This window comes from Thunnus albacares, chromosome 14 (genome assembly GCF_914725855.1).
Source record: "Thunnus albacares chromosome 14, fThuAlb1.1, whole genome shotgun sequence".
Classification (NCBI taxonomy): Eukaryota; Metazoa; Chordata; class Actinopteri; order Scombriformes; family Scombridae; genus Thunnus; species Thunnus albacares.
The window spans coordinates 9,236,729-9,465,952 of NC_058119.1; the positions used below are offsets into that span (position 1 = coordinate 9,236,729).

At 40.0% G+C, this 229,224-nt stretch overlaps 8 protein-coding genes across 24 annotated transcripts; 5 read left to right on the plus strand and 3 right to left on the minus strand.

Moving 5' to 3' along the window:
• Positions 1 to 11,951: 11,951 nt before the first annotated feature.
• disc1 (DISC1 scaffold protein) lies at positions 11,952 to 62,370 on the minus strand. The gene is made up of 14 exons (XM_044373346.1): positions 61,796 to 62,370; positions 56,241 to 57,190; positions 55,305 to 55,374; positions 53,506 to 53,662; positions 51,962 to 52,058; positions 51,285 to 51,517; positions 46,518 to 46,572; positions 44,622 to 44,724; positions 44,258 to 44,446; positions 32,389 to 32,449; positions 24,683 to 24,926; positions 22,299 to 22,343; positions 15,280 to 15,403; positions 11,952 to 13,284 (listed from the first exon to the last, which is right to left on the minus strand). The coding sequence occupies exons 1-14, from the start codon at positions 61,857 to 61,859 to the stop codon at positions 13,085 to 13,087; spliced, it is 2,592 nt and encodes an 863-aa protein (XP_044229281.1). The 5' UTR covers positions 61,860 to 62,370; the 3' UTR covers positions 11,952 to 13,084.
• A 3,583-nt stretch (positions 62,371 to 65,953) lies between these two features.
• On the minus strand, positions 65,954 to 74,716 carry tsnax (translin-associated factor X). 4 transcript variants are annotated; one of them, XM_044373881.1, is made up of 6 exons: positions 74,693 to 74,716; positions 72,453 to 72,542; positions 72,237 to 72,351; positions 71,683 to 71,813; positions 67,438 to 67,559; positions 65,954 to 66,592 (listed from the first exon to the last, which is right to left on the minus strand). In XM_044373881.1, the coding sequence occupies exons 2-6, from the start codon at positions 72,493 to 72,495 to the stop codon at positions 66,215 to 66,217; spliced, it is 789 nt and encodes a 262-aa protein (XP_044229816.1). In that variant the 5' UTR covers positions 72,496 to 72,542; positions 74,693 to 74,716; the 3' UTR covers positions 65,954 to 66,214. The 4 variants fall into 4 exon arrangements, with proteins under 4 accessions (XP_044229816.1, XP_044229815.1, XP_044229813.1 ...); XM_044373880.1 differs by lacking the exon at positions 74,693 to 74,716 and adding an exon at positions 74,356 to 74,532; XM_044373878.1 differs by lacking the exon at positions 74,693 to 74,716 and adding an exon at positions 73,831 to 73,908.
• A 2,109-nt stretch (positions 74,717 to 76,825) lies between these two features.
• On the plus strand, positions 76,826 to 99,013 carry egln1a (egl-9 family hypoxia-inducible factor 1a). 2 transcript variants are annotated; one of them, XM_044373875.1, is made up of 5 exons: positions 76,827 to 77,856; positions 91,247 to 91,366; positions 98,017 to 98,153; positions 98,240 to 98,307; positions 98,460 to 99,013. In XM_044373875.1, exons 1-5 carry the CDS (start codon positions 77,152 to 77,154, stop codon positions 98,513 to 98,515), a joined length of 1,086 nt encoding a protein of 361 aa, XP_044229810.1. In that variant the 5' UTR covers positions 76,827 to 77,151; the 3' UTR covers positions 98,516 to 99,013. The 2 variants fall into 2 exon arrangements, with proteins under 2 accessions (XP_044229812.1, XP_044229810.1); XM_044373877.1 differs by lacking the exon at positions 91,247 to 91,366 and having other exon boundaries at positions 76,826 to 77,856.
• Positions 99,014 to 101,013: 2,000 nt separating this feature from the next.
• Positions 101,014 to 106,321, minus strand: gpr137ba (G protein-coupled receptor 137Ba). Its single transcript, XM_044373874.1, has 7 exons — positions 105,577 to 106,321; positions 103,521 to 103,570; positions 103,192 to 103,414; positions 102,606 to 102,752; positions 102,160 to 102,288; positions 101,644 to 101,765; positions 101,014 to 101,553 (listed from the first exon to the last, which is right to left on the minus strand). Exons 1-7 carry the CDS (start codon positions 105,961 to 105,963, stop codon positions 101,439 to 101,441), a joined length of 1,173 nt encoding a protein of 390 aa, XP_044229809.1. The 5' UTR covers positions 105,964 to 106,321; the 3' UTR covers positions 101,014 to 101,438.
• A 5,871-nt stretch (positions 106,322 to 112,192) lies between these two features.
• Positions 112,193 to 127,658, plus strand: nid1a (nidogen 1a). Its single transcript, XM_044373104.1, has 20 exons — positions 112,193 to 112,531; positions 115,595 to 115,897; positions 115,975 to 116,201; positions 116,315 to 116,568; positions 116,728 to 116,868; positions 117,859 to 118,110; positions 118,437 to 118,637; positions 118,834 to 119,067; positions 119,254 to 119,391; positions 119,953 to 120,081; positions 120,480 to 120,623; positions 122,016 to 122,135; positions 122,659 to 122,889; positions 123,068 to 123,240; positions 124,075 to 124,201; positions 124,337 to 124,508; positions 125,125 to 125,282; positions 125,362 to 125,485; positions 126,308 to 126,420; positions 127,065 to 127,658. The coding sequence occupies exons 1-20, from the start codon at positions 112,328 to 112,330 to the stop codon at positions 127,187 to 127,189; spliced, it is 3,570 nt and encodes a 1,189-aa protein (XP_044229039.1). The 5' UTR covers positions 112,193 to 112,327; the 3' UTR covers positions 127,190 to 127,658.
• A 2,921-nt stretch (positions 127,659 to 130,579) lies between these two features.
• On the plus strand, positions 130,580 to 192,207 carry lyst (lysosomal trafficking regulator). 12 transcript variants are annotated; one of them, XM_044372343.1, is made up of 55 exons: positions 130,580 to 130,656; positions 133,729 to 133,995; positions 142,961 to 143,052; positions 149,768 to 149,966; positions 155,022 to 155,112; positions 156,086 to 158,192; positions 162,017 to 162,965; positions 163,099 to 163,284; positions 165,199 to 165,355; positions 167,275 to 167,486; positions 167,614 to 167,680; positions 168,092 to 168,201; positions 168,953 to 169,322; positions 169,402 to 169,558; positions 169,673 to 169,846; positions 169,944 to 170,104; positions 170,772 to 170,962; positions 171,622 to 171,867; positions 172,446 to 172,619; positions 173,504 to 173,653; positions 174,706 to 174,843; positions 174,927 to 175,125; positions 175,217 to 175,345; positions 176,177 to 176,801; positions 177,727 to 177,907; positions 178,302 to 178,471; positions 178,634 to 178,864; positions 179,041 to 179,207; positions 179,672 to 179,824; positions 179,966 to 180,127; positions 180,526 to 180,717; positions 180,892 to 181,103; positions 181,216 to 181,425; positions 181,773 to 181,949; positions 182,158 to 182,234; positions 182,349 to 182,537; positions 183,249 to 183,394; positions 183,499 to 183,595; positions 183,782 to 183,843; positions 184,059 to 184,114; positions 184,220 to 184,372; positions 185,316 to 185,560; positions 185,962 to 186,028; positions 186,131 to 186,287; positions 186,843 to 186,983; positions 187,089 to 187,306; positions 187,390 to 187,620; positions 187,745 to 187,934; positions 188,026 to 188,162; positions 188,287 to 188,385; positions 188,880 to 189,019; positions 189,114 to 189,211; positions 189,298 to 189,454; positions 189,542 to 189,613; positions 189,723 to 192,207. In XM_044372343.1, exons 2-55 carry the CDS (start codon positions 133,915 to 133,917, stop codon positions 189,859 to 189,861), a joined length of 11,691 nt encoding a protein of 3,896 aa, XP_044228278.1. In that variant the 5' UTR covers positions 130,580 to 130,656; positions 133,729 to 133,914; the 3' UTR covers positions 189,862 to 192,207. The 12 variants fall into 12 exon arrangements, with proteins under 12 accessions (XP_044228278.1, XP_044228289.1, XP_044228281.1 ...); XM_044372346.1 differs by lacking the exon at positions 130,580 to 130,656 and adding an exon at positions 133,481 to 133,634; XM_044372344.1 differs by lacking the exon at positions 130,580 to 130,656 and adding an exon at positions 133,481 to 133,615.
• Positions 192,208 to 192,588: 381 nt separating this feature from the next.
• LOC122997533 (guanine nucleotide-binding protein G(I)/G(S)/G(O) subunit gamma-4) lies at positions 192,589 to 208,292 on the plus strand. Of its 2 annotated transcripts, none has more exons than XM_044373727.1 (3): positions 192,589 to 193,039; positions 194,414 to 194,519; positions 206,123 to 208,292. In XM_044373727.1, exons 2-3 carry the CDS (start codon positions 194,421 to 194,423, stop codon positions 206,249 to 206,251), a joined length of 228 nt encoding a protein of 75 aa, XP_044229662.1. In that variant the 5' UTR covers positions 192,589 to 193,039; positions 194,414 to 194,420; the 3' UTR covers positions 206,252 to 208,292. The 2 variants fall into 2 exon arrangements, with proteins under 2 accessions (XP_044229662.1, XP_044229663.1); XM_044373728.1 differs by lacking the exon at positions 192,589 to 193,039 and adding an exon at positions 193,205 to 193,213.
• Positions 208,293 to 211,313: 3,021 nt separating this feature from the next.
• Positions 211,314 to 223,818, plus strand: b3galnt2 (beta-1,3-N-acetylgalactosaminyltransferase 2). Its single transcript, XM_044373337.1, has 12 exons — positions 211,314 to 211,596; positions 212,272 to 212,398; positions 212,788 to 212,888; positions 218,966 to 219,165; positions 219,417 to 219,512; positions 219,966 to 220,076; positions 220,198 to 220,276; positions 220,824 to 221,007; positions 221,345 to 221,470; positions 221,660 to 221,819; positions 221,906 to 221,962; positions 222,756 to 223,818. Exons 1-12 carry the CDS (start codon positions 211,488 to 211,490, stop codon positions 222,891 to 222,893), a joined length of 1,488 nt encoding a protein of 495 aa, XP_044229272.1. The 5' UTR covers positions 211,314 to 211,487; the 3' UTR covers positions 222,894 to 223,818.
• The last annotated feature ends 5,406 nt before the right edge of the window (positions 223,819 to 229,224 follow it).

A 229,224-nucleotide genomic window follows, 5' to 3' on the forward strand; every position in this document is an offset into this window, starting at 1 on the left:
TCAGGAGTAAATAGCTATACATTTTCTTACTTTTTAAAACATGCATTAGCCTATTTTTTTGCCACTTTGGAGCAGGAAAAACAAACTACAAATGCAGCACATGCATCGTATCACCTTTTATGGCAAACTTGTGAGCAAAAAATTGCACATTTACACATCCAACAGATACGGTGTAACATTAGCATTTTTTGAAGTCATGTTTCTGGCCACCTGATGAATGTAAGTCCAATATTAACTCTCTTTCCAGTGGATTTATCAGAATTTTTTGTACTGGAAATGAGAAATGTGGGGAAAGTGAATCAAAATAGTAAAGATGTGGACTTTAAAACCAAAATAAAGAGCTGAAAGATCTATTGCATGTCTGTCTGTCCTGGGAGAGGGATCCCTCCTCTTCCCTGCTCTTCCTGAGGTTTCTTCCATTTTTTCCCCTGTTAAAGGGTTTTTCAGGGAGTTTTCTCTTATTTGAATCGAGGGTCTAAGGACAGAGGATGTTGTATTGCTGTACAGACTGTAAAGCCCCCTGAGGCAAATTTGTGATTTGTGATATTGGGCTGTACAAATAAAATTGACTTGACTTGAAAAATTGACTTGAAGGATGCTAAAACACTCTGCAGAGCTGAGGGGACCAGCAGAGTCAGGTGATTATTGTCTGTGGGTTTCTTTACAATAAGATACTCCATTCATATGCACATAGTCATTTGAGCCATTGTTAATGTGAAAATATTGATTACAACAGCTTTAATTTAATCTTACAAGCTACTAACACAAAATGAATTCAAGTCTTAAAATAATTCCTTAAAGTTGAACCTGCAGTGCTCTCCACCTGAATGCAGAACAATGCCAAAACAATTTTTGGAGCCCAGCTGGCTGATTCATCGCAAAACCCTTCACAAAGTGTATTCATAAAAATACAAGTGCAAGCGTGTACATGTTGCAGCACTGTAGCTGCCAAACCACGTCCTGTGGGATGTGTGCATGTAGAGGAAGTGGAGTTGTGTTTCTGGCAAAACCTCTGCTGATAGTAGCTAATGTAGCATGGAGAGCCAGAGAGACGTTCTGCACATGCTGTCATTCATTTCCATTATCCCTGAGTGGGAGTGCCAATGGAGATATCAATCAGTCTGTGGGTACTCATGCTGTAGCTGTCATGTGCCACCATGCTGGAGTCAGCTGTGACGGACAAAGATGGATGACACAGGGAATATCCTTAACAGGAAAATAATTAGCTGAACAACTCAAGCAGGACTCGAAGTTGGATGAATTCAAGTTGCGTTTTTTATGGGATACTGGCAGAAAACCAGATAAAGCTCAGAGGAACTGCTGGTAAATGTCCATCTCTGAGCTTATTCATCAGTATGACACAGAAATGTGATGCTGCTGGTAAAAACAACAATGATAACTCTCCTTCTGTTAGTTGACTCCATGCACATCCAGGTCCACCAGCTACAGAAGTAGGTCAATGGTGTAGAAGAGAAACACCTGAGCCATTCACTGGCTGGCAAACGTTATTATGGTACTCTTGCTGGAGCTCTACAGCTTTGATGGAGCAGCGTCAGGTGTCTTTTCAAAAGATATATAAATAGCACATAGCTGCCTCCCAAGCTGCAGATCTGCCTCCCTCTCAGTGTCATTAAGCTCAATTGGAGCGGTAATTGCTTATAGCGAAGCAGTCAACCACATCACTGATGGATGGAAGAAAACGACAAGACTATTTTTGGAAAAGCTGCCATGGCTGTGTATGGTAGTAACAGGACACCTTTTATATAACAGAAAACCATTTTCTCATCAAATTTTACCTTACAGGTGCTGCCAAACCCTGCATCTAATGTCCCAATTACATACATTTATGTATGAATTAAGAGAAAAAGGATAGAACTGGATGCAGTGTTATTATAATTTTCCCCAATAGATTAAAAAAGCACGACATCAGTATCAGAGATCACAGAGTCTTATTGTTTACCAAGCCAGGGAGCCTTCACACAATGAGCTATTATAGCCTCCCTGATTGTTTTGTCAAAAACATTACACACACGAGCAGCAGGCTGTTGAAACGAGAGCACCCATCAAAAAGAAGAAGAACGATACGCCTCTCCTTTTCAATTCATTCTCTTTACTCATGGGGGTTCCTCTTTTTCTGGCTCTTCGGAGCAACCAGCCAGAAGGTTATTTTTCACCTCGCCACCTCACCTGTCCCGCAGTCTGCTTGGTGACAGATAAACCCAGTGGGTTTGCTCTGTGTCTTGTGCCTGCAGATGGCACATTGGTGCTGATGGGGCACTCTGGTGTACTGGAGATTGAACAGGGATGTGCTGAGGGGAGGTCTTACAGAAAGTGAGTAATAGTAACACTATCCGCACTGTGTAATGCCAGGGAGAAATGTGGGGAATGGATGAACCAACGCCATGGCAACAAAAACAAAGGGAGGGCAGTAGGCTATAGCTAAGACTCCCAAGGCGACTGTTCATGCTCTTTTACTGGGTTTCCCTTATCACCAATAACAAGATGTTCACTAGGGCTGACGGTTCATTAATGCTGGAGGCTTCAATTGATTTCTATACAATATTTGCACATATGCTACAAGCATAAATGAGAAAAAAAACAACACAATTTGCCTATTTTTCCCATTGCAGATAATTCCCAAATCAGATACAGCTTCTACTGGATGCACAATTAATTAGATTCTGCCAGAATAATGAACTGCCTGTGAAATAGTTTTTACATTTTTTCAATTAAAAAAAGCCTTTCCCTTTCTCACTTTGTCATAAATTAAGCCCAGTGGAAGGTATATAAGCAAATTATTATTTTTTAAATAACAAGAAGAACAGAAAAGGGAAATATGGGGGGCCAATTTTCCAGACAGAGATAGGGTTCAAACGCAGCCGTTCCTACCATGTCCATGACCTTGAAGTCGCACAGAGACAGATTCCCTAGGGTGTATAGAAAGGGTTCCTCAAGAATTCACTTCCTACACTGCGGGAGCGATGGCTGCTTTTGGAAACCTCCTGGGGAGACACAACAAAGTGACCTCGTGGCTCGGCAGTGGACCGGCTGCAGAGCAGGATATGGCAGCTCCCATTCTGCTGACCCTCTGCCAGCTGTATATTATTAATCTGCCAGCTGTATATTATGAATCTGCCAGCTGTATATTAATAAACCTCAAAGACCTCAACTCTTACTGCTGCTTCATGTTTGCTGTTTTGCTTGTTTTGCCCTTGAAACTGCTGTGGCCTTAATTCATAATGTTATATGATGTTCCAGACCAGACAAGGTTGGTAGGTATGAGGACAAAATGCAGTTTGTAATTTTTCATGCTGCCACAGATATTTGGAGGGGATCACACTGAGCTCATTTTGGATAGTTTGTTCTCTACAATGGAGAGTTCTGCAAGGCTTTAGTGGTTAGACCAACACACCATGAGTTCTGTGAGAACAACAAGGAAATTAATCATACATATTTGTGTTTTGGGATGGAACCAGGAGGATTCTTGAAAGGATCAACATAACCTAATTACCTTTATTTTACTTTTCAAGTTTATTTGCACTTCAAAGTATTAAAACAAAGCACATGGGGATGTTGTAGTACGCTAAGAAACTATCTTTACATATCAGTTTGCTGGCTCATGCAATGTTGTCATTCTGTCTGTATTCTGTTGTTGTACCTACTATATTTAACAATACTGCAGAAAACTGAAGACATCCCTGAAAGTCACCTTGGGCAAATACAATACACTTTTCCCCCCCCAGTTCTGCATAATACATATCATTATTCTGTTTTCTTGTCTTGTTTTTAGCCTTTGTGAGACACAACCTTACTTTTTTGTGGCAAACATTTTATAGGACTAAGACTTGAGTAAATTTGAAACAAGTATGGCCTAAATACACACATAGGCACCTTAGTCTCCTATATTCATCCTATGACGCAAAGCAACTTATTGATGTTTATGTGTTAAGATCTACTCAAAGCTTCTTCCACTTGCAAATTAAAGACTGTCAGTAAAGGCCGTCAATTTCAACCATTATAGCAAACAAGGGATTTTTTGGCTGTGAATTTGCTCGTCTTAAACTTAAAACATCTACATTCTATATGATTATTGATTTAGCATTGCTTTTCTATGATATTGTTGAACTTTCTATGATATTATTGAACTCTATGATATTGTTGAACAATGAACAGTTTTTAAAAATAGAGGATCAAAATTGATGCCACAAAATGAAAGATGTCATCGTTTTTATTCCACGTAGTTTTCTTATTTGTCAAAACCTGACACATACGTTACCCGCAATGAAGCTCAGTCATCAGGTGGAGATTCAGGTGTGTTATGTTAGTAGAGACTAATGTAGCCTTGAGCCACTGTAGCCTCAAGCAGAAATTCGGAGCAAGCTACAGGTAACTTTCACTTCTTTCTAACTCGACAAACTCAGGTTTTTTTCCCAGAATTTCAAATTTCTAGTCTTGACATTGCCTCAAGTGACATCACATGAGGCAATTTTTAATACTTTGTGCAGCTCAAAAGGCTTTACTTTATACAACTTTTTTCACATATGCAGTCATACTTCCCAAGACCTGTAAACACATTTTAATATGTAAAATTGATTGAGTTGCCCTTCAATAGATAGAACATATGTAATAATCTTAGGAAAATATGGCAAGATTATACATGGTTAGAGATCTTGTTTAATACAGAGAAACAGAAAATAAGTGAAAGGGAAGCTTATTTAATACAAAATTGCAGGTTTTATTGGACACCAACTGGGCTTGAGTTACATGAATATAAAACTGAATTGAGTAATATGACAAAACATCTTAATTCTCAGGCTTTTAAGAAGCTCTGTATCTCCAGATGATCACAAGAATTTCATTACATCTTGTAATTTTGTAAGTATAGATGTCAGAATCAAAGCTAGATTGGTGGGTAAAGGCTTTGGAAATATAACAAAATATCCATAAACACATATGGATTAATATATAAGTGTGACACACGCAACCAGCTTATGATTACACACAATATATGTGATTGTGAGGTTAAACAGGGGTTAGTTCAGATTAAGATGATTTGGGATGTGCATTAGGGGTTAGGATGTATGTATTGGTCTTACTGTAATCTATAATGTTAAGTGCTGCTCAAATCATTTTATACAATAGGCACAACCATACTCGTCTTATTGACTGAAAAGGCTTCCACCTGCCACAATTTTCATAGATTGCTGCAATCAGTCACTCTTTCATGCATTTCAGTGCCCTTGTGGCTATTTATACAGTTGTGAAAGTCATTGGAGCAAACAAATATATGAAGAGGAACCACTGCAGGACAAAAAAACACTGTCATGATGATTAAATGAAACTCCTCTAAAGTCAATAAATAAACAATTTTCTTTAGTTTTTATATAGATTTTTAATTTTTCATCACCAATTGAGATTTACAAGTTCTTCTTGTGTCCAAAGGGGGAAAGAACTACCCTCAACCAAAGTGTAGTGCTTGAGATTCATTAAACATGAGGATCGTCTTGCCAACCAAAGTTTATGTGAACTTGTCTTATGCCTGAGGCAAAATCACAGCAGGATATTAAACAGGGTATTCTGTAAATATACTGGGGCCACATGTCAGTGAGTGCAAATCTCCAAGATCAGACAGAACTTAAGTCAGTTTAAGAAACCCACTGTCCAGAACAATCCCTCAACACACACACACACACACACACACACACACACACACACACACACACACACACACACATACACACACACACACACACACACTTTGAACTTGACTGCTGAGTTTTTCTTGGTGTCATGACACAATGTGCGGCTTTAATCCACTCTCAAGCTCTGTGATGAATATTGATGTTTTCATTTAAATTTATCTTGTCTCCTGTAGCTGTGAGTCTGCTTATCTATGTTTACCACTTCCATTTCATTTGGATAATTCATGGCGTATGATTGTCACGCAGATGTAGGCAGCTGTAATTCCAAACATTTGTAGCTGTACAATTTGATTAATAATAAATCAAGGGACAACCATTCCTGTGAAACAGCAAAACATTTCAGAACTACTTTGTGTTGTTGGTGGAGACACTCTGCATATTCCAACAGGCATCTATTCTCAGATGTGTAATACAGACTGCATCTTTTATAGATATACATCTTCCCCTACAGGAATACTCACATTGCTATCTATTTTCTCTGTCACTCTCCATTTCTTCTTCTCTTTTTCACCCTGGTCCCACTTTAAATTCCAAATGGCACTAATGTCCTTGGGCTGCTCTTCATCATGTGTTTGTTGCACTGAAAAGGATGTGAAAGTTTAACAGGGCCCATATACTGTAGCTGCTCTTGACACATTTATTAACATGTTGCACATCTCAAGGCTAAATTGCTATAAATAGCGTGTTGGGCTCTTGTCAAATATACTGAATTGTGTTTATGTATGCACGTATTTACTAGTAAATCATCCAGACATAGAGACCCTTGATTTATCCCACAAGCTGAAAACTCAAATTGGTTGGTGACAAATTAACTGAATATTTTCACTCTCACTAAGACTGTATGTTGTTACTATCCAGACAGACCTATTAATACTCCAGTATCAGATCAGCATGACCCAAACAGTGACCCCTTTCAGCTGGAATGAACATAGGTAACATAAACCTAGCCAGATGTCAACCAAAGGTCAACACAGTAATCTATTATGCGAAAAGATCTTTTAATAACATTAATACCAGGTCACAGCGGTCAGCAGGCGAGATATTTGAGAAATCTCTCAGCATAGTGGCATGTCAGTATTTCTGAAGGTAGGAGAAAAACCACACACATTTTACCAACATGGTTCATGCACTGATGGTATCTTCAATATTGATTTTTTAAAATATCCGGCAGCCAGTGTGGTCCAGCTCTGATGGGATACAGATTCCTTCTTGACCACAATGTGAACAGCACTCTGTAAAAACTGCAAAAGCTTTTTATTGAGTTATTCACATTAGCGTGTTTATTTGTAAGAGTGGCCACAACAAGTCTTAGCGGTTATGAAATGTTAACAAATAGGAAAGAAAATAAAAATTCTGCTGTAAAAAATCAGGTTTATTTTTTCAAACTATTTTGCCTCTACATGCCTCTGAAAGTATTTAAATATAACAATCAAGGAATATTCTGGGTATAATCACCATTTAGTGAACTGGTCAAAGCCCACAGACATACATTGTACTGTGCAACCATTGTTGAGGGGTCACAGGTAGCTTTGTTTTGAGGGATCACAAGCCAACAAAGATGGGAACCACTGGACTATGCTATAGGATTTTGATAAAAGTGAAAACATCTCCCCAGTAGAAAATGTTGTAAGTGACATGAATCCAAAATAAACAGCCACTATTTTTCATGTAGGAGAAAACTAAACTAAACTTTTTACAACCACCTTTAAAGTAATGGGTTTAGCTTTTGATAGTCAAGTCATATACATCCAGCAGAGATGGAGCAACATTACCATTCATTTCGAGTCATTATTCTGACACTTGATGAATGTATATCCAATATTCACTCTCCTTTTAGCTTTATTTTACTCTCCACCAACTATTAAAGGAAATATTTAGCTCTTCAGCTTCCTAACACTCTAAAAAGCTGCAGCTGGAGCCAAAGCTGATGTGAGCGCTGAGAGTCAACCAAAAATAAGTAAAACTGTGGATCAGAAAACCAAAACAATGAACTGAAAGACGCCACAAAGCTGCACAGAGCTGGGTGATAATTCTCTGTGGGTTCATCACTACAAGCAACCCCTTTCACATTACACATAGTCATCTGATCCATTGTTAATATAAAAATATTGATTAGTGCAGCTTTAAGCATTAATCGGGACTGTTTTCCAAGAGTACAAAGTGACTACAGTTATCCAACACAGAAGATAAACAAGCAGCAGTCCTGGATTCAGAGCCACACCCAGGTGAACTTCACATACTGTGCTGATGTGCCATGTCTCGTGTTCCTCGTCCTCTGTGGGTGCAGGCTGGTCTACACAGACTGACAGACAGACTGCTGCTGAGAAGCAGCATCTCACATCACCACCTCCCTCCCCAGGACAGGAGCCCCTCTAAGTCTCATTAGGTCAAACTGGCAGCTCAAATGAAAGGAAAGGGTGCCATGTGCCCAGCCTTCCATGGCAAAAACCTCCCCATCGCTCACAGGAGCTCTCATTACTTCTCTCCTCTCCCCTCCATCCCCTAGCCCCTCTCCTAAAGGCAGCCAGCTCCATCCATCAGATCTATCGATCCTGTCTCCCCCTCCTGTGGTACCTGTCTGTTTTTGAGACTAAGTGGGAAGGATGGCAGAGCTGGCATGATATTTCAGCTTTCTAGTGACAGCCACGTCCCCTAGGGATCTTGCAAGGTGAACCAGCAGCTGGGCCTCTTGGAGGAAGTGCTCCTCCGTCGATCTAGATTAAGGAGCTCTCCCTGGAGGAATTACTAACAATATGTTTTTCCTGCTTGGACATCGAAGTAATAATCAATTCTCTGCTGCTTCCGCTGTTTATAGTGTTTGCTAAAAAAAAAAAAACTATCCCATTCCTCTTGATATTACACATGAGAGAACAGCACAAACATGTCTTTGCTCAAAACAAACCAAACCCCCTTTTTTTTCCTTCAAAAAACCTGTCATAACGGTTGTTCAAGGTTCGACAGTGATGTTTCACAAAGGAAAGCAGATACTGTAAATCTTTTTAAAGAGATTTGATGGTGTGTCACATAGACTTCCTCTTGACTTTGATCTTATTACTCTGATGGTTTTTGGGCAGAGAAGCAAGCTTAAGCTTTTAAAGCGATTGCCTTTGAGAAAACCATTTTAGAGCAGTCTGACATGAGCACTTGTTGTACTCATAACTGGGATTAAATACACAGTATGTGGCATTATTCATAAACATTTGTCTTTAAACCAGATTCATTCAAAATGTGTTCAAGATGTTTCACTCAGAGAAAAGTGTGATAAATTTACTACAGAAGTGTCTTCTCTTTATGTTATGGACAATTTTGGATGTTTGATCAAAGAGTCCAAATCCCCACAAATCTTACCCAAAAACTTTGAAAATTTTGACCAGACAACAAAAGTTAAGTCTCTAAAGTGTTTAAATTATTTGGATTTGTCATGGTTTACTTATTCCATTTAATGTTAACTTTAAATAATTCCTAGTGGCGTCGCTCTACAGATGGTAATGCCGGTCCGTTGGTTGATTGTTTCACTCCTGTGGTCGACACTGAAATATCTCAACAAATATTTAATGGACATTAAATTATGCACAGACACTCATGGTTCCCAGATGATGACGCAAACTGATTTTGAGTTGGATGGATTGCCATGAAACTTGGGGACAGACATTAATGTTCCCCTCAGGATGACATAATATTTTCTTTTTTATTGTCTGTTCTAGTCATTATTATTCTCTCATGTTAACTAGTTCTTCCTTTGTTTCTGCTGAACATCACCATCTGTAGGTCAGATGAGTTTTCCTGGGAAAGAACTGTCAGAAACTGAAAGTTAAAACATGGTTTGGTTACATCTCTGTTCTTCTATTACATTTGGATTTGGGTTGTTGTTTTACGTCACAGTGGAGCTCTAAAACAGTCCTGCTTCATCACAGTATCATCATCATACATCTTCTTCATTATTTGACCAATCCATAGATTCACAGTAGTTACAGGTTCTTGTATTATTAAAGCAGATCAGATATAAGATGCTTGAATCATCAGAGATTTAATTATCTTTTTATAAGAGACATGTCTATTATTATTGTTATTTTCTCCTCAGGGTTTTAATGTTCACATGCAGGCTAATTATTCCAGTTGAATTATTAAATATGTAAATAAATAATATTTCTAATGGGGTTCCTGCAGAATCAGTAAGACACATGTTGCACACACACCTTCCAGGTCTGTTCCCTCAAACTAATGAACGTTCAGAAGAGCTCCGTTTTTCACGCGTCCTTTCTGAAAGGGCCGGAGTGTAAATTAGACATTTCGAAATGAAGATGAAAATAGACACGGGCTTGTATTCAGCCTCTGAGTGCATTTCCTCTAATCCTGTGATTTCTCATACAGCCATAAGTGATGAAAATAGGTCTGTTTCTGAGAAGAACACAGCTCCCAGTGGTACAATGTTTATAATTAAGTGTGATTTTCAATGTCAGAATCAGACCACAGGAAAAAGAAGGCTGTTTCCTGTTGTCTCTGCTCTGTTTTTCATTCGTGCCATCCTTCCTTTACTGGTTTCACAGAGAAATATGCAGATTAGCTGTTGGAAAGACTTGCAATTAAATTATTTTAAATGTTTATTAATTCCACATGAATTTACTGCCTGTTTAATTGCTCGGTTGAATTAATTCAACAGTTGGGTAAAGTGCAGAGTGAATTTGAATGAGCTCCTGAATCCCGCTGGAAAGCATTGAATAAAAGGCCACTTGCAGACAGCGGTGAGCTCAGTGTCCAGTCCTGCTCTGTAAAAAAAAAAAACACCTCTCGGGAGAGTTGACTTCACTGACTCAATGACCAGAACTGACATGCAGTCGCTCACACATAACTGAGGTGTCAGTTTCTGAGCAGAAACCTCTGAGGATGTGCAATGTGTGAATACAACAACAACATCCAAAAAAAAAAAGAAACTCCATTTGCATTCATTAGTGGTGTCTGTGACGCTGGTTGAAATGATGCGAAAGGAAAATCTATCTAACCATTGGAGGGTCTATGATTCTCTCATGGTTCAGAGAGTTTGTAGCTACATGTACCTGTCAGAAAACATAACAACTCAGCAGGGAATCAAATAAACAAATCCACATCTCAGACCCAAATCCCCTGCAACACACACACACACAGCTAAAAAATCATTCATTCACATCTTCAATTATGAAATGGAACCAGTGGAACTTTCTAATAATGGGGTGAGACAACATCACATGCATTTCCATCTCATTTTAAGATGCTAAATGCTTGTTTTTTCCCCTTTCTTTCTTTTTTGTTTGCTTTCTTCATTATTGTAGAGGAAATAAATCAATTTCTAATGGAAACAAGTTAATTTATGTAACCCGCTGGCACATTTTCTACTACTTTATTTATTTATTCAATGTAGAAATGTTGCCTGAAAAAAAGACTGACAAGAGACAATCCAATCGCACTTTGTTTGTTATTTTCTCTCTTATTGGAATGCATGGAAATGCATGGAGAAAAGATAGATTAAATAATATATAATATTATCATACTAATAACATACAATATCAGTGACCAAACTGCAGAGACAAAAGATTGTACACTGCATGGTGCTTCATTTTACATCAGGAAACATCTCACCCTGCAATATCTGCCTGCTGAAAACCATCTGGGTTTTTCTCTTTGGCCATTTTATAAGCAGTGCTGCCACACGGGGCACAGTGTGGTGCAAGCACAGATTCAATTATGAGGTAGGGGTGTTTGGCAGGAAGGTGTGTGTGTGCCAGGCTCTGTCTGTATGCTGCCTGAAGCTGATAGATGTGGAGACTTCTGGCCTGGCAAGTGGTTTGCAACCTGGCAGTAATGTGAGAAAGGCCCATTGTGCTACGGTGGAAAAACCCTGAGCACTCAGCTGTGTTTACAGCCCAGAGCACCAGGACTGCAGACACACCCCCGAAGATCCCTCAGCAGCCCCCTGCTCCAAAAACACAGGGCAGAATCAAATGGAGACAAAGCAACAGCATCCAACCTTCCCCCGCCATGTCCTCCGTGAGGCTGTCTCCCAATTAGCCACACCGCCGCTGCCGAGGTGAGATAACAATAGAAGCCCATGTATCCCCTAAAGACCTCACTAGAGGACCTTTATTACCGTATTGATATCTCCTACATGTCACCACTGCCCTCACTTGCTTGGCAGAATGCCCGCACATTTTCTATGAGGGAAAATCACCAGAGGGGCTGTAACTCAATACAAGAAGAAAACAGCAGGACACAACATTAGGCTGAATGGTACATGCTGTAATTAGTGAGACACTGTAAGGAATAAATATAAAATATGGTACAGCAGGTTCAAGCTGCACAGTACATTAAAAAACTGATTAATAGGTGAAAGTACAAAAAGTCAAGATTCTGAACTGACATAAAATAAAATAAAATACAACACAATCTGCAATCAGTGGCAAATAAAATAAAACACAAACAGCAGTTGCAAATACTTTTTTTCTGTGCTTCAACATTTCCTACATGCATAAAACACAATTTGAATATTGTGACAGATGTTTTTTTTTTAAATTATAAAGCATCCATCTTTGCATATTCTCCTTCAGTGATGGAGCACTACTTAAAGGCCAGGCAGGAAAAAAAAATCTATATATTGCATTTTCCACACATAGAAAACAATAAAGTGTTCAAGTTAGCTCACATTCTGTAGCACCACACATGAGATATTTCATGGACAAAATTACATGTAATTGAAGTCCAGTCGTACTGAAAATACATGAAAGTGGCCAGATGACCTAAGAATTAAGCAGTTAGTTTATGTGCAAGACTGTTACCAGTAAAAGATATTTAGATTGTCCACTTGGTCCTCGGCAAATATTCAAACAGACAGACAGTTGTAGTGCTGAGCGAAATGTAATAAATAGTTGTTAAATCATAACAACTAACAAACTTTCAGTTATTAAAAAAAGATCACCTTAAGTTGGTCAAGTTTTAACTAAAAAAAAAAATTCACCTAATTGTTCATCACTAGTAAGACATGACATGAAAACTTGTATCCAAAAACAGCTTCATTGAAAAAATAATCACTATGTCGACTCAGTGGCCTACAGTAAGGCACTCTTTAGATCTCAGAGATTTGCATTAAAGTGTCTCAAAGTCTCATGTATTCTATTTATACCAAAATCCTCCATATATGTTTTTTCCATTTCTAGTTGGACAAAATGTTACACAGACTGTTGAAGGCTTTGTGCTGGAAACTTTCAGCAGTACCACAGAGGCTGGTTGTAAAGCGCTTTGAGTGAGGCTTTACAGTAAATGGATATGGGGTCACTCCTACTGAAAAGCCGAGGTCAGGCTCTCAGAGAGCCGGTCTTTGTGTGAGTGGTCATAAAACACTACAGGCATCCATTTCAAATGTCCCAGCTGTCACTGAAGTACTGGTCCTCTTCTTCCTCCTCCTCTTCCTCCTCTTCTTTCTCAATCCCATTTTCCATGAGGTCATCATCTTGTAATTCAGTCGCTTCCTCTTCCTCCTCTTTTTCCTCTTTGAGCTGTGCGAGCATGGTTTGTAAAGTGGCTTTTACTTCCTGAACTTCCTTTTCTAGCGACTGTGCGGCGCAAGTTAAGGAAAAATATGATGCTGCGAACATAAGCAAACCCAGAGTCACACATTTGCATTAACATGTAAATAAAAAAGCATGCCAGCAGACAAATATCAGGGCAAGTGTGACACTTGTGGCCCTCGATGGTTAATGGTAATAGCAGAGGACAGCCATAACCTGATGAAGTCATCAATCTCCAATTTGGCCAAGTCATACCCAATTTAACCCCATCCAATTCACTATTCATGAGCTCATCTCATCTGTGAAGCGGGGTGGCAGTGTGGGGACCCAAGCAAACAGACTGCCCAGCTAAATTATTCATAAACCATCAATGAAACGGGATAGAGGCTGTCATCATAGGGGGATTGTTTAACCTGCTTAGAAACTCAAATTAATCGTGTGAGTGTCCGGCTTAAGTGGCAAATCAAAGGGATGGCTTTGATGGCAGATGGGGCCTGATGGCTCGTTTTACTGTCTGAATGGACACAGATTGTCCTCATTTATAATTAACCAACCGTTAAAGAGCTTTTCATGAATACTGCAGGAGGTTCGATGAGACTTTTAAGGCAACATGGTCCAAATGGGACCAAGAAGTCCAGAATTATGTCAAAAGCCCTTAAACTAACCACAGAGGTTCTGTGTCTGTGTGTTGTCCATCCACCTCCTTTTATCAAGAGAGGATATTCAATTAAGACCCTCAGAGATTGAAGGTTTGATCTTCCAGTCACTATGGCAACAGTAGCGTCATCCCGAGCTCAGTTTCTGTTCAATTTTTGCAACCACACAACAATATTGCCCTGTATCTTCAGTGTCCTCAAATGTCCCCGGTGCGTTTGCATGAGTGCACTGACTTCAAAAAGCTGAGATGAATGACATGTAAGGACACAAAAACAGAGAGGTGGAGAGAAGCGGGGCCAATCTGTGTCTATCTCTGACTGCCAGTCTGCATTGATATCATGCAAACAGTGGAAGAGCCTGTACTGACCCCTGACAGCACGGCGGGGGACATGCATCTCTAATCAGATGTGAAAACAGTCCGGCCACACTTCAACAGAGTGAAGTGAGAGTGAGAGTGAAGGGCACACTGTGTAACACACTGCTTTTGGACATCCAAAGCTAAAGCTAAATAAACCTCTTCATCAGTTTGGACAGATTGTTAAAGTATTTCTGGCAGCTCGTATTCAGAGAAGAGAAATGAGGCATGACAGCAAATAAAAAAAAATAAAAAACAGCAGGTTAGGTAGCAAATTATCTTCATCCCCGTGTTGGAATATCGCCTTTTCTATCTGTCTTAATAAGCTCACAGTGTAGAGGGGAAAAGTGGAGCGAGAAAAACACACTAATCTATTTCCAATCAGCTTTCTAATTAGCGCGGAAAATGATGTATTGTGACCTGTAATCAGCTTCAACAGTTTCATTTGAGTCATTATCATGGATATTGTAATTTCCTCCAAGCCAGTTCCAGCAAGTGGAAGTGGGCAGACGGAACCGGAGAAGGAAGGGAGGGTCAGCGGGAGGATGGACATTAAGATATGACGGGAACGGAGTCATTACGGTGACATTCCTCTATCTACCGCAGCGCTGCCGCAACACTGCCGCAGCGCTGCCCCTGTCTGCCTACTTTAATCTCAGCTCGTGGTGACTGGCAGCCCACATCAACAGCCCTCTAATAACCTCGCCTGGACTTTTACCATTTCATTTTCCAGTTGGCACATCCAGCCTGTCAAGAAAAATCCTCTCATCCCAGTTTATCTTCAATTCCCTCCCTGAATGGACCCATAATGTCAGATAAGACAGGTCGAGATTTTTTTTTTCTTCGAAAAGGTAGAGTCACAGGAAGCTAACATCAGTCAGCCTAAAGGTAGTTTGGATGTGTACTTTTGTGACTTGGGAGGCCTTGAAGAAACTAGGTCCCAGAGATGGATGGAGACAGAAACACACACACACACACACACATATACTGTTCATGATATATGTATATTTAGAGTGGAGTGAAAGGATATCAGTGAGGGCCTGATCCCGGTTCAGTATGGCCGTCTGTAATTCATCTTCCAAGGTCATTAGTCTGTCACTGATCAGCTCACAGCGCTCTGTCAGCTCTGCAGCCTCGGCCTCGCTGCACACATCCTGGCAGGAAAAGGAAACAAGGAATGAAATGAGGGGTAAAGAAAGGAAGTAAGGATCCAAAAATAAAAACAGCAGTGGTTCAAATATCTGGCTCTGATACCGAAAATGAATAAAGACAAAAGTCTATCTGACAATAAGAACAGGCAAACCACCAGGAAAAATAAACAACTTCATCATTAACATTGTTGAGCAAGATGACATGTTGTTGCTTGTAATGAGGGTAAACTCAACACTAAAAATAAATGGGTAAAAGTTCACTTGAATACCTTTTAACATGCATGCATAACTCAATCCCACAGTGTAATGTAAGGCTGCATTCAGACCGACATTACTCAAGTCTTTGTACCAACACAAAGGGTTTTGGTAAAAAAAAAAAAATTAGAAATTAGAAATTAGAATTATAAATCGCTGTACAGTGTTTTGGCATCAGATAAGTTCTTTAACTTGTGGATCTATTACTCAAACTGGACTTTACTGATCATATTTCTTCATCTCATCGATACATGAAGAGCCAACACACCCATACTAATGCAGCCCCTTGCATTAAGGTAGGTCATCAATACAGCAAGTTTCTCTGCAAACACCTTTTGTGACTACAGCTAAACTATAAGCTAATAAGTTGATAAACAGTTTTCATACTGAATCACAATATATTCAATGTGTTATGACCATGCTTTTAAGCACAGACAATGCCAATAGTGAAGCATAATGACTGCAGTTTGTAGCTATCAGTGATGACCTATCAGCGTTGGTTGTATTTCTCTCTCTTTCTTTAACAAATATAACGATACATTATGATACAGTATCTTTTCCTTAAGTATGAGTTTGATTAATCACCTCAGCTACAAGGATATTGGATATTGGACTTAAGGGAGCAAGTGTAAATGGTTGGGGTGAGGGCGGGGGTGGGAGGGGTACCTTTCACAACTGTAATCATTTGAATAATGCAGCTGTCATACGCTTGTATACATGTTTATTTCCAATACATGCTGCAAACAAATGTATGATGGGTTTAATGGAAAATCCATAAAAATTGCTGAACAAAAGAAGAGGGCATAAGTGCAAATCATAAAATGATTTTGTTCAGTGCAAAAGGGTACATCACACTTCTTGACTTGAGTTGTTTTCTTCTCTCTTTATTTTTAGTTTTGATTATGTCTCCAAATGTGCTCTTAAGACCATGACTCACAGCTCAACAGAACTTGCAGAACTTATTTTATCCAGAATGTGTCTTTTACTTTAAATCCTCCATACTGTTTTGAACTAGATATAGCCAAAATATGAAGCTGCCAAAATCTTTGTTTGGCAAGGCTCCAAGGTCATAATGTGTACAATAAACCCCACGGAGCAATGTGCTGCAGATCACCTGATGATGCTGTGAGGACGAGTGTGTACTGGAGGATGATGGGGATGTCAGGTTGGCGGAGGAGCAAAGTGCAGTAGGGCAGAGCAGAGCTGGCCATAATTAGAACAGGCCCCTTTGCAGACGCCGTGTCCCAGTTTCTTCATACTTATCAGGCATAGAGAACACAAACACACGCGCGAGAGTACACAGACGTACTTCAAGCAAATAGACACACACTCGTGTGCACACAGACTGAGTGCTCTTGTCAAACAACACATAGAAAGTCTAATCTGACTCATAGCTGCAGGTAGAAAATATCAACTCCCTGCAGCTCAGAGGTGTTAGAACAATCACTGGAAAGTCATATATCTGGTCTCTGTCCTGGAATAGCACTCCTTCTCCAGATGATGTAATGCTCCAAAAGAAATGTACAACAACAACAGGCCTGAGGCGTGACAATATGTGTAAGTCATCCCTGAAGCAATTAAGGAATTAAGTAAAATTTAAAGTGAGAACTGCCCGCAGGACAAAAGATTTAAAGACAAAATCTTTGTTTTTGTGTGTGTGACACAATTAAATGAACAATCATCAACACATATCTGTCCTTAGGCGTCATCTGGTGGGATCCCTGTCCGCCTGTGTCAAGCCAGTCAACCTATAGAATTACTGAGCTGTTTGTTTTTAGACTGCCAAGATTAGGAGCGTCTTAAACAGATAAGAGCCCTGTGTTTGTGTAGCTGATTGATTCCATACCTTAAAGCATCTGTCAGCCTTTGTAAAGTCAATAAAACCACAGGATAGAAAACAAAAGCTCACTGCACCAAGTGACACTGTTGAAGACATCCCTGACAGTTTGTTAGCAACTTTGTACTCAACCCTTTAAAAAATCTATTACAACTATTCAAGAGCTCTTATTTTGTTCCTGGTGGTGATCAAAACAAAACAAATTACTTTCTCTGCCACCTCTGCCTTTGACAAACAAGGAAACATGGGAAATGACATTTCAACAACATGTCAATTTGCATAATAGAGTCCCAAGCATACATATATTGGCATGTTGGTTCCTGATGCACATTAGTGCTAATGTGAGAGGCAATATAATAAGAGGCAAAGTAAGCAAAGCAGACTGCAGAAGCATGTTGTATTTAGAATTCAATATTCAGACCCATGTATGCACTGGTATGGTTATTTAAGCAATAATGAGTTAAAGGCAGCAGGTAATTGTGCATGTTCCCATGGGTGCTGTTTGGCCTGACACTTTGCGCCCGGTGGGCAAGACAAAGAACCAATATTGCACCGGCATTACACTCACAGTCATAATTGCTTTTACAAACAATAAAGTGGCTAAATTCATTTTGAACTCAAAAGGAAACTAACTAGCTTATGATTAACTAGTCAGCCTGTTATTGCTGGTGCTCGCTTAGTAAGTTAATGGGTCCACACTTAGAAACATTTAACACTATCTGTTTCCAAGATCATCTACAAGATTTTCTACAAATATGAGCGGGTAGCTGTAATTGTGACCCAATTCAATCTAGCATACTAATTAGAAGATTTTTTTATTAGTATGCAGTGTGACCTGTGATAAAACCAATAGACTCAAAAAAGTCAGACTAAAAATGCTGCATTTGGTATGCTGTTCACCGACACTTGAGTCCCACAGGGAAATGCACAAAGGAAATGGAGGAGCTATCATCACAACTTGAGCTGTGTCCCACATCCATACTACATACTAATGTAAGCAGGTTTTGAGTATGTGAGTAGGTTTTGTTGAATATGATACTGGAAAAGTGACAAAAGTGAAAAAAAAGATTTAATACTTTTATATAATCTTTTTGCTTTCCAAAATATTACCTGGAACTGTCTTACTACCATCCACAATTTACAATGTTTACAATGTCAGCTGTGAGTGGGTCCTCCATTTCATTTGTGCATTGCATTGTGGGAGAATAGTGTCCATCAACAAGTGTTTTTCATTATGCATGATGACTGCATACTGCATTTTTGAATATACTTAATTTCATCGATTTCCCATTTACCATTAGAATTAGTATGTACTACATAGCTTGGATTTTTATTTATATGTATCTTTAGTTTTTGAGTGAGCTGTTGGCATACACTCTGGTCCCACAATGCAATGCACAAAGAAAATGGAGAAGCTGCTCACAGCTGTGAAAAAACATAACAAAATGGTGGTGAAAAATACTTAAAAAACAAGAGAATAAATAGTAAAACTTGAAAATCATTTTGCTGTCTCTGTCACTCCAGAGTCGCAGTTTGATTGATGTCCTATGGCAAGTATTGTACTATTTCCTGTTGGTACAGTATGTTATTTTGAAGATTGGTATAGAGGACTTACTGCATACAGTCATGTGTTGAATAGAACTGGGGTGAAACAGTAAAGAAAGTATTGGGGAAAAGTATTTCAAATTATGTAAAAAACCTTTGAAAAATCTTTTATTTTCTCTTATTTCCTGTATACTAACTGCAAAAACAGTATACTATGAGAATAACTAGTTAATTAACATGTAGTATGTGACTGGAACACAGCAATCATCTCACTTCTGTTAGGACTGGTTAACAAAAACTACCTGATTATCAAATCCAATCAAAAGAATTCAGCATTTAATAATCTCCTTTTTTCTTTGTTTGCTGCTGTGGGTCAGTATGAAGAGGGGGATATAAGGACCTTGAGAGGATAAAAGTACAATTAGTAGAGATTAGAAGAAAATCGAGTAGCACTAAAACACACACGCACATACACCAATCAATCTCCATTGTGGCAGCAGGGCAGCAGCTTGGCAGCAGCTAAGTGGAAATCATTTACTTAAAGTCATTATGGAAAGGAGAAAGAGGTCAGACTCTTTGCGAGGCTGAGAATCCAGCTCTTCCACAAAGCTATCACAACACCATCAAGATAAAGATACGATACCATTTAGCAGCCATCATATTATTTGACTCAGTGATGCATCATACCTTATTGTGATTGAACCATTATATGTCAGCTAGTTTTTCAATACTGTGATTCAGAATTGCATAGTTCAGATATACAAGTCACTGACCTATCCACCTTGTGTGTGAATGTAAATTGACGGAGCTAAATTAAATTACTGTTGCTACACTGACCTGTTCTCGCATGCAGTGCACATGTACAGTTTAAATGAATAGTGGCGGATTTACCACTTAAACTCCTTTTTTGAAACAATGGGTCCTTGATTTCAGACAGTGGGAGACAAAAGCAGGCTCATTCTGCCGGCTGAAGGGCTCTGTAGCTAGCTGTAAAGCTAATGTTAGCATTAATCCTGTGAAAAGGTTTTAAATGCCCTTGATAGCTACATACTGTATATATTATGCTAAATGGCTAAAGCTGCATGTCCCAGACAAAAAGTCAGCATCACTATTTGATGATCCATTTAGAAGACTTGACTCATATAGTATGTTTAATTTTAACAAAATCCTGTTTGGCTGCTTAACTTACATATTTGGACAGGCAAGATAAAGTTTATGCTTTATTGTTTGTATTTTTAAACAGTATATGTTTTCATTTTTTAGTGTTACAGGAAAAAAGTCTTTTAGGATCAGGACTAACCAGTGTGTTTGGCAGTAACACAGTAACAGTTGGCTGGGGTTGGAGTGTGAACTTCTCAAATCCAATAAGGAGTTACACAGTGTTGCTAAAACTGTGATATAGTAGCATCCAGGGGAAATAATACACAGCAGATATGATATTGTACACTGTTTTACATAACTGTTATTTTACATAACAGGTTTTGTTTTTTCACGTAACATGTAAACTCACAAAGAGCTAATGCTCTTTGGTCTTTGAAGGTGTGGCACCTGGCTGCAGCAACATGGCAGTCTTCATGGTGGAGATTACGTGTGGGGGCAACCACAATGGTCATCCATACACAGGAAGTCATGTGATGACATGTGGCAGAAGTTTTTTTCTTTGCCGCATTTGTTACATTCTGTGGTACATAGGCTCAAAAGGACGACAGGAACCTTGTCCTTAATTGACAGTGAATCTAGGCATGTTGGAGTGTCTGTGTTTTTTCCCACTGCAACTGGATTGTAGGTCATAGTTTGAGAGAGAGGCTAACATCCCAAACTCAACCTCAATCCATTTTCTTTTATAACTGTCGTTCTTAATCTGTGATCAACGTTAATGTTTGTTAAAAAGTGAGACATAAAAGACTGAAACCAGAGTAGTGAAAGCTTCAGAGCTGCAGATTAATGTCCACGGTATCAAAATCACTTATCACTATTACATGTGGAGCAAATGTTCAGTTGTCCACATACTTTTGGCCAGGCAAGGTATTCACAGCCTGGTAAACAGGAAAGAGTAAACAGGAATACTGTTACTTAAAAGTGGGTAATAGCAATTCAGTTTTAAAGAGTTATACAATAGGCCTACAGTATATGTTCTTGTATTGTCATTGGTAAGTTTGCACATTTGACAAAGCAGAATGTTTTAAAAAATCATTTCAACATTTCTTAATGACTTCCTCTCTACAGATGACCATTGCGACTGTCATCCACCATGTCGCTGCAGCCAGGTTTTCTTGCTGTGAAGTCACATTGGGTTAGCCTACTATGGTAAGCTACTTAGCCTGAAATGCTATTACAGCTTACATTAGAGAACACGAACTTGCTGTTTAATATGCTTTAACTCTTCTGTTTTTAGTTGTCCTTCAAACCTTGCTGGGTATCTCACCATGTGAAGCACTCACAGTGACGTACCTCACCCAGAATTCAGAGAACCTAAGGTTACCCTGGTAACCAAATGTTTTGGAAAGGTAATTTTTTAAAAGACCACCCCCAAACTCTTTAAATGCACAATATCTATTTACAGTCCAATGTTAACCACTTCAACATGGAGAAATCCAAAACCTGTCTAGTCATGGTTTCTAAGCTAAAATCGGACAATCGCTGTTCAGGTGAGGGGTTTAGTGAACTGTCGATTAGAACTTGTGCAAGAAGGTTTGAATTTATCCAGTGATGAGCAGCTTATATACAGCTGTTAAATGTTTATAAACAGTTGTGATGAAGTAATTTTGTTCTCTGAGTCATGCTCTGAGATATTTAACAGTCTATTAAGGGTTTGAGTGTTTGGTAACTATATTATTATAGTCTGTTCATGTAATATGTACACATGCAGAGAAATTCCAGAGTGAAACCAGGATTAGACATATACATTATCAGACTTGACATCCCTTAATACAGGTGTCTTTGTGCCGTCTAGGTACCAGGCATGAATGTGTATAAATGTATGAATTTAAAGCAGGAACGTGCTGAAAGGAGAATACATGCTCAGCAACTCTTGGATAAATAAAGGTTTTAAAAGGCAAAGTGCAAACTCAGACAGTCTGCCAAGGCTTCTCATATAGATCAGTATTGATCAGGTAGTCAGACAGGTGACAGAGGTCATGTTTAAGTTAAGGTCAGCTAATGGATTGTTCTGTGTCCCAGTAAGCCCAACGTCAATGAAACTGACACTTTAATTACACTGATAACATTCAACCATATTGTGACAGTATTAGTGTTACCAACCTCTGGGTGATTATCTTCCATGCAGAACAAAAACTCCTCCAATTTCTGCAACAAAAGAGAAACATTTGTTGAGGCCACACAGCCATAAACCTGCTCATGAATGATTGAAAATGCAATTATGTTGGCTGTGTACTGTATGTGTGCAGCATCATCATAATGAGAGGAGGTTGTAATTATTCATCACCAAAACTGACAAGGAGAAAATAGATTAACTGGCTCATCTGTACTTCAGCTTCCTTTGTTAGTATTCAAAGTGTATAATTGTACATTCTTCACACAAGGAAGGAGGTAATTACTGTACCTTTTGGACGCTAACATTGTTTGTGACTTTAGGGTACATACATAAGAAGGCAGAGCAACAACAAGTAATTATCAGCAAAGTTTTAATTATTATTTTATTAAAAATGTTATTGAAATTTGTGCAACATCCTTCTTTGATTTATTCTCAAGTAACCCTACGTTTACTTGGGTTCAACCACCTAACTCTTCATTTCATATCTAATATTAATTCTTTTAAAAGTTGCGATTTTGCACTGGTCACACCAACTGGATGTCTTTGCTTTCTCCAATTGCATCACTCTCCCAGTAACATATAATCTATCACATGCCGTAGATTGCAAAGGTTTTCTGGCATCCAACTGATCTTCCATTGTCTGTAGCCTTGAAGTGAAAACACTCATATCTACCGAACTAGCTTTGAAATTACAGGATATTTTTGACACATGGGTCCTTGAATACACAGAAAATTAAAGTAGAAAATTCTGTGTAACCTCAGACATGCAGGAGGACATTAAATGGCTGCGAAATACCCCCCCCCCCCCCCCCCCCCCACTCCTCTACAGGTTATGAAAAACATGTTAGCTGGTTAGTTGGGGTATCGATGTATTGTCATTCATGCTAAATGTTGCAAAAAGCATTTACAGTATTAAAGATGTGTGCATTAAATAAATTACAGTTGTGTTTTTGCTTTGCTTCTCTTTATATATCCAGGAATACGTTCAAAAATCTAAAATCAACTAAATGTATTTGTTGCAAACACATCATGAAATACTATTTTTCTATCTAGGACTAAGGTGTTTCTATATTAGAGGACAGAGTAAACAATGTGCACAGAATGGAGACAGAAGAGAGAAATGGTTGGCTATCTCACCTTTTTGTTCCTGCAGAAATGTTAGGAGGGGCCGGGCTTTAGGAGGAGAAAGAAAAGCAGAGAGAAACAAAGGGAAAGCAGAAAATAGATCCATGCAGTTCATATAATGCGGTCAGGCAGGGCAGGGAAAGAAGACATCAGTCAAGTGTATATTTATGGTTGGCTGTGAGAGTCGTTAAAAGACGTTGCAACACGGCGGGAGAATAAAACATGACAATGAAAATCCGCAGCTTCCAGTTTGAATGAGTGTAAGTGGAAAATCTGCCAACAGCTCCAGTAAAGAGGCACCCATTTATGTTTATGGGGCATCACTGACAAACATGTGTCAATGGCTATAGTCCGGTCAGTCCATGCTGAAATAAGTAAATTGAAAAGAATCAACTGCTGCTGAAAAACAGCAAACATTATGTTAAATCACAATCTCTGAGCCAAACTAACAAAGTATAGTCTCACAGAAACAAGTCTGGCAAATGTACTATTTTTTTTTATTAATGCTGGCTCTGTTGGCTTTGTTCCTATCTCAGACAAGGCTGTCAGACTACGTGGGTGGAGGAAGGTGTGAGAGGAGGAGAGAATGAGTCGGGCTCAGCCCTGGGGCGGTGGACCTCAACTCACTGTGGGATAGACCAGCACAAAGCACTCACACGAACACACACACATGCACACACACGCATTCTCACTAAACGCCGAAACAGACTCTTAAAACTGCACTCTGCAATCTGTAGAACGAAACTCTTCAAGGAAGCCAAAATGTTTCCAAATGGTTGCCTCCCTCGCCCACATTTTCCTCATTTGGAAATACCTTCGAGCAAACGTGCTAATAGACTGGTGCTCATCTCACTGTGGTTGACAGACTTTTATATTCTGACAACAGCTTGAATGTACGCACTGAATGTGTCCTTTCCAGTCAAGTAGTAAGACTGACCAAGCAGGCAGACTATTTGAGGCTCACACCGCGGTAAAAAAGAAAAGAAAAAAAAGAAACAGCAAGTGAATGTGAAGAACAAGCTGTTCTAGTGTGACCTTTCAGAGGCAAAGATGGGCTATGTGTAGAAAATATGTAAGACCTCAGCACTGGAATGCCTCAAAAGGGCATCTTTTATATTCAAGATACTCTAAATCTCAGCCTGCACATATCAATCTGTTATGTACTCCAGCATGCATGCATGCATGCAAAGACATTATATGAATAATAAATCATGTGTTGTTAACAAGGCATCTACTGTTGTGTTACCTTAGTGAACTCTGAGTTCTGTAAGTTGGCCTCAGGACACCAGCGCCCGCCTAAAGCAGTCAACATGGCGCAGTCTTCTTCCTCTTTGGTGCACGGCTGGGTTGAGGGATATACTGCTGCGGTGGGAAGATCTTCGATGTCTGCTCCACTGCAGCTGGGAGTTCGCAGCTGGAGGCTTCGTAAGAAGAGGTGACATGCCTCAAGGTCAGCTTCCCAGATCCACTCCAAACCTGGACAGCCAAAGCTACAGAGAGGAACAGACATGTGAGAGATGTCACCAGATGCAATGTGATACACTATTATCACAGTGACACAACACCGTACTGTACAATGTGATACAAAACAATGTCATGCAATCTGTTAGCATGTATCACAATACAGTATATTAAAAATGACTATATTCTCACTACAATGTAATACAACGGTTTAAGATTTATAAAAAAATTTCCAGTCACATTTTGTAACTTAAATATAATTTATTACTACACATTTGACACAAGAAAATATACAGGACCATAAATTGTATATACATACTTGATATATTATGTATAAAATTACTCTTTTATATATATATATATTGACTCTTCTTGCCAGACAATAGATGAGAGAATCTATACCACTCATGTCTGTGTGTTTAGTAGGCTATGGAGCTAGAACATGGATGTATAATAAGAGCTGGATAAGGCTCCGCTGCTCAGCCTTGCATCCAGTTGCTCCCAGTGGTCACTCGCGGTATTGCAGCAAAAAATTCCCCTGCGGCCCAGAGAGCATTTTCCCCATAGACCACCAGTGTAAAAGAGATGTCTGTAAAACTGTTCACAGGACACCGCACACTGCAAACAAGGTCAATTATGACGCTTTCTATTATGATTTTTTGATCCATGGAGGTTTTGTATTTGTAAAACTTTCCTCGAGTAGAGAAAATCGATTTAAAAATCCATGATGTCATTACAATGTAAAGTCTATGGGCTGAGTGGGAACTCGCAAGCAGGACCAGTGGGAGAAACACTACTGCACATATTCAGTGGGCCACATTACGCAATAATATGAGCCAGGCGAGCAGCTCTTATTGGACTGAATGGGCGCCCTTTTTGGTCTGGTATACAGCTCTTATAATACATCCATGAGCTAGAACCTGGATGCAATTAGCTTGGCTTAGCATAAAGATTGGACACAGAAAGAAACAGTATGTAACACCCCATAAAACCACAGCTTGTCCTTTTATTTATATGTATGAATTAAACAAACAAACAATTGTGTTAATAGTGAGCTTTAGATGTGTAATGAGGTGTATTTTTCACTTTTGGAGCAAGCCAAACGAGCTGTTTCCCCCTGCTTCCAGCCTTTATGCTAAGCTAGTCACGTGCTAGCTGAAACTCAATACTTATAGTTGCAATAACTCATTTTTTTGGTAATGGGGTCAGAGGAAAGAAGTTGGGAGTACAATACTGATATCAATTATCACCTTTAATGTTGATATGTTAGACATGTTTGGAAAAAGTTACCTATTTACACATCTAGCAGACATGGAGCAACATAAACTTTCATTTGGAGTCATGTTTCATTTCAGGTTACCTGATGAATGTAAGAATTCACTCTGTGTTTGGCTCTGCTTTATAATATTTGTCTTTGTAACTAAAATGGACTGCATTTATATAGCATCTTTCTAGTCTTCCAACCATTCAAAGCGCTTTACACTACATGCAAACATTCACTCATTCACACATGCACACTGATGGCAGAAGCTGCCATGCAAGGTGCCAAGTTTCTAATGTTCATTCACACACACATTTGGGAGCAATTAGGGGCTTTTTGGGGTCCACCTCTGAGCCACAGCCACCCGTGGCTCTTTTCTGATCTGTAACAACAGCTAAAAATGCTCAACTATGTTCACTAGCTAGTCGCCAACTTTGTAGTTTTGCTGGTAGCATACAGTGGATTTTTCATTGAAAACAGCTGCTTGCACTTAAAAATGACACTGATGGGAGCAGTGGGAGTGAACAACAACAGTTAAGTTGTGGTCAGAAAACCTTAACAATGAGCTGAAAGATGCTATAACGCTCTGTAGAGCTGAGTAGAACTGCAGATTGGGTGATAATTTTGAAGTTTGAAATACAGTTCGCAAAATGCCAAATGATTCCATAAAGTTCCTGTAAACACTTTTGTTACATTTATCAGGAATCATTCATATGTACATGTGTAAACACTAAGAAATAGCTTAAGTGTTAGGCTACAAAATGCTAAACGTACAGTATTTTTTTTTTAAACAAAATGTGTAGACGTCATATTCAAACTTATATTAGCAAAATAGGACATACAAAATGATGGCAAAACTAAAATTACACTGTGAATTGCTACATGATTATAAAGTACAGTGGTTGTATAAGGCACAGTAAAGGACATCTTTAATAACATCTATGGGATAAAGCACTGACAAAAGTGCGACAAGGGGAAAATGAAACATTCAAAGATTGTATTTCCATTGACAAAATATAATGAGAGTGAATGTCCTCCTGGTAGGCTGCCCTTTTCTTCAAAGAGCTGCAGCAGAGAGAGAAAAAAGACCCTGGATGTGTTCATCTCTGCTGGGGTCACTGAGTAGGAGTTCAGGGTGAGGACAAGAAGATTCTTTTTTGTTTATCTACTCATTGAGTTACAATCAGTCATTCTCCTTTACTCTCCTTCGCCCTGACAATGTGACAGCAAAGATGCAAGCTCTGAGTGTAAAAAAAGAAGAGAGCAATTAAAGCATCTCTATTTGATTGAATATATTATTCAGAAAATGAGCAATATAGTAACGGATCAGAGGAAGCAACTGTCCATTGCACTTACTTAGTTTGTGAAAGCTAGTGCCATCACAGCAGCAAATACAATATTTTCACTTATCAAACAGAACCTTGTCTAGCTTTTATCACTACAGATGCATGTTTATCATCTGCTCTACAGTAACATCAGACACTTTATGGTATCTGGTACTTCATCACGGTGATGGAACCTCTCAGGGGGTGAGAGTATTGATGTTGAATTATAAGCAGGTCTTTTGACTTTCAAAAAAAGGTTTTCCATTTCTTTAAAATGAAAAAACTCCTTGACTGATTTACATTTGAGACCTCTGACCTTTAAAATATTTATTCCCCTTCGTCTTTCAGTGACCTTTAGATAAATCATTCCCAAATAAGTCTGGTCCCAGGTGACATTTTAGGAACCAAATCTATTGATCTTGTTAGAAGTTCTACCTCTTATACTTTTACACCACACACACACACACACACACACACACAAAAAGCAAAACCTGCCACACTAAACAGCATAAATATTTCAAAGTTAAAAAGAAAAAAAAACCTGTTTCTGCTTTACTGATCAATAACAGCCTTGTTTCCAGGAATCCATCCTTGTGCAAAAAACAAACTAAAGCTGACAGGGACAAAGATGTGGGTTTTATACATATGAGATGCTTCAAACATCTTAAAGGGAGAAATGTCCTCCATCTCTCTGCCCGAGCATATTTCCAACCCAGGAGGAGATTCACTGTCACAAACACTAATTCTCACATTGAGTGATTCAGAATGATAAAAACACAACAATTTCATACTCTAAGCACAAATATACTTACTTATAAGCCTCTATAATATATTCTGTATTTTCACCTAGAGTGTGCCTCCCTACCGCGCAGTTAGATTAGAGAAATTGCTCATTTTCCATAATATGTAAACAAACTCAAAAGCAAAAATGCGCCTAGACAATATTGTTTAATCTCTCCCTCTGTTCCTTCTTCTCTCGCAGTGATGAGGCCCTCCTGAAAATTGAATGCCACTTGTTTTCCAGTCCATCTACTGCCTGAAAAGGCTGCCAACCTCTGTACGCTGCCAATGCATGCCTCTCAGCCGTTCTCTAACCTTCATTTGGCACACAGACAATAGAATAATTGCTCGGCCCAGCCCCCTGCCCTCACCAATTCAGTACTCAACGCCGCTGCTTCTGAATTCTGCTATAGTGGGGACGCACCCAGTGAGCCATGCCATTGTTATTTGTCTCTTCTGAAGTGGAGAGGGACACACACACACACACACACACACACAGATATGGGTGGGCACACACAGTTTAACTTGCACACACACATGCCCATAAATCATTCTCTGTGGGGATTCAGTGTTGTACAATCATAAATTCCTCTAAAATGTCAAAGCCGGCTTCATTTATCACAAAAGCTCCTCTTCAATGACAACCACCAAATCAACAACTGAAAATTCAGACAACATGTCAGCTCCTAAGCATCCCTGTGATGGTGGCGTCCTGGTGCCCGTCGGTATGAACTCTTTACCCGGGGGTTAATTGGTGGCAGCCGCTCGGCCTGCCATCTGACAGTGACAGGGTGTGGGCGTGCTGCTCTGCTGATGGCCCAGTAATAAGAAGGAGAGACAGGCAAGCACACTCCTTCTACAGTCGCTCAGCCCCCCTGTGGGACTGCTGACTGACAGGATTGCTCTTTCTCCTAAAGGCATTACGTACGCACACAGACAACTACCGAGGAAGGATTATAAATCTAACTGTTGGACAGAGAAGCAGTGGTCTGGTCCTGCTGGTACCAGTAGGCTCAGTTAGACCTCTCCAAAGTGAATAGGCAAATGGCAATATTCTGGATATTTTGTCATGCCCAGCTTTAGGCCATATGCTCAGCTGCATCTTTAGGTCTCATAAGAACAGTCAGACTATGAAAAACAGCTACTATCTTCAATCACAATGGGACATAACGCTAATAAGGATCAACTCTTCAGTGAATTAGTCTCATGAATAAAATAAAATGAGTGCCTCTTGTGTTGAGGATCCCTAAAATCCATAAACAAAATGAGAATTCACACATTATCATGAAAAAAAGGAGATGGGACAACTGCTGGCACTGCTGTGCTGCAACAACTCAAATAACACCAGCTGTGGAGAGGTGCTAATACTGGTAATATGGTGAAATACAAGGCGGTGACTATTTGATGAGGTGTGATGGATGCTGGATATAGTGAACTGTTTGTAAGATGGGTTTTCATCTAAGCAACCAGGGTGCCTCTGTTTTACACAATTTATACTTTACTGACAAGATTCAGTGTATCAAAAATGATAATAGAGTATTTTCCCACTGTGTTTCCCTGCTTAGATGCTCCAGGCATCTAAGCAATCTTAACCAAGAGAACTGGTTTTGCCTGAGTATTTTAATGACTTCAACCCCATTTGCATTGTAACCATGAAATATTATAAATGGCACCCAAATCTCGATAGAAGAATGGCTAAATGTAGGACAAATATGAGAGGCTTTTCTTAATGAAACATCTACATAATGTATTAAATAACTGTGCTGCTCATCTGAATAAAATGTTTTTTGTTCTGGTGACACACTTACAGCATCTGCGCTGCTCTAACATCCTGTTCTAGTCTTTAGCAAGGAAGAGATAATTGGTTTTTTCAACACCATCCGTCTCCACGGAGACCAGACATCTCACCAGCACTAATCTGCCTCTCTCCTCCCTTCCCACTCCTCCTCCTCCTCCTCCTCCTCCTCCTCCTCTTCTCACCCCCCAACAACACAACACTCCATCAACAGTAATGTACATTAGAGCTGACTGATAAAATTTACAGTGGATGATGGGTGCATGTGTGTATCTGAGTATGTGTGTGTGTGTGTGTGTGCAGCCGCTGTGTGTGTCAACGTTCATATGGGGACAACTGGCCATTCAATCAAACAAAATATGTGTCACTGTGCCAAACTGGAGCTGGAGGAAGCTACTGGTCCTCGCCTGAAGCCAGACCTGTATTTGTGATTTGAACTGGGCTGCCTCTGGTTATAGAAGCTGGTCCAGAATGGAAAGCCAATCAATTAATATAGAACGAGCTGAGCATTAAAATGAGTTTACAGTAGCCAATACCCCTGAGGGTGTCCCTTAATGTGATTTTTCTATCAATAGTGATGTGATTAGATACCACGTGTGATCTATATCATCAACTGTTCATGCAATAAAGAATAGAGTGGTGAAACTGAGCGTTCACTAAAAGATAGGATGATTAAAAGGGGAGATATAAAAGTAGCCTGACTTTGTTGGAGGTCAAGCATTCAATGATGGATTTTTGTTTTATTAGTATTGATAAGGTAAATCTGGGGCTGACAAAGCATGATATATAATTCCTTGGAAAATGTAGAGAGACTTTCTGGATTCATAATCTCAGAAGCTCACATCAGAGGGGATTGAATGAAGGTGTTAGCATCAGAGTGTTTGTAAATATATATTTTGTAGTTGTTTAATAGAAGGGTTTTGTAGTTTTTTCACTGTATTAGCAGGTTTTAATACTCACTGATGTGTTGGCTTTGTGATGATTTTTGCGGTTTATGTAACATTTTGTTGTGCTTTTTTATTTTTAAGGTTTCTGTGTCTGGGGTGCAGCATCCTTTAGGTTGGACATCTTTTAGATTTCATTGGTTGATGTAAAACACCCTGACAAAGGCTCTGTGGTGAAACGCGTTAAGTCAGCTATTGTTGCCATGTTGTTTTTCCACATTTTTCATATAAGATACATGGCACGGACAGGTACTCTCAGAAAAATCAAACAAACCAAACACAAAGTGGCCATCTGCCCTACTGACAGTGAAGGTCCCGAGGCGTGCCTCCCTGCTGGGCACCGAGATCGCAGCCATGTTGCTCCTTGACCACGCAGACAACAGCCTGCGCATCCCTCAACAACAAACAGCCCTGCAGTGTGTGACTGATTCCTGGCTCCCATCCAGAGAGGTGACCCTGCCTCTCCAAGGATGCAACACAGAAAGCTACCCCCTCTCACACACCTCAAACAGACAAGGGTCGGCCAAGCACAGTGTCTCTAACAATATAGGCTTTTCCTGGCTCAAAGTAAGCCCAGGCGGCCTAACCTTTCTCCTCTGAACACTTAAAAAAGAGAGACTAGATGAAAAGCACAGCTCATATGGTGTACACAAAACCAGTACCAGCACTATTCATCTGTAAAACACGAATAGTTCCAAAACGTTGCAGAATAAGACCCGATCTCATCACAGCTGCTCAGCGTTGTCTGTCTGCTGAGGACGAGCTAAGCAGCTAATCTCCATAAGGAAGCACAAACATGCATATGGTGTTGACAGTTGACTGTGTTCCACACCCTCTGCTTGAAAAAGTCAGCCACTCAGCACATCACAATCCTGTTGTGTAACTGTCTGGCTGGCAGAGTGACCACACTGCAACACAACAGACCTGTCCTCTGTGATTTAGGAGCTGAGAGACTCAAATAGAAAGAGATGAAACAGTCAAACAATATATTGTTTTGTCTAAAATTGTTTCCAGAGAGGACGAGAAAAGGTTGAAACTGAGCTCATGTAGCTGTATGAAAAACATAAAGGTATAGAAAATATGTGTGAAGGTGAGAAGAGGAAGACAAATTGCGCAGGTGAGAGACAGAGTGAAATGTGAGAAAGGGGCTGTGGGAGAAAACCGCATAAGAAAAAGGTGTGAGAGCATGAGGTGGTGGGTGAAGTGATGAATTGGGGAGACGGTGCTTTGGTTAGAGGACAATAGAGGTGAGAAAAAAATCCCTGGAGGCTGTTGCTCTCTTTATGTCTCCTCCTTTTTTACCCCTGTGGAATATTGAGCCGTCGTGTCTGTACTAATAAGACAGACAAATGAAGAAATAAGAGACACAGCACAAAACACTCTTACCTGTGCAATCTGTCCTCCAATAGCTCAATATACTTGGTAGTGTTCTCTTTCAGCCGGCTCTCTGTACGGAGAAAGAAGCACAGAGAGAAAACAGCATGTTACTTGCACTTCATTTATTAATTTTATTAACCATGATGGGGTATCCTAGCAACAATCACAGCTCTAATAGCATTAAAACCGGCTTGTCATTAGCTATATTGTGCATGGGCACTGTTAGGGAAGGCAGTAATAATCACAGTTGGTGATGGTATTGTGCTGAGAAACTGTAACAGTACAGTTCAGTACAGACACCAATATACAATTGAGTAAAGATCATTCCCGCTGCTCTAGGAAGGGATAAAATTGGAAACGGCCTGCGGATAAAAGGAGATATTATCATGGCATAGGTCCTTACATCGTGCCAGATTTTCTGTGGGGCATAAAGTTGGAGGGATAGCTTATGTTGCTTCCTGCACCCTTCTGCCAGCAGTGAGCTGTGCCTGAGGAGGCAGACGCAGTCTGGATGGAGAGGAGGGCAATCTGAGCGCCGTTAATGAGCTCATGTATGAAACATGAGAATATGCCCCCCGCAGCAACAGATCTTTAAACACAATGCATTTATATCAAATTGCACCACATTTACAGTATATGTGCACACAAACTGGAACATTCAATATAATCCTCCTATTCCTTAAAAGACACACACATACACAAAGCTGGACTGATATATCTGTTCCCAACATCTGTACAATTCAACAGTCAGTCACAGCGTTTTTCCACACACTCTAGTGCAGTGGTTCCCACCTTGAGAGTCAGGTCATGAAATTATTAACTGGATAAGCAAAAATCAAACATATTCAGCTACACCTATTGTGAATATTTTTTCTGGCTTTCTTTTGTAATTTGTTGCTATTTTCTCATACAATATTGGATCATTTTACCCCTTTAGGCAAGTAAAAAAAAATCAAATTAGCCATTTCTCACAGTTAAATCTTACAGTTTGCAGTTAAATTTACATATCTCAACTGGGTGGTTCGCACACTTTGTTTTTTGCATGAATACACAAAAGAGATATAACGTGTTAATTAGTAGGTTTTAGAGATGCTGATAGGTGGATTTTGTTATCTTTGACAGAGCTAGGCTAACTGTTTCCCCTTGTTTCCATTCTTTATGCTAAGCTAAGCTAAGCAGCTGCAGCCTTATATTTTTAATGGACAGATGTCCATGAGTGGTATTTAACTAATCTAACTCTCGACAAGAAAACGAATATGTGTATTTTCAGAAAATGCTTCAACTGTTTCTTTAAGGGACATGAACCAATAAAAGCTGGGAACCAATGCCCAAGTGGCTTTCTCATATTGACTAAAACTCACACAGAGAAAAAGTAACATAATTGGGTGCTCTGAATCACACTGGGGTTTGAAATATAATTTGTGTCATTGTCTTGATGGTGGTTATTAGACAGCATCAGCTCCAGGATGAGACAGGCTGCGGGCTGGCACAGCAGGGGGAGAAGGAAAATGGCTGAGAGAAAGCTTTGACACACACACACACACACACTTACACACACACATTCCTGTCCATACTTTGAGGAAGAAATGAGATGGAGATAGTCAGGCTATTTATGGGGGTTGCATGTGTGTGTCACAGAGTGAGGGAGAGAGAAAGATCTTGCCTGAGAGTCGTTTCGATTCAAAGTGGCCAAATCTGCTCAATCAGAAGGAAGAGGGAGGCTGCTGGAGTAGCTATCACATATCTGGTGAGTTGATCTGGTGTACGAGGACCAGACAGCTCACTTACCACCCCTTTAATTGCTATGTGAGATCCTATCCTACCTGACAAAGTCTCCCTTGTCGACTTCCATTCATGCCGGCTCCGTTAAGCAGCGTGCAAGGAGATAGCCGCTGAATTATACATGGGGGCATTAAGCCTGACTTTGGATGGCTCAGAGCATGTACAGATGTGAGGTGACAAAGTAGGCTATGCCTTGAACAAGAGCGAGAGCCAGATTTAGAAATAATATACTGTGAGGAATAGAAATAGTCAATATAAGAGGCACATGAAGATGGGAGATGCAGACATGAGTGTATTAACTTAATATTTCTTCCTATGCTGATACTGCTGATGCCGAGGAGAGTCAGTGTGCCATCCTGTCGCCATGCCAACCAGTGGCAAAACTAGTGAGGCTTTTCGGGTGTGACAGATGAAAATAATCTTTTCTTTACAGAATGGGACAAGACATCAAGCAGCAGAGCCTCCTCCTGCGCTGAGTGGAACCACAGCACCGGGTGATATTACCACTTCCTGTAAGTCTGCAGGAGGCTGCTGTCATTGGCAGGCCATGCGAATAAAATCGGCACTAAAAAGCCCATAAAGAAGAGAAGAGCCACTCTGTTATTCCGTGATATAGTATATTTGGTGTTGGAGGAACCTCACAGAGGCGTTCAACATGACCCTGCATTGGAAAATTCATGAGCTCAGTCTTCCTTCACACCAGTGATCTCAGCAGGCGCTAAACATCACTGATTGCTGCCAAGGGCCTCTGCCAAAATCGAAGAGGCCATTCAATTCATAACACAAACACAGGACTGAGATACTATTGAAAGACGGTGAGAATGTGTTACTTGATGTTGCCAAGAGGCCATTCGCTTCAAGGGTCAAAATACTCATTCATTAGCCTAATGAAGAAATAATTACTTGAGCTAAATGGATGTAAAGTTGATAAAAAAATTATGAATCTAATGATTACAATCAGTAGTTCAGACAGATAAAGCAAATGGAGCAGATATATCGCACATTGATGCACAGTTATTGAGCCTGCAGAACTTAACGATGGCAAGGTGTTTGGATTTGCTGCTGCTGCATTATGAGCATTTGAACAGCTCTCTAATTGAAAGTGAATAATGCAGTAATTTCTTCATCGCCTTGTAACAATAAAAGCACCCAACATCTGTGAGGCCTTCGTGTTGTCAAACAAATTAGAGGCGGCTCCGTGCTAACGCAGCACCACCGATATGCGTGTTATAAAAGCCTGCGCATAATAAGGCAGAAGAGAAATTGTGTGTCTTTGTAATTGAGTTGAAGGCACTGACTGTGATTAATGTGTTTAAGCTCAGCTCGGGCTGTTTGAGTGCAACAGCACTGCAGGTAACACAAACACACAGTCAGCATATGCAGACACTCACAATATATGAATGTATCAGAACTTAACAGCAGCCCAGCAGCATAGCTAATGGAGGAAGAGGGACAGGCTGATATCGCAGACAGACACTCAATAACCCATGATACTTTAAGGCTGTGGGATCACAAAGCATAGCAGTACACAGATTGCAGCTGGCACAGCGTAACATATTGTGGGGCTATGCACGAATGCACAACAAAAGGAATCATTTGACAAAAAATCGGCTGTGTGTACAAAATCTGTGCTTGTGTGCAAATATATACTTCAGTTCCGGGTGCTGAATTGCTATGACTGAAATGTTAGACATGCTCACACTGTTATTATGACTCAGTTTGTTTAGAGGAGACTAAAAACTTACTTTGCTGTGGGCTATAAAATAACATTTTCTCTGACGACTGACTCTGGGAAGCACTAAGAAAACCAACAAAGATGGACTCTCCCAAAATGTGCAGTCGTAAAACCTTCCATTAAACTGGCATCTCATTATTTCCTCTGGATCCTTTGGGAAACTCCATCAGCACCAGGCTAATACATTCTCCACAAAAACACATTTCTGAATTTGTCACCTCGCTCCACACAAGAATTCTGTCTGATCAAGACTAAGAGTCTGCAGCCATGCTAGCAGCTCTGTGCTGTATAGCTACAGTGGTGCTTGAAATTAAATGTTAAAGACAGCATGTGAACAATGACAATGCTAACATGCTGATGTTTGGCATGCTTGTTTACAATCTTAAAGGTATAGTAACATATGCTAATTGGTGCTAAGTCTAAGTACAGCTGAGCTCACGGTGATAAAAAAATGTCCTTGTTTTTAACAGAAATTTTGACCAGATGCAGTAAATGAAAAGTCAGGCGATCACCAAAGTTATTACAATTCAAATATGAATTGTAATAATATTCATATTTGAATATGAATATCTGTACCAAATTTCATGGCAATCCATCCTATAGCTCACTTAAAATCACCAATGTCAACCATTGTAGCACTGAAGGAAGAGTCAGGGGATCATCAAATTCATTAGGATTCATCCTCTGGGAACCATGAATGTCTGTGCATAATTTTGTGCCAATCCATCAAATAGATGTTGACATATTTCTCTGGATAGGTGAATATTTAGACCTGTTATTGGCACTAGATGAGAAGTCAGGGGATCAGGTCATTAGGATTCATCCATTCACCATGGATATCTGATTTCATGGCAATCTATCCAATAGTTTTCAAAATATTGGTCTGAACCAAAGTCACAGACCAAATGATTATGTGGCTAAAAACAAACAGCTGTAAACAAATGTTTGGTCTTTACTTTGTTCACAGTGGCCTATCTTTGCCTTTATAAGTGATAAAACTAACACTATGAAACTCATCCCCCTTCTGAGTGGATTTGAAGAAAAGAAATTGATTGATGCTATGGTTGGAGCTACAGTAGTAGCTAGTAGTCAACTTGCATTTGTTTTTGTAGTAATTCTTATGGGGATGGATGCTATGATACATGTGACAAATTCACAATGGAATGACGTCCTCTACTTAATCACAGGAAAAATGAATACTGCTGAAACTTCAGAAACAAAAACCAGGAAACATTCTCCCGGGTCCACTTAACCATTATAGGGCTCTCAATCATTCAGACACACTTTAGGAGAAGAGCTGTCATACGTTCCATCATGTTCTCAACAGAAGCACCCTAAAAGAGGCAGTCATGAATAAATCATATATGTCCTCAGCTTTACTATCGGCACTCCATTAAGAGGAAAATTGCATTTGTTTAATAACACAGAGAGTGACAGTATTTTGATCTGCACTTCAGCTGTTGGACTTGCATGCACGGTCGAGTTTTGCCTGGACAGGCTCCAAAACCTGCCAACGATCAATAAAGCACAAAGATGACAGTGGAGTAGGAGCTGTATGGAAGAAAGAATAGATGGTGGAGATCCGGCAAAAGACAAAAAAACAAATGTGTTGCACTGGAGTCATGTGGTGCTGAATAGCTGGATAAATCAAGAAGAACAAACACTGACGCCGCCACCATCCAGCCTGGACATCTGCTCCCAAGTCGGCTGATGACTCCTCTGCTGCCACAGACCACACTTCACCTGCTGCCACCCAGGTCCATCTCCCCAGATGGTCAGGCATGCACACTCAGGTGTGGCACCCACCCTCGGTGCTTGCTGTCAGCACATCTATGGTCCAGCATGTGGCAGTGCATGGTGGCTGGACTTTCTGTTATCCAGGTGACTGCGTAAAGGACATTACACCCACCGATCTGCAGCTGATTAAGCAACACAACTCTGCGTCTGCAGTCGTTGTTCAGGCTGGCACCAACGACATAAAAAATCAACAGTCGCAGACTCTCAAAGAGGAATTCGTCTGCCTCATGGACTGTCTGCTGGACACCAGGAAGCAGGTAATTATTTCTGCCCTCCTCCCCCCATGTTTTCATGTGAAGTTCAGTCACATACACCAATGGCTAAAGGGTTACTGCAGGATATCTCCTTTGTTGACAATTTTACTGTCTTTTTGAATGGACCTCAGCTTTTTAAATCAGGTGGCCTCTATCCTTCCCAGGAAGGCTCACGCCCTTTATCAACAAACATCAAACTGACCTTGCGGTCCTGTAAGGCTTCTCTTACCTGCTGACTGTCGGAAAACACTTCCTCTAGCAGCTTAGCCAGTCGTACATGCAATGTCATTACATCCTGTTTTCAGTCTAATTTTATCTCTAGTGTTGGCATCACCACTCATAAGTGGCATGGTCAAAATGGTGTAAATCATCGTGGTAATCGTAATTCCCTGTGACTAATTTTATGACTAAGAGCCTGGCTTGAGAAATGAGACTACTAATGAAATTTTAGTTGATACTCCTCTGGACTTCCTAAACCACAGAGGTCTTGGATTAATCCACATGATTGTGAGAAGCTTGGTACCAAAACAGGACTCCATTAGAATGGGTCCAACAAACCAATCCAGATATTTTAATTCTAACAGATACCTGGTTGTCTGATAAAATTAAGGATTATGTCATTGCACTTGAAGGTTACAATACAGGGTGGGCCGAACCACAAGGGGGGTGAGTTGTTATTTTTGTGAGAAACTCTTTTGCTGTCTCTGTGTTACCTCTGTGTCTCTGCCAAAAGAATTTGAATTACTAGCATTAAATGTCTCTCCTTCTTCTTCTTAAACCCTAATAGTAATATGGCAGTAATCAGGGTCTATCGTCCCCCTGTCTGTTCATCAAAGTGATAAGATAAATTGATAGATAAATTGTTAAATCTTATATCTGAGTATGAGGCTTCTGAAGTTTTGCTCATGGGTGACCTTAACCTTGACTGGTTATCTTTTCTCTCTGAGGGGTTAAAAAAAATCACTGTGTTGAATTAAATTTAACTCAGCTCATTTCTTCACCTACTCGACCAGAAACCAGAAATCCAGAAAAATCGACCCTGATAGATATAATCCTAACAAACAAACCACATAAATTCACAGCCAGTGGTGTGTTTGCCCTAGACTTAAGCGATCATTGTCCAATTTTCTACATTAGAGATTCCAGACAAAAAAAGATTCCACCACATATTATAAAGAGAGACTTTACACATTTTGCTGAGCAGGCTTTTCTTTGTGATTTATTTCTCAGTGATATCACATGGTTATGTGCTATTCCTGACCCTGAATTAGCCCTAAGCCATTTCACAGATGTTTTTAACTTTAGCAAATAAACATGCTCCCTTTGAGAAATACAGAGTAAAAAATAGATTGAATGCTTGGTTCACACCTGAAATCTCAGAGATGCTAAGGTTAAGGGATGTAGCATGGGCAAAAGCACAAGGCTCAAAATCCTCTATGGATTGGCAGATCTTTTAGACAGTTGAGAAACAAATGTGTCAGGACAATTAGAAATGTTAAGTCATGTTAATTTGTTGATACTCTTTCTGTTTGTAGTAGTAATCCAGCAAAATTTTGGAAATCCATTTAGTCACTAAATCATGGTCATGTTTACTCTCTACCCAAGCATCTTTCTCTAGATTCTGTCCTTGTCTCAGGAAAAGAACAAATCTGTGACATTTTTAATGGTCATTTTATTTTTTGCGGTCACCTATTTGAAAATCCAAATATATCTACAATTGCCTCAGTCGAGGATGGGAGCAGTTGTAATAGAAATAGCCCTTTTGGTGAAAGATTTCCCCTTAGACAGTTCTCTGTTAAAGAGGTATTTGATGCCTTGGCCTCAATTGACCCAGAAAAGCACATGTAGTGCCTCTGCATAAAGGTGGTGACACCAGCGATCCAAACACTACCACCCAATCTCCAAACTGTCATGTTTAGCTAAAATCTTAGAAAAGCTCATCAATAATCAAATGTGTCACTTTCTATCTGTGCATTGCATTTTCACCCCCCATCAGTCTAATTTTGGACCTGGACATAGCACTTTGACAGCAGCATATAAGGTAGTAAATGATATACTGTAATTTGTTCTCTAGATAGGAAGGAATGTTGTATTGCCCTGTTCATTGATTTGTCAAAAGCATTTAACACAGTGGATCATACTCTACTTTTGGATACACTTGGATCAATTGGTTTTGACACAAATGCATGTAACTGGTTTGACAATTATCTATCTATCTGGCAGAACTCAACCAATAGTTGCAGACAGTCATCAATCTGGCTTCCTTGAAGTTACAAAAGGGGTGCCACAGGGCTCAAAACTTGGTCCTATACTGTTTACATTGTATATAAATGACCTCAGCTCATTGATTAGCCACAGCTCTATTCATTATTATGCTGATGACACAGTAATTTACTCTTTGGCGCCCTCTATTGACAAAGCTTTGTCTAAATAAAGTCAGATTTTTTGACTATTCAAAAGTCCCTTATTGAACTTAAGCTTTTACTAAATCCAGATAAGACTAATTACATGCTCTTCACCAGATCCCAAATAAAAAAATCCTCTAAATTTTAATTTAGTACAATATCTGGGGTTCAAATTTAAAAAGTCCCATGTTATAAGTACCTGGGTATCTGGTTAAATGAAAAATTATCTTTTAAAACTCATGTCGAGGAAGTGACTAAAAAACTTAGTTTTAAATTAGGTTTCTTTCAAAGAAATAAGCAGTGCCTCTCTTTTAACAGAAGGTTGCAGATTGTACAGGCAACATTTTTATCAGTACTTGACTATGCAGATGTAATTTACATGCATGCCGCTGCCCATACCCTCAAACCCCTTGGTGCTGTATCACAGTTCTCTTAGATTTATTACAGGTGACAGTTTTAGAACCCATCATTGTATCCTTTATGAGAAGGTAGGGTGGACATCACTTACAGTACCACTCGAAGGGAACAACAGTCTTTTTTTTAATTTATAAAGCCATCCGTCACTTTTAAGACTTAGAAATATGGGATACCACACTCGTTCACAAGAATGCATTACTTTGGATATCCCATATATGAACACAGAACTGGGAAAAACTGCATTCACCTATTATACTCCTTATAGGTGAAATAAGCTTCGGGACTCCCCTAAATCAGATTTTTATCAGGTCTTTAATCAGGTTTTTATCCCTAGAACATTTTAAGATCCTGTTGAGTGATATTTCATATAATGAATGCTCTTGTTTTTCATAATTGCGTCTTTTTCTTTGTGTTTTGTTTTTGTATTTTGTTTATATTTAGTATTTTGTCTTGTGTTTGTGTTGTATTTACGCTTTGTACATGATTGTTGATTTTACAGTTTTTACACTTTTTGTTATATGGTTGTTTCTATTGTGTATTTGCAGGGCACCACTGGAAATGAGGGCCTCGCTCTCAATTGGTTTCATCTGCTAAAATAAAGGCTATCTATCTATCTACATTTCAATGTCCTCACTCCTGGGGGTCATTTACTCATCTTATTCTGCTCTTCAATTATTTATTTGTAAATTTGGTATCACTCGAGATCTCTCTTGGGGACAAAATTATACTCTCAGCAGGGAATCAAACCTCCAGCTATAATGAGTTTGGTATTCATCAGCACTTGTGCCAATGGCAATTAGGGATGTAATGGCTCCCAGACCAAAAACCCCCACACCACAAAGTATGCTGGGTGGAGACGCTCAACAAGCTGAATCTCTGTAGTACAACTGAATGAGTGTGTGAAGACTTTGTCAAGGTGTCAGCTGAACTAGGTGTTGCTTTAGAGCTCATGTCACGAGAATAGGCCTTTTCAAGAATATGCATATGGTTTTGTTGTCATGACATGACTCTAGTATCATGAGTATATGCTAGAAATATCTCAGAAACCAAAGAGATGGCCATCTTGACTTTGAAGTAGACAGTAATTTCTAATCCCCTCCAGCTAAAGAAATGGTAATGTGCTGTTTGTGGGCTATCAGTTTCTAGCTAGCGTGTGCCAGCCCCTTATTACCAAATAGGATGACAGTTTAATGAGCCCCTTGCTTGGTGTCAGCAACACATTGTGAAATTGCGCCTGCTGCCATATTGTGTGCGCCCACTTGAGCATTTGAGCAAGGCGCACAACCAATCATTAACTTGCCGTCTCTTCCCACATGGTGACGTGTTACCCACCTGATTCCTATTCCTTTGTTTAGCCTGAGCATTTGCATGTCACTGGTTTCCCAGCCTCCGTGTCCCCGAGAGCTGCATTATGCTGTTTAAGGCACGCAGTGTATTTAGGATACTATGGTGAACTTAAGCATGCCTTTAGTGGTTGTCAGGGGAGAGATTAATGCTATTCCTGCCTGTTTAGCAAGACAAGGAGTGCAGAAGTGCAGCTAAAATCACGCAAGTGATGGAGTTTAATACCCACAAGTTAAAGGAATAGAAACATAACTGCTTTTGCAAGTAAATAGAATAATGTAAAATTACAATAATGTAAAATATGGACCTTATATGAACAAAAATACCAGGTCAGTGCTTATACAATAAATACCCGACATTAACTCAAAGCAACTCAGCCTAACTGTAACAATGAAAGGGTGCCCCCTAGTGACACCAGAACATGCATTCAAGACAAGACAATGGCTCAACACTTATGGTGACACTGCAGCCACAGGCCGTAATGATCTGGATAACAGAGGATGTTAGCTGGTTGATTGCATGCCTTAGGGTTGCAGCAGGAACCCAATCCACAGCTACAGTCTCCGGTCATTCACTACCCACTCTGGCCTCACTTCACCGATCCCTTTCCTCTCTCCATGTGCCCGTCTCAGTGCCTCAGAGAGTGAAGTGACCTTTTTTAGAAATCTCCCTGTGACTGATGGACTGGAGAGAGTAGCACTGCAGGTGGTGCCGTCAAAATCCATTTATCTCTCTGCCAGTGCCAGGAGGCCAAACCAATCGAACCCCCCACCCCCCACCCAAAAAAGAAAAAGAAACCAAGATCCTTCTTTAAGCAGCATTCACATCTCTTCGAGTCTGAGAGTGTGTGAGCGCTGATACATCATGTCTGCAGTGAGTGGCTCGGAGGTAATTGGCTACTTCACACAATCTAAAGCTCATTTCCCCTGCACACCCCACCACCCCTCCTCCTCTTAACAACTGCCAATCCTGCTGGTAACTCATTTGATGCCGAGTCCCCACTGACAGCTGATCACTTCTCCTTCATTTGGGAGAAAAGTTATTGTCCATTGATGTCCTCCCGGCATGGAGCAACATCAAGAGAGGACTTCTTTTTCAAAAGCTCTAATGATTCACATTTTAATTGATATTTAAAAGGTGTTTTTAAAGTGTGAGAGAGCAGTACCTTTCAAAAATACAACGTATGTTTTCTTGTCTCAGTGGGCAGGTAAAAAACCCACCGGTGTTCTTTCAGATAACAGTGAGTTTATATCATTTTAAGTTAATTCTATATTTATTTAATGAGCCAGTTAGTAACTGTCATAAATGTTTAGAAAACTAAATGTTATCTGCAGTGGGAATGGGAAGCGCTGATATACAACAGCACTGTTTTGCTTGTGCACAGTAACTGCTATGTTCCCAGATGCCATTAAAGTAAAATCAATGTTTTAAATCTTGTCAGATATTCTTAAGGTTTTACAGTTTTGAATGAAATTTGGGTGTGGAGAAGGGAATACACAACAGTTAAAAGAATAGTCTGATCTTTTGGGAAATACGCTTATTTGCCTTCTTGCAGAGATTTAGATGAGATGAATGAATCTCATCTCTGCACATTAAATATTCAGCTACATCCAGCAGCCAATTAGCTTAGCTTAGCACAAGACTGGACACAGAGGGAAACAGTTAGCCAAAGGTCTGTCCGAAGGTACAGCCGTACAAAAAACTAAGTGTGTAAACAACAAATTTTGATTTTATGGGGGATTATGTATGGGACTACTTCGTGTCCGGGAGCAGTGACTTCCTGGAGTCTCTGCTGGTTGCCTGGAAACCCTACAGTGCTAATCTATGGTAATCTAATCGGCTAGATATGAGAGTGGCATCGATCCTCTCATTAAACTCTCAGCGAGACAAAGAATAAGCAAATTTCCCAAGATGTTGACCTACCCTGTTAAGTTATATAAATTTAACTACAAACATCTGTAAAATTGTCAATAGCCAGTCGTGAGAATTCTTTGTTGCCCTTAGAAAGTCTTTATTGCAGTAATGAGGATGATACATCTGCTTGATTATTTTCTACCTCTAGTTATATCTTTTTGTTAGCGGTTCCTCCTTTGGGAAGAAAACGATTCATGTGATCTTAATGCAAACTGGCCTCAGTGACTCACCATGCTGCGCCTCCCTCTGCTCCAGCTCCTGCCTGAGCTGCTGCTGCTGCTCTTTCATCCTGGCCAGCTCCTGGATGCTCCCTGAACTGAGGCTGTGCAGCCTTTTGGCCAGAGCCTCCAGCCGGTCCCGCTCCAGGTACACCGCCTTCATCTCAGCCTTCAGCTCCTTGGCGCTGCTGAAGTCATTACCTGCACCAGTGCACCACAGGAGGACATTATGCTTACACCACCCATTGATGAGCAACTCAATCATTAATGGTGTAATTAAGTGAGGCTAATGGCAGGAGATTCAAGTAAATGAGGTAAATAAAAGATGTGAAATGTAGGAAGGAGTGGATTGGGGTGGGGCTGAGTGGAGTGTCACCTGAGATGGCCGCCAGTTTGGCTTCATGCAGCGCCAAGAGCTGAGTTTCGGTCTCGCTGACCTTCCTCCTCAGGCTGCTGCCCAGCCTCTGACTCATGACCACCTAGGGAAAAGACAGAGAAGAAGAGGTAGAGCAGAGAGCGGGGGGAGGGTGGTAACTAACAAAACCTTTGCAGACACATGGATCCCACAGGATGCATAGAATTTCCAATTCCGCTTCCATTTTCTTTTTGACACACATTCTTACAAGACCTTACAGATTCATTTCCGTCCTTCTGCGCTCCCCTTGCTTTGAATACGCAGCAGAGCATCAACACCAATGTTAGTTTGTCTATAACCTTTAGAAAGAAAGGGAATGTGTCTCTTTTCACGTGGACAGACAGGGAAATGTGAAATCTCCATAAAAGATGCCATTAGAATGTCAGAGAGGAAAAAGGCCCTGAATGTCACAGGCCTGATGGGGATGCAACACCTCAGCTCTCCAGTATTCATAGAGGAATAGATGGCTTCAGATATAGCCTGTCTGCCCCTCATCTGCCCTCCCTCTGCCCTTTAAACCTCTGTTTTTTCCATTGTATTCACTTTGAGTTACAGGCAGATACAATCCCCATGGCGCGCTTTCCTCTTTTGAGGAACTATTTTCACCGCTCAAAGGGATGTGGAGCCGGATTTTCTGACATGTTATCTTCTTGAATCTGACACAGTTTTGTGCAACACTTTGAAAAGGCTGTCAAACAGGTTGGTATTTCTGAGGCAGAACACCTCTCCAGGGAGTTTTCTTCCCACAAGAAGTATAGAGTTGTTTTTTTTAGAGTTTTTTTCAAATAGGTTTGCATAATTTTATTTCACAAATTACATAAACTGGAAACTGAGTGTTTTTCAAACTGTAGAAATTCTGACATTGGTAATTTAATTTCAAAACATCAGGCTATTTCTCAATTTTGCAAAAGTCAATAGTGAAAGTGAAAGTTACTTTCATGTGTTACTCCAGGTGTGCCATTTTCCACATGGTGGATATCTCATTTAGGAACAAAACTTTCATTTGAACCTAACAATGGACAATCTTGTGATTGTGTGTCTTTTCGTGGAAAACCTATATATTTCTTTTGAGGTACTGTAGCAGCATCAACCAACCATTTGATGACAGGTTTCTAAAGGACACAGATGACAGTAAAAAGGTCTTTACAGAGCTCTCTGCCTCCCGCTGTGCCCCCCTCCCTCTATCCTTGAACCACCACTTTTTACAGATTTCTGCTGCTTCTGGCTTTTTCCAGCTGCAGAGATGTGTGTATAGAGATCAGTGAGAGGGAAAAGCAAACTCCTGAGAAGCAAGAGGGAACTCCAGAGACACAGCACATATAAAGGGAAGCATGCAAAGCCATTCACACACAAGACACATAGAGAAAACCCACTAAAGCCATGATAGCTCAACAGACATTTCACATAGACACACAGCGCACACACATCTAAACTAAAATAAAGACTACTATGATTAAACTACTAACTCAAGTTGGCAGTTCAGTACTTTGCTTATTCAGCTGCTTATTTCTCATCAGAAATGCAGAAAAAATCAGAGCTGTATTTTTTGGCAGCATTATATTGTCTCAAAGAGGATTTTTAGACAGGGTTTATTCAAAAGGACATCTCCTGCTGCTTCTGACTCTTCCCATGATGCAACGATGGAGAGTCCACTGCCTTGTCAAATAGAAATAAGCACCTGAATACAAACATTTCCATTTAGTATGCCTATTTAACACACTGAAGCTGGCACACAGCACATACTTTCTATTTTGACTTACTTATTACATATTCATACACATTCACTCATTGTTGGCATGCTGAGAAAAGTCTGAGGTGTTACGGAATAAATCGTGTCAGAGGAACACAGCGCCTTACTTTAGCAGTGGCTTCCTTGATGGACAGATTCAATGCCTGCTCCTGCTCCTGGAGTCTGAAAAGGGAAATAAAAATGGTACAATGAATAGACGCAAATGCAAGGATTAACAGTTAAAGTTTACTCTTGTGTTTGCTCATCTGGTTGTTAAACACAGAATTTTCAAGAGAGTTACTGAATATTTTAAAACTTTTATAAGAAGTTCTCTGCCAAGGTCTCGTTAGATGCGTGAAAGAATAAGAGTAGACACTAATTACTCAGTGATAAATTTACATCCTTGTATCTGCAGTGGACCCTTAAACAGCATGAACTTCAAGCAAGAAATCTGTAAATATCCACAAACGGGAGTTTTACATGCTGTCTAGTTGAATATAAATGTCTTTATATTCATACTGTGCACAAACATGAAAGCACAAAACCTGTATTTTGAGTTGCGCAGACCTTATTTCTCGTGCAGAAGTAAAAATGAGGGCTGCAACTAATGATTATTTTCATTATCATTATTTTTAAAAAATGGTGAAAAACTGTTTCCCACATTCCAAAGCGATCATCATAGTAGATGAAAAAAATTGAAAATAATCACATCTGGAACCAGTGAGTTTTGGTTTGGATAATCAATCAATCATCCAAATTGCTGACTATGAATTTTCTGTCTATCAATGAATCCATTTAGTGATTGTTTTAGCTCTAGTAAAAATAAATGTATCCTTGAAGACAAACCTCATGTTTATGTGATCAAATACCTCGTGATTCCACAATAAAACATAGTGCAACTACAGGCAGTAGGCACCAAGAGGTCCCGCCTGTTCCTCATTCTCTATCAACTACTACTGTAAGTAGAGCTAGACCGATAAATCGGCCACGCCGATATTAGTTTATTGCAGATGTACAGCATGTCGGCAGATAAGGAACAAGAAACTATAGAACAGACATGCTAAACTGGATTTGAGGTAATTTAGAAACAGTGTCTCCATTACATAGTTTGTCCACCAGAGAGCACTGACAAATAGATTATTCAGCCGCTCAGTAGGCATCTTGGTCACAATTTGGAAAAAAAAATCTAAGGGATCCTTATGAAGATTGTTTGTTTATCTTAAGCATTTTTGTTTAAAAAATTACTATCGTCCAATATATCAATATCAGACTTTTTAAACAACCAAATATCAATCCCAGTATTGGCCTCAAAAATCCAGTATCAGTGAGACTATACTACTAAATCATCAAGATAACAACCCTACCCTTTACTTCTAATTTTTAAATGCAAATGTAATATAAGAACCTGAGAAAATGCTGTCTCCAAAACCACTTTCTAAAATTAAGTTCCTATTGTGCATAAAAATCCAAAAGGCAGCTGAGCTGAAAGCTGATGATTTGTTTCTAAGTCACATGCTTGTATCTGTCATTTCAATATGACCCGTGACACGTTTAGTTGACTGAAAGCTTTATTTACTTATAATTAACAACCTGTGAAGCAGCTTTCATGATAACACGAACAGATAATATAGATTCATTTACTGTAGGTGTATTTGTTGTCTGGCCCATTAGATATAACTGTATAGATCAATATTTCAGCTATCAAGGGTAAATGTCATATAGGTATTAAAGAATGTAATTACTGTGTGTAAACATGCAAACAAGACAAACCATTAAGGTCACATTATTTGGTGACAGGGAAATAAATCAATTAGTAGATGGAAAAACGGAGCATAAAATCTATTACGCACGACACAGTCACCTTGAAATCGTCCCAGTCGTCTCATATCACAAAATCAGTTTGCCCTTTAAATGTTATTCTAGCTAATGCTCAGGGTGAGTCAGAGAAAAATGTTGTCTCTGAACATCAGTGTTACAGCGCCCTTTTTTCAAGGATGCAGCGCCTCTGGACAGTGTGGATTTCATTAATCCAACACCAATGAAAAAATACACCTTGATATGAGAGAGAAATGTCCTGTTTTATTTGGAAAAGGGAACTGCAACACAATCATCATGCTGACCCCAGGGTGCCCCACCTGGAGCTGTGCAGCTGAATATCCAATCTGAGGTCACAATTTCAATCAGTAACGAGAATAAATGCGTTCCAGTTGGGGTGAGAATATGTCAGATCCATTTATGCCAGTGATGGTGGGTCACGCCACTGAAAAGGCGATAAGTACAATTTACATGTCTTTCTAACGAGTGGCAAGACAGAGAGGCTTGCCACAGTGCTCCCTCGCAAGCTATTAACGTCAGAGGATATGATGCAAAGTAATCATTTGCATCTGAGAAAAAACCATTAAAATTCAAAGCAGGTGTGAGAGAAGAGGATTGAAAACACAGGGGATGCAAGGAATAAAGAAAAAGTAGTTGTGGCTGCTTGATACATCCTCTCTGAATCTGTAGCATGAACATTACTCATAAAGTCTTAAAAATGGTTACATTAATTTAGCTTTAGCTTTTTCCTCTTCACTTGTCAAGCTCTTCTATGCAGTTATTTGAGATGTTAACTTGGTTGAAGCAAGAGGTGAGATTTTCACTCAGATCCACTTTCTTGGCATGAAAAGACAAGACAATCATGCTGTAAGGATTTTTTTTTCAAAATGCCACAGTTTGACAGAGGATGAATGAAGCTGGGAGGCAAAGATCTGCACTGACACAACCTCCTCCAAATGAACTAATTTGATGATAAGAAAATGCGTGACATGATGTAAGGCAATATTCATGGCCTGATGACTGACGTGTCACTGCAACTCACAGCTCTTTAGCATCTCCACCTGGTGACCGACAGTACTGCAGGTACTCTGAGGACAATCTACAGCATGAAAAGAGGTCAATCTAGGGAAAATATGGGGTTTATAAACTCATTGTGAGTGTGTGTGCACGCGTGCGTGTGTGTGTGTGTATTTTCAAATAAATGTGAAACTATTCAGCTCAATCGTCTTTACTGTTCTTACTCTGCAACTCACTGGTGTTTTCCAACATTGCTGCCACTACTGATGTGTAGAGTAAATTAATAATGGGATTAGATCTGCAATTTGTTGAGCAACAGAAAATTTATTTAGGAAACTATTGTGATAATCGATTAATTAATAATAATTGTATAATAATAATAATTAATTAATTTTTTAAGGAAAAAATGCTAAAATTTTCTGGGTCTAGCTTCTTAAGTGTGAATATTTTCTGGTGTCTTTAGTCCTCTATGATAGTAAATTGAGTATCGTTGGGTTGTGGACTGTTGGTTGGGACAAAACAAGACATTTTATGCTGCATCTCGACAGATTTTCTGACATTTAGTCACCAACTGACTAATCGATTAAATTATAAAAATAATCGACAGATAAATCGATACTGAAAACATATGGGATAGAGGACAAAAGTAACTGTACTGCTAAGTAAAAAAAAACAAACAGTTTTTATTGATCTATACAAGACATCGGATGTCATATTTCCCAGACAGATTTCTGTTTAAAAGTAAAATCCAGTGTAATGTCAGAGATTGTGTGATGTTAGTTTCTTATTTCAACCTGAAGGATATATTTTTCATATATATTTTTTAATATTATAGAAACATTATTTGCAAACATCATTCAAATAGGTCACATCAATTTTTCTACATTTTCAGCACAATCAGGTGCTTAAAACCTATAAAGTCTCTTGAATAAAGTGACCTTCTTTAAAATGCAATTTAAACAAAGCCCATACAAAAAAGCCTCTCTGTACTTGTTGAATGTTGTCTTTTGAATTGTATCTGTCCTTCAACTGACAATGAAATAAAATGATTGTTTCCTTTTCACTGCACATTTTCAGCAGCTAAATGACTGTTGCTCTCTTATTTGACTCACGGAGGATGCAGTGACTGTTTTCTGTATTAATATTAATATTTACCATTGTTGATGCTTGTTTTGTTGTTGCATATGTTGGCTGTTTGATAAATGTAATGTCAGGATTTCTAAGTTTTCTGTCTGTCATTTTCAAATTGTTAGAATATTCATGACCTAGACTGTAATGAATATTTGAGGTTTATTTTATGTATCCCATCTTGTGTACAATCTTAGTACATGAATAATAATAAAATATATAATAAGGCCAACCTGCAGCCGATCAAATCACTTACAAGTAAAGACAAAGCATATGGCGGCCCAGTCAGCAAATGATTTGCACAGTGTGGGTGTGAAGGCAAATGTCAAGTGCAACCAATCGAAGTTTGAGCCCAGAGACCAACAGGGAAAACCACCACACTAAGGTGTAAAATGCACTTGTATAAGGTGTGAAAATGTTTCTTTGCAGAACACTCCAGGGTGCAATATGACATTTACATTTTCCTCATACATTTGCACATTTTCTCAACTATGTTGGACTGCATGGGTGAAAAGCATATAAGCATCCTGGACCCGTAAAAGCTTGCAATATGTCTAAAGATCTGCAGTGAATGCTTGAGTTTCCTCATCTGAATTTGACTTTTCTCATGAACTGATCAGACTGCATAATTTCCACTAAATGCAGTCTGGTGTCAGTAGAATTCTTAAGAAAAACCACAAAATGTTTGAAAGGGAAAACTAGCCAGTAGCTATATCTGTATCATATCAGCTCTTATTCAAATACTTAACCTACATATTCTTCCTGCACCTCAGAATGTAAGACAACCTTTCAACAGCCTAACTGATTGCACAGTTTGTCGTGTGTACGCAACCACATCTTGCCAGATCCCTAATGTACTTTAACATTAATCTAAACAAAAATATTCAGAGTAAGAAGTGGTTAAATATTCTTCATGCATATCCAGTGATGCTGACCTGAGCATGGAAGGTGGAGGAGAGACGGAGATCTGCGTGCGGTTTTCGGAGGTGACAAGGTCCTGCAGGGTCCGGCTCATGTCGCGGAGCTGGGCCACAGTGCAGCTCCTTAGCACGGAGCCCTCAAGCTCCTCAGCCTCCACCTGCTGCTCCTCCTGCTGGATCTGCTGCTCCAGGCATCGACTGCGGTCCTTCAGCTCCGCCAGCCTCTGCTGCAGCTCCTCTACCTCCACCTGCATTACAATCCATGGCTTAATTCTTCTGTGTTAACTCATCCATTTCAGATATTTTTCGGTTCTCTACTGTCTGTATGACGGACAGAGCATGATACCTCTCCCTATAGTAGGACTTTAATTATTACAACATTGAGAACTACAGTATATTTAGCAGCTATTGAAATATTTAGCAGTATATATTTCATTTGCTATGAAGTCTCTCTATAAATTAATTGCATTTTATCTGCATTTTTTGGAGTGAGTTTCATATTTGTATTATTAAGAATGATATTAGATTATCAGATTAACCTGGTCTAAATTAATTAATGAGGTTCACTCTTATGGATATTTAAATAATTTTATGATTTTTCATTTCAGGACAAGCCAGGGATATATAACACACACATATGTGACACAAAGCACCAGAACTGATCTGTGTGACATTAGACGAACTGAATTCACCTCAACCATCCGTTTCTCTTGGATCAGACGATGTCTTCGATGCAGTGGACCCTGAGACGAGTCAGACCGCTCCCCTGCATCAGGCTCTGCACTCTCCCTGCCAACCAGACACAAAAAAACACACACACAGTCACTACACATGCCTCTGCAACAGTGTTTTAACATGTTTTAATTATAACTTTGGTAGATGGAATCTTCCAGTGTTTTGGTCTCTGAGCAGGAAGTTAATACTTATTGTACCATTACCAAGTCTGCTTTTCCTAGTCATTCAGAGGTGAGCTATGACGAAGGTGAACCCTAAACCTTGGAGGCATATTCTGCCCTAGTGTTTCATGCCCAGCACACATTTTAAAACTGCAACGCTGAGATAGGAAAAAAAAAAAACGTAACTATTGTTGTTGAGCTTTAGGCTACATTTTTTTTCCGGATACACACTGCAGAGGCCCCACCTGATTTCCTTCCTGTTATAAGAGTCTATTTTTGACAGCTCTTTCTCACTAACTGCTCTGTCTGGCACCATTTTAAAGGAGGAAAGATCATGATCATGATCACAAGACATAGAGCTACATTCTTGGACAAACTGGGGTCTCTGTCAGTGTCTGAACTCCAGGACAGGACAGTTATGATGTTAAACAGACACATACTCAGTTAGCAGCAGGTAGAGTTAGCATCAGCAACTAGCAGCCCTGATGTTTCTCATGTTCTTGCATATTAACATTTTGGCTTTCATTGCCGATTTTTTAAGTAGTCAAAACATTAATTATTAACAACAGCAATACTAACTGTGTAATTAAACTTAGCAAGCTAGCTGTCTAGCATGGTAAGTTTTAACTCAGTTGGTGTTTGTATCAGTGTCATTCATAATTATTTTTATGAAATAATGGGGGTTTCGAAACTTAAGATTGAGCAACATTTCATGATCTTTTCAGCTCCTTTAACCACAGTCACAGAACAGTGAGGTCACATGGTAAAGAGGTGGAACCTGATTGGTCCTTTTGCCTACATTTCAAACACTGATTGGTGCTTTGCAGATGGAACCTTATAGCATCAAGTTTGAGATTGATTTCTGAAATAAAACCTTTTCTTTTTTCCTCAAATTTTAGGGCCTATAATGCAGAAAACAAAAAATAAACCTACACTAAATGTTGTCAAAGAATAGTTGAGTCATGTGAGTAACTCATTTTGTGACAAAATGTCAGATAGAAATTTATTCAAAGGCCACTAATCGTATAAATAAAATGCACAAAACAAGCACTGTCATAAAATGAAATCTGAAACAAAACAGGGAATCTTCTTCTTTTTTTTTTTAAATTGACCACAACTCATGCCACTATGCACTTCACAGTGATTAACATCTGAATATTAAACATGTGATTCTGCATGCATTATGGATACCATTACACTTTAATATCAAAACAGTAGCTAGTGACTCTAATTATAATTCAGCCTGTAACAGACAGTCCTAAAACCCACTGACAAAGAGTGATCATAATGTTCATTTCTGCTGGGTGTGACCAGTGTGATGCCATTGTTGGCTGACTGACCTGCGTTGACTGCAGTCTGCCCTCTGGAGGGCGCTGTGCACCACCTGTCTGAGCCGCTCAAGGAACAGAGCCACGCTGTGTTGTCTGGAGGGTAAACCCAGCTTAAGTGATCCTCGCTCCCTGCGCAGCTCCTCCAGCTTTTTCCCAAAACGCTCAGCTGAAAAGACACATACACACACACTAAATAACATGCAGCATCATGTGCTAAAACAGGCCCGTTATTAGGAGTTGTTTTCAGGTCAGAAGGTCAATCAGTTAATGACTGTACAGAAAGTAAATTACTGTGCAGGTCATAATAACTATGACATTAACTGAAATAACATGACAGCACACATGACTCCTAAATTAATTGCCAATGATGACTAGAAGGCACTTAGAGAGAGCAAACCACTGCCAATACTGAAAAATGTTAAATTTAATGCTCACTGCTTCATTTCTTGACCCTGTAAACAAACCTGACCAATTTGGAATCAACCCTCTCTGTTGGGCTAGCAGTTAAAGCTAAAAACAATAACCATCCAAAGGTAAAACATGCAGATCTTCCTCAGCAAGAAAATCAAATCAACCGTGTTATTTTTGTTCACATTTCTCTAACCTTTCAGACATCCTGCTGACAGTCATACAGAAAATTAGGTTAACAGGGGTGGGAAAAAACTTTGAAATGTCAGGCAGAGGTTTGTGATGCACAATATCAAAGGGCAAACAGAAAAACCTGAAAAAGATACTGACCCAAATAATCACTGCGCCTAAATAGTTCAAGGTCTACAGGACACCAAAAGCAGATGTTGGTACTTATTTCTGTCACAAGGACCAAGAAATGGGTCAGAATACAGTCCGTTCCTCTTTACTTTCCTCTGGCAAACTTAAAAACATATTCAGGTCAAACATAAATAAATGCAGTTGTTTTTTTTAACTTTCAAAATGCAGTCCAGATCAATAGTGTTAGGTTTGAGGACTCATTGATTCTTTCCCACACAGTCTTCAAAGTTAAAATATCAAAAGCTAGACAATACATCAATAAGTGCTCATAAAGCTCCAGGTTTTCTTGTAAATACATTTTAAATTTGATTCAGTTTTACGTAATATCTGTGCTACTTTCAGTAGTTTCGTGAGGTCTAGTTTTTAGTTTGCTCACTAATCTGATAAGGTGAGCAGGACAACTACGTAAGACCAACTGTGTTTGAAAGATACTATGTCACTGGGGAGCTTTAATAAAAACCACTGAACTCTGCAGTAAGTTCAATGTGAAATGTATGTCAGCAGAAGTGAACAAAAAAAATTTCTTCAGCTCTAATTAATATGTGGCCTTCTGTCCTCACGTGCTTTATGAGACATTTCAGTATCATCCACATCTAATTCAGTTAGCAAGAAATCCAATAAAGGCAACTGGGTAATTTCCCATATCTTCTCTCATCTTGAACACACACGTCAAACCGATAAATATCTGGATCCTGATCGAACACGCCAGCTCAATCTTGAGATCAATAATTTTATCCCACAGAGTTACTGTATGTCAAATCATTGCAGCTTTATGTCCACTCAGTCTATGGTGCTTTTTTCTGTATACTGTCCTCCTTTCAATATCTCAAATTAAATTTTAAAAACTGTGTTAGGAATGTTCAATTTGTTTAAAATATTATGTTTCTAAAAATGTTAAAAGAAAGGCATATAAACATGTCAGTTGAAATAAAGTTCTCTTCCTCTTAACACAATCCTGCCACTAGTGTTGTGCAGTATCAACAAGAGCTGCAATGACCTACTTATCAAAGCAAAGGCTCAACTGAAAGTCTTAAGTTCACCTGCGTCATAGTCGTCATCCAAAATGGCTTTCTGCTGGAGTCTCTGCAGCTTCAACATCATGGACTCAATCTGAGAAGGAAATACAATAGAAAGAAGAAGAACAGATTACCCAACAGTCCAGAGGTCAATGCTCTTTAAACAGTTGCCACAGGCCCCCCCAAAAAAAACCAAGTGTGGGTGCAATGACCGTCATTTCAAAGTGATACCAGGTCAGCAAATTGAGGACTGGAGGATGAAGTTTAAAACATTCATTACTGAGCTCAGACTGTATCTCATGAAGGAAGACTAATCGACCTAAGTAAATGTTGATAAAGTTATATTTTTACCATGTGCTAACATTCGTTTATTACAGCCAATTAAAGAGATTTCACCTCTGTTTGGTTAGTAAACTCTTATGCATTAGAGCGTTGGTTGCCAACCTGAGGTCAGGGGCCCCAAAGGGTCACAAGAGGGGTCTTGAGTTTAATAAAAAGAAAAAAAATTAGGCCTCAAAAAGTATTCAAATTAAACTACTTGAGAAGATAAAACTCACCCTTTGCTATGTAATCTTTGACCCAGTTTGCTTTTCATCTTAAAGGAATAGTTTAACATTTTGGGAAATACAATTTTTGGCTTTTTTTGACTGTCTGTAGAGTAAATATGAAGCTCCAGCCAGCAGTCAGTTATCTTAGCTTAGCATAAAAACTGAAAACACAGAAAACCACAATGTTTACTTTTTACAGTTTTTGTGCAGATTAAACAAACAAGATATGACAAGTTAATTAGCTTTAGAGGTGTGGTTAGGTGGATACTGTTAGCTTTGGACAGTGCCAGGCTTCGCTGGTTCCCAATGTTTCCACATTTTAAGCTTAGTGTTTTGCAGTTTGACTGACTGTTTTAGTGTTTTGACTTCAACCCTGCATCTGATCCTCATATCTTAAGTCAATCATGCCCACCTTGGTGTGAGTTCGGTTGTTTTGGAGGCAGTCTTGCAGCACACCCTCGTACTTCTTCACCAGATTGTCCCAGCCTTGGTCAGGAGCAGGTGTGGCGCTCTCATAGCCGGAGGTGACAGAGGAAGCGGAGGCGGTGTCTGAGTCCACTGACAGTGAGGATGTGACCTCTATGTCTAGAGATCGGGAGTCGCAGTCAGGCAGGTCAGATGTTACCTCCCTGCCACTCCATAGACATTCCCGCCAAAACCTCCCAACTAATGACAGCTCCTCTCTCTCTGCCTGGCTGCCAAGAGCAGAGGAGGGCAGTGGCTGGACAGTAGTTGACTGCTTTGAGACTGACTGCTCAAGAGACAAGGTTGCTGGTTTTGTGTGAGGCGAACTAGGTGCTTTAGTTGACTGATTAAGTGGTTCTGGTTCCTGTGATGGTGTGGCAGTGGTGGTGTCAGTCCCCTGGCTGGAGTTGAGAGACTGTTGGATGAAACTGAAGCTGGAGTTGAAAGAGTCTGCTGGGGAAGTCAGCCTGGACTGAGGTGAAGGTTGAGGTGCTGGGCTTGGGTTTAATCTGTGTTCAGTCCGTGGCAATGAGGAGAGATGGTTGAATGTACCGTTAACGGCACTGCAGTTCACAAGGGAGAGAGGAAAGTTCTTGCTCTGACAGGAGCTACATGCGAGTCTATCAGGCTGTTGCTGATTCATTACAGACATTTTAACAGCAGGTGTTAGACTCATCCTCTGAGCATTAGGTGTCTCAGTGATGTCAGTGTGACGTCCAGGTTTTCCATTCCTAATGCAAGTGGTCCTCCCCTGCTCCTTCTCTTCCTCCTCCTCCTCCTCCTCCTCCTGTCCATGAGTAGTGCTCTGTAGTCTGGACTGCTCTCCTCTCATGTAACCTGGCCTTCGGTGGAACCTCTTACGGCTGGTGCTGCCAGCTGTCCCTGATGCTCTGCCACCTGTCAATGCAGAGATTAACCATTAAGCTGGACAACACGGTCATGAGGAAGATAAACAGTGAGCTCAGAGAGCTGGCAGGATTAACTATGCAGTCATGGAGTATATCAGGACAATGTGGCGCTAAATGTGGCAATTATAAGAGAATGTAAAACATCTTGTTAGTATTCAAAACCAAACTGACTTTCATTTGAGTCCACGATTCTACCCTTAAAGCCAGCATCGCTTACTGAATGAAAAACAACTTGGGCAGCTGTGTGACATTTCCCAGGGTTTTGCTCCAGCTGTTGGGAAATACCAAAGCCACATAGTCATGTTGAGTTAAGACACGCCTCTCAGTGTTATAGATGTATTAAGGAGTTTTACAGCCGCTTATTTTCCAATGATTGTGTGCAGGAAAAATGCTTTTTAGGCCAGTTTGCAGCATGTGACGGAACCAGAAGTTGTAATTTGGCCACTATGTCAAATTGGCCTCACATTACAGCATTGTTCCTGGGGGCTTGCTCGGTTTAAGAGTAAAGTACATTAGAAATATTTTCTGAAGTGACATTTGAATTGACTTTGACAACAAACTCATAGTGCTGTAGCAGTGGTTCTCTAACTGCAGTGTCTCTCCTGGAGACCATAGAAGCTTGTGTTTTTTATCATCTTATAAAGTTGTTATGGGGGAGCAACATTAGCATTTATTTGGCGTTGTGTTTCAGGCCACTAGCTCTGCTTTCGGTAACCACTAACTCCTGAGACAATGTCTGGCTCTTTAGCTGCTAAATACATCTATGTTCAACAGCTGGTTGCTAACTTTGTCTGTCCTTTCATTTGATGCCCAGCAGGTAGTGTACAGAGGGTTATTTGCTGAAAAAGGCTACTTGCTATAGCTAAAAATTATGCTGATAAGACCTGTGAGAGTGAACCAAAACAGTAAAGTTACGGTTGTAAATCCAAAACAATGGGCTGAAGGATGCTAAAACGCCCTGCAGAACTGAGTGGTAGCCTACAGCAGAGTCAGGTGATAATTCTCTGTGCGTTTGTCACTACGAGTAAAAATTTTTCATATTCTACGTTATTATTTGACCCATTGCTAAGATAAAGTTATTGATTAGTGCAGCTTTAATCCTCAGGTCCACAGTCAAGATAGTGAGAATGCCTTTTAATTTGTTGATAATTTTTAATTTGCACAGCAGAAATGTGTAGTTCATGTTTTTGATAATATTACTAATTTCTCCAATAATGTTAGTGGATGAATAAAATTCAATAGGGTTTAATGGGGGTAAGGGTCATGACAGAAATAATGACATAATGAGAAATTATAAAACATCATTGTGTTGGTCTGAAAGAGGAGCAGGATGATAAAGACTGGTTTGTGTTCAGACACCTGCTGTGGCTCCACACGATTAATACATATAATGTGTAGGATTCAGTAAAGGAGACAGGCTGAAATGTGGGGAATCAACAGCCCCTTTGTGTCCAGCTGCGTTGCTCTCTCTTTCACTTCTGGCTCTCAACTTTCTCTTCCCACTCACACACACACACACACACACTAAAGACACAGCAACACACTGACACACAGACTTTTGTACTGAAAACAGTGGGAGCATTCATACTACTATCATTGTAAAACCACTTTAAAAACCTGAAACGACACAACCAATTTTAGACTGTGTGTTTGTACATGCTAAGAACGTGATATTACACTGATATCAATTTTAATATCTGTTTTTGTCAGTTATATTTCATTTGTGCAATGGGAGGCCACTTATTCAACGTCTGTGTCTGTGTCTGCATGTCAAAAAAAGGAATGTAGGGCATCAAACAAACCATGACCACTAAAAAGCAACCACAGACCACTGCTCAACCCCCCATGACCTCCAGTGATGTCACTCCTAAACTATCCCATGTGACCGGAGAGGAAGAGAGACAAAAAGACAGCACTTAAGGGACAGTTGGGATATTAGACAGGATTCGGAGTGAGAGTAACATAGTGCTGTTGCCGTTGTACCCAGGTTGTGTATGTATGAGGACCCTCTGTCCACTGGGACCACCGCACTAAAGCTCAGGTTACATACAGCTCCATTAGTGTTTCTTTGCAGACGTGGCCACTGTTCCATAACCGATTTAAGAAACTCAACACTCTCTGTAGGTACCAAATACGACCGCATGCTGCTCACCATCTGGTGTGGTCAAGATATAACATAGACACCACTCCAGAGAGTCAAAGAGCTGGAAGAGAGGGACTTGTTGATAGAGAGTGTTACTGTATCCTCACTATGCTTCGATTACACAGAGATGGCTCTTCCCAGTAAAGGGGAAGGAAATGCCTCAGGGCCCATTGTGAGTGTCTATGTGTGTGTGTGTGTGTGTGTGTGTGTGTGTGTGTGTGTGTGTGTGTGTGTGTGTTGGGGGGCATCTACTTCATTGCTGAAGCCCTTCAGAGGTATGTCATTTTCTGCTTCCTGTCAGGCTTTGTGCCAAAACAGTTTGTCAGGAATTCCGGCAGAAACAGCAAATAAGGAAAAGGAGACCCAACCATAAGTACCTCGACAATAGCAGCCGTCTCTTTACAACTTGTTGCTGATGTTGAAGAAAATCTGAACAAAACACAAACACTTGTAGTATTCAAGAGCGCTGGTCTCTGGGAAAATTAAGCGCTTCAGCCAGACAAGGCCAGATTATTTACCTTTGGAGATTAAAGAGGCCCTACTCAGAGCCTTTAGGTTAAACACTGCATCTCATTGGTTGCTGAAAGTGCTTCAGCCAAAGAGGAGAGGAATGCAGAGGATCTCATAAAAACACAAACGTTTGAGGAACAAGCTCAGCACCCTCACACACACACACACCAGCAGATCTGCATGTCAGCAGCCTCCCGAGAAGCAGCACTGCCCCGCAGATGTGAAACACCTCGCCACTTGTGACCGACCACAACAGCAGAATTAAGGAAGTGAAAGTCAGCAATGAGTTTTAGAAGGGGTTTTTCTTTCCTTTTGACCATAAGTACACCAAATAGTTATCTGTCTATCAATGTATCTGGAAAAAGCCCATCATGATTATAAGGAATAATAATTATATATTATATATATTATATGTATGACATTCCAGTATTTCATCTCTGCTTTGCTGTGGAAAGTGGTGAGACATTTACAATAAAAAAAGCTCCACACTTCCTGTATGGTCACATGAGGATCATAAACCATTTGAATATGGTGGAGTTAGTGTAGTGGAGGTTCAGAAGTGAGAGACAAGAGACTGTGAAAAAGCATACACCACAAAATCCTCACTAACCGACTATTGTATTTGTGCGTATTGCAGTTAAATACTAATACCGTTAGTTAATACCTGACAAAAGTTATTTTTCACAACTATTATGTTGAACAACTAAGTATTCAAATCCCTTTAAATGGCCTCATCACTACCTAAAAGCCTTTCAGGGATTGATTTATTTTAGACGTGAACAATGTGTGAAAATGATAGCAAATGTAACTTTTTTTAGTTAATCCACTAACAATATGTATCAGGCAGTTGATCCCTTTTAGATACTGATAGTTGTAGTGTAGTAGTTATAAGGACATTTTTAAGTGTTTATTAATACAGAGATATAATTATGATTGTGATTATTCTCCTATGAAGACATATTTATATTATTACAGATGTGTTTTACAATATTGTCATTAATTTTCTGTTTATACACCAGCCTTCGTCTATGGGTGCCCACAAGAGGAGTTATAGTTCTTAACAAATACATTAATAAACACTTATATCTTCTAATATCTACATTTTAGTGTGTTATAAATTATTTATTAGCTGTTCATATACTGCTTATAAATGCCTAATATGGCAACTTAAAGTAAAGTGTTACTGATTTGTCACACACATTCAATACACTCAGCAGATAATACATTAATCTTACCAGCTGCCAAATGTTCACAATAGTCTAGCCAGTAAATGTACCTCTGTGCATGATATCAACCATGAGCTACCTGTTTGATAAGAATATTTGTTCTCATAAGTAGGCTACTGTATGTGACACACCTACTGAGGCGGTAACTTGGTTTTAGGGTGTCTCAATACTGTCTACATATTAACAGGAAGAACGAACTGAAGTCACTGCATCGCCCATCACTCATTCGAGAGGCTGACGGGTGGGGAGGCTTTGAACTTTGTATCTGGATGACTGGGTTTCCTCACACAAACCACAAATCACTCTCATACAGCAGACATTGGGAGTGAATGTAGGTGTGTACAACCAGATGAATGACTCAAAAACACACAGATTCTCCTCTTCTTTCTGTCAGGCCCTGGTTATTCAGTGCAAGCATCACACTGCATATCTGCATGTTGGTATGCAGGTCTTGTACCATATATTACACCTCTATTAGTGCCATCATATAGACACATGGGTGTTTTTTCTCCTCATCTTCTTATTAAGCCTAGTGTCATCACCCCTGGCTTACTTCTTTTCATTTTTCTTTCCTTTTTTAGTTATTTATCAGCCTATTTTTAAGTAATGTGGAGCTCCAAATGGAAATTGAAACTGCCAGTATGATCACTAAAACATCTACTGATCACTGCTGTTTGATACATTTGAAGATACAGTAAAAAGTATATAACTTTACCTTCCATGACTTCGCAGCGGTGAAGCAGAGAGTTGCTGTGACATCCCATCAGCCCAGCAAACATCTTTCCACTAATAACAAGCTCTATGTAGCCACAAGTCAAACACTATCAGATCCCGGTACATGCAGTCACATCGACCATGTTTTAGAAGAAGTGGAGCCAAGCAATAGGACTGATCTCATTTCCGTTGTGGAAAAGTGAAGCCAGACTGTTATTTTTATCCCCGACTTTGGAAAAACGTGTAAAACCGGCTTTTGCTGGCTCTCATTTGTCCATAATAAACATTTCCTGATACAAGTATTGATCCGTGTACATCAGATTCTTACATTTCTCCTCTGCGGCAAACAAGTGGCTTCAGTTGCGCATAAACAGGCGGTCTGGAGAGGAAAGATGGTCAGATTTCTAGTTGTGGGGGGAAATGGAAAAACATCCGATGATGTGCTGCAATGACAGACGTAACAGCCAAGATAAATCTCTGTCTATAAATTGGCTCATCGATCAGTTGATAAGTAATCCGTTATTCGCTGCGCCCCTGCGTCGTGCGTCGTGTTGGAGCAACGTGAGGAGCTCCTACGTGTTCGGGAATTTGACTCCAGACTCCTTCAGACCGCCTCAAAACCTCAGCAGGCAGCCTATGAAGCCTGCAGCGGACACATCACCGGATTAAACACTGCTGCTGTTTGTATTTATGCATGCTTTATTTCAGGAGCATTGTGTGAGTGCAGCTACTGGGGGGAAAGGACGGGTATTAATTGTGAAAAAACGTGCAGTCTGACTGCAACTCCTTCAACTCCATTAAAGTCATTAAAAAAGTTTTATAGTAGATGTTCAAAAGCACAGATGCAGTAACATTATTATTGTAGTAGTAGGCCTACTAGTTGTAGTGTAGCACATTTTAAAGTGTAAAAAGTGTAACGGTTACTTCTAGGGCTCTTCCATCGAGATTCAATCAACATTACGCAAAAAGATATCCAAAACTGGCTAAAAACTATAATTTATATAGTTCATTCAGCATGTTTTATGTCGTTTTATGCCTCACTGAGACAAGAATAATAGAAACTGTTGTAATAAAATGACTATTTCTTGTTCTGTTCTGTTCTATCATATCATTCAACATAGTTTACACATACTGTATGTCCCTGCATTGTTGATACAGAAACTGTTGGCAGTGTGTCCATAGCACAATGTGGCCATTGGATTTGGAGTTCAAATGATTATTTGCATGCACAAATAAATGTTGTTTACCCATAATACATTCTGGTGTCCACACAAAAGTGTGCCTTTGTTTCTGCAGTGAAGGAATGCACGAGGAGAAAAAAAACTATTGAGACCCCACATAGAGCAAAGTCTTTTCATCCTCTTTCCTACGCATCCAAATGCTCCTTTCATTCAGCTTGGCTGTGCTGCAGAAAGACAGACAAGACTCAGTGATGAAAGGCTCAGTTCACCCGACACAACAACAACAACAACAGTGACACAGTTAGGCTACACTCTGGAGGATAAGAGAGATGTGGGGCAGCAGGGATGAAATCCATTGATCACCTGCCCAGTATTAAAGATTAGAGCCACTTAATGTCCTTTGGCAAACAAATCAGCTAACTGCCGTGTTACTGGACAACAACTCATGACCACACAGTTCTCGCTTATGCTTAATAACTGGTGGGTTCAAGCAGAAGCCTTTCACTGACCTACAGTATCTTCCCCAACATTTCTAAATTAAATAAAACATCTCAAATGTTAAGTTGAAAATATTTTAGTTACTTGTTAACAAACAGATGTTGCCATAAATATTTACAAAAACAAAAGACAGTCAATGAAAAGTATATGTTTGTATGAACAAGTCAAGTATTTTTAAAAACGATATAGTTTCCTTCAGTTTTTAAAAAACATAGATTGGCAGCAGCTTGACATGCATGTGGGGTTGTGGGAGATGTCTAATACTGACATACTTACAGCTATCATTTATTCAGTTAATAAAAGCAACATATAAAAAAAAAAAAAAAAAACTAAATTATCTATTAATCCAATGATTCCAAACAGGGGCATGCTGGCCTGGAGGCAGCACCCATGACAGCAGAGCAAATGTGTATTAAACTTGAGTTGAAAAGACCTTTTGACCTTTCACATACAGGTGTAACTTATCATATTATTAATTGCTTTTTGCATTGCACTAATTACTGAAGGGAGGCAACATTAAGATTATTAGCTCCACCTGGGCTTTTACTGCTATGACAAATCAAAATGTCTCATATGAAAAATCTGATTCATTTGGGAAGCATGTTTTGATGGTAGCACGGCACAGGAAAAAAACAAAAAAACAAAAACAGGTGATGCTGATGAAGCAAACATGTCGGCCAACTCCAAAATATTAAGAAGTCTATCTTCCTGAGTTCAGTGTGAAATTTTTAGTCTTCCACAGGGGGACATGGCAGTGAAGGTTTGGGAACTGATGACTAATAAAACTGACCAGCAACAGACCCTTTTTTCAGCAGACATTTTGCCTTGTTACAGCAGAAAGTGTAACTAATCACATTAACAATAGTTCCCTTCTAGAGGTATCCCTGCTGTTTCTACTGATGAGGGTTTTTGAGATGTTTACTGGGAGAGTAGGTGTTACTGAAATGAATGTGCCGCCATGATTGGATTCCTTTTGTTGTTCAATGCAGTAACAGCTGTACAAGACAAACTAACGTAATACAGACAATAAGACATCTTTTTCAGTTGCCTGCTTTCACCACTAGATGTCAGGTGTCAAGCAGATTTGGGTTTAGTTTTGCAGACTGCTCTCATTTAGTTACTTTTTAATAGATTTTAATAGTGTTTTAAAAGTTTGTATAAATTGCGTATGTTAGATTCGGTTTTTGAATGTATTTTTAAGTAATATTCAGGTTGTCACATTTCTATGTTGCAGCTCCCTGCTGTGTATCATCAGTGCTACAACTCAATTGTGTTTGACTGTTTACAGTCTACGTTAAAGACACTGATAGCTCTCTCCCGCCACCAGGAAGTGAGGCGTTTTGCATTTCCTTTTTCTTTGACACAAACACGGATCCTGAGTAGATGAGCAGTTTTAAAACAGTTTTTCAAGAAGCCTAACAAGTGATTTCTCCCAATATCCCAATTTCACCCAACGTCATTTCATTAGATTGATTGATTGGTTTATACACGGAGCACAGCCAGCAAAAGCACTTGTTTTCTTTCTCTTAGGCAAAATTTAACAACCCTAAAAAAAAAGGTGACCAAATAAAATTTAACATACGGAAATAGCCAGAAAATAATACCCAAATAATGGTTTGATATATAATGTATAATTATAACTTGCTGTATTGTATTTAATCAAATCCAGATCATATTGCTAGATTGTTCTTATGTAGTAATAATACTGTCCAGCAGATGGAGCACTTCAATAACATTGACAGCCTTCAACACATGGTCTAAAAAAGGAAAACAAAGATGAATAAAATAATGCGTAATCCTGTTTGTGGATAACTACAAAACTACCAGCCAGTAAAATACCAGATACCTTACATTTATAAACAGCTCGTGCTGAAGCTCTCTGAACAACTGCAGCTTGTGAAGCGTCACAGCTGGGAATCCTACAGAGAATCAGTGTTGTTTTGGTTGGAATAACCAGACTCAAGTGAAGCTTTCTCTGAGGTTAAATCTGACAATAAAACTGTGTTTCTCCAAACATGAAAAAAGTCTTCTGTTATTGCTTATAGATGATGATACTGTCATTACTCTGTCTGTATTCATAACCGCTGCTGAATTGTTTCTCGCTGCCTGGATGATAATAATTGACACCATCAGGTGATGAGGAGTGTCAGAGGGGTGTCAGCTCTCTACCAGGAATTTTCCTCTGCTCACTCTGAACATTATTTTGAATCCACATCACTGCAGCCTGGTGAGGATTGTTTAAAGAGGGTAGAATGAGGAGGCATGGGGTTGTTTGTTTGTGTGTATGTGTGTGTGTGTGCCAGGGGGGCCTGTCAGAGTAGGCACGTACAATGTACAAAGGTCACATGATCCTCCTCCACAGAGGCAACCAATGGTTCTACCTTAGATTATCTGTGTGTGATAGAGGAAGGGGAGGGCAGAGAGAAAAATAAAATAAACACACATTATCAAAGCAGCTTAAAGACTGGGAGAGCATGGCATACTTGGCACAGAACCTTTATTCATGCAAAACAACTGAAGTCATCCGATCTTTATCAAGGAAAAAAAAAAATCCATTGTCTATTGTAACACTGTTTTTATTGTAATAATAAAAACAAAATTAACAAGCATGTCACGAAACATGTCAAACATCAGCCAAATCTCATTAGGAATACACACGAACATGAACCTGGAGCAAAACTAGAGGAGACAATGACACCATGGAGAAAAAAAAACACAATGCTGTTGAAGCCGAGCAGGACTTAAACGACACCTTCCTCGGGGTCGATGAGCGTGTTCCTGCTGGAGAACACGTCGGCCAGCATGTGTTTGGGGATTTCTGAGCCACGAACGCGCAGGGTGTAGCAGGCGTCCTCCACTTTTCCCAGGCTCTGTCGCAGCGTGTGCAGCTTCTTGGACACCTCGTAAGGGCCCGTGTTCCCGATGTAGGAGAAACCGTCGTGGATCTGCCGCAGGAACTGGCTCAGCTTGAAGGGCGTGTCAATGTCGCCGTTGCCCACGCTGCTAATGCACATCCGCATCAGCTCTCCGGTCAAGTCGGCCACGCCGAGCAGGTAGTCTGAGGGCGTCACCTGGAAGGTGAGAACCTGAGCTCCCGGCGGCGGGGCTTCAGCTGAGCCCTGAGACAACACAAAACACAACATTTGAAAGAATGTCAACAAATATCTTGAATGAGCCTTAGAATTAAACTGTGAAAAAACAGTTTTGACGCTTTTGGACCAGATGTGTACAGAAATTCTTACCACAGCATGCTTTGCACGCACGATTGATAGTTAAAACAATATTTATGAGATGTGATTGTTATGTTATGCAGCTGTGCCTGCAGAAAAGCCTTCAGGCAGAAAATAAGCAAAATCCAGCTTTTCTCAAGCATAATGGTGCATTTACTACAAAACACTGAAGTTCAAACAATTTTGTCTGCATCAACCAGCAGGCACTCATCATCTTTGAAAACATCAGGCAGAGTGGATGAAATTACATAATGATACATAATGCGTATAACTGCGGAACAGAGAACACCACAGTGTTGCCTGTTTGTGCCACTGCCATTGCTTTGACAGGAAATACTGTGAAATAAACACACTATGATATTCTCAAAAGGAACAGTTTGACGTTTCAGGTAGTATGTTTAATAGCTTTTTACAGTTAGATGACAAGATCAGTACCGCTCTCATGTCTGCACGCTTAATATGAAGCTTCAGATTTTACCTTTGGATGAAGTGTCTGCTGGCTCTAGCTTCATGTTTAGCATGCAGACATGAGTGGTGGCGATTAAACACATGGCAAGAAAGCAAAAAAGTGCATTTCCCCAAAATGTCAAACTATTCCTTTACTTCTTGTTTTCCTTGTTAAAATTATTTTTGTTTAGTAGTGTCGCCTCCCGATAGACTAGCAACGGGGTTTGCTAAGTGAGACAAAATAAACAGTGCATGAAGGGTAACTGCAAAGTCTTCTTTAAATTCACCTTAGGCTCTATCTTCTCTGCTCTCATGAACACCAGTCTGGCATTGATCTCCTCCAGGCTGATGAGGCTGCGGTGACGGATGTAGTGCTGGAAGGAGACGGCCTCCACGTACTCCTGGACCCCTGATGCATGACATCGAATGCATTAACATGGGTGTTAATTATTGCAACGACCAAATATTTCACTGCTGCAGCTGTTGAAAAGCTCAGCTATGTATCAAGTGAGTGTCGCACGTAGAGTGTGTATAAACACTACATGGTATCTGCAGAGTATAGATCACAGATGTAGATAATGATTCAAATAAAACATGTTTCCTGCCGCAGTCTTTTGATTGAACAACAGTGGCCATTTTTCGTGGCAGGCTGAGATGACCCCTCATTTGTTTTCTGGCCCTGTGTAAACAACAATCAAATAATCACAGGACGGAAGACTTTGTGTCTGAAGTTTACTTTTGGAGCGGCAATTGAACTTCAAAGGGCCTCCTATCTCCCTCTACTGTAACTAAGCTAGGATGTGGTTCATCTCCACTCCACCTACTCTTACTGACTTTCACTGCTGTTAATAGGATTTCAGTCCAGTCGCAGCAGCACATGCATGGGCCGAATCCAACAGACCGAGCAGCTGCAACCTACTCAGTGCAAGAGGCAGATTATTGATTTATAACTGCAATATCACAGCTTTCTAAATGTTCTCCCATAACTTCAGGAAGCATGATTTTCAAAAATCACACAAGGAAACAGAAAATGTGGGAACATTTACAGCCCTTTTCCTGATAGCCAGTAGAAACCACTTAGGACATTGAGGTCATGTTCTCTGTATTTTTGGGGGGAATTTGGATAAGGTTTTAACAGCCTAGGGATATTTTTACATCCAGTCAAATATTTTAGGCTCATTTCAATATTTCTATACTATATATTAAAATCGAACTACTTTTAAGGCAACAAAATGAACAAATAATTAAAAGGATTCAGAAATTCTCCACTATTTAATGTAGAAAGGGCTTTGACTAACAGCAGAGAGACATTCATGGTGGAAAAAACAACAACTGGATAACGCTTCGTTTAAAGGTCTGTAATTTCTTAATAATTTTACCAGTGTGGTTCTTGGAAAGAATTATGTCATCTGTTATGAGTTATAGGGAACATAGAGACAGAGTTATGAGACTTTTTTGAGACTTTTTGCCTTGTTTTATGTAGAGTTAAGTTAGTTGTGTTAGATTTATAGGCACTTGTTGAATTCCAAAGGTATTGTTAACACCCATCCTCCATATTTTTTTTCCTTTAACCTTTTGCCTTTTATTGTTGAAGTATTTTCCAATATCAATTAATTTAATGAATATCCTATTCTCATCTAGTAAATAGTAGTAGTCATATATGTTAGGCTCAGCCGCCAGCCTTTATTTGACACATTTTTCATAACCTTGCTCGACAAAAAAAAACAAAAAAAAAAACCACTGCAAACATCTAAACATCGCCAGTGGCTCCACAGCTGTGACACTGGTTCAGTGAATATAGTACAATTTAAGGCGAACAGGATATGACAAGAAAAGGTTATACAGGCTTTGAGGCAGGCAGGCAGGCGGAGTTCAGTTCCTGAGTTTACTGCCAGGAGCTGCTCATGTTATTTACTCTGAAGCAGCAGCAGCAGCAGTGTTACCTTTGGTAACTGAGACACAAAAACAAAAAAAAAGTTAGATAATGTCTAAACAATGACTCAGGAAAACCCAACTTGAAATATTCCTAGCACAGTGCATGGAAAAGTCAAAGGCCAAGCCTGTGTATAGCAACAATTCAAAGCCTGACTGGTCGCTTAAAGAGCTATTACACACTGTGTGTTGCATAATGATACTTAATGTATTGAGAATACTGAATAGTAAATGCAAAATAGCCTCCATTAGCATTCGATAAATATGTATGAATGGCCACAGATTAATCTGGCTTAATGTTTGACTACAGTGCGGTTCACTGAGTTGCAGGTGAACCCTGGAAAATGCGCTTGTTTGCACTATCTCATAGCTGCTAGCAGGGTCAAGCTAAAGAGCTTATCAAAGTGCTGCACTGCCCTGTTATCAGCGGCAATTACATTCAGATTCAGCCCATAATATCTCTAATGGTCCTTCTATGAAAAAAGCACACCCATTACACATGCCTGGAGACTTCTCGTCCTGCCAAGATCAGCTGGAGAGTCTGTGCAGTGAACTCAGTCTAATAAAGATGATAAAAATGGAAAAAAAAAACAAAAACGTCTAATTGGTGGGAACTGCCACTGGTCACGTCGCGGAGGATGCAGCAGTGATTCCAGAGTGACCACAATCTAAAAATGACTTCCCCAGCTGCTAGATAACAGCTCACCCTCGCTCCCAGTAATGTTATTCTCCAAACTTCGCCAGACATTTTGGCTACGCTAACAAAAACTGATATTGATGCTAGTGGGAAAACAAGTTTATCAGAGGGTGTGTCTATCATATCCATGCCTGCATCAAGGTCACGCTCTCACACAATCAGTGACTTCACAATAAATCTAAAGCACAAAAAGGGAGATTGAGGTGGGAACACCATGCTAAAGATAATTTCTCTTAAAAGCTCCTGTGTGATTAACTTTGAACTCTTTGCTAGAGCTTGTCGTCAATTCAGGAATTCATCGTTATATTGAAATAAATGATCCTTTAAAGCTCACGTGTCACAAGTTTGCAAAAACATGCTGAATGAGTATGAGCTGAGAAGTGTTTAAAATTAAGTTAAACCTTAACTATTTACCAGCAATTTGTTTTAATTAAATATAAGATGTTGTTTATTTAATTACATATATATATATATATATATATATATATATATATATAAATATATAAATATATAAATATATATAACTATTGAATGGATTGCCATGAGATTTGGTTCAGACATTGATGTCATCCTCAGGATGAATTGTAATCACTTAGGTGATCCCTTAACTCTTTGGGTCAAAATGTTTTGACTTTGCCCAGTAATTTGGTTAATTGCCAAATAACTGCAAAACTAATGACATTCCCATCACTCTCACCTGTGCTTTGTGTTTTGTGCCAATTGTAGCAATTGCTTAACTAAGAACATGGTATACATTATAACAGCCTAACAATCAGCATGTTAGCATTTAGCTCAATACACTGGTGTGCCCAAATACAGCCTCACAGAGCTGTTAGCATAGCTGTAGACTGGAAACTCTGTTCCCACGGCAAAGCTATAGTTTAGCTGTGTGGTTATGTTGGCCAATCAAAAGGAATAGGAAGATATTAGCTTATATTTCAAATAATGTCAGTTATGATAATGAACAGAATGTTCTCACTACATGAACGAAACTACAAAACCAGTAATGGGATATGATGTGTGTACATGACTCCACCCTAGCTAACACCTCTCTATCTATGAGCAAATGCAAATGTGGTATGACTGAACTGAGTGTCTCAAACAGTATCAGAATATTTAATGTTTAGTTAATTAGTTAGTTGCAAACACCGTCCGTGGTATATCCAGTGGGTTATGCATTGATCCATCTAAATGATATTGATAAATTAAGTCACACAGGTTTATTAAGGTGCTACTAGTTTGAATGTTTTATTTTAAAAGATCATGACTTCAACTGTGTAACTGAGGATGTAAATGTAATAAACCTGTCTGGATTCACAGGATCATTAAAACAGATCATGACCCATTTTAGGCTGAGAAACAAACTTTCACCTGGACCATATACTGTAAATGTACAGTAGGGTCCAAAAGTCTGTTTTGGACTACTGGATATTAGAATAAATATTTGCTTTACATATCAATAAGACCTGCTCAGTAATATCAAACATCACAGGTGAGAGGTGAAGTGGAAAAATAGGTCACAGCTCTTTCATCACTTTGTGTGCCTGGAGATAAAATACTAAAGGCATGTCTTTCAGCTCTGAGTAGAGAAATGTGTGGCTTTAGTTTCACTGGTGGACCTGTCTTGTTTTTGTCTGGTTTTTTTTTGACACTTGCAGAATTCTTCTGATCTCTAAAACAACATTTAAATCAATCAGTAAGGTCTCTGATAAGGAGCATTTTAAAATTCCCAATTTGCCAACAGTCATTTTAATGTTGATGTCATGGTATTTTTGAAAAATGATTCTTCCCAACACCCAGCACTGAACATTTTACATGTACTCTCATGCAAAGTTACGATATATAGAAGTTCATTTTGCTTGTTTGCTTTCTTAAACAATGTAACAAGTGTATGATAACTCACCTGGAGTGAAAGCTCTGTGAAACTGATGGATGTCCTCTCCTCTCAGCTCTTCGGCAATTTGACCAATTTTCTGCCTCACTCCGTCCAGTTTTACATCTGCCTCGTTCAGAATGTCCTCTGGATCTTGTACACTTCCAGTGAAAACACACAAGTTAGGAATGGAAATTCTCCAAGTGACTTTATATTTAAACATTAGTTTAAATAATCTTCTCTGAAACAACAGCCCCTCTACACCATTATGCTTCTTTCAAAGCAATATCTGAAAGCTGATGTAGATTGAGTGAAGGATCTATTAATGCTTTATTATATGCTTTATTTATATCAACATTCAGCTGAAATTAAGTTAAAAGCAGCAGCTGAACAAGCTGGCTCCTGGACAGAATTTTTTTCCCCAGAATGACAGAAAAATTACAACTAAAGCCACTGCAATACCATGTAAATGATTAAAAACTGAGTAGAATTGCCCCATTAAATCTAAATAAAGTGAGGAAATCTAAACATATGTTCCAATTTAGACTGAACAGATTGACATGTCTTCCTTAAATGGTACAAACCTGGTCACTCTATGTAAAAGAAAAATCGTCCTCTTGCTTTCAATGGTGACATCTCGACTGATCTTAACCAGACGTTCATATTTGTCGTGTTTGGTGTCAAGCTCCTGCTGGAAAACTTTAAAAGAGATACAGGTTAATTTGAAAATGGATGTCTTAACGTATTAGTATCTTTTTTTGGTGAAAAGTGGAATTAAAAAACGCTGAGGGTGCAGTTACCTTTAAAGGCAGCAAAGACAGGTGAGGACGGGTTGGCACTCATATCACGGTCCTGCGCTGCGTCAGCGTTTTTCCGTGCACATCCTTCAGCTGTTATGATGCAGAAAGGGTCAAATGATGCTGCAGTTGCTTCACTGCCAAATGCTTTCATTTTACACTTTATTTCTTCACAAATTAGCCTACCTTGTTAAATTAAAGGGGCACTCTACTGATTTTATGCATGAAAATCACTTGACAAGAGGAGTAATCCTCCTTGAGTAATGTGTTTTATGGCTCCTCGAACATTAACATTGTTTAATAGAAAGTCTGCATTACTCACTAGAGGTGTGGAGTTTGTCAGGCAGGTAGAGTCTATGAAAGACATTACTGAGATGCATTAAGGGAAGTGTGAGATCCAGCATTTTTAAAGCATGTTCCCTACTAGTAACTAAAGGTCAGATATATATACTGTGCTGTATTGATTCTGACCTGTGTCTTTTTTTTTTAAACTATCTCTCACATGTTCCCCCAACTTCATGGAAATGTACTTCTTTCAGTTGTGAGGAGCTGAAAGTCAATCAACAAAAAATCTGTAACAATTTTGATCATTAACTGTAATTTTTTAAGCACCTCAAATATGTATATTTACTAGTTTTTCCTGTTTTTTTTTATGATGGTAAAATTACTACCTTTTTGAGATTGCTGGTCGAGACAAATGAAGCAATTTTCAAACATAATCTTGGACTCAGTGGGGAAAAAAAGGACATTTTCTACTACTTTTCTGCAGAAAATGACTGATATTTTATAGACCAAATGATTCACAGATAATGGGCGGATTGATCAGTAATGTTTGCAGCCCTTGTGAGAATTATATTTGGAAAGGATGAGATTACTGCTACCGCTGTCCTTGCCAGCTCCAGCACTTGAACTAGTAACAAACTAATGAACTTGTTTCTAAAAAGGAAGGCAGACTAACTAGTTTAAACATCAGCATGCGAGTAATTTCTCACCACACTTCAGTCTTAACAGCTATCACACTGCATTTGCTAACTGGTTAATTACACATCTAGTAAACTATCCTATGTTGACAACAACAATCCAGTTTACATGAAAACGCGGTTATACTTAGTTAATTGTCAAAGTCTGGATTTACCTTCTCGTTTATTCATGCCTTCGGCGATGGAGTTCAGCGGTTTAATAAAGTATAAAGTCCGTACTGCCAACCAAATGTAATTTCACTTAAACGATGCAGCGTAACGTTACTTCACAGCTGTCAGAGATTATCAAGGTAACCAGACACAACAGCTCGGTTTATACATAAAAGTTATCATCTCTGAGCGACAATAAACAAGCTAAACAAAGGCTAAATACACCACTGTGCCAAAGAAATTGTATTTACGTGTTTTAATAGCAGGCATTCACGTGGACTCATTCATCGCGGGGCTTTTGCGCTGTTTACACGCGTAGCAGGAAAAGAAGAGCGGTGCATCTTGGGATATGTAGTAACACAGAAAAGTAGGGAATTTTTATTATTACAGCTTTTTCTAATTTACTAAAGTCATATTTATTGTTTTTTATTTTAAAACTAATCGTAAAAAACAGTTACAAATAGTTTTAAATGCAGTTGGTATATGCGTTCATTTTGAATCATGAATTATCTTTACATGTATTTTACTTGTAAATTATCATTTTTGAAGCATTCAGTGTCCTGCAGTGTTAATTGTTGAAGATACTGTATCTACTATTTGTATACATAGTCCTGTGATAATCTTACTCAGTAGGGAGTGACACAGGTCCGCCCTTATTTACAGCCAAAGTACTTTCTGTTTCTAGTCAAAACCCAGATTGAGTACCAGTCATCTCCAGACTGCCATCCTTGTTTGGCCTGTGTCATTTGTTTCTATTAAAATATGTTTCATCCAACCTTTCTTTATCAGATTACTCGCTTCTTTCCAGTAACCCCTCCTCCAGGGACTCCTGCAGACTGTCTACGTGCCACACGACTGGTGCCAACTTGAGTTTGCGCCTTGCCTCTGCACAGCAGCACACTCCTTGTCACTCAGAAACCCTTTTCACTCGTTATTGTGCTGAATGATCGACTGCAGCACCATATATTATATCATGTTAATCAGAACATGTTTACACTCTGTAAAAAGACAATTATAATTTGTTGAAATATACATTCCGATAGTCGATTTACATCCCTCTCAATTGCAGTTATGAGCTTTATAAACCGCCCAGTATCCAACGAGTCAGTTTACCATAATGCAGGAAAATCTTTGTGCAAAATATTCTTTTGTTGTGTGAAAGGAATTTCACAAATGCAAGTCAGGAATGAGGGCAAAACACACTGACGTTGACGTTGACTGATGTTGCCTTCAGGTGCTCCCCTCAAGCTCCTACATTCGAGCTTTCGACGTCCTTTTAATTCCAGTGCCTTTGCTGTAGAATAATATAATAATAACAACACAACTAATTTTGTGATGCTTTTTACAAGCTGTTAAAAAAATAATGAAAAATAATCTTGGAAAAATATTTAAGTTAAGTGAAGAGCTCTAGACCAACAATGAGGTGGCAAAGATATAAAGAAAACGTGTTTGTTGATATTTAGGTTCACTAAAGTCTTTTAACCTTTATTAAGTAGTATTAAGTTGCTTTACTTAAGTAAAAGTAGCACACTGTAAAATACTTAAATAATAATAATTAAAAAGTAGGCCTACTTCAATGTACAGTAGTTAGTTATTCGGAATAGTTGTTTCATACTGTTCTATTATTTTACATATCATGTTATATATTATTATTTCATATATCATTGGAATTATTGAATTAATATTATATTATAACTGTTGCGTTTATGTGAAAGAGGCATATTACAGTAGCTAATTTGACATATATTACATTCTGTTGAGTAGTTATTTATAACAATGCATCATAATTTATAAGATGCTCCTGTATTGAGGATGATGTTTATTTTTATCTGCAAAGTGACTAAAATTGAAAAATAAATGTAATAAAGTAAAAAGTACAATATTTGCTCTGAAATGTAGTGGAGTAGGAGTATGATGTCACAAAAGCTAAATATACTTAATATATATGTAAAAATAGTATTGTATCATGTAAATTTGTACATACACATGTACTATACATATATAGATATTCATTCATATATTATAAGTAGGACACATGCACACCGCACTTTACATACATACACTCAGTTTTATACTCTTGTTGTTAGATTCTTGTTGAAAGATTTTTACTTTCTTATACTTGTGTAATAACAATAAAGAACTTGAACTAAAAATAAAACAAAACTGTTTTGGAGCAAAGTACTTGTGTAAATCAAGTCAATATGTCAATAATATAATAATAAATGACATTTATTTACATAGCATTTATCAAAACAAGCAATTACAAATGTGCTTTACACAGCAGAGATAAAAAGAACGATGCCATATGCTCATATTCCCACATATGAAGTATATCATTAAAACAAATATTAAATAAATGACTATATATAGTAAAATAAATAAAAAAATAAAGATTATAAAAAAGCTTTATGATAAAAATGAGTTTTCAAATGTGACTTAAAAGAAGATATTGAATTTGCAAGTCTGAGATTCTCAGGCAGGTCATTCCATAATAGTGGTGCCTTGACAGAAAAGGTTGTCTCCTTTAGTCCTCAACCTTGTATTCAAGACTCAAGATTCAAGATTCAAGACTCAAGATTCAAGATTAAAGATGTTTATTGTCTCTCTGGCTATACAAGCACAATACAATTGTGTGAAATACTTTGGCTGGGAGGATCCATTACAGAAAAATGGTAAATAAATATATATAAAAAGATAATATGGTAACAAAATATAAAAAGCAATAACACATGTACTTGTATACAAACACATACACACACACACACACACACATTATATATATATATATATATATATATATATATATATATATATATATATATATATATATATATATATATATATATATATATATAATATCTACTTTTTTTTTTTTTAAAAAATGTATATAAAGGCACAAAAAGGTTGCATATATAATCATTGGTCAGAATATTGCACAGAGGTTAGATTGCAATTTTGTTATGGCCTGTGTTTTGAAAGTCCTGTACTCCTGTACCTCCTACCTATGGGCAGCAGGGAGAACAGGCTGCTGTGTGGATGTGTCATTAGACACATCTAGAAGGTTTCTGATCATAGAGATAAGAGAATAATCACAAGTCTACACAAGATAACATCACACTTTGTATTGATTCACCTGAGGCAGGACATTTGATCGAGCACCTCCACGTGTTTCGAGGTATCTCACCTGTCCGACGGCCCTCGAAGACGGCGCGGGAGGGGCGGTGCTTATGCGCCAACGTCACAGCGGGGTTGGCCCACAGACAGACTGAGCACACACGGAGCGGCGCCATGCACAACCGTCGGAGCGACAGCTAACCAGCAGAAATGCCTCATGAAGACCTCGACCCAGCCCGAAATGCTCGGCTCGGGGCACACGTTGTCGCATTATTCCACCGATACAGGATGTGAAGATGGACTACGTGTGATGAAATGGCCGGGTTTTGAGTCTCACTTCACGGTTTCGCTCGGTGTAGCGTGGCAGAGGCGGCGGATCGTCTCCAAAGTTGTCGGTTAGCAGGGCGCGTGTGAAGGATCGGAATTAAAGGCGCAGTGCACCCGCTGTAGCCGCAAACATGGAGAAGCAGCAGAGTGATTTGGACCGAGACCGACAGTACTGTGAACTTTGTGGGAAAATGGAGAACCTCCTCAAGTGCGGTAGGTGCCGGAGCTCGTTTTATTGCAGCAAAGAGCACCAGAAACAGCACTGGAAGAAACACAAGCTCATTTGTAAGGAGGCGGACAAGGCGCAGTTTCCCAAACAGATGCCCGAGCAAGCGCAGCCGCCTGGGGACGACAAGGCGCCGGAGAAGTGCCCACAAAAGAAAACCCCCGTGCAGGCGGACAGTGCGTCTGTGCCACAACCCACAGACTCAGAAATACCTGGGGTCGGCGACACGCCGGGGGAGGACGGGCCCAACAATACCGCCACACCTAACGGACAAACGAGTTCATCCCCTCAAAAACTTGCCCAGGAGTACATAGTCCCGTGTATGAACAAGCACGGTATTTGTGTGGTGGACAACTTTCTAGGAACAGAGACTGGGCTAGGCATTTTGGATAATGTCAAGGCCCTGCACAAAACAGGCAAGTTCACTGACGGCCAGTTGGTCAGTCAAAAAAGCGACTCCACTAAAGACATCCGAGGGGACAAAATCACGTGGATAGAGGGGAAGGAGGCCGGCTGCGAGAAGATCCGCTTTCTAATGAGTCGCATGGACGACCTGATCAGACATTGTAACGGCAAACTGGGAAACTACATAATCAATGGAAGGACAAAAGTAAGTATCGTAGCAGGTGAATGAATACAAGAGGCACACTGAATTCACGGTGCTTTTCATGCCTGAAAGTCGGCGGTTGCCCTTCAGGAGTCGGAGCTCTGCTGACACACACCTGCCACACAAAGTGGTTTAAAACCAGCAGCACTCTGACTCCTGAGGACCAGGGTCATACAGTAAGTTGTGCAAGTATCTGATTCAATTGCATCATTCATCAGAAGTCACAAACATGCTGATCAAACATGCAGCTTCCACAAGTGTCCATTCTCCCAACAAGGCACCATTTCCTGCAGTAACTTCGTCCTGTTTGCTAATTATGCTCGACTTTAAGTGTAAGAGGCTGCAAGTAAGTCCCTAACTCCAGGGTAAAGCGTGGCTAATGCCTTGAGTCAGAAAGGTGGCGTATTACCTCAACACAAAGCATTTTCTGTCCTCATACACCAGGGCTGCACGCATTCTGATTTTATAAATGTTCTCAACAAACACCAGAGAGGACAAGACTGATAAAAGTTGTAATGAAGTCAACCACTCTGGTTAAGCCCATTAATTAAATGAAAACATATACTTGAACTAATATGAACAGAATAGATTTTAGAGGACAACTTCGTGCTCAGCATGTGTCTGCAGCGGCTTCACGGTAAAGTTCAGGCGGTCAAAAATCCAGTGAAAGCAGCTGCAAGCATGTGACACACAGAAGTGTTTAACTTAGCCTGGAACATATGAATCATTGATTGATTAGTAAAAAAAAAAAACAACTAAATCAGTATCTGTACATTCTTAGCTCCTTGATCCACAGATCTCCACAGATCAAAACTATTGCAGAATGCATATTTTGTATGTATTAATATTGAAATACATGACACCAGATTTCATTTATAGGGTCTATACTCTGTTGACGCTTTATTAGGTACACTTAGCTAAATCTAATGTGTCTTACAATATTCCTGCAAATAAATCCCACTTTCATGAAGGTTATAATGTTCAGCTTTTTTAGGGAGACCTTTTTAGAAAGGTGTTAGTTCAACTTTATGATCATTTAGATGGCTGAAGTTTAAGAGGTGTTTCTAATATTTAGTCTACCCATGTTGGTATAAAAGGGGTGGGCAAAATATTAAAAACATCTTACTATATAATCAAAAAGCACCACAAAAGCCTCAAAAATAATCAGAAAGTTTAAAGAAGACTTCTTTAAAGTAGTTTGAACAAAAACTGAACATTATAACCATCATGATTTGCTGCAACTCCAGTTTATTTTCTCAACGAATCATTTGGTTTGTTAAATGTCTAATCTAATCCCATATTGATGATTTCAGATTTCTTGCTTTGTATAGTAATGAAAGTACAAAAACCCAAATATATTCACTTTACTATCACAGAAAAAGCAGCAAATTATCACAAGTGTTTTGTTTGAAAAATTACTTAAATGATTATTAAATTATCAAAATAGTTTAAAATTATTTTTTCAATCAATTGATTAATCAAGTATATAATTTCAGCTCTACAGGGCTGTAGTTTTATCTATTGTAGGCACACCTAGTAAACGGACAACGGACTGTATATTTGCAGCTTCTACAGGTATAGAACACAGTGTAACCGCATAACAACCTGCATGTTCTCTACATCTTGCAGCTCTAACAGACACATACTGCTGCGAAATGCACAGAAACACAGAAGACATTCTGCCTTCGCCAATCAAGATTGTGCATATTAAATGACACATTTTTGCTTTCGTTCTTATTAGAGTGAGGTAACGGGGTGTGTCTGAAAGAGCTGCAGTCATTTGGCAAACAGTGGGATGAATGTGCCCGAATCAGGCTCCATCCAAGTCCAACTGCGTAGCTGAATCGTCCACAGGGATGTTGTTCTGTAGCTGACTGTGACCTTAGACCTCTTTAGAGAGGTGACAGACTAAAAGATGTCTGCTGCTGTGATAAATTCAGCTCAGTGTCACACATACACATTCAGTAGCATAGTCTCGGCTCAGTACAGCATTGTTGAGGGGAAGACCTGCATGTTTTAAAGCTGGCATTGCGTGGGAAAGGAAACTGTGGGCAGCTTCTGTTTCACTGAGACACGTTTTCTAAGAAAATGACTTAGACTCATTTTCAAACTGGTTTCTCTGAGACACTGAGCAGTTAGTGTACTTTTATAAGTTGTCTGTTGACACCTTATTAGTCATTTCTAACTTTTCCAACGGCTGTTAGATGTTTTTAAAAAAAAAAGCAGCCTACATCAGGCCAAAGCAATGTCAGTCTTGCTCCAGCTCGGCTGTTGAGTTGCGTGTGACCTATGACTCTTCCTTTGACCCTGATCTGGTCACCATGACCTCATGACATGAGACTGACCCAGGAGGCGATGATCTGTTCTCAGTTTCCCTCCTCCTCCTGCTCTCCTGGGGGGAAAAACTTTGAAGTAGACTGTCACTTTCATTTTAATAGAAGTTAGGCCTAATGCTTTTTCAAGTGTCCTTTTTTGAAATGCATTCAGTTATTTTATTAAGTAGGCTACACCTAACAAACTAATGCAGTCTTAAGCAACAGCCCTGCAATAAATTATACATATATGAAATTTCTCATGTTCAGTTTTTGTTGAAATTGTTGAAACTTCAGTGTTAGTTTGAGAGGGTTTGTTATATTTTGTCCACTCTATATATTTCAGTGAGGATGGACTAATGTTAAAACACCTCAGTATCACAATGTAATCCAACAACACCACAAACAAACCACATTCTTCAGAATGACCAAAAAGTTATATCTCTAGCATAGTTTAAACAAAAACTGAAGATTATAACCTTCATGAAGGTAGGACTTCCTGCAGGGCTGCTGATGTTACAGGGGATCTAAAATGTCAAATGTCTTATCTGAACTTGTTGTCATCTTCTTTCAGTTTTAGAGGAATTTAAAAATAGTTCTTTCATGTGCTGACTTGTCCACCCATTTTGCATTTGTCCACATGTTTTGTTGTCACATTTGATTTATTTGCATTTCCTTTATTGTTTCATTTAGTTGTTTTTTTTTTTTAAATAATTGCCAGACACCCTGGGAAATTTAGTTTTTGAAGATAGACATGGTTTTGACCTCATGGCATTGTAAAGTTTGAGGATCAAGGTAGAGAGAGTTTAGCATGAAAGTCAGACCCTAAAAGGATTAGGATTAGCACAGAAAAATGATACTCTTGAACATTAAACTAACCCTACTCAGTGTAGTCACTGTTTAATATTTGACACCTTGCCATATCACGTTCAGTTATCACAGTGTGTGACATTTAAGGGATCCGGCAGTGAAAGAGCACATGTTGGATTGAAGCCTGTGGCCTTTGCTTGTTTCAGGTACTTGGTTTTCTCGGAGGCCTGATGGCTATATGGTGTTATTTTTAGGCTGCTTCCACTGTCCAGTTGTGTTTTTTCCCTGGCTTGTTCTGGGTAGACGTAAAACGTTTTCCAGAAAGCACATTACTTCAGTGAGCGATCAGTGTGTGCAGCTGGCCACTGAGTCAAACACTGTTGGGAACTTGACTTCCTTACCTACTGCCCTAGTTGCCTTGGCAAACACACGCCTGGCCTGTGACCAGCAAAAATCAGCATGACTTGCATAAATGGAAGGCTGCCAGTATCAATGGCTCAAAGGGATACAACACAATGTAAGCACAATTCGCATTGGGAAAGATAGAGGAAAAAGATTTTGCCCAAATAGTTACTTAATGTCATTGTTCCCATTTCCCCTCTTCACTTGATAACATTGTGGGAAGTCGCAGGCAGCAGGACATGTTTGTTTCTCAGCAGTTCCAGCACGTTGAATGCTTTCTGATGCCATTATAACATTATCACTGAACATATAAAGAAGTTTGAGTTTGTAGCAGCAACTTGATTGTTCCGTCGCTGACTCGCGTCCAGCATGTTAAAACTATAGCCACTGAGGCTGCATTATAAAACATTCTTTTTGCTAATACAACCACAGCTGAAACAATGTTGATTTATTGATTAGTCAACAGAAAATGAATCAGCAGCTACTTTGATAATTGATTAATTGTTAAAATCAAAAAAGCCAAACGTTGCCTGGTACCAGTTTCTGAATGGATGGTAAAGATGTCACTTTGCGCTTATGGAAATTATGACACTAATTTTTCAGCACTTTGTAACATTACATTGATCAATCAAGAAAATAATAAAAATGGAAATAAATATTAGACGCAGCCCCAAATACAACAAAGGGATTGACAATATGGATGAAAGCAAAGTCATTTATATTGCAATAGTGATGCATTGTGAAGTATATGTTCTGGAAATTCCATTGAAAAACTGCTTCTGAGGTCAAATAATAACGAAGGACTGTTTATATTCAGCTAATGCAGTGAATTAAATTCAGGCACTTTATCACATTAATGAAAACATCCTGTGGATTCTTTTTTGCCATAAAACAGTCCTACAGTGACTTGCAACATTTCCCGCTTTAGCCTGGTTACTGATAGAAATCTTTCAGTATTGTTTCTGTCGTATCACGGGATACCACATATCATCATTATCAAAGATGGTTACACCTCCCGTTTTCAGTGAAAGCTGCTGTAAGGTGCTAAGAAGCATCCCCCTCCCCTGTGGTGTTGTTGATAATGAAATGAACTTTTATATTGTCAAATATTGACTCTTTTATTGTATTATTTGTAATATCACAAAGTGACTGTAGACATGACTGCTTTCATAAGGAAGTTGACCGTTGACCTAAATCTTAAAGCTCTATAGAGTAAGTAGGGTAGAGGAAGTCATGTGGTGGTGGTCGTCTGAGTGTTGGAGCCGGCTTTACATTATGCTATAGGCTGAGCAAGCCGGTCGTTCCTTCCGCCTACAGTACCAGCATGCCCAAGGCAACACCATGCATGCCACCTTTTTCCTGCTTATTGTTCTACCATCACACAGCAATAATGTAATAGTTCTGTGGTTAGTCAGAGCACGGACTCACCCATCATCCACAGTCACGTACGAGCCTCGACGATGGGATGATGAATCCTTCCTTAACCCTCTGTAATCCATCAGTGGGCTTTCAACATCGCATTCTATTATAACACAATGCAAAGCTCCGAGGAGTTTTTGTGATTTATGTATGAAATATACTGAGTAGTAGAGAAAAATGAAGACCTGTGGTTTGATTCAACATGCTGGCGTAAGGTGTAATATTACAAGGTGTTCACTCACAAAAGTGAAGCATCTAATAGATTTTGCATTCAATTCAGATACATTTTGTTCTAACCTTGTTTATCTCTACATTTACTATGGCGTGACTGTTTAAGCAGCACCTGGCCATGATCCAAGCGGAGCCTTGAGAAAGAGGTCTTCTGTTTTTGACTGTTTGCAGCTGTAGAGTTGAAGACAGGGAAGATTTATGGAGGGTGGAGCAGGACACCAGAATAATTTTGCATTTAAAAAGACAATTTAGAAAGGAATTGGGATTGTCTTAATTGCATCAATTTAATACAAAATGTTTTTGAAAGACATTAAGTAATTTGCTATATTTAGCTACTGAAATAAGTCTGTTCCTTTGCCATACACCAGCCTCCGTAGAGAATGAGGAGACAGCTACACTATAAGCTGCTGGTTAATATAGGGCTGTGATTAATTGCCAAAGCAACGCCTCCTTTCTTTTTCACTCAACTTTTTTGAACTGTGACTCAAAATGATCTTTTCAAGTGATGTTTCTTGCTTTGCTCAATCTACCACTGGCAACTAGAAAGTATCAGTGACTGATCCAATTACAGAATGAGCTCACTTGGCTCTCGCACAGGCACGGATAGAGGTATTCAGTTATGCTGAGCCGTCACTAAGAAGTTAGAGCACTAAACAGGCACAGTACTGTAGATATCTGCACTCTTAGCTAGCTCTTGCTGTTTACGATTATAACACCACTTGACTGATTGCAAGAGGATTTTTTGAGGATGAATTCATGCTCTCTGACTCAAACATGCCGGCTTATCCTGTGTGATTTCATTGTGTAAGAGGAAACAGCAGGCCTGTGTGTCTGAGTGGATCTCAGTGTTGAGTTTATTCCAAAATCAAGTTTTAAACAGCTCACAGAGGTCAGCCTGTGCATTTATCTTTTGTTTGTCAGCAGGAGACACCAGCAGAGTGTGCTGAAATGAACTTTTCACAGTCCCCTTCAGAGAGTTTGCATAATGACACCAGAAACAGCACTTGTGTTTCCGCTGCAGCATGTTGAGGGTGTGGGGTAGCGTCGCCGCTGTATATGTCCTTCTATTGTTCACAGCCTATAGAAAAGAAGAAAAGACTAAACTAGGTCATTACTTTAAACAGGGATTTCCTCTGGAGGTAGCACCACTGTCTGACAGATAAAACAGCGAGCTATCCCAAGCTGGGGCCCAAACTGTCTCGTTTCCCACACTCCCCTGCGCTACAAGGTCTCCATCCTAACTGTTTGTATTCATGTTTGGATAAGCATCTCTTCTGTGAAGTGAGCAGACCCCTTGCAGCTTTTTTTCTGCTCCACCCCAGCTCATGGCTCATATTAGTACATGAACCAAGGATACAATTCTTTGAGACTTTTTTCAGTAACTCCTCCCTTTCAAAACTCCCAAACTACAAGTGGAAGATGATGAGAAATTCGTGTAAAATGTTGAGTCAAACGTGTAGTTCTCAATGAGTCAATCAGGAGAAAATAAATCTGTTAATCATTTCAGTCATTTATCTAGCAAAACATGTCTTGTTGCAGCTTGTCATCGTATCATATTATTGTAAATTGAATTCCTTTCAGTATTGAGCAATTTGAAGATGTCACCTTGCAGCCCGGGAACTAGTTATGGACATTTTTCCATTTTTATCGAATTTTATTGATTAAACAATGAATCGATTAATACAGGAAATGTTCAACAGATAAGTAGTTAATAAAAATAAACATTAATTGCATCCCTACAAATGCATACATTTTACCAGACAGTGTCTTCAGTCATTTCAAAATTTAAAATTTAAAAAAATATTTTTATGACATGGCTTCACACACAATGTCATTCAAAATCTATTCATCCACCTAAACCTGAATGATTCCAAATATGAAAAAGTATGTTATTATATTTTTATGATGAACAAGTGGCTGGTGAAAAAAGTCAAACATGTAGCAGCTGAAGAGATGACCGAGATATTTTTCTCAGACCAGAACTAAACGACGAACACATGACTCTAGTGGGATGTATGTTGATCTGCATCTGCTGGACATGTAAGCTGCAAGCAACTACTTGATTTAAAGGTACCCTGTGTAGTTTTATTGTACAGACACGTTGAGTGTTTCTCAGCAGAGCACATTGTGTGGATCTTTGAGGCAACAAATGCATCGAATGCATTTCCTTTCTCATAAAACATTTGTAAAGCTGATATTTATTTATATCATTTTGAAACCTGCATTGTTAACACATGTTTGCATGCTAGCAATCTTCTTCCAGATGAGGTGAATAACGTGAAACTGTTGTCACTCATGTACTCATATGTTTACGATTTATAAAAACAAAACAGGGATACTCAAACTCCACATGGTACCATTAAGTAGACAATCACATATTAAGGTTCATTTCTGTCCACTAGTGGCTGAAAATTTCTTTGTTGCGTTAAAAAAGGAAAACAATAGAGTGTGCATGGAAACAATTGGCTTGTGACAAAAGGCTTTAATCAGTGATAAATATTAGAAAGCAGCTATTGTTTGCCATCTACAGCGACTGGCAGAGCTCATGGGTTGGTTGTTTGCTCTTCCTGTCTGCATGCCGAGGTGTCCTTGAGCAAGATACTGAAACCCAAATTGTTTCCAATGTGCAGACTAGCAAAGTGCCACTGCCATCAGTGTGTAAATGTGTGTGGGTAATTGTGAGAGGTTGTGAAGCACACTCTGGTTAAAAGCTTTATATAATGCAGTCCATTTACCATTTATTTTATTGTATGACTGAAGGTCGACGGCAGAGTGACAGGCTGAATACAGTAAAGGGAGATATTATAGTGGCTAATAACTGTTACTTTCTGGTGAACATTATGGAAGCTGTCTGGTGTAAAATGTCCACTTTTCTTGTATTTTGTCTGCTTTTGGAAAATGTAAAAAATGTGAGCCGCACGTGGAATGAATTCTCTGACCTTGAATTTGCACAGTTGGTGCATCTCAAAAAAATGATTGACCTTACATTCATTTATCTTTTCTCTGAACTCAAACAGAATATTCTCCACAGAGTCAGGATAATACAATCTATCAAATGTTGTAGTTTTAACCAAAACATTCTCTACAAAATAGCAGCTGTCAATAAAATACATGCATAATGAGAATGAAATATATTAATGAAAAGTAATTACTTCAAATAAAATGATCATCTTGTACTTTTGGTTAATGAGTTACATGAAGTATTATGCGTGTTTCATCACTTACTCCTCTTTGGAATATACAATTCAAAAAGGTTTTTGGAGCTTGCTTTTTCTGTCTGGTCAAATATGTCTTTACTGGAGTGACAACAGGACTGTTCCTTCACTCGTACACCACGTGGCACAGCTTTAAATATCTATTTGATTTGATAATGGAATTTTCATTATTTATGATTCCATCGCGGTCGTAACCAAACCCTCAGCAAACCACAAATAGCCCTAAATAGCAGAAAGGCTGAGGTTCACAGAATAATTTTTACACATTAATCTGTAAACATATGGTAGATATTTACATTTAGGCAATAGTTGTTTTTTTTTGGGGGGGGGGGGGGGGGGGGGGTTGATAGGGATGAAAATTCTTAGCCGACTTGTAGATTAGTTGACATAAAAAACACTAATTGTGTAAAAGCATCATTAATTGATCCTGTGCCAGTTGGCCTTAATATGCATTCTTGCTATCTACGTACCTGCAGAGTGGAGTATTTCTGCAGTTGTTTCCACTGACAGCACTCAAATGGCAAATTATATTATCTCTGTATATCTATTTATATTTTATAGAGGTGGTGCTGGAAATTCACATTCACTCTCTAAATCACATCATCATCATCACATCAAGGCAGCATACGTGTACCATATTTCACATCTTGAGTTTCCCGTTTTAACAGAAAGTGTTATGGTTAACGTGCATTGCGGTAGGTCACTGCAAAAAGTGTCTCTTGTTTTTTCCTGAGCAGTTATTTGGTTATTCTGATACAGCAGGTCCTCATTTAGAAAAAGACACAAAACAGCAAAACTGCTGCATGTCTGATTTAAATTGATACTAGTCAGTTAAGTGGCTAGTATCAATTTAAATCATTTTGCTGTTTCACTGCCAACAGCGGGCTTCGACACCTGTTTGCACTTGCTGCAGGAGCATTAGAAGTATGAAGAAATCCCTGTAGTAGTCATACAGTGTTCTACAATGTTTTATTTGTTCTTCTTCTCATTTTTATCAATAAATTATAAATTTTAATATTTTCAACTTTTGATTATTTAGTTTTACAAATTATTTTTCTCACAGAAATAATGGAGATAAAATCAAATCACTGATTTTCTTTGCTTTCAATTTTAATATTGCTTTGCAAACACCTGATAACAATCAGACCATATGCTTGAACCACACTACTTGTAAACAGAGTATTTAGAAGAGGTGTGTCTTAGTTTACAGTAATTCACTAAGTTTAGCCTCACATAACGCATAGTAGTCTTGCTTGAGATTGTCATGTCCTGCCCAGTGCAAGCTCGATTTATTTGAGGTCTGAGTTGTAGTTGTCTGAGATAAATTGAGAATGAGGAAGATAAATAAACAGGAGCACACGACTTGCGTAGGACAGCTTGCTCTCCCTCGCACAGAGGGATTCTACATCTCCAGACTGCACTTTGAATTGTTGATTTATTGAATTATTGTAGATGCCCAACATACCAAACAAATAGATTTTGGTCAGGAATGTTACACTGACCAAGGGTCATTGTAATCATAGATGTAATTGTGAGGTAGAAGAGTTAAATGGACCTCTGTATCAGCAGTGACAACGTCTCATAATAAACAGAAAGCTATTGTCTGAAATTAACTACAACAATGAATTGTGGTAAATATAACAGATCAGAAAGAACTTAAAGTGGAAATGGTACTTTTCTCTGCCAATATTGGATGTATTTAATTAGTTTTCCTTACACTTACTGTCAATACTGACACTGAAATGGTTCTTTAATTGTTCACTTGCACTGCCAACTGTGATATTGAGAAAATTAAAATCAAAATTGAGTAGCATTTTAATATTTTACTTATTGCTGATAATTGATGAGTTCTTGGTAGTGAATGCAAACGGTTGGTGTGTTTATTGGCTCGCTTTAAAGTTATTTATAAAGTATATTATTGTGTTGATGCACATGCTCGGTTAAATCTGTGTCTGTGGCGTAATGTCTGCCCTTCACTTGGTTTAGTTGAAGGCCTGAGCCATCTAGTTTGATGACCTCTACTTCCCTCTCGTTCACTCTTTGCCTGTGAATGCCAGTTGGCCTCTGAAGCCGTGCCTGTGGAATGTAAACAAACAGCGAGCGAGGTCAACCTCTTAATGAGGGCCACAGAGGAACGCGGAAGAATAAGTGGCTGAAAAGAAAGGAAGCTCAAATAGGGATAAAAGGTCAGAGGTGAAGATGGCAACGGAAGAAAATTTTCCAGCAGTGTAGACTGTTTATTTAGACCATGTTTTATTAAAATCCTTGCCAGTAGGGGAGCTTTAAAAAATATTAAGTTCGGTCAAGACTTTGAAAATACCACTTTTTGAGTTTGTGGCAATTTTAACCTGTATTTAAAATATCCTTTTGCGTATAATCAGTGATTTACTTTTACATGTTGTCTGTACAAACTGCTGATCACTGATGCTGTCTGTATTGCAGTTGTATTTTGCATTTTTCATCAAGGATTTTCATCTAAGCCATCTGCAGTTCTCTGACTGAAGATTTGATCAAAAGTAGTCTTTTCTTCTGTGTCTCGGCTAGCTGGGTCCTCATGACCAGATCACATGAAAGGCAAACTGGAGTTAAATAGCACTTCGTACGAGGTTGGAATTTCCAGATACTAGCTGCATTCCAGTTCTTGTATTTTCAGTAGGTCATTTGTGTCCTCCGTGTGCAGTCAGTGTTACATGTTAGTTGCTACTTCCTTTTGGCTTTCACTTATCACAATATTTTTTTTTCCTCATTTTTCAAGCAACATTATTTTTCCTCATAATCCAAATTTTACTACTCGTATTGAATACTTTTTGTCAACATTTTTGAGTTTTTAAATATTCATAAAGAAACCAAACTTTTGTATATTTTAGAACAACCCTGCCTGGCAAGCTTACATGTGTGTAATTGAGCCTGTGCGGGAGTTATAATTCCCTGCAGTCGATGAAGCCTTATAGAGTTTCTACAGCTGTCCACTGTGAGGAAACGAAAGGCGAAACTGCTGCGTCCGGTTTTTTGCCGAGCGCCAAGGCTTTCACACCTTCAGTCAGCCCACACACACACACACACACTCCACCCTCACACATCTGAATCCACACAAACACACTTTCCTAGCAGCGACTGTTTACCCATCTTCAGTCTTGCAGCGTGAGCCGAGCAGTTAAGGGTGGGAGGGGTGACATAGCCGAGGATCAGCCAACCTTCCTCACGCTCTGCACGTAGCACGACCATTAAAATACTGCTCCCTCTGGAGGGAGGCCAGGAGTCAAAGTTTACAGCAGTTCACTCCTCTCTTCTGCTCCAGCCCCACCCCTATCCTTACTCTGTCTGTGCCCCTCTCCCTCTGTCTCTCTCTCACACACACACATGCACACAGAAAAGTATTGCGTCTTACTGACAGGAAGCCCTTTGTCAGTTTGCGTTCCCCTCACCCGCTTTGATTCCCAGCAGCCGTGTTTTTTTCTTTTTTCCCTGAGACCCACCCTTTTTTTAAAAAATCGATAAAGTAGTTTGTAAGTTCATGCAGCCGGAGCAAGAATCCACACCCCCCATCTTTATGTTGAAGTTTTGTTGTTTTTCAGCTTTGAAGGCCCTGATACTGTGCATTCCAGTGGTAACCTGCATCACTCAAAAGATGTGAGCACAATGTGGACTGACGCAAGCAACTACGGTCAGACACGCAGGAAAATGAGATTCAGACGTATCTGTGATGTGGATGATTTTGATTCGCTCTCATGCACCATAGCAAGACATAGAAAGATTTTGCACTAAAAGATTATGCAACGCAATTACCACTAAGTCAGATAAAATGAACTTTTACAAAAGCATGTAGACCTACAGGCTTACATATTAAGTAATTCTGTTCAACCCCTTGAAGTCCAAATATTTTAAAAATATAACATATCCTCAACATAACATATCATTTTTCTGTGGACAAGATAGTTTTTTAAGATTGAGACATAAGAATGTCCGACAGTATTTCGCTTGGCACGAGTGCAGGAGTTTAGTCTGCTGTGAGTGTTTATAATAATGTTGCTATGGTTTATGTTGATCCAAGTGTGTGGAAGAATGTGGAGGAACTTGCCTTTGTTTGTCATATCACTGCTTACACGGTGTATGAGGGTTGAATCTTCCCTCTGCATTTATGCACGTTCGCAACTCACCTCAGCTCCCCTTTATCTGCCTTGAAGTTAGAGAAGACAAGCAGTTAGTTGCATGGTGTCAAGTGTTTGTTATTTCCCATTCTCATGGTGTGAAAACCTGGTGCTGTATGCTGATACAGTTTGAAATGGTTATTATGAAAATGATTCAAGATGATGGAGACGGAAGGTTTTTTTTCCTCTCCGAAATTTAGATCAAGTCTTCTTGGAAGTCTTACTTCTGAAGAAAAGACAAGCGTTTCTGTCACAGTCCTCCCCGCCGTGTGCGAGTCACCACTTGTGTGTCTTATTCCTGAGGGAATTTCTGCGCTGTATGACTGCTTTCACTCGCTGTTTACACCAAGAAGTTTACAAGAGCTCATAGGGGTTCACTGCCAACACCCAAGCAGATCATGTGAGTCTTAATAGAGCAGGAAAAGGCAAGGGGAAGTTGACGTGCAGCGCGATATCTCCGGTTTATTTTCTCGCTAGTTTAAAGTTTATAATGAGGCAGCTGTGTTGTGAGCAGCCTCTGTGTGTATCAGTCTTGGTGCAGGTGAGGCAAGGACAATGCGATCTGGCTGTGCCAAGACCAACTGCTGCATCCCCACATCAGGGGCCAACAAAGGCAATCTGAGCTACTTCCAAGGCCCCGGTTCTGACTGTCCGGATCCCTGCTGGGACTTGCGTTTGCGCCGACGCACATACAATTTAATGCAACCTTGACTGTTCTCTCCTCATGCCAATGCAGTCATTCTGTTGTGTTGTTTAATGAGACACATGAGATCTAAACATATTATGCATGTGCTCGCGTTTTCGTCATTGAGTGTCTGTTTTTACTAATGACGTTTTTTCATCTTCTTGTCTTCAGGCAATGGTAGCATGTTACCCTGGAAATGGGACAGGTTACGTGCGCCATGTGGATAACCCAAACGGCGATGGACGGTGTGTCACATGCATATATTACCTTAATAAAGATTGGAATGCCAAGGTATGTGTGATGAGAAAAAAAAAATTAATTTGAATAATTCTAATTTGAACTTTAAATTTTCTTGTTTTAATTTTCTTTTATGTCATGCATATTCATTCAGTTGTGATTTGAGGTTATCACTGAATTCACAAACAAAAATAATTTGCAAAAAGGCACAGTGTCTGGTCTTCATAGTCCAGTTGGACTTCCTGTGACGAGGCAGCCTTCTTGTCTCCATGTCAGTCATCACCTCTATGCTGCTTTATTCCACACTCCACACCCCAGCAGTGTCAGTACGTGCTGTCCGGCCACTCTCCTCATTTATAATCCCATTAAACACAGAGATCCTGCTAATCCAGCGACACCCAAACAAGGGCAAGAGCGCCCCCATGCTACTTTACCCAAATCCATCACTGTGTAGGAATATATGTATGTATGAATGTATATGCCCTGATTACATTACATAATAACAGATTATACAACAAACAGGCCACAGACGTCAGCATAAGGGACAACATCAATTAAAAAAAACACATGCATTCACATTGCTCTATGTCAGTCAAAAGAGATTTAATTGATTAAAAGGGATTAGCTTATCTAATTTTACAAGCCTCTGCAGATTGTTCCACTTGTGTGGAGCATAGTTTTCAAAACACAGTTTCTCAAGCTCAGAACTAACATGGTGATTTTTGAGAACCAAATGGTCCTTGGACCTAGTGTAGTGTCAGAATGATCTATAGTTAAAAAGTAAGTTTTCTAATAAGCCTTTGTATATAAATAGAATACAGTGCCTTTATCTCTTCTCACTACCAACGACTGCCACCTAATTTTCTCATATAGTATACAACGATGCGTTCTTAAGACATCCCCAGTTATGAACCTAAGGGCGGAATGATAGCTGCTTTGAGAGGTTTAAGGGTTAAGGCAGGAGAGTGCATATAAATTATATTGCCATAGTCCATAATGGATAAAAAGGTTGAAGGATCAATTTGCTTTCGGCAATCCTGGGTAATACATGCCTTCTTTCTATTTTAAAAAATGCCAGTTTTGCTTTTAAGTTAGTCAGTCCATCAATGTTTTTTGAAGCACAGTTTGTCATCAAGCCAGAAACCAAGATATTTATTTAAGAGGATACTCTTTCAAGTGCTGTCCCATCAAGGGTAGTAATAGCAGCATGCATTTTGTTTTATCAGAGTTTAAAAGTAATTTAAGATCAATTAAATTTTGCTGAATTGTGAATAAAAGTGGTCCTAGAACTGAACTCTGTGGCACACCTTTAACATTTAGAAAGCTGGACTGATAGCCATCAGCCATGACAGCTTGTGTTCTACCACTGAGATCATTTGCAAGCCAATTACACAACTTTTCATTGAATCCAATAAATTCCAGGCTTTTCAAAGGAATTTGATGATCGACAGTGTTAAAAGCCTTAGATAAATCAATAGAAAGGGGGCGACACAATCCTGCTTGTTATCTAATGCACTAGCAACATCATTCAAGACTTTCAAAGCTGCCGTACCAGTACTATGCCCAGGTCTAAGTCCTGATTGATAAGGTTTTAAAATGGAGTGTTGAGATAAAAATGTTCTCAACTGATGATTTACCAGTTCCTCTAACACTTTAGCTAGGCACGATGGTTCAGTTGGATGATAATTATTTAGCTCATTGAACTGACCCCCTTTATGCAAAGGCAGGATGTAGGCTGTCTTCTAGAGGTCAGTGATGCTTTGTGTTACCACAGTTAGATTAAAAATATAAGTTTATAAGTTATAAGTAAGCATTCAACTAGTAGTTGAGCTGCTAATAATAAAAGCCTTGGCTCTAACTGATCAGCCCCAGTGATCTTTTTTTGGGTCAATAGAACAAAGAGCATTAAACACTTCATGATCCAAAAGATCTGAGTGCCTAATTTGTTTGCCTAGTAAGGTAAACTATGATCAAAGAGAGTGGGAGGAAACCCAGCATTTTCAAATAAATAACCTGATGAAATAAAATGTTCATTGAATGCATCACATATTTTCTTTCCAACAGAGTTAGTGGTAGAACTTTGAACCATTTCACTGGGTGAGGATGAAGTAGGATTATGTGATAATGATTTAACTGATTTTCAATAATTTGCTGGGTTTCCTGCTTTCAGTGCAAATATAAAATGATGATTTGGTTTTTCGAATAACTGTGACACCTATTACGTTGTTGAGGAAAATAGTGCCAGAGGATGATTTAGTTGTTCATACTTGGCACCAGGCAGCATCCCTTTCATGTAACATTTCAGCAATTTCTTAACAAAGCCAAGGATTGTTCCTGTTTTTGACTCTGAATTTCTTAAAAGGCATGTACTAGTCTGCAATGGAGTTAAATGTTTTTATAAAATAATCTTAAGGCCAAGTGTGGATCAGGAATTGCCATGGTAATCCCAATATCACTATAGTACAAATCAAACAAAAATACTTGTTCAGAAAAGTGTTTAAAATTCCTTTTGACAGTGATACATGGTTTGAATCTTGGTAATTCTGTGTCACAGATGCATGCTGTTGGGCAGTGGTCACTGAGGTCCAGAAGAAAAACACCACTAGATGTATAATGTTGAGATCTATTGGTTAAAAATAATATCTAGATGTGTGGCCTTTCCTGCATTTTTTGAATCCAGCCGAGAGGGGGAAGAAATAAGCTGTGTGAGATTGAATTCATTGCAGAGATTTTTAGATGATCAGAAGTGTTAGTTAAACCAGTTAACGTTCATATAACCCAGGATAAGAAGTTCTGAATTATCATAGTTGGATATCAAATCAAATAAAACATCTATTGCTCCCACAGGTGCAGAGGGTGAACAATAAAACCCGATAACTAATATTTTTCCAGTATTATTTTTCCCCAGACAAACACTTACAGCCAAGAGTTCAAAACATTTCAGCTTAGATACAGAGGTAACGACAGAGACAGATAAACAACTTTTCACAAAATAGCAACGCCTCATCCCTTAGTAGGCCGTTCACATGGAAAAATACTATAGTTATAAAGACAAATATCAGCATTTTTAACTTTGTTCAACAACCATGTTTCAGAAAACACAGGCATATCAAGGTCAGTTTGTTGTGCCCAGACTTTAATATAGTCCATTTTGGATACAATACTACACATGTTCATATGAACACTTCCCATGCCCTTGTGATGCAAAATGCTTTGCATGCTAAAATCAACATTCAGAGTTCCCTCCAGAGCTGCAGGTGCCGCTATTGTTAAGCGGAGAACATAGTAACGGGTTATGTTTTGTATCCAGGTTCATGACCCTTTGGCTTGCTTCCTTCTGTGGTAAATAAACAGTCCGAATCATGATCAAGTTTTTTAAGTCGACATTCCTGTGATTAGTCCACTGATAGTCACCAAGCGTCAGTTGTAAAAATGTTGAATGGGTTTCAAGGCGAGCTCCATGTTAAGTGACAGGAGCCGAGATTAACACACATTCGGGTGAAGACTATTGTTTTTGAAGAGATCTGGGCAATTAAGGAAAGCAGCAAAGTTGTCAACAAATGAAATGCCTCAAGATTCACAATATCCCTTTAGCCATATGTGAAGCTGACAAATGCGACTAAATTGATGTTACCAAGTCTGGGTAGAAGGAAGAGGCCCAAATATGACACATCGGATCTCCAAATCCAGGAGCGTGTCAATAAGACATAAAATCGTTCTTCAGCCTCTCGGACTGCTGGAATTAACTATTGTTAAATCCAACATGTACCAGGACAATTTTCACCATTGGATGTTTTTCAAGGAGCGATGGTATCTTAGCAGTGACATCCCACAGTCCGCACCTGGATAACAGTATGTTACTGCAGTAGGATTCCTAACATCCCTGACACCATTGACAAACCCAGAATTAGCCTTGTAGGAAACAATGATGGAGGGGGGCGTTTACATTGATATGGAGTGCCAGGGATAGGGTCTCCAGCAGCAGCAAACGGGGGTGTGTGCTGGTACCAAGCCTAGTAATCCTGCTGTTGCTCTAGTGGCCAGTTTTCGCTGGCAGTCCGAGGGCTGCTGGATCGGGACCCTCTATGAGGTGGTGGGAGAGCACAAGGCGAGGCGGTGAAGCACGAGTGCCCTTTAATTAAGCAAATTTAGCTTAGGCAATAATGTAGCTTTAAAATTCATGCTAATAAAGCTTATTTGAATTCGATTGAGGTGTTACTCCAGTAATTAAGTGCTCACATCATTACTAAAAAAAATTACTACATGGATCAGATTGGCATTTCAAAATAGTTTGTTTCATATTGTATTTCAGTGGACTAAGGACACCAGTAAATGGTTTGGCACACAGTATACTGGAGACTGAAAATAGTGTCCCCTTTTCTATTCATTCGATCGAGAAAGGTTTTGAATCGAGAATAAATTCTGGATCAAATCGCCACCAAAGAATCGGAATCGAATCAAAACGTGAGATTCCCAAAGATTCACATCCCTACCATGTACCTATGTGACAAATGAAAGTTAAAAACAAGCTGCGCTGGTGGGAGGAAAAATACACAGGCAAGAAAACACCAGAGGTAGAAGAGAGCGGATCATCCACAATACTTCACTTTCAGTATTGTAATGGCTTATACAAAGTTATGCAACTACAGGTTGCTTTAGGCTTTAAACTTAACCCCAGATTGAAGAAATACTATTCAGTATTTGAATTTTGTAAATATGGATCACAATAAGATGACCTGACTCTGAAGCTGCTGCTATTTTGAGAAACACTGCACTGAAAAAGGTGAACTAATCTTGTATGTTAAGATACAAAAGTGCTGCACAGTGACCTCTTTGTCGCGCCAAGATGAATAACTCTCATCAATCCATTTTCTAAACTGCTCATCGTGCTCCAGGTTATGGGATGTGCTCTCGCTGTGGGTTGCAGGGAGCGAGAGCATATCCCAGCATGCATTGGGCAAGAGGCAAGGACAGGTCACCAGTCTGTTATAGCAGACATATACTATAGAGACATACAGATACATTCACACCACTCTTTGTTTCATACCTTAACAGTCATGATTAGTATATTCAGCAATCATTACTCGACATCACCAGCCTTAGTACTGACACATGGTGAAAGTCATTTAAATCGCAACGACAGCTGTTAATAAAAGTTATGTTTACATTGAGTGTTACTCAATGTGTGTATTCTTGAGATCTAACAAAAAGGGTTGAATGCATTTCCTTCCTCATGAAACAGTTACAAAGTACTTTAAACCCTGCATTATTTACATCCATGTTTACTAGCTTACGGTCTCACCTGCCTTTGTTGGCGCCTTGTTGTGTTTCTTGATGCATTACCACCACCTATAGATTATTGCGTTACCCATGTATACATGCCCGTGTGCATGTGCGTCCTTGTGTGTGAGTAAGAGACAAACAAAGTGGGAACCCACTCCTAAAAAAACAAATAAAACAAAAAAAAATGAGGTCATAAACTCCACAGGATACCTTTTTAAGAAAGTATAATGCTTTTGTTTGTTTTGGCCTGATGGCGCAACATGAAAAGTTAAGGGATCAACAAAGCCATTATAATTAATCCAGAGGGGGGCAAGAATGTCTGAACCAAATTTCATGACAGTCCATCAGGAAAAGTCAGGGGATCACCAGAGTTATTAGGATACATCATCTGGGGATTACGACTGTCTGTTTCATCTTAATTGATCTTGTAATTGTTGGGATATCTCAGTCTGGATCAAAGTGGTGGACCAACTGACTGGCATTGCCATCCCTACAGTTGTCCCTATAGTATGGCTACAAACATTAAAATGTTGAGGGTCAGTCGATGTCCATTTTGGGTTACAACACAATTTGACTGTTTGTACCCATCCTTTTAAGTTAAAAACATTTTAACTTAGAATGAATATTTTTGGATTGTGCATGTCGTCATTTGACATCAGTCTAATTCAGCTTGAAGTAGGTCTAAAGTTGACGGCCTGCAGGCGAGTGTTGAGGTGTTCACTGCACACTCAATGTTAAAACCAACTTGGCTATACGTGCATTAAAATCAGTGCTCCCTGAACATTTCTCCCCTCTTCTTTGACCCTATTGTGCTTTATTTAGTTGTCACACCACTGGTATTCCCCCTCATTCAAAGGAGTATAAATGAGAATAGCATTACTCTTCCAACAAAGGGTGTGAACCTTTTTTAGTCTGCTAGTTCGCGTGTGAAGAGAGGGGCCTATCATATCAGCTGTGTGAGAGTTTAAGCGGCACGCTTGCAGCAATCTGCTTTTTCACTCTCCAGGTCCTTTATCCAGCCAGAGCAGTTTTCCTGTGGGTTATTCTTCCTATCCCTCCACAGGAAAGCCGTCCCCCGCTGCTGCTTCCTATCCTGAGCTTTCCTCCTAGCCCTTGGAGTTGGACAACCCTTTTCCTTAACATTGTCGTCCTATGTTGATCATTTAACAAGTCTGCGATATACAGTATTTGAATGGATCTTATTTATGAGTACTATGTGCAGTTTTAAGGGAACTTTGTCTCCCTGAATGTTTACCTTTTTTAATGTGGATGAACACAACAGCAATCAAATCCCGAAGCATGATCACTGCAGAGGCTTCGCTTAGTGTGTGCTTCCTATAGTCTGTCCTTACCTTCCTGCTTTTGCTTTGTCCTGATTTGTATACATAATGGGGCTGTTTCTTCTTGTTCTGCTCCTCCAGGAACACGGTGGCCTTCTTCGAATCTTCCCAGAAGGAAAGGCCCAGTTTGCCGACATTGAGCCCAAATTTGACCGTCTGCTGTTATTCTGGTCAGACAGACGGAACCCTCACGAGGTTCAACCCGCCTTCTCCACCAGGTCAGCATCCTAGTCTTTCCACTGCACACGCTCAGACGATCAGGTCTGCTTTGCAATGACTTACCGCTCTAATTCTGTCTCCATAGGTATGCCATCACGGTTTGGTATTTTGACGCAGATGAGCGAGCCAGAGCTAAAGAAAAGTACTTAACAGGTAGGCTTTGATGTGGAAACAACACAATCCTGTTTCCATTGTTTCAGGCCTTCTGTCTTTTACATTATCTCATGTGTGTTTGTTGACTTGATCTACTTCCACGTAGCGCACAGTTGTAACAAATGCATGTTTTCCCTCTTTTCTTTGTGCAGGTGCAGGAGAAAAAGGAGTAAAGGTTGAACTCGACAAACCATCAGATCCCAGCTAGTGGGAAGCCTGCGTCCCCTACAACCAGCCATTAAGTGCTCTGTCCTAAGAAAGTGGCCTATAGAGAGCATGTGTGTGTGCTTTACATGGAAAACAGCAGACTTTTGCTTGAGTGGGTGGAAGATCCATGCTTAGAAAAACAAATACACAGCGAATTCTGTTTGTTTTCAGTCAACCTGGGCGACCCAGCGGACCTTGAATGTCATGACATTGTACTGAAAGGGATTGTGTGTTTTTTTTCCTCTCACCTTTTTTTTGGTGGAGAACGCTTACATTACAGCTGACATTTTCAGAAAATCACTTCAAACAGGAATTAAGCTCATCTTTTGCATAATGGTTTTTGCAGTTAATTCCTTTAAGGTACAGTGTTCTGCATATGCTTAATGTGTTATGCTTTTCACATGGAATCAGCTGTTATAAGCTACTGTATGGCAAATGTGCTTGAGTTTGCAATAATATGAGGAATGATCTGAATTAAAAACACCCTTTTCTGACAGAACTACAGTGGTCTTAATTTGAGTTCATTTGAAACACTGCAGATGCTGTGTCATGTGTTACTCCTTCTCACCTAAATACATAAACAATTTGAATTAGAACCAAGTTACCAAGAAACATACACATACATCTATCTATGACTTGTGATTTAAGGTTAATTTTTTGTTACTGCTGTGCCTGCTGTCCTGCTTGTGCCAAACACAGTTTCATGCTGCCCTCTGCAGGAGGTGTACTGAAGTACGCCTGTTATTTATGTCATTCTGGATCTTGGAAAATTAAACTCCATATGATGTAAAATTAAATTCTTCACATTGATGAGAGGACAAAGCTAGTATGCTTTAGGACATTTTCAACTTTAGACCAACCAGTATTGATTATCTTTCCTAAAACAGCTGAAAATCTAATAATGTGATTGTAATATTTCAGTAACGAAAAACATTTTAATATATTGATCAAGTGGCGAATAAATGAATGTACAAATTGCTTTAAAATTGTTTTTTCTAAGGACAGGTAATGTTTTTCTGCATTGTATACCAGAGTTGCCTCTATGTTTTCAGTTTTTTGATTCACTTCATACAGTTCCACATTTACAGTTTTCACATTAGATGAAAGAAACAAATCAGCGCTCTTATGAAATGAATGACCTAAACTATAACTTAAACATTTATCACCAATTCATTTCAAGACAATCTCTAAACCTACATCTCCCAAATACATAGTGAGAATGTTCCTGTTTTACAATTGAACAATCAATTTCTTGCTAAATTTTACAGCATCAACTTCCATAGATTTACAGGGTACATTATGTATTAAGTGCTTTTAGACCGCAATCATCTTTGAAAACAACTTTTGTCAATAAAATGGAGAGAAGTTCAAACCACATGTGGCCTGCTGGTCTTTTGTTCTGGGGTTTTGCAGAAATTCCAAGAAAAATTTCTTCATCATATGTACGTGTTTGTTTTTTGTGTGTTTGACATTTATATCAAACCACAGTTTCAATTGTTCTGTTACAGTCAGTGGTCTAAATCAGCGAAACACTTCTTCATTATTCTTTCACTTCTTCTTACTCCTTGTTATTCCAGTAAGAGTAAGACAAGTTGGAGAATAGTTATCACCCAGTTCCCTACCGGAATGGAAAGCATATCTTTTTCATCTGCTGTAAATCTGCTAGTTGTGTGTTCAGAGATGTTTTCCTGCACTCAGTTAGATTACCATCAGGGCAAAACAGATAATTACCTTAGAAACTGCATGTTTATTATACTGTATGTATTACTAACCTAACAATTATGAATGATACAGTAGTAGTTCATTTCTATTGTATTATAGTAATAGAATGTATTGGAGTAATTATGTATTATAAAATATAGTTATTTGCTGTATAATTGTTATAGGTAATACAGTTATTTTGGTCTGTGTGGGTTCTCATATCTGTACCTTTCCTTTCATACACAATATGAGCTTTTATGTAAACTGTAGTGGCGTCGTTCAGGATTTAAAGGTTTGTGTAATATATGAAATGCAATGTGATGTGCTCCAAAGGTTGTGCTGAGACTAGAGTGAGAAATAAGGAATACAAAAATAAAGGATAAAAATGTAAAATATATAAGTTAAAAATCTCATTGCACATATGTCACAGGTGCAAATATCATGCTGCACCTGCAGTTCATGCAAGAGAAACTGCTCACCTGACTGCTAAACCAGAGTTTACAGTTTACTTTTCTGAGCTCAGCCATTAACCATTTTTTCTATTTCTCTCCCACTCTTTAATTTTAAATAAATAAAATGTATGTACAATCAAAGGCGTTTAGGGCGCTGCAGTGTACATGTCACTCTGCTAAGAGAGTCATTTTCCGCTGAGTTTCATGTTACTTTTTTTTTTTTTAATTAATTTATGTAAATCAGTATTAACTTTTTTCAAAACGTGCGTAGACATGTTGCTAAAAGATGAACAGCCTAATGTCAATCTATCACAAAAATATTGGTGTGATATTAAAAACAAACTTCATTTTTCACAGCATTTAAACTTTTTTTAATATGAATTAAATGTATATCTCATCTATATAAACAAATCTGTATGAAAAAGAACGTACATACATAAAATAGTAATACAGTACATATTACAAAGGTCAGGAAATATATTAAGCAGTATTCAATATAAACTATACAACGGGAAACATTTAAGAGCAGTCAAAATTAGATCATACTTTGTACAAGGAGTGTGCAAATTAATGTCCCATCAGTGGAACTTCATATACTGGCAGAGAGAAAGGTTTGTTAGTTCTTCTCTAGACAAAATAGAAAATTGAATGTATCGAGTTGAAGGCAGCTTTCAGCCCTGTGTGTCTCAGTCTGATAATATCAGCGAGAGTGCAAAAATATACAAGTATAACACAAAGCTACAGGTCAGCAGGGGTCACTGTGAACTCCCCTCAGTAATGGCTGAGCTCCTCTGAAGGAGGAGGGAGGTGGTAACTCTCATCCCCTCCGATGTAGGCACTGATGCCGCTGCTTTGGCTCCCCCACTCGTAACCGTCAGCCGCCAAACTGTCCAACAGAACAAACAAATCCATGACAAATGGTGTCCTTTTGACTTTGTCTCATTTATATTAGATCAGGGCAATGTTTCATCTTTACCTGGCTTGGATGTTCTGAGGCATGACGCTCCATGCCAGGTCATCGTCGCTGTCGTAACGGCGTGGGTTGTCAAAGAAATAAGCCCTAGAGGAGAAGACATGACCGGGAAGCCCAGAGCCACTCTGCATGGACGAGATGGACACAAACAAGAAAATAAATGTAACATGTCCAGTGTTTTCATAGGGAAAACATTATAGTAACTGCTTATAAAACCTTTAAACATTTAAGACAGTAGTTCCCAACCTTAATGATTCTTTAAAATGAACCAATATTTACTTGCAACCCCTTATCACACATTTCATATATCTATGACTTATGAGCAATTCTACCAAAGAGTGTGTTTCATTTTTAGATGAAATGGTAAAAAATATCCAGTGTTTCACAAGAAAAACATGGTTAAAGAAAATTCAAACAAAAAATGATTTTGTGTGGCAGAACTATGTTTCATCTGCTTTCCTGTTAATCATTGGGAGGGGGGGTTGGGAACCACTGGTTTAGGGTAATTTGCTGGCTCACTCTGTCTAGGTTGGGCTGCCGAACTCTGAAGAAGAAAACTACAAGAGACGTGGGGAGCAGCTCCCACACAAACAAGATCACCCCGAAGACGATGTAGCCTGCGTCGCCCAGAGTCAACTGTAAATCTGCCTGAAAAAACAAAACAAAAAAAACATATCATATTACTATACAGTATTCCAACAGGCTGCTCTTTCACCCAATGATAGATTGTTAAAAGAGAAGGTGGGGAATTTTTCCTGGTGGTAATCATCACGACAAAGCAATCAACCAACCAGCTTTCTGTCAGATTTCATGACAAAACTGCCTGAAACTTGAGCCAAAAATGTAGGTGGGTAGATCACATTACACCTGACTGACTGGTCTGAACAGTCAACCGCTGCTCTAGGAAAAAGCATTTCCTTTTTCCCCATGAATCATCAAAATACTTAGGGGTTCTGGTGGCTCACCTGGTCTGAAACGTTGTACCAGTCAAAGTCAAAGGAGTTAATACTCTTGTTTGAGAGTCCCAGGACGACCAGATTGTAGCAGGCCCTTGATGCGTACAGGAGGATGACGATGGCTCCTACAACCGTCACCTGACACACTGACGTTCCCTGCACAGTTTGAAGAGTTTCAGTGAGACATGTAATCTGATTCAAAGATCAAAACTACATGGGAACTGAAGGTAGTACTGGCTGTGCATTACCTCAGTACCCATCTGTCATTTTGTCAGTGTGAAACAACACACATAAAAGATGGCGACTCAACTGTACCGATCTTCAAGCTTGTGCATGCACACAAAATACCCAGTCGTGCAACAGAACAACACTGCGTTGCTAGGGAACAATCACTGTGTACGGAGCATAAATTACATGGAGAAGTGCTTCTTCACACAAGGGTGCTATATACAGCACACAACACCTTTTGATGTGAGTTACAAAATGACCATCAAACACAAACCGTTGATTTTAGAAAGCGTTGCTACAGCTGGTCTTGTTTGATTTCCACTATGTCTTTCAAATGTTAAATCACAGTGCTGCAAATATTTCTCACCTTGGATTCCAGGTAAATGTTGGCCAGCGACATCTTAGCGATCTTGTACAGACAAAGGGAGAGCGAGATGGCACACAGGACAAAGAGCGTGTCGTTGATCGCGACCCTCACCAGTACTATGGTGTGGGCTTCTGCAGAGGACATCCTCACCAGGAGGGCGCACACTAAGTTCACAACTAAAAACACCAGGCTGATAAACAGGAAGAGCAGGTACAGTGGCATCCTGCAGGTCATGAGAATAGAGAAACATATTATATGAAAATTTCTGTTCAGATTTGTTATTTGGATTATTTAAACTAGGTTAGGGTTTCCTAGTCACCTGGTCTTACCTGTATCTCAAAAGCTCCGGTGCATATTTTGACTTTGCCTTGAAAATGACCTGTCGAGCGAAAAGAAAAAAAAGTGCATCATGCAAATGCGTCATGCTCTTTTGCTTGCCCATTTTCACTTCTCTATTCTCGCTCTAAGAAAAGCAAGACATTCTCTTGAAACAGGAACTTCACAGCTTTAAACGACAGACACATTTTCTGAGACAACACAAGCTATAAAGCTTTGTGACTCACTGTCAACTCGCAACTGACGCTCAAATCAGTACAAGAGGATTATGCTAAAAATAAGCATTAGGTAAATGCCACAGAAGCTATTATTTGATATTTGGATTATATAAGCGAGATGAGGGATGATTCACTGCATCACATGATATATCTGATATGAATATAAGTATATTACACTGATAGCAAGGTGTAATATTTACCAGACAGATCATAAATGGTCCTCACTATTAGGTGCTGTTAAAATCAGTGACTATTAGAGTGTTATATTAGATGTAATGGGTGTAACAGGTAGGCCTGGGCCATAACTCTGAAATTTAGGGCTGCAACTAAGAATTATTTTCATCAGTAATTAATCTGACGTCTGTGGCCTGAATGCACGGGGCCAGTCTCCAAGACTCTCCGAGCGTAGGATGCAGCTTACAGTTTAGTTAAAGAGAGGGGTGCAGCGTGAGCGACTTTAATCTCTTGTTTTATTAGTTTTCAGGGGGAGAGATCCGGGGTGGGGGTGTGTATGGGGTCGCCATTGGGAGGGTGATGGGGGGGATACACAAGTTTGACGATTGTTAGTTCTCCATGATCGCACAAGCTTACTTTGTATGTGTATGTGTGTGCTATAGGGGGGCGAGGTGGAGATGGAAAAGGGTGAAAATGTATGGTGTATAATAATTATCGTTGGTACTTTTCTCAATAAAAATTGATCAAAAAAAGTAATTAATCATTTATTTTGTCAATTGAAAATAGTGAAAATTGACCATCAACATGTCCCAGAGCCCAAACTGTCATATTCAAATTGCTTTCTTTGTCTGACCAACAGCCCAAAGACTAAAGATATTCAGTTTACTATCAAGCAAATACTCATATTACATACGATGGGAACTGTGACTTTTAGGGCTAATAAACAAATATTTTCATTATTGATTCACCCACTAATTATTTTCTCAATTAATCAATCAATTGTTTAGTCTAAAAAAAAAGTGGTAAAAATAACTCCAATCCTGGATTCTTAGAGTCCAATGTAACATCTTCAAATGTCTCTTATTGTACGACCAACAGTTCAAAAGATATTACATGTAAAATTATATAAAAAAGAAAAAGCAGCACATCACATTTGATAGGCTGGAATCGACATATTGTTTGGTGTTTTACATGACAAATGATTAACGGATTATCAGAATAGTTACACCAAATCATTTTCTTTCGACTGACTAATCGACCAACTGTTGCAGCTCTATCCATTTTTCTTAACAAATGGCTTAAAACAGTTGATTGATTATAAAAATCAGTGCTTCATTTTCTATTGATTGACGGATTAATTAACTAATCACTTCAGTTCTAGTGTAATTGTGTTGTTCTGATATACAGTATCTTCTTATGAGCTGTTTTTACTTTACACAGTTCATTGCACATCATCAGTTTGATCATGTTAATGTGATTTTGCTTAAATTTGCCATATCCTGATATATATCACTAACTAAAAAACATTCTTAATCATGTGATATTAATTTTGACCATACTGCTCAACTCTAGTTGCATGGCTCTCCAGGTGGGACTCTCATTTGAACATGATCCAGTGTTGATCAACATATGAGACTATATAATCTTGTTCTGTGCCATTTTATTCTTTTACTGGCAGCCCACAGCCATTTTACACTTTAGGATGCCAAAAGGTTTCAGCCTCTGGTTCAAATGAGGACATAGTATGTTTGACTAAAAGCTGAATCTCTACAGATCTCTTGAAATTCAACAACCATAACAGTGAGCTCAGAGAGGTGCAGAGAAGTGACACACATAACACACCACATGACGCCTAGGGCCAGAATAAACAACTCACCTGTGCAAAGTAAAGGTTCATGAGACTGAGTGTGAAGAACTGCAGGCAGACAGGGAAGCAGTAGAGCAGCCAGAATGGAAAGGGACTCAAAGTGTTGGCTGTGATGAAGTTCTTGAAGTAGAAGGAGAAGAGCACGGTGCGCAGGGCCGACCATAGCAGACACAGGAACAGGAACACAGTCTGGTAGCTGAAGCGCTTGTGTCGGTACCGTAGGACCAGCCAGAGCTGGACGTAGATGAAGATGAAGAGCAGGGAGTAGAAGACGGTGTACACCACAGTCAGGCCCAACGTGACGTAGGGGGGCACGGCCGGGCTGAGAGTAGGCAGAGGCAAAGGCAGGGACTGGTCCATCGGCGACGGCTCATTCTCCTCCACCAGGGCCTCCATGACCTGCGCTCCCTGGCCGAGGGAGGAGGGAGCGGAGCGGGGTGGGGAGAGGGGGGACTCTGCCGGTGTTCGCCGCCGGTCTCAGGCTTCACAGAGCCAGCCTCCCTCCCGCTGTTTGCCCGGGCTACAGCTCTGCACAAGGAGACGGCTCTCACGCCCGGCAGAGGAGAGGTGAGAGCCGCGGCAGAAAGAGGCTGAGAGAAAAGTCTGTGGTTAGGGCTGTCAAGAAGAGGGAGAAAAGGGAAGCAGCAGGGAGAAAACAAGTCTAACTTCCTGCTGCAGCGCCGAGCGAGCCAGAGACAGCCGGAGAGAGAGGCACATGATCAGTGATGAGAACGAGCCGTTTGTCCGGAGCAGCAGCGGGCAGGAAGCTGCAGAGAGCTGCAGCCAGGAGCTTACAGCCAGGACAGGCCGGCCCCCGCCTCGTTACGTGACGGTACGCATCAGCTGACGCACGCTACTGTACCTTTAACCCTGTGATGGAGCTTCCCACCACAGCACTGCTCCCAGGAGAGCAGCTCACAGCTCGTACATGTGTTTACGTTCATTTTGTTAACGTTCATGAAGAAAAATCACGTTCATCATGAAAAGTAACTCCACTTCAGATCATTTCACCAGTTCTTAGACAATCAAGGCAGCTTGTTAAATACAGTTGATATATTTAAGTGTTAAAAACTTTTTTTTTAGCAAAGTACTTGAGAGGATATCATGCATTGTATCAGAAAGTTGCTGTGAAAGTATTATAAAGATTATGAAATGCTTAAAGGAGTAGTCCAGTAATTTACTACTGCACTTCCCTAAAGTTGGGGACACTTGCAGGGCCGGATAAACTTACTGGGGGAGCCCTTGAGCAAAAATGAGCCTTGGGCCCCACCCCTTACCCCATGTTCCCACACTTGTAAATTGATTAAAATATAATTTATTCAAGATTAAACACTATGAAAGCATAATGTCAACTGAAATCCTAAAGATATTAAAATTGGGGAAAATGAGAAAAAAGTCTATAGAGCAAAAGTTGCTGGTAACTACAAAATTAACTTGGAGGTGACCTTGTCATTTAAGATGTCCTGAACCATGTAAACATATGTGACACTGTCTCACTTCACTGTCAACTATCAAATAAAGAAAATAAATGCCAGAAAGATAAATTAAAAAAATTATAGTCAGATAAATATATCACAAATGTTTTCAGTAGTTATTCATAAATAAAGGATCCTTAATCATGTCATTTTATTTATTAAAATTGTATTTTAATGTATTAAAACTAGCTTTTAATACAGGGTCCTTAAAGCTCTTATTATTTTTATATTTTATTTTATATTAATCAATTAATCAAATTGCCACAAAGTGAACCTGGGGTCTGTGGCCCTGCAGCAGTTCCCTGCTTTACCCAGTTGGTAATCCAGCCTTACCAGGAGATAGATGTTAAAATGGTAAACGAACGGTCAAATTGAAACACATCCTGGCTTTTAGACCCCAGTATGAATCAACCTCCAAAAATACTGGATCCCACAGTTCATTCATAATGCAAATCAAAAGCATCTTTTATGAGATACTTTCTATTGGTAAACACACATGTCTTTCAAACTCAACACCCTCAAATTGTAACCACGATAACATCATCAGGGTTATTATCTCAGACTTTAGGAAGCTCCTCCAGAACCAGAGAAGATAATATACAACTGTTTTCACAGGCTGTGTAGTATGACATAAACTTATCTTCATGTGTAAAATTGCTGCAGTTCTCCTTTAATTTTAACCAAGAAAATGTCAAGGCTGGTTAGAATATCAGGAACTTAAGTAATCTGCACACAAACCAAAGTGAAGTTTGTTATGGTCTGAGTGTTTTTTGTTTCACAGGACTGGGTCATGTGAACATGAGAAAGGCCAAGGATGGAGGTCACTTTAGCTCACCTTTGACTGCTGTGACACATTAATCTTTCCTCACATAGGGCCACCACCACCCAGGCACCACACCAAACAGGATGCTGTCATCTGCAGTATTTCCCTTCTGGCTGTGAGACTTTGAATAGCCACATTACCATAGATACAATATTTTGCCTGGCTTCTAATGTGTAAAATGCAAAAATGAATGCAAATGCGTGTTGTGTCACATATTTGTGTTGACTGAAGACACTATAATTGCTAGAATAAAGCTGAGGACTTTTCCAAATGAGTTGTAGTAATCACAAAATTAAAGATTTGGTCAAAGAAATGAATAAATTAATGAATGTGACACAAAATATTTAATACAGATCCCTTAGCCAGGCACCAGCCTTCTAACACACATCTCGCCCACATCTCTGGTTTTGTCAGTGAATCAAAAAGAATATTAATGGAGTGGTGATGAAATGGCACTTCAATCTGATTACTAGGCTACAGTTTCCTGCCAAAGACACATCAGATCACAGTCGACTGGTTCCCTGGCAACACGGTCAGAGAAAACAGAGTCACGCAAACACTAACAAGTCACAGCTAATAACATCACTGGCTCGAGGGTAAATATCCCATCATCATCCACTGAGAGTTCAACAAGGGCACAGTGTGTATCAGCATTTAACTCAAGTGAATACTGACTTGACAGATATATATATATACACTCACCGGCCACTCCATTAGGTACACCTGTGCAATCTAATGTAATCCAATACAACAGCTCTGCCATAAATTCTACATTTAGCTTATTCATTTTCAGTTTTTGTTGACATTGTCAGAAAGGTGAAAATTCTACTTAATGTTTATTATTAAGGTCATAGTGGGTGGTATAGGTGTACTGGGGTGCATATATACATGTGTATGTATATACATGTGTGTGCATCAAGAAGATGGCCCCCAAAGATGAACTGCTAAGTGAATACCTCAGGCAGCAGAAACCCGATGATGCAGAGGAGGAGGAGGAACCATCATGGAGGGACAAGCCCCTACACGGCATGTACCACCGACAGATAGAAAAAGTGGCTGATATCAAGAAATCCTACCAGTGGCTGGAAAAGGCTGGACTGAGGGACAGCACAGAAGCACTAATCATGGCAGCACAAGAACAGGCACTCAGTACAAGATCAATAGAGGCGGGGATCTACCACACCAGACAGGACCCCAGGTGCGGGCTGTGCAAAGATGCTCCTGAGACAGTTCAGCACATAGTAGCAGGGTGTAAGATGCAGGCAGGAACAGCGTACATGGAGCGCCATAACCAAGTGGCTGGCATAGTGTACAGGAACATCTGCACTGAGTATGGGTTGGAGGTCCCAAGGTCACAATGGAAGACACCTCCTAAGGTGGTTGAGAATGACCAAGCCAAGATCCTCTGGGACTTCCAGATCCAGATAGACAAACTGGTGATGGCTAACCAACCGGACATCGTGTTGATCAACAAACAACAGAAGAAGGCAGTAGTGATAGACGTAGCCATCCCAAGCGACAGAAACATCAAGAAGAAGGAACATGAGAAGATCGAAAAATACCAAGGGCTGAAAGAGGAGCTAGAAAAGATCTGGGGAGTGAAGGCAACAGTGGTGCCAGTGGTAATTGGAGCACTGGGGGCTGTGACCCACAAACTGGGAGAGTGGCTCCAGCAGATTCTGGGTACAACATCTGAGGTCTCTGTCTAGAGGAGCGCAGTTCTAGGTACAGCTAAGATACTGGGCAGAACCCTCAAACTCCCAGGCCTCTGGTAGAGGACCCGAGCTTGAGGAAGACACACCACCACCCCATGGGAGGGGGGTGAGAGGTAGATTTTATATATATATATTATATATATATGTATATATATATGTATATATATATATGTGTGTGTATATATATATATATATATATATATATATATATATATATATATATATATATATATATATATATATATATATATATATATATATATATACACACATATATATATATACATATATATATATCCTGCAGTCATAATGTTTTCTTTTGTGAGTAAATTTCACTTAAATTAGCCCTCACTACTGTAATTCAAATATCTGTGTAATATTTTGTTATATAATAAAATAATCAAACACATATTTTGTACAGTATCTGATGTAAATGTATCTATGTTCAATTCTGCAAACCTTTTAATTCCCTGGAGAGCATATTCAGAAACCAAACCACAAATGCAAGCTTCACAAACTGACCAGGAGATGGCACTTTCACACTGTATTATGGTTGTAACACCTGGAGGGATCCAGGAAGGGAGAAATCTTCTTCATGACTTAATTCAAGCTAGAACATAGGATATCATCAATAAAAAGAACAATAAAAAGTGCAAAATACAATAGGTTGAATGTTCAATGCATGAATTCACTTATATACTATATTTTCTTTCCAAAATGTTATGATATCCGTTTGGAAAACATCACACTACATTGAATATTTTGAATTCTCTTTTCAAAAAAAATAAACTACTAGTAGTTTAAATGTAAATGTCTTACAATGGCTGCTAATGTCCATACTAACAATTACTACTCATTTAGTGGCATCATTTACCTTAATTGGTGACTATTTATGGAAGCAAAGAATTGTCTTTTTGGAATTGAATTTTGGAAACAAAGATATATAAAACTCCAGGCATAATCTCGCGCACATGCTGATTTAATGAATGCTATTCAAATCATCATAATTTACAGTGTTGTTTACTAGTCAATTCAAGAAAAAGAAAAAGTAAAAAACTTGCATCTCATCTGTGTCCTATTTAGAGTCTTGACATGAAACCACTTGGGAGCTGTAACTGCTAACACCAGATTGAGAAAATGTCAAGTTCAAATGATATATTGTCCAACAATCCTGCAAATTCTAATATGTTGAGAGCAGATATAACAAATATTAAGGTTGTTTATACTTTGTTTTATCAAAACATGCAACAGCAAGATAAAGCCCTAGCTGATGTTACAGCATTCACTACACTGCGCAATTGTTTGAGAAGAAACTCGTCTTTGAGCCCTACCAGTAGAGGGGCTAAAAATGGAAAGTTAGACCTGAGGGTGATTCTTAAGAATGGGCCATGGTTTCATAATAATCACAAGGATGTTTCCCCCTTGGAAGCATAAATGTGCCCTGCTCATTTCACTGCAATCTGGCCATTATATCTTGTGTGAAAAACGACATTTTGGCCTGAGGGTGGTGCAAGAGGGAGGCTCATGGAGAGTCTAGAAGTAGAAGTAGAAATGGCTCATTCCCGGGGGGAGCATTAACATGCTAAGGATCTTTAGTGTAGTGAAAATCTTGGCCTGATGGGATGGTGTCAAAAGGTGAGGGGGTCACCAAAAACTTTATGATCCATCATCAGGGGATAATAATAATTCATATCAGTTACAATGGAAAGTTAGGCATTGATTTGGAAATCAGCTGTTACACTAATTACTAAAAATACACTGCCATGGATTACTGTGTAGGTCAAGGAGACATTTTGAGCTAATGGTAGCACTACACAAAGGTCAGATGTCACCAGAAATCATTAGGAATCACAGGGACCATGAATACCCATATTCACATTTCACTGCAATGTGGCCAGTAGTTGTTCAGATAACTGGACCAAAGTGTTGGACGGATGACTGACCATCCGTTAGCGGGGTAGAAACATCTCATTATCCCAGCTGGAGTCGAGTCTGATAGCCACAGTGGCATGCCTCAAATGATTAGTGTATGGTACACTGCTCTGTGATATTGTCCTTTACATAATGTTTCAATCAAACTGGCCGTGGGGCTCTGTTGCCGGTAACTGGTCCATGCTCTGATGTTTATGCTCTGATGGCCCCTTGGCCTGTGTCCAAACCTCCTAATACAGTTCCAGTGTTGTCCCTATGAAGATACTTGGACCTCCCACACAGTGGACCCTGTATTGTAATACCTTTTCATCCAAACAGAGAGGGCTGCTTCCTACTGTATTGGCAACAGTGGAACAATGAGTTGCAAGTCAGAATTTTAATAGAGGGGTCTGATGTGAAACTGACCTCTGTGCTTCTCTGTGTCCACTTCTATCCTCAACTAACAGTTAAAACTCCTGTGTAGTGTAATGCAGTGTTTTGTTTTTCAAACTGGGCCAAACGCCATCACTGAAGATATCTGGTTGACCTGCCAACAAACTTACCTAGAGGATGCCAGACTACAGTCAGTACTATATCACTTCAGGAATCTGTTCTCGGAGCGACATGAAAAGTAAAGTATAGGCTACCTCTCATTTCTTTTTCCAGTGTTGGTGGTTTTTACGAAAGCAGTTCTAAGCGCCCTTCTCAACTCAACTCCGCCCCACGCCCCTCTCAAACTCTGACTGAACTTTCTTTAGTGGAGCCTGTGCGTCACTCTCCGCGAACCTGGCTTGGACTAACCACAGGACTGCTCAACTGCCTGTGAAACACGAACAATGGTTTGGCAGGAGCAAGGATGGCTCGTCTGTGCGACTTTTCTCGGATTTGTGGCGTCGGTGCAGAGCATAACGCGAGGGGAGCTTTTTCCTTTCGGTCCAAGCGCAAGAGACCAGTTACTGGAAACGGGGACTGATCAGACGCACCGATTTGAACTGGACAAGCCAATATTATTTTATGATGGCACTTTCGACAGCATCTTTGTAAGTTTATCCACATCTTGGTACCCTCTTAGTCGTGCTCGTTTTAATTAATGAAAGGAATTTACTAGTAAGGGTGGACTGTCCATCGTTTTTGCGTAATTGCGCACGGCACCCCGGGCAGTAATAAATGAAAAGGGGTCAGTAGTTTGAACCTTAAACAATGCCTGGAAGTTGCAAAATATATCTGGGGCAGGGTATGACTTTTTCTGTCGCTCCCTGTAAATATTGGTTAACTTATCACAGAGGCTGCAGTATCTCGTGGAATGCATGTGTCCACACATTCTTACAGCTTCCCCTGAGGTTATTATTTTACTGTTGACCGAAAGACTAAAGTACTCCAGGAACTTAATTTGAAATCCACCCCAGAACATCTGCCATCTCACATAACAATGTGGTCATAAAGGCATGCTTCCTTGAAACAATTATGTATATATAGGGTTCATGCTCACATAAGAGGGCAGGAGTACAAATAACATTTGTACTATGGAAAATAGTTACACTCTGTGACAAAGTTATTTCCTAAAGACTTAGTGTGTTTATTATTTGTTGTTTCCATGTGGGGCTTTTAAAATACTTGGAAAAAGGGCAATAGCAACATTTGGATGAAAGTTGCACCATTGTGTAGGGCAGACAAACAGCCCTTTATTCCCTGTGATTCTCCTTTTCAAAGAAAAGCGCTGCATCTTTGTTTTAATTATGCTGCATGTTATCGTAGAGTAATTATGTACAAAAGGTATTCCCCCTAGAGAAGCAGGAACTCAACATTTTCCTATAAGCAATGTCCATGTTTTATGTTTTAAAAAAGTCAGAAGCCTAGATGACATTCTGTGTCAAGTATACTTGAAGCAGTAAACATTTATTTCTGTTATATCAACAATTCAAGCTTTAATTTATTTAAAAGTTTCCCATACAGTGACATAAATGGTCATGAGCTCAGGTGTCCCACAGTCATATTAACTAACAGACTACATAACTCTGTAACAGTGGGGGAAAGTAACTAAGTACATTTACTCAAATACTGCACTTAAGTACAATTTTGAGGTACTTGTACTTTACTTGAGTATTTCCATTTTCTGCCACTTTATACTTCCACTCCACTACATTTCAGAGGGAAATATCGTAATTTCTACTCCACTACATTTATTTGACAGCTTTAGTTGTTTTTTCGATGAAGATATGACACATGGATAATATAACAAGTGTTTAAAATACAACGCATTGTTAATGCATTGCCAAATTTTTTGGCTTTTGACGTCTTACAAAAAGCAGTGTGTAGTCGGGGTCACATTTCAGATGTCTATGAGTTGTATAGTGATTTTTCCCTCTAAACTTCTCACATGGTTTCATTTCAATAAATGTTCAAATCATCCAATATTTCACCAAAAATCAAACATTAAAAAAAAAAACCCAAAACTGAAAATAGTATCAGAACTTTTTTTTTTTCTTCTTTCCTCTCTCATTAATCATCTCACAAACCCTCAGATTTATCTGGTGACCCTTTGGAGGGGCCCAACCCCTAGCTTGGGAACCACTGGACTAAACTAGCTAACTGTATATAAAGTAGTTCAAACTAGCTCCACGTCCAGCAGCTACAACAGTAACATGCTGCTTAGACACCGATGCTTCAGTATCAATAATCTAATGATGTCATATATAACATATCAGTCAGAGGGACCAAACAACTACTTTTACTGAAATACTTTAACTACATTTTGCTGATAATACTTTTGTAATTTTACTTAAGTAGGATTTTTCTTGCAGGACTTTTACATGTAATGGAGTATATTTACATTGCTGTATTGGTACCTTTAGTAAAGAAAAGGATCTGAATACTTCTTCTACCACTATATGAGTTACATATTTAAATGCACTTGTTTTATATAGGATAATATAGCATAATTTCAGTAAATTTAAACTTCAGTAAATTTACTTTCCTTCCTTTGTAGTTGAAGTACTCAGAAAACGTTGGAACTTGGTCATTTAATTTGAAAGCTTTGCCCAGAAGTTCTATGAATTTTAAGTACATTACTTTAAGTATACTTTGTTGCTAACACTTATGTACTTTTGCTTAAGTAGGATTTTTCATGTAGGACTTTTACTCAAAAGTACTAACATTTATGGAGCAGTAACATGCCTGATCTCATCAGAGGAGAGGGGAGGCAAAAAGTTGTGGTTAACAGATGAGACTGAGGTTGAGAAAAAATATTAAATTCCTTATTATAACAATCAGTCTAGGGGGTTTTTCCCACAGCTGACTAGATCCAAATCCCTACATCCCTACATCGCCCACCACAAACATTTTTCTCCACTGTAGTCAAGATGGCCTTAAGGTTTTATTTTCGTTTAGCCTACGAGACAGTCTGAACTGTCTGTGCCCTGCAGCTGAACAGTAATGCTTTTCACACTTTTCTCTAATCTTTACGAGGTTTTATTGTCTCCTTGTGATAGTGATTCATATTCCATCAAGCCCTGGTATGTGTGGGTATCCCGCTAACTTTAAAGATCTTTCTACAGAAATCAGAATTACTGATAATTTTCCCAGCTCTATCTTCCACTTTGGCAGGAAGTCTCTGTAATGAAGATTAGTGTGTAATCTTCAGGCTCTCTGGGGCTGCTTGTCAGGGGCAAGGACAGGAAACAGAGTGGCCCGGGCCAGGAATAGTGCTCTTGTTTTCCCCTGGTCAGGAAGTGGAGGAGCCCCATGTGCAGAGTGTGTATGTGTGTGTGTGTATGTGTGTGTGTATGTGTGTGTGTTTGACATGAGCCCAGGTTTTTCCTTTTTTATGGGCCCTGCAAGTGTTACGCATTAAACCGTAAGTGTGTTAAATCTGTGTTAAATGGTATCTTGTTTGTTCGTTAGCGCTTTGTAGGACATAGCAGCTGACTCGGATCATTAGTCTAATGAGTTTGGAGTAAAGATCAAAGTGGGTCAGACTGGACTGGGTTTGCCTCTGCTGTGAAACAGTTCATCATGTGTTGTAGTTATTACAAAGAAAGTCGCCCAGTGTTACAATCATCTTAGTTCTTGTTATCCCCATCACCAACTTGAGTTTTTAATTTCAGATCAACACCAATGGTTTTGTTGCCACAGCAGAGCCATCAAGCGAGTCGACATATCTTGGCAAAATGACGCCAGAATTCGGCATGATTGCAGCTCTGCAAGGAGACCTGGACACAAGTGATGCTGTGGGGAAAGTTTTCTTCCGTCAAGACATTAGTCCGGACACTCTGCGTCGGGCAGCCGACCACATCAACAGGGCCTTCCCAGAAGATGATGAAGTCAGTCCTACCCATGTTGTGGTGATCACCTGGGTAGATGTTGCCTCTAAAGAACCTCAAAGCAAAGGAGATGGCATCAACAAGAAGGTGAGCGTCACATGGTTATTCAAGTTATCTGGAGTGGAACTGGTCATTTACATCCTCTCTAATGTTTTATTACACAGAGAAACACCTTCCAGCTGGTCATTGCATCCCTGGAGACCGCCTCATATGCTATCGTCCTGTATACAAGGGATGGGATACAGTTTGCCACCACGCCTGTAGATGACAGTAGGGTGATCATGCAAGCTGGCTTCAGTAAGGGTCTTGTCCAGGGTTTCCTGTACTCTAGTCAGGGACCGTACTATCGCACCACCACTGATGACGAGGGATCCGTCAGGGCTTTAGCAGAGTAAGTCAACCAATGACTATCTGCACAGGAACACCATTTCTTGACCAGTGTTGCTGGCTAGATAATCAAGAACAGTAACTGCAAAATGTGTTTTAAACCTTTTCCCCAAACAGACAGACCAACTCTGGCCTCCGGGGTGTATGGGTGTATGAGATTGGAACTTCTCCTTATTTTACCAACGTGGCTCCAGGTGAGGTCACTGACCTGCCCACTGAGGCCACGCTGCAGGAGGCAGGACAGCAAGTGGAGTACCCTCCTTACGAGACAGAAGGGGGGCCAATTGAAATCCATCCAGTTCAGTACCAGCCACATCAACCTGACAATCCAGAAGTGGTGGTGGTGGATGACACAGATATAAATGTAGATGGTGAGTCCACAGGAGAAAGGCTGAAACTGAGTAATACCAGTGTAATTTTGTATAATTAAAAATTGCTTGCCTCTCTTGTCAGCGCTGGAGGATTATAGCAACTTGATCAATTAATTCTTTCAGTCATATTTTTCCTGTTCTTATTTTCCATGTTTTTAGTGTTCTCATACAACCTTGGGACATGTGCGAATAACAGAAATAAGTGCTCCCAGTTCTCTGACTGCAAGGACTACTCCGGTGGATACTGCTGTCACTGCAGGCCTGGCTTCTATGGCAACGGCATACAGTGTGTGGCAGAAGGTATGGACTTCAGATACATTATGGAACCTGTAGAGTGTAGCCATTATTACTAGTTCAGTGAAATGGAGATGATTGTGGTTTGATTAAATGCATGAAATGGCAAATTTAAGACATTTTCATGTTTCATTCTGTGAGATAAAAAAAGTTAGCTATCTATGAATTTCTGAGCTTATATAGTGACAGCAAAAAGACTAGGGCTGCAACTAACAATTTTTTTCGTAATCCGTCAATTACTCTCTCAATTAATCGATTAAAATGTCAGAAAATGGTGAAAAATATCAGTCAATGTTTCCCAAAGCCCAAGATGCAACCTAGAATAGTTGTTTTGTCTAATTCAGTCTAATTCATCTTCCTGTTTTGTAAAATTGCACTTTAGCTAATAAAAGTGGCTGGCCTCACTTCCTAATTTAAAAGATAAAGGTTTACTTAGCGTGGCTAGCTAAATTAGCTAAAGGTTTTACAGAAATGCCACATTTACTGTGCTCTGTTTTGTAATTTAGCCTTGCTCACTAGCTAACCAAGATCAAACACTTAAGACAATAATTTAAAATGCTGTATTGTGGGTCAAACCTTTGTTGAATAGCTAATGTTATTCACAACAAAGAATTTCAATATAATTAGCCTGTGCTAAATACAAAATATTCACAGCATCAACCTGAAACAAATTAAAACACAAAGGTATACTGAACACTCACTACACATGGTGGAGCTATCTTTCAGGATGGCTTCCAAAAACTGACTGTTTTAAAGACTTTAATATCCAGAAAGTATTTAATACATCAAATGTTCATCTTGGTAGCTTGTAGATGTGGGGATGTTTGGGGAAATCTTTTAGCTGCTGTCTTGTGGTTTCACTTAGTCACTAATTATGTTCAGAAATGTTCTCTCCTTTCCTTATATAACTCCTAAAATGAGCAAATAGAGCAAATCTACGTATGTGTAATCTATGACTCTGTTACTCAACATTGATGGTTTTGCTTTGCTTTGCAGGAAAGCCTCAGAGGATGAATGGTAAAGTGCATGGAAAAGTTTATGTAGGCGACTCTCCTTCTCTGATTGAGTTTAACAGCAACGATCTCCACTCATATGTGGTGGTGAATGACGGCCGCTCCTATGTGGCCATCAGTGACATCCCTTACACCCTTGGCCCCTCACTGCAGCCCCTGTCAGCCCTCGGTGGTGTGATTGGGTGGGCATTTGCTCTGGAGCAGCCTGGATTCAGGAATGGCTTCAGTATTGTTGGTGAGTGAGGGAAAGATTTCTACAACTGCACTAACAACATCTGATAATGTTACAGCCACCAGCTTCTCATGTGACTTTCTCATGCTTCACTTGGTTAGAAAATAACAAAAGTATAAAGATAGATCCAAAAAATCATAATGTCCTGAAATCTCTGTGTACAAATATCACTGCTGCTGCAAGCACAGTTTGCCATACAGCTGCAGTTTTACTCACTCTGTCCAGCTGAATTCCCCTCACATTACCTCAGCTGAGACAGAAGGCGGGGAGCCAAAGTTCATCCAAGGCCAGGGTCTTAAAGTTAACCCTCTCTTGTCTGTCTTCTGTAGGGGGAGAGTTCACACGCCAGGCTGAAGTGACCTTTCTGCCAGGGAATGAGAAGCTGACCATCAGGCAGGAGTTCAAAGGCATCGATGAACACGACCACCTGGTGGTGAGCACCACCCTGGAAGGCCGGGTTCCTGAGGTGTCTCGCGGCTCCACTGTGCAGATCGACCCTTACTCTGAGATCTACCAGTACAGCAACAACTGTGAGACACAGCCTAAACAGAGATCCAGCATGAGCTTAAGATTTGAAAAACAGTGTTTTATTTTTTCATCAAACCAACCGCTTCATCCAAAATATTTCTCAAGCCTTTGTGCTTTTGTAATCATAACAAAAGTCTGTACAAGCAATGACTAAAACAATCATCTTCCTGTTCCTTCTCTGCCTATCATATCTCTCAGTGATCACCTCATCCTCCAATCGGGACTACGTAGTGAGCTTTCCCGATGGCACCACTGAGACCAGGACGTATCAGTGGCGTCAGACCATCACCTTCCAGAGTTGCCTACATGACGAGTCTTTGAGAGACATGAAACCCACACAGATGCTCAGCGTGGATCAGGTCTTTGTCATGTACGATGCTAATAATGAACTCATCCGGTTCGCCATGAGCAACAAGATCGGGGACACCAACGGTGAGGTCATGGAGATTATTCTTGTCTCCCTGTTTTGGTCTGAGCTCGCTTCCTTCCTGGATCACAACATATAACATCCTTACTGAGGGACAGTATTGTTGAATTGTAAATACGTATTTATCATGAAATTGTGGAAGTTAATAGTATACTAGTAACATTGTCCTAAAATACACCTTCCAATCTCAGGAGGACAGCCAGCGGAGAACCCATGTTTCACTGGAAGACACGGCTGCGACACCAACGCTGTTTGTCGACCTGGACAGGGGACCCACTTCACCTGCCAGTGTGCTGCTGGCTTCAATGGTGACGGTCGCACGTGCTATGGTATGAATGACATATTATATAATACAAAAAATAATCTTTGTTAGTGGCAATAAAGAGGGTGTAGTAGCTTTCTAATTCTCACAATTCATGTATTTTCCGCTTTCAAGTAAATCAAAGTTTCCACATCTGTTTGAAGACATCTTTTAATTAACCCAGACTTTCTACAGCCTTCCTTCCTGGGGAACTGGACAATCTCGGCAATTAGTAGAGGGAGTCCCACATGGTAAACAAAGTGTCCCGTACTCCCAGACCAGGTTAACATATCCAGCCTGGTCCTCATTCCCAACCCATGGTCTATACAACCAAGGGACTTTTGCATTGAAGACAGGAAGAGCTCCAAGGCACATACAGTAGAAAGAGGAAGGATGTATTTCAGACAGATGCTATCTTGAAGCATTCGCAGTTAAGAAATCTAATTAAGCTCTTCTCTCTGATCTCCAAACATTTGACAGCGAATGACATGACATGATTTGACAAATCCAGACTTCACAGATCCAAATTCAAACTTGGACCTAATGTGGCAGTTATTAACATATGATAACTGGCTCTTATATTTATCAGACATTGATGAGTGCAGAGAGAATACTCAGATCTGCGGCTCCCATGCTATCTGCAACAACCAGCCCGGGACCTTCCGCTGTGAATGTGAGGATGGATATCGGTTTGGCACTGATGGGCAGACCTGCATCGGTAAGATGTTTTTGTGTGCAAGTACAATTACATATTCCAGGAATCTCACCTGGTGGTTTTGGTGAACAAGTTCAGACAAACAAACATAAACTGTAATGAAATGCATTAAAACATTAAGTAGACCAAAGTGAACAAAATAAAACACATGTATACTTACTTACCAATAAGTACACACAAACAACTTTGAACCAACGGTTGTGCTGTGACATTTTTATTTCAGAGATTTTCTTGTAGAAAGTGTAATTAGGTCTCAGTTACCCAGAAAAGGTTCAGCAGGCCTAGGTCAGATAATATATACATTACACTACATCAGGACAGCTCATGCTCTAACAAACAGGATCTCATCTGAAATGTTCAACACCAAATATTTAGTATGTCCTACGTCTTCTTCTCCTCAGAGGTTAATCAACCCGTGGACGCCTGTGAAGAAGGCACCCATAACTGTGATATTCCTGAGCGAGCTCAGTGCAGCTACACTGGAGGTTCCTCCTATATCTGCTCCTGCCTGCCAGGGTTCGTAGGAGATGGTAGAGTCTGCCAAGGTACTGCATAGAGACACGCGTGTGTGAAGAATAATCACAGGAATAAATGGCTTTCAGTCTGTAGGTTACACAGTATCTACAAAATCACTCCAAGGTCACAGAAAATACAACAAGTTATGAGTAGTTATTGAGTACCTTTTGAGATTGATCTACTACCCAACAGTTAACTAATGGCTTCCATTCATTTTAGTACTATCTGAAAATCAATAACAACTCTGATGTCCAAGATTGGAGCAATTGCTGCCAAAAAGCTTTGATGTTAGAAAGTCATCAAGGAAGAAAATAAGTCAAAATGCACCAAACCATTTGATTTTAATAGCTTCTAGCCTTTAAATGTAGTTGAGATCATTTGTGATACTTATAAGGAGAGTATTCAAAACTATCCCTGCTTGCCTTATCATATGATGATGTTGAAGTTCAACAAAAAGAAATCAGCTGAAACCAGTGGTTGCTTGGAGTGTATGAATTCAATCCAAAAGCATATGCCATGCTTTGAAAATAGTTGGCAGTAATGTCAAGTGTTTATAGTCAAAGGGGCACTCCACCAATTTTACCAATTTTAAAACTTGTTTAAGCAGCTGTATAATGTTTTCTCTGAAGGGAGCTTTCTAAAGTCTGAAAAATAACCCCGATGACGTCATCAGGGTTACTATACTCAAGCCTGGAGACTAAACATTTATAGCAGAAAACAAACAGGAGGCAACTGAAATATATGTGTTTTCCAGGCAGAGAGGGTAAAAGTAAATGATGCCATTGGTTGCATTATGGGAAATGTATGATTCAATGTCTTTGTAGCTTAACCCTTACAATGGACCATAAATTAGAATATCTCAGCCTCTGTTGCTTCAGTTTTGACTATTCTCTTTGATGTATTAGTCCCCCGAATTTAAGGAAGTACAGTACTAAATCATCGGAGAACATATTTTACAGGCTAAGCGGAACACCAACATCATCAACATCAACAATATAGTCCTTTGACACAAGTAGTCCAGATTTTAAATCCATTATATGAACTTTGAGGCTTTTAATTGTTAAACCATCTGTTCAGGGGTGGGGGAGGGGGAGATCAGTTACATCAGTTACATAATACATCTGCAGTGATACATGGAAAACAGATGGGCATTTCAAGTGTGCAGGTCCAGAGTCAGCATATAGTTGTTTTGGCTTGGTCCCCAGAGGCACTCATTCATAGTTTTCATTCTTTCCACGCCTTTGCTCTATGTTCTGCATCTTGAAGACAGTTTTTGGGCACAGGCTGACCTAGATCATACTCTAGATCCCTAACTATAAAAGGAAACTACAAATTGGACTTGCAGAAAATATTTCAGCTGATACAGTAGATGACTAGTGTCTTCTTTGTCCTCACTCAAACTCTTTTGCTCTTGCCTGTAGACGTAGATGAGTGCCAGTCTGGCAGGTGCCACCAGGACGCCAATTGTCATAACACCCAGGGATCCTTTACCTGCCAGTGCAGGCCAGGTTACTATGGCGACGGCCTCCACTGCTCTCCAGGTAAGTCTTTTGGAATGCCATCACTTTTTGACAAGTAAACACAACATCTTACTTACACAGTCTGGTTGCTTTCACAGTGCGCCGTCGTCAGTCAACTGACAACATTTTTTCTATTCTATGTGGTAGCATTCAGTCAGAGCTGCTACACGTTTATTTTGGGTGTCTGTCGTGGGAGTTCAGACAGTTTGGTAATAGTTTTCTTTCATCAGCAGACTCAGTAATATAAAAAAAACGGATCCTTTTCATTCTCACCATTGTTTACTCCTCCCGTTTGGAGTAAGAGGAGTGTTTGGAAAAGAGTTCCCCACTAGAATCTATCTGTGCCAGCTGGAACCTGTTTTTCATTTTCTTCTAGATAGCAGTAGGATTTTGTCATGCCTTATGAGGGATATGGGAGTTTTTATGCAGCTGAATTTCAAGCAGAAGACAAAAGGAAACATGAATTAGCTCCTGAGTGGGTTTGTGACATTGTCTCAAGGTATCTGTGTTCATTCAGGAGCTTATTTTTCATTCTTCTCTTCAGAGAGGACAAAAACACGATGTCAGGTCCACAGAGACAGTCTCCTGGGTGTGACAGAATATGGTCCACGGGGCCCACGGCCTCCTGTTGGACAGTACATCCCCACATGCGACGAGAATGGCGCCTATGAAGCTATGCAGTGCCACGGCAGCACGGGATATTGCTGGTGCGTGGACCAAAACGGACAGGAGATCCCAGGGACTCGCTCTGGGCCTGGGAGCAGCAGACCAATGTGTGAGTAAATCATATACTCCGTACTTAATGTCTACAACAAGAGACCACTGCAGTAGGGAACTTTATATAACCTATGAGCAAACACACTAACATGAACAAAAAAACAGCCACATTATAAAGGACGCAGTGGTTTTTCCATCCACAAGACCCCTAATTTTTCAGTGTTTAACTCCATTAGGCATCGACAATGGTGGTGTGCCACCACCTGTTGGACCCACACCCCGACCCGGTGTCTTGCCTCTGCCTCCAGGAACACACCTGTTGTATGCCCAGAGTGGCAGGATAGAGCATGTCCCGCTGGAGGGTTATGATATGAAGAAAGATGATGCCAAGGCTCTCCTTCATCTCCCTGTAAGTTTCTCTAAATAAACTTGTCTAGTAGAGAGGAAGTCCTAAAAGTAGTCTGAGAGGATCTGTGTTATTTTGTCTTGGTTTGAACTGGTTGCCAAGAATTTTAATGTAATTCTGTATAGCATTTCAACAGTCTATATTTCCCTCTTCACACTAATTTTTTTCCTGGAAAAATCTTAATAGGCTCCTTCTGCTTACAAAAAGATATTTGTCTATAATGTTTGTTATGTAATAACACACGGAGGAATATTTTGCTGCAGGTTTGTCTGTCAGAGAGATATATCACTTGCAAGATCAAAAAAATGCACTTTTGCAATGCAGCAGCCAATTTAAGAAGAATAACTTCAAATTCAAGCATCATGTCAAGTCAGGATTGTTTTGTATGTGTGATCACTCAGATGACAGTAGACAGAATAATCAAAAACAGCAACATTATGTATGGATTGTTCCTTTTTGCGTATAACATCCGCTCAGCCTCTTACTCCATTCCCTTGGTGGTAATAATTCTTGCTCTAGCTCTGAGATTTCCCCATCTGCCTCATGCATTCTCGGCTTACACTTTATTGGAGGCACATGGTGACATTCACACTAATTACTAACATCAGTTCAACATCTTTGGAATGGCAATCTGCTATGCTTTCTTGTTACGCTGAATTTCCAGACCAGCTGGCCTGCATGTCTGGCCAGGCTCATGCTCAGTGTGTGGTTCTGTTTGTTTAGATTTATGTCTAGACGTTAATGTCAAAAAACACATCTGCTCCATGTATATATTTTATCCACTTCTGTTTGGACAAAATACACTTCAAAGATTGTTTGTTGCTGACTCATCCACAGGAGAAGGTAATCATTGGAGTAGCCTATGACTGTGTGGAAAAAATGGTCTACTGGACAGACATCACATCTCCATCCATCAGCAAGGCCAGCATCCAGGGGGGAGAGCCCATTCCAGTCATTAGATCAGGTAGCATGACTGTCCACTTTCATCCTTCATTCAACTAGTTCATTTCAGTTTTCAGCTATGAAGGAATTAGAAGACTGTTAACACAAAGAAAATAAGGTGATGTTGAAAACGTGGCCTTTATTGTTTTTGTCAAAGATTTGCACAGCCCAGAGGGCATCGCCATCGACCACCTGGGACGAACTATGTTCTGGACGGACTCTATGAAGGACCACATCGAGGTGGCTTCTCTGGACGGATCTCAGCGACATGTCATTGTAGACTCTGATCTCGTCAACCCCCGTGCTATTATTGCGGACCCCCCCAGTGGGTGTGTAATGTTTTTCGGGCATTTTTAGCCTTAATTGCAGACTTGAACAGATCACGGTTGGGATCTTAAGCCTTAAGCTACAGGGGTGCCCCATGTTTGGAGCAAAACTTAAAAAGTTATTGTTTCTAACACACAGCAAGTAAGATATCAACCAATCTCTAAGGAATGTTCTTATGTTGATTTTGTCTTTTTAAGAAGAGATGCCCCAACCTAACACACCAGGTCAGTATCAGCCTGATACTGATACTGCCACCAGACTTGACTGATCCACATTAAATACTTTTTTTTTGTCATCGTCATTATAAAATTCAGTTTTTCGCCATCATCTACTTTAATTCAGTCACAATGTGGCAACACAGCAATCCCTGGTTCCTCATTCATATGGGCTACAGGCAGTTAGTGAAAAATGATTTTAAATATGGGGAAAAGAGACTACTGGTATCAGAGAGAGTATCAGCCACTGGGCCACTGGTAAATGATAAAATGTATTATTTGATTAATAATGTTTAAAAATGTACCAGTAATTTAAAAGATCTGTTTTAAAATTATTTCTGGCCTGTCATTGTTTATTGCTCAATCTGAGTGTGAACTGACGGCACCCCTATCCTCACAACAGTACTCTGTACTGGGCCGACTGGAACCGAGACGCCCCAAAGATCGAGACCTCACACATGGATGGATCCAACAGGAGGGTGCTGGTTAAGGATGATCTCGGCCTGCCGAACGGCTTAACTTACGACTCTCAGAGCTCTATGCTTTGTTGGGCAGACGCAGGTAGGTTTTAGACAGATGACTCATCTATGAACTCATGTCTGCCTTGTGATCAGCACTGAGTGTAATCTCTCGCCCGTAGGCACGCATAAAATGGAGTGCATGCATCCTGGCCGGGGTGATCGCAGACAAGTTATGGAGGGGATTCAGTACCCTTTTGGAATTGCGTCTTTTGGGAAGAACATCTACTACACTGACTGGAGGAGGTTTGATTGATTGTATTATTATAGACATGTTTGAAGGATTTTCACTTTTTATCCAGTGACAGCATATGGGATGTGTAAAGTCAAGATAAATTGGTACTTTTAGGCTCCCGACACAATATTTATAACATGTTGTGTTAAGAGTTTAGCCAGATGTCTCTTGTAACTTGATAGGCTACTTAAATTAGCATTGAGGACATAATGCAGCCTTTATCCATGGTCCACCGTGCAATGCAAGAATCCAGATCTGTCAAGGTAGAGGTAGGAAAGGGTCAGAGGTCAAAAAGCTCCCCACACTTCAGCATTGCACTTAAAGGCAGAAAGGCTTGATGTTCTCCCAGGCTCGGACACTCCCACCTTGAAACTGTGGAGCTTTCTTCCCATGCAGCTGATTCTGTGTGTTAGTCAGTGCTAAATAGGCGGGGGTTGGAATGTCTATTTGTGTATGTGTGTGTGTGTGTGTGTGTGTGTGTGTGTGTCTACATGGGGTGAGGAAGCATCTTAAAAAGTGGCAGCTGCTTGCAATTTCTCAGCCTCAGCGTCTGTGAGTGACCTGCGCAGGGCCTCCCTCTGATCCTCTTATCTTGCCTGGGCTGCAGCCTTGCGAGTAAAGGTTGAGAGGTGATGGGGAGGGGGGACAGGGGGAACATGGGTACACACGTCAACAGTTTAATTACAACAAACTGTGTCAGTTACAGCCAAGAAACCTACCCTAACGCTTATTCATTCTTGACAGACTATATATATACACAGGGCCAGGATGCAAACATTTCTCCAGGTCCTTAAGTCCCACATTGCTTAACACTTGTGATGTGTTTACAACAGGGATGCCGTGATTGCAGTGGACCGCTATGCTGGCAGGGAGTCAGATGAGTTCCAGCCTCAGAAACGCACCAAGTTATATGGAATTGCCATAGCTTACGCCCAGTGTCCTTCAGGTAAATATGCCAGTTGTAAAGGTGCAACACGACAAAAGACAAAAGTCTTGAAAATGTTGAAATGTTTCTTTACCCAGTGCTCTGTGAGAAAACGCCTCTTCATGTCTTGAGTCATCATTGTATTGCATCTGACTCAAGAGCCATTCTTGGAATTGGCTTGACCCTTGTACATTTGGGGGCCACTTTTGAGTTAGACTTATGATCCATTCCCTTTAGTCTTCAGGATTTAGCAGAGGAACTGAAGCCCGCATTCGTGACCTCTGTGCCGTCTGTGAAGCATTCTGAGCGCCGGTTGAGAACCATAAAAATCGCAGGTTCACTCCTCGACCTGAAAGCAACAAGAGGAATTCTGCAGCTAGTATTCATCATTAAGTTAAGGGATCACTGATGTTACTATGCATAGCAGCAACAGGCTTCATCCTCCCTTCTAGATAAGGCTGCATACATAAAACCAGGGAATGTAGAGCCCGGGGACAGAGGGCCTCCAACATCTGGAGTTTGCTATGTGTTTCCTTCAAGTATGTATAGTATATATCTGCTTAACAAACACATGAAGAGGCTGTTTCCTGCTGTTCCCCGTTACGGTGGCTTATGATTTAGAAAAATGCCCTTTTGGGTCTGAATGTTTTTTCTCCCTCCATCAGGACAAAACTACTGTGCTGTGAACAACGGGGGCTGTACTCACCTCTGTTTAGCAACACCAAACGGTCGCTCCTGCAAATGTCCCGAAAACGCAGTGGGCTGCGTGGAGAGACAGAGCGGGTACTGAACTGAGGCGGCCGTGCTCTGAGAGATTACACTGTTTGGATGTTTGATTACAAATTAGGAGCCACTCAGCATTACTAAACTATAGCTGCTGAAAAATGCCACTGAAAACCAGAAGTGAACTTACTGTGCCTTTTATTGCTCAGTGTTATGCTTATCAACATTTCTAAGTCTCCCATTGCCTTTATAAACCCACAAATGCCTTCCAGAATTGTAAATATAAACACTATTATGTTGACTGCTTTCCTGAGTGCACATAAACTGAGAATGAAGCTCAAGGGATAAATAATTTAATGTGAAATTCATTACAGCAATGCATGACATCGTCTCATGTCAGTTGTGTTACACTGTGGCATGTTTGGATCAGGCTATCTCATGGAAGTATAATTGTGAAATAGGACTAAAAGTGTCTGTACAAGCTGGTGGGATGAGTTTACATGCTGGGCAGCAAATGAATAAACATTTTTCTAACATGTTGGTGTGCTGTGTCTGTGGCTTTAGTATCATAATAGCGACATCTTGTGTTGATAGGGGTTATTACTGTTACATCTTTGGTTTTAGTATTGTTGAACAAATTGATGTATAGCCTTCTTTTATGTTGAAATGTAAAATATCAGATTGTTAGGGACATATTTATGGTATATACCTAACTGGAATCAAAGCTGATATCAGAAATGTGATTTTTCATCTCCTTCCTACATAAATATAAGCCCTTCTATGATATTTGATTAATAAATATTTCCAATAAAAAAAAATTTGACTGAAGAAGTGACGAAACACTACACGGGGTGGATTTAATTTCCCGGGACACTGACTGGAACAATGACCATCTATCAAGTTCCTTAACATGTAACTACAACCTGTAACCTGCTTTAAGTGCTGAAAAAGAGGTTGTCACGTGGCCTAGTAACGTGTTTAATGGATGACGTCATGGGGTGATGACATACCTTCTTTGAAAAAAGAATCAAAATGACTGCCCCCCATAATCCGTGATGCTGTCGCAGAAAGGGAGACACTTACCCACGTCACTGGTGCATTAAGGGACTCTTGATAAACTCGGAATATTGGATTATTTATCATATGAGCTGCAACCTACTTGAAACTACAGCATTCAATAGGGCAGCAATTAAAGATGATTGTTATTATTACTCCGCTGATTGTTATCTCAATTAACTGATTAATCCTTTGGCATATAAAATGTCATAATGCCCAAAGTGATGCCATCATTGCTTGTTTTGTCTAACACTAGAAAACATAAAGACATTCAGTTTACTGTAAGACAAAGAAAATCCTCACAATTGAGAAGCTGGAACTAGTTTAATGATTAGGCTACTTAATAACCAATCAATTGTCTAAATAGTTGCTGGTATTTTATGCCAGTCTCTATATATATAAAATACCCTTCTCACCCCCCTCCCATGGGGTGGTGGTGTGTCTTCCTCAAGCTCGGGTCCTCTACCAGAGGCCTGGGAGTTTGAGGGTTCTGTGCAGTATCTTAGCTGCTCCTAGGACTGCGCTCGTCTGGACAGAGACCTCAGATGTTGTACCTGGAATCTGCTAGAGCCACTCTCCCAGTTTGTGGGTCACAGCCCCCAGTGCTCCAATTACCACTGGCACCACTGTTGCCTTCACTCCCCAGATCTTTTCTAGCTTCTCTTTCAGCCCTTGATATTTTTCGATCTTCTCATGTTCCTTCTTCTTGATGTTGCTGTTGCTTGGGATGGCTACGTCTATCACTACTGCCTTCTTCTGTTTGTCAATCAACACAATGTCCGGTCAGTTAGCCATCACCAATTTGTCAGTCTGGATCTGGAAGTCCCACATATATCAAAACATTTACTGTGACTTGAAATACACAAAATCAGCTTTTTGAATTTGCTAATTCAGATCTGAATTGGTCTTAACTTGGGGCTTAACTGGGCTACCAGTATGCCAATCTATTTTAGGCAGTGGTTGTCAGCCTGTTTGGTGTCAAGAACCCTCAAACTGAATGCACATCAGGTCATGGAGCTGTATTTGATAAGATGCAGTGTCAGGGATCCCCATCTGATAAGATTTAGTTATTCCATAACTGTCTATACTGTAGACTGGCAGATTAACAGTGTAGAGTGTGAACCAATGAACAGAATAGTCATATACACTCTCTCATTGGGCTACTTTTAGACAAAGAAATAATAGTGAAATTAAAATATTCCCCATTTTTTCTGGGGACCCCCGGAATCTCATCAAGGAGCCAGGTTGAGAACCGCTGCTTTATGGTACCTTGAGCTGGATTTGCTCTTGGAAACACCAATTTACAGTGATTAATCAAACGCACCATCATTCTCTGGACTAAACGTTTTGATTGATTGGGGAATTAGTTGCGTGTCATCCAATAGGAAACAAAAGGAGTCTGTGGGCAGGTCGCCGGCTGCCAGCTCTATTTAGATAATATGGCGTTCCGACCCTGAATCTTGTCTGCGAGGAATATGTTGCCCCGGCCGTCAACAAAACAGATAAATTAGTCTTTGGAATGGGGCTAAATTAATTTACAAATATGAGTCCTCTTTCATTTGAACATTTTTTCGTGACAAAAAATCACCTTTACTTTATGTAGAGGACTGAATGTGTTGGTCTTCTAGTGATCCTACACTTATCTCTCACAATGAAACCAGGAATATTTGTGACTATGACCTCCTATCTTCCAAGCAAATGTAAATCTAAAAAGTTACCAACCAAATGAATGTGAAATCTAACAGCCATTGCAAAATGTTACAGTCCTCACTCTGGTGATGTATTACCAGGAGAGGAGGAGGTGGTATTGTTTTTGTCTTGCAAAATGTCACATCCATAAATCTTGCCCATTGTTTGAACTTTTCATGACTGAATTTAGAAAGTATTTTGAGTCTATCCAACTTATAAACAACAACACATGCTCAGTTTGTATGCTCCAAGATTTTTTTAAAAATCTGATGTTATTGCCTAGCTTTTCTGTTATTTTTTGTATTATTATTATTGTTGTTGTTGTTGTTGTTGTTGTTGTTGTTGTTATTACCCTTTGTCCCGTTACCATGCTGACTGTATCAACAAACTAAAATGTGAAGTCATGTCCTTTATGTTATCTTTATTTCATTATGATGCCTAATTGTTTTATGTTATTGCATTATTGTCACACATGTTGTAAGTGATACTTTCTATAAATAAAGTGATTGGGGGGAATTTGTCATTGTTTAATATCCAGATTATAACTTCTTTATAAAGTTTTTTTTCGTTTGTTTGTCTGTTGTTTTTGTCGTTTAAAAGTCATGATGTTACACACTCCGATACAGTAGGTGGCCACATGCACCTTTAACGCTAGTTTGTAGTCCGCCAGTGAAACCAAGGAAGAAGAAGAAAATTGTTATTGTCTTGCAGTCAGCACTGAGGGCTAAATAACACAGAGTACTCGCTCCTATATGAGCGTTAGCTGGCTGTATTTCATGGGAAACGCAGGTATGTATGAAAATAATTTCTTCCCTGGATATCATACATAAAGATTTAGCTACAGCTGGGACACCTGGTTGTTTCGGTGAAGGTAGTTAGCGATGTGTTCGTTTCTCTTTGCTGCACAAACAGTTTTGACAGCTGCCGTTAAGAGTGCGATGCGATGCATCGACCAGGACAACCGCTAACGCTATGAATATTAGCAAATGAGTCAATATTATGGAACTTTTCTTTTATTTATTAAACCTGGTGGCATTACCGTTTACATATAGCGGCTCTGAGATTAGTGTGACATTGTATGCAAATATTATGGTTAAAATATCGAGATTTCTTGCTTATGCCTCTTGCGGTCAAGCTAGCTAGAAAAATTCATAGAACTTCCGGGCAGAGCTTTCAAATTAAACGACCAAGTTCCAACGTTTTCTGAGTAATTCAACTACAAAGGAAGGAAAGTAAATTTACTGAACTTTTAAAGGAAGTTATGTCATATTATCCTATATAAAATGAATGCATTTAAATATGTCACTCATACAGTGGTGAAAGAAATACTCAGATCCTTTACTTTAGTAAAAGTACTAATACAGCAGTGTAAAAATACTCCAAGTAAAAATTCTGCATGAAAAATCCAACCTAAGTAAAAGTACAAAAGTTTTAGCAGCAAAATGTAGTTAAAGTGTTGTAGTAAAAATAGAGGTTTGGTCCCTCTGACTGACATATTATTATATATGACATCATTAGATTATTAATACTGAAGCATCAGTGTTAGAGCAGCATATTACTGTTGTAGCTGCTGGAGGTGGAGCTAGTTTGAACTACTTTATATACAGTTAGCTGTACAGTGGTTCCCAACATAGGGCCCGGCCCCTCCAAAGGGTCAGCAGATAAACCTGAGGGGTTGTGAGATGATTAATGGCAGAGGAAGGAAGAAAAAATAAAGTTCTGATACACAAATCTGTTTTCAGATTTTGGACTTTTTCTCTAATTTTTTATTTTTGATGAAATGTTGGATTATTTGATCATTTATTGAAATGAAACCATGTGAGAAGTTTAGGGGGGAAAACACCGTTTGGTGGAGCTGTTAACAACTCATAGACATCTGAAATGTGACCTCGACTACACACTGCTTTTTGTAAGACGTCAAAAACCAAAAAGGTTGGAAACCACTGGTTTCATCTTTAACAACGTGTTGTATCTTAAAAGCTTGTTATATTATCCATTGTGCCAAATCTTCATCTGAAAAGTAACTAAAGCTGTCAATTAAAAGTAGTGGAGTAGAAAGTACAATATTTTCCTTTTGAAATGTAGTGGAGTGGAAGTAAAAAGTAGCATCTAATGGAAATACTCAAGTAAATTGAAAGTACCTAAAAATTGTGCTTAAGTACAATACTTGAGTAAATATACTTAGTTACTTTCCACCACTGCACTCAGATAACCTTAATAAAGTTCTGTATGAGAGCCAATAATAATGCTGGATGTCTCTGTGGACTTTGATATGTAAATATTTGGGAAAACCTTGATCATGACAGCTGATTTGATGATTCGACTCCCTGTGAGCCCAAGCATCTGAAATATGTGTGATGTTGTCACTTTGAAGCAGACTGCGCTTAACAAGTGGCATCCAAAGTCTTATAAATCAGTCAGTCATTTGAATAAATTGCACTACTGGCTCAACATTTTTTATTTATGTGATTAAATACTGTCACTAATATATACTTATACATATTGTTTGCTTTTGCTACATGTTTTGTTTGTTATCATGGAAACAAAATGCCTTTCCATTCTATTTTGTCCAAGCAGATTGATTTTCTTCTAAATATCAATATTTTTGCATTGCCATAATTGATAAATAATAATAAATAAAGCTCCAATATATTCAGAACAGGGCTGCCAGGATCCTGGTGAGAGTGCGAGAACAGGAACACTAACTCTGTTTTCATTGCACTGGCTCCCTGTCTCCTTCAGGGTTGACTACAAAGTCCTGCTACTCACATATAAATCCATCAATGGATATGTGCCTCCCTACCTACAGGAACCTACCTCACACCTCAAACTTCCATTCGCACCCTCAGATATGCCAAAAGCTTGCTCCTCTGGGCCCCCAGTGCACCATGGGGGAAATCAAGCCTTCTGCTCTGCTGCATCATGCTTGTGGAACAACCTTCCTAACCATCTGAGGGCAGCACAGATCCTAGACTCTTTTAAAACAGGCCTAAACATCTTTCTATTCAGGAAGGCTTTTTCATCTTAACTCTTATTACCATTTTCTTTATGTTGGGGTTTCACTATGAATGAAAGTGTGGTACAAATTAAATTTATTATTATTATTAATATCAATATCATTGTTTTGTTGTTATTATTATTAAGTATAATCAGTATAATCAGAGTTAATGTGGTAAGATTTGTTAACCTGACATTTTATTACTGCCTTTCACATATCTGTGAGCATTTATTGTTATGATAAAGTTATCATCTAATGTAAATGTTTTATTGGGGTGTGGAGTGTGATTGTAGTCATCAGTGTAGTTACTTACAACAGTGGTTCTCAAACTTTGTCGCGTCAAGGACCCCTAAACTGACACAAATTAGATCACTGACCCCCATCTGATAAGATTTTTGTTTTTAGGTATTTTATTGCAGAAAGTGTATTAAACTCATGACCAAAATAGCCATTGTGTTACTTATGGATGCAATTATTAAATTATTAGTAAATATTCCCCTTTTTGCTGGGGATCCCCCAGAGTCCCTTTAAGGACTCATGGGGGTCCCCGGCCGAACAAGTGAAGCGCTTTTGTTTTGAAGACAAAATCACTTGACCGGAAGTGATTTGCTTTAACGCAGCGTCTGTCAGATGCTAACTGCTAGCTAGCGGTTAGCTATCTGAGGCTGTTGCTTGAGTCCGTTTTGTTTTGCTTGTGCTGCCGTGTGTCAGGCTTGTCTGGCCGAAGTTTCGGGTTCAAGCTACGTTCAAGTGCGTCACATATACAACCGTCAGTGTCTCATGAGTGCGTGGACAAAAGCTAAAGTGGCTCTGTCAGCTAAATCTACTCTGCTAACCACTGACACTTTATATTTTTCCTGCAGATGCCCATTTTAAAAGTGGAAAAGCAGCACAGTGAATAATGAATCTGCTATGACCGACTCAAGGAGAACATTTGGGGATTTGTTCGGTGCTGTCCGGAGCACTTTGGAGGACTGGGGAGGAAGACTTTTGTTATTCTTGACTTCCTCAACGCCCTGATTGGTGTTGCACCTGGAGGTGTGGACGACATGGCCAGTCCACAGCAGACTGATCTGTCATTTGCGTGGGAAAAGTACATGGACTGCAGACTTCAAGGAGCGGATCTGCAGGTAGGCGCTGCTGTCAGTCACTGTGTGAAGGCTGAGGCCGGTGTGATACAGACTCAGCTCAGGCTGCTTTCTCATTGTAGTGGGGATGCTCACTTTTCATACAGCTGTGGTCCTGGAAAAAGCCTTAAGAACTTTGGAAAGTATTTAATAAAGTCAGGTATATCAAATTGTTCAATGCACTTCTTCCTTTTAAGGATGGAGATATAGTATTTGGGTTTTTTTTTTGTTTTTCATCATGTTTAAGTTTCAAAACTGCTCCTTTGCAGTATTTAATTCATAAGGGCTTAGTGGAAATTTCACAATGATTTAACTTTCTGACTCGCAGATTCAGAATAAGTTTGGTTATTCTGTTATTCTGTGAAATAACAAAGGTTTATTGTTTAATTTGTCACACCGTAATGCAAATATTTGCTGTCACTGCATCTAAAATGTTGTAGGGTGCTGGAGATTTTTTGCTTGGTTCCAGGCTGAATAAAATGTTCACTGAGGCAATGTCATCCAACAATAACAAACATTGTTCGGTCTGTTACTTGTAATTTAAACTGCCTAAATTACTTTCTGTTTTTGCCTCGGCTGTTTCACAGTGACTGACCATGAGTTAGAAGAGACTGTTGCAAAATGCTCTGCAGCTACAGAAAATGATAGAGTGACAAAGACACATAGACAAATGTTGTGTTTAGAGAAACCCCCTTTAAATTTAAAATGCAGGACCTGTAAGGAGATATGCAGCCCACTGATTGTCTGTTTTATTTCCTCCTCAAGTCATGTCAAGTCAAGAGTCATTCAGTTCTTTCAAGAGTCATTCAGTTCTTGTCACTCTGTCATTGTGGTAACACTGAGAAGTAAAAATAACACTGAAAGAAAATGATTTTCCGTTTAGCACGGGATGTGCCTCTTCAGCGTCCCCAAGCACCATTTTTGTAACCATAAATTTAACTGACTGTACATCACAAACAGGAGACGACGGACCACCGGTGAGTCACAGCACAGAGGTAGAGGCAGGTGTGAACCACAGATTGTTCATTACAAGTGTTGCGCAAGTGCACTTTCATTCCTGTGTAGGCAGTGAGTGGCTGTGGTTCTGACAACTCTGTTAGGCCACCCCCCACCCCCACGCCCCCCCCCCCCCCACCCCCTTCCCGGTCAGACAACCAGCTGCAGCCATTTCACGAGACTTGGATTAGGATCAGACTTCAGGGCACAGATGAGCAGATTTAGCCATTATGTTAGTCTATTATTTCTGATTTATAATGTGCGAGTCGTCCTTTGAAGAAAGACCTGCTATCATTTTTAAAGCTAATGAGAGTTGAGTTAGCCTGTGGGGGTTTTTCCTTTCTGGGAAATAATGACTTCCTTCCGCTATAGTCATCATGTCTTTGATGGTGTGTTATGCTTCGTCGCTTTGTTAATCATGTTGGTGTGCATTAGGATATCAGCTGGAGAAGTGGTGCTGGCTTGTTCTCAGTTGTCATAGTAATACACTTGAAAAACACTTGGACGGCACTAAGGAGGCTCTGGCTTTCTATTAATGGTAACTTTTTAATGTCATTTTTCGCTGTGACGACTCTCTCGGGACGACCATGTTTGATCCTCCGCTTGTCAACTTGGCAGTGATCAAAGTCCTGTGTATTTTTGTGTGTGTGTGTGTGTGTGAGAGAGATGTAGAGAGATGTTGAAGTGAGCACAGCTGAAATCCGTGGACACACAGTGACAGGCTGTAGCACTCACATGAATACAGTTTGCACACAATATTTTGCTCCATTTCATTCTGCCAATCGCATCAGTGTCTGCTGTAACTTCCTACCATGTTGCCTAAAGTGCCGTCCCTCAGTCATTGCAGTCAGTATTCAGGTAAACATAAAGCGCTCTTTGGAACTGTCCTTGTTTTAAGACTCTGTCCTGCTGTTCAGCAGCCAATCCTGTGATCACACTTTACTGTTAAGGGTAGAAGGCAAAAGACACTTGCTCCTGCAGTAATCAATAAAGTAGCAAGCTCTTTTTCTCTGCCCTCCTCATCTTTTATTCTTTGCATCTTCATTTTTAGCAGGATTAAATTTCTTGCTGGTATTTCAGTCACTTATCCGCAGCATAATGACCAAGGTCAGTAAGTGTTCTGGGATGCCTTGATGGTTCATTGGCTTGGTTAACCCTGACCTGATGTTTGACTGTAGTCTTCCTCTTTTCTGTTTCCCGCTCTCAGTAGCTGTTTTGCTGAGTAAATAGAAACACCATAAAAATATTCTATGTGTTTTTTTTTTTAAAGCCTGTAATATTTTTTGGGTCAATAGAAACAGTCTAAAAAGGGATGTTAGGTGGACCTGAAGGAGAGCGCTGGTTCCATGGTTGTGGATTAGTTTCCCACCTATTGCATCCATTCTCCCACATAACAGCATTACCTAAAAATCATTTTGTATATGTAATTTCTAGCATTTACAAGAAAGCAGCATACTGTTATTTCAGCCATAGAATAACAGGATTACTGGCTTTGAGCCTTTCTTTTCATTCTTCAGAATCCTCCTTTATATGCAGCCAAAACCACCATATTAGTGCGTCCTGCTGCAAAGATAATTTGCCTCAGGCATACTTGAATGAGAAGTGTTTGTGGGGACGCTTTCCACTCTGCCCAGTCTCTCTGAATCTTGATTAGCGGAGTCATTTTAGTTGAATGGCTACCTGGCCAGAAACCAAGCAGGAGACCAGGTTTATGTTGCTTGTGGATTGTTCAGTTTCATTATGAGCCAACAGGATGTTTCAAAACACCAAAGCGAGGTGTTTGAAACACTTCACTTTTTTTTTGTCTTCTGGTACCCAGCGGCTCCAACCATTTGATCTGTGCTGGCTCTGCCTCGCTCTTAAATGACTTTAAATTCAGCCAGTAACAGTCTTGGACTAATGTTAACTCTGATTGAATTTAGCTTTTTGCATGGAAATGGATGACACAAGATGACCTGAGGTTGCGGTTGGCATTTTCCTGTGGGGTGATCGGGTTTATCTTGTAAGTATTGTTCTGTTGGTCTAACATCAGTCATGTTTTTGACCGTTGTTATCGTGATGGGCTAAAATGTAAATGTTCATTGTCTGCACTTCGTCACCTAATCTCTAACAACGGATATGTGTGTGTGTGTGTAAGAGCTGATTAAATATAGTGATTTTCTGAAATGGGACAACGCTGTTCACATATTCCTCCTACGTTACTTGTCATTAGCTTTCTAAGCTCAGTTCTGTGCTTTACATTCCTTCTGTGGTAAAGCCCCTGAATCCTTGTCTAAAGAAGATTAAACTTGTCGGGCAAAGGAGGGAATGAGAACATTAGTGCGGGTTCACCTTCATCCTCAAAGTTTATTATTTGGCTTGTCGGGACTGAACAATATAAGAGATGTCTGTATGTCTGTAATATTTTGATAAAAGGCTGCACGGTGTCATTAAAGACATTATGCTATGTAGTTTGTCTGGCATTAAGGTCAGCTGTAATATGTAGCTCCAGCTATCCAAAGCAATTAACTATAATGAAAATGGATCATATTCCACATCTGAGCTACTAAGATCACCGAAAGTGTATAAAAGTAATTGCTACATTAACTGGTCTTGTATAATTTTCATACAGCAGTCTAGTAGAGCGGAAAAAATATTCCTAATATGTTTTCCTTTTTATTTTGAGGGTGGATGAGACTGACTGGCCAATATCAGGCCTGTATGTGCAAAGTAATATGTTAGTTTCACTCTGATTTATTTGTTAGTGCATGATTTTTCTAATATGTTACTTGTTTTATTATGTGTAGCCTTTAAAGGCAGCAAAACAATGAACGTACAGGATATGATCTGTCTTAGACAATGCGAATGATAACTTAGTTGCATTTTTGAAGACTCATGAGACTCTTTCAGATAAGTAATTTCCGGAGTAACTTGAAACTGAAAAACTGTTTGGACTGGAGATTTGTCAGCCGTCATGTTTCCACACTTTGTAACGCCTCACCTCAAGTGATGGGGGAGCTCTTCTTTCAAAACCAATCTACCCACTGTGTTAGAATCACACTGATATATTTCTGTCCTTACAAGACTTTTGTAAAAGTCAAAATAGAAATTGCAGGCTTACTAATATTACAGCATATCTGGCAACACATTAGTGCAGTGAATCTGTTTCATGTCTGCCACGGTAATTGGCTGTTAATAAAATCAGCACTTTTTAGTGAATTCACCATGACTAAGGACATTGCACTTTGAATGAAAGTCAAGCGCTACAGTCCAAACATAAAGAGCATGCAGTCAGGCTCTGACCATGATGTCTTGTGATCATCACACTACTTTAACCAAAGGTTGTTGATCACATTTTAATTGTATACAGTGTGACTTTCATGACTTCTAGGATGTCTGAATGATGTTGTTTATCAATCTTGTGAAGTCACTTTCTAAGGCTTGCTGGTTGACCACAGGACATGTTTCACATCTGCATTTGTTGTTCCTCCCCTTTAGTTTCAACCTAACTCCTACTCGCTCTGGTCTCAGGGCCGTTCCAAACGATTGGCTGAATGGATGAATAATTCATCTCTCTGGTTCTGGGTTGAGTCAGACTCCAGCCGTTGCTGCGTCTCAGCTTTTTCCACCCAGTGGCATGTTATTTAGTCAGTTCTCTCCCTCAAAAACACAGACTCTCCAGTCCACTGGGGGGAAAAAAGGACAGAGCATGCTGTTTGGACTGTCATATTCACCAACAGCAGCTTGCACGCTATCTACTCGTAATGAAAACAGTGAAGCCAAGAGTGACACATTTTCATTTCCTGCACAGTGGCTAAGCTTGAATAAAGGTCACTGCTTGTGACGGTACAGACTGACACTGACAAAAACACAAGCATGCTTTTTGATGGTATCCTCTTGACATTTTGTGGTTTGTCTTAATGAGGAGGGGAGAAAAAAAAAGTTATCTGTAGTGTTGTGTGAAACGGCTCTGCTCTCTGACTCGTAGTTTGTGAGGAAATGCAGAACGTTAGGGGCTCCTCATGACGCTCATCATCACCCAAATGTCAAATTAGATCAGCAGGGATCTCAAACCGGAAAAAAACATTGCATAACCAACGCCCCACGTCCTCTCTCTCTCTCTCTCTCTCTCTCTCACGAGGATAGGATCACATCGCTTTCACTGCCTCTGCCAAGTTGTAGTCTACCCAATTATCCAAAGCAAGCTTGAGAGGAAAGTCTGTACCAGCGTGGGTGACTCAGCCATTAGACTCCCATGACTAGGCCTCCCATGATCGCCATGTTGGATAAAAGCATTGTAAAAAAAAAAAAAAAAAAAAAAAAAAAACACAGGTCACAGCAACCGTGTCTGAGCAATTACGGCAGCTTCACCAAGGAAAATGATATAGAGACTTAGATATACTAACAGAAGTACGAGCTAATATCTTTAGCAAGTGGCAGCTCCAGGTTGCAGCTGAACCTGACCTCTATTTATTCTGAACCAGGCAAGAAAAAGAGTATTTTGTTAAGTATTATTAAAAGCAGCAGTATATTTTCACCCAAGTCTGAAGTGAATCTGTGTTGTTTGTGTCTTTCTTATCATCATGTAGCAGGTTAATTTCTCTTTGCAGCGGATAAACCGGCACAGCAAGCGAGGTTGTTGAATAGACTCACATTATCATCCAAATTCGGTTAAATTATGTTAAACAGGTTATGTCAGCAAATCGTGAAATAGCTTTAAAAAAAAAAAACAAAGGGCTCGATATGAGAGTGAGCAATATGAAAAAATAAAGATCACCACAGAGGAAAGGTCAAAGCTTTCTTTTTGTTTACAAAGTGTTTCCTCTTGAGTTTTGTGAACCGTTGATTTCCCTCCCAAGCTGTATTAATCAGTATTGGCAGTCTCTCCATTATCAAATCACCCCGACTGGTTTGTGCTGAGTGCATTGTAATATTGGATTAGAGCCTCAGAGGAAAAAACAACCCCATTGCTGGGAAATTAGTGTTATCATGAACCACTCTCAGTTTCCTTTTCCCATAAGAGGAATACAGCCACAGCAGGTACACTGACAACACAAGGACAAACCAAGTCATTTTAGATACTCATTTTGGGAGATTAATTTTAATAGACTGAATGCAAAACTCCAGCTTAGCTCCAGGGTTTATTTATTAAACTAATAACAGTTCTGGCAACTTTGAAGCCTTTATTTCCGGCTAGTCACCCCCTTTCCTGTTTATCTTTGCTTTCATCTGTTGCTGCATTTATTTCTTTCATCTTTTTTTGTTCTTGTCTGCCTTCATGTTTTGCCCTTGTCCTCTCCTGTCTCTCTCATGATCCATGCCTTTCTTTCTCTTCCCTCCTCCTGTGTGTGATGTTGTCCAGCCCCCTGGCGTGCAGTGACCCCCCCCCACCCCCCCCCTCCCTCTCACCTACCCACCCACCCACTCAGTGCTTGGGTGGGTTGTTGCCTCAGCCGTTGAAGTCTCACCCTCCCTGGCCCTCTCTGACCCCGGTGAGTGTGGTCAACTCTGCATCTTCATCACCTGGCACCTAAGACTCTAGGACGCTGCACATTAAACATGCGCATCTTTTAGCTTGTGACAAACTTGTAACAATCAGTCATGCAAACAGATCTATTTTAATTCCAGTCATAGTGTTAACAAAGTTAATCATGTGAAAACAAGACTTGCTTTACAGTGTGACACAGGAAGGAAGTTGACTCACAACACAAATGTACAACAGAGCTGGTGTTTGCCATAACTTTAGCCTCGGCTGGTGTACTCACTGTGACGGTTAGCAGCAAAAGTCGAGGTGTGACAAAACTGCAGGCACCTGAATAACTGATTTGAATGTTTCCCTCTTGTGTTTTAGTCACGGAGAGTGAGAAAATCTGTTTCACAGACATGCATAGCTGATTTAGCTGTTTTAAGACATTTAAACTAGACACAGAAAATAGTAAACACACTATAACTATAAATTATGCCATATTCTCTTTAAAGGGCTGCTTTACATCACTCGCTTTCTGTTTTTGTCACTTTCTGCTCTTACATATGTAATGGTAATGGCTTCCATTTTGAGCCCTTGCAGAAATCCATGTCCATGTCACTAAATGATTTGCTGTGGTGTCACTGTGACATAACCTGCCTGCACAAAGATATCACTATATCCAAATTTCTATGGAGTGATACTACCAGTTTTCTATTTTGTGGAGAACCTGAGTTTGCAAACTGTACATTTATATTAAAAAAAACCCATCATAATAAGGTCAGTGCCAGTGTTGGTTGATATATATTTCCTTCAAGGGAAAGGTGAATTAAAGGTGCCCTGTGGAGTTCTGTTTGTATTCAGTATTTCTCACCAAAATGCATTGTGTGTTTCCTCGAGGTTTAACAAACATGTTGAATGAATCTCCCTCCTCATGAAACATTTGTAAAGCAGATTTTAAAAATATTTTAAATCCTGCATTGTTTACTGCCCGTGTTTACTTGCTAGCAGTTTTCTTCTTCACCACCTTTGCTGGCTCATTGCTTCTCCTTTTTTCATGTTGCTGCCACCAACTGTCAGTCAGTAGAATAGCATGAAACAATCGTCAAGGGTATGTATTGCATCACCTGCATGCTTTTGCGCATGCATCCCTGTTTACACATATCATATAAACAAAATAGGGATTTGTAAAAGAATTGCTCCATAGTAAACTAAAACTAATGGTCGAAAACCTCCACAGGGTAGCTTTAAGCGAACCTTATTTAGAAATGTGTTGGGCACAAGATGGGATATACTGTATTTTTCGATAGTGTCAATAATCATTGAGGTCACATTTATTTGCCAAATCCCATTTTATTTTACCAAATAGCTTTAGCTTAGAGTTTAGCTTACATTTGATCATTATTGAAGAGGTGTGATTGTGTTTCATTTTGACAGGTTCAAGAATAGTCTTGACAATTTTCATCTTGTTGTAAGTTTGTAATTCAGGTTAAAACATTTTGAATGAAAAAGGGACATTTTGCCTTGGTGTATTGCCTTATAGTAGCTTCAAGGAACATTGAAGACATTGGGGCATTTTATTAATCATAATGTCAAAAAAGAAATGTTTGATAACTGATATATGTCAGATATATTCCCTGTTATCACTAACTTTGGTTTTCAAAAACCTGTATTGGTATCTGTTGCTAATTGAAAAGACTCGACTGTTGACTAATCTCACAAGCTTGCCACTTTATAGCAAACCCACAGACCACACGGCTGTTAGAATCTCTTTATAATAAAAAGTGGTAAAGCCTTCTAATATCAGTGAATCATATGTGTTGATTGTTTTTTTTTCAATCTGTCAGTAAGTTTAGTGCCAGCATAGGTCAGACTGTGTGTAATGTGATTGGTACTGCATAGTGTCTATTCTGTGGCTTTGTGACCCAGACACTTAGCGCAGCCACATCAGTCAGGGATCAGTGTTGCATTAATGAATGCAGTCAGTGGTGTCAGATTAGCAGAGGCGTAAAGCTAGCTCCTGTGTGGTGTGAGGGACCACAGGGATGCTGGCTTAGAAGATCACAGGAAGGTATTAACACACTACCCTGAAACCAGTAATACAGTTAAAAGCGGTCAGGTGGCTAGTCTCACTATTAAGAAAGTCCCACTTGTGGTGGCAACTCTGGTGGTGAGAGTGTCCCGCTCTGTGGTCAGACTCTGACCGCACTGTGATAAAGCTGAGTTAATCTTTATGTGGTCATTATTTCCTCACCTGATGAGATGCAGTGCTGACCTGAATAAAGGTTGGAGTAATAGTTCCATATAACAGGATAAGTTTATGTTTCATCACAAACAAATGGACTTTACCATTGTGTATAACAGTTACATATCATAAAATCATTGACAGTCATGCCCTAATGCGTAGAAGGGGTAATATTTTTTCATGTAATGCATTTTTCCTTTCAGTTTGTCTTCATGTGACTGCAAGTAATAATCTGTGTTTGATTCATGTTGCTTCTCTTGTGTCTTATCTGTGTCTCTCATCAGGTCAGCCTTCAGAGTCTAGAGAATTTCCTTTGTCTCTTCCACTATGTGCAGCATCACCCCAACCACAGCACCAAAGATGCACTGAAATTCTGGTACGTATTATTATTTTAACTTCTTAAATGTAGCATAATGGAGGTTTTGTCTCACTATGGGTGGGTAACACCTTGCTACTGTATATAATGGACTCTAATACAGCAGCCTTGAAGATATAATAATAATAATAATAATATTACTAAAAATGTTCAATATTCAAAGTTGTGATTCTGTAAATGATAAATAATGCCACTCGTGACATGGACTGAGTGCAATAACTGCAAACACACCTGCAGCTATCTTTTCTTTGATCTTAACTGAAAAAAAGTAACTGTAGTAGAGGTTCCAGACACTGTGTACAGTTATCACAGTGCATTAGCTATTGGAGTACTTTGCTGCAGAGATTTGCATATTGATGAGGAAAATTGTGGGACATTAGGCACCTCAAGGGCCTCTTGTTTGTATTCTGTTTGCTGTAAATAAGTCACACACACGCACTACCTGGAATTAAGTGTGTGCATTAGCATTTGTGAGCCATGTGTTCCCTCAGCTGAAAAGTGATTTGTTGAATGGGGGTATTGGTTGAAATGCCTGAAATAATGTCCTTGTTTAAAGACAAGCTTACGGCAGTTTAATGTTTTGTTTCTCTGTGAGATCAACTGTGAAATGTTCGGTTTTTTTTCTCTTTTTTTGGGGGGGGGCTTTTATATGCAATTGTCACAAAATGCTCATTGAATTACTCTCTATGTTTTATTACTCATCTTTTAGTTTACTGTTAGTGTATAAGATTAGCAAATTTATGATGTTGTAGTAGTAGTTTATTTTAAATTGTTGGTTTGTTAATTACTTATGCAGTGTTAGCCTGAAGGTGAAGAAGCCTTAAAGGAATACTTAGACATTTTGTGAAATATACTTATTCATTATCTGGTGGAGAGTGAGATGAGAAAATGAGAGTTGCAAATGTAACTAAGGTTCTATGAATTCTGGATGACCACCAGAGATGATTCGTAATACATGGATATGCATCGTGCTTGTGCGCAGAAGGTCGAGACATAATATCAACAAAGTCACATTTGTGACCTGGATGACGCAAGCAACATGATAAAGGGGCCTGACATCCAGCAGTCGTCTCCTACAGAATCTTCTTGTCAAGACCCCCAGTGACAATGAACTCTGGCGGTTATTCAGAATTCGTATGACCTTTAGTTACATCCATAACTCTCGTTCTATTTCATTCTTCTTGACCGCCAGAGACGGTATGCAATACCTGGATGACCCATACTAACAAGGTCAAAAGGAATCTGTATTCATCATGCCCCAGTTGCAGCCACACTTGGCACTGGGTCAAGGTCTAAATGAACATCAGTCTGCCAAGCTCTCTGGTCATGAAAGCAAATGCCTGGAGTGAAGCAGCCCTCAGGCTCTCTGTTGAGGCATCAACTCCAGCAGTCTGGAGAGTCTGGGATAGAGCTAGAACAAGGTGGGAAAGACAGTTTCCAATATGCCCCATACAAGCTACTACATCATAGCTCTTAGTAAGGATCAGTGATTCTACACTGCAGGCGTGGACAGCGGGCATCTGGTGTAAGGGCTTCATCTGGAGATACAATCAGAGAAGCAATGGAGGCATCAATGGCCGGCTGCCTTGCCTCTAAAATAACCAACAGCTGCTCTCTGTTAATTTATCTCCAGCAGGAGGAGACGGTAAAGAAGAGAGCAAATGACAGAGAGAGTTGGTGTGTCGTGCTAATTATTGTCTCATTTGTGGTCAGATAAACAGTAAATTCATCAAATTCAGTGCCCCATATCGTTATTTTCCAAGCTACACATAATACAGCCTCCATGCTTGACTCAAACTGTTATCTCATAGTCCTTCAGAATTAACGTTTCCCATTACAGTTAGGAAATAGCAGAATAGCAGTGCGAGCGTGGACTCCTGGCCGATCTTAGCGCTTGAATGCTATGCAGGGCGTGTCTTGCCAAGAAAAGCATTGGGATCCATAATAACGCTCTAAAGGCGACAAAATCCACCCACCAGCACCTTTTATTGCTCACTAATTAACACGTTAAATCTCCTTTGTTAAATCAGCTCACATAACTGAAACATTAAACCGACAGATATGAGAGTGAATGTCAAAATTAAACTGATATTTTCTTACTTTTCCCTGCACAGAAAGGGGCAGAACTGAATAAAGCTTGTACTGTTTAAATAACTCGGTTCTGGGTGAACAACATCACAATAATTGGCCAAAGGGGAAACACAAAATTTGAATTCTGCAGGAGAGAATTGCCTTTCTTTAGAGGGATAATAGAAACCATTATCTCTGTTTACTAAGTCTCTAATCACCATCTTGTAGTAATGATAATATAACTAAAATTTAGAATAGTAGTAGTAGAATAATGCTATTAATATTTCATAAAAATGTGTTTTGAACATTATGGGGTAGTTTTTTATTGATTTGACCTCTCTTGACATTTTTTTATTTTGGGGAAACACAAGTCTCGACTGTTAATATGCCAAGGCATTGTATCTAACCTGAAAGCATAATACATTTCTCCCAACCTTGAGCATATTGAGTGTTGTAGTCGTTCCAGATGAGGGTGTAAAATTTGCATTTAGATCAAAGCTTACATTTTAATTCAGACTTGTACTTGTACCTTTGGACAATACACATACTAGCTTTATTATAAATTACAGCAACTACTACATGTTTAATACCATAAGTCAACCCTTATTTATATTTACAGGCATTGTAATGTAAATTAAAGCATGGCAAGGTCACATTGTCACCTGTTCATTGATTCGCAGAGTTGATTTTCCTTGTCTTTAATTTTAACTTAATCGTGTTCCCCTGCAGTATTCCCATCACCCCAATTACAATACAGTTCACCAAAATGTGTATATACAGTTTACATTTGAGAGATTAAAAAGAATTGTGATCTTGTGCCAGTTTGAGTAACAATGCGGTCTGACTTGCTGATAGCATGTCAAAGCCTCTTAGATGTGCGTCTGGTCTGTTGGAGGGGGACCTGTGGCCTAAATAAGCTTCATTCAGTGGACAGACATGTTTCTCCCAGACGCTGAATTAACATTGTGAGCTTGAACTTTAACAGAGGTTGCATTTATTCATTAAATACTTTGTTAACTTATTAAATACTGGTTAACTTTTATTAACCAAACATTTGGCTAATCCAGCTATTTTTGCAGTATTGAAATTAAATAGTAAAAGTTATCATCAATTCAGTGAACTGTACACCATTGTTTCACTTCAGACATAATCATTTTCACATGTAAACCTGAAACCTTAATATCTACTACTACTAGGAACTATTTTTGTTTTGTTTCAATTAAAATTTGCTTGGAATAATTAATTTGCAACAACAGTTTTCTAGACTTTTTTAGTCTCAGGGTTTGCACCACATCCATAATATGCAAGGTGTCTTTGGTCGGTCTCAGAGGTACCAGTGCGTTAATTTAACTATGGCTGTTTTTAGATCTCCACAGAGAGAAAGTAATAAAGCTTGAGTTACATTCTGTATTGAAGAGTTTTGGTCCCTTAGCTGTAGGTGCCTTATAATACTGTATGTTCATAGGTATGTAACGGGGTACACTGTTTGTACGCCTTTACATGTAGGGGCTATGCAAGCTCAGATGATTCCACAAGTACTGTGATTATTTTGTTAGAGCCGCATCCTTCTCCTTCCTCCAGCAACTTCAACTTCTTTTCAGTAATGCTTGAGAAAATGACCACTTCCTTATCTCTCAAGGCTATTTTCAGTGCATAACTATTCTTTGTTGCTTGCTTTCATTAGTGTTGGAACCAGAAGCGGTAACCCCCATGTAGGACAAATCACTTCCCATGTTCCTATGGTGCAGAAACTGTTCAGTGATTCCTTAATAAAAGTAGAATTCAGGCCTTATTGCAGTGGATATGTGAAATGTGATATGGAAAATGAGCTCTTGAAAACAGTGGAAACCATTTTAGGTAATGTGTTTGGCCAATTTTTGTTTGTTTGTTTGTCTTTTTTTTTTTGTTTGTTTTGTTTAGGAAACCTCTTCATGTTGTTAGTGCTGCTGATATATTCACCAATTTTTGAAACCCTGCAATCTTGATATGGGCCAAGAACAGAATTAGAAATGATAAAATAGAATTTAGATAAATCACTGCAGGTTTGAAATTCCTGGCCATATAACATGTTTTTGTAAAGATGAAGCCACGGAGGAGATGTTGAGACTGAAGATGATACAAAACACCCAGCATGTTTGTGTAGGATAGAGCACTTTATGCTTTATCAAGTTTAACACTTGGCTCTTTTTTCTAGTTTTCTATTCGGCTTTTCTGTGCATTTAAAAAAAAAAATATCTAAACACGGTTGTTGTAGTGGAGAATACAAAGACAGTTACTGTGAGTAATGGTTGATTACAGAGGTCTTCTACAGGGCATTGGGGGCTCGTCAGTATTCCCAAGGCCAGTCCCCTCGCCATGTGACATCACATGCTTTCATGTGATACGCTGATCTGCTGCAAATCTGGAAAGCTTCCATTTGAAATTCCAATTTAATGGAATTTGTGCTGCAGAACAGAAAATTCAGTCAGCAGTCGTGTGAGGAGGTATGCAGATACAGCCAGCAAAGCTGCAGTCAAGCTTGGAGCATACACAAGATGACTGGTAGGAAACTGTTTGGCCTAGTAACATTTGGTAAGATGATGATACCTACACTATGTTCATGTTAAAGAGGCTGTTGTCAGAAATTAGGTTTTGTGCTTTTGAAATTAGATTCTTGATGTAGATCACTGCAACTCTCTGTTTCTTATTAGGACTATACGAGTCTGGATTAGAGCAGCAGCTAAATGGTAAGAGAGGTAACTGTTTGAAGGAATTAGATATGGATCAGTGTTGAGGGCAGGTCTTGAATACATGTTGGTAAATTCACATTGTACTGTGTATTTGGGATGTCTTGTTAAGGGGGTGTGTATCTCTAACGGTGAAGGGATTGAGGTGTTAGCAGTGTGTGTCTTACGTTGAGACCTACAGTTTCTTGTCAGTCACATTTAGAGGAACACGTGGTTGTTGGGAAACAGAAGCATACTTGCTTGGAGGCGCTCTTACCTTCAAGCATGAATCCAGATTTTATGACTACAACATGTATGACTGGACCAATTCACTGTGCAATTGGCTTTGACTTTTTGAAGGAGTCTTACTGTACTTGTGTCTAAGTCTATGAAATGTCCGTTACATGGACCCTAACAGAATGTGTAAGTGTGAATAAACTGCTGTTTTGTCACATTAGTTCAATTGCAGTTGCCATATGAAACAGATATTATGCATGATCATCACTAAACTGTAGTTTTTGTAAAAGTAAGTAAGTTGTGTCCTGACGGTTTCCACTGTCATTTTAACATACAGTACAGTGGCGATAGTTTTTGTTGTTTTTTAAAACCAAGTGGACATTAAAACTGGATAGGCAAAACACTAGTGTGATGTGTGCATATCTGGGGCTGTATTCATAAAGCTTCCTAGTACAAAGTACTAAAAACAAATTTTAAGAAATTTCTTAGAATTATGACATTTTTTAAGGATTTCCCCTTTTCCCCTGGTAAAGATAAAAGTTATTCACAAAACATCTTAGCCCTTAAGAGAGCTCCTGAGGTGGAGAACTGTTAAGAGTAGGGTGGAGGACTTTTAAGAGGCTCAAGAGTTTTTAAGCAGAGGAGAAAATGGCGGAAAGACAAAGAGGTAGGAGAAATATTCAGTGAGTTAATGAAACGCTACAGATTAGATCGCGCAGGGATAATGTTTATGGTCGATCTCATTAGAGATGCGCTCACGTCTCCCACCCAACGCAATAACACTATAACACCAGAAATGAAAGTGATCACAACACTAAGATATTTGGCAACTGGAAAAAATTGGAATTTGCCGGCAGCTGGAAAAAAAAGACATACATGCTATCCAACGCTGCTACTTATATAGATTGGCCAGCAATCACAGAAATTGATGAAAGCTGAGCCGTTAATATCAAATAGATTAAGTATTAAAATAACAGGCATGGTAAATAAATGTAAGCAAATAAATATAACAACTATCAGCATGTGAACAGGCTACTGCACAAGTAGGCCTGTTTTCAAACATTTCATAGACTACTTTTAAAGTATGATTCACAATTTATTCAACAGAGATATTCATTAAATAAAATAATATTTATAATTACACCATGTCTTAATAGAGACTAAAGTCTATGATTAGGCCCGTCAGTTTCACTGTCCACTCTATGCCCATCATCACGAAGAGTGCATTTTTATTTCTCTTCTTTTTTTTTTTTTTTTTTTTGACCAATCAATCACACCTTTTTAACAAATGAGTCATACGTAGCAACAGGGTCAACCACACTTCCTCACTAAGGTAAAGGTTTCTGTCCCTTCCTTGCTCCGAGTTGCTCTGAGAATTTTGAATCCCTCCTAAGCTAGGACTCCTTGTTAGAAATATTTAGGCTAAGTTAGGAGCTCTCTGAGAGTATTCTCAGAAAGTTTGTGAATATGACTCCTGATATTTCCACTCTTAAGATATGCAGTGTGTCTGTGAGATGAAGACTACAGTTACTGCCATTTAAATCTGTGAAGACAGTTTAATAAAGTCATGTAACTACCCAGGAATCATAAAATATTTGTTTGTTTTTCAAAAGACAACTTCATAATCCTACCATGTATTTTAAGTCACAGAAGTGTAGCAGATTGAGCTACAGCCTTCTAATGTTTTATCTCTTCTGTTGTAGCTCAGACATGAGTGGGGCCAGTAACACACTGGCAAGGGAGTTCCTGACTGATGTACATCAACTATGCAGCGCGGTGGCTCAGAGAGCGGAGGCACGGGAGGAGGATGAGGAGGAGAGTCACATGGTTGCACTGGGAGAGTACTTGGTCAGGGGACGAGGCTTCCTGTTGCTCAGCACGCTGGACTCCATCATTGACCAGGTGAGGATGTTCAATGCCACAGTTTAATCGTAATGAAAAATATTGATCAGTTGAGTGAAAGTATGCAGGTTTTCATATCATCAATCAAAACAACATTTCAGCAACAGCTATTGTCACAAATGAACGTAAATACTAATACTGTAGCTGACTTCAGTAATATTCACATTAAGCGTTAGGCCACTGGTTTTAGTTTCATATTCTGCCTCATTATTTTACTATTATACAGCTGTTCAATGTGAGCATGACATGCACATGAGCCTATATAACTTCTGATTAGGGCTGGGTGATATGAATAAAATCAAATATCACAATATTTTTGACCAAATACCTCGATATCGATACTGCCACAGTATTGTAGGGATGACTATTGGTGCTTTTGCAAAATATTCACACAATGAGGTTTTTGAAAATAATCATCAGTAATGTGGATATAATGACTAAGTGGGTAAAGGCAAATAATATAAAACAGCTAGAACAGTCTGGTAAGTTCAGAAAATAACATCACCTTACTGTAATGAAGCCTTTAAAACCAGGAAAAGACCACACTTATACCATATCACTGTATTATGATATCCAAAATCTAAGACAATATCTAGTCTCAAATCACGATAATGATAAAATATTGATATATTGCCCAGCCCCACTTCTGATGCAACAGATCTATTTTTATTAAAAGGAAATTGCAGACAGTGTTTGTAGTAGAGATACAGTATAATAAAAACGCATATTAAAAGTAACAAAGGTTATGCAAATATCGGAGACATCAGCTAGTAAGATTATAGAAGTATTTATTAACCAGAGTGCAATAAACTCAACAGTGAAAACCATGTTATGTAATTACAAGATTCTATATAATTTAATGTACAAACTAAATAGCATTTAGTAGAACGTACTGTGCATTTCAAGATATTTAATTTCAGCTGTAGGTTACACATTTCCATGACTATACCTGAACTGACAAATTAGATAATGAATGCACATTTTGATTTCCAGACACTGTTAAACATTTAACCCAATTATTATAACACCACAGAGGCAGTGTTGTTGGCATATGTGCCCACACTTTGATTGTCTGACTGATTATAGGAAGTCGGTTTCTTTGTTCTGCTGCTGCTGCTCACAATATTTTGACATAGCAAAAAACAAGGTTTTTGCATAGCACTGTCATATAACTTTCAGAATGGCTTGTCAAATGCATTTTTTTAATTGCATTTTAATTATATGATACACAGAGTATGACTGTAATATTATCTTTCAAAATAGATTTCACAGTATTGGAGGGAAAACTGTATCATGAAGGCAAAGGCAGCCACTCTATTTCTTAACATCTCCTATCTGTGACAGTGAGTTGTGAACACTCTATTTAGGGGCTCATGTTAAATGATAGGAATGGCCTCACAGAAGCATGCATTGTTTGCTCTGTTCACTGGCACCAGGCTCTGACAGAGCCCAGTGTTTCCTCTGCTTACACATTGATGTACTGGTCTGCAGACTCCACCAGCAGAGCCCAGGCTACTCTGTACTAAGTGTGCTTATATATTGATCAGCTGTGAGTTGACCAGTGTTTTTGGATCAAGTAACAATTTAGGAGATGTTCTTATCCACAGTGAATTATGGGGCTTTCCACAGTTATATATATATATATATATACAATCAATTGCGCTCTAAAAGACTAGTGTCAAACAAAGCAAAAGTTGAAAACAATATGACCTCTGAGTGTTGCGGCTCTGTGTTTTTCTCCAGCAGTTCCTTGTGTCAGACATGGCGTCACAGCTGAAAGTCAATGTACATAAAATATAATGGTTTTATGAGGTGTTAAGTGCTTTGATGCTGATCATGTGAAATTAGCTTTAGAGAAAGTGCAACAGTGACTTAAGTGAATAAACAGGATAAATAACCACAAAATGTGCTACAGTGTGACATGGCCATATAGGCGGACTGATTAAAGAAGGACAGTATTTGGACAAGGAATCCATCAGCAATGGATGCCTTTTGATATAATATAAATACCGATCTGTTCTTAGAAGGCTACAGAAAGATCAGTAAATCATTTTCACGCCAAACAGTATCTTTTTAAAGTAGATATAAAGCAGTGAATGAAGTTAACATAATTTACTAAATGGATTTCCACGCTAATCAGCAATTATATAACAAACGTGACAAATATAAACATATAAAAAGAAAAGAGAAACCATGTTATCTTTTGTAGCAAGGGTGCCACCATCTTGCTTTACGATAATCTGTGACATCACAGGGTTGGTTGGACTGGCTGAGTTATACATATACAACAGTAAAGATAGTGAAAGATATAGACTGGGGAGCCACAGGACAGAAGAAAACAAAAAGGAGGCCACCACTGTATACATATGAGTTTCATCAGGTTAAAGCCAAAGACAGAACAGTCCATTTTCATAAACTGCAACTGAAATGGAAAACAGTACTGCTACACTGGCTAGTGGCACTGAAGAGAGAGAGCCCTCCGATTGGCATGGACTTCAGGGTTTGCAGTGAACATAGAGGAGAAGATCTTTGAGTCAGGCAAGCTAGTGGTTCTCCAAACCAACAGACTAAAGGCTGAAGTTGCTCCATCATTCAGTTTCACCGCCTATAACAAGTACTCTATCGACCGCCTAAAATATTCTGACGGTGGCGGTGCAGAGTGATTGAATACATCTTTTAGGCAGACACACTAAAGATTTCCATAGCATCTCTGCAGCACATCATTTATCTGATGGGAGCTTAGCTAAAACAATATATGACTGTCAGAAATCCAAAATGAACCACAACCATTATAAACGTCCAGGCCTGAAAGTATTCACTTAAAACTTATGTCATTCCAAACCATACATTAGTTGATCTCTCAGCCAGAGGAGCTCATCACAGCTGATGCAAACCTCTAAAGAAATATTTCTTGCCATGACTCCACGTTTTCCATAGCGGTCAGTCAGGCTCACACTTCACACATTCCAGACTTTTGACTCCAATTGTTAGATAATCCCTAGACGTTGTCCCCACTTCCATTATCTTCCTCACCATCATCTTGTTTCTTCCTCTTGCAATGCTTGCAATGAAGTTTTTTAGCATGTGGGATAGCTAGCTTTTCCTTCATGTGGCCCAGCTGCCGAAAAGGCATCACGCATTTTAAAAAATATTGTAGCTATCCCAAACCACCAGAGGGCACAATAATTTTGGTTGAAAAAGTTTTGTTCCAAAAGTAAATGATTGTGCAAGTGCTGATCGCCTGACTGCCCATCCAGGACACCGTTGGAGGCCTGACTTGTTTGTGTTATTTTTTTTACCACACTGGAATTGGCTCACAACTACATAAGCATTTTTGATTTGCCAGTGTCAGCTCCACCTGCTCACTACTGCACTGCTTTTATTCATCACTGACATGACCATTACACTCATTAATCAACAATATGAACCAATAGTAGTGGCAGTAGGCCAAATAATATATTCATTCATATGACAATTTTTCAGTATTTCAGTCTAGTCTAACTTCTGCCTTTTGCTAAACATATATTTTAGATACAGTCAGTTGATAATCGGTCCCTAAAAACTAGTACTAGTAACAATTATAGCACATAGTAAATAACAGAAAAATAAAAGTAAAGACCAGAATAGAAACTAGACATTAATAAAAATACGTATAAGAGCCCAGAAATGCTTAACTGTCTTCGCTCGCCAACGCAACCAACCAACCCTGTTATGTAGGCAGTGATGTCACTCTAAAATGAAGGCTTGCCAGCAAGGTAGAAATTCCAAAAATAAATTTGTGTTATCTGTTGTTTAACAATTTGTTAAAATGATTTTTAACATGGTGTTTTCTATTGTATTTTGGTACTACCAGTGCCAAAGCATGCATGGTTCAAGCCCCCTTTAAAGAATTATATAATTGTCTGACTATTTTATTGACTATTTATTGAATGAAATATTGTAATGTGATGAATGTGACCCTGTGTTTGAGCATCCCCCTGGCAGAGTATTATTCATATCTCTCAGCTAATTTCACACACACTCATTGTATTTTCTCTTAAAATGGGAGCTTTCATTACAGAATTTTAATGCATTCATGTGCAAGGTTGTTATCACAAGCTCAAGCAGTGTGCGTCAGCAGTGGTCTGGATGGAGTCACAATTAGGGCCAGACACTCTATAAACATTCCTCTGTAAATTGGATAAAATAATCTATTATTAACAAAACATGGTTTCAAATTGTAAATCTAGTGTTCAGATTTTGGTAGAAAATGTATTTTGAGTGGGTTTGTTCTACTGTGTTGTTAAATACTCCCACCCAGTCCCACCCTGATTCTAGATCTGATTCTATTATATGACTCAGGGCCATGTCATTATAATTTAGTGTAAGTAATAGAAGGATAACGCTTATTCATTACATTAGTAAGACTTTAAACATAATCAGGATTTTTATAGTGATGTAAATAGAACATAAAATAAAATGGTACAAATCTGAAATTTTCCATGATGGCGGTTCAGATAAACAAGAAGTAACTGAACATAATATTTTAGATATCTAAATGATCCTGGAGTAGAACTGACGCACAAAATGTAATTGATTAATTCAGTGTAAAGCACACTGATAATACACACTGTATAAAACAGTGAAAAGAAGATATTCCTTGTTCTGACCAACAAGCTCATCCTTTTTAATTTACACATGAAGGAGTAGGTTGATTGTTTTAATTAACACATGGAGGAGTTGGTTCTCTCTGCGGTGAGGAATGCCCTGGATAGACATGAGATCCTCAAGGTCTCAGAAGTAAGGCTGTCAAGTAGATGCTACATTGCTCCCAGACACACTTACACTGAAGACTAACTAACTAGCTAACTGACTGCAAATTAAGTCGCTCTCAGACGGAAAACAGTGAAATATAGATCCAAAGTGAATCTTTAAAGTGACTGACTTCCTCTTGATGAAAGAGACACAAATGGACATTGATATTGAGTATGGACAAGAGTGGGAGTGTCTTGATGCGACATCAAAGTGTGACCAAAGCTTTCTAGGTAACCTCAGTGTGTTTTGTTGCACTCTCAGGAGTTGACCTGCCGGGAGGAGCTGCTCACTTTGCTGTTGTCTCTGCTACCGCTGGTCTGGAAGATCCCTGTGCAGGAGGAAAAAGCCCCAGGTTGGTACCCACATATACTTTTATATTACTTATTTTATTCATGTCAATGCTAACAGTACACGCCTCACACTGCCCAGCTGTAATAGCATGTGACTACTTCTTATTCCTGGTCTGTAACTAATGATAGCAATTTACATACTTCATTTTATGAGTATAAAATTTGCTGTGAATTGCAGTTCTCTGTGATGTGCAAACACTGTAATATCATTTGTACTGTAATGCAGACTGCTTTTCATGGGTCAGTAATGTTCTCTAGCTGTGTTTATTTATATATTTGTTTCATTTAATCTTTAATCTTTTTACGTAATCCTTTACCAATTATTAAGGTCAAGCGGTGTTTCTGGCATTAGGTTTGGTCTGTTGACATGAAGGCGATGGAATGTGACTGTGAATAGTGTTTGTGATGCGTTCATCAAATGACTTATTTTTACTTGTAATGTACTCTGTTTACTTGATTAGCACTGCGAACAGTGTATCATACTCATTTTCAAATAGATAAATCAGTTTTTAACAATTTTAGCGTTACAATCTGAGGCAGTCACACAACAGAGGACAAGTGAGTGCAGAGGCCTGTGACCTTAGGATGACACCGGTATTTAGTACTGGACTGATGATCCTCTCTAACATGGACCCTAGACATTTTTACTTTAATTAATCCTTACTCACTAAATGTGTTTTAACAAACAAGGAATAGCTGCTGACAAGCGTCTGAACTTTATGGTTCTCATCTTACACTATAATTTTTATTGATTTTTTTGTAAATTGAAAAGTCAGTCTTTAGAGGACGATGTTTGAAAAATGTTAATTTTAAGTCTCAATGGCTAAAATGTTATTTGGACATTAGCCCCACTTCAGTGCACAGTTGGGGTCTAACTTAAAATTTTAGTCTATACATCTAGAAGTGCATTTGTTATGTACGTCATTATGTATGTCCAGAATAAAACTGACAGATGATTTTTCTCTTTGTTGACAGATTTCACCCTGCCATCCCTACTGGAAGTTTTCCTTAGCTGGGAGGTGAAGGCCGTCCCTCTCAGAGCAGGACAGAAGACTGGCGCAGATGAACAGGACTCGGGGAAGAGGTCACGTGTTGGCAGCGGCTCCTGGAAGTCCCGGAGGTCGCGCAGGACGGCCCAGAGATATTCTGTAAAAGATGCTCGGAGGTCCCAGGTTTCTACCTCAGATTCAGAAGCCAACTGTGAAGACAAAGCTGTCCCAGGCCCAGGTGGTGCAAGGAGCCGAAGGTCACACGGCTCCACCATCCGGGTAAGCTGTCAACATCATCGTTCAGACGCCTCGCAGTTAACATCCACCGCCACCACCAACGCAGAAACCATGAGTGCCCCATACCCTCATCCCAGAGCCCCTGGGTCTCAGTTATCGGATACTGAAACCCTGACAGACCCTGCTGCAATATCAATTTTCAACCGCATGGAGAACTCGCCCTTTGATCTCTGCCATGTGTTGCTTTCCCTGCTGGAAAAGGTGTGTAAGTTTGACATGAGCATCAACCACAACCCTGGCCTGGCAGTCAGTGTTGTACCGACTCTCACTGAGATCCTGACTGAGTTTGGAGATTGCTGTGGTCCAGGGGGAGGGGGTGGAGGTGGAACAGGGGCAGAGGAGCTTGCTGGAGGCTGGACAGAAGAGCCCATTGCCCTGGTTCAGAGGATGCTTCTACGTACTATCTTGCACTTGATGTCGGTGGATGTGAGTCAAAGTGAAACCCTTCCTGATAGCTTGAGACGCAGCCTGACAGATCTGTTGAGAGCCACCCTCAAAATCCGAAGCTGCTTAGACAGGCAGACAAACCCCTTTGCCCCGCGCCCCAAGAAGACCCTGCAGGAGGTCCAGGATGACTTTTCTTTCTCCCGCTATCGCCACAGGGCGCTGCTGCTGCCAGAGCTTCTAGAGGGGGTACTACAAGTGCTGCTGGGTTGCCTGCAGGCTTCCACACCCAACCCCTTTTTCTTTAGCCAGGCACTAGAGCTCATCCATGAGTTTGTCCAGCACCGTGGCCTGGAGCTGTTTGAGGCCACAGTACTGCGCCTGGAGGGACTCGGCAGGGCCAGGGATTCAGAAGTAGGAGGCGAGGCCTCAGAGAGGCTACGAGGTCTCATTGCGGGGGTCTTCAAGATCATCAGTGCTGTCAAGAAGGCAAAGTCAGAGCAGCTGCATCAGTCTGTGTGTGCCAGACGACGTCACCGTCGCTGTGAATATTCCCACTTCTTGCATCACCACAGAGACCTGTCGGGTTTGCCTGTCTCTGCTTTCAAGCAGGCTGCTAGACGTAACCCCTTTGAAGAAGATGGAGAAGGCAAGGAAGGGATGGAGGGTGATGCGGTGCGTTACCCCGAGCGCTGCTGCTGCCTGGCTGCCTGTGCTCACCAATGTCTGCGGCTCTTGCAGCGCCTCTCTCCCAGTGGGCCAGCCGTGTTGCAGGTACTGGCTGGGGTGCAGGCTGTTGGAATCTGCTGTTGTATGGACCCCTGCTCAGTGGTAGGACCCCTGCTGCATGCCTTCCAAGCTCCAGGTCTACGTAGTTACCAGACTCATGTTCTCAGTGTCCTGGGAAGACTGATCCTAGACCAACTTGGTGGTGGTCAGCCCTCAGAGAAAGCCAAGCTTGCCTCCTGTAACATCTGCACTCTGGACAGCAGCCAGCTGCCCGGCCTGGAGGAGACACTGCAGCATGGTGAACCTTCAGCCATTTCTACCAGTCTGCGCTACCGCTCCCAGGGTATTCTGCCAAGTGGAGGGGGGGCAGAGGACATGCTGTGGAAGTGGGATGCCCTGGAGGCCTACCAAGAGCTAGTGTTTGGTGAGGACTGGCAGCTGAGCCAGCAGATAGCTGGCCATGTGTGCCACCTGACCCTGCGAGGCAATGCCATAGTTCAATGGCAGCTCTACACACACATCTTCAACCCTGTGCTGCAGAGAGGGGTAGAGCTAGCCCACCATGCCCAACAGCTGGGGGTTTCCACTGTCTGTACTCAGGTCTGCAGCTATCACACGCAGTGCCTGCCTGTTGAGGTACTTCTCATATACCTGCAAACGTTACCTGCCCTCCTCAAATCAAGGTGAGCTGTTTTACATCACTTTAAAATGAGTTTTTCTTGAGTCAAAATTTCCCCTGACCATCTGTCTTCTTTCAGTTGTTGGTCAGTCTCTGAGTTTTCCCTGTTGACTACATTTCAGGATTCTGCTGAAAATGTGTTTTTATATTTTACATATTTTAGGTAGAAAGATGTGTAGCTGCAAGTTGTCTGAAAAATGATCATATTTCTTGGGTTAAGTAAAGCAGAAACATCAGTAATCTGTGTTTAGACTTATCTCTAACTACATTAACGTGATGCAGATGGTAATTTTGAAAATTTCTCACCCACTCTCTTCCTTTATACCATCACATAAGCAGATATAGTCAGGTAGCTCAGAGGAAGACACCTAATCCTCTTAGACATTGTTTGCCATTAGATCTGTCTCTCCAGGTCATTGCTAATTGATGCTAATCAATAATTTACTACAGCTTTGTGGACTGAGTGAGACATGGATGATTATTTGTTTATATAACATGTTACGAGTACAGTAGTCTGCAAGTGATGTGTTTGTCTGTATAAATTTTACATTTTAACATTGATGCTGCCAAAAGTTAATTGTTATAATACTGTATGTTGATTTTTACTTTTGGCTTGGATATTATCAGTTGAATGTAGCTCTGAGATGGTGCAAAGACATTCAGGTTAAGTGAACTCTGAATTGCCCATAAGTATGAATGTGTTTGTCTGTCCGTGTGTGTTAGCCTGACTAGGTAGTATCACCCTTTTCGCTCAATGCATGCTGGGATCAGTTCCAGCCCCTTGCGACCCTGAGCAGGATCAGTGGGTATAGAAATTGAATGGATGGATGCTTTGAGGCGTTCTGTCAGCAGTGGGCTGATAGGTTTCCTCATTAAAATTCAGAGTATGGTTTTCTGCTCTCTGCAGGTTTGACTGACATTCAAAGTCTTTACAGCTGTGATGTTTTTCATGTGAGCCTTTTCAAAAGACACTTAAAGAGAAAATTTTAAGCCATTATGACTATGTAAAAGGCTACATTATACATATCAGTCTTAAATCCAGATAAATCTCCAGTGTGCAGATCATGAGCAGTGTACTACCTAAACTTAATATCATAAATGTTCCTGTTTTCCCACATCTATCTTAATTTACTGATGCTCAATAGAAGTTTGTACTTTATATGCATCAAGAGGTCCTTTTAATATGATTAGTTGTACCAGGGATTCACATGTTAAATACTTTTTATTTATTTGTAGTTGATTTGTTAAAGATAACAAGTGAATTATCAATACTCGATAAATTCCATCAGTAAAAGTGTGAGTAATGCAACAATACTTGGCCCGATTTCAGGCTTTCAAGAACATGGATTCATCCTTGTTCAAAGCACATTGATTAAAGCATCTACCACTAATTAAGAGCACAAAATAGTATTTGTTTAGATTGTTGTTAAATTTAAACAGAATGTCAACATAATCAACATATTGTAGCTGTAAGAGTGCGATATCTCTTTCTTCTGGCTGTTTTGAACAACATAATTGCTCTATGGATTTCACTTTGTGCAGCTTTTAATTGTCTAGTATACAGTTACCCATTTTAGTATATTTCATCATAATTACACAGCTTTATCAAAACTACAGCTCTTAGCACACAAGATAAATGGAGCATCATTAGCTTACTTTAAATGTAGCATCCCTCCTGGTCTTATGAATGAAATATAAACCTTATATTTTTTAGGATGGCCTGGAACATTGGCAACAACAATTTAATATTTACTGCACAGCAAGATCAAAGTGATAAAATATAGGACAGTGCTTACTGACCTATTGCTTCTGAACAGGGCAGTTAAATACAGCTAAACCGCTCATCCTTGCATATGGTCAGTCTCCCTCGGTTAAACTTTACAGCTCCATCTGCTGGGCTTTTACATATTTTTTTAAAATGTACTGTAGGTGTAACATCAGCTGACCCAATATAACATTATTGTGATTGTTAAGCTAATCAGTTGTATACATCCCTTAGTTGTACATCATTCATTTATTTTATGCACATTCCAGTTTAAGACATCTAGTACAATGTATTTTGTTGCAAATGGATATTTTCAGTATTTTAACTGAACAGTAAGATCATTTCTTAAAATAAAAGTGTGCCATAAAAAATGAAAAGTAAGTATATAGTATGATTAGTACACACTTTTCCATTTTAGTCTTCTCCCAAACGGTTGAAATAAGAGTCAGCTTCCAACAGCTTTAAAATGTATCTAAACAGCATGTGCAGCAGTCTGCTTGCTACTGTGGGATCCTTGCAATTCTCACTATGCTGTACATCAAGCTGTTAACGGGACAAATATAGCTACAAATATAGGTAAATACTGACTTGCATCCATAGTGTATTCACAGTGCACAAATGCTTTTCTGAAGTTGCCATGTGAATTTCAGTAGTTTGGGAGGAGGCTTGAATGGTCTCACAAACTTCAGTAGTGTGTTGAATAACTATGGGTAAGTTGATATTGTCAAAATATTTATGCGTGAGGGATGTTATCCTTCTCCTAAATGAGTCAACCTGTGCTACAGAAGTTATTTTATATCTCAATTTTATAGTGTCCACATTGATGTAATGCCCAACAGGAAACGTTGTTGTTACAAGATAACCGAAAAGAAAAGTGATCTTCTCAAAGCTGTACATCATCTGACATCTTGCCTGCTTCTTCATCATCTTGTGCTGCTTCTATAGCTTTCTGCATAACAGGACTCCATATTTTTCAGTTGAGAGTATTAAATATGCAGGCTAATGGATAGTAGTCATCCTTACAGACTTGCACACCACTAATGAAAAGAGGAAATGTTCTGAAAAAGCAGAATAAATCAATTTAACATTAATTTAAAGGAAAGCTGGAGAAACAGTTTGAATTAAGGAAAAAAAAAAATCAGGAAGTTAATAATCTATTAAATTTATATATTTCATTCTCTGAGCTCAGAGTTTCAGCTGAACATCTGTTCTGTGGCTTAACATACTGGCAGACTGAGACTTAAGTGTTCTTCTTAATATTAGTCAGTGTATAATGTCACCACATCTCTTGAGAGTGTTATTTTGCTCTTACCAAATGTTGCTTTAACCATCACACATTCTTCTTTTAAGGTAATTTACCCTCTATTGTAAAGGCGCAATTTATTATTCAGCACCGCCTCAATAGTGTTATACCAGTGGTAAACAAATTTAACAGGGTCAAATATCATCTTTGTATTGCTAACCGAACATATTCAGAGTCAGATAACTTTGTCACAATGTGACAGAAATTTGTCTTTGATGTGGCTCAGTCAAGTAAAAACACACATATCTTGCCCGACGACAACAGGCAGACAAAGGATAAAAAACAAATGGTCTATGAAGTAGTAATGCGAGAATATGCAAATGTAGAGTCCTTCACAGTTCATTCATCATGTTAATAGCAGTTGGGTGGTTTTTTTAAAGGCGTTTGTTGTGTCCCTCTGGGAAATTATATCTGAGACCTGATGGAAGGAGATGAAATAAGGGATGTTAGAGTGCGAGCAGTCCTGTGCGATGGCTGTGGCCTGTAGAGTTTTAATAGACCAGACTGAGTTGTGCCAATTATTTTACTCGGTGGCAGATCTTGCCACCATTTTAATCCCTTCTTTGGCTGATGTGAGACACATTCATAGCTATATTCTTCCTGGTTTTATTAAGTAAGTAAATTAATGGAGTAGTTCTTTAAAAGCTCAAAAATGAATTCCAAGTGTTGCTAATTGCACTCATTTATATTTTGTGTGTGTGTGTGTAGTTTTCCATGTTGTATTTTATCTTGCTTATTTTTTTTATATTATCTGTTGCAGGGTGATCAGAGATCTTTTCGTCAGCTGCAATGGGCTCAACCAGGTGACAGAGCTCATCTACCTAGACCAGACCCGCTCTTTGGCTTTAAAGGTGTTTGAGACTCTGATAATAGGCGTTGGACACCAGCAGGTGGACGGGGTGCTTCAGGAGCTGGAGAGTGCTGATGCTGAGGAAAGGGAGGCAGTCTTGGGCCTTGCTGAGGAACTGGGGTCCCGAGGGGCCGGAGAGGGCACGCAGACCCTCAGTAAGTTCTACGAAGGCCTAAAGGAGGCATATCCACGTCATAAGAGCCGGAGCGGGCAGGGGCGTGGACCAGGGCGCAGCCGAGCGGAGACCCACCTCCATGTCATCAACCTCTTCTTGTGTGTTGCCTTCCTCTGTGTCAGCAAAGAGGCTGATTCTGACCGGGACTCAGCCAATGACTCTGAGGACACTTCAGGTTATGACAGTACAGCCAGTGAGCCTCTGGGCGGGCGGCTGCCTTACCTGTCCCCAGACAGTGTAGCTCTGCCCTCCAAGGAGCAGGTGCGCCGGGCTGCTGATGTTTGGTCAGTGTGTCAGTGGATCTACCTAGCCAGCCCCTTGTTCCAGAGGCAGTTCTTCAGGCTAGGAGGACTGGATGTCTGCCTGCGCCTCATGGCCATGGTTATCCAGAAACTTTCATGTAAGACCAAGGATGGGAAAGCAAAGAAGAAAAGGGACGGTAAGGGCAAAGGCAGCCCCGAGTCCACAGTCCCAACCACTTCACTTGGAGTAGAGGAGACAACTCAAGATTCAGCTGAAACCCTCTCCTCTGCACCACCTGAAGGAAAAACCAAAGATCCAGCAAAGAAGCTGGAGGAAGAGTGGCAACTACAAAGTATTCGTCTCCTTGAGGCCTTACTGGCTATTTGTCTACACAGTGCTAACTCAGCCCTGCAGAGGATAGAGACTGAACTTTCTTATCAGGTATGTCGTTTTATATCGTATTGACTAGCCAATCTCTGACCACATCAAACACAAAACAAAGTAATTTACTTTGGCTTTAATCCCTATCTGAAATAATCTGTAATTAAGTTGCCATGTCTCCCCTTGTCTGTAGCTCCAGTCAGTGGAAGAGACCCTGTTTGAAGTGAGAGACCAACTCTCTCGCTCAGGGGTGGTGAACTCTGACCTCGCTGTACCTCTGTTCGACTCTCTCCTGAGAGTGGCCATGGCCGAGGTTTCATCCTGTTCTGATCCCCCTGAGGAGAAGACAGACAGGGTGAGTCCTGCCTTTGGAGAAACTGTGAGTGAAGTTAACAGTATCTTTTTATATTCTCAAGTTATTTGAGCTACTCATTTATCAAGTTCAACAAGTTAATAAGTTCAGGTTATAGACAGTCAGGCGTCAGACACTTGATTCCTTTGCAGCTAGGTGCTATCCAGGTTCACCATAGGCTCTCTTTCAAAATAAAACGATAAATATGTGCAACTTATGTGCCTGTGTAGCATACACTTTGCTGTATCTGAATGTACACGCTGCGTGACTGCTGCTGAGACCTCCATCTGCTCTTTTAGAATTAGTATCTAATTGCAATGAAATAAGGAGAGTGAAGCAGATTGTGTCCAGTCACCCCAACGGTATCTGCCGCTTCTCTGCCTGACAAAATATAAAGAGCAGTGGTGTTTGGTTAGGAGACAAGCATACAATAAAAAGAAAAACCATTTTGTCAGCCAAGCGTTGTCAAGCATCAGGGCTGCTGTGTACAGCCACCTCACGCTATGTTGCTAAGCAGCCGTTATCTCCCTGACGTACAACAAAACAGCAGAAGTAAATAATGAAAGCCCTTGTTTAGAGCAAGCTGTGGATGCAAACATTAGTGAGCTTGTCCTCAGTTTGAAACCCAAACTGGTCATCAATGTTGCTTTTTTTACTGGGAGTTCCTCCAACATAGTCTTAATAAACATGTACAAATGTAGTATTTATACATGTTGATAATTTCTCACAAATATAAATGAATAAATAAAATACAATCAATAAACTAATAAAATAAGATGGATAAGAAAAAAAAATCTTCAGTCACAGCAACTCCTGCCTCCGTAGTTGTGATGCTTTCTCTGTATTAAAGAAGGAGTCAGACTCTCAGGACCATATATGGTAAGATCTAGGCACATAACTGCTTTTATTTGTTCGGGGAAGTTAGATGAACACAGATAATAATAATAAAAAAAAACAATGTAAAAAAGAAGACAATTTTTTTTTTTTTTTCATCAATCTGATCTTTTTGGCTGTCCTCACTAGAATGACTTGCAGGGTGGTAGATGGTAGTGGGTGTCTCCTATCTCGCAGTCCAAGATGTGTTTTGCACAAGTCTTAAAATGCCTGTCTGACTAAGCCTGTTCCAACACAGGAGGGTTTAGCGTTTTATATAATAGATTTACCTATTTCCTAAGAGCTTAGTTCTTTCTGGGTGAGCCCAGCAGAGTGTGATGTTCACTTAACCATTACAAGTATGTGCTATGAAGCTCCAAGATTAGTCTTTTACCACAAAGTTTGTCCACTAAAGGACTGTTCTTTGTAATGTTATGATCACCCGCAATTGAATTTAAAAGCTGCTGATTCTTTTGAAAGGAATAGACATGTGTATTACAGTAAGCCTCTACTTTGAATAACTTAAGAGTTTGACTGTTTACTTGAGTGTGTGTGTGTGTGTGTGTGTGTGTGTGTGTGTGTGTGTGTGTGTGTGTGTGTGTGTGTGTGTGTGTGTGTGTGTGTGATTTCCTATGCGCACATATGATGACTGACTGTACACGTCAAGGAAAAGGGTTGTGTGAGTGCCGCGCAAGTCAGCTGATATTTGTCTTATGACCTAAATCTTGTACTTTTTTTTCCCTTCATCACTTGAAAACATTTTGTTGGCAATTTATTCGCTGCATTAGTGGTAGGACTGCTGCTTGTCATGCTGAGTAAGTATATTTTAACGTAACATTCTTAGTCAAGAAGCTTTTTCTTTTTTTTTTTTTTACAAAAACAGGATAGGGTAAGCTCTTGCAAAATTAGTCTGATCTTTAAAAATTGCTTGAAAGTTACACAGGCGATGATCTCGGTTTGTACAGCATTTGCGTTGTAGTGAAAAGAAACTCATGTATTTTTCTTGTCTCTTCTCTCTTCTCTCTTTCTCTTTCTCTTTCTCTCTTTGTCTCACCCTCTTTCTGTCAGAAGCTCCAGGTGTTGGCGGAGGGGGCGGCCCCAGCAGGCGATCTGTCTGAGGAGGTGGACGAGGTCCAGAGCTGTGGCGTCAAGCCCCCCGGGGAGGAGGAGGGCTACGACGCTGACAGCGAAAGCAACCCTGAGGACATGGCCAAGCAGGAAGAGGGTAGGTCCACACTTAACTACGCACTCGCTCCCATTTACTCCTCCTTAGGATTCCACGACACACCGCTCTAAATAACAGTAGCTCAGACCGGTTTATTATTCGCCCTGTTTGCTTTACTTTGAAGTCTTGTTATATCCTCTGCAGATTTGTTTTTCACCCTTTTTACTGCTCTGGGGTTGTTTATTTTAAGAAAACTGTAACTCACTTTTACTCCATGTACTTTGTCTTCTCCACTATTTGTTTTTGTTTGTGATAAATGTCAACAGACTAATCTTGATGGATTGAGAAGTCATGTATTCGACTCAACCTTTAAACCTGCTTATTTTTAGCCTTGGGAAACCACAAGTCCCAACTACAGAAGTGATCATTCCTCATATTCATTTAGCATTAGTGCATTTCTGTGCATTCACTGGAGGATTTTATGTCAAATAGCATTATGTTCTTTACATAGTTGGCTACTATTGCGAGGTTAATGCAGGTAAAGGCTGCTAATATGCTAATATCATGTAAAATACCACATCCTCCTTTGGTCTGCTCTGGAGGATGTTTGGCAATAACAAGTGGTTGTTTTTTATTGCATAAATATGACATTGCAGAAACAGGCCTGAGCCCTTTTTTTTTTCCTCACAACAGCCTCTTGGGTCAGCTCTGCTTTTCTGCTTTTCCAGTGGCATTATTACATTCTTTTACTTTTTCATCGCCTCAGAATAGAGTCATTGTTGTAGGTTTTACAACTGCAGTCGACCACACTCTGTGGCCTCATGAGCTGGATCTTATGACTTAAAGTTCTCATCAAATGGAGACTTTAACTTCCTGTAAAACTCAGTTTACACTTTAATGCTGACCTCATGCAAGGCTAATAAGTGTAAATGAACTCCAATACATTTTTAAGAACTCTCAACTCCGTATCCCTCATCTCAGATCAAACTCTTTCTCTTCTTAATTGATATCCCTTTGTTTTAAAGTCCTACCCCAGCATCCTGGTTCAATAAGAAATACATCATATCAAGGAAGTAAACATGCTTTAGCAGTAATTGCTGCTAGTGGTTGAATCCTAGACTAGTTTGAAATCCATTCAAAAACTCCCAAAATGTCTTTTTTTGGAATGCTGATTTCACTTTCTCCAATTTGATTCAGTAATAATCCTGAGAATCATTGTTCCATTAAGCAATATTAAAGCTTTAATGTAAGTATGTTTGGTGATATGTTACTTGATTGACAGGTGTCATCTTGTAACAGTCAGGTGTGCCATTTGCTCTTTCGACATCCCCTTGAATGTCCTCTCTTTGCTCGAATTTATTTCTGCCTCCGATAACCTCCCCAATAGCAGCACACAATCAAATCAAGATGTCTTCTCAGAATAATATGCTTGACATCTTACCCATTACGTCCATGTTTTCCTGAAGGCTACATCTCCAAGGCTCTTAACTACATTCACCAGAATTTAACCTCAGGCCAAATACAAACATCTAAATTTACCACAGGGACGGCAGTTTGTATACGCCTTTTAGTTTATATTTATTGAGCGTAAAATGTACTTGGATGTGTGATTGCGGAGGCAAACTGTAGCTGTGCATAGGGAGAGAGAGCCAGCTTCATTAATAAAAGGAGGTCCCAGAAGCCGCGTGAGAGCCTGCTGGGCTGCTCTCCTGTAAATCATGAGGGGACTCCCATGCTGCTCTGAGGCTGAGCAGTGGGCTGAGGCTAATTCATTTTTACGAGCTGCCTCCAAGATGGGAGGTCGGAGCTGAAGGAGGGGATGCCTGTGGATCATGAAGCTGTTTAAACAACACGCCCATGCCAGTGTGTGTGTGTGTGTGTGTGTGTGTGTGTGTTTCTGTGTCATCTCTCCATGTCTGTGTGCAAGTGTATTTACTGTGTCTCTGATCTTGCACTGGTGTCTGTGGTTGTTCTTTAAGGAGTGAAGGTGGAGTCCGCTGTGCTGCGTGAGTTTGCGGCGGTGGCGGACGGGCCCAGGCGTGGCGTGTTGCTGTTCCCGGAGATCTGCACAATGGAGTTGCAGCTGCTCGCCACTGGCTCCCCAGACCTGGAGGTTCTGAGTCATGTGTTTCACAGCCTGCTTGGTGCAGTCCACGCCAACAGCCGCAACGCTTCCTTACTCTACGACCAGGTCAGACTGACCACTTCTTTCTCTTTGCACTACTCTAATTCTTAACTGCCTCACTTATTTGTCTTACTTTTTTCTCCCCAACTGTGCTCTGAAAAATATGACTGACCCCTTGTTCTGGTCTTCACAGGGAGGAGTCAAAACCATCCTGTCTGGCTTTCACAACATCCTCAGTCAAACAGACCCTTCTTTTAAAGGTTTGTTATTTGTTTATCTGACACTGTAGGATATTTTTTTTATGTGTGACATCTGTGGAAAACATTGAGTACACGATTTTTTTTCTTGCTACTGACATTTCAACTGAGTCCTCAGGGTTCAAACACCACATGAACCGTATAAGACCATATGAACAATTTTAATCATTCTAATAATATGAATTAATCTTGAGTGTCAAGAATTAAAATCTTCCAACTCTACGTTTTAGATTTGCATGACTGTAGGATTTGATGTATTTGTTATACACTTGTATCTGATGTTCTTTGAGTTGTTTTTCTGTATAACCAGAGCGAAGCAGCAAGTGATGCTGTTGTGTGTTTTTGCCTGTGGTGTTCTGGTGCATGCCTAACAAAACTGTTTACGTAATCTGCTCTTCATTGGTCTACATTCAGATTGCCAGACTGTGCTAGTGGAGCTGCTGGTTGCCATGGTGAGCCAGCGAATCACAGCGGAGGAACTGGCTCTATTGATTCGCCTCTTCCTGGAGAAGACCCCACCTATTGTAAATAGTAAACCCTATCAGTCACTCAACAATGCTCTGTTAGCTTACGTTCAGGGTGTTGACACTGATAGCCTATGCTCACAGCATCTCCACAGTACATTTTTCAGTAGGAACAAGTGTTTTTTTGTTATACATCTTCCTGTCACACTCTCTTCTCACGTCTTGGTTATTTAAAATGCATCAACACATAATGCTCCCCCGGGCCCACTTCATTCTATATACAATTAACACCCATGTGTGCACAACAGATGTCATGCTGCAACTTGTTATTACAGGTCTGTGTTTAATTGGAATCGGGCAGCAGACATCATTAATAATCTGTTTCCAAGAAATAGGTTTCTAAAAGGGAAGAGAGAGAGTTTATTTTTAACCATGCGAACATAATGACATGTGACCTGTGCTTCCCGTCTATGAAAATGAGACACAACAGTGGCTGCAGTTGTCACATATGATGTTTTGCTCTATTTGCACTGCTACCAAGGATTTCTATTTGTTTAGAAATTCTATTTGTCTTCAAATGTATGACGTGTCTCTCTCTCTGCATTATCAAGACGCACAGGGTTACAGCAGGTTTGATGTTTAGCTGTTTTAGATGGATCACACTGTTACAGCAATTAAACTGCTTAGTATTATCTCTACAAATAGATTTTTCTTTATTTTATCCAATGTAGGGTCATAATTGAAAAGTTGTAAATATTCACAGGGAATGTTTTCCCTCTCTTTTCTGTCCTGTTTACTTGTTACCTGCCAGGAGATTTTACTGAACGGCATCCTGCAAATTGTCGAAGCCAACATGAATATAGAACCTCTTCACTTGCTGACATTTCCAATAATCCTCGGGGCTTCAATGCCAGGAGGGGTGTCCCCTGGTTCCAGACAGAACGGTGCTGCCGGAGGGAAAAGTGTTGGTTTGCTCTGGAAGGGCAAACTGTCTCCTGGGCGCAGGGATGGGGATACCGAGTTCAGACCGAGCCACCTCCGTTCCTCTCCTTGGCATATCGCTCCCCTCCACTTGCCCCTGGTAGGGCAGAACTGCTGGCCCCACATGGCCAGCGGCTTCAGTGCCTCTATGTGGCTGAGGGTGGCAGAACAAGAAGAGAAGGACGGGGACACAGACAAAGGTGAGAAATAGATCCTTTTCCCAATGCCTAGTCCATAAACATCAAATGGTTTTGAGATTCTTTCATCACTGTTTTCCAGAAGAGAGAAACCCTCCTACGGCTGAGTCCCACCATGGCTCCTCTCAGGCTGGGACGAGATTAGTAGAGGAGGGTCTCATTCATATTCTATCCATGGGCTCCAAGGCATTGATGTTGCAAGTGTGGGCGGACTTCTCTATGGGATCTCTCACATTCAGGTGAGCGCCGGAACAGACTGCAGTTTCAAAGATGTGTATGCGCAATAGGTTACTACTTTCTAAAGTGTTCATAGTTTATGGATCCTGAAATATTCAAATGCACTGTTCCCTCAGGATTTGTATAGACCCAAACGATGAGATAAAAGCAGGGCTGTTGGCGCAGGCAGAATCTGGTGGGGGGCTTCTCAGGCCGGGCCAATGGCAGCACCTCGGCCTCACTTACACCCAGCAGCCAGAGGGCAAGAAGAACATCCATGGCCGCGTGGTTGTCTGGGTGTGTGGCATCAGGTGAGGAAAATGTGTAATAGCAAGAATAAGAATCTGGCTGTTGGTTTTTAAATCTGGTAAACCAGTTAACATTAACTTAACCTGCTCTCTGTTTCAGGAAATGCGAGGTTTCTTTGGACTACACCTTACCCAGAAAGTCCAGTTTATCATCTGACAGCAACAAGACCTTCTGCATGTTGGGCAACTGTATGTCATCTTCTGAGGAGCTGATGAAGCAGGGTGGACGCTGGAACATGGGCACTGTGCTTCTCTTCAATGGTAGGACCCCCGTCATCATACTTCCACAAGCTCTTTCACACTTAATCCCAGTCGGTCATTCATCGTCTTATTCAACACGCATACGTGCAATCTGTTTTAATACTTTACATAACTATAAACATCTGTTTGACCTCAGTGCTGCTCCCTGGTGGTAAACTCATTACTGCTTTCTGTCTGATAAACAAAATAAACAGTACAGATACGAATGCTTTGTGGTGCAGTCGTATTTTAAAAGCACGTCTAGTCTTCTGGCTGTAAAATCTGTTGCTGGTGTGATGTCTGGCGTGCTGTAGATTCTCAGCATTCTCTCGGGAGGCTTACTGAATACTTCTCTTGTTGCCTCTAATTGGCTGTGAATGGCTTGCATCGAGGCGATCTCGACCTGTGAGTCCAGCTGATGTCTTTAGACAAGGTTTAGCCTCTCCGCTGTCTTTGGAATTCAGCGAGGGTAACAGTTTATTATTGGAAAAGAAGAACTGTCAGATTCAGATTCGCTAGAGTTTCATGAAAACAAGAAATAAAACATCAAGGTGCACCATGGATTTCCTCTTGGAGGAAAGACCTCGCCACTTCTCTGGGAAATGGAGAAAATTATTATCAACATGCTAGAAAACATTTCTCATTAGAACAGTTATTTCAACTCTAAATGTTTGCCTCCATATTTCAGGATCCAGAATAGGATCTGAGGAGGCCCTCTTCCTGTACAGCAGTGGGCCTGACCTTACATCGATCATGCCCTGCAAGTATGGCAAGCCCAGTGGGACATTCTCCAAGTTTGTCACTGAAGAAGGGCTGAATTGTGAGCATGTGAGAGAGCTTCTGATGAAGAGCAAGGATGTGGACACTACAGCTTTGGTTGTAAGTTTTCGTGAGGCATTACGAACACGCACATCACAACACATGCACTTAAATATAAAGTAGACAAATAAATGCGTATCGTCACTATTGTTTGAGCCGGGATCCAAATTCTGTATGTCAGTTGTGTCAAAATTAAGACTCACACTGCTGTTGAACCCTGTGCTTGTACTGTGTGATTCAAGTGCTCTGTTAGCATAGCAAATCCCTCCTATGTCTCATTTATTGTTTCATTTCATGGTGTATGAGTAATGTACTGTTCCAATTAGTTGTCATTAATGATACTGCACGGTAGGAAGTCATTTTTCTACAATGGAAAAAGCTATTACATTTAAGCTGCAGCTATTTCTGTGAGACTGAAAACAGATTTTCTCCCATTAAATGCTAATGGATTTGTTGATAATAGCTCTGTTCATATAAAAGGAAGAATGACTGATATCCTCCTCACATCTTGGTAACTTTTCTTATATTCTAACCGGCTCTAACGCAGATCTAAATCCATGCTGGAAATTGTAGCTCTGGGCAAGCTGGGCTCCTAGCTCAAGTCTAATTGAATGTCATTGTTACTTAAACAAGAAGATCTACTAAATACCTAATAAACTATATTCACTGTGACAGTTCTTCCTGAAAACAATAATTGCGTATTTTGTGTTGCCGCACAGGAAAGCTTGGCAGTCGTGTATGCTCCCAGCAGTCCCAGACTCTATACTATCTACGAGCCTGTAATCAGACTGAAGGGCCAGGCTAAGACAGTGGTTACCCAGCGGCCCTTCAGCTCCAAAGAGGTGCAGAGTGTTTCTCTGGAGCCCAACGCTCTCAGAGCTCTGCTCCCCACTGAAACCCAAGGCCTACAGAGCGTCCTGCACAAGATCGGAGGGACGGGAAATTTTGTCTTCCTCTTTGCGCAGGTAGGATGATCAATACTTTTAATGGAGCATTGGCGTTAGGGGTGATGGTTCACACTCGTCATGATATTTCTGGAATGTTGTTGAATTGAGACCGATGTATTTCACACGTGGAAAGTGGGGGTTATGGATAATGTGTATTATACTCACCTGCACTGTATTGATTGTGTTAGTTTCTGCTTGTCAGACAATTCACAGCAAGTCCAACTGTAGTAAAGAGACATCGTTACTCCTTTGCAACTTTTTTTTAAAGCCAACAATCAGCATAAATTGACAAGAGTTTTTAATTTAAAAATCAAATGTAATAGAAAAGAAATTTCTACACCTAGTTTATACACTGAATATTTCTGAAGGTGCTGCAAAAAAACAGGAAGAAAATGCATTTTCAAGTCCAATGACAAAGCTGTATTTTAAATGAATTATCTCTTTTTTGTGTGTTTGAACTTTGTAATAAACTAAGTTTAGCAGGAACAGTGTGAAATTATGTAATGAAAAGGAAGCAACACATAACTGTTCATATACATACATTAGGTTCAGCTTCTTTGTTCTCTGTCCCTCATCTCGGTGTCTGCGGCGTCCAGACGGTGGAGCTGAGTGACTGTGAGAAGACCCAGGCTCTAGCCCTGCAGGTGCTGCTGTCTCTGTCCAAGTATAACCAGCATCGCATCCACGAAATGGACTGTTACCATGGTTACTCTATGATCCACCAGGTCCTCATCAAGTCCAAATGCATTGTGGGATATCATATGCTAAAAGTGAGTCACACCTTGAACTCTTTGCTGTCCTCTGTTCCCACAACCTCTGCTGATCTGTGCGGTAAAATATATTCACCGGCACTTGTATTTACGATTAATCCGATCCAGCCCGACACACTGGTGCTTCTCTGAGCTGGTGTTGCCGACCCTGCTGTTGCTCGACTCTCTGGATGTGTCTGTAATTGAGCTGTGTGATGGCTGTGCACTGAAATGGACTCTGCCTGACTTGATGAAACGCTGAGCTCCTGCAGAGTCACACTGCACCTCTGACTGCTGTTGTTAAGGCTTCCACATACCGTATTTTATATCACAGAATACGCTGATTAGTTATATGAAGCATTCATGATTCCTATATAAACATGTAACATGCCAATTTTTTAAACTCGAACTTTTCCTATGTATGATGGAGAGGTAATCTCTTTTGTATCACTCTTTTAAACCTGCTAAATTTAACCTGGTGTTGGACTACAGCTGATCCCTTTTCAGGTAGATTAATAATGTAACTTACGTTGTACAAGACTTCGAGCTTCTCTCTTACTATTTCCTCAGTCTACCAGAGACCCAAAGGACTGCAGGATTTATGATCACTGCAGTCAAGCTGGTCATAGATGATAGGCTTTGATCAATACAGACACAGCTGCTCAGAAAGGAAATGGCATTGGTTTTAAGTGAGTGATAAGCACTCCAAAAAATTTCATGGGGAATGTATTGATTTTCCTCCTCTCTGGGGTTCTGCAGTGTAAGGTTGTTTCTAGTGAGATAGTGATTATCAATATGTAGAGGTATGTTTTGGATTAGAGTAGACAGCACTCTGGAGCTTATCATACAAACACTGTAGAATGTATGGCTGTTTTTGATGTGGTGGCCACATTGTGTCTGTCTAGACTCTGCTGGATGGGTGTTGCAGTGGACCCATCCTAATCCTGGGGGATGATGGTCAGTTCCGTTTGGACACTGAGTCCATTGCTGTGGTGCAGGACATCAGGCTGCTCTCAGACGTCCTGTTGGACTGGAAGATCTGGGCCAAGGCGGAGGTAAATATCTGTATCACTACCAATCATATTTCAGTAGTGAAACAAGACATAACAAGACAGGGGACTTAGTAAAGATGGACATGGCAAAACAGAATATAATACATTAAGCTCATAAGAGACTAGCAGTCATGTTCCCAAATAGTGAAATTAACATAAACTAACGTAGAGACAAGAAATACAGTGAAAAAGACATTTTCTTTGTCAAATGAGGTCAAATATTAAGTAAAATTATATGACAATAAACTCTTAGTTAACTTGTCAGCTAATTTGATCCCATACAGTAAAAGTGAGAATGGCATCACTGAATCTGCACATTTCTTTTTTCTCTCAAGGTCTGTTAATTTATTAATATTCCTGATGAAGAGAGGAAAGCCCACAAGATCATCATCTGATGATGACATGTGTTAATGAATTTATACACATAGTTTAATCAGGTTTCATCCAAAAAAAAAAATGTAAAGAGGCAAGTTGGTTAAAAGCGAGATCATGTAACTTCTGAAAGAAGAAAGACCACATTCTTCATCTTATGAATGAAAAGATGAATTCATAAACAGTAAAACAGCGCAGCTCAATAAACTCAAGCGGAGAAGAGTAATTTCACTGACGTCATGACTCTTCTCTACTTGTGCTACTGTCATACTACTTTCAGAATTTCGCATTCTCGTTGGTTTTATTTGTGGTCACGTTGTCGACTGTTGTCAAAAGTTACATAGTCTTACTTTAAACTAATTTTCACACCCTGTTGCAAGATGACATTATAGTGAGATGAATGCTGTTCTTCTAAGTAAACAGAAGTTAAACAACAGTTGGTATTTTTTTATATTAATATATTAATAATATATTATTATTTTTTTATATTATTGTTTTCTTAACCCAGTTTTAAAAATTCAAAATAAACACAGATAAGATCACAGAAAAGAATGAGTCCTGTATGTTTATCGTTTGTGTCTCTAAACCCTACTATCTGAAGCTGTTTATTCCCACATTGCTTCTGATGAAATACCAATTGATGCTTTTCCATTTTCATTCACTGCTCATGTTGTTTCTGTTAGTGTGGAGTGTGGGAAACACTGCTTGCCGCCTTAGAGATCCTCATCAGGGTGCACCACCCTTATCAGGTCTTCAATATCCGTCAGTTCCTCAAGGCTGAAGTAGTGCATCGTTTCCTGCTGACCTGCCAGGTGTTACAGGTATGCCGCTGTCATAAAGCTTAAGTCACAACACCCTTCCTCTCTTCAGAGGTGATTACTGACAGCATTATATTTGTCTTAAGGAGCATCGGGACGAGCATCTGACTGCCATCCCACAGGAAGTCTGTTTGTCGTTCGTCAAAATCATCCAGGAAGTATTAGGGTCTCCTCCAGACATGGACCTGCTCAAACTGATCTACAACTTCCTGCTAGCCGTTCACCCGCCCACCAACACCTACGTCTGCCACACTCCATCCAGCTTCTACTTCTCACTACATATAGGTGAGGAAGCACCGCAGTTGAAAGCAGCACCTCTGTATCAAAGTTCCATTAGTTTAATGCACTGAGTTCTTTTGATGTCTCTGTTTGTCAGATGGGAAGCTGTACCAGGAGAAGGTGCAGTCCATTATGTACCTGCGACACTCCAACAGTGGAGGAAAGTCTGCCAGCAGCTCTGTGCTGTCACTCTCCCCTACCGTCTTCCCCGACGCGCCCCACGAAGGTACAGCTGCTCCAACTATATCACACTGACCTTAAAGCACTCACAGGCATCCAGCATAGTGAAGATAATTAAATACAACGCTCCTGTTTGTTGCTTGGTATGACATTATAAATAGGAAGATTAGCAGTGCTTTTGGGTGTTGAGCCTCTTATCGTGGAACATTTGTTTAGCATGTTCAGTGCTGTATCAGCCCTTTTTCACTCTGTGATGAATTAGTCATCAGAGTTTTATTTTAAGTACTTAATGTAAACACCGCTACCTCTATGAAAAAGCTGAAGCATTAACACAAGGTCATTATATGTTTTTGTGAAACTCCCTCTCATTTTCCTCTGCTTTTTGCTTGAAAAAGATTGAATCTATTGTTTTTAACAGTATTCTATATCACTATATCTTTGTAACGAAACCATTTCATCTTTTATCCAAGCATTTATTGTTCAACTCAGTTTTACATCTACTAGCCTCTTTTGTCATCATAATCTTGCTTTTCAAATTGTATTATTTCTATTTCTTGTAAAGCATTTATAACTTTGGGAAAAGACTATAAAAATAAAATAGATTTGGCTGTGATAAATCTTGACTTGAAATCACAAACAAATCTATTTCATACCATCCACATCATATTCTATCATATCTATTTTACCATCCACATCATACTTATTTCTTGTCTCACTACTATTAAATTAATGATTCTGTCAATCAACAGTTATGACTCTGCACAGCCACAGATCTTTCAATATTCCTGTTGTGCAATGCCCGTAATTACAAATTGTAGTGTTCAGTTATGAAGTCCGATAAATTACAAGTGCTGAATCATGTTGTTGTGTTTTCCAGGCCATCTCCACGCTCCTTCCCCTGAACATGGAGGTGATGATCAGTCGTTACGCCCGCCTAGTCTGGCACCATCTCCTTACTCCTCCCCTCTGCTGACACCTCGCCTCAGACACGGTGGCTCAAATGAAGCAGGTGAAGGTGACGGGGTCTCCCTCACGACTCAGCAGGCTCTGGGCAGCACAGAGACACTCAAGAAGGGCGGAGGTGACGAGCAGCTCCTGAGCAGTTGTGAATCAGCGAAGACGATTTGTGACTCGAGGGAAGTAAGTGAGGGAGGAGCTCCACGCACCCCTTCCATCAGCGTGGAGGAGGAGCGGGACGAGGCAGCGGAGGTGGACAGCCTGGCAGAAGGCAGCGTGGGGGTCGCAGAGTCTGAGGACAGGTTTGACTGGGCCAGTGACGAGGCACCGCGCCGCCCTGACAGCTTGAAAGGCATCCAGTCCTTCCAGAGGAGCCACAGCAACCTGGCCAGTCTGGGCCTGGCCTTCCCAGCTCCAAACGGCTCACTGGCAATCGGGCGCTGGCCCAGTGCAGTTGACCGAGGCTCTATGCCGGAAGACTGGGAGAGCTACACCTACTCTCCTGGCTACGAGAGGGCACACAGCAAGACTGAGTCCAATGACAGGTACGCAGTATTCTTTAACGAGGCTTGTTTGTTGTTTGTATTCAAGAAAATACTCTCAGATTGTTTGAACTGAATGCTCCGTATCAATACTAATCATAATATTAATTCAGCTAGCCCATGCTAAATCTTTGAAAAGGTATAAATAAAAAAAAAGACACCTTGACCACAAGGTTGTTTTGATAAAGAAGGACCTGTGTTTGGATTTGGATAATCCTATTAACGCAGTTGAATATGCTGATAATCCTCAACCAACTTTGAAGATAATTTTCACTACAACGACAGTTTCTTGGTACGTGCAAGCCAGCTGCTGACTTCAAGCTGAAAGGAAATAAAAAGATTTGTTCATTGTAGTCCTGTTTTCTATCACCTTCAATAATGTGGGCTGTCATTACATTAAAAAATGATCTGCTTTCATTGTTCATATATTTCAAGCAGTGCAGAAAATGTTGAGAAAAAAATACTGGCTTCAGTGTTTTTATATTCTGACTGGCTGGGTTAAATTAATGAAAATACATCATTTTAAAAGTGTCTTTAATTTTAAAGTTTTATGTCACTGCTGTGCAAAATATTCACTCCCAGTTATCGCTCCCTCGCTGTGTACAGAATTATTTTTTACAAAAACAGTGTTTTATTTGGTAAATACAAAAACAAATTGCAGGTGCCAAGATATTAAAAATGGCTTTCTCAATTCTAGCAGAACTGATTATGAAAATACCTTGTTTGAATACAATCTCAGCACTGACACTGCCCTACATTACACTAATCTCAATTTATATTGTTAAAACAGTCTGTTTAACCTAAAATTATATCATATACAGTACCATTCAAAAGTTTGGACACACTTCCTCATTCAAGTGAAAGGGAAGGTTTCACCAAACAGAGGAGAATTTGGCCTTATCAGTAAAATATGAGCTGTGTGTCTCAGGTCCAGCACAGAGGACTGCCTGGTGCTCATCTGCTGTGGACTCTATGATCTTCTGAGGGGCGTCCTGCTCCTGCTGCCTGACCTCATGCTTGAGGAGGTGATGGACAAGCTCATCCAGCCGGAGGCCCTCATTGTCCTGGTCAACCACTCGTCACCTCTCATCCAGCAAGGCGTCATGAAGGTTGGTTCAGCATCCTCTTTGATAAGTGTCACATTAAAGCAGGCAGAGTCAAAAAGTCACTTGTGACACAGTTAGATGACACAGTACTCCCCAATTAAGGACGTTTCTGATTGTTACTATTCACATTTAAACTTTGTTTTTATCTTAGGCGTTTAGCAAGCACTTTTCTCACAAACAGACCAGTGAGTGAAACTGTTATACCAGAATAATATCAGAGTTTTATGGAAGGCTCAGTTTTAAAAAATACAGCTGTAGTTTTAGCAAACGCTACTCCGACTCAGACGGGTAAATAGTGATTTGAGGACCATTTTCAGAGCTTTTGGTGCTCTAGTGAGTATTTACAGCATCAGGAATGAACTGACAGACCTCCTATTATTCTGCTCCTCTCTCCCAGCTGCTGGATGCCTATTTCACTAGAGCCCTGAAGGAGCAGAAGGAGAAGTTCCTGAAGAACCATGGCTTCTCACTGCTGGCCAACCAGCTGTACATCCACCAGGGCAGCCAGGGGCTCCTTGAATGCTTCCTGGAGATGCTGTTTGGGCGGCCGGTGGGCCTGGAGGAAGAGTGAGTCCAGGAAAAATACACTTAATACATAGAGTTTACAGAATTTAAAGTTTATCTATATAGCAATAAAAAATAAATGCACAGTATTCGATGCACACACATTTTTAATACATTATTTATACATGTTCTACCCTTATTTTTCTTTTCTGTGTTACCTTCCAGTCTGGATCTGGAGGAAATGGAAAATATCTCACCCTTCAGAAAGCGCTGTATCATCCCAGTGTTGGGTCTTATTGAGAACTCCCTATATGAGAACTCCCTGGTGCACAACATCCTGTGTATGCTGCTGCAGCTCCTCAACGCCTGCCCCAAGCTGGCAGACATCCTGCTAGACCACGGGCTGCTCTACGTGCTCTTTAACACCCTCTCTACCCTCAATGGCATGGAGAATGGGTACGGCTGCCAGAACAGGGGATGATTCATTCAAATACCTCCATGAGTTCATGGGTTTTGTCTAAAGTCTTTGAGCCATGAATGAAATAATTAATCCTCTCACTGTTCATTGATCTTGCATATATAAGACTTCCTGCGCTTAATATGTTCTTGTTTTCCGTGTCCTCCCTCTGTAGTATTCCCCTGAATGACTACAAGCTCCTGGTGTGTGACATCCAGCAGCTGTTAGTAGCTGTGACTATCCACTCCTGCAGCTCTTCAGGGTCCCAGTACTTCCGCATCATCGAAGACCTCATTACCTTGCTGGGTTTCATGCAGACCAGCAAGATGCGCCGCACGCAGGGTGAGGGCTGGATTTCTGAAATTCAATACACATGCAAAATACATCGGCGATGTCATCTACTATGCTCCGCAGTTCTGTATGATATCAAGCTGTCAAGCTCTGCTGCAGAAAGAAACAGGGCTGTCACTTCATTATCTTCAACTGCGGAGTGGAAAGTCATTTGAGAAATATCTTGCATCTCCATCTTCCCACTAAATGGTTTTCTCTCATTTTCCCCTAAATTTGCTCCCTGAAAAATATCTCTTGTCCATTAACACATATTTCTTTGCTGTTTTTTGTGATATAATCATTCTGTGATTACAGAGGCAGTATTATGGCCCTGAACATGGCGCCCTTTATGTTTGGTTGTTTGTCATTTTAGTAATTATAGTCGACTGTATTATTGCACTCATTGTCAGTCACTCATTATTTCAAGTTCTAACAAAATTCATTTTTGTTATGATGTTTTTTTTTTCTTTTTCTAGAGATGGCAGTGGCCTTGCAATTCCGTGTCCTTCAGTCAGCGATCGAGTTTATAAAGACGACAGCCAATCAGGAACCTCAGAAGTTGAGCAGCTCTGTTAATGCACTGAGCTCTCCACATCACGCCATCTATCAGAAGCGCAAGAGCATCGCGGGTGAGCGTTTCACACTGACGCTACAGTAGAAATCTTGGTCTGCAGTTTTGTGTCGAGGTTAAAACTCACAGCCATTCAAGTATTTCACTTCTCCACTCTCACCTGTCTGTTTATTGATCCTCTCCTCATCCCGATCTGAAGGTTCCATTGCCATGAAAGACTCCATTATCCCCCGCATCCCCAGACAGCACTACTGCTCCTATGGCCAGATCCCCCTGTCCCCTCCTTTCAGCTTCCTGTCCCAGGACTCCCCCCTCCCCTCCCCCTCTGGAGCTCCATCCTACATGCTCCACTGTGACGCAGGTAGCTGGGACTGCGGTCCACAGCGGAGAACATTCTCCCTGTCATGGGAAATGTCTCCCCTTTTTGCAGTGAACTCACCCTTTCCCCCTTACTTACCTCGGGGAGTTAATTCGCCCAGTACTCTTGTGCGCTACTGGTGCCTTTTTGTGTGTGTGGGTGTATGTTTGCGTATGAATGCTTAACTAAATCAGTGTTAAGCATTTCTGCACAGATGGCATTTTGATTAGCGAATCTTTATAATCTTCCACGTGTTCAATGATTTACGAGACATTTGCATAACCTTACTCTAAACTTGAAAAGAAATAAAGCATGTGTGCGTATATTTACAAACGGCGAACCATCATCAGCGCCCAATTTGTTCTCTCACAACTGAACACAAACCCATATTGTGCTTGTAGGCCGGCGCCGGTTCTCCCTGGCCCAGACTGACTCTCTCCTGATGCGAATGCGGTCTGTAGCCAGTGATGAGCTCAACCAGATGATGCAGAGGAGGATGAGCCAGGAAAACCCCATTCGTGCCAGTGAGACGGAGTTTGTCCAACGGTTGCAGAGGCTTGTGGTTCTTGCCGTCAACCGACTCATTTACCATGGTAAAAAAAAAAAAAAAAAAAAGAAAGAAAAACACTTCTCGTTTTTATTTTTAGAGTTGGTTCCTCTGCCCACTTACCTAGTCATTCTTCTCTATTTTCTCCTTCATCTTACATGAGCACAAACAGGATTTGCTGTCTAATCCTGCTTCTGTCTGCTTGTGTCTCTCGTTTCAGATGTGAGTCAGGACTTATTTGACCTGCTGAATATTCCCGACTCCCCAGACCAACAGCTTTTCACACCAGATCCAGGTGACCAAACACAAGAGGAGAGTGGCTCTGCCTCCATCCCGCACTCACCCACTCCCTTCACCCTGCCGCCTGCTAGCAAGAAAAGCTTTCAGAAAGACATCCTCAAACTCATGATGGATGGGATCAAAATCAGCCTGGTATGACCTTTTTGTGGTTCTTTCTAGCTCAAATAAATTACATTTTCTTTTTAGCTGAAAAGAGCTAATTTGAGTAACGGCTAACCTTGTGTCGGTGGTTGTGGATTCACAGGGCAGCACGGGTCGAGGAGGAGCCCCGCATCAGCAGTGGCGAAGGATCTTATGGTCGTGTCGAGACACTTTTCGGGTCCAAATCGGCCGCCTGCTGGTGCACACACTGAGCCCTGCGCTTCCCTTGGCCGACAGGAAGGAGGCGCTAGAGTTTGTGTTTGATTCCAGACATTTGGATATCCTCAAGGAGAGCCTCAGCCCAGGTTTAGAGGTGAATGCAAAGGAAATGCATTATTAAAGTCTGTTTGTCCCCTTACACTTCAATATTTTCATTGACAACTAACTACAACGCTGCTCTACGGGAATGTTTTGTTCGTTTTTTTTAAGTTCCCAGCAGCTTTCAAGTCTTGACTCTTACATAAGTCTTATAGATGTTTCCATGCTCTTCATCAGCCCCCTTTGCATTATCACAGGACTCTTATTTCTTTCACTCTGTGTCCTTCACTCGGGCTTCACTGAAAGTCACCCAGCTGGATAAAGCTTATTTCCTGTCCATCGCTGTGTGTGACTTGGTTCAGACACATTAATATTTGAATCAATGCTTTCTCTCTCACTCAGCATGGTCCTAAGTTGTCACTGTACCTGTATGAGATGCTGCATGATCACAAGGACAGCCTCACCAAAGATGAGCAGAATGCTGTGGGTGTATTCATGACCTCGCTCAAGCTTTGCGGCCATCGCTGCATCCCACCCAACGCTCCACACAAACAAGACTTGCTCAAGGCCATAAAAGAGGCAAGTCTTACAAAGACAAACACTCATTTCCCACACAGTTTCTACGCCTTTTTAGTCTAACCGAATTTTCAGTTCAGCAGTATGAAAGAGCAATTTCTGTGCAGGTGGAAAATTAGTGATGGCTAAGTGTACCCTGTCAGGCTTCTTATCCTCAAAATTAAGGTAATGCATGTTAAGAAGGGGTTTATGTATAATTTTATTCACACAGGAGAAATTCAAGTATGAAGCAGAGGAGAAAACAAGCAAAGTAGCGTGGGAAAAGAAAATGGCCAACACTCAGAGGAAGTGAGTAGAGGTTGTTTTTTTTTCTTGATTGATGAACAGTACAAGAAAATATCGGTAAGAATCGTGTCTTTGTTCAATTCTTCTATTCACTCCATTATTCTTATTCCTCTGCAGTCTTATCCAGAGGCTGGATGGAAAGTCCAAAGACATTTCCAAGATTGCAGCTGATATCACTCAGAATGTGTCTCTGCGGCAAGGCATGGAAAGAAAGAAAGTCATCCAGCACATCAGGGGCCTCTACAAGACTGACCTAAGTGCCAGTCGCCACTGGCAGGAGCTGGTGCAGCAACTCACGCATGACCGGTGAGCATGGATATATGTCTCTCACAAGGGCTTAAAACAACATTGGAACAGAGTACAATAATGAAATTGTTACTATAATGATGATGATTGTTACACTAATGATGATTATTTTTTTTCCTCCTTATTTTCTGGTCATTGCAGTTTAAGTAAAATAATCTCAGACATGCAGGCTCATTTGTAGCACATGAATAGAAGAAAGTACAATTTCCAAAACAACCAATCTCTACATGATCTCTCTTTTAGAAAACTTGAGGTCAAGAGTCCAAAGGTCCCCATTGTAAACCTCACCAACACTGTAAAACATTTGACTAGCCACTAAATGTATATAAAATTATAAATGTCTGTAAAATTTTTATTTTTCCACATTTTCTATGATGATTTAACTGCTAAGATACAAATATAACAATAATATTTATTTTAGGCAAATTTTATTCTAACCCTAACTCCCTACAAAATTACCTAACTGATGTTAAATATCCTTTGCCATAGTTTATTTTAATGTATGTTTCCAGTCTAAAACTGTCAAACTTCAGGATTTTGACTAAAAATAACCAGAGTCAAAAAACAACAATGTGAAACTGTAGAAAATAATCTCTCTCAGGTTGTTAAATCCCCCAAATTCTCTGAAACAATATCAAGGACACATGAGGTTTCTTCTGTACAGATATGAATATAAACAGTGTTTGACTGTACTTTATTGGTCTGTTTCAGTGCGGTTTGGTATGACCAGACATCTTACCCGACGTCCTGGCAGCTGGATCCCACTGAAGGGCCAAACCGGGAGCGACGACGGTTACAGAGATGCTACCTCACAATCCCTAATAAATACCTGCTGAAAGACAGACAAAAACCTGAAGGTGAATAAACCCTTGTAATTGAAGCATTGTGATAAAATTCTGTCTGGTACTGTGTGTGTTTGACAGCTCCAATGATCTCAATCTGACCTGTTTGCCTTGTTCAGACACAGTGAAGCCACCGCTGTCCTTCCTGTTTGAGGATAAGACTCACTCCTCCTTCTCCTCCACCGTTAAAGACAAAGCCACCAGCGAGCCCATCAGGTATAATTTCCTTCCTTTTGTACTGCCTGCCTGTAAACCTTTAGTAAACATCATAACCCTCTTAGAAAACCAGGATGATCTGAAGAGGCACATAAATGTCTAATCGACTTGTGATGCACTGAGACGTGTCTATGCTTTATACAGATGTTGTGCTTCTTGTCTGAGAAATGTCTCTCTTGTCCTTAGGTTCACCAGACGGTGTATCAGCGTCGCCCCCTCCAGAGAGACAGCAGGGGAGCTACTTCTGGGTAAGACACTGACCATCGCTCACAGCTACTCCATGCATAATATACTCCGCTGGTTACAAGACACAAAGAGTATCTGAGTGAATGTGCTCTCTCAGGCACTAGAGAATATTGCTCTCCATTCACACACAAGTGTTTGTTAGTTATTCACTGGGGGAAGCTTTTGTTTGACTTGCTCTCAGTACACCAAATCTCATTCACCCTATGTCGTCTCACAGGAAAGTCCGGGATGTACTTTGTGGAGGACAACGCTGCTGATGCTCATGACAACCAGGTAAAGGCAGAGGACTTCTGGTTATTCTCTGCACAGAGGGATGTTACTGCATTATGTGAGTCCGTCTGGCTTCTCAACTCCGAATGTGTTTATGTGTTTGGACAGAGCCTTCACGGGGAGACTGAGGCACCTTCTTTCTCCTGGACGTACGAGGAGATCAAAGAGGTGCACAAGCGATGGTGGCAGCTAAGAGACAACGCTGTGGAGATATTCCTCACCAACGGCAGAACCCTGCTGTTAGCCTTTGACAACACCAAGGTGAGTCTAATAAAAGTGAAGGAATCCATGTTGTGACTGGAAGGTTGGCTGTTCAGCAAAGAAATGCTGAAATGAATGTTGACATTGCTCATGAATGGCGTAGATGTGCTAGCATGTGTACTCAAGCAGTTTCATTTCATTGCAGCAAAAAACAGTTGGCTTATCATGCATAACTAGCAGATGACATGGATGGACTGTGATTAGAAATTAAAAAATAAAAGAACCTGCTAATGCTCAAAGAAAAATAAAAAATACGAATAGAGAAAATCATGCAGCTTGGAGAAAAAAAAGACGGTTAATTGTTGAATTGCCTCTTTGGTATTCTGCCCCTGATATCTATGGGACTCTGCGCCTGGAATCAATCATGATAATCAGTCATGATAATAAGATACCAAACTGTACTCTGTTGGAAAAAATAATGTTATTTCACTTGACTTTCCAAGACATTTCCAGTGCAGATAAATCAAAGGAGCTGCAGTATTACAGACCACATTGAGGTCAAACAGATCATCTGTTGTCCTCAGAGTATCTGCATGTTCAATAAAAACCTTTCCTGGATAAACAGGCAAAAAGATTTTTCTATTTTCAAGGTGCCTTCACCTCAGATTTTTGAAGGCTGACACCAATATTAAGCCTTAATCATAGTTGAATATTTAATTGCACTCAGAATATTTAAATTTTTACCTTTACCATCTAACAAAATGACAAGGTGAAAACATGTTTAGCTTTTACATTAATTCAAATTCAAGACTAATGAAATTATTTCAGGTGGATTAGCAGCTCCCTTAAGGCACCGGGTGCACATTTTCAGTTCTAAAGACAATTAAGAGACACAATGGTTTCATTTATCAAACTGTAGCATTCAGATCACATTTTCAAGTTTTCCATGCTTCACTTCAGTCCTGACTCTAGTAATGGACAATTTGTGTTTTTCTGGGTGTAGTTTCGTGACGATGTCTACCACAACATCCTGACCTCCGATCTGCCCAACCTGCTTGAGCATGGAAACATCACAGCGCTCACACAGCTGTGGGGCTCGGGTCAGATCTCTAACTTTGAGTACCTCACACATCTCAACAAGCACGCTGGGCGCTCCTTCAATGACCTCATGCAGTACCCAGTGTTCCCCTTTATCCTGCGAGATTACACCAGTGAGACGGTGGACCTGCAGGACCCAAACATCTACAGGTCAGTGTTGGAGGTTGAAGGTATTTGAGCTTTGGGTTTATCGTGTATTAAGTGATATTTCTATACAAGTACTATACAGCGAATTTGCATCTTCTCTGTCATCAATGCATCAGATCTTAGGTCTTAAAAGCTGTTGCTTTCTGTATAGTTACCAAAGCGCTGAGGAATATGTCTTTGATAAATGTCAATATTTTTTTCAATAAATACTGTATGCCGCTCTCAGATATTCTTTTCCGTCTTTGTTCTTCTTTATGCCATTTTTGATGAACTGTATTACAAATAAGGCCTCTCTGAAGTCAAGACTTATGACAGGGAAATCATCTATTATAGAATCGTTGTCATTTGTCACTGGTGAACATCATGGTTCATTGCTGCTTCGCTTTCATTTTGTTGTCGTGCAGGAATTTGAGCAAACCCATCGCAGTCCAGTCAAAAGAGAAAGAGGATCGCTACGTGAATAATTACAGAGTAAGATCTGTTGTATCTTCTGCATGTGTTACTTGAGTGTTGTATATGTTCCTGTAAGAAAACACGCCAGCATGTGTGTGTGTGTCTGTGTTTCCTGTGCAGTATCTGGAGGAGGAGTACAAGAAGGGCATTCGAGAGGATGACCCCATGCCTCCAGTCCAGCCTTACCACTACGGCTCACACTACTCCAACAGCGGCACCGTGCTGCACTTCCTGGTCCGAATGCCACCTTTCACCAAGATGTTCCTCGCCTACCAGGGTGAGTCTCAAAACAACCTTAAAGTCAAGAGAAAAAAAATAGTTTCTCAGCTTTTTATCAGGGAGGAGTCTCCAGCTTGTGTCTTACGGTATGTATGTAAATGTTAATTGACTGACTATCCTTGGCTTTTTAACAGCAGATAATTATTATACAGCTCCAAAAAGCTTTTAGCAGCACTGAGTGCCACCTGTCTACATTACACTGACAGCTCCATCTTGTTTGATGGTGAGGCTTTTAGTGCCAAATGCTGGAACATCCTGATCTTAGATCTAACTGAGCAGCACATGCTGCGTCACAAGTATTAGCCATGAAAGGTTACTTCGTCTTTATACTTTTTTTTCTCTGATCAACTCCTCTCCCTTCCGCTTCTCTTTTCTATTTCTTCCTCTGTTGTTAATTGTTTCTTTCATTCATCTGTCTCTCCTCTGATCCTGCGAGGCATCTTTTTATGTGACCGTAAATGTATTCAGCAATCGTGGTGTCTAAGGTCATGAAAGGGGATCTTTTCAATCAGCGAGTCGAATCTGTAATTAGATTGTCTTTGGCCTTAATCAGACCAGAGCTTTGATATCCCGGACCGGACATTTCACTCCATGAATACCACGTGGCGCCTGTCCTCCTATGAGTCCATGACTGATGTGAAAGAGCTCATCCCAGAGTTTTTCTACCTCCCAGAATTCCTCGTCAACAGAGAGGGTGATTATTTTTACTCTCTTAAACATCTTTACCCTTCATACCTACCTTATATGGCTGCATACCTTTTCACAGCTGTTTAAAAACAAGCACTTTTTTTTTTCTCAGGTTTTGATTTCGGGGTTCGTCAGAATGGTGAGAGGGTTAATCATGTGAATTTGCCACCCTGGGCTCGCAACGACCCACGCCTGTTCATCCTGATCCACCGGCAAGCACTGGAGTCTGACCAGGTGTCTCAGACACTGTGCCAGTGGATCGACCTGGTGTTTGGGCTCAAGCAGAAAGGCAAAGCTGCTGTCCAGGCCATCAACGTGTTCCACCCGGCTGTAAGTACCTGTCTATTGGAAATAATTGGGTAAATATCGGGAGCTGTTGTTGTTGACATCAGTTTTCATATCAACTTCCACAGACGTATTTTGGCATGGACGTCTCAGCTGTAGAAGATCCAGTGCAGCGACGGGCCCTCGAAACCATGATCAAGACGTACGGACAGACACCCAGGCAGCTGTTCAGCGCCTCTCACATCTGCAGGGCCGGTCCCAAACTCATGATGGAGGGGGAGCTGCCAGCAGCCATGGGTCTCCTGGTCCAGCTTGCCTTCAGAGAAACCAGAGAACAGACCAAGGAAATAGCCTGCCCGGTAATCTACACTGCAGTGGCAGGGACTCTGACAGCCTGCTGTGCAGTGAGGAAGACATGACTTAATGCAGTGTCCATGAAATGATCTGCCTCTCAACTGTTAACTTCCTCTTCCTCTACCACAGAGCCCACTACCATGGATCAAAGGTCTGAAATGGGGTGAGTACGTGGGGTCGCCCAGCTCTCCGGACCCAGTGGTGTGCTTCAGCCAGCCTCACGGGGAGAGGTTCGGATCCCTGCTGGCTCTGCCGACGCGAGCCATCTGCGGGCTGTCCCGCAAGTTCTGCCTTATGATGATTTACAGCAAGGAGCAGGGTAGGAGTCACTCACAAGTCAACTCACATAGACAGGATGTTTTGCACTGTGTCCCGCTGACTCCATTAATTTTATGCTCTCTACTCTGTAGGTGTGCGGAGCATGCACAGCACAGACATCCAGTGGTCAGCCATCTTGAGCTGGGGCTACGCTGACAACATATTAAGGCTCAAGAGCAAGCAGAGCGAACCGCCCATCAACTTCATTCAGTGCTCACAACTTCACCAGGTGAACATAAGTTGCACCTGTTAGTGAAAGGAATTACTAGTCACAGCTGGACACTGAGGATTGACCAAAAAGCTGTCAGGTTTCTCGTTTCCTCTGTCCGACCGTCTGTCTCTCTCTCCTCCAGGTGACCAGCTGCGCCTGGGTGCCCGATGGTTGCCAGCTATTTACGGGCAGCAAGTGTGGAGTCATCACCGCCTACAGCAACCGCTTCACCAGCACCACGGTGGGTTTCCATGACGACGTCCCCCTCTAACCTTCCGCCTCCACATCAACACCCAATCCACCTACCTCCCATTACCCCTCCCCTCCCTCCCCCCCCTCTTTACAGAGCCTCACCGTGCTCAAACGCTCAGCTTCATTAGTCACATCACAGTTGCCCTTGAAACACATTTCCACCGAACCCACAAGTGGGATTAGGGGTCTGGGAGATCAGTCATCAGAGAGGCTTTCAGACTTTCATCGGTCCCCACCAATAGCCAACTAGATTTCCTGTTTCTGTGTCGCTGAAGGGTGTTGAAGTAGTAATTGTTTTGTGCTTTTTAGAAAATCCATTTGGAGGTCGATAAATGGAGCGTTTTTTTTGTTTTGTTTTGTTTTTTTGGAAAACAAAGACACTTCATCAACGTTATGAGATTCATTTGAACCCTGCAAGTATTCAAATGTGTATGTTTAGCATACGGTCTCTCACATGTGTCTGATATTTAAAATTGTCCTTAGCCATCAGAGATGGAGGTGGAATCTCAGGTTCACCTGTATGGACACACAGGGGAAGTCACCAGCCTGTTTGTCTGCAAACCCTACAGCATCCTCATCAGTGTCAGCAAAGATGGCACCTGTATCCTCTGGGATCTCAACAGGTCAGTGTGTATGAGTGTTGTGTTTGTGTGTGTGATGAGAAATCTTAGTATGAAATGGTTTGTATAGTCTCTGAGCTCTTCTGTGTTTCTTCAGGCTCTGTTACGTACAAAGCCTCACAGGCCACAAAAGCCCAGTGACGGCGGTTTCTGCCAGCGAGACCACAGGTGATATCGCAACAGTTTGTGACTCAGGTGAGGTTTTTATGCAATGACTTCTCCAGATTGATCTGGTGTGTTTTTTTTAATGTGAGTCATGACTCCTGATTCTTTGCATCCAGTGGGCGGAGGCAGCGACCTACGTCTGTGGACGGTGAACGGCGACCTCATCGGTCACGTCCACTGCAGAGAGATCATTTGCTCCGTGGCCTTCTCCAACCAGCCGGAGGGCGTGTCTGTCAACGTCATCGCTGGAGGGCTGGAGAACGGTGTAGTCAGGTGAGTGCCAGTTTATTTTTTTGTGCTTCTTTTTTTTTTTTTCATGATGCACTGAATTATTTACACATCTGATTTTCCATCCTACAGATTGTGGAGCACCTGGGATTTAAAACCAGTGAGAGAGATCACCTTTCCCAAGTCCTGCAAACCCATCATCAGGTAAAGTGTTGTCTTAAGAGCTACCACGTGGATTGTTAATATTCAGTGTTAGCCTGTTGGGAATGCTGGTGGCCATATCTCTGATGATAATCTCTCCTGTCTGCCTCAGCTTGACGTACTCATGTGACGGCCACCACCTCTACACCGCCAACAGCGAGGGTACGGTGATGGCGTGGTGTCGGCGAGACCAGCAGCGCATGAAGCTGCCCATGTTCTACTCTTTCTTAAGCAGCTATGCCGCAGGCTGACTGTGTGTCTGATGTTTACAACTGTCTAGTTCTCTCCTCTCACTCCGGCTTCAGCAAGAGGAGCCCCCCTACTCCTCCTGCTCCTCTTCCTCCTCCTCATCCTCCTCATCCTCCCTCCACCCACAGGAAGAAGGACGCGTCAGCATGGCCTCAATCTCCCTGAACCCTCCCTGACTTTTAACTAAAGCCATCCCCAGTTGAGCAAACTCTACCACTGACACCCCCAGCATTAAGAAATGATTATGAAAATAGTATTATATGTATATATATATATAATATAGACATGAAGTGAATGAATAAGACACTGAAGTGGAATGTTTGGGGGCAATGGATGATTTGGCCGAGGCTGCAACAGACACTTTATACAGACTGCATTTCTGAAAGTGTGTTTGGTTTGTTAACTCTTTTATTCTTCCGTTTCCCGCTGTTGAGTCCCGACTTTTTGTTGTGCAAAGATCCTTGCCTGATGTTGATTTTGCTGTTTCCTGGTAAGCTGCTATCGCCTGGCTAAAAATGCCAGACCCCAAAGTGCGAGGACCCCCGTCTCTCACCTCGGCGGCGCAGGGATCTCCCGCAGCGCACCGTCTGACAGATTGCTGCCGGAGCTCGGCGAGCATGCCCCGCTGACGCTGCAGTAGCTGGGAGGAAGGGATGGAGCCCCTCCTCATGTCTGTCACCGGGAGACGTCCCGCTCTGTGGGAGTGAGACGCCACTCTGCTGGGCTGTCTGCTCCACTCAAGTCTGAACACTAGTGTCGTGGCCCTGCATCACTTTGTATCTGCGCCCAGTGGAGGGATGGGGGGGGGGGGGGGGACGTTGGGATGAATTGTTCCTTGTGTTACCTGTTGTTCTGTCCTATTTTTGCATGCTATAATTATGCTGACCTTGACTGCGTATGTGGATGTGACATTTACTGTCATGATACTCCTTCATGAAGGCCTGTGCTTTGGTTGAACTTGTCCTTTTGCGTTCAGAAATGTTGATGTTCATTTATTTATTAGAAACACCACAGAGGCTAATCTTTCCTCCTTTGCCTCTGTTATGTTTTACTGTCTTAAACTATCCGCCTCTCAAATGCACTACACCCTTTCACTACTTTGTAAAGCTTACTGAAATCCTGAGAACGTAATTAACAAACAGCATTATATGCTTAAAGTTTTTAAGTCTCCTGAATGCTCCCTCTTCCTCGCTGATCTACGAGGCATGCTTGGTACCTGTACAGCATTACAAACAGGGTGTAGTTGGTGGGTGTGGTGAAGAGCATCATTTCCAGCTGCTGAGGAGACTCAGAGCAGTTAGTTTCCTGCACTGATGAGGTTTTTCTGCAGCTCACACGATGGTCCTCTCTGTTTCTTATACACTACACTGATCAGGCTGGGAAACAGTCGACCAAACGTCTCTTTCTTTAACCCACCAACAGATCCATGCAGCTATTCTTTACATTCCCACTCAACTTGCTGCACTTTGTCCGTTATTATGTGTGAAATGGTAGTCAAAGCACTTTTTTTTTTTTTTTTCTTTAAAGTCAGAGTGGCCCATCAGCCAATCAGCTACCATTTTAATTCAAAACGAGCCAATAATCTGCGGTCTTAACATTAATTCCACTAATAAATCCAATCCAGAAAGCAATATCAGACATAGACTGCATGCAATAGATCATTTTTTTTAAATCATGTTTAACATGGGAAGAAAACAGGAATCTGTTCCAACACGGCTGTGAAACAAGTTGTTCTGTCTCTGACTGTGACTGCAGCGAGCCCTCTGTGATGACATCTCACATTTCACACTTTGTGTTTGACTTGTTTACGAGAAAGGGAATATTTTCTTATTATATCACGACGTCATTCCTTTTGTGTCACTGTCTGGATCTTCTCCTCAGCCTACCTTGACTCTTGGGTGTCAAGACATGACGTTACTGTGTTTGTTTACTATGTTTCATGCTTACTTGTGTTCGTCTACGAGACCCACAACTTTTCTTTTTCTCTTGAACATCCACATGTGAGATTGTAATGTTTTTGTTTTGTGTTTTGTTTTGTTTGTTTTTTTTCCTTTTTTTGAGAAAATGGCAAAAAGCAGGAAGGAAAACGTGATGACAGATGATGTTTTTGTGCTTTCAGACACTGAAGGAAATAATATTTTTCTGTTAATATCTTAAGCTATGCATAATTTAAGATCATTGTCTTAGGTTGCTTAGATTGTGTTGTCCTCATTAAACTGACCTCTCTGGGCTGGTTTTGCAGTCCAGCAACATGGACTGAGTTCTGAAAGGTCATGTTTTATGTTTCTTTTTGTTTGTATATATGTGTGTGTGTATGTATGAACAAACCAAGTGACGAGTATATTATAAATATATAAATATATATAAATATTTGAAGAAATATTACTAAACCTTGTCCTTTGTGTCAATTTCTTACTCTGTGTGGCGAAAGCTGCGTTCAGGGGCATCAAATTTAAGAGGAAATCTACAGATAAGACAGGTGATGCACAAATCACCGTGTTAAATCAGAAGCATAAATAGGAGCCCTATTAATTAATAAGTCAGATAGGTGGAAGCAAGACTGTCAATCTGGATGCAAGCCCCCAAACGGCGGTGTTATGGATGAGGCCCATCAGTTACTATGGGGTAGGGGTGGGGGGGACCCAGTGATGTCAAAGCTGATGTAAAAATGAAAAGGGGAAGCCTGCAGATCTCTGGTGTCTTCTGCAGCAATAAAGCAAATTAGAAAAACAGCAGATCTCAATTCGACTATTGGGCAGCCTCGGTGCGTTTAGGGCCAGTTTGTACAGTAGAGGCACACGCCGTCTGTTGCCTGCTGCAGCTCCTGGTCCACTGATCGACTGCTCCCTGCCCCACAGCCTGAATCTGATCGTCATACAGAGGTTTCCCCCCCTGCTGCATGCGTAACATCTCTCCAAGTCCAGCCGTGGTGCTCACCAAGACCTCGCCGCTTGGATCTCATCTTCCTACACGGAATACGCACGACTCACACTGAGAGAGCCGCCGAGGCGAAATTAAAACGGCAGGATTCACCTCCTCGGGTTCAGTCCAGACCGAAACGAGGCTGGGATTTCCTCTTATCATTTGATATTTGACTGATCCTCTTTTTTTTCTGTGTGTGTGTGTTGGGTGGAGTCAACCCGGAATTCTCCAAATTGGAAAACCATTGGCACATTGCAGGTAGGTCGGCGGCTGTAGCCTACATTAATCTGCACATAGCCGAGCAATGCAGCGAAACCTCAAGATATATTTTTGAAATTATCCCTTCATGCAAAAGCATTTGTTTGTTTGTTTGTTTTTCCTGATGTGTGTGGTTTGCTGTTTTCTGCTCTAACCAGGGCCGCAGCTCGCACGGTGTGTGTCCACAATTTAATCCCCTTTAGAAGAGTCGCCCATGTTTGACAGATCTGCATCAACAATTAGCATCGTTACATTTGGATGAAACGGCACAGACACTGTTACATCCCCCAAAACAGCCGTGTGAGCCTCAGAGTGGACGAATCGAGGGGAAACCTAAATGGAAAAGGCCTGATAGCTTCCTACGAGGCTGTGATTAAAAGCAATAAATTGGCTTTAGAGCATGCACGAAGGGTGGGATTGAGAAAAAAATGAATTCACCGTCTGCATCCCCCCTTTTTTACAAAACATCTGGCTCGTAATATCAATTTATATTTAGTTAAATTCGGCTTGGTGCGATGAAAATGAAATAAATAAACAAATCGATGCAAAAAAAAATCCCCTCAGTGAGTGTGAATTGATTCAACTGCACCCACCTCAGTGAAATGCTTCATATTTTCATGCACATGATTATAAAACACATCTGTGTTCAGGTGTCTTTCTGCTTGTGGCTGCCAAACTGGGACACTTCAGGAGCAGTGAGGGGGGTCAGGGGGCCTGAAATGAGAGCAAGGTTTAGTCATTAGATAGATTTACATCCAGGCTGGTTGCAGCAGTGGAGCAGATGAAAATGCAGTGCAGGTGCAGTGATGCACATTGTGGAGAAAGTTGAGTAGATGAAGGTGAGGATGGTCCTCCAGTCTGATGATTCTGGGGCAGAGGAAGTAAAGATGCAGGTTTGATCCCCTTTGAGGGGTCCAAAAACTGATAAATCAGAAATGAGGCAACATAAACTCCCAAAATGTCTGCTGAAGTGCCCTTAAGCAAAACACTTGAGCTCCAAGGAGGTGTGTTTGTGTGTGCTTTAATGCTCATCTCAACAATCACTCCTGTTATTGTAAAGAATAACTTGACCAAAAAAAAAAAAGAAAAGAAGAATAATCATGCATGAGTGCTGATTGAAAGATGACAAAGCGCCGTCCAGCTGCCGGCTTTAAAGCTCTTTCTTCAGATAAAATGGAGCTTGGCTGCTGTAAAACAGATTCCCCCAGACAAAATGGGTCCTTTTTAAAATGAAAAAAAAAGAGGTTGTGGCAGAGAATGGCTGCTTCAAGGGGGGCAGAGACATCGCCAGGGGGGCTGCTGCTGCTTTCTGGATTTAATGTGCTGTTCATTGACTCTATGTGTCCCCCCTTGTGCCTCTGTTTGGCATCACAGGAGCACCATGAAGGACGGTATCGCCAACAACAGCACGGCCAGCATCTCCCAAGCCAGGAAAGCTGTGGAGCAGCTGAAGATGGAGGCCTGTATGGATAGGATAAAGGTACAGAGCTTTTTAGTGCACCTGTGTGTTTGTGAGCAAATATTTCTATGTGTGTTTCATTATTTCTGAATATGCAGGATGTGAATTATGTGCACGTGAAGGTAAACTCAACTGCAAGCTTTGCTGGTTGGTTTAGAACAAAATGAACGACTCATTAGATGAATGATTATCACTGTAAAAGCCAAACATGAGTCCTAAATGTTATCAGCTGTATCATGTCTACATTGGGGTAAAATGGGTCTTTACATGAATGTGATACCTACAGGGTAAAAATCTGTGTGTATATAGCCGCCACTGATATAGACACACTGTGGCAGAGTGTTTAGAGCAGTACAATAGCTTTCTTTTCATGACTGACAGTCTTCAAGCTTCTAGTACATATTTAATTTTTGTTCATTTTCCAACTGAACAAAACAAAAAATATGTCTCTGCTTTCTACAGTTGGCAACACAAGCACACTTGGCTGTCAAGGCATAATATTCACACATAAAAAAGGAAAATAATGATTTATTTTACTTAACTGCTAGAAACACTGATACTATTTCCTGTCGATGCCTCCTCCTGTCTATGCTAGTCTGCCATCCTTGTCCCTGTTGCACTGGATGACATGTTCCTTTATTACCTTGAACATTTTGATTGAACCCCACATACACCTATACATGCTACTGTAAATACTCAATACAGCGCCAAATGTGTATTAATCCGCAGCTGAAATTAGTCCCTCACTAAAACACCTTTTAATCCTGTTTGAGTAATGTTTGCTAAAAACTACAGTGCCCAGATGTTTTGGAAAACTACTGAGCCTTGTTTTAAAGTGAAATTATAAATGTGTGACCTGTTTAGGTTGAGTTACACTCAGTGGGATCCATTTGGCTTGGGACTGTGTCTCCAACAGAGTAAGTATTAAGAATTGGACTAAGACATTGAGGGTTGTGGTCTTTTCATGAGATTTGTTGACAATGAGAAAATGTAGAATATTGCCAGCCTTTTACCTTTCATCAGGGAGAATGTCTTCGCTTCTTAAAAAGAAGATTAAGTCAGGGTTTGTTTGTTTTTTTGGCAATCGCCTCCCCTGTGAGAAGCTACGTGTGCTGGTGTCAAAACACCATTTTATTTTGGAGGTTCAGTGCATTACAAATGCATTAACTCATGTATTGGATGCACTGATACAGAAGCAATCACCATCATCTCGTTTTTATCTTCAATGGATTCTCTGTTCTGTAAACTACAACATTTGGAGTAAACTTAATCCAACAGAAAACTGCAACTGACTTTAAAATCAAAGCTCCTCAGCTTAGTTCAGGACAAACATCCTCTGACAAGCATCACATGAAACCTCAGACGCCTCAGTTCACCTTGAAAGCCCCTAACTGTTAGTGTGTATCTACTGTGCACGGCTGGGAGTCCCAAGTATCCCCTATGTGGGATGAACCCCGAGGCATGGTGGGCTACAGTCACTGTTGACCACTTCTGACATCAGTATTCCTCTCATTCGATTTTTGTCTTTGAAGGCTTGTGAGCTTGATGTCGCAAGTTCAAAGATAAGTTGATCAATTATTAGCCAGTGTTCACTTAAATAATAATTGTCTTCCTGATATACATCTCCTCCTGCAGATCCACCAGGCTGTTATTGTGAAGAGTAGTGATAAAGAGTGCGGTCTCATCAAACAACACCTGGTTAAATATTGACTTTTGAGCCCTATATGCTTTTTATGGTTGAGATCATTGAGGTAAAATGTCACAATGCTGTTACAGTAAATAGAGATTTCTATATTGCTTCCATCCTCTGACCTCCATCAGTCAATATTAGATCCATTTCTAGAGGCCATTGTTTGTACTGCATCATGTTTCACCACAATATTTTTCATTAATGTGCTTCTGGAGCAGCTCTTCTTAACAGTTTTCATGAACAACTTCTTGTGCAACTTAAGAGGTCGTGTCATCATCTCATTCGGTATGCTACTCATGCGCTCGGGGAGTGATTGCCCCACAGCCCCGAGGCTGTTCGCTCAGCATTATATGTAGCCGGGGCTGGAAGCTTGCCACACAACATCATCCCTACTCAGCACAACAAAGGCTGCTTACAAGGAAAAACCCTCGCTGCTTAAAAAACAAGTGATTATTCCGGACTTGTAATCAGGGTTTAGAAGTTGTTTGATGACTTAACCCAACAGCTGACTTTTTGGCTCAATGTCTTGTTTTCATTTATTTGTTATTCTGTTTGAGATATTTACATATTTTTTTTACATTAGAAGTAACCAAGTTGGGTTTGACAAACTTGTAACCATCAATGACTGTATCAATCAAGATGTTTCAGTTATTATTTTATTTTATTTTTATTTTTTTTTGACTGTTTCCCAGACAAGACTGACCCCCAGTTTGTTCACTTTCCTTCAACTCAGAGCTCTATGAGAACAAAACTGGCCCAAAATACCTCAATTTGTTTTGAGTTTCTAAATCATTTCTCACTTTGAGGACACACACTAAAGTTGCAGACACATCATCAAGTGTGAGCTTCAGTGCAAGTCTGTCAAAATGAAAACACATTGCACACCATATGTAACTCTCCATCGTTTTGGCTTGTCTTCATCAGGCCAGTGAGGGTCCATCAATCCGTTATGTGACTCATAGATCACCATAGATCCTAAGCATACAAAACAACATTATTTAAAATATTTTTTACAAAATGCAGTACTTTTATGATAGCCTTTGTGGATACAGAAACGTAATTTTAAGAGAAATATGAAATGACCACAAATACAAAACAAACAATATTGCAACCAGCTTTAAAAACACAATATTTTGTTGTAATCTATCAATGGACAAAAAGCTTGAATCTCCATCTTTGTACAACTCAAAGCAGCAAATTGAGTTCAAATCAAATCTTGATAATAATAGTCTGTGACATTTTTATGTTGGTGCTGTTTTGTTTGAGTTCTTCTGTTGGGCAAAAGTCACGTTTTCAATGTTTTAGATGAATCTGATCGTTTTTGTCTGTTTCAACACAATTGGAAGAATGTAATTTATCTCTGTGGTGTCGGGGCGCTGTATGCAACTAAAATCACTCGAACCAGGGACATTGGGATTACATGGGCAGTGTCTTAAACTCCCTAGGACACCAGGATGCTCCTGCAGTGTTTGAATAAAGACAAGGGCTATAATGGCACTGTCATATCTTTCAGACTGTAATTATGAGCAGCAAAGTGGGAGAACACTGTTCACATCAGCCTGATAGTTGTAATTGTGAGCAGGGGCGTCATGCAATCCATTTTTCTGAGGGGGCAAACACTATGCATATGTTAATGTTCACAACAAACCAAGTTGTTACTGGTAATTATCTGCTTTGACTTCTATATTTGTGACCAAACAGTAGTCAGTAACTAATTACAACTAAAACTGAATGACACTTATTAACACTATATTGCATTTAATATCAATATTGCACATGAAAATGTTAGTGAAAAGGCTTTAAACTGAGGGGTAACATTAGCTGGTTAGCTAGCCAGCACCATTGATTGTTCAATGTTACAGTACATAACAAAAACTCACAAACATGCAGCTGCTGTTTTGACTTAGTGTTACACTACTTAGCTCTTGACTCTTTGTAAAAATTCTCCTTATGTCCATCCTCTGTTTTGTTGGATGTATTTCAGATTTGTTTCGACAAAAAGAATAATTTAGCTACAAATAATAGCAAAGGACAACAAGCTAACACTAATGTTAATTACTTGTAGGTTATAGTTAAATTCACTGAGAAATTCACTTTAAATTCTGAAGCTCTAAGGAGAGAGTAGAGTTAAATACAAATTTAAACATACAGAAAAGTGAGTTTTGTATTAAAACTAATTGAAACACTTATAGTGAAAACAGAATTTAACAGTTTTTAAAACTGTACAATCTCAAATATTTTAGAGGGCATGTGTGCCCTAGTTGAATGGGCACAATGCCTCTGATTGTGAGTCAGATATTTCTTACAGCTGCAAACCAGAGAAAACCACCATCCCTGTTACTGCACATCTAAAGGAAATCCAGTATAAACTGTAACTGTAATAGAGTCCCTATGTTGCTTTGAGACAGATTTGTGATTTTTGGCTATATGAAAAAAATTAACTTGACTTCATTTGGCTAATTAAATAGGGGCTGTACACTTTGTTTATATATGGTGTCACTTGTAGGCTCAGTGTCCATTTATTTGGTTTGACTGCAAAACTAGCAACATAGGTAACCATTCTGGCTTAAAGGTACAATCCGCGATTCTAAACCAGTACACTTTTTGTCAAATTCAGTGACTGTCTCCTCACAGTCTGCTAGCTGTCCGTTTGGTGTGTGCGCACCGAATCTGAGACACGTTCAAGTGATGTCACACGGAGACCCCCCGCGTTTTTTTATGCTCAGAGTCTATTTCTGTCACGTTTAGTGAAGCGCAATCTGAGCAAGCAGCCATTTAAATTACACCAATATCCCGCTGTATATGTGTTTTCAACTTATTTACTATATCAATATATCAATAAATACAAACACTGTCGATTTCTTCCCCTGGAGCTGACATGTAAATTATTTTGGTTCAGTAAATTTCTGCTGTCAGTCAGCCTGGTGAAGGCAGTTTGTCCGGCCGTTGTCCTCTCAGCTCCCCAGGAGCTGCAACTGACAGACGGCTGCTTCCGTGGATAGAGATGCTGAACGCAGGTCAAGTGAGAAGTGGGGAGGCCGCAGAGAGCTGGAGAGTGTGGATGGACTGTTGTGCTCACATGAGACGAAAATTTTTTTCCGCTCGTGATACAGTGTGAGAGGAGCAGAAGTGACTCTACAGCTGACCCATCGCTCTGGATTCCGCCATATTTCTCTATGGGTCGTTGCCTTGGCAATGCGCATCCATGAATTTGGGGGCGGAGCTTCTGAAAGAGCATGAAGGGAGGGGTGTATTCGTTTGTGTGTTTAGTTCAAATATCAACAATCTTTCTCCAGAATGACTAACTCTACCTTTAATGCACAAACTCTCTTAAGTCGGAAAACTCATTGATATGATATGAATGCAGCAAAGAAACATTTTGGAATTTTGACAACGTCCACATTTAATATTGAGGTGACATTCACTCCTTACTTCTTCGGGTCGGCTTTGTTTTATCAGTTGGTCTTATTTGGACATCGGACAGTTTCAGGCTTACAGCCAGTTCTCTAATGGATTCACATGATGGTGCCAACAGGACAGCAGCACAAAAAATGTTTTTGTGCACCAGATATTATGTTTTCACATCATTGCATCTCCAGTTTGTCTTTTAAGCCAAACAACATGTAAAATTATGTTCAGGTGTCACCTTAAATGAGCCGAGAAGTGTTCAGTTCTCAAGGTGTCTGAATAGATTCAACTTGTCCGTTTTACTGTCACCTTTGCATCTTATGGATGAAGGCAGATCAGACTTGAATGTAAATGAATCTTAACTGTCACAGCTGATCTGTATCTGAAAGACCTTTCACTGGCTTCTACACAAAGTTTAAGCTCTCTAAATAATTGACCTCTGCGGCCTCATTTGGTTGCAAAGTGGTGCGTCTTTGCTCTGTAGTGAAAACCTTTTATACCATCAAACGTTAAACTTGTAAGTAACAAAACTGTATTTACCAGCTTTGGTGGAGGGGGGGGGGTTTCTCAGGGGGACAAACAGACTCGTTTCTCAACTTGAGATTTAAGTTTTTTCAAAGGGTCTTTAAAGGATTTCATCAGACCAAAAGAACGTATCATTCTTGGGTTTAAGTAAAACATTACATGACTAAAGTTTGGTTTTCACCACACCATGATGACATTTCTATGAAATATTTGGCACAAGAAGCACAGGGTTCACATATAATTATGCTCTTTGTATTAGCGCTCACATTTCTAATAATAACGTTCATAGAAATAAATAATAACGTTCATAGAAATACCTGAATACTTGAACACTAGAATGCTTTAAAAGGCCCAGTGCGTAGAATTTAGTGGCATCTAGTGGTGAGGTTGCAGAAGGCCCCTCTCTAGAGCCCGTGTTTGGTTTGTCCATTCTGGGCTACTGTGGAAACATGGCGGGCTCCGTGGAAGAGGATCCACCCCCTCTGTAGATACAAAGGGCTCATTGTAAGGTAACGAAAATACAACAATTCTTATTTTCAGGCAATTTTACAGTCATTAAAATATACTTGTGAATATTATATTCCATTTCTGCCAAGTCCATTCCACTAGATGCCACTAAATTCTACACACTGCACCTTTAAGGATGAAAAAAGTTTGCACTGATTAAGACAAAAGGCTACATTAGACCTTAGGCAGTTACAAATATATTTCAGGTATCTATATAAGATTTTTGCAAATTCAAAGGTGAAAAAATAACTCCTCAGATGGGAGAAAAAAACATGAGCAGCTTTAGTTGTAGCATCATTTCACAGCTGCATTATTATATCTTGGATGATTGATAGGTAGGCAGCTGTTTGTGCTTTAATGACCACTTGGCACATCAGATGTGAAGATCTAAGTAGTTCTTCATTAACAGCCCCGAACAAAGAGCCGCCGAAGTATAAAGTGGCTGCAAATGAAAGCAGAGAAAAGTACAGAGAAAGAGGAGAAAACAGACAGTTGGCCACGTCTGGCGATCCTTTAAATTTAATTAAGGGATCTGACAAGGGAGAGTGTGTATCAGTGACAAGAGTAGTCTCTGGGCTGCTGATTGAAGGATCACCACATTCTCATTAATTGCTCAATCATCCAAAGGAATGTGATCTGTGCTAATTAGAAGGACTCTCCTTCCATCATGGGGCTGCAGTGTAATTACAGCCAGTCTGGGCCTAATGACATACACAGTGCAATACCACTTTTTGTCCTGTGGGGCTCTTGTTCTCAGCAGAAAACCTTGGCTACAGTTGCGCAATAATATAATTATTACATTTACTTTGATTATGAGAATAATTAAGCTGTTTACTTGCATTGCAGTTAAAGGCTTTGTTGATATTCCAGCTTTGTGTGGGCTTGGATACTGTGTTTAGTGGCTGAATTAGGCCATTTAAAGAGAGGAAGTGTTAAACAAATACAAATATTCACCTAAAATAATAAACCATTTAAGGCATGTTATCTCTTCTGAATTAATGAGTCTCCTGCATCAGATTAGGTGTTTACATGAGTCATGATATTATCCCAAATATTCATATCAGTGGTGTGCATGTAAACAGATCCGCTGATAATTTGACATTTCTTTGCTATATTGATTTTTTCCAGCAGTGTTCGGAGTTGCTACAATACTGAGAAGTCAGCTCTTGTCAAATTTAGCAAAGAAAATGTCACCTCTGTTTTCTGTAATATGAGTGAGAGGTGTATTTCAATGACTTATCGACTTTCTCAGCCACTAGAGAATTGGAAAAACAGATCTACAGCGCGGGTGGTGTGTAGCTTACATAAATAATAAAGATGCATGAGTAGAAGAAAGTAGCTAGTTAGAGCAGAGAGCCAACAGGATCATGCAGAGAGGTAACCATGCGGCTGGGCTAGATTATCCATATATTGCATCAGGCGAGTGCCCGTGGGGCACCAGACAATTTGTCGTGCTGGGGGGCACCAATGTGAAAAAAATGAAAAATGTAGGCCTAAATAGGTTTTGCGGTCAGAAACGGCAGATGCAATATTTATAAAGCACTTAATTTAGATTTTATTTATCATTATTCATATTAATAAGAATATGAATAATAAGAATAAGAAAACAGTTGAAAAGTAGCTGCTGCTTTGCATCTTTCAGCACCACAGAGGTGTGTAGAGAGACGCTGTTTAATTCAGTAATAACAGTAGTTCACTCACTGCTGATAGAAAATACTGTATGTTCAAAGACCATTTTACTAATCCACCCTCCTGTGTGGAATAAGTACACCTTCGTATTCCTGAGTGCTACGGTGCATACATGAGTTGAATATTTTATTTTCTGTTTTACAAAGGTGAGAAAGAAAATCAAGTCCTTCATAAATGTTGCATCTGCCATTTCTGAGCAGGAAAATGAAAAATGCCTTTTCGTGTGTGGACTTTGAAATGAAAATCAAATCACTATTCTGTCTTCGTTCCTTTAATTTCTGTTTCTGGAAACAGCAGAACAACAAAACAGCCATCATTTCTAATGGCGTACGCATCGCAATACATTGTCTCTATGTGCTGTTCCTTATGCTTTCACATCACCTCACCTGGCGCTCTGTGATCACTCAGCTGTTGAAATGATTGCTTGCAACAGTCGTTATTAAGCTTTCCTTATTTGTTATATGTGTGTAATGACTTTTTAGACATAATCTGTAATGGTTTTGCAGTTGTGGTTCTCATTCAGGCCATTTATGATGGAGATAATGATATTTAGCATGATGTATTGAATTGGGATGTGAGTTGCATTCAGATTTGAGCATCAGTGTAAGGAATAGTTTGGTGTTTATAGGCCCATGTATATCTATGGTTTCAGGTGTTTTGGTTGTCTCTTACATTTTTCTGTAGTATGTGTGTTCATATTATTCTATGGTCTTTATAAACATGGTAAATTTCACTTTTTTACATGTTTAGTGGGAGGAGGGGGGCACTTCAAGTGTGGTCACCCTAGGGCACCACACTGTGCTAATCTGGGCCTGCTATGCAGGATAATACAGCTTTGTCATTTTCATGGTTTGTGAATTAAATTTGTTTCATTGTTGGTTCCTCTCTGGTTTTTTAAGTTCCACTTTGGTGTTTCCAAAAGAGGGAACAGGATGAAAAATGTATATTTAAATGTACAAGTGAAACAGCAGAGGATATTGTGATCTATTTTCTGTGAAGCATTGATATATCAGAAAAAGATTTATCTGATAGGAAGTGTAGGATTGGTCAAAAGTATGTGCAGGTTTTGGTTTTTCAAACTTATTGGTACAGCATGAGGTAGCTCAGCGGCTCCCAACCTTTCTGGCCTGTGACCCCGTGAAATTAAACTATGTCTCTCTGTGACCTCTCATCACAGGTTACAGCCTCAGTGTGGACAAGAACTGTGAAAAGTTCAACACCAGAGTGATTTCTCCTTCTCAGATTCTTTCATTTGAAGGATTTTTAGACAGGTGAAAGTATCCAGTATTTCACAAGAATAAAGCCAAAAACTGAAAAGTCAGAAAAAATCAGCAGAATTTTATGTAACAGAAATGATTTTCTTCTTATTATTTTTAATCATCTTGTGATACCACATTTTTGTCTGGGGAACTCTAGGTTGAAAAATCATTGAGTTAACTGTTAAAGTTACAATTAGTAAGTAAATGGATTTTCTGGTATTTCTTGTTAAATTGCTGCATATTTTGACATGGAAAGTTGATTAAAAAGTGACTATATCATCCCTATAAAATCTAGAAATCTCAGCACCTGCTATGGATCCACAATTTTTTAGACATATTATCATTTTATGCTGTGAGACAGTAAAAATAATCATCCATGTTTAAGACTAATACAGATAGCCAGTGTGATGGATTTTGTGCGTTGTACTCTCATGTGAGAGCAGCAGTGGGTGAGGTGAAATGGCAGGCAGGAGATCAGATGGCTGTGTCCTCCATGCAGATCCCTGAGCCCTCATCGTCCCTATGATGCAGCTGCTCCTCTGCTCTCCATTTGTGGCCTTCCCTCCCGTAACCTCCCACTCAGCCCCCGAGTGGAAACCTACATTCACATACAGTCTGAGTGCTCTGTCAGATTTATAGTCACTGTTTGACTTTGAAAACAACAATATGCAACTTTTCACCTTGAGGGAGGAGATGTGTTGTTACTCCCACCGTCGTCTCCTTCAGCTGGTCAAAGTCCCGCCTCAACAACCTGTCACTCATCTCCATGAGCTGTGTCTTCCTATTGCCGGAGGCGGAGGTAACAGGCATCAGTGTAGCCGCCACAGGCACTGACAAACACAGACAATATGCATTATAATAAAACAGCACCCTGGTTTTGGACAAGTCTCATCTGGTGCATGTTTAGCTCCCACAAACATTTTGTAACTTTGAGACTGCGGGACACAGCGAGTTGCATGAGCTTCAACGCCAGCCATCAAATTTAAACTGTATTGCGCAATTCTTCTTCACTGTACCATTCATTATTCACTGAAGACTTTCAGCCATTTTGCTTTCAGCAGGGTGCTGTCTGGAGTTGTTTCTGGTTTCCTTATATATAGTCAATCCATTATTCATGTGACTTATTGATGGATAATCATCACCAAGTATACAAAACAACATCCCTATCATCTTGTTAGAACTGATTTTTACAAAATACAATATTTACTCATTAATACAATATTTACTTAAACACGTTACACATTACAAACAAATTGTATTGAAGCAAAACAGCAAATTCTATATATATATATATTTTTTTTTTTTTACCTAATTTTTATATTCAGTTATCTTCCATCTCTAAGTACTTGTGGATAAACATAATTTCCAAGTCAGTTGGCTCCAAGTACAGTTGGCTTTAACACATCCCTCCATTAACTTAAATTCATATTGTTCTCAAGAAATTTGCACATTTTTCGGAACAAAAATAATCCAGTGGACTCTACATAAAAGGCTTTAAAGTGAAGCTATGTAACCTTTGCTGAACATGAGTGGTAATGACGGGATAATGTAATGCTAAAACAACTGTAGCACAATTAGAGAAGAGTCATAGTCAGTGAGGACTCAGTAATGTCAGTTACACAGCAAAATATCTAAAGTTTGACATTAGCCGTCATACCAGACCAAGTAAGGCTGTTGCAGCTGTATTGGATTGAGCAAAGGTTGGATTTAGTACTTACAAATTCAACTATTCATTTGTAAAATGAAGATTATGTTATTTCTTATTTCAAAAGTTACATTGTCTCGCTTTGAAGTTTAGTTCCTCCTTAAACCCTCTTGGGCTTAAAGCAACCCATCTGTAAATCCAAAATAAATGTAAATGTAAATCTTAAGGAGCATTTTCTCAAAATCTAATTTAGTCTTTCATTAAAACACTTTCTTAGTATAAGGTAGAGACATTAATTATGTAATTGGATACACTTCCTTTACATGTTTAGTACTTTTAAGTCACATTACAAATTGATGGACTGAATATAAACAACATCAGACACCATCCTGATCAAGGCAAGATAGCTGAGAATGTTTGGTGAATAATGGTGCACTGGAAAAGTGTTTGTTCACAAACTAAAGTATGGGACAAATTAAAATGTTGACCTCATGTTGATGCTGGGTGAAAAGTTATTACAATTCATGCTCTGGGAAACCAAATGTCAGCTCTAAATTTTATGGCAAACCATCCAATACAGTAGTTATGGAGAAATGTCAGTAAAAAAACCCAAATGTTAACCTCAGAGTTGCTCTACAGGAAAGGTCAGGTGGTCACCAAAGTCATTAGGATTCATCGTCTGGGGACCATGAATGTTTGTACAACGTTTCATAACAATCCATCCTATATTTGTTGAGATGTTGGGATTGATAACCCATTGATAAAGAGAAGGATTTAGGCAAACGTGGCATCTGTTAGTCTGTGTTTCGACATACATTTGAACTTTTTGTTATTTTGTAATAGTCAACGAAAAGTCTGATCACCTTTTGTGTGTTCCTTCTCCCTTGTCTCAACATTTCAGGTATCCAAAGCAGCTGCAGACTTGATGGCGTACTGCGACGCTCACATACGCGAGGACCCTCTCATCGTGCCCGTCCCCGCCTCCGAGAACCCTTTCCGGGAGAAGAAGTTCTTCTGCACCATCCTCTGATGACCTGCCGGTAGAGCTGTACAGGTGCAGGCATGGCGTTGCCTGGCTTCTTCTGTCTTCACCACACCTGAAGCTACTGGCTGTAGGCGTTGAGTTGAGTTTTGCCAGGTGGACACTCTGTTGTTGGTCAGCTCTGTCCTGGTGGCTGAAGGTTATGGGGGAGTCAGCTACCAAACTGGCAGCCCAGTGAGCGTATCATGTCTTGTTAAATAGGTTTGTTATTGCTTTGTTATTAGAGAACAGCCTTGCTCAGTGCTTAATGAGATGAGAGATGTTTTTTTCATTTTCTTTTCTTTTATTGTGCTAGATCTTAACATGCCTCAGGAAACAGAAATTTGCCCAGTGTCTTCAAGTTTTTTAAACATTTATTCCCCTTCCCTTTATCTGAATAAAAAACATTAATCTTTGTATTAGCTTGAACATAATTTGAGTTAGTTTTATATAGCTTTCAGTGTACAGGTTTGACTATTTGTAGCAACACTTACTGAAAGCACCACTAAAATTTGATACTTCCCTCACTAGTTTCTATTTCAATTTGCCTCCAGTGTCACCCACAATTAACCCGCTCATTTCAGTAGTGCGAACACTCAGATTCGGATTACAGCCGGAAACAGCAACCTTATCTCACATAGTAAATTATTTCAGGGTGTGCAATCCGCACTCGTAATAAGAAGGAGACGGCTGCAAATCAGTTCTGTTGCAAATAAATAAATAGACTCTATTTATTGAAGGGTGCAGAGCTAATGTTTCAACAGCGAGATGAGTTCTTCAGGGTTATCACTGTGCAAACAACCCTTAAGTCAAAAATTATTTATGAATCTGCTGTCTCCTTTCCAAGCCCACTCTAACGCATCCTACCTTTGCTGTTCTGTTTGATTTACTGTCCATGTACACTTCAAATCAGAGACACTATCCGTTAATCCTGCAGCCCCCCGACTGGAATATTTTAACAAATTGCAGGATATCTTCTCTTCTTATTTCCTTAACATTCTCATTTGTTTTCTGGGCATGTTTCCTTTCCTTCCTTTTTGCCTGTCCTAGAGTGAATGGCAAGGCCTTTGACATTAATGCCAAACCCTAGGCCTGCATGTTTCTCTGCTCCTTTTTGACGGCCTCCTCTGTTTCCAAGGGACTGTCAGTCTTTTAGAGTGTACAGTATGTTTCAGTGCCAATTTCTGTGTGAGCGGTGTAATCTTCACACTGTGGTTCCACAGACTTTTTTTTTGTTTTGTTTTTGTTTGTTTTGGAAGAAAAAGCACACTGTCGAAACATTTCCTTTACATGGTAGTTAAATAGCATTTGCTAATTTTTACGATGAATTGTTATGATCGTTATTAATATTGTTATTATCAGTAGTATAATTGAATATTTGTTGCACAGCACTGACAGCTACATGACGTGTAGTGCTACTAAGCTTGTATGATACTTAGGAAAAAAAAAACATTTATAAATCATGCAATTATTGATACTATCTGAGTATTTTTTAAAAATAATGATAAGGGTCGGTTTACATATTATGATCCCTTCGGTGGTTCAGGCTTTTTGCATCATAATTTCTGTAAAATTAAAAGTAATTTCCTCTTGGTACTTGAATAGCCATCGCATTAGGAATCAAACTCTGACACTGGACTGTCACAAACACAAACTATTGGACTCTTCTCAAACTGTTTTCAGGATAATAATTGTCTTCATTTCCTTTCTGAAAACCTGAGACTGACCTCAGGGCGCTCTCACTGACCTCATCTTAAGGATGGTGCCAAATCTGAAACAAGAAATATAACGGCTAGAGATGAATATTGCATGGATTTATTTCTTTATCTATAACAGAGAGAACTATTATGATATGAAATATTGCCTCTTCATTGACTTTCTGGGTGCTACTCTGCACATGATAATCTCATTGGAGTTCGGATATGTCGACAATGTGCAGCTGTATTCATGAATGGTATAATCGTTTTGGAGAAAAAAATAGCATTTAATTAGCAGGCTTTGTAAATCCTTTTGATGGATAAAATGAATTAAAGGAAAACGGCAACCCAAATGTGCTGTGTCTTCAATATTTCTGCCTTGTGTCTCGCACTGACATTTTGAGATACAGTCTGTGTGATCACACTGATAACATAAAAAGGCCACTGCAAATCGTAGAGGAACATTATATTCTGGTGTGTGATGGAGACCTCCTGTGGCTGAACTGAACCACAGGCCATCTGGATGCACTGTTCATGTGTTGTGGCATTTTTTTTATATTAAAGGATTCTGATTCAATTCAGCTGCAGCCAGTTTGCCTTCTACACTGTCGATAGGCATTGAAAAAAAGCCAGCCGACGTCGATATTCAAATTTTGTGTTGAAGCTATTTCATGTGTCCATCCATGCATGCATTAGAGTAGAATGAAAATACTACTTTCTTCAAGTTTGGCTGATATTGGTTTAGTTTTAAATACCTTTCAGACACTATTTCATTGCACTTTCAAGGTCTGATGATCATAGATCTTTGAGTTTTTTGGCCAAATAAGTTTGGGTATACAAGGTAATCAATTTGATGGGTTGCTATAATATTCACAATAGGAAAACACAAAGTTCTGATTGTACCAAAACTGATTGTACCAAATGGCACAGACACTTACTGGCACCAATAAGGCAAATGCAAGAATCACCTATTGATTTTTCCATACCAACCCCAAAGAACAGGATGTAATTGAAGAGAAGCAGGAGGTTTAATCCTCCGCACAGTTTTCATGTGGATTATTATGTACATTCATTTCAAGTTAAGTCAATTTAATTTATATAACTCAAAATCACATATTTGTCCCTGAGGGCTTTGCAACATCCTCTGTCCTTAGACTCTCAATTCGGATAAGGGGAAAAGCTTTTAACTGGAGAAAAATGTCAGATACCGTAGAGAAATGTATGAGTTTTAGACACCACAAACTAAAATTAGAAATTTAAAGAAGCAGCTCTTAGTATCATGTAGTACGCACTCGCAGCGCTCAACTGACACCTGATAGGATAAAAAGAAATCTATATAGATCCAAAGAAAAGTGCAGCGAGTGCAGAGTGTTTTGAACTCTGCGAAGCAAAAGAGAAAAAGCGGGAAAAAAAATGCAGACATATGGGTTGGAGTAGTGTCAGTAGAGCATAAATAGGTTTCAACATATAAATAAGCTAAATCAGAGTTGAGAACATAAACAACAAACTGGGATAGGCGAGGACTGGATATCAGCAGTAGAGATGTTTTTCAAGAAACCCTGAACATGCTATGAATAGCCTTTTCCTTTCAAATGAATAATGTGTTGCAGAGAGAGAACTAAATCATTGTAATGAGTATATCTATGAATATGACTCCAAGAAGAATTATATAATGCACAGGAAAGTAATTATCCCTAGGGCAGTAGGTTATCTAATACCAAGAATCTGTGCTAGAGTGATTTTCCAAATTGAGCAGTGAGCCCCCAAAGTGTGCACAAAATACATGAGAATAGTAATAATTTCTGATAAGATTATTTATCTGCATTCACAGCATGCTGTTTTGCAGCTGTTCCTCAATGATTTCTACTTATAACAAATACAGAACATTGCATGCCTGTGTCTCCTATTACAGTATTATTTTTTCCTGTAAGGGGTGGTAAGATCTTCAAAATTACATTTATGTATCAATGAAAGTCCATTAAAATTAATGCAAATGAAATGTTTACAAGTATGGAAGCAGTCGCTTATGTTTGCACGGCCCACTCTCCCATCTCCAAGAGAACCACTGGTGCTCAGAGTCGGAAGAAATCCTCCTCAAACATCCCTCTCCATGCACAATAGATTCCATTTAAATGATTAATGTGCAGCACACAGTAGCATGTTTAATAAAGTTATGTTGTAATCTTAAAGCTACAACATGTCACCTGGGTTTTAGAAAGATGAAATGATTCATGTTCATTTTCTACTTTGTGTAGAAGGTTTTTATCGCTTCATTATTAATTCACAACATGGACAGAGGCAAAAAAAGCAACAAAACTGACTTTATGTGATAAGCATGAGAAGGTCCACCTCAGCGATGCTGTTTGTAGTCTTATCAGTGTTTTAGTGTTTCAATTTACTTCTAAGGACACGTTATAAACTGTTTACTCTGCTTACTATATTATTCTGTTTAATGTGGTTTTAGTGGGAAATGAAACTGCCTGGTGTTCTATTTTTCATGAAGACATGTCAAGCACTAAAATGTACGCTGGGTTATTCAAAATTATACTAGGAAGAGGTAAAATAGATTTATACTCTCTAACTATATTGTTGTATTGCAACTTTTTCTTAAAGTCTCCCTCCACTCAAAAATGTGTTTTGCTCATTGTTACATCACTTTGACACTAGAAGTTCACACGTTCAGCTACTGAAAGTGGAAGGTTTCTCTGTGCTAATTGAAAATCTGAGTTTAAGGCGTGTTCCCTTCCAGCAGGATTTGTGATATCACAACTGGTTTGGAGCCAATCCTGGTCCAATATTCAATTTACAAAAGTGTGATGTGAAAACTTGAAGCCTCATTTACTGAGAATGGACTTTTCAGTAAAGTAGGAACATCTTATGTCCAGCACTTAAACTTTTGAAATGGAAAATATTTGTAGATTCTTATGTTCTGGATTTTTAATAATGTAGGAGTAGAAGCCATTTTAAGAATTTCTAACCAAATAATTGAGTTTTTTAAAGGAAAAAACACAAATTATTATATTTTTTATTTATTGATTTTATTAATAGTAGTATTTTTATATGTTCTGCAAATTAGCTGGAGGGGATATTTAAAGTGTTATTTTAATACCAATAGTTCTACAATAATAATAATAATAATAATAATAATAATAATAATAATAATAATAATAATAATAATAATAATAATAATAATAATGTGGCTTAAATGTGTTTTTTCCAATATTTTTACGTATTTATATTTTGTATACCTACCATATGCCAATACAATCACTCCTATTTTCAGGCTTATACTGTATGTGATTGGCTATAGCGTGTTGAACTCCATGTCCCAGAGTGCACCGCGGGAGGGCTTCTCGTCTCCCATTGGTGCAGCTCTCCAAGCAGCGGAGGCAGACATGAGGCAGTGGTGAGAGCCCGGCGGAGAGCTGCGGAGCTGAAATGAAGCGCACACACAGAGCGGCTCACACCGTGCAGTGCCGTGCGGCTCAGGAAGAGGCTCCGCGCCGCTAAAGCTGAAGGCTGCTCCGGCTGAATGAAGGGCTCCGTCCATGCGGAGGCTAGCGCTCATTCTGCTGCCCTGTGCTGTCGCCGTCCTGGTGCACTTGTGGTTGGCACAACGACCCTCCTCCACCCCGCTGGACAACAACACGCACTCCGGTACTTTCTTTTTTTTATTTTTAGCCTAAACCTCCTCAAGCCTCGCAACTTTTTTTTTTTACATCCGCTTCGCCCCGGCGTGTTTGTTGTGGTTGATAGTTTGTGTCTTGAACAGGTAGTTGAAGCTTACTGGTTTGAATGTGTGCTCGCGCAAGATAGTGTTTGTTCACGTGTGTGTGTGTTTGAGTGTGAAATAATGTAACAGTTCAGTAGTGTTGGGCGTTGCTGGGATAGTCTAACGTTGCCTTGTTATAGTGCAACTACTGTCCTCTGTGCTGGTTTCACATGGATTATCACTTATGACCAGAGGTATACTGGAGGATAACCCCGTCTAATCTAGTCTGTTCACCTTTTTTAATCAGAGAAATATCGTTTAACCACCTTTGATGCATGAAGACATACATTTTCATGAGGTGCATTATAGGATGCATCCCAGTAAGTCAGTGCAAACTAAATATCAGAGGAAACAGCTGTCAGGATCAGGAATGGGAAGAATAAATCATGCTCACCTCAAACTGTGATTTTTATTTTTATTTTATCTCTGGTTCGTTGCCTTATCATTGTCACCAGCTGTAGGTCATATTTTACCCCATCCTTACATTTAATACCTCATCACAGGGCTGTTTATTTGTGGAAATGATGAGGCTATGACAATGGTTTCTGTGTTCGATGTAGATGAAGCATTACCTTTCTATGAAGTTCTGGTGGGAGTGCTGTCAGCGAGACACCATTATGAGCTGCGACAAGCGATAAGGGAGACCTGGCTGGGCTACCTCCAAGATCACCCCCACTTTCAGCACAGGTCTGTAGGGTGGAGCGTGAACTTCACCACTTACTTTTCTGTCTTTTGTTTTATTTTTTTATTTTTTTCTCCCCTGGCCAGATTCATATAGTGGTTAAAAAAAAGCCTGCAGCTGGCAGCGAATAACCGACTGCCCCATCAACCCTTTTATCTTTACCTGACCAGCGGCCAATATTGTTCTCGCTTTCATTCTTCCTTTTTTGCCCATTTCCTTCTCATTCAGCGATCTGAGCACAGATACGGTGTGATGGCCTTTAAGCAACCCTCAGTAACCATGGTAACGGAAGGTGGATAGATGGACAAGCTTTAGGGAAAAAAAAAACACATCTTGTAGCCTAATAGTGCACAAAAAAAAAGATGAATGCAATAGTGTTTGTGCTTGTTTTCAGAGTGGGGGTGAAGTTTATCGTGGGCAAACATGGGTGTCCCATTCCAGAGGAGGACAGAGAGGATCCTTACTCCTGCTCTCTCCTGAACGTCACTGAGCCAGGTAAAAAAAAAAAGAGAAGAAATCAAACACACACACACACACTAATGAGTGGACATCTGCAGCTTCAATACACAGAGATGCTCCGGGTACAATCTGTTGCTTGCACGTACAATTGTCAATAGTGGAGCCAAGGCAGAATAACAGGAGAGAAGTTGAAAGAATGAAAAGAATGAATGCTTAGAAAAGAAGTAAAACACCTTTTATTCGTGTTCATCCACTCCTCAAGGACACAGTTCTTTTCCATACCCAAGGCCAAAGCAGAAATCTCTCACAGTCAATGCAGCTGCTGCATCCGTAAGTAGAGATGCGTACTAACGTTTGAAAAGTAAAGCTATATGAAGCACTGACACACTGTATGTGAAATAATTGAACAGGCTCACTGTCAGCTTGAAAGTGTTCAGTAATTGTTATTTCTCTCACCTTCACTGAGCCAGTCCAATTCAACTACTTTTCCCGCTCGGTTCAGTGTTTGTTGCCTTCATGAAAACATAATTACCGCTCATCAGAATAGGCCTTTTCAGACGGTGACCTTTAGGGTCATGGCAATGTTTTATTTTTCCTGCCCATTCTCTGCACTCCAGCGTGTTAATGGTTGTAAGTGTTGACGTGATTCGCTTCAGAATGGGAGGCAGGCGGCAGCTCTGGTGCGAGATGCTCAGTGTGATTTGAAGAGAAGGAGACAATGGCTGCTTTTAAACACAGTTGGGTACCTGACTCAGGATTCAGGTCGCTAAGCGGACAATTAATTGTTGTTGAAATATGTTTGTCCGTGCCGCATTCATCACAGGGATTTTTGGTCAGGACCACAATAAGGTGAATACTAAATAGCATCTCAGACTTTGTTTTAGTCATTCTGTTCCCAACAGAATGTACGTGAGCTTTCTGTCGGTGAGAAAGTCAAAACTTCAAAGACATTCAAAGAGTTTGAGACTCAGTGGGGGGAAATAAAGACTTTATGTGTTTACAGTGTTTGATTGGTTTGTCGACATGTTGTGATTGGTCTATTGACAGAAAATTACTCTGCAACAGTTTTGACAAGGGAGTCATCTTTATAAGAAAAAAAGTGCCAAAAATTCTCTGATCCCAGCCCCTGAAATATGAATACCTGCTGTTAAAGGTATTCTGTTGTAGTAAATTGAATATCTTTGGGCTTCCTACTGTTGGTCAGACAAAACAAGACATTTCTTCTTCAAGTCTTCTTAGGCTCTACAAAAATGTGAATGACATTTTTCTCTCTGACATTTTATTGACCAAACTATTCATCAATTAACTGAAAAAATAATAGGCAGAGTAACAAATAATGGAAATAACTGTTAGATGTAGCACTAGTTGTAATTAAATGTGTACATTGCATCATTTACTGTTGAAATGTAAATATTGAATATTATAGAACATAAGTTGTTGCTTTATATTAAAACAAATAAGAGTCTATACTAATACTGGCAGCTCTGTGAGGTTGTACTTAAGCTAAATACTAATATCAGCATACTAACATGCTCACAATATTCTAGCATGTTGTTGTTTAGCAGGTATAATATTTACCATGCTCACAATGTTGGTTTAGTGTGTTAGCACACAAGCATTTAGCAGCATCTAATTAGCACTAAACACAAAGCACAGCTGAATCTGATGGGAGTGTCATGAGTTTGCAGACATTGAGTCATAAACTAAAATATTGGGCATAATTTGACTTGATGATGGCACCACATGAAAAGTCAGGATAACAATTTACAATACATCCTCTGGAGACTATGAATGCGTGGATCAAATTTCAGTAGTTGTGATATTTCAATAAAGAACTAAAAAGGCAACCTCATGACAGTGCTAGAGGAAAAGTCTAGATAGATAGATAGATAGATAGATAGATAGATAGCATGCACACGGTTAATAAACAAAATTACTTAAAAGCAAAGAGTCATATAAATTAATTAATTAATTAATTAATAAAAGGTACCAATAAAAAGTACCACATAGTCCTTGAAAGATTATTGTATAGGGAGGTAGAGAGAGAGAGAGAGAGAACGAGAGAGAGAGAGATGAATTGAAGCAAAGCCAGATTGTATAATGATGCCTCTCCCACATTTAATTTCACTTCATATCACACATTAATTATAGATCCACTTTATCATAAACATTACAATCAGCAGTGTTATTTGTGCCTGTGCCAGTGAGCCATAACTATTCCATAAGCACCTTTCAATTTGAAAAGATATAATCCAACTCAAATCTCAAATCAAAGTCCGCTCATTATTTCATCAGCACTGTGTCAGCCGGAGTGCAGAGTAGAGGGTCAGTTGTGGAGCAGCACAGCTGCTGCTGAAATGAATGATGTCAGGTTGTGACAGGTGGCAGGATTCAGGAAAGTCTGGTCGCCGTTCCCCGATATGAAGCATAAATATACTGATTCCTTTTCACCTCAACTACGCTAACTAGCTGATGAACTTATCAGCATCGGTTGTAGAAATCCAAGATGACATCAAATAACTTTAAAGGATTACAGAACAGCACTAATTGATTTTTAATGATATCTTAAAATGCTGTTCATATATCATCAAGTATGATTTTAATTAGTTTTTCATGTCATTTTTGTTTGTAAAATAGCTGCAATGAACACAACTGTGCTGTCAAGCGCACTGGAGACACCGCAGTGGCTGCCACACACACTCTGCCTTCTCCAGTCACCTCACCAGCACTCATACATAGACTGTGTAAAATAGAGAAACATTTGTATGCTGGATTATGGAGTAAATATAAATGAATTAAAGTATTTGTTGTATATTAGATATTGAGTGTGTGGTGTAAAAACTACTTAAACTGGTTAACTAGGAACTGGCCCACTGCAGCGTGTCTGCTTAGAACTTAACCAGAGATGTCTGTCTTTATGCTCCACAGGAATGTTTATTGAAGGTGTATATGGTTGTTTTGGGTTACACACATAACTTCAAGAAGTCCGAAAACGGGGAGATAAAACAGTAAAAGTCTGTTCACGGCTGTTGCGGTCCCTCCTCTGCAGCTGCCTAAGTGCAAGTGACAAACGAGAGGTGACACTACACTCGACATTGATTGGTCAGGCGTCTTGAGAGAGAGACTGATTGGTCTGGCGAAAGGAACACATGTACATCAATATTCATGAAGGCTTTTGCATCGAACATTTATGGTTGCTTGCATTTGTACGTATGCATGGTTTTATAAATCTGATCTTTCTTTTCTTTTGGTGTATGTCATTTTCAGCTTTTGTGCGCACGTACGCTTTTAGTATGGATCCTACGCACTGTTTTATAAATGAGACCCCAGGTCATGAGACCCTGCCATTGGCTGAGGTTTAGTAAAGCCTGATGGCTGTGGGGACAAAGGATCTCCTGAACTGTTCAATCCTGCAGTGCAATGAGATGAGCTGTCTGCTGCAGCTGCTTCTCTGGCCTGCCAAGGTGTTGTGGAGGGGATGACTGACATTGTCCAGGATGGCCTGCACCTTACTCTGTGTGCATCTTTCCACCACAGTCCCCAGTGAGGCCAACCTCCTGCCAAGCGCTGAGCCAGCCTTTTTATCCAGCTTGTCCAGCCACCTAGTGTCCTTGTCTGTCATGCTGCCTCCCCAGCGGACCGCAGCGTTAAAGAGGACACTTGCCGACTAATAAAACGTGCAGCATTTTACTGCAGATGTCAAAGGACCTAAGCCTCCTTATGAAAAGAGCCGACTTTGTCCCTTTCGGAAGAGGGCATCTGTGTTCAAGGATCAGTCCATCTTGTTGTCCAGATGCACCTAAGATACCTAAGTATTCGTAAATCTGCACCACCTCAATGTCCTGGATGAAGAGGGGGCTTAGACCTGCGAAAAATCCACCACCATCTCCTTGGAATTGGAGGTGCTTAGTAGGAGGCAGTTCTTATTCGTCAGACCCCTGTATTCCTGTACTTCCTCATACACGCCACAGTAGTACTATCATCAGAGTATTTCTGGATATGGCAGCACTTAAAGTCCGCTGTGTACAATGTAAACAGGAAAGGAGCTAAAATAGTCCCCTGTGGAGCCCCAGTGCTGCTCATCGCCGTTCCAGAGACACAATCCCAGCTCGAAAAATCAAAGAACATAATCCTAACATAACCACCTAGCTCATCCAAGAGAAGAATAGGCCTGGTGGAGCATGTAGAGGACAGCATCGTCCACTCCAATGTGTTCCTGGTACGCAAACTGCAGGGGGTCTCATGCAAGTTTGACATAGGGTCTCAGTGGATGGAGAAGCAGCCGCTCCAGGGTCTTCAGGATGTGTGGGGCCACCGGTCTGTAATTGTTTAGCTCATTCTGGTGCCCTACGTTGGGTACCAGTACAAGACATGATGTTTTCTACAGAACCAGGACCTCCCCTTTTTTTTTTTTTTTTTTGATCCTCTGGAGAGGCTCACCCAGTTGGGCTGCACAGCTCTTAAGCAGTCTTGGACACACACCATCTGGTTCTTCATATCAAAGTCATGAGAATATGTTGAGCGTTGTGTGTGTTGTGCTAATCCATCAAGATGTACTGTAAGTAAAAAGTGGCGCTGGAGGAAAAGTCAGAGGATCACCAAAGTTATTAAAATGTATCCTCTAAGGAAGTTGAATTTCTGTTGTAAATTTGATGGCAATGAATCCAGTTATAAATATAAAATATTTCACTCTGAACCTCAAATGTGAACCTCATGGTGAGTGGAAAAGTCAGAGGATCACCAAAGTCAGTAGGCTTTATCCTCTGGGGACCATGAATGCTTGTACTAAATTTCATTGCAATCCATCCAATAGTTTTTAGATATTTCAGTCTGGACCAATGACTGTATATAAAGATGGACGTAGCAAGGTGTGACATCAGCTGTTGGTTTGCATTGGAGCTGGTTTGAAGCCCAGAGTTACCGCTCACAGTCGGCTCCATCTTTTCTGTTTGGAGCCTGGACCTTCCGAATAAGGAGTGCGGGGTGTTGCCTTTCATGCTGTCATGAAAACACACCTTACATGGAAACACGCCCTGCTACCTTGGACCCAAGCTAACGCTAGCTCACTGGGAACACCAAGCGGTGCAGACTTAGGCTAACATCAGCTAACAACACAGCCGGTATCATTATCAAGTTATATTAAACTTACTGAAATATTGCGTCCCAGAGCCAGGGAAGACAGCAGGTGAGCCAACTGTCAATCACAGCTGTCAACCAACGGCCACACGGCAGACATTAGCTATTATCTGTCTTTATCTTATTAATGGAGCTATAATTTCCAAGATGACCACCACCACTCTTATTAGAGAGCCTGAATTTAGCACTTGAGACCATAATGACTCATTGAAAAAATGTATTGTCTCAGTATTTCATGAGAAGTTGATGCTTTTTGAACGGGAGTCTATTGGAGCTAGGGACTTCTTGGAGCCAGCACCTAGCGGCCGTCAATGGAATTGCACTTTAAGGGACTTGTGCATTGGCTTCAATGGTGTGGTTGTTAAATAACATTAAACTGTTAATTATTTATGATTCACGCCAAGTTTTATTAATTTTTCCCTTGAATAAATTGGTAATCCCACACTGGCCAGTGCCAAGAGAATCAGTGCTGTTATTTGTTTTGACAAATGTGCACAAACTAAGCATTTATATTTAGTCAGTGCAGGGTTATTAAATATCCTACACACCAAGAAAATCCTGCAGCTCAATTCCACTCAATGTGAGAAACATTTGGTTTGATAAACTGCTTCTTTCTTGTTGTCTTTGATTCGTCACCTCTAATTGCCTTTATTTTGGAGCGAGCAGCAGTAGAACGCATATAAACTAAAAAGCCTGCTTCCCTTTAACAGCCTTGATCTTTTCATTGATCTCCTGGGTAATAAACTTCTCTTTTGTAATTAAGAAACCACACTCACGAGCAGAAGCTCTAGAAGGACCAGCTCCTCAAAGTGCTGATGGTGTAGCTTTACCAGAGTCTTCCTTCTTCTGTGTGCGCTCTCCCTCCCCCCAAAATCACCCTGTCTTCATCACTGAAAAGAGACATCGTCAGCATGTTGGGATCGTAATAAATTTCACCTGTGCTTGTTCAGTAACTCCCTGCCCTCCCTCTGTCCCAGTGGCAGGGCAGGATGCAGAGATGGAAATTGTGACCGTGTCTGACCCCTCGGTACTCGTCCCCTCCGACGTGTCAGCTATCGCCTTGGATTTCAAGGTCCTCCACCCGGTGGTGATCACCAGGTTAGGGGTGTTTCCCAGCGGGAGCAGGCCTGAGCTTCAGAGCAACGTGACTGTGAAGCTTCTTCAGCTGGATCAGGAGGTAATGAAGCCTTGACCTATGAGTACAATGTATCCCATATACTGCTTCTCTGTGGAGCCTGGAGGCAGCTGGAGGACTGCAACTGTTTACCACCTCAGTTAAAGATATACACTGAAACTCGTTTTTTGGATTACTTGTGTAAAGATAACAAGCTGTCATGTAGCATTCAGTGTAGCTGAAGGTAAATTAGTTCAGAGGTAAAGGAAAAAAACATGAATATTTTATGGGTAAACATTTTTTGTTTTTTGCAGGAGGCAGTGGTTACTGCTCGCTTCAGTGCCATCAGCACAGGGACCCTCGTGAAGGGGATGTGGTACAAACCGGTGGAGCAGTTCATCTTGCCTAAGGTCAGTTTTTCACATAAACTCAGAGCCGTAGTCATGAGTCACAGTCCACCAACCCTCCAAAGATATTAAAGTCTCTAAAATTTAAAATGATTTGGATTTTTCATAGTCAGCTGTTTACTTATATTTTGTGAAAATTTCATTTCAGTGGAGCCATTCCATCAAAGACAGTTCCTCTGAAAATCATTATAAACTCAACACAACTGTCATTATCGGTGCATAATTATTTCCTGGAAGGACACAGCTACAATAAAGTGTTACTGTTTTATTTACCAACAGTAAATTAAATTCTAAATGCTGTTTCAAAGACACTAAACCCCAGAAATTCCTAGAAATAATACAGACAACATGATGCCAGTCTTCTCAATGGAAGGTACGGTCCTGCATATACTGTTCATCAAGAAAAACACCATGCTACACATGCAGAGGATTACAATGATTGTCTCTTTTATTCAGGGTTTTGAGGGGACGCTGGTTTGGGAGAGTTTGGACTCTGCTGGACTGACCACAGTCAACTCCTCCTCTGTCCAGCTTAATGATGGAGGAGGCGTCCTCAAGATCTCCTCTGTACGTCTTCACATGTGGTGTCAAAAATATGAAGAATATTCTTATATCAAGTTTTAGAGTGTAGTACAAGTTTTAAAAAGTCAAAAAATGTTTCTCTTTTTTTTTTTTTTTGGTATTACAGATAGCAGAGGGCATATTGCCTCATAGAAGTGCTCTTGGATTTCCTGGTTTGGCTGGAGGGTTCACATTTACTATTTACGGTTGGTCCAGCAACAGAATTAATTCTGAGCTTTTTATGAAAACAGTTCGATCACAATCGGCCCATGAGCCAACTGTCTGAAAAGGAGTCCCTATGTAAAAATTTAAAAAACATTGTTCACTCTGGCAGGTTATGAGATTAGCTCCTTTTTTCGCCTCAGGGCTCTTGCATACGTGCCAAATGGGAAATAATATTTTTTTCCCCTTTCTACCCTGATGTGTTACATTATTGATTTTACCTCCTGCATGTGTTTGCATTTGAGTTTATCTGAAAATGGATCAAAATAGCCATTTTGAGGAAAACAAAATTAAATTCACCATTCAATATATCTTAACACAGAGCTAACGATCCACTCTGTGACAATTTTATCATCTATTGTTTGCCAGCCAGACATTTACTTATTATCCAAAAATTGCAGTTAATAGAATATTTTTGACAGGTATTATTCCATTTTGGATTGAAATTCATTTACCATTTGTCCCATTTTTCTGTTTTTTTTTTCCTCATTACTCCCGTCATGCAACTCCCTGTGCCCACCTGTGTGTCAGATGGAGACGGTATGTCTAGGTTCCTGCGGGGCCGCCCAGCCAGGATGGAGCACCATGCCTCCAGGCTGAGGCAGGAGGATGCCGCCTTGCAGCGGGAGAGCCTCAGGCATGGCGACATGGTGTTCGTAGATGTGGTAGACACCTACAGGAACGTGCCTTCCAAACTGCTTCAGTTCTATAAATGGTATGCCAAGTGCTAATGACTCGATTCTCTGTCTCCAAATTGCCTGGGCCCTCTGAGGAAATCAGTAACCTGAAATGAAAGTATGCCGTCGTCTCAAAATGTCTCGCTGTTAGAATCACGATTGCAATCACTCAGTCAGGGAAAAAGTACAGTTGTGAGTCATCAGGTTGCAAAATACACAGAGTGGTCTGAAGTTTTGACTTGGCAAGTGTGTTATTTCTTTGCAAGACCTCTTGCCCTTCACTCCCAGTGGTATTTTAAAGTAAATCCGCTCTGGGATATTGCAAAAAATCAGAAGGTGGGCTTTAATTAAGGTTGCAAATTCCCTCCCTGGCAGGTCTGTTGGAAACGCTGACTTTAATCTGCTCCTGAAGACGGATGATGATTGTTACATCGACGTGGACTCAGTATTAATGAAGATTGACCACAAGGGTCTCAGGCGCAGCAATTTCTGGTGGGGAAAGTAAGTACAATTTAGTGTCAGCTCCTGTTGACAGTGTATTACGCACTCCTGTTTGCACTTCTGAGCTCAGCTGAACTTTAGATGAAAGAATCATGAATGCTTTGTGTACTCAAAATCATGAAGGGTCATGCGAAAGGGAGATGTGATGATAATATGTCTGCTGTGCTAACACAGACCATCCTGACCTAGTTTCAGGCAGAGCTGGGCAGTGGATCGCATTGGGAAGTGGCAGGAGCTGGAGTACGCTAGTCCAGCCTACCCGGCGTTTGCCTGCGGCTCAGGCTATGTGGTCTCACGTGACCTGGTCCAGTGGCTCGCCAGTAATGCAGAGAAACTAAAGGCCTACCAGGTGGAGTATTGAGCACCAAGCAACTGTGGGCAAATATTGACAGATAATCACGCATGTAAAGTGAGGAATTGAATGTGTTGTTACAGGGAGAAGATGTGAGCATGGGGATATGGATGGCAGCTGTTGGACCACAGAAATATCAGGTGAGGAAAAAAAAATGCTTGAAAGACATTCAGATCTGTCAACTCCAGCACCATGATGGTGATGGTTTGGTTTTATTGATAACATTCTAATACATTTACACAATATAACATAACTAACTTTGATAGAATCATAAGTCCCATCGCTGTCCCTGGTGTTTTTACAGTCCACTAACCATTAATCAAGATGGAGACAGGCAGTCAATGTTGAATATTAAAAAAAAATTTAAAATAGGAACTAAAAACTTGAGAATATAATCATATGAACAATCAGTTCTTTCCAGGAAGCAGACAAAAACTATCAGACACAAAAGATTTTAAAAAATCACATCATAAGAGACAACGGTTGGACATAGTTGAAGATACTAAAATCATTTAATTAAAAAGTAAAACACGAGAAACATTAAGGTATTACATTATTAAAAAATATAATTAGAATTTTACTCTTTAATTAATTATTTAGGGTGTCTGACTCAGTATGCTGTGACTTTATTTGTGTAGCACCTTTTTATATACTGTAGGTAAGGGCAGTTCAAGGTGCTTTACAGGTTTGTTTGCTTATTGTTTGATTTTTTTACATACTTATTTGCTTATGGAGTGAATATGCATCTGGAAACACCATCAGGAATGTTGTGTTAACTGGTTTAATCTTGGCAACTCAGAGGCCCGGTTACAACGTATCAAAGGTGCAGATTAACAGTTTAACCCAAGTAAGAGCTAAACCAGGATTAGTTAATTGCTAAATCACTGTGTGCATAATAACACATCCACTGTCCTGCCCTTTCCCCGTTGCCAGGACCCCGGCTGGCTCTGTGAGAAAGAGTGCTACCTTGACATGCTGTCGTCTCCCCAACACACAGCCGAGGAGCTGCACGTCCTCTGGGACAGGAAGAGGGCCTGTGGAGACCCCTGTGGATGTCCCTGGGGCCACTAAATCTGTTCACACCACACTCACCACGTGGCTCCGTGGGTAAAATGCACTCAACACTGGTTGTCAATTCAGTTTCTGTGGTCTCCTTAAAATCCCAAACTGAGATGTTTGAGAGTTTTATCAGTTGTTATTATATGATATAAACACAGATTTTTGAAATGTGGGACTTTCTGTTGGAAAAACTTTGAGATTCCGTCGCAGGTATAATATAATAATATTTACAAAATATCAACAGAAATCATTTAAAGCTTCAGAATTTGTTTAAAAAACTCACATGTAGCTGTAGCATAATGTTAGTCTTTGTATCATGAGCTCAGTGATTCAATTTTAAAGTAAAAATATCATAAGTAAAACAGATACGCATAAGATTTGTTGACATGAGTGGAAAATGACTCCAGATCAAAGTTGAGATGTTTTAAGTTATGTGATAACTGACAGTGATGAGAGTAAGAAAACCATGCAATACCAGCATGTGATGGTCATCATGTACAGAAACACTGAGTACTTTTAATTATTGGTGCTCTGATACTTGACAGACTTAAACCTTCTGGTTTAAAAAGGGAAATTTGATGCTGTTTTGAAGATGTTTGCTTTACATTGCTATTTTTTGTAAATTATAATCTTAAGCTTTTCATCCTCCTCACTATTTGTAGATTTATGACGAGCTTTCTCACAAACACACAGTTTGTACTGTAACTGTCATTGTGCGAATAGTGTTGTGGCCTTACCGTATCTGTTAGGCGTCATATGTATGTTAACACTTGTGATAAAAAAAAAACACAGATTTTAATTGGACAAATCCATGTATTTGCAACACTAATTTTTGGAACCTGAATAAGCAGTCAGAGTGACTGTGAAATAGACTCATTAGTTTAACACTGGTTTTATGAAACCCTCCTCACAGGTAATAAAGAACACTAAAGAGCGATTAATGGTTTCCTTGTTTATTTTGGGGATGATGCACACAGGTGCTGCTGATTCTCTGTTGGATCCTTGTCAAGTCTTCAAGCAGTTAGTGCTGCACTGTCGGCACCGCGCTACCAGAGAAACACAGTCAGCAAACAGACATTGCTCATGCTGTTACAGAAGTCCGCTTTTTCCATACTTAAAAGGAATATGAAATCACTTTGATCTCTATTGGTGATTGCTTTCCTGAGACAGTGAGATGGACAACGCTGGAATGTTGAACAGGGAAACGTGGAGTGTTTTAGCACCAAATTGATCAGTGGCTTCATGTTAATCAATAGGATTGAACACCTCCAGCCCTTTAAAATGTTGACATGAAGCAAATATAATAGGGTTTGAGCTTTTCCTTAGCATATGCTTTTAGCTGCTGCAGTGATGTGTTTGTTTAATGAAGTATAGCCATGTGATTGATGCTGAGTCATTAGAATTAGATTGCTTTGCTGTATATTTTTAGTAAATAATGAAAGAATATGCAGAATATTTTACTAATGGAGGATAATACAAGTCGTTTGTTTTATTTAAGCTGTCCTACCTGCCACAACACCTATCCCTGCAATTAACCTGACATGTGAGCGCACATTCTTCTTCCCGTGAACACCCCCCTCCTCTCCCTCCCCCTATTATCCTTTCGTCTCCTCTCTTTCAGAGAGCTGCATGATAACAAAGTCATATACGCATCTGTTCCACTCTCCTACGTAGATAAGGATTGCGTTTTTCACCCCATCAGCCTTTCTCCCCGATTTGGCTGGGAGCCCTTCACTGTGAACCGAGAAAGAGAAGCAGGAAATAACACGCAGATGAAAAAACGCTCACTTCTCATTTCTGCTCGAGTGCTTCTTTAGAAGATGAAGTTATTGAATTTGTCTCAACTTTGATGAGTGCTACGGGGATATTGTCACTCACTGATGTAAAGTGTTTAAATTATTAGCATTTTTTCTCTGTGATGATCTCCAAATCCTCTTCCTCATTTCATTCTAGTCCTGTTCCCTCATATAGAGCAGACGATCAATCAACCAAATCTCACTCTATCATAATAACTTGAGACAAATTGCACCATATTTACCCACAAATTGCAGCTGTGAATTAAATTAAGCATCTTTTCAGGCTTCTTATTCAGCTAGTCCCTTTATTTTAATGGATTATCACGCTTTATTTCTTGCGAATATTAACTTTTTAAAACAACAACAAATTCAGTGTGCTTACATATCATGCAGAGAGCTGTTTTGTTGATTACTGCCTCATATTTTTAGGGAAAAAAGGCTCATGTTTTGGCATAAGCAAGACTTAGAATGTGTGACATAATGTTGCGTCAAAGGGGAACACTACTCAATGATTCCTTTGTTCTCTGAGAGATCAATATTTGTGAACATGAAGTTGCTCCCAAAGCTGGATGTTTCAAGACTAAAGAACTGGAAAATGATTATGACAATCCAGCAGAGCAGAAAGAACAGATCTCAAGCTCATTTTACTGACCCAGAATATCCGACTCATCCAAATATTTGACATAAATCGACCCCGCACATTCTGATTCGTCTCTGCCCTTAAGCGCATATGTAATCTTTTCTAAGCGACGACAAGAGTACAATTCCCTGAACCACTGACTTATTTTCACTCTATTAATATTTTGCCATGAAAGTGCAATCATCCGTTTAGCCAGTGACAAGCACTGCTCTGAGAAAATAGAGGAAACTCGGGCGCTCGAGTTAATTGTATTTATAAAATCCTTTTCATCTTGAGTCGCACCCTTTCCCAAAACTCATCATCTTCTTGTGCTGCAGATTGAATACAAGAATGTGTTGACGTTACAAATTTGAGTCTTATTTTCCTGATGTCTGTCTTTGGCACATTTTACTTGATTGTTTTAGACCAGTGGTTCCTAATCTTTTGTGTCAGATGTACCCACACAGCCCAATCAGATGACTATAATCGCCACATTGTTCAGAATATGCTCTTATGAAAGGATTATAAACTATGTCATGCACGGTGACACTGGTAATTAGTAACATTTGTGACATCACAAATAGTTTAGAGCCAATTTGGTTCTAATATTCAGCCAACACAAGTGTGATGTGGATACTTGAAGCCTCCAGTGCACAAACACTGAAATTTGACTTAACAGTGAAGTAGAAGACATCTTCTGCAAAGTACTTAAACTTTTGAAATGAAATATGTTTGTATATATAGATAGATATAATGAGGGAAAAAGGAGGAGATGCCATTTTAAGGATTTTAACATGGTAATGATACTTTTTTTTGTGGATAAACCAAATCAAACACAATATTGTTCCAAGCAGAGTATTTTTATATGTCTTAATACATGTCTGGAGGGCATCTTCAAATATAGAAGCAACATGACACTTAATAGATTATATGCCATTATGTATCTTATTTGGCAGCACTGTGGAAACATCATGGATATAATTAAATCTTACCTGAAGTGTCAAAGTAAAGACACCATGATTCAGATCGAGCACATCTGTCCCAGATCTTAGAAAGAGGAGCTTACAGTGTGCTCAGCAGCATGCATCTGCATACTCATTCAAACAACTCCAGATTCTAAGTCTCCTCGCAGAGTATTACACATTGCTGTCAACCCGCCCTTCACAAACCACCTGTCAATCAACCCTCCTTCCACCCCGCCACCCTCCTCCTCCTCTGTGCGGCGCTAAAATGAGGAGGAAATCATTTATTCATGACACCCGGCATCCAAAACCAGTATTTCTGACTGATTCTGATTCACAGGAATGAGGAGATATTATTAGACACACAACTATGCCCTAATGGGGCAACATTTTCATTCCCAATTTGAAATTGCACCCACAGCTCTCTCATTTCCATAGCAGTGTCTCAGCCTGGCAAGGTTACGGCTGTCACTTTTTGCAAACATTTGCAGAACACAGCTGTGAAATGTGTGAAATTGTGGATCCGTTTGAAGAAACATTCGGTGGAAGGTTGGCTGTTAGACAGTATGCATAATTACATATATCTTTGACAAAGCGATGAAAATACTGAGTGAATCACGGAGCGTCATAAGCCCACTTGACCCCTGCTGCAGTGACATGGATGGAAGATTTACTATGATAGTGTTTATGAGAGATAATTAGCTCAGTCATTGCTGAAGCATGTCTGGCAGTCATTCTGTCTTAAGAGCATCATGAATTAGCTCATTGGTGTGATGATGATATTCTTTGAAACCACTCGATCAATTCATGCAACACCATGCAGCACCATATATGGTAGCAGTGTCAGAGTTCACTGAATGGACCTCAGAGCTGTGCTAATCAATATACAATCATTTTAAACCCAACAATGACAGCTTCATGTACCATAAAGACAGGTGGAAACAAGTGAGTACTTTGTTATTCCTCTTTATACCCAATGGGACGTGAGGGAGCAGTGAAGTTTTGACAACAACAAGTGTGTGCTGGCAGAATTATGCATGAGAACAGTGTGTTGTTCTGGGAACAGTGACATGAATATGATAACCACACCGGCATTAATATTGTAAAGTGAAAGAAGCTTATTATGAAGTCCATCAAGTGATATTAAAGGATACGTCTTTTGATATTCTTTGTTTTTCTTATAGTCAACAAATCTCATGAAAATACCAAAACTAACAATGAACAAGTATAGCTGTGTAAGGCTGCTAGTGTACTTGTCTGTGCAATAGAGCTCCACTTTTGTCCAACAACACATTAGTTAGCCACACACTTAAATTGGGTGACATGTTCCTTCATTACGATGAACAGGGATGTCGTAGTTTATTTTGAATGAACCTGCTGCTGTAAATACACTACAACACCAAATTTTTTTTCAGTGTCCTGCTGTTTTAGTAAACTCCTTTTTTTAAAAGAATGAAAATATACATTTGTGACCTGAAATAGAAACAAATGAGCTTTTTTAGAACATTTAGAGTCATTTAATGGAATTTGTTGACAATGACAAAAGTATGGAATATTTCAAGCTTTTTGCCCTGTTCATGCTATGTTGGACGGATGGGAAGGATCGGAAACATTCCCATGTTAAGGACTTGAAAGACTTCATGTCATCTGACAACTCAGGAGGGTTGTGTGATAATTGAGTTGGTCGTATGGAAAGATTACATAATTTATGTCACATTAGTCAGTTTTCAGGCACTTCTGTATTATTAAATGCCAAGTCGGATACATCAGACCTTTCAGAAAAGAAAGCTTCACAGTCGTAATTACAACTTAGAGGTTGATGTGAACTCTATTTATAAGTTGAAAACTCGTAATTACAGTAACTCTGATGTGACTTGAATGCAGCATTATCCTTTTAAGTAGTTGGGATCAAACGATTGAATCTGACATTTTAAAACATCTTTCGTTTAGGGCTGGGTGATATAAACACATATCAAACATCACAATATTTTTGACCAAATACCTCAATATCAATATTACAACAATATTGTAGGGGTGACTATTTGTGTTTTCACAAAATAATTACACAATGAGATTTTTGATAAATACTCATCAGTAATGTGGATATAATGACCAAGTGGGTAAAGACAAATAATAGAACAGCTAGAACAGTCTGGTAAGTACAGAAAATTACATCATTTTACAGTAATGCAGCCTTTAAACCAGGAAAAAAACACTCATGTCATATCACAATATTACAATTAACAAAATCTAAGACATTATCTAGTCTCATATCATGATATCGATATAATATTGATATATTACCCAGCCATACTTACCATCCATACCATCATGGAATATAGTTATATACTGAATATAGTTCAATTTGTAGACCAGTTCGAGTCGCATTGAAAGCGTTCAGCAGGTTGTGTTGGTGACGTCCTTCAGAGACAGAGAGATGAAACATCCTGCCAGTTGCTCCAGTGGAGCCGCTCAGCAGCCCACAGTGAAGGACTGCTGTTGTTCTTGCAGCTCTGATGTGTAAATATGTGAAACCGCACATCTGCCTGTCAAGCAAGGTGGAAAAAAACTGACTTGTAAAGTAAAAGTAAAGAAAAAAAAAACTTACTTAAATTGAAGATAATAAAAGTGGTTTAAATTTGCATCAAGGCTTCAAGTCAGCCGAATCAGCAAAAGGACAAACTCAGTAACATCCATTTCCATTCTCAGCAATGAGATGTTCAACATTTTGTTGTTGCCACAAGAATATTTATGAAATATCCATTGGAACGCTACCAAGCGACACAAATGTGTAAAGCGCAGCCCAGTAAATAATCCAAAGCTTGCAGAGGATGAGGGAGACAGTGAGTGAGCCATGTCACCCTTCACACAAAAGCTATTCTGTTTTGCCCTCAAACAGAACTCAGACACTGTGGGTGGAGAAAATCAATCTAGTCAACCTAGAGAGAGGGAGTGAAAGAAATGAG

Coding starts and splice junctions, on each gene's coding strand:
- disc1 (XM_044373346.1), bottom strand. CDS start 61,859: ATGTTTGCTGGGCTGATGGGATGTCACAGCAACTCTCTGCTTCACCGC. Junction 22,344..24,682: donor AGAACTCAGAGTTCACTAAG/GTAACACAACAG, acceptor CTTTTGTTGCAG/AAATTGGAGGAGTTTTTGTT. Junction 15,404..22,298: donor TGGAAGATAATCACCCAGAG/GTTGGTAACACT, acceptor TTTTCCTGCCAG/GATGTGTGCAGCGAGGCCGA.
- tsnax (XM_044373878.1), bottom strand. Junction 71,814..72,236: donor CTTTTACATAGAGTGACCAG/GTTTGTACCATT, acceptor TTTCACTGGAAG/TGTACAAGATCCAGAGGACA. Junction 67,560..71,682: donor TCACAGAGCTTTCACTCCAG/GTGAGTTATCAT, acceptor GTCATGCATCAG/GGGTCCAGGAGTACGTGGAG.
- egln1a (XM_044373875.1), top strand. CDS start 77,152: ATGGAGAAGCAGCAGAGTGATTTGGACCGAGACCGACAGTACTGTGAA. Junction 91,367..98,016: donor ATAAAGATTGGAATGCCAAG/GTATGTGTGATG, acceptor CTGCTCCTCCAG/GAACACGGTGGCCTTCTTCG. Junction 98,154..98,239: donor CAACCCGCCTTCTCCACCAG/GTCAGCATCCTA, acceptor CTGTCTCCATAG/GTATGCCATCACGGTTTGGT.
- gpr137ba (XM_044373874.1), bottom strand. CDS start 105,963: ATGGAGGCCCTGGTGGAGGAGAATGAGCCGTCGCCGATGGACCAGTCC. Junction 103,571..105,576: donor TGAACCTTTACTTTGCACAG/GTGAGTTGTTTA, acceptor TTCGCTCGACAG/GTCATTTTCAAGGCAAAGTC. Junction 101,766..102,159: donor GGCAGCCCAACCTAGACAGA/GTGAGCCAGCAA, acceptor TCGTCCATGCAG/AGTGGCTCTGGGCTTCCCGG.
- nid1a (XM_044373104.1), top strand. CDS start 112,328: ATGGTTTGGCAGGAGCAAGGATGGCTCGTCTGTGCGACTTTTCTCGGA. Junction 120,082..120,479: donor TGATGGGCAGACCTGCATCG/GTAAGATGTTTT, acceptor TCTTCTCCTCAG/AGGTTAATCAACCCGTGGAC. Junction 122,136..122,658: donor CGGCCTCCACTGCTCTCCAG/GTAAGTCTTTTG, acceptor TCTTCTCTTCAG/AGAGGACAAAAACACGATGT.
- lyst (XM_044372343.1), top strand. CDS start 133,915: ATGGCCAGTCCACAGCAGACTGATCTGTCATTTGCGTGGGAAAAGTAC. Junction 162,966..163,098: donor AGACTGAACTTTCTTATCAG/GTATGTCGTTTT, acceptor CCTTGTCTGTAG/CTCCAGTCAGTGGAAGAGAC. Junction 187,621..187,744: donor CCAAGGAAATAGCCTGCCCG/GTAATCTACACT, acceptor CCTCTACCACAG/AGCCCACTACCATGGATCAA.
- LOC122997533 (XM_044373727.1), top strand. CDS start 194,421: ATGAAGGACGGTATCGCCAACAACAGCACGGCCAGCATCTCCCAAGCC. Junction 194,520..206,122: donor CCTGTATGGATAGGATAAAG/GTACAGAGCTTT, acceptor TCAACATTTCAG/GTATCCAAAGCAGCTGCAGA.
- b3galnt2 (XM_044373337.1), top strand. CDS start 211,488: ATGCGGAGGCTAGCGCTCATTCTGCTGCCCTGTGCTGTCGCCGTCCTG. Junction 211,597..212,271: donor GGACAACAACACGCACTCCG/GTACTTTCTTTT, acceptor TGTTCGATGTAG/ATGAAGCATTACCTTTCTAT. Junction 212,399..212,787: donor CACCCCCACTTTCAGCACAG/GTCTGTAGGGTG, acceptor GCTTGTTTTCAG/AGTGGGGGTGAAGTTTATCG.